This window comes from Drosophila subpulchrella, chromosome 2R (genome assembly GCF_014743375.2).
Source record: "Drosophila subpulchrella strain 33 F10 #4 breed RU33 chromosome 2R, RU_Dsub_v1.1 Primary Assembly, whole genome shotgun sequence".
Lineage (NCBI taxonomy): Eukaryota > Metazoa > Arthropoda > Insecta > Diptera > Drosophilidae > Drosophila > Drosophila subpulchrella.
In genome coordinates, this window is record NC_050611.1 from 10,463,146 (window position 1) to 10,741,053 (window position 277,908).

Sequence of the window (277,908 nt, forward strand, 5' to 3'; positions counted from 1 at the left end):
CGCTGAGCGTGACTTGTTTCCCCCAGGTTTTGGTTAGTTGCTTTTGCGCTGGCCTCGTTGGTTTCCCGACTTGTGGGCCGTCATTCATTCACGCCAACTGTTGATAAGTTTCTGTGACACATTCGACTCGTTTGCATATCCAAGCGGCTAACGAAGCCCAGCCTGTGGCACCATTAGATAGGGTTAATGGACAACCGCGGATTGGCGACAGCTGGGGTGGCATTATCACTTCTCACTTAGCTTTTATTCGGTTGCAAAGGCAAACGGAAACGGCCGAATCCTTCTCTCATCGAATCACCATTAAACTAAACATATGAAACTAGACTTTACGCCTTCTGGTCCTGTGGCTTCTCCGTGGTCCAGTTCTTGGGGCGATCGGCCATGATGGTCCAGTCGTTTTCGGCAATGTTTAGGCCACCGTATTGCTTGAGAGGAGTGTCGGGGAAGAACTCCCAGCCCTGTTCAATGGACATCTTCTTGATGACGCCAGCGATGCCTGGAAGGGTAAGGGCAGATATATTGTTTTAACAAGCATTCCTAGTTTCTAGGGAGAAGGGACAGCTAACCCAGGAAGAGACCGGCGCAGAGACCAGCTACGTGGTTGTGTTTCCAGGCTCCAAAGACGCCGCCAGCCGCGAAACCACCGATAAGGTAGTTAATTCTGTAATTGAAATATGTGGTTACAAGCGGAAGAGATCAACAGGTGACTTCCTCACTCACTTGTCGTCCTTGCCGCGGGCATTTGTGGCCGCCAGAGTGGTCAGAGTAAATGCCGTGGCCATGCCCATCAGCGGACCGGTGTTGTAGGCGAAGCGGCCCAAGGTGGGCAGGTAGCCCTGGGGCTTGGAGAGCGTCAGCACGTCGAACATGGACCAGGCCAGTCCGGCGGATACCGCGTACTTGTTGGTGGCCACTATCTTGCCAAAGGCATCCTCCCCATCGGGATGGTCGTAGTACTTGGCGCGGAGCAGCGACATGGTTGTCTGTGAACCAAATGGAGAAGCAAGTACCATTAGCCACAAACAAAATACTGAAATACAGAGCTCCTCATGTTCTTTTAGCCCTCTGGAACAGTGGCAATTGTTCCTTGGTATTTCTGCTACCCCTTGGAAGTCTTCTAAAGAGTAGAGTACCCAGAATTACCGAGGAATAAACATTAATTTACTAACCTGCCGAAATTTACGTAATTATTGTGGCGGAGATTGACAAAAAACAGCTGATGGCCAGTGTGTACCTACGGGTTGAGGAAAAATTCATAATGTGTGCTGTTAGGCGCACTCTGTTAAACATACTGTTGTTGCGCTGTTAATTTGAAAATAATATCTTGTACAGAAGTAAACGAACGTTACTTTTTTAATAAATTAATGAAAATAATTTTATTTATATTAATTATATTTAATTAGGAATGATTTCGATCCATTTTTTCAAGATCTTTTCGAGTACATTTTTTTTCAGAAGTCTAAGACTATAAATAACTTACCTTTTCGATTCCTTGCAATTGGTTCACATATGAATAAAACGCATTTCCATATCAAGTTCGGTTTTCAATTTATTCATTATACTAGGTTCACAAACGCTGTAGCACTAACTTTAGTTGTGTAATCATAATGTGCAATCGATCGGATCTGTTTGGGTATATCTCTTTGACAAGTTACTACGGGGCTCTGAATGCGAAGAGTTCTCAATAATAGATGATGTGGCTGAAATATATATGCGCTTAGCTTATAATGGTAGACTAGTTTTTGCTTTGAGTTTCAGCTAACAGTATTCACATAAAATCATGCAGTTTACGAAGACCGCTTCTAATAGAGTTAAAGAGTTTTCCCGACATGCAAGTAGGACTACGTTTGACCGAAAATGAGAAAAGTTTTTCAAGAGCAGAAAGACAGGGTCTGTGATTTTAGAGGGAGACAAAACGTTGGCGTTTTTAAATCAAAACAAAGATATCAAAACATACAATATGTATATACAAATAAGATATCAAATTATTGGCAAATCTGTTTCGTGTTAATCAGTCATAATGTTCGTCGTTTAACGAAATTAGCAACGAAATTTCACTCGGCCTTGCAATATAGTTTCGTCTGAAAATGTCGTCGTTATCATTGCCAAAATATGGGTATATAAAATTTCGAGCGGTATACATTAAAGTATACATCTTTGTCTACTGCTCGTCGTGTCCAATTATTTCGATGTCATCAGCCAGAGGACTTTCCACTGGGGATTTGCCTGCATTTCCATTTTGTTGATTTGCGTCCAAATTAATCAATGACAATGTCATTCTGCTGCTAAGAATGATCTGACGAATAGAATCAAGATTAGTAAGTCAAGTGGTAGATCATGTGCTTATTCATACGGCTGGTTCCTCGGCTGATCCATTGAGCTCAGAGTCGTACACCTCTTCTTTGGTTTGGGAGTCGGCCACCAAAATCTGAGACTCGTGGGCCAAAGCGCCTTCCAAGTAAATGGTCTGCGGCTCCGGCAAATTTTCTTCCAATTTGGACTGAAATTGGGAGAGGATTAAACTTATTATTTCAGTCATAACCTGTAAGAAAGCTTGAACATATACATATGCGCAGCAGTAGGTTAGTTTTCTTAACTCTAATAATACAATTTTAGTGTTGTATCTATTTAGACCACTTTATACTATTATATTTCTGTTAATAAAACATAAAACAAAAAAATGTTTCAAAAGCATAGTAGAATAAAAAAAGGCACAGAGATCACAAGATTTTAAAATCAGTTAAAAGTTATCTAAAAAGTATGAAAGGAAAAAAGGAAAATTTCCGGATTGCACACTTTTAAACGTCTTTATAAGACATTTCATCACTGAAGAATGAAACTTCTTACTTATAGGGTGTGTAGCAAAACTAGAGCCTATGGCAAAAGGGTCACACTACAAAGTTATAGTGTATATAGTGGAGTTTTAATAACTTTAGATCTTAATTGGATGGCAGATTAATTAGGAAAACATCCCAGTGTATTGCTTTTGGTATGGTATTGGGAAGTGTTAGGCCCAGAACTTATAGGATGGTTGGTTAGCAATTAGTCATAGAGGAAGCTTAGAAGTATATAACTTGGAACTGGAACTGGAACTGGTGGGGTTGTGCGGCTGTGGCACTTACATGTTCGCTTGGCGCTCGGAAAACAGGCGTTGGAGGGCGTCCAGTCCACTTGTGGCCGCCCTCGCAACTGGCTGTTAACTCCATGCCGAGTACCTGCACCAATATTCGATTATTTACGTCAACGGCTCTACGGTTTCCAGATGCAAATTAATATTATGGCCTACCGTTAGTTCCCGTTCAGCGCTCAGATCCCGGCGTTTCCTGCCTCCCTTCGCCGCTGTCTCCTGTTCCGGTTTCTGGTCGGTGCTTGCATGTCCGTTGGAAAGGTTCTGCTTGTCTAGTTGCTCTCTCGTTTTTTCGTTGTCGTTTTTCTGGGGGACGCATACAAAAAAGGGTTAGACTTCACTCTCAAAACACCCTAAATCTCAGATCAAAGCAAGAATCTACAGCCTCGAAACGTAAAAATAATAAACGCATTAATTACTTCAATTCGTTGTGGTTAGGTGAAACGCAACAAAACTCAATTAGTCGAAGGATCTTGGTTAATAAACAAAAAGATTAAATACTCGGATATCCAAGAGTTAGAGAGTTATGTATATATTCAAGGATTGCCGTGCCGGACCCTTTGACGGTCTCTAACCTTATTCGAATCAGTTTCAGTATCGCTCGTCGCCCTCTGCTTGTCTTGGCCGTTCAATTGCTCATCGGCCGCGTCTATCAAACCTTGTATGGCCGTAACAACTAAGCCCCAAAATTTGGGGTTTCCAATTTAACAAATCATTGGTTCATTTTTTTTTTTGTTTGGGTTTGTTTTTTTTTTTACACACACATTTGTGAGAAACATGAAAAACGTAGAAACGACAGAGAGTGAATATTTATATAGTAGTTTCTGTTAAGCTTAAACAATGGAATGATATTTGCGATTATCTTAATTGGCAATGTACTGGATGTATCGGTCTAGAGAAAGTGTTCGAATAGATATCGAAAAAGACTTTTTTGAATCGTAAAATATGTCCCCATCATAAGAGTTTAGTTGAGCGAGAGATAGAGAGTACTCAGTGAGAGATGCAAACACATTTAGACAGGATTCGTTAGTTAGTACGGGTACACAGGTGGAAGGATATGGTAGTATATCGCATGCCGATAGCAGACAAGCAGGTTAAAACAGAAACAGAGAGTCGGGAGAAGTCCGTTCCATGCACTTGTTACAAATACACATAGACAGAGAAATGTGGTAGACAGGATTTGGGGGTCAGGTTGGGTCAGGGATAAGAAACCATTCCAAGGATTCCACTAGATCCACTAGAAACCAACAGAAAACAGAAACAATCTATGTATTTGCCGGCTTGTACTTAGTTGTGAGCTGAGTTGTTGGTCTGATTTTGGTCTGTTTTTCTGACTGATTCTATGTGAACTGAATGATGGTTTAGTTTTTTGTCTTAGAAGTTTGGCTGCCGCTTGAGAAACTTGAGGGCAATCATCTTGAAAATGAGAACACAAAAGAGGATAAAAAGATTAATAAATGATGGGAGTACGCTGAACTGAAATCACTACGATGATGTGGTACTACGTAAATGTATCTGAATCATTAGCCTTAGCTTTGTATCTGTATCTGGTATCGGTAACTGGTTTCCATGGTTCGATGCTAACCTTTGCCTCATACTGATCGGTGTTCATTTCGGCCACCAGCTGGGCCATCGCCCGCTCCGTGGACTCGAGCTTTTGGCGCAGCTTCTCGATCTCCATCAGCTGCTCGGCCTCCTTCAGCTGCTGGTGGTTCTTCAGCGAGGTGGACAAACTGCTGGCCACCTCGGTGGCCGACAGGCTGGCGTTGTAGAGCTCCTTTTCGGTGTCCTTGGCGGCCGGCGGCTTCACGGCGGCAGCTCCTATAAAATTGTCGTACGATTTGGCTTTGAGATTGATAATCAGGGCCCACATAGAAAATGACTAACAAAACTAGGGGGTATTTACACGGGGAAGGATTGGCAACAAAATAAATATATATGTACTAGGTATATATCCATGTAGGCGTGATTGATACGGGGTTAGTAAATATATAGTATACACAACATCTAGAGTAAGTACATCTAGGTAAAAATGAATAAACACATATTTGCTACGACAATAAAATACTAAACCAAATGAGGAGGACATATTTCAAAACTCAAAAGGCCTTCGCCGAAGTCTAGAAACTCAAGATACGAACGGAACTCTATGGTCATCTATGGTACCATCTGTATCTGGCTTACTTGTCTGATGCTCTCGCCAGCCTTTTTCGTAGGATGATTTTTGATATTTGATTTTCGGAGTGCGTGGGCAGAAGCAGAAGAGTACAAAATGAATTTGTTTTGGTTAGGATTGACTTGTGAGTGCATGTGTACGTGTAGTAATTATCCGGAAGAAGGGATCCGGCAGAGTGCGGAACTCACCCAATTTGCTGCTGCCCAAGTCCTCCACCTGACTGTGGTTCTGCTTTCCGAAGACCTCCTGTCGGAACGAAGGATTCGAAGGTGCTGGTCCGTACGGTTCATTGGGCACTTGCTTCTTGAACATTATCTACGAGGAAAGGGGTTAGTTTTTTGTATAACTAAGTTCAAAGCGATGGAGCTACCTTCATCAATGTGTAGCCGAAGAACACCACAATTCCGACCGTGTAAAGTGGCATCAGGAAGCCCATGCTACTGCCACGCTGCTGCGGTTGATGCAGTGCTCCGGCTCCCATGGGCGGACGCATTCCAGGAATCGGTCCAGGCTAAAAATTGTTAACTTATTAATTTAGATAACAATAAGACCATTTTTTAACCTTATAATAACAGAACAATAAAAAGATTTAGCTATTTATTTCTTTTTTAAGGCTATATAATAAGGTTTTGAAAATAACAGAGCTTCCTAGCATAAATACAAATAAGTTGTGTTCAAATGTAAGTTCCAGTTTATTATTTAAGGATCTATCAAAACATAAACGGCCATGAATGAAAACTTTCCAGAAATCCAGCCATGCTTAAACTTTAACGATACAGATTTATTAAATCTTACAATTCTCCTTATACTCTGATTCCTAATAAATTTGATAAAAATCCAACGGATTTAAAAACCAATCGTTTTTAATGGCATTCAGTATAATTTTGGGAGATTGTAAGCCCATTTTTATAACCAAAGTTACAGCTTAATGAGTTTTATGATTACGGTGGAAATGTAATCATAAAAATTTCGTATCCGCCCCGACGTACACATTAAAACATAATGATATTATTAAATACCAGGTCTTTTAGGATCTGACTAATTTTATGTTTGCTGTCAATATTTTTTAAGTGCAGGAAATTCATTGGCTACCAAATTGAGTTTGCTTTCGACCTGTAATAATAAAAATTGCGTATCCGCCTTGATGTATTTTGACATGAACAGCGTACAGCTGATTTTGTTCTCTTTGGCTGTTCTACCATCTATTTGCTTTGGACGAGAGCGAATTGGAACTGGCGCACTGAATTTGGCACAAGTTCAATATGTAGAAGCACATTCTGCCGATCTCCCACTCATCCTTTACAGATTCTTTTTGTGTTTTCTTTAGCGCTGTCTTTTGCCTTCAATTTGCGTGCAGTGTCATAAAAACAAAACCCGAATCCAAATAAAATAAACGTTTGGCTATTTATAAATGACTTCCAACGCGAGCGCGGATATGTCTCATCCCGCCCATCATTATAATCAGTGCGACCACAGCCGCCGAAAAATGTGTATAATTGTGGATTTATCATCCGGAGAATAATGCAAATCTTATGGTTATAGCCGAAAACTTACCCGACCGTCCACGATCCGCGGAGGCGGATTACTGGGTGAGGTTTTCCGTTGTTCCAGTATCGGAACTGTTTGCGTGGCGGGGATGGCACGACCCCGCTCTTTCATGGCCTGATATATGGATTCCGGATGCAGGTGGGCTGGACGCTCCTGGCGCAGACCTGAGACGAGTACGGGTTTATTAGTTAGCCATGAATTTCCCTCGATCTTAAGGTAATAAAACACAAAATTCGGTTAGCAAATGGCAGATTCAGAAGCCGGAAGTTATTGAAAATTAACTTAAATCAAGCACAATACTATTTGTTAAGTTGGCTTATTAGACATCGATTAAATCAAGTATTAAGAATACAATTTTAGCTTCGAACTAATCATTAATCTTTTTTAACATTGCACACTTCAAAAAAAAACTATAAAATCTTTGCCCATCCGGCTCATACAAGAAAATATCGTTTTATTCGCATTTCAGATCGTTAGAAAAGCCACACAAGTTGGATAAATGGGAAATATTTTAAAAGAAATTCATTTTTGTTTCCACAAATTAGGGTAAAAATGTAAGGAATGTTTACATTTGCACAGCACAGTTCGAGTATTTTATTAAATCTGATCTCGAATACTCTTGTTTTGTAGTACGATCTGGCCAGATCTCGAATACCCTAAAAATAACTTATTTTATTTCTTTAGGCCCAATAAACCTCTTATTAGATAAATATTACATATCGTTAGGAAAGCCAAACAACGTTAGTAAAATAAATTAATACAACATCGTTGCTTCACATACTTATTTCGCCCGTGTAAACATTGATTTGTTTGCGATACAAACGCGGACCGAATGGCTCTATAGGATCCTTCTTCGAGACATTCATAAACTGCTCCCTGTCAAGCACAACGTCACAACATCCTACAACATCGACAGCCCACATAAAACACCAACCACATAAGGAAATAAAAAGAAAATAATACAAATGAATAATAAATTATGGAAAAATAAGAATCAGTTAATTGATAAATCGTAACACTTGTAAACCCTAGGGATTTTCCAGGGAATATTAATGTTAATAAAACTTCGAAATCGAGTAAATATATATAAATATAAATTAGAATAATATTTTAATAATTGTCAAAAATATAATTTTCAATCCGGTATAGTAGAAAAATATTTAAAAACCAATAAAAGTAAAGGAAAAATTTGTTTGGAAAAGATTTCTTTAGTATTAAACATTACACATGAAAATAATTTTGAACCACTAGTGTTTACTTATGCTGATTGACCAGTGACATTAGGAAAAAGCTTGTTTGAAACTAAAGAATTTCTGATTTTAAAAAATATATATTCATTCTGTGGACCATCTACAATACTGTCCAAAAGAGCTTTTTATGAGAGTACAGGAAATCTGAGGACTCACCGCCGGGTGCTGCTCGCTGATCCTTCAAGTTTGGCTTGGGCGGCGGAACCCCGCCGAACATCATGGGATGGAAGACCTTTGGCCAGAGAATGGCGATGCATCCGATCACGGTGACAATGATTAACGCAGTTTTCTTGGGCGTCATTCCCTCCTCGGCGGCCGGAGGTCTTTGCTTCGATGTGGCTGTTGCAGGCATTTTGGCTTAGATCGGTTTATATCTCGATTCTGTATGGCTATTGGTGGTGGTTAAAGCTAGTTCCTAAGGCAACTCTGCTTATATATTCCTGATCGATTTGGTTCGTTGATGGCTCTTTTTCGAGCTGTTGACTATGTGGTTGCTTTTTTTTTGGTTAACTTTGACATTGGCTCATGTTGGCTGTTTAATGGTTGGTTTCTGTACGTTTAAAGCATTATCTGAAAGATATATAGATGGATTATGTGGTTACACGCTTCGTTGAATTTTTGTTCACATCACTGGTCACAACGAATCACAACGCAAAACGCTGTACGCGTTTAAATATTCTTGCGGGAAAACAAAAAAGTTTATTACATAAATAGCGGTCCCGATCTTTTTTATTTTTAGCTCGCGCAATTCGCTCTTTTCGGCCCCGTCTAATAATTCTTTATTATTTTCACTTTTCCTAGCACACAAATCACAGGGGCTCTTCACAATTAACGACCGCATAAAAAATAATGAATGTTTCTCCAAAGGAAAAACGTTTTAATTTGGAAAACAGTTTGACCGCTGGGAGGCCCCAAAAACTGGACACAGCGAGTGTGTTCTTACGCAAAGTTCGAATGTTGTTCCCGAACTGGGCAGGCAAATTTTTGAAACTATTAGCGAATTTTCGCCAGATCAGATCTGAAGACCCGACACGACGAAAGCCAAAGCTATTCGGGTTCGGTCTTCCTCATAATCGTCGTCGGCCATTATTTCTCTTTTATTTTTGATGAGACAAGTGATTTGCAGCTTGGGCCTGCACCGGGAATTTCCGAGGGGTTCCCAAACAAACAGCAACAGTCAAAACTTAATTATTGTCTTATCAGCCTATATGTTAATCAATCCTTGTTATAAAAATGAAATATATTTTCTAATTTTAATAACAATTTTAATATTTTTTTCTGTTATGGTAACTAGTAATGAAAGAATTACAGCTTGGAACTCATCCTAAATAGCCACAACATTTTAAAATTGTAAGAAAATTTTTTAAATATCAAAAATTATTTTTTAATTTACTTGTTGAGTATAATTGATCGAAAAAATTAAAGTGCAGTCGTATAAAAATCAAAAACCTAATTTTTGAGTTACTTAGAAAATAGTGCCTAATTAGAAAAGCTAGTAATGACTATCTGCTTTTATCTATTTTCTTTAGTAACTAAAGTTTAGTTATACTATGAAATTAAAGACATTACTTAATCCCTTTATGTAATGAAAAGTATATTTTAGGAAAAACCATTATTAAGATATCTAAAGTGTTGACTGACACTGTATGTACCCATGCGAACTTTTCGTGTTTTCATATTTTTCATTTCGCAGCATCTTCTCTCTTGTTATCATACACACATACACACACTAGAAAGTATTATGAGTTTTCCCAACGTTTTCCATTTCGCTTTCAAACGCACTGACTGGGAAACGGCGAAAGTAAAATTGTTAAACCGTGCACTGTTGTTATTTTCACTGCAGCTTTTTTTTAGGACACCTGGATTTTTATTTCACTTTGTATTTTCTTGGCATTGTCCACATCCGCAGATATATTTCTTTGGAAAATGATTTCTTGTTCTCAGTGCTTTTATTTTTGGAGGTACGGCATTGTAATTTCGGTTCAATGTCGTTCGGCTCAAGACTCATCACTTATTTTTATTTATAAAATATGAATTCAAAGTGTGGAGATTTCGCACCCTATGTCCTTGGAATTCTTCTTAAGTTTTACAGCACATTTTGCTAAATTTTTACCAGTTGATTAACATTAACACCTTAGGATTAATTTCAAATTTCGTTATCTTATCTAACTATTGCTAATTTCAAACTGTTTGTTTGTCGTTATAAATTTCTCTGCCAGAAGCAGCAGCAATAATAATTGATTTTTCCGTCGCCCGAACGGAGATGGGCAGCACTGTCCGCTAGTCGATACCTACTCGTAGTATCGATACTTTCCATATATTTGCTTTTAACAGAGCATTCCCACTACTTTTGTATTGTGTGTGCTGAGCGCCGAAAATTAAAACTTAATAGTTAACAAAATTATTAATATAGAAATTTGGTTGGATAAATGAAGTATTCTGCTGTTTTTTATAAAACCATTTACTGCGGAATCATGTCAAATAGTAACTATTTACTTTTCAAGTTATATTCTATAAAAATGTTAGGTTTTTAACGAAATAGCGCAGCCCTAAAGGACATGTTTGTGCCATAAAGTATGCTTTAGAAAATTTATGGTAAAAATGTAAATTTGTTGACGGCATTAAATTTCCATTTTTCAAGCTCATAAGTTTTTATTGGAACCCTGGGGAATGTTTGACAAAAACTTGCATATATTTTAGAACATTAAGTATGCAGTGTAAACGCCTACATCATTTTTGAATATTCGACAATGATGCGAGAAGTCTAAACGGACCCATAACGATATTTTAAAAACATCGATGACATGCAAGTTGACATCGATGTTTCGTCTCCTTTGTGTTATAAAATTTCAATAAATTTATAAATACTACGCATTTTCCGCTGGACAACAAAATATAGACGTGACTTTGGAGAACAATAGTGCAAGAAACCCATAAAGTCGAGTATCCTTTAAATCAAAAGTCAAGAAGCGACTGGCGTGGATGGTTTCTAGGCTTTCTCCCACGAAACTGGAGCTAACAATGGACAACGAGTCGTGGGCCTGTTCGTCGGTGGAGAAGGACCTGACGCGAGTGGTCACCAAGCTGGAGCAGCTGCACGAGAACGCCGCGGCGGACATCGGGGACATAGCCACGCAGATGTCGGAGCTGGTGGAGGTTCTCAGCAGGGCGGAGCAGCTGGTGACCACTCTGAACTCGAGCACACAGGTCTCCCAGGACGATCCCATGGGCGATGCAGGTGGTGTGAGCATGCAGGTGGAGACGGAACCCACGGCCCCACAGCGCCTCACCGAGCGTCAGATGGAGAGCATCCGGAAGGCCATCTCCAGGTGCAACGAGCGGGTGCAAAAACTGTCCACGGAGCATCGCGATCTGCACGGCTCCATCTCGAAGATTGGCAAGGCCATTGACCGCAACTTCAGCGCCGACTTCACATCCACCATGCGCGTTGACGTCCTGCAGGACGAGGAGAACCTGATGCTGCTGAACAAGGCCATTGCCAAGCACTATTGCCGCCAGGGCATGGACGATGTGGCCCGCACCCTGATCCGCGAGTGCAAGATGTCGCCGGAGCACGCCCAGGATGTGTTTGACTCGGAGCGCGAGTTCGCCGACATCTACGGCATGTGGGTAAAGATCCAGAAGCGCGATTTGACCGACGCCCTCAAGTGGGCGAAGATGTACTCCCAGCAGCTGAGTGACCGCCACTCGCTAATAGAGTTCCGGCTGCACCGCATGCGCTTCATGCAGCTGGTCTCATATGGGCTGGAATCGCAGCGCGAGGCCATCTGCTATGCCCGACTAAACTTTAAGAAGTTCGCTGTGCGCTACGAGCACGAGATTGCCAATCTTATGGCCAGCTTCATATATCTGCCGAGCGGGCTGGAGAACTCGCCGTACAAGCACTTCTTGGGTCAGGAAATGTGGACCGAGCTGTCGTTCATATTCCTCAAGGATGCCTGCCAACTGCTGGGCATCAGCAAGAACTCGGCCCTGTCCGTTGTGGTCAACGCCGGATGCACTGCCCTGCCCGCCCTGCTCAATATCAAGCAGGTGATGCAGTCGCGCCAGGTGCTGGGCATGTGGAACGGCTGCGACGAGCTGCCCATAGAGATCGATCTACAGCCGGAATTCCGCTTCCACTCGATCTTCGCCTGCCCCATCCTGCGCCAGCAGACCTCCGAGGACAATCCGCCCAAGAAGTTAACCTGCGGCCATGTCATATCCAACGACGCTCTGCACAAACTGAGCGTTGGGCACATACTCAAGTGCCCCTACTGCCCCGTGGAGCAGAATGCCGAGGAGGCTGTCCGCATCTACTTTTAAGCCACACATCTATGTATTCACCCTACGATAATCACCACTGCTTATATGGCCAGGCTCGGGCAGTTCGAGGACTGGTGTTGGTTGGTTGGCCGGCTTTCCTTAACAAAACGTAACCATTTTAAGATAGCTTGCTTAGATTCATGTTTTTAGACAAATTCGCAGAGCGGAATCGAACTACCTGGGCCGTCTGTTGTGCGTGTGTTCCACATCCTAACAAACAATTTAGATTTAAAATATATATACTGTGTATTTAAAGCAAACGACGAATGTGTTTTTATGTAGAATCAATGTTTAATTAAATGCGAATCGTCCGAAGTGCAAATTCTAGTGCCTATGCTTGTGCTTGTGCTTGTCGCTACGGTGTCTTGGAGAAGATGGCTCTTCCCTTCGCGAGGATCTTGAGGAGAAGGTGGTTGGGGAACTGCGTGATCGGGACGACGAACCTGCGGCAGGGCTCTCATAGCGGGAACTGCGAGAAGATCCGGACGGACTTCGCGATCGATTACGCTTAGATGACTTTGAGGAGCGGGAGGTTTCTGGCGAGTAGTCGCGGCGTTTCGATTCTCCAGCGGAGTACGGCGAGTGCGAACGTTTGCGCGAACTGTTGCTGAACTGGGCTGCACTCTCACTGACCTTTGAGCCCTTTGATTTGGTGTGCATGTAGCTCAGAGGAGAGTCCACCGTGGTTTCAGATCTCGAGTCCTAGTCGAAGGGAATCGATTCATTAAATCGGACTTACGGTTTGCAATTAGGCTTACCTGTTTGAGCAATCGCTTGCGGAAGTATTCCACTTGCTCGGGCACAGTCCAACCGGGCTCTAAGCGCCGTTTACCAGACTCCAGTTCGTCCTGATACTGAATGGCTTTCAGTTCAATTTCTCTTAACTTCTGTCTCTTCTCGTCGCTGAATTTCTGCGGGTTGTCATCTTCGCTCTCATCGTCCGAGCTAAAGAACTTAGGAGGATCTGGTGGATCAAGGGTGTCCCATTTGCTGGTAGTAATCGCCTGCGCTTCTACTTGCTGGGGGTCAACTGTCTCCCACTTTGAGGGTATAAAGCCGGGCATTTTCGACGTAGGCTTGGCATCCTTTTCCAGTGGTATACCATCGAGGTCCTCGTCAACTGGAATTTTAGATTTTCTGTGATTACAAAGGAGGTTTCAATGACTTATGGAGGCTTACAAGGTATGCCATCGATTTCATCGAGGTATTCATCTCTTCTGGGCGTTTCACGCTTAGGTGTCGCAACATCAACTTCGGGTATAGCTCGCATCAAGGCGCTCTTGAGCAAAGCAGCTCCGTCCAGTGGCACTCCGTCAAGATCTTCATCGTCCTTTTCCTCTCCCGAGAGCGGGGCACCGTCTATATCTTCGTCCAGAGCCTCTTCAGAGCGCGTTTCCTCGGCTTGAGGTGAAGAACTGACCGGCATGATGTACTAAAAGTCAGATTTGATTATACAAATATATAGTCAATAATAAAATCCACAAACTAACCTGTTTTCCGAGGAACTTGGCCGTCAGCTGAGCCATAAACTCCTTGGGATATATTGTCCATTCCTCCCAGGTGCGAATTACATTGCAGACTCTGGATTTAAAGCCCTCCGCTTTCAATCGGCTCTCAAAGTTTTGGTAGTAATTATGCAGGTTTTCAAATATATCCAACAGTTGCTTTTCAACACTGAATAAGGGTTACTCCATGATTTAGCCTCAAAATAACTAATAAACTTACGATTTGCGAAAGAATGAAGCATTGGCCACTTTAACCGTGCAGTTGTGGAGTACATCTGAGATCAGATAAAGTCGAGCAATCTTCTTTGAAGCCAGTGTATTTAAGTTGGATAGAGACTCGGCGATGCATTCGCAAATTTCATCAGCAGCATCAGCATGCTCTATGCAGAAGATCATGGCATCCCCGATGCGGGCACGTTCCGGAGTTAGTTGCCTGATCAGATCCTCAAGACGATCTCGTTGCCTGTGGTAATCGTAAGAAGTGGTTAACTATATTCCTAGAAAAAGTATCTTTGTTGAACATACGCGTTGGACAAGGCTCCTTTGTGCACCACAGGGGCATCAGGATCAACAACAAGCTCATCTGGCATGCCCTGCGTGTAGAAGTTGGCAATGGGAGGCTTCCAAACCGGTCCGTCCTTGAACATTCGGAACTCATCCTCTCGCCATTCATTGGGCGTGTCGCCCTGCAGCAAGGAGAACAGCTTCCATCGGTAGTATATGTGGGCAGGACTTTCGTTATCGAAGAGGAACGAAAACAGTGGATTCTCCATTTCCCGAATCATGATCAGGGCCTCAAACATCGGACCCTCGCGTATCACAAACTCGATCATCCGGTGAATGATATGTAGTACGGCCCTGAAATATTGTACAATCATGTCAGTTACCATAAATTTTAAGTTCTGAGAGCAGTTTTTACTTCTCTGTTGGGATGTGAACTTTAACGACGCATTTGGCCAGTATCTAAATTAAAGATTGTCAGTTGTACTGTTTTAATTTGGCAAATATTTTTTAACTCACCCTCTCCATGTTTTCCTTGTCTTCTTCCTGGTCGAATTCCTTGTAGTTCTTCTTGGGCAATACATCAGCCTCACTTGGTGGCGGTTGAGCGTTAAAGGGCAATCCCGATGGAGGCGGTGGAAGGGTCATCTCCAGCAGGGCTGGCGGGGCAAAGATAGGCGTGTTCATGATAGGCACAGTCTTTCCTAAGGAACAGATACAATGAAGATATCATAAGTACATTGAACTCATTGATTTTGAGCTGTAGATTACCCCATCCTAAGCGCATCTCGTAGCCCATGATGTAGCGCCCATTTAGTGTCCTCAGAGCCCTCTCGGCATCCTTGCGACTCATGTAGGCCACAAAGCCGCAGTTGCGTCCCCTTTGCTTTTCCTCCTCGGAGCGGGGCCACATGATTTTGATGCTGGCCAGGGGACCGTAGCGCCCAAAGATTTCCATGAGCTGCTGCTCGGATATCTTGGGATTCAGGTTGCCCAGGTAAAGATTGGTGGTATTTGGATCGCCGGTATCGAAGGACCCAGCCTCTTTGGAGCTGTTCGAGCCCTGGGAGGTGGTGGATGCACTGCTGCTGGGCACTGGAGCAGCTGCCGCTGCAGCCGGTTGCTGGGCTGGCGGAGCATGGGATACGGCCAGGTGCTTGTATTTGTGGCGTTCCTCGCGCTCCTCTTGGATTCTGCAAGAGATGAACAATAAGAAAGTAATATCTAATGGGAATAGCTATTTAACTCACTGTCTTAACTCCTCCTTGAACAGCTCCAAGTTGCTCTTTTTCTTCTCCTGGTTTTTCTTCTTCAGGGGACCCGACTCCTTCTTCAGATCCGAGGCCAGAGTCTTGGCATACTCCTCGGCCTTGTCGGCGGTGGTCTTGTCCTGCAGCTTGGAGACGGGCTTGTAGAGCTTGCCCTTCTCCGACTTGTCCTCCCGCCGGGAGCCCGCATCGTATGTGCCGGCTTTGACCCAGACTTTGGAGGAGGGAGTGGGTGCATCCTGGAAGGTCTCCACGAACTCTTTGAAGGCCTGCAAGTCGTATGGGGTTGTTAACTGACTAAGATGGTTTTAACGTTAGTCGCCTACATGTGCTGCTGCCGCCGCATCCTCCTTTTTCTTCTGCTCCTCGATCTCCTTCTTGGACAATTGTCGTTTGGAGAAGGTGCCCACGGTAAAAGCCTCCAATTTCTTTTCGCTAATCCTCTGGAAATATAGCCGGTTAGTGTAAAACTCCTTTAGCCCGGTATTGAGGATACTTTTACCTTCAGGCTGGCGGCAGGTGGAGCCGGTTCCTTGATTTTACTCACTGGTTTACTCATTTTTCCCCGACAATATTATCCACATTACATTTTCTGCAAATACAAATAAGTGTGACCACCCGCGCAGTATGACCGTTGGTGTGGAATACATCACGACACATCCGATAGTTGCGATGGGTGTTATCGACAGAGCTATGTAAATTACTACTTTTATTATAGTTTTATCAAATAAATGCAAAATGGATATCTGCCGCCTGTGTTTGCGCGGAGTGAGCGGCGCCCAGATGTGTCTACAGATCTTCGATGCGGACTTGGCGGAGAACAAGGTGGCGGAGGTGCTGCGCCAGCATTTCTGGTTCGAGGTAGACTGCTCTGCCCCTCACCCACTTTTGTGTTTTTATGCCCGGGATGCTCTTGATTCTATTACCATCTCCCAACCACATCCAGGTGCTGCCCAACGACGAGATATCCAAGGTCATCTGCAATGTCTGCTGGACGCAGGTGTCCGAATTCCATCAGTTCTACGTGTCCATACAGGAGGCCCAGGTGATCTATGCCACCACCTCCAAGTTCAAGCAGGATCCGGAGATGGTGAACACATCCTGGCCGGAGGAGGTACTCATGCCGGCCGACGTGCTGGCCGTGGACAACGACGTTAGCGCTCAGCTGAATGTGAACCCGCTGGACGAGCTCGATCTGAGCCAGCCCATGTCCCCGGAAGACAGCAAGGTGGGCATCAAAACCGAACGGGAATCACCAGACATGGAATTCATCTTCGAGGACCCCAACAACGATCACGACGAGGACTATGAGGAGGACGAGGATGAGGACACCGACGACTTGATTGTGACACGGAGTGGACGCAAGCGCAAGCGGGAGGTGGCCAAGCCGGCCAAGACGAAAAGGGGAGCGGGTGCGGTGGGCAGGAAGGGCAAGGAGAAGATCACTGCCAAGCGGGGTCCGCCCAAGAGGATATTCAAGATGGAGCGTCTGCCGCCGTTCTGCAAGGAGGACGAGGAGTTGATCAAGCGCTACATAGTCATGGGCTGCGAGCTGTGCATATTCCTGGCGGAGGACTTTGATGGCATCCGTGAGCACTTCAAGGAGAAGCACCCGGAGGAGCGTCCCTTCATCAAGTGCTGTGGCCGCAAGCTCAACAAGCGATGTCTTATCCAAGAGCATGCGAGGAGGCACGAGAATCCCGAATACATTAAGTGGGTATTATGATTAAAGAGTTTTCCTTAATACTCAACTATCTTCTATGACAGATGCAAGGACTGCGGCAAGGTGTTTGCCAACTCGAGCGTACTGCGTGCCCACTGGCTGGTCCACCATGTGCCGGACGAGGAGTGCGATTTCCAGTGCGAGGACTGCGGCAAGCGCTTCTCGCGTCGCAATCTGCTCGAGCTGCACAAGGGCTCTCATGTGCCCGTCAATGAGCGCAAGTTCATTTGTCCCCAGTGCCCCAAACACAATGCGTATGTACTCCCGGTTCCTATGACCCATGACCTATGATAATCCCTTGCCGTTCCACAGTTTCGCCACGGAGTACCACATGCAGGTCCACATCAGCATGCAGCACCGCAAGGCGGCCAATATCTGCCATGTCTGCGGCAAGAAGATCAAGGACAAGGCCGTCTTTGAGAAGCACGTTCGCCTGCACTTCGAGGAGAGCGGGCCACGCATCAAGTGCCCGCGTCCCGACTGCGAGAGCTGGCTGAAGGACGAGGACAATCTCAAGCAGCATTTGAGGCGACACAACGACGAGGGCAAACTGTTCATTTGCTCGGAATGCGGCAAGAGCTGCAAGAACTCCCGGGCGCTGATCGGCCACAAGCGCTACTCGCACTCGAATGTGATCTACACCTGCGAACAGTGTGGCAAAACCTTCAAGAAGGACATCAGCCTTAAGGTGGGATGGTACTTTTTGCCATATTCATATTTAATGTCCTAACATCACATCTATTTGCAGGAGCACATGGCGCAGCATACTGGCGAGCCCCTTTACAAATGCCCTTTTTGTCCCCGCACCTTCAACTCGAACGCCAACATGCACTCTCACAAGAAGAAAATGCATCCTGTGGAGTGGGATATCTGGCGCAAGACCAAGACGGGAAGCTCCCAAAAGGTCCTGCCCAGTGCTCAAGTAGCCCAGATGTTCAGGGACGATGCCGATGCCGCAGCTATTGCCAATGACTATACAGCTTAGGCCTACGAAAGCTTAAGGAGTCGATCCGCGGAACCATTGCTTAGTTTTTGATTAATCTTTGTTTGAAAACAAAATATATATAATAGGAATTATTGAAAGTCCGCCCCTTCGTTTGTCCTTTTGGTGGGTGGTCTAATTCTTGTTTTTTTAATGCTTCCCGGCGCGCTAAGTTTGTACATTTTAAATTATTTGGAAACCGCACATTTTAAAAATGTTTTAAGAAAAATTTGTTTTAAAAAAATAATCTGATAGAGGGCAGGATAAAAATGTACAGAGTATTGAAACAGGCAATCGATTATCACTTGGAAATCGAAAGTAACAGCAACATTTTTATAGATGAAATATAATATGTATTATTAAATTAAAAACTGTATCCTTAGTTTTTTTTTAATATGAAAGCCTTTTTTATTTAATATCAAAAAGAAGATTGGAAACAACTCAATCATACGTTCATTACAGAAACCCTCTATACAGGAATTATGTATCAGAAATCGTAGAAAATATGCTTTGTCCAAAGTAGAAGAGAATTTTTTTTGCTCTGGCAGATTTTTGAAAAAGCATCAAATTTTTATAGAACTTTATTCGTAATACTGAAATCTAAGAAAATGTCTTTATCCCAGAGTAGAAGACAATATGATCAAGAACAACGAAGCTAGAATTTGGATCCCATTGGGAGGTATAAAGATATAGTGGTCCGATCCGGCCTGATACGACTTGCATACTACCTGCAATTGTGAAGGAACTCTTGGGATTCCTATACTCCGATACCTTTAAAGCTGAGATACGGACGGACGGACAGATGGACATTACTAGATCGAGTTGGCTTTTGATGCGGATCGAGAATTTATATACTTTCTAGGATTAAAATGCCTTTTATTGCTAACTGAAGTTATAGCACCCTCTACAAGGGGTAGGAGAAGTAACACCATATCAAGCTAAAGCGGTGTGGAAGTCTCATTTCAGCCTACTGCGGGTGATAAAACATGAAATGGTTGGAGTCCCTGCTAAATTCCTCAGCCAAGTCTGGCAACGCTGTAAGAAACAACGCAACAAAACAGCCTGCGTGGACAAAAACATTGACAAAAATGAATGTAAGCTTTTTATTAACTAACTATTATTAATTCCTCGATAATGATCACCCAACCACCATGTTATTTGACGCCCGACAGGAGTCCGAAATCCCCATCGACATACACACGCTGAAGTTGCAGGACTGGCTTATCAGCCGTCGAATTGTTCCGAAGAATGTCCAGCTGGAGATTCGAGAGATCCACAAGAAGATCAGCAACGCCCTGCAGGATATGCCCTCCAATGAGCAGCTGATCAAGCTCTTGGCCAGGACAAGTAGGTACACCCAGTGGCCCAAAGGCATACCAACTCAATCGACTTTCCCCCTGCAGATATCAACTACTACCATGTCAAGGAGATCATCGAGATCCTGAAGCAGACGGAAAAGGACACGAAGAGCGTGTTTGGTACCTACGGTAGCCAGCGGATGAAGGACTGGCAGGAGATCAGCCGCCTGTACGAGAAGAATGCCACCTACCTGGCCGAAACTGCTCAAATCTTCGTGCGGAACGTGAACTACGAGATTCCCGGAGTGCGCAAGCAAATGGCCAAGTTGGAGCAGCAAACGGACGAGAGCCAGAAGCGGGCCCACGATCTGAACAAGCCGGAGAGCCAGCTGCTGGCCGAGCACGCCGCTCTGCTGGATCAACTGGGCGTCAAGGGGGACAACCTGCACGCCGAGTTCGTGGAGGTCCTGGCTGGCTTACCCGATTTATACGCCAAGTCCCTGGTTGACATAGCCAAGATCCAGCCGGGCATCGACCTGTACGCCGAGATCAGCGGTCACAAGCAGGCGCTGCCCATCCTCAGCCACCTGGTGGAGTTCGGCAACACCACCGTGTACCAGTACATCCACAAGGAGGCACCCCTGGCCGTCGAGGAGCCGCCCATTCGCTTGAACCTCGACGAGGGCATCACCAGCAAGGATGAGAATGCTCCGCTTGAGATTGACTTCGGAGCGGACGACAATGGCGGAACCTCGTCGACTGTTTCGGCGGAGATCATCGACTACGGGGACTTTGGCAGTGGGGATTTGCAGGAAAACGATGGCGGCAACATCGACTGGGGCATCGAAAGTGCTCCCACCGATGCGGTGGAAATCAACTTTGACATTCCCGTCGAGGAATATGGAATCGTGGTGGAGGGCACTGGCATGGATGGAGGCACTGCCAAGGGTAAAAACTGTCTTTTGCTGCAAAAGCCTTTTTAACTTATGATTCTTTTCCCCAGGTGATCAAGCCTACACGTTGCTGGACTCACCCAATTATCGCGATCGGTTCCTGGACGAGATCTACGAACTGGAATCCTTCCTGCGTCTGCGTCTCTATGAACTAAAGCAGCTAGAAACTTCTAGCGACATTATGTTCTCCCTGATGGACAATATTGCCACCCACGATGCGGAGAGCATCCGGAAAATTCTCGGCGCTGTGGAGAAAATTATCCAGCAGACTTCCGACGAGCAGACGCGGCATCTCTTCCAGCTGAAGCACTCCCCGAAATATGCCAATCTGCTGGCCACCAAGCTGCAGCAGATGACCAAGGCCGTGGAGAAGTTGCGATCCACGCGAGAGGCGCTTAAGAAGCGAGCCATCGAGCTGAGGGAGCAACGGCAGCAGCTGAATCCCGTCCTGGAGGAACTGATTGCCCAGACTCGCACTCTGCAGTCCCACATCGAAAAGGATATTTCCAAGCGATACAAGAACCGGGTGGTTAATTTGATGGGAGGTGTTAACTAATGATTATAATGTTAGGATTTTGTTTAATAAACTGTAACTTGGGCAGGACAAAGATGGCTTTGTTAATTTTTTAAAAGAAGTTTATTTTTATTTTGCTATTTTTATTAAATATACAAATTTTATTTATATTGTGTTCTTTCTTTTTAATTGCCATTTTGCTTCTTTTTTTGTATCCAGAATACAAACCTAATTTTAGTGAAGTTTGTTGTTGGTTTCATTTTTTTTTGTTGCTTTTGTTTTGTTCATAAAAGTATGCTTACACATTTAACGTTTTAAACTTTCACTTAAATTTAAAATTCTTATGTTGCTGAATTTGAATAATGTGTAAAACAAGAACAACGCTGTGATTAACTTAAATGTTTTTGGGGGCCTGTCTTGAATTTAAGGAAATTCATCGAAAAAGTATTATATAAATCGGAAGTAGAATGGGGGAGCTTCAAAAAAATCGGAAATGCTATAGAGTAGCTATACAAGGTTTGGGTGTAAAAAGCCACAAAATGTCGGGGTATACATTGGGATATCAACTAGACTTAGGCACTAATCTAACAAAAGTGTGGCTGGCGGTAATCAGCAGAAAGGCTTTATAAGTATAATCAATTCGTTAACTAAATAGAAAATAACAAGCACTATCGAAAATACAATTAATTATACGGGGAAGAGGCCTCATGATATGGTTACAACTTTGTGTGGCGCTGGGCCCGGGCTCAAAGCGTCGTGTACTTTTGTTTCCGTTTGTTTTGTGATGCATGACCCGACCTCAAGCTCAAATCAATCATCTACAATATGGGGGTCGTCGTCGTCGACTTCTCTCGGGGTTTACATAGATATCATTTGTATGAATATAATGTTGGATTGTTTTGATTATACATCAACGCACGTATTTGTGTAGTGTTGCATTTATAACTCGTATGGTAAATGTTAAATAAGCATAAAATTTGTTCGAAAGTTGCTTGTGGTCTGCCATTATTGTAGTTGCTTACACTAATATACATATATGTTTCATATAATTTATATATATATTTATTATTTATAGGTTTTAATTTAATTCTTGCTCTTGCTTTGCTTAGGTGCTACTATGTATATGTCTGAATTTATTTATGTATACATGCTTCTGTTTATTTGATGTATTTTGTAAATGATTACTTTTTATACACGTATCATAGCGCCGGTCGGATTAGAAATTCTGAGCTCTTTCCGCTCTAATCTTTATGTTATTGCTCTTAATTTCAAAAAAAATATGTGGATTGCCCTATCTACAACTCCCCGCTGTCCACACATCCACCCTCCCCCCTAGACTTACAATCTAAGCGAACTTGTTCCGTATTCCTTTTCCTGTTTTCTTTCTGTTTCTTCAATGAAAAACATCGCCTCTCTTGGCTGGCTCTGTCCACCAGCGATGGTGGTGATGGTGATTCGGCTGCTGAGCTTGCTGTTGCTGCTGATGGTGCTTCGACTGTCAATCGTTCTTCACTGGGTAGTAGATTAGATCCGGTTGCTGGCCATGCGGCGGCATTTGCTGCATCATCCCACCCATCATGGGCGGCAGCACGCCCTTCGTATCGTCTCCCAGCATGGGATAGCCCACGCCTACGCCCACACCAACGCCCACGCCGACTCCAACTCCCGTGCGGTCATAGACATTGCTGTGCGGCGCTGGGGGGGGCAACAGATGCGGATGCAATGGCTGCTGCTGCTGCGCCTGCAGGCCATGCGGATGTGGGTGGTAGGGCTGAAAGCTGTTCTGCTTCTGCTGCTCGCTGACCAGTTGCTCGCTCAAGTGCTGCTCGTAGGCTCCTCCGTAAACGCCGCCTCCGCTGCGCATCAAAGCGCTCGCATAGCCTCCGGCACCGTGATGTTGCTGCTGCGCCGCCTGTTGTTGCTGTTGCTGGGATGATGGCGTTTGTTGCTGCTGCATCAGGTCGAAATTGTACTCCATTGGCGCGGGATTTGTGTCAATGAGATTCGTGAGTATGCTGCCGATATTGTTGTAGTTGTGTGGATCACTTGAATTCGCCTGTCCTTGGGCCTGTTGCTGCTGCTGTTGCTGCTGCGCCGCCTGTTGCTGCTGTTGTGGTTGCTGCTGTGTAGATTGGGGGAACGCGGGCGCCGGCCACATGTGCTGAAAGCCCATCAGATCACCAGCAAGGGTTGGATCCGGTTGCTGCGGTTGTGGGTGTTGTTGCTGCTGCTGCTGGGGCTTGCTGACTGCTTGTTGCTGCTGCTGTTGTTGTGGTGAAGGCGGCACATTCATTGGAAGCCCTAGGAACTCGGTCGATTCCACAATATAGAATTTGTTATCTTTGAGCTCAACCTGCTGGTTGCTGGGAGGATTGCCAAAGTTCATGTTGCCCCAGGAATCGGTGGCCTGTTGCTGCAAGAATTGTTGTTGCTGCTGCTGCTGCTGCTGCTGTTGTTGTTGTTGTACTGAAGCAGGTTGTGGCGACTGCAGTCTCGCATGCTGTGGGGAATGCGATGGTTGCTGGTGCTGCTGTTGCAATTGCTGGGCTGCAGGATGATGGTGGAGCGGCGAGCGCTGGTTGTGGCGATGTTGCTGCTGCATCATCAACTGGTGCTGATGGTGCATCGGCGGCATGTGGTGCGGGGAGCTGAAGTGCTGCTGCGGCTGCTGCTGTTGCAGTTGCGGGGTGTGCGGAGGATGTGGACTCTGGGGCGTGTGACTCCTCATATGCTGCTGCTGTTGGGCCAGATGATGTTGTTGCTGCTGCTGCTGGGGCTGTTGCTGTTGTTGCTGCTGCTGTTGTTGCTGATACTGGCTAATCAGTTGATGCTGCTGATAGGCGCCAGCTGCCGGATTGGACTCAAAATGAAATTGTCCATCCTGCCCAAAGCTATTCATACGCTGCAAATGCAAATCTCCGGGTGCAACTCGGGACTGAGGCGGCGGCGGCGGCTGTTGCTGCTGTTGTTGTGGTGCTGGCGGCGGTGTTGGATGCTGCTGATGCAAGGCATTCTGTGGCTGCTGCTGCTGCGGTCCTGGCTGCTGTTTCTCCGCATTAAAGCTCTGATTGTACATGGAATTCTGCTGAGATTCACTCGTCGACACCGAGTGCTGCGACGTGGAGGCCGTGGATGATTGCGAACTGTTGCTGCTGACCATGGCCGCATTGAATTGATCCTGCTGCAGGCAACCCGGCGTGGTGGAGACCGGCGGCGGAGGCGTCGGGGTGGCTGCAGAGCCCTTCTGCTGCTGTTGCTGGGAGGATGCTGCTGCTGCTGCGGCCGCGGCGGCTGCTGCCTGAGCTTTCGCCTTGCTGGTCACTGCCTTTTTACTGGCCTTGACTGGCGGTGGACCAGGCATATCCGGTAAGCTAGCCATTTCTGCTGGTAAGAGAAAAGGGTTAGATTTGTTTTGGAGTTCATGGAAAGTCCTTCTCAATCATACCTTCTTCGTTCGCTTTGGGAAAGCGCTGCTTTCCCTTCTTAGGAGGCGGCGGCTCGTTGCCGTGCATGGTCTGCTTGTGACGCACCAGGTGCGTTTTCCACTTGAAGGTCTGCGAAGGCATTAAGGTTAATTACTAATGTCAGGTTTTCAATATCCGAAGAGCATTCCTTTAAATCATATTCCAACCGGGTTTAAAAGTACTTTCGGTTGGATTTTGATAGAAAGATCGCAGTTCTTCAATAGGAATATATACAAATATATCCAAAGATCGCACCTGATCGCAATAATTGCAGCAGTGCGGCCTCTCCTCCGAGTGCGACGGCAGGTGCCGCTGCAGCGACTTGGCCGATCCGAAGCGCTTGCCGCACAGCGTGCACTTGCACTCGGACACGTCCACGTGGGCGTTGCTGTAGTGCTCCTTGAGCGCGGGATATGTGAAGTAGGACGAGCCGCACAGATCGCACACGTAGGGCCGCTTGATCTCGGTGTGCAGCTGCACGTGCCGCTCCAGGTTGGCTTTCAGCGTGAAGCGGTTATGGCAAATGTGGCACTCGAAAAAGTTGTCGCGCTTGTGCACGCGTATGATGTGCTGGTAGAGGGCGTTCTTCGACTGAAACTCCTCGCCGCACACCTCGCAGATGGCCCCGTCGGCCTTGTGGCCCGTCTCCTCGAAGTGTTGCTGCAGTTTCTTCTGCGGAAACTTCTGGCCGCACTCGCCGCAGGGAAAGGCTGCAAAGGGAAAGAGGTTAGTCCAGTGTTCAGTAGGTTTTTGGGCTAAACTAATGCTGATTCCAAGGAACTCCGCCGGAGAACTTGGTGAAATTTACATTCACGGCGACTCACTTTTGATTTCCTTCTTGTTGTGCGACTCCACGTGGGCATGGAACTGCTGCTTGCGTGAGTACGACTCCCCGCACGTCTCGCACACGAATGGGAACTCCTTCACATGCATGGTCCGGTTGTGATGGATGATTTCCTAGAAATTAATAAGAGGGTTTTATTAACAATTCCTTTTTGCTGAGTAATATATCACACATTTCTATCTACATTGACTTCTATGTGTTCTTAATTTATTAAACAAATTAATAGGTGTCGAAAGACAAAGCTCTATTTTTCTGTGTCTTCTTTTAGCCACATACCAAAACCGGTTCCTAACCTTTGATAAGGTTTAAAGTCCAGGTCTAAGATATACCAAATATAAATTTCTGTATTAATTATGTAAATGTTGCATTACTAATTGATTTAATCCGGGGTGTACATAATATCTTTTTTAAACAAATTTGTTGCAAGATATTGATCAAGATATTGACCAAGATGTTCACCAATGATAATGATCAAAAGTAAGATTATAATAAATATATAATATGGAAATAATTTCCTAATTTAATTTCCAAAAGGGTGAATATTATTCAATGACTAGTTTTTCTGCTACTAAATCATATAGTTACCTCCAGCGTGTTCCCGTTGCGCTGACCACAGTCGTGGCAGTAGCCCGGATGCATCTTGTAGTGGTCCAGCAGGGATTTGCGCTTGCGATACGACTTGGGGCAGAGCAGACAGTTGTAGCTGGGCTTGTCCTTTTTGCTGCCGGGCGTCTGCCCTCCACTGCCTCCACTTCCGCTGCCATGTTGCGATGGCGGCGCCTGCAGCGAGGTGCTGCTACTACTGCCGCCATCGATTAGCTGCTGCTTGGCCGCGTCCATTTCGTCCATGTCGTGGTCCAAGTCGTCGTCATCCTCATCCGGCGACAGATCATTGTCGTCCAGTTCCAGGGAGGAGTTAAGCTGCCCAGCAGGAGGATCGCCGAGATTCGACAAGGCAGCCAGCGCCGGCATTTGTCGACTGGCCATCATCGAGGCTCCGTGTTGTGGGAAATCCTCCGGCATCATCATCATCTGACGCTGCTGGTGCGGCATGCCCACATGCTGCTGCTGCTGTTGTTGCTGCTGCTGCATCATGCCTCCCATCATCGACAGCGGATTATTGCTTGAGTTGAAGTGCTTTTGCTGCTGATGCAGCTGAATCTGGTTGGCGAGGCCAGAACTGCCGCCCGGCAAGATGACATTGGCATTGCCATGACCCGCCTGCCCGGCTTTAAGATCCCTGCTCTCCATGGGCATGGACATGGGCATGGGAGCCTGCGGCGTCAGTTGCGGGCGGTGTAGACTGACATTGTTGTTGTTGTTATTATTATTATTGTTGCTGATGCTATTGCTTGACGTAAGGCCGTTGATCACAAGATTTGCGCTGCTGCTGCTACTTCTACAAGTGAAGAAACAAGAAGGTAATCAACTTTATGGCTAATCAACCAAGAATCTATACTCACAGGTGATGCGAATGATGACTATTGTTCTCCAGGATCACCCCGCTGATGCCATTCCCATTACCGCCGCTCCCACTCCCGCTGCTGCTGCTGTTGCTACTGTGTCCGCTGGCGCTGTTCACACTGCCCAAGGCACTGCCGGCGCCAGCTAGCATGTCATCGATCTCGGGCTCCATCTCCAGACCATCGATCAGACGACCAGCGCCTACACCCTCGTCAATGAACTCCTCGAACTTCATAATCTCTTGGGCAGCCGACGACAGCTGCGATTCCGTTTCCGACTCCAGTTCGGAGTCACCAAACGAGATGGCCGGCAGTTGCTGCTGCCGCTGAATCTCCTCCATGTGTTGCTGCTGCTGCTCCTGCAGTTGAATCTCCTCCAGGCGCTGCTGCTGCTCCCGCTGGATCTCCTCCTGATTCTCCTCTTGCTGCTGCTGCTGCTGCTGAATCTCCTCCTCTTGCTGCAGCTCGCTCTGCTTCATCAGGATAACCAGCTGGCGTCGTTCCCGATGACGTCGCCACTCCTCCAGCCGCTGCTCACGAATCTCCTTCAGAACACGCGCCGAGGGCGTGGTGCCCAGCAGGCGTCCGTTCACAACGAAGTTCTCGTAGAACTGCCGGAGGAAGGGCTTGTGGTGCTGGCTGAGCGCCATCCGGAGCAGAGCCCGGAACTGGGCCTTGAAGGCCCGCTCGCTGAACTCACCGGTGCTGTGGTGATACCGCATCGTGTACTGGCTGTCCTCGTGGAAGACATAGCCCTCGCCCAGCCGGCTGTGCTCCTCTTTCCGCCGCACACTCGTCACGGTCAGGTGCATGTTGTTGGTGCGCTTCCGCTTGACCAGCTTCCCATCGCTGCTGTTGCTATTGGCCTCCTCGTCCTCGCCCAGCTGCTCCTCGTCCTCGAAGGTGGCCGCATATTTCCGCTTGACCAGCAGCGAAACGCCGGTCTGGATCAGGTCCAGTGGATCGCCGGGGCCCATGGCCAGGGCGTCCACATTGTTGCCGGCATGGAACTGCAGGGAAGACGAGTTCTGCGTGTCCGCATCGTCGAGAAAGTCCTCCTCATCCTCCTCGAGGCACAGGAACTCCTCTTTGCAGAGGATCTTCTCGAAGTTCTGGTTCAGATCCGTCGATCCCGACTCCTCCTCGTCGTTCTCGCGCTTGATCTCCGCCTCGCAGCCGGTTCCAGGCTCCTTCTTCTCCTTCTTGGCGGTCAGCAGCAGCTGGAGCTGCTTCGTCCTCGCTAGCTCCTGCTGCTGCGCCCTTCCTCCGACTCCTCCAGCCCCTCCATTGTCGTTGGCTACAGCTACGTGACTGAACAGATTCCTGACGACTTGGTCGCAGGCCTCCGGGTACTTGCACTTAAGCGTCTGCAGCAAGAATTGAATAGCATCGCACCGCAATGCTGTGTTGAGGCTGTCCAGTAGATTTAGTGATTGATCCACCTGGAAAATAAATTGAGGGGTCATTAGGAATGCTTTCAATTTTTTAAGTGGGGATTGCATATTGCCAAGAAAATATCTGAAAATTAAATGCTTAACACTAATTGTAACTCTAGTTCCCAAGCCAAAAATACATTAAGTCTACAAGATTGATCTATCCATAATTGCTATCTCAAAAGTTAGTCAAGTCGATAAACTATTAAACAACTATAATAACTTCCATACATGAAAGATGAAATCTAATCTGGAAACTTGCCTTTATTTTTAGGAAAGAGTCAAATGGTCAGATTAAGCATTATTTAAAAAAACATGTAGTATTCCAACGGCGATAATCCCATTTTTGATCTGGGCATTGGGCAATTCTACTTTCTACTATATATAACACAATACATACATATTTTACTAAGACGTAACATTTTTGAAAACTAAATTATCATGTATCCTTATTCGCTTCCTTACTTACTTATACAACATTAGCCAATGAAAGAGATTACTTGGATTTGACACATTTTCGGATATTAAAAAATTAATTCGGGTCCAATACAATACTTTTCAACCACAATATCACGTCCAATAAGCCATCCGCCTATCATTGAATTGATTATTCTTGTTTGTTCCATATTGGTGGACTATAAATCCTACTTGGGTTGCCCTACTTGATTTTCCGATTTGAGCCCACTGTGCCTAAATTATTGCGCTAGTGGAAAATAAATTACCAACTTCCGCTTCAAGCCGCCCATTTCCACGGAGAAAACAACAAAGTACGGAATGCGGTGGGTGGGAGAGACTGGGTTGGGGCAGGGTTGCCACCTTAATACGGGATATTTGTTAGTCCCGCTAAAGGCCCAATTAGAATCTCCATTTGTTTCAATTAAAAGGCCAAACTCTCACAAACACACGCAGACACAAACGCCGATGGAAATAACTGTCGTCAAACACAATTACTGATTATTATTTTCCAAACAATTTAATGCAATTAGAGAGGAAGAGAAGGAGGGCGGGTGGGAGGTGGATGTGAGAGAGGTGGGAGAGAGCGCGCGCGCTTCAATGAAACGTAGACAGCACGGCGACAGCGACGCCGACTGCGCTGCCGCGCAAGCGATTAGCACAAGCAAACACACACACAGCGAAACAACGGCGAGCGAAGATGGCGAAAAATAGAAAACAAAAACAAAAACAGCAACAGAAGCAGAGAAATTAAAACAGCGCACAATTTGTGCTACTTTTACCCATTCCACAATGTTGCTATTATGTATGTATGTATACACGGTGTGTGTGAGTTTGTGTATTTGCAGCGATTTGTAGTTGTTACAAACACAATGTGGGGCCTGCTCTCTGCCCGCTCTTCTCTCGCAACCCATCCACCCACTGTGCGAGAGGGAGAGGCAAACAATGGAGAGGAGCCGAAGGAGGATAGGTGGGTGGCGAAAGAAGGAGAAGGTGACGGAGGGGGCACTAAAAGTAAACGACGTCGCAACCCTGAAACGCTCTAAACACCTTCGAATACTCTACCTTTTCACATATTTATTTGTTTTATGATTATCAAAATCAAATGAAATTTGTATTGTTTTGTCATTAAATATGAAATATTCCATTTTTAACATTTTGCTGATTTACATAATAAGTAATATTAAATTAGAAGTTAAAATAATCAGGGTTTTGTCTTTAATTAAAGAGTTTTGACAGCAAAAAGCAAGTTTGAAATTTTAAATTTTTTAAAATTTCGTTAGTGTTATTTTCAAAAAGAGTATGTAAAAAGATTAATTACCATATTTTTTGATTCCTTTCAAATTCTAAAAACAATATCACACAAAATAATTTACTCAGTTTTTGTTTAATAGCAAGGGTATATAAACTTCGACTTGCCCAACTAAGCTTCCCTTGTATTATTTTTGTGTCATATCGTATATCAAAAAGTTGTTACACAAACATTTTTGACAGATTTTCCCAACTTGTTTTTGCAAGATAAAAAGTATTTACTGCAAAAATAATTACAAAACTTAAGTGTACAAGTTTTTTGATTAGGAAATCCAAGAAAAAATACATTTCTTTATTTAACTAAAAATAAACTACAGTTAAAAAGATTAGAGTTAGTGAAATGTAAGCAATTAATTTTAATGGGGTTTGTTTTTGGCGGCTAAGTCGCCTTTGAATCGGTTTTATCAGTGTATTACAGACGATACTTTCTCTTAGTCAAACTGCTTTTAATCAATCAACTAGAAATGTTAACAAAACGGTAATTCTTGACAAAAGATTCGAATTAAGTCTGTTAAACGATTGTTACTATGTATGTTTGTGTTTATTTTTCCCCATTCCATCCGTGTGGCAACGCTGCGGGCTGTGCGTTTTATTTGTCAATAAAGTTGTTGTAAATTTAGATTGCAGATAACACAAACTTACTACAACTACGCGTATGTACTTGTGCATGTTAGCATTTATAAACTTTTATTATAAACTTAATTCGTGTGTCTGTGCTAAGGGGCGAGAGAGGTGGAGGAGGAGAGAACGCAAAAGAGGGAGAGAAAGAGAGCCTGAGAACGAGCGGTGCAAGAGAAAAGCAAATGCCATATTTAATTAGAATTTTTTGTGTGCTCTAATTAAATGTTAGTTGGTGTGCGAGTGTTGGTATGTGTGCTTTTATGCTCGCATCTGTGTGCTTGTGTTTATGAGAACTAAAAATACCCAATTTGTAGATATTTTTCCTGAGTCCAAATGGCTTTCGTTTTTTTTGGGATATCCCTTGCAGGGTGTGGGCTATTCGATAAATGAATATTCTGCCACAATTTATTCCGCTTTAGTTGCTACACAGAAATATTTAGTTCGTTTGCAATTGTTATGTACCTGTTCATTTCTCACATAAAGACCCAAAGAGCTATCTTCAAAATACTTATGTACACATGAGCACGTCCACACACACCAGCATACATATATACAGTGTTCGGATGGTTGAACCGTTAGACAGGGGGGAGGTGGGTGGTTGGGGGAATGACGTTGGCTGCATTTTTAGCAAAATTTATGTTATACATTTAGTGCTCGCCATCTCCCTCGCACCCACACCCATCCCATCAGCTCTTAAAGTGGAACTCACACACTCGTGCATCCAAATAGTTGTACTAATCAAATAAAAATAGCATTTACATCGCCCTCTCTCTCCTCGTTGTTTTTTCAGAGTTTTATTAATGAAATTGGCACAGCAAAACACACTGCAATCAATTCGAATCCAAGTGGAAGGGATGGGAAAATAAAAAGACACTCTATCTGTATCCATGTCGTAAACTCAATTAAGAGCGATAAAAACTTTAATTGTATTACTGCAAAACGAAATTAATTAAAAAGCACACAGAGTGTTTTCAGCTCAAACGGAATTGGTGTTTTAAATTACCTCAGAGCATTCAGTGAAATGTGTAGTTTGAACTATTCTCCGCGTTTAAGTGCATTTAAATTGGTAACATTAAATCCTATTGACCACTTTCTTCTTCCCAATTACAGTTAAAAACTTGCTCCACTGTGCAGTGCTGTTTACTATTCTTCTTCTTCCACTTGTGCTTTGCTTCGTACATTCGTACTCGATTCACCGTCTCGCTCGCGCCTGCATGTGAAATGCCTCGAATTTATATGCATGCAAGAGGAAAAGAGAACTCCCCATTCACTCCCCTCCCTTCCACCACCCCCGCCCCCATCCTTTCCACTTCGCCCCACAAACAACAACACACACACACACATGCATAGAAAGCGGGAGGGAGAGCGAGAAATACAATCAAACTTTTGGATTTTATAGTATTTGTAGTATTAGTATTTATGTAAATGTGCTTTGCTTGTGTGGCCAAAGTAAATGTAAATGTTGTTATAAACTAATAAAAATAAAAATAAATATTTTCTCGAAAATAACGAAGGAAAACAAAACAAAAGTGAATAATAGCAGTGATGAAATGGGTCGAAAAGTGGGGAGTAGCGAAGCAGAAGGTGGGCAGAGGGAGAGGTAAAAAGAGAGGCGGGGAGACGGGGACTACAATTCATTTTAGAGGCAAATAGAAAAAAACAAAAATAACATTATGTGGCACTCAACGAAAGGGGGAAAGAAAGGGGGAGAAAGAGAGGAGGAGAAGCAGGAGGTAAATGGAAATGGGAGTGGTATGGGTTTGCCTTTGAATAGGGATAGTGGGAGTGGGCGGGGGGCGGAGGAGGGGGCGGGATGGAGCAAAAGACTCGGCGGAAGTTCACACAGACACAGTCCGCTCGCGTGTGTGTGTGTTATTGTGGGTGGGTGGAAATTGTGCAAGAAGCGATTGTGGGGGCTCTAAATCAACGGAGCTTTTAAAATAATAAAGCAAACAGAAATAGAGGGAATTTTTGAGAACCACCCTTCTTGTTCTACCAGCTACACTCGCCGAAAAAGTAGCCCACTTAATTCGTTTTACCAAATTCATTTCCATATATGTAGGCCGCAAATTCCCGCTCAAACTCATTAGCTGCGTCTCTTTGTTTACTTCAGGTGCTTCGCACTTCCAATTGGAGAGCAGAGCGCGATTTGAATGGCCACAGCCAGAGCAAAAGCAAAACTAAATTCGGATTAATTTTAATCGCAACGACCTTTTCACATTACAGCAACAATAATCACAACAACACAACAACAATAAATACGGCCCAGTGCACACTGTACTTCATTTGTTATCTGTCCTCCACCTCCTCCTCTTCTATCACGCTCTCCTCTCGCTGCCGCTCTCTTCCTTTCCTACGCATTACACGTTGTTTTGCTGCTCTCTCAATTAGACAGTCGCAGTCACACGGAATGTAGACTGCACGCACACACCCACAGCAGCTGGCGTGTGTGTGTACTTTATATTGGAATGAAAGGGGGAATGGAATGGGGGGGGAGGCTCTAATGGTAAACATTATTTAATTACCAGTAATTTAAAATCCAACTGTGTAGTTTTGTTATCCATTTTGTTGTTGGCTTCTGCATTTGGCTGAATTTTATTTATACGTTTCACTCTCTCACACACACATTAACACACACACTCGCGCACAGAATCTCACTCGCTCACACTCACACACACACACGTGTGCGGGTTTTTTTTTTATTATTTCAATTTTTCTTTTAGCCCCTGCTTCGCGTTTCTTCTTGCTTCTTTGCTGTGGCTCAGCTCTTTTTTTGTGTTATTCCATTCTCCTCTCCTTTGCTTTTGACTTTTCGTACGTCGCTCTCGCTGTATTGACACAACATTGAGAAATTCCCATTGGTTTTTTTTTCTGCCCCTTTTTTTTCACATTTTTACGCTTAATGGGGGGAATTTGCAGATTTTGTTATTGCATAAATGCGAGAGAGCACACACGGGGAATATTTAACAACCGTGCGCCTATTTAGCTTGCAACTTTCTGTGGCACACACACACACGCGCGCTCATTGCCCGTTTGCTGCGTATGAAAAACTGTTTTCCAATCCGTTTTCGCCACGCGTTCTGCGCGCACTCTCTAATTACGCGGAAAGCCCTTCGTAGAAACCGATTAACCGTTAGTTTAGCAAGTATAATTGAGTTTTTTTTAACAGCAACAGCAAATAAAAAGCGACGGAATTTTTCTTAAAATGTTTTGTACGGTATTTTTTTAGTGACTGCCTGACTGTGGTTATTTTTAGTCCATCTTCGGGGCGAATGGCAGGTTCTCGGTTATCGATAAATCGATTTATTTATGTTATCATTTATTTTTAAACCCACGCGGGCTTTAAAAATGGTTAGCATCCTCGCTAAAAAGGTTTGAGTCCCAACTATACCTTTCCAAAATTGGAGAAATATATTAAAGGCTCTAACCGATGGTTTGTGTACATTCTGGGTTCTTTTTTTGAAATTTTATTTCACACGCTCCGAACTTCGATTACAAAAATCAGGATATACCCTTAATCAATAATTATGCATCCTTGGGATTACTTGGCCGGCTGCTTCGCTTGCTTCTCCTTCTTGGCAGCCTCTGCCTCTGCCTGCACCTTGTTGTACTTCTCGATCAGCTTCTCCACATCGGCCTTCTCCAGGACACTGTAGACGGTCTTATTGTCCACACGCTGCAACGTGGCCATCTCGACCTTCTCGGGGGTCAGCTTGGTGGTGTCCAGGGTCATGCTGAGCACCTTGACGGCCAGATCCTTGGCATCCTCCAGCGTCAGCTTCACGTTCTCCTTGTCGGCCAGCTCCTGTTTCAGCATGGAGATCGCCGCCCCGAAGTTGTTGCCAATGCAGGTGGCCTTCCAGCCGCCGTAGTTGCCGCTGGGATCCGACTGGTACAGCTGGTAGCCGTACTTGTTGTCCCATCCCATGTAGAGCAGCGAGACGCCGAAGGGCCGCTTTCCGCCGTACTGGGTGTAGGCCTGCTTGATGTCGCACAGGTGCGAGACCAGCTGCTCGCAGGGAATCACCTCGCCGTAGCTGAACTGGTAGCGCTGGGCGATCAGGCGCAGCTCGGCGGTCAGCACGTTGGCGTCGGAGGTGATGCCCGCCACGGAGCAGACCATGTTTCTGTGGAAGAAAAAGGAGGATCCATTAGTGGTGTATTTAGTCGATGTAGTGCAAGGGGGCACCTAATATTCTAAATAGTTAAGACAGTAAACAAATTATACATGTTTAACATTCAATCGAATTAGAAGTTGAATACAAAATTTGTAATGGGAAGTGCATTAGGAATCTGCCTATCTCTTGGCTTATTTTGTGGCTTAAAGTAATGAATATATATGTATATGAAGTACAGAAATTTTGTCTATACCCAGTTTAAATAGATGAAAACCCCAGTTAGGAAAATCAGTTTCTTCGCTCAAGTATCAAATGAAGTGAAGGATGCAGCTCGAATGCCCATTTTGTATGTGCGATTCTAGTTTAAGTGAACAAAGGTATGAAGACATTTGGAAAATATAGTTGTCTAAAGGAGAAAAACCCACTTAAGCAATACGTTTTACCTTCTGTTAGTAAAGTTTCATTTTTGGAAATATAAGAATGTATAGTTCTTCAGTGATGTTGGAATTGCAATATATTTTAAAGGTTAATAGAAGATTGGTAATCCATATGCATGTATTGACCCCGGGTTTTATGCCAAGTCATATTTTGAACAATTAGCAGATGTTTTTCACCATGAAGTAAGTACATTTAACATGCTATTTTCATGAAACCCAATAAAAACATATGTATATGGACTACAAGTTGCTAAAGTAACCTTTTCGGACTTGGCCCTTTGATAAAAACAGTATCCCCGTATAATTAGGGGGATAGTGGCTCTGTGAAGCCTGTAACCTCCGTGTTTTCCCATTGCCTTTAGGATTCCCATCCCAGGAGTCCCCCATCCCAACTCACTCATTCAGGCGGTAGATCTTCTCCGAGGGAATGGCGCTGTCGAGCAGTTTGTTTGTGCTGCGGCACTCGGCGGCCAGGAGAATGCCGTCCTCGGCCAGGATGCCCAGGCAGGTGCCGGCGTGCGAGATGGCCTCCATGGCGTACTCCACCTGGTACAAACGGCCCTCCGGCGAGAAGATCGTGGTGCGGGAATCATAGCGGCGCGCCTGTGAAAGTACCCGGCATCTTGTTAATAGCACGTTTATTAGTCACCCATGGCCATGGGCCTTGTGGTCTTTTTCGGCCCAACACCGGTGGGCTGGCCAAGCTACTTACCATTGTTAAGGAATTATTAATTTACAAGTTTATTTTGCAAAACGAACAGAACTGTTTGTCATCCAGTGTGGTGTTGCCAGATTGTCAGACGATGCCAAAAGCGGTACTAGGGGTGCACAACACAAAATCATGGAAGGCGTTAGGGTATATATAAAACTGTTGGTATTTATTATTAACTGCTTCCAATACCAGGGCTGAAAATGTACAAATTTTAGCATAATTCCACTGCACCTCTTTATTTTAAATTTAGATGCGTTTAAAACGATACCGGTTTTTTGAATTTGTATATCTGTAATTCAAAAAATGCATTAAAAATTCCTTAATCATGTGATCTGTTTAAAGGATATACCAACTAAGGGTCTCCAGGGAGGGTTGCTGTATTCAACAAGACGCATTTTTTAAATGATGTAATTTATGGTTAAAAGTACAATAATTCAGCAATGCAATAATAATTAATTTTTAATTAATACTAAATTCTTTCAAATTCAGATCGAGTGTTTTGGGCCTAGAAGCGACGTTTGTTGTCTCTTTTAAAAAATGGCACTGGGCGTATTTTCAATTACTAATTTTAAAAAATGTACATTTTCATAATTAATGGGAGTTTTTCAAGAAGATAAGTAAACAGCTCAAGACAAAGGATTCTCTACGATGATTAGATGGGTTCTTGAAGTGCTCCCGTTCTTGGAGAACATTAGGGATGCTAATAACTACACGGAGCGACAAGTACAACGAGGTTAGTTGGTAAATAAATATTAGATTGTTAAAATATAGATTCAATTAAGGAACATTCAAAAGTTCAAGAGCTTCTTTTCTATTCCATATTAAGGATTTCCCTACCGGGTATGTAACTTTATTGGCCATTTATTTTACATTTAAAAGTGCTACTTGGCTCTTTGATTTGGGTTCACTGAATAACGGGTGAATTAAGCCGAAGTCATCTTAAAGCAGTCTACACGAGTGCCACCAAAGAGACACATTAATTGCTGCCAGCACGCGACGGCGTTTCCAAGCGATTGCCATTCAAATTTGGCCGAGGAGCAACAAGTGAGGCCAAAAGGAGCTGCCCGCCTAACCTAGAGATTCACTTTCCGTTGAGACGAAGCCAGTTGGCCACGGATTTGCTGGCCTCCCATTGGCCGGCAAGGATTCGGCTGCCAGGACGACCCATGCCGAGCTGAGGTCCTGCCGGATATAAAAGGACCAACAGTTGAGGCCGCTGGCTCATTCGATTAACGCGCTTCGGGCCAGCTTTCCCCTCTTATTCTTCGGCTAAACAATTGGATACGGTGAAGTGAAGTTTGTTTATTTAAGTGTCTCTAACAAGTGTCCTTTAACAACATTAAACATTTGGATTACTTTAAGGACTTTAAATTTAAAGATGTGCCGAAAGCATTGTTAAAGAGTTGAACATTTTCAAGCTTTAAGTGGATAATAACTCGCGCTTCATTACGTTTTATGACAACTTGAATTAATTTCAAATTTACATGTGACCCTTGAAAACCAAGTACTGGTGGGTAGATTGAAGAACTAGGCAGTTTTTTGGGTAAAAGTAAAAACATAAAATTAAATCACTGAATGAAGTTGCTTTGCTGTGATTAATATTCATACGGAATGGGGTTTTGAGTAATTTGATGCCGTAATCTTATTTTAAGTGAGTTACATCTTTTACAGCGGAATTAAAAGGTCTAGACAAAAATAAGTGGGTCAAAATAGATAGAATTTTATTTTATTTAAGTGAAAGAACTTTTAAGCATGGAATTTTGATACATCTTGAAAAAGAAAACAATTACAAATATGTTTTAAATCAAAAGAATAAGTAGCAACCTTAGTACAGATTATGAATGGATATTTCTGATTACATAGTTAGGAACTCCTCGAAATGCACCTGCTTCGGATCAGCATCCACGTTTCCTTCATCTTGTTGGCCGCTTCCTTTAGTGTCCATCCCAATCCCAGGCGCAATGAGATCACCTGGGACGACGCGAATAAGGATCTTAGTCTGGATTCCACCACATCGATGGTGTGGTTCAATGGCAGTGATGCGGGTCCAGAGCCCAAAATGTTCGAGAGGAGCAGGGATGCCAAATCCCATCAACTTTCTAGGTACACTGAAGTGGGTGAAATGGGCCAGATGCGTGTGTACAATGTTGGCGTACTAATGGCTTCTCATTTGGGTAAGTGCTTGGGTAGTTGGTTCAAGATTTGATGATGAGTCGGGCGTTGGTCACCAGATTCCCCATTCGATCTGGAGCGTTGTGGACCGGCCGTGGATTTGGCCTTGGACGAGATCAACAAAGTATTTCTGAAGCCTCACAATATCACACTGTTGAAAAAGAAGGGAAGGTTAGTACAAAAACTTTACGTGAGTTATTAATAAACAGTATTTTAAGAAAACTAAACAAAATAGTTAATAACTGCTCCCCTATAAATGTACAATGTATGCATTTTATAGAAAATTCTAGAAAAGCGTACTTTTATAGCTAAACCAACAACTTTAAAATTCAATCACAGGAAAATTGCCACGTGTAATTTCGCGGTTTTCGTTGGGGAGCACCCTCTGTTTAAATACACAACTTACCACTTAAAAGGCGAAATTTGCATTTATACATATGTATGTAGGTATTTACCTGCAGCATTTGAGAATATTGTTCTGCAGGAAAAGCTTTAAATTCTCAAGATCCCCCGGATCAGGAAAAGTTAAGGCTTTTTCTGCAGAACAACACCCTCAAACGGCAGGTATACAGCGTGAAAATTTCTTTGCTCTTTTTTTTTTGATATTACAGCACGAGGTTTGATGTTAAACTAACTTCCTTTGAATGTTCTAGCAAGTCATGACCATCTTGGTAGCGGAAATGGAAATTTGGTCATATTCTTTAAGCTACTTTACAACATTGTTTTTTGCAAAAATTATGAGATTACCTTGACAAGAGGCGATAGTTGTTCCGATAGTATATAATTTAATGACCGGAAATTGAGTAATCATTTTAGGAATTATTCTAAGTAAAATTAAAACTAAAGTTTCGAGGCGACCAACAAAAAATAAAATTCGATCTGCGCAAAATTGTGTTTTATTACATTTTTTATAAATAAATAGTACGAAACCTTATATTTATTTTGCAACACTGTGCATATCAAAAACTCCAAGTATTGAAAGTACTAATCCAACACTAAATCCACAAAAGTTTGTAGTGTTACTAATAATATTATTATAAAAAAGCATGCGTAGAAAGTAGAAATAATATATATTCTGGACATTGTTTTATAATTATTTCAAAATAATTTTATAAATAACTATCGGATTCACTGCATCCGAATATTTATCCAAAGGTTTTATTGCTTATCACTATCTTTTATCCTCCACCCTCTCCTTTTATTTTTAGTTACCCATCATGCTCGGGTGCTCGGGCCCCAGGACTTGCGGCAGATATGCATTTCCAGGACGACGTAATCGCGTTTATTGGACCAGCCTGCGCCTTTGCCCTTGAACCGGTTGCACGTTTGGCCGCCTATTGGAACACGCCCATCATCACCGGCATGGGAGATCAGGTGAGGATTCAGGGGCAGGATGCGGACTCGGATGCCGACTCCCAAGTCGCGTGTCAAGCGTCGCAGCACGCTGCTTTCAATTATGTGGCCTCCAGCCCCATGGAATACGGAACCCCAAGCTCCTGCTTAATCCACATCCTCATCCTCTGGCTCCGCACGGCCAAGCACAGCCAGAAGCAATCACATTTAGCCACCTTAATTGTGTCGTGGTCGCGGTCGTACTCTTGACATTGGCAATTAAATGGTTTTCGGCTTGCTCTTTAATTTGCATTTAAGTTTGCCCTTATTATTGACAAATGGCGTTTTCCCCTCTGCCCACCTGCTGCCAGCCGCCTTCTTCGGAGGGTGAGCTCACGGTGACTTCCGGGATCCTGGGAAGGATACACAAGTGGAAGAACGAGAACACGGTAAGTCCTGCACAGAAGTAGTTTAATGTCATGGATTCCAGCTTTATACATGTCTTTTTGATAGTGACAGACACATAAATTTAAAATAAAGTTCTATAAAAGTATACTAACAATTGAATAAAACAAAAATACCCTTTAAAACATATTATAATGCGACCTTTTTAACCAAGAACGATTGGGCATATTTCATAAAAATACATATTGTTTAAATATTTAGAACATTTTTAATGAGATTATTTTTGCTTTTAGGTTTATCATTTAATTGAAAAGTACATTTCTTCTGTTAGTGTATTTTAATATAATTTCTATAAACATAGAAAACTCAAAACAAATTAACAATCGATTTTTGTTTGTAATACACATATTAATGCCTGGCTTAAACCATTCCTGGCTTGAGCAACGGGCTACTAGCCCTCTCGATACTCCTATTCCTTGCAGGGCATGTTCAAGGACAAGTCCAAGTACCCAACTCTGACCAGGATGTCCTACTGCCAGTGCCGGCTCATCCTCGTCTTCGCCAGTGTCATCAGGCAGTTCAACTGGAAGCACGTGGCCTTGCTGGTGGACAGGTCCGAACTTTTCTCCTGGACAGTGGGCAAGAACCTGGAGTACGGACTGCGGCAGGAAGGACTTCTGCAATTTGTAAAGGAGCTCAACGGAAACGAAGAGGAGAGCTACGAGAACTATCTCAAGGATGCCAGCATGTATGCAAGAGGTGAGTAATGATCCTTGAAAGCTTATGGATTAAAGTATACAGGATTTTAACAATCCTTACTCTTCAATGTGGCATTTCATTATGTTAAGTTTGCATATATTTGCCAATTGTCACAACCAAGGAACGATTTTAGTTCCACACTTGCAAAAATCGTTAGTAGAATTAATGAAGTGAAAAGAAAAATAAACGATTTTAATAATAATATAATATAATACTTTTTAAAAATCCCCATACACGTACGTACAAATATTTTTCATACTATTTTATAGTATTTAAATTTAATTTTATAAATAAGTAAATAAATGGTTTTACAAGAAAGACTGTTTTAATATTTAAAGCTATAATAATTAAACCTACATTTTCCCTTCTCACCAGTTGTGATCCTGTCAGTTCGCGGAGTTTTGGTGCGCAAATTCATGCTAGCAGCCCATAGTCTGGGTATGACCAATGGGGAATGGGTCTTCCTGGACGTTGAGATCTTCCAGAGCGAGTATTGGGGCGACAAGGGCTGGGAGATGAAGGATGAGCACGACGCGAAGGCCCGCAAGGCGTATGAGGCCCTTTTGAGGGTCAGTCTTCTGCAGCCCACAAGTCCCAAGTTCCAGGACTTTGCAGACAGTGTGCGGGAGAATGCGCTCTACGATTACAACTATACGTTTGGCGAGGGCGAGGAGGTAAACTTCTTCATTGGAGCCTTTTACGACGGGGTTTATCTGCTTGGGATGGCCTTGAACGAGACCCTCACCGAGGGTGGTGATATCCGAGATGGGGTCAATATCACTCGGCGAATGTGGAACCGCACCTTTGAGGGCATCACGGGTCATGTGCGAATCGATGATAATGGCGATCGTGATGCGGATTACTCCATTCTGGACCTGGATCCCATCAACGGAAAGTTTTCGGTGGTGGCCCACTATTCTGGTGTTCACAAGTGAGAATATAAATTCTATAAATTCAAAATATCTAATATCTATATATTTTATAGAGTTTATTCAGCTGTCCATGGCAAGAAGATACATTGGCCAGGTGGACGCGAGGAGCCACCACCGGATATTCCTCCCTGCGGTTTCCTGGGAAATTCAACCGATTGCATTGGAAACTGTAAGACATATATAAAATCGTATATTATAAATACATATTATAACTTGCTTATTACAGTTTCAACTATAATGTACTCCATATTTGGTTTGGCTCTCTTCTTGGGACTTGTCTTTCTGGTTATTTGCCTTCTGCAAAAGTAAGTTTCTGAAAGATCTTAGAATTTTTGTATAATCCCATAATCCTTCTATGATGGAACCATCTTTTATTGTAGTTTAAAAATGATTTTAACTTAGAAATTTGTTCTTGTTTTCAGGCAAATGAAGCTCAGCAAGGAGTTGAACAATATGTCCTGGCGGGTGCGCCCCGACGATGTCCTGATCGAGATGGGAGGCATGTTTGGGTCCAAGGGCGGACTGCAGCGACTGGATGTGGAGAACATCTCGTTGCAGCAGTTCGGGATCCACTCGGGCAGGGCTTCCGTTGCCAGCTTCACCTCGCTTCCGCCTCAGGTGTACACTACCATTGGTCAGTTCAAAGGGGAGCGGGTGGCCATCAAGAAGGTGAATGTGAAGAAGGTGGACCTCACTCCGCAGCTTCTCTGGGAGATCAAGCAGGCCAGGGATGTGAGCCACGAGAATACAGTGCGATTTGTGGGTGCCTGCATTGACCTACCACGACCCACGGTGCTCATTCTTACTGAATATTGCTCTCGGGGCAGTTTGAAGGATGTGCTGGAGAACGAGGCCATCGAGCTGGACTGGAACTTCCGCATGTCCCTCATCCATGATATTGTCAAGGGCATGAACTATCTGCACAACAGCGATGTTGCAGCCCACGGAAAACTGAGGTCCTGCAACTGCCTTATCGACGGACGTTTTGTGCTCAAGATATCCGATTTTGGGCTGAGAACACTGACCACGCCTTCTGATTTTGTCCGGGATCAAAACTATTATCTGAGTAAGTTCGTCTATTTCAGTATCTTAAGTATTTGGGTACTAGAGTTGAAGGTGTCTACAAAAATTAAAATATTTTCAATTAGGAAATCAGTTAGACAACATTCAAAATGATTTTATTTTATTGGAGATATGTACGTATAAGATTATTTAAAATTCCTAAGAAATCTTTTTGAAATGTATCGAAAAGACAATATCTTTGAGCTTTCATTTTTGAATGGTCTAATTAAATGATTTTATTTAATTTAATAAAAAATTTTTAAATTGTTCCAGAGCTTCTGTGGATTGCCCCGGAACTGCTGCCACTGACCTCCATTCCGGGCTGCTGTCCCGCCACGCAGCGCGGCGACGTCTACTCCTTCGGCATAATTCTGGAGGAGATTGTCAATCGTGGTGGACCCTATCAGGAGGCGCGCCAGCAGATGGACGTTCATACGATCCTGCACAAGGTGCGGCAGTGCAACGGATTTCGGCCACTTATCCGGGAGCGGGAATGTCCTCCGGATCTGCTGGAACTGATGGAGAAATGCTGGGCGGACAACCAGGAAGAGAGGCCCACATTCTCCACGATTCGCAGCAATATTCGCACTATAATGAAGTAAGTTTCCTTTCAAGATAGTGATTCTATGATTAATGAAAAAATACTAATGCAGGGGTTTCTGTGAGAACCTAATGGATGACTTGCTAAATCGCATGGAGCAGTATGCCAACAATCTGGAGAGTCTCGTTGAGGAGAAAACCCGACAGTTGAGTCTGGAGAAGCAGCGCACAGAGGAGCTGCTCTACCAAATCCTGCCGCGTCCTGTGGCCCAACAACTGATGGCCGGCGATCTTGTGGAGCCGGAGGAGTTCAGCAGCGTGACCATATACTTCAGTGACATTGTGGGCTTTACGGAGCTCTGTGCCCGCAGCAGTCCCATGGATGTGGTTAACTTTTTGAACGATCTGTACAGCACCTTCGACCGGATCATTGGATTCTACGATGTCTACAAGGTGGAGACCATTGGCGATGCTTATCTTGTGGTCTCCGGACTCCCAGAACCCAATGGGGATAAGCATGCCCGTGAGATTGCTCTAATGGCCCTGGACATCCTTCAGGCCGTCAGCTCGTTTAATCTGCGCCACAAGCCGGAGTACAAAATCCAGATACGCATAGGTATGCATTCGGGTTCCGTTTGCGCAGGAGTCGTGGGCAAAAAGATGCCACACTACTGCCTCTTTGGGGACACGGTCAATACGGCGTCTAGAATGGAGAGCACAGGTCAGCCCGGCAAGATTCATGTTTCCTCGGCCACCAAGGCCATCCTGGACAAGTTCGGCACCTTCCAGATGGAGCAACGCGGCGATGTCGAGCTGAAGGGCAAGGGCACCGTGACCACCTACTGGCTGAATAGCACCACCGAGGGCGAGGCACGACCACCTACTCCCCAGATCCTCACCACCGACGAGGTGCCCTTCCCACTGCTCTTCGCCGGCATGGGAAAGTAGTCCCGAGAATACGGCCAACTCCATATTAAAATCGATCTCCTACAAATCAGTATTATTAATGGGTGTCGCAGAAATCTCATCCAACCAAATTGTAACGAAAATTGTTTGATTGATGGAACAGAAAGTATTTTCCAGACGTTTATTAAACACTCCGTCCAGAAAATCGTCAAAGATTTCTGGGACATACCTGATAGAATTTGCATCGGATAAATATTTTATAACATATGTAAGGTTAATAAAGAATTTGCTTTTACTGTTTTAATGATGTTTAATGTTGATTATGTGATCCGTATATTAGAACTCACTTATTATATTATACAGTGATGGAGAAATATCCGACCCTACAAAGTATATATGTTCCCGATCAGTATTACTAGACGAGTCGAAATGTCCGTCAATCCATTTTTTCCCGCAACCTAGACTTTCAGCTATCTGCATAAAACTTTTCGAAACTTGCCAAGTCGAATGACTATATCCTATAGATCCCATAGGAATAATTTGAAAACTAATATAAAATAATTTTAGCTTCGTTGTTTTGATCATATCTCTTTTTCCCTGAGGATTCCAAATTTTGTAGATTTTATTATTATGTCAGAATGACAGAATGATAAGAAAATCGGAGTAATTCAAAATCGAAGAACCATTTCTTTTAGCATCAATAAACATTGATGTTTTTCCAACTCTATTCGAAGATATGTTAATTTTTGGTAACGAGAGTAATTGATACTCGTCATCTTTTTTAAAACGCCCTTTTTGTTTTTGTTACAATCGGTCGAACCATTTATTTGGAAATCGGTTTAAAGTGGTTTGAATAGTATTACATTTTTTTAATAGTCATATTAGTTTGTGAAAACTAAGAACATATGTTTCCTTTTTTTATTTTTTTTGTCGACATAATCCACGTCTCAACTGGGGGTCGCCTTTGTAACAAAAATTACTGCAGCAGTCCGTTCTTTCTTTACACTGGAAATATGTTGATAGTTAAAGTTGATCAAATTAGGAATGAATAAGTCTTCTACCGCTCCACCCTGTGGTATGCAAGTCTGTATTGGCACCAAGGCTAGGATACACAACAGTATTATAAGTCGGGCGATCGTGAAAATTAAAGACATCTTTACGCTGGCAAAGTTAAGACTCAACTAAAGATCTGAGAAACATGAAACCCTTTATATATCTTCCACTCTACATGCAACCCTTATCTATCTGAATAGTGCAAAAAAGGTTTTTTTATTAGTTATAAATAGCCTTTTAAATTTCATCTTTGTCCACACTTGCATATCAGTTGCACTCATAAAGAATAAACAAGGATGATAATAATTTATTAAAAATGAAGAATAAACAAGAATGATAATAATTATGTATCAATCTTGTTTATGAAAACACATGTAAAGTGGAAGATATTAAGGGTTTCAAGTTTCTCAGATCTTCAGTTGAGTTTTAACTTTGCCCGCGTAAAGATGTCTTTAATTTTGTGATAATAATTTATTATGACCCTTGTTTATTCTTTATGGTTGCAATTTAATATTAATATTATGACTGATACCGCGATACTGGGCATTGGGAAAAGAGAGAGTTTATAGTACGGAGGTTATATGTTTTAATAAAAATGTGTAAAGCGCAATGAAAAGCTTTTGAAAACGGCATGATATACGGTCACTTGTCCTGGGAGAAAGCTTTTCTTCCACTTTTCCAGCCCAAGTGCCATCAGCTGTTCAAGTCGAAGGGAATTTTCCGCAGGGGGAGGAAATCCGTATTTGCGCATAGGCGAGGAAAAAGGAATAGCCACAAAAACAAAGTGTTCGGAAAGCAGAAATAAAAAGTTATATGAGTCCTTAAACCGAGCCAATTGAAATCTGAGAATGAGCCACCATCAGTGGGAGGATCTGGATCTGGAGTCGAAGCCAGTGCGGCCCAAGGAACGAGATTCCCCTGCTAGCCATGTAGATGCAGTGTAGATACCCGGGAGCAGATACAAATACAGATACAGATACACACACGGCCAGAAGTAGAATCTAGAGGCCACATCCGGCACATCCTGCGTCATGAAGGTGTTCCGGTTGCGTTTGGTCAAGGTCCTCCTGCTGGGATTCCTGTTGGCCAATTTGGTGTTCTTATATTACACCTGGAACACGCTGCTCTGGCGCCGGATAAGTAGAGCCCTGTCCGGAGAATCCATTGCAGCGGAGGAGCCGCCAAAGGCCGCCAAACTGTCGCCCAAGGATAAGGTGCGCAATGCCAACAAACACATCCGGAAGTCCATCACCATCGTGTTCTATGGCCACTACAACTTCGAGCAGGATCTGAGGGCAAGTATAGATAGCATCCTGGACGTGATACCCAATATGCCCATCATGGTGCTCCAAGATGGCGGTGCCGAGTATGCCTATCCGCCGGTCAACTATGAGCGCAACCTGACCGCCGGAGAGGAGCGCACCGTGGTCTTTCAGAGTCTGGCCTTCGATGTGCGGCACTCGCGACAGGAGCTCAATCCCCTGGCCTCGATTCGCACCAAGTACGTGCTTATAATGCCGGACAGTGTGCGGCTGAGCAGCAAGAACATCCTGCAGAAGATCCTGCGAGAGATAAATTCTCTGGGCCTGCCAGGACAACCCAAGGAGCAGCGTCCTCCCGTTCCGCAGGAAGAGACCGTTCGCCGTATGGTGATCGTACCCTTTGCCGGCAACCTCAAGTCCTTCATCAGCTGCGTCAGGATGACAATGGACCTGCCCGACTGGACGCTGGAACTGGTGGCCACCAACGATACCAGACGATGTGATTTGGTGGGTATAAATATAGGATGAAAGTAAAGTTTACAAATCTAGTAATAGCATGTGGGGTCTTAGTGATATCTACAAGGGCGTACGTATTATTATAGAAAATATTCCTTATATTAGTAGTTTATTTTATATTAAAATTAATTTTTGGGATTTTAAATATTTTGTGATAGATGATATATTTTCTGTTCATGTATATCTATAGTAATAATAATTCATATAATTCAGATAGATAATATAAAAAGATAATAGCTTGTAAGAGATAGCTTGTAATTTTTAAACTTTATATTTAATATTACTTTTTTTTTATAAATTAACATTTGTGTCTTTCGTATTTCCAACAGTTTCTGCAGAAGCACGCCATCCTTTTAGATGCCACTGTTTTGGGAGCCATGCCCGAGCCCTTTACTTTGCCCTTCCCGGAAATGCTCTACATGCAGGCCAAAATTGCCAATCTGTCGGTGAGTGCTTCCTTTGGATACCCTAAGATCCAAGTTAAAATCCCCAATCCTTTCAGACCACGGTGTTCCCGCAAGCCTTCCAGGAGGGCCGTCGTCTGTTTGCCTCCTTTCACACCAAACAGCGGCGGATGGACCTCCGTCGTCGGCAGTTCCGGGACATGTACAAGAAGCTGCAGATCAAACGGATTGTGAGGCGGGCCTACAGGGTTCCCGGCAAGGCCCAGGCCAGGGAGGTGTGGGGCCAGGGTCACGGCCTGGTCCTCGATGGCCAGTTCTCGTCCTCGAACACCTCGCTGCCCCTGATCACAGACATCGATTTGTTCGGCTGTGAGAGGACCACCAAGTCCTGCATCGGCAGTGTGTACAATGAACGGCCGTACTACTCGTATCTGGGCAAACATACGCCGCCCTGCTGCCTGGACAAGCTAAGGACTACCTTCAACCACGTGCTGGAGGAGTTCGAGAACGTGGGCATCCGCTACTGGCTGGACAACCGGGCCCTGCAGAGCGCCATCGAAACGAACCACCTCTCTCCGGATGCCTACGACATCGACATAAGCTTCAATGTCCAGGACCTGGAGCGTTCCAATGCGATGAAGAAGTCGCAGAGCAAGCCGTATGTGGATAACGAGGGATTCTATTGGATCAAGGCCACCGATGGCCATTACTTCCGCGTTCAGTTCTCGAAGCCCAACCAGGTGGGCGTCAATCTGCTGCCCTATTCGATTACCGGAACGGAGGCGAAGCCCAGTGGATTCTTCGGCTGGAAGGCCACCACCTTCTCGGCGGACTATCTGCATCCGATGTCCACGGTGCTCTTCCTGGGCAAGAGTGTTATGTGTCCAAATAATGTGCTCGAGTATCTGGAGGAAAAGCACATCAAGGTCAGGTCCGCTGACTTGGATGCGGATGAGGATTGAGTCATCTTTGCTTAAAAACCAGTCTCAAAAACACGCAATTTTATAAATCTACAAAGAATTGTCTGTGAAAACGATATTTTGATTTAATTTTACCTGCTGAACACTAAGATTATTAAATAAGAACAGTGACTATTACAATCGTGATTACCATGGAATTACATTCTACGAAGAAGCCAATTGAAATAAGTAATTAGTCTGTCAGTTCAGTTTCTTGAAATAAATGTTATTTCAGAATATTCGAATGAAGTGAAATATGCATTAAGAGTACAATATTTTGTAATATCTTTGGTCTGGAGATTGTATTCTTAAGATCTTTCAGCCCACTAACATTTTTGTTAAACACCAGACTTTAAAACGGATTTGACTACAGTTTAATTCAACCTTTATTTCGTTTTTAAGCATATATACAATTTTGTGATTTTTTACATTGCTTCTAAGTTCCTTATGTTGGTTGTTAGCAAATTTTTTGTTAGATTGATAGGAACATAAAATAACATAAGATTCTTTTAGAACCAGCAGATCTATATGTGTAAAATATAATACATAAAATCAGACCATAGTGTTTTTCTTATCTGGTTTCATATTCGGATTTAGCTTCGCACGGTGGTGGCTGCATCGGGCACAACAGATCCCTCGGGAAGTTCCCGAACCAGGGATAGGAGTTTCTCCAACTTGCTAATCTGTAGAGTGTTCTGATCGAGATAGAGCTGCTTCTTTGGCGGCTTGACCATCATGCGAAGATTGGGTGACAGTTTCAGCGATGTGGTAACTCCCCTGAAGGTAAAAAAAAGGGTTTTTCAAAGGTTAATAGCAGATATCTCTATCTGAGCCGACTGGATAAGGCACTTACTTTTCGTCGCCCACCACAATAAAGGCGAGCTTCTCGTTGAAGGACAGCCTGGTGAGCTTGTTCTTCCGTTTCGGCACAACAGCCTGGATGCAGATAGCCTTGTACTTGTTCACATTCAAGTCAAAAACATGAACTTTGCCTTCGGTGGTCACCGCCGCAAATACGGTGCTCGAGTAGGGAGCCCATTTTACATCGCCCACAGCGGCACCCAGATCAAAGATGAACAACGGATCGGGACGCATATCCTCCCAGACCTTGACCCGCCAGTCAGCGCCACAGGATACAAAGATGTTGCTATTGAAGCGATTGAAGTCAATACGGTAGACGGACATGTTGTGCGCATTGTAGGTCATCAGGTATTTGGAGCTAAAGGCCGTGCTGCACTTGTAGATGTAGCCGCACTCGGTGCCCACCAGAAATACCTTAAAAATAAAAGGTAGTTCGATAAGACTAACAGCCAGAATATATAAAGAAAATAAATTTATATACCTTGTTGTCGGTGGGATGGAAAACCATGCAGGATCCTCCACTCTTCAGGCTGACCTTGGTCCCATCCGGTCCGTCCACAAGTCCATTTTCCCGGTACAATGTGATAATGGTGGTGACCCACAGCTTGTTCTGCATGAGGATCCAGTTGAAGACCCGTCCATCGGAAGACACCGAGAAGAAGTTTACTTCGCCGTCGGTCATGTCGAGACCCCATCTAATCTGCCACACGCACTCTCCATGTTTGCAGTTGACTCCTTTGGACACATAAAGTGGTTCCTTGCAGTCCTCGCGCAGATTGTACACAGCCACATTGCCGTCATAAAGGCCAATCACCGCCAGAAAAGGATAGGTCGGGTGGATATCACAGCACATTACGCCACTGTCGGTTTGAACTAAATTCGGGAAAAGGAATACTCAATTGGGAACTAATAGAGAGAAAGAGACCTATGTGAAACCCACTAATATAATCCGGAAATGAGGGATTCTTGACGGTGAAGAGGCACAAGTAGCCCTCATTGGTCTGTTTCATAAAGTCATCTGTAAGTAAATAAGTAATAATGATATGTGGACTATCCAAATTTATTAGGTTTGGAATAACTTACGCGATCCAAAGCAGACGGCAAAGAGATCATAGTAGCTCGGATTAAACAGAATGTCGGTGACATTCATCTTCTTGGTCTTGTCATATTGGAACTTCCAAAGGGGCAGTAGGTTGCCCTCACCCTCACGGAACTCGTCGGCGGGATCCTCCCAGTAGCGATAGTCATGAGCAATATCATCGTAGATATTCTGGTTGATCATGCGCTCGAGGATCTGCCAGCACTTGAGATACTTCTTGTTTAGCTGTTCCGCGATGGCGGACTTGTCCCGGAACTTCTTGGCCCTTCTGCCCCTCTTACGATCGTCCTTTTTAGTCCCATCTTTCTGCTGTTCCTCGAAATTTTCTAAATACGAATCGTAGATGACCCACTGCAGCACATTGGCCCCGAACTGAGAGCGGGGAGGAGGAATGGTCTGGGTGTCCACACTCTACAAGAAATGGGAATTTTGGGATTATATTAAATGCAAATGGGATATAATACAAACAATGTTATTATAATTTTGAGGTTTTTTTTAGGATACATAGAGCGTACTTACCCGTTTGGGATTCGTATAGGTGAGGGCACCCCGTTCGCAATAGTTGAACTGGTTGATCAGCTTTCGTTTCTTCGAAGAAACAGCCGCCGCTTGTTGGGCGGGTTCTTCGTCATCAGGACGGGCTGCACCTTCTCCTTCTCCCTCCCCCTCGCCTTCATCGCCCTCAGTGCCCTTGGCCTCCTCGTCGTCCTCCTCTTCGACCTCCTCTTCCTCCCCGCCGGCGTCCTTAGCACTTAAGTATTAAATATTATAGAAATTAAAATATTACGATTAGTTTTTTGGTACTTGAAGAAATACAATCAAGCATTTTCAAGATCACCTATAGTTATTTTATCTTAAGAACCGTGTAAGATCCCTAACAACTTATAGTACCATCTCCATAATGCACTAATTGTGAACCGATTTGAAAGGTAAACTAAAATGTTTTTAAATGATAAGAACTATAGATCTTATATAAGAATAAGTATAACTATAAGTATACTTATTTCTCTATATACTTATTTCTTTAAAAGTAAGGAATTCTTTGAGATCCTTATTACGAGTATGGTATAATGAAACTTTAATGCGTCATACTTACTTCGCCCCATCGTCGTCCTCTTCGCCCTCTCCCTCCTCACCATCCACGTTTTCGGGTTCGCGCTGCTCCACCACCGTGTAGTTTGGCATGGGAAGTGGGTAGCCGATCTCGTCCGACTCCTCTATCTGGCGGCGACCCTCCTCCGAGTCCACGTGCAGTGAGTTCCCGGGGAAGGCGATCAAGGTAACTGTGTTGCCCGGCACTGGTGCCAAGACAAACTCGCCCTCCTTGAAGCTATAGACCACGAGGTTGCGGATCACATTGGTGTTGGTGGGCGTCAGCACCTTGGTGACCTCCTCGCCCAGTTCGGCCTCAGTGAGATCCAGCTGATCATCGGGCTTGAGCAGCTGGCGGGACTTCATCCAGGCGTCGAAGTCATCCGCATCGCCACCGCCACCTCCGCCGCCCTCGGCCTTGTTCTTGGAGGTCCTCAGCTGGGGAAATTGGATCAACAGTATGACAAACTCACTGGATTTGTGGGTGGGTTTACGGAGTGTGGTGCATGCAACATTCCACTGAAGGTGCCTCAAAAGAAACCAAGCTGGGAGTGGGAATCCGGATGGGAGGTAACTTACCTGATGCTGTCAACTGATATCCTAAGATTTGGGTGCAAACTGGTTTTTGGGACATGTGAGAGGGATCATGAGAAAGGAGAACCAAGCAGTATGCGGCATGCGACTTGAAAGGAGATACATATATATCCAAATATCGTTTGATAGGGCTTATTTTTGGAATGAACACCCAATGAGGTGTTACCTCGTCGCCATCCCAGTCGCCGTCGATAGCGATCTCAGTATCCTCCGCAGGATCGTCGGTTCCTGGGGCACTCGCAACCTCTGACATTGCGATGCCTTAGTCTTAGACTGAATATGATTTGAGATGGAGAGCGATCTGTCCTACTTAGCTACGACTACGAGTTGAGTTTTAGATTTGAAGAAACGACTACGGGTTGTATTTACAGGTTGTTCATATGGAAAGATATCGGTTATTTACATTAGACACAGACAGGCACTCGTGGTATTTACAGATCCCTAGCTTACAATGCGTTTCAGATCCTTTAGATTTTAGTATAAGCGGTAAGGGATATTTGAGTGATCATTTTTACAGTGCTCCGAATTTAATTTATTAAAAAAGGTACCTAAAATACTCAAACATCGGAATACTATAGTCAAAATGTTGTAATCTATATGATTTATTTTTCAAATTTTTGGTATTTTCGATTCCGTTTTTAAATTTGTCTTCAAAGATACAGTAGGCATGATACACCTAATATAATAGGAAATATTTATTTTCCAAACTGTAATGTTAGCATGCCTTTTGAAGATTTTATCAGCGGTTTGGCTTAAGGATTTTGGGTTTTGAAGTATTATTATTTTCTGACATTATTTTGACTTAAGAGAAATCTTGTTAAACAATATTTAATATTCTTATGACTTATGATTTTGAAACGCACTGCAGTCACACTCACAGGCACACAGATCTACTCAGTTAGCTAAGAGTTGCAAGTGGGGATGCAATCTAGTGGTCATATACCGCCATGGCCTTGTTGGCTAGCTTCCACATCCTGGTTGATACTCAAATTTCTGTAAGGTAAGAAGGAACTGGAGACTGTCTGATGAGCAAGGGGCTCTAAAATCGAAATATCGAAAATGTATCCGGACTTGTCTTCCGGGAAATCTTTCCGGCGAGAACGGCGAGGCAAGACTGAGAGCCGCTAGAAGGAACCTAGACTTAAAGCCAAGACATTCGTGATGACGTTCGCCACGTCAGCGGCCTCTTCAGTACCGAAGGCGAAAAACTTTCTGGCCCTGACGTCACTACCAACAGGATGAGGTGGAATAAACAAATTGCACACAACTCGATTAGCAGGTCCTGGGAAGGAGGTGTATGGGGAATAACAGCTCCCACCACCTCCCAAAATTGGTTCTTACATAAATACATATTTATTTTGATGTGCATCTAAATGAATAAGGTGAGCCTAGGGTCGTATACGTGAGTGATTTATCGACTCTTTTATTGCGTTGGGCCTGATGAGACTTCGACACTCATCAGACCGGCAAAGGCCAGATGGGGCCAACTCAAATAAATTGGTAGCTGTAACAAAATTGCACCGCTCCGATCGCATTGTGCTCCGGCTTTCCCAGCTTGGCACGCACATGGTGGATACGGCTGCTCCACCTGCTGCCCACCGGATGGGTCCGGAAATTGCAAATTATGTTTCGTGACAAAGTTCCATCAAGGAGAGCTGCCTGCCGGAGCCAAGCTTTCAGACAAACTTATTAAAAAGTAAGCGCAAATAGGCACAAAAAAATTTAAAAAGCAAAAATAGACCTGGCCCGCAGCAAGGACCTCGTTTTTGGCATTACGCTGCCAGCTCTCGAGGCGAAAGGATGTGTGCTTATACATACAGAGTGTAAAGTGTATCAAGTGTAGAATAAATAGTAACAAGAAATATTTGTTATGTAACTATTAGGTACTTACCTTTCCTTTGACCTGTTTGCCATCGCCTTTTCCTGGTTTTGTTGCCATTTTTCTGGTGGTTTCCTCGAATTTGTACAATAATCTTAAGATTTAATAAGAACTCTTCTTAAATTTTAAATAACTCGTTTCACAAACTGAAATTAATTGTGTTTGTTATTTTAGTTTTGTTTGGTTGCTCGACAGGAGCCTAAAAAGTGTTTTGATGAGTGCGTATTTCACAAAATCACAGCCAACTAAACCCTATCTTTACGTAATCCTGTGGGGAAGGACCCTTCCGCCATTTATTGGCATAAAGACTTTGTTTGTTTCAGTTTCTATAGAAATTTGGCAATCGTCCTACGCACCAGGTTACGGTTGCCATTTGCATATCGATTGAATATAGGAAATGGGTCTTCGACTGGTAGTAAACTCCGTTAAAAAAGGTTACCTTCGTACGCAGTTCAGGCAGTTACGGAGAAGAGATTCAAAGTTTAGGAAACTTGTAAGTATAACTTGAATCTTATGGAAAAATGTTTTATAATGATCTATTTCTTCAATCTCTTAATACAGTATTTTTAAATTCCTACACGGAATCTTCCACTGGGATTGAAAATAAATTATAGAATCAATGGGATTAATTATGATTTTATTTATATAAAACTAAATCAATCTTGTAATACATTTTAATGTCTACACAGCAGCTGAAAATATGAAAATAATAATTTTAAAAAATGTAATTTAATCTATTCTATGTGGAAACCTCTTGAACTATTTTCAGACATCACAATCCCCAATTTCTATATATTTTACGTCAAGCTGAGAGAGATTTATATTTTAAGTAATAAAGATTATTTATTTAAGCTTTCCACCACTTAGACCCTTTTTGAGTCTATGTGTTTTGATTTAAATAATTTAATTATTAAAAATCAGACGAGTGGTTCAGCTGGATGCACCGATCTAGGGTCGAATAAACAAAGCATGCTCGTTAAGATCAAAAGATTGATGTCTTTGGGGTCGCCCGCGAGTAATAAACTGGCAGTGCCGGCAGCGGTGCCCAAAACCCAAATGAGCCGGTCCGCTGTGGTGGCGAGCTCTTTGATTGGAACGCCTCTTGATGCGACATGCATATCAATTAATTACGCCTGTTACATTTGGCTGGGCCTCGGTGGACACCGCGTCAGGCGGGATTGGGTAATGCGATTGGGCATATTTCAACAGAATACAAGACCTGGGAGCGATTGCAAATCGCTGGGCAGTCGGATATCGGACGCACTCTGACCGAACCCGTGCAGTTGGCCGAATTTATTCAAATCAGTTGAATTCCACGCGGGGAAGCGTATAGGTGTCGTCTCTCTCCGGATCACCGTGTCAATTGCAATGTGCAAATACGTCTTAATTGCTGCACTGGCCGTAATGGTAAGTGGGCAATTAAAGCAGCCACCCATCACCCAATAATCACCCCATTAACATTGCCCTTGGCTGCACAGGGCTCCATTATCCAAGTGCGAGCCACGCTGCACGATCTGCCCGGGGTCTTTGACTTCTCCAACGTGGATCTGGTGAACTTCCAGTACTTCAAGAATCTGGCATCGCAGGATCCCCGGACCGCCGCCACCGCCAATCCGTTTCTGGAGCACTTTCAGAAAAAGAAGGCGGTGCTGGACTACCTCGACCGCCTGTTCTTTGGCAACTCGCCGTTTCAGCAACCTAGTGAGATTCCCTTTGATCCTCACTTTGGTCGCTCCCGGCGTCCAGTCTACGAACGGAAGTTTGGATATCGCGGAGAGCGCCTGATCGCTGCTCTGGGATCCGGTTACTCGATCTCCCAGCTACGACACTTTGGAGCCATTCCCCGGGAGTACGGCACTCCCCACTATCCTTGTTGAGTGCGGACTGCACTTGCAATTCCTCTAGATAGTGTATTTATGGAATAAACTTAAGCTACGATACTTGACTCTAAACCTGTATTTGAATTTAAATAGGGAGGATTTGGACACCAACTGCAGAGGGTTGATATTGCATGTAGGTATGGCAAACTCTTCAAAATTTTGATAATGAAACTAGAGAATCCATTTAAGAAACAAAACTAAGTAACTGTTTAGACCTGATAGTTTTGCTTCAATTCAAACGACGAAAGTTTTAAGGCCTATTGGATTAAGTTACTAGTTTAACTAGGTAATTTGGATACGATCCTAGAAACCTTTTTCAGATCCATTCGGGCAAGACTAAGTTTAAGGTTTTGAATTTCTTTGACTACATTAAACATTACATTAAACTTGACTTTGCTTTTGAAACTGAGACATTGACATTAATTTTGTTGATACTGGATCCATCACAGGGTTCAGTTCTAAATATCTTAAGGAATTTTTAGCAAGTAAGAAATATTCCTGTTGTACAGCAATTCAATTGTTGGTAAGTGTAAGTTAATCCTCGACAATCCTATTTACCCAATCCAAGATGACAATGGTGTTTATATTCTTTGTGGATCATGTTATATTTACGGAATAAACTTAGGCGCTACGATTTCAGACCCTCCGCTTTTGCGTGGATATGTAGAGGACGTTGTTGCCGCGGATGAAAGCATCTCCGTACTTGTTCTTCAGCTGCCCGTTGACGTACTCCTCTGTTTGCTCCAGGCAGATGTTCATGTAGCCATCCAAGCAGGCCAAGACCCCTGAAGAAAGCACATTAATGATTAATAATATCAAATATGAAAGAAGTAGCATAAATAAGATGGTAACCAGTGGGATGGGATGTGGAGTCCAAACGTGATTGCCGGCTTTATTTATAACAGCTATTTGAGCCTACCTCGGTAGTCCACGCCGTTGTTCAGCTTTACGGCCACGGGGCGACCGTGTATCTGGTTGATGAACTGTGACAGGGCCTCTTTCCGGGACATATTTGTTTAATTAATTGTAAATAAATGCAAAACCTGAACTCTTTAGGCAAAATTACAACAATTGACAAACGATTTGGTATTTTATACCGTCTATGGTGCGGTCACACTGCCATTTTGGCGATAGGCTGATATAGCCACATCGTTATCGATAATACTTTCCAGTAAAAGTTACGAGTTTTTGTTAAGCCAAAAGAAATGTAGCTTCAAAAGAAAATATAGTAATTAAGACATAACCTCAATTATTTATAAACTTTAAAAATAAATTGCAGTCATTGCAAACAATTGTTCTCATTTCAAATGTTTCGATAGCGCGCCCACCCAAAACAGTGCTGTAAAATGCAAAATGCTAGCAGCAGCGCCATCTATTACTCAAGTTATAGAGAATTCCAAACCGTTATGGGTATATAAAAAATTGTTTAATTTAAATAAAGCGGAGAATACATAAATTATGAACTACAATATTTCTATATAGTATAAATCCTAGTGTATGCCCTCCAGAGGCGTGTAGGTCTTGTACTGATACAATTCTGGACCGCCATAGCCATAGAGAAGTTTTCCACGTCCATGTTCGTCGTAGTAGGGGTAACGGTATTTCGGTCTGAAATTCAGTTAATATTTTAGTATAAAGAGGAGATTTTGTTATAATATTTACAAATACCTTTCAAAGTATTGGAAGTTTGGCGCCTTTGGCTGAACTGTGGCAAAAGATGAGTTCACCACAAATGCTACAATAAACAGGAGAAGCTGGAAAATAAAACAAAATATTAAAAGCTAATTTCTTAGACTTAATAAATAACATAAAATAAAAACAATCGATGTAAAGCATGGTTTTAAAATTACAACACTACTACTGACTAAGCAGTATATATAAATAATTTAATAATCCGTAGAACGTATGATTTTTTTTATTTTAATTTTGAACTATATGTTAAAAATCGGTGTAAAATAATGTAAGGACCGACAAAAACAATTTATTTTAGGTTTTACTAGAAAAATGAAAAAGGAAAAGCATTTAACTTGTTAAATTACCATCCCACTATTAATGGTTTTTGTGATTTTGGCAAATTAAAATTGATGCGTGCTTTTAGTAAAAGTCGCGTTTGTACTTAAATTTGTAATAAAAAACATAACTTTGTGAAAGTAGTTCGATTAACCAAAACACGATTTAGGGAAGTTAAACAATTAAAACCCGCAAATGCTCAATGGCTCACTGTGTCAGCTGCACGAAAGTGGTAATAGATGTACTGACAGTCGGCCGAAGCCTTCCAAGAAATCTCTTTCCGGCGCTTCAACCAACTTCAAAGCAACGGTTTAAACGCTGGTTATGCAATTACGCCAACAATACCCATAACCACGATGCGCAACTTGGCCACAACTTGTTGCCCGGAGATTATGACACAATTCGCTTGGCTTTCAACTTGGCCAAGAGAGAAAATAAGAGAAAGATCGCTCGATCGTATCTTTCAAGGTCTCTCCGCCGAAAGAGAGAGCCTTAAAATTTGGCCCACATATGGTTTGGAAATGTGTCAATTGTCTGGCAGTCGAAAACAAATGGATTTTGAACGAAGAACCGACTTGAGCTCATTGGAAATTCAAGTCACAAATTTCCGACGATCGCAGACGGTTTTCTTTTGGCTGCGACTTTCGCGCAGAAAAGTCGGAAATTGTGTCAGTGGGCTCTAAGACTTGTTAATTGGGGAGGCAAACCCTAGAGACAACCTCCCGTTCCCATCGAGGTGTAAACCAAACGATCTAAAACTTACGGGCAGCAGCAGAGCGTTCAACCTGGCCATGGTTTTTCAGTTACGGATCTATGTAATCCCCGATCGCTGGCGTAACGGTAAAGCTAAAGAAGGGCGGAGCGGTACGAAGATGTTCGCCGATCGCGTTTTGTTTGGCAACTGAATTGCATTGCCAGTCGACAAGCGGCCAAAAGCCGAGCTCCACGAAGAGAGCCAGAAAGCTTGCGAAGAGAGTTTGGAGCTTCGAAGTTTGGCTTACAAATGTAAGCAAGGCTTTGCAATCTATCTCTTCAGTTTGAAGTACTTGTGGTATTACAAGATGTAGTAGTGCTATTCCGATCCCTCTCATTGAAGACGAATCATTGGCTAACCTTTTCGAATTAAAATAAATTATATGTTCACTTACATTATTTAAATAATATTTTGCAATTATGGAGGGTAAGATGATCCAAAATACTAACATAAGTCTGAAACAGTCCTAAGGTCCTAAGTCTAGAACTTCATTATGGTTGCAGGAGATGAAATTTAAAAATATTAACATGTTAAGTAATTATAATTTGTTATATTTGGTGTTTATAATAAAAAAATAAGTTTAATTTATTAGTTAACTTAATTAAAATGACTTTTTTATTTAATAAAATACAAAAATACTACAGTATCAATAAATATAATAGATTTAACTGAACGTATTTTTCAAAATGGTAACTTAATTATTGTATTGTTTCAAGGGAAAACCAATCAAAAACTGTAATAATGAAATGCTGTTAATAAAAACATTTTACAAAAAACAACAAAACAATAGTTTCTCTCGGTGGATCTTGTATCTTATTTGTTTACTTAATCTAATGATCCTCTAGATTTTGCAACTCACGGGGAAAGTGAAAGTCCTGAAAAAACTAAAGCTTGGCGTTTTTTTTACTAGCATTTAGGCTGCCGGAAATGTATGTTTATAAACAAAAAGTATGGCTTTAAAGACCCACCTGAGCCGACTCACGTAGGCTCTTATTTTTTGTGTACCCAAAGAGAATTGCAAACATTTCAAAGAGTGGATAAAAGAGATGGGAAACAGCTGATCGGGTGGGCAAAAATGGAATTGGGGCCACATTACAAAGTGGTTGTGGACCGACTGGATGGTCACCACCGATCGAGATGACGATGGACCCACATTATGTAACTCCTGCAGCCATAAAAAGAGTCATGCTCCGACGGAAAAATAGCTGGCAACCAGTTTTTGCTTTCTTTATTTCGCGACTCTGTGCCATTTCTTTTCAGCTCCGGCGCACTTTCTTTGCCTTGCATTTGCATTTTCGCATTTTTCCTTGGGTTTCTATTTCTGTTTAACATTATCTCTACCTTTTTATACATTTTTTTGAGCTTGCTTTGGGCGCTTTTGGCTTGAGGCAAATGGATGGCAGTAACCTCTGGCGAATATGCGTACTTAGTTCCGTCTGCCATGAAAACCAATTTGGTCTGTCATTAAGCTAAACTAAAAAAAATAAAACAGTTCATAAAGCCAAACAAGAGTATGGCGAAGCCGGGTTTTCAAGTACCTGCTCGAAGGTCGAAAGCAAAGTCACAGATCGGAGATCATATTCCATTAATAGGCTCTAAAAACCTTAAAACTATTTATACACTTTGATGAAATTACGAGGAAATTGTTAACTTAAAATGAATAATAACAAAAATGTTTTAATATATAATACTGTTTTAAAATATTCATCAGATTCTTAAGTTATTTTTGACTATAAGATATGCTAGGCCATCAAGTCGATAGTGATTTCTCCCAATGTATTACCGAAAATTGTCGAGACCGTTTAAGATTTGTTAGCCAAATTGTATCTCGGCTCTAATCTCTCAATCCCTCTCTGTCTTTCTCTCAATTTGTGGCTAACTCTCCGTTTTGGCTGTGTAACTTCTCAAAGTTTGTTTGGTTTGCCATATTTTGTTGCTGCGCGTGAGGTTGATTTTTATTTTCAATATTTTCGAGTTGGCGCTTGGCTGCGTTTTATGCAACTACGCGATTTCTGCGATCCGCAGTCTTCAGTGATCAATGGTCCAGTGACTCGCACGGGCGACTCTTCAACCTGAAAAAAGACTCGATTCGATACAATGTTACACCTGAGATTTGTCTTTATGGCCGCTGTAAGTGTACCGAAATGTGATTAACGCGCAGTAAATAAGCCATGAATAATATGGCAAAAAGCAGTGCGGTGGAGCACATGTTAAGTGAATGCTAGTGGCGGAATGTGTAATGTGGGGCGTATGAGTAATAAACGCAAATCGATTAGTTTCTTGTGCAATCTAATTAATCACCATTTATGTCATGACTAAAACTATAACTTTGATCAAATTGGAATTAACCGGATTATAAAATATACAAAAACAATATAAACTTATTCTCAACAGTACTAAATATTTATTTGTTATATTTAAAAAAGTCGAATAATCTTTTTAAATGCGTATTTTTATATTGATTATATGAAAAGATAAAATATTTGTGCTAAAAAAATTTAACAAAAAATGTTACATTTATTTTAATTATTTTTAATGAGTTCACGGATGAATGTTTTTATATTGATTGATTTAAAAGTTAAAAATCAATCTGCTGAAGCTTGAACATTTTATAAAGAACGCAAATTATTAAACTTATTTTATTGATATAAAAATATTTTATTTACGAAATATATCCTAAAGTTTTTAATTTTTATTTATTTTAGTTATCGGAGCAAAGAAAGTTTTTAAAAATATTTTTCTAGATTCTTTGTTGGTATATAAAAAAGTGAATTCTCTTTACCAGTACAAATCGAAGAAGATTCTCTTAAACTATAGATGATTTGTACGTATATAATATTTTCTATAATTTTAGTTGCCTCTGGTGCTGATGCTTCTGCTTCAGGTTAGCCAACCCGCAGATGGCTTTATTATCCGTCTGATAACCGAAACACTGCAGAACAATGTGGCTGGTGAGCCGATCCTTCACGAAAGGACTTCATGGGACTTTGATCCGGAAGCGGCCAAGAAGGCGAGGTCGTTGTACTACGAGGTAGGGGAATATATTATACATGGATGGATGATACGTGATCCTTTCCCATTTCAGAAAAATGGATTCCGTTCGGCCAAGTTCATCGAGCGACTGGGCGTGGGTCTGGATGGGCGGCACGAGGATCGGCGGGCGGATCAAGGACACCGGGATGTGGGCCGCCTGAATGGGGAACACAATGTGAACTATCCGCCTTCGTCGGCTTAGCCATAAATAATTATGATTTAAATTTAACTCTTGTTTCGTTTGCCATGCTTAATCCTCGCTGAGTGGGGTTGGGTTGGGAAAATGGAATATGGGCATGGCATATGGGAAAATCCAGTACATTGTCATCATTTTAATTTGCAGCGATTAATTGTCATTGTGCGCATTAATGTGCTTCACAAGGATTTGCGTAATTTGCACAACGTTGCCGCATGGAAATGCATGGAATATATGCACGGCTATATCCCCCTTTTCTGTTCGGCTTATTGTCAATGGGATGGGATGGGGAAAGTCCCTGAGTTTCCCCCGGTCCCCTGCAATGTTGTTGTGGTTTTAATAAACGTTATTAGCCGACTGGCAGCACTGCCTGCAACTGCAAATTGCCGCAATTACATTGGGCTCAAGCGAAAAGCAGCGGCAGCTACTTACTTTCGCAATTTTTGTAATTTCATAATTCTGTCGCATAATTGAAGCCAATTTCGCTTCGAGCTGAATCAGGACAACGCCAAATGGCAGGCTGGGTGGGAAAATGGGATACAGGTGTGGGGAGTGGGTGGCTTGAGTTGTTCCACATCAATTTAGAAAAGCGGACGACAGCCCCGGGAAAGTGTTTCACGTTGGAATTTAATTTTAGGAAAACGTGTGGCATACTTTTAGGCCCAGTCAAAACTCAATGAAAATATAACATTGTGTCCTGAATATTTATACTGTTTTATCGTAATTCCATTAAATAAATTACAGGTAAAGCATGGAATGGAATAAAAAACGACTTGTCAAGTTGCCTTAAAAGTAAAAGTAAAGTTTAAGCAGTTATTAAAATCTATTCCTGGCTGTAAAATCTGAAAATCCCATAAAATAAGCTGATAAGAATCAGTCCAAAATATATTTGGAGAGAAAATCAAAAGAGTTATTGAAAAAGTAGCTATCGATATGTACATTTTCTCAATTTAAAATGTAGTTATAAAACCAGAAATATCGGGGGTACCACAAAAAACAGCAGGGTTTTGAAATCCCTTTTGTAATGTAATTTTAGGTGTCTAAAAGTATGCAGTGAATAATTAGTTTAAAATATTTTGTTCAATACTTTTGAATAAATCTGGTTTTACGGCAATTATTAAACTATTTACATCTCAAGAGTTACTTGTTCAATTTAAGTGCCCTTAAACGATTTTTATGTACATCCCGAGGCTTAAAATAATTTTAAAAAAATCCTGATATGTAATCTTCATTAAAAAAGTATGTATTAGCGAAATGCAGATGAATCCGATTGCCAGAACCGAGGGCCGACAATCACGGATTAACGCGAACAATGGCAACCTGCAACTGTTGCAAGTGCAACTGCAACTGTATCTGCGTGTGTGCTGCGGAAATGAACTGCCGCCCAAATGATGCAGCAAGTGCAGGCAGCAAACTGCTGCGTTAAATAAATAAAATTACGCACAATTTGCGGCTCTTTCGGATCGGCGGCCAGAGGAAATGCAGAACGGAAATTACATTACAGCTGCAGAGTGCGCGAAAAGCCACGAGTGCGTATACGTAATGCGAGGCCAACCGGCGATAACACCATAAAATTGTTTAATAAATTGTTAATACAACATTGTAAATATTCCATTGATAAGCCGAGGTTCTCCCCCTTCTCTTCCATTCTGTTTCTTCGAAAAAAGCAACCCATGCGAACCGCAGCAGTTGTTTCTGTTTATGACACTAATTTAATACGAAATCAAACAGTCATCGCCATCTCGATAAGACATGCGGGTTGACTTTTATTAAAGGCAAATGTAAATAGAATCATAATGATATTTCGCCAGGTTCGGGGCCCCGGTTCCGATCCCGATCCCGATTCCAGTCCCCGATGAGGTGCATGCATTCATTAGCCTTATCAGCTCACTCAACATCAAATAAAATGTTTAATAATACAAGTGGGCGGCGGAGTGGGCGGGGTCGCCGAGTGGCAAACTCGATAATAATGACGGGATATCACATCAGGTTGAATCAATTGTCGCGTTGTTGGGTATTAACTTTCATTTTGTGACGATTTTCCCCTGACATCAATTGCTGTGAAAGCGGATTACTTGTCATAAAAATGTGCGCACAAAAAAAGGGAAATTTATGTAAACGCTGTGGAAAATGGTGGGGGAAAGTGGGTCTTTCCTTTTTGAATGGGTGCTAAATGTTTTTTGATACTATTATTATTGGACAGGTAGGACCAATGAATGGTTGTCAAATTGGGGAGATGGAAATACTCTTCTCTAAACAGGTTAGGTGATTAAATTGGATCCATCGATTAGTTGAAATATATTTTTGTATATATATTTTGTTAGAGCTCTTAGGAACTACAAATACAAAATAATGTCCGAAGTGTTTATATTGTAAAATAACTATTACTCATAAAACGCATTGTTTATAAATATTTTAAGTGTCCTTTCCCTAAAAAAATATTTATAAAACTTATACTTAAGAAAAGTAATTCTGAAAACATTTTTTTTTACATTGTTTTGAGTCAGAGTATTACCAAGTCTTAAAAACTTCTAAAATGACAATTCCAAAACCGATTAATTTGATTTATTTTGGCGCACTTAGTTCCTTTTTGTTGGCGAATCTCCATTGAATATGTAATAACCTATTGGCTAGACATTGCATTAGTCGGCTGGCATTTGTAAACACGTAACCCCGTCAAATTCAGGAGGCCCATGTGAAAAGCATTTCCTCATTTGGCGGCTCCCCAACCCTCAGGTCGCTGATTATTGGTTCAATGTACCTGAAGGACACTTTTCCATTGCAAAGAATAAGGGGGCGTTGGGTGGTGGAATGAATTTCTTAATGCATTTCCGTTGCGCAATTGAAGCCAGGCCAAAAGGCGGGGCAAGGACTCCGTCGGTGGCTAATGCACGGGCCACAGCCACAATAAATGTCAACTTGTCCTGCATGCAAGTGAAGTGTATCCTGGGACGGGGCAGGTCCTTTCACAAGAAAGGCCAAGCGAACCGAGGGCCCAAGCCGAGAGCGAAAGGCAAATCAACTTTGCTTGCGCATAAAATGTAATTTATAAAATGTAATATAATATCAACAGCACACAGCGAGCGGAGATTGTGGGGTCATCCCACAACAATGCCATAATGTCAACTGCCTTTTGTCCTTGCGGCTGATTCTGCTGGCTACCCGCTGCTGTTGAGTCCCCCATCCTCCTTTCGTAACCCGGGAGCATTTATTTTATTTCATTAAAAGCAGGAGCAGAGAGGAAAATCAGCTAATCCTGGGAAATAATCATTATGTAGAAGGAAATTATTCAGTATTATTTAGTAATATTTTTAAAATATGATATGATTTGTTATGATTATGTTATAACATATATTTTAACTTAATTGACTTAGTGTTATAATAATAATATAATTTTTCAATGATTAACCTATTTTTAAATAGTATAATACCATTATTCAATCTAACTGATCTCAATATTTTTGACCTGTGTGTCAGAGACTCTTTTGCTCTCTTTCTTTCTGCGCCTCTAGCTATCCCTCTCTTGCGCAGCAGGAGGTCCTTTGGCATATCCTTGTGCCTTTTTTATTTGAGGGTAATTGCAATGCTAGCTGGGCAATTTTAAATTTTATCATTGCGCCCGCATCTGTCGCTGACAGATTAGTTAGTTACTCCTCTTATCCTTCTGCTTGGTCCTTCAGATTGGTCCTTGTTTGGCTGCCATAATTTTGTCAAGCAATTACTCATTTACATAAATAAGAAATCGTTAAGGATGGAAGATATAACTCTTTAAATTTAAATTACCGATCTAACTAATTTACAAAAAAGTATACAATGTTTATGTTCTAGATATAATCCTAAACATGCAATATTTATAGGAAATTATTGAGATTCTAGTACTACTACTACTTTGCAAATGTAAGTGCGTGCTGGCATTTATTCACAAGCATGTGCATGTAATATTTCCAATATGTTTGCCAAAGGATTTCTTTTCTGAGCTGAAAATGCAAATCCATTATGCCACAACGTCCTCGACTAATACTAATGCACTGGGCAAGCTTTGAGGCAGGCTTTTTCGCATTGTTTGCGCTGATTTCTAGCCATTGTTAAACGTATTAGGAATGTGTGTACAGACGAAATATAATAATGGCATAGGTCTGGAAGTTTAAAAGCATCTTCAAGTAGAAAATTGGCTGGGTAAACAAAAGTCATAATGGGAAATGTTCGAAAATACTAAGGATAATAGAACATGCAAAACTGTGGTAAGCCTTATGAAATACGACATTTGTATCAATATATTAGTAAACATTTCATAAGAAATATCTATCAAAGATTCGACCCTCGTCTTCTTAAAAAAAACAAATGGGGTAAATACATTTTTATTAAAAAATCTTGAGTAAATTACAGTCATCAGTTGGTAAGCCAAATCAAACATTTCCTGCTCAGCCACTGGATATTCCAACAACCTTCTATTTAATTCGGTTTTTTCTCTTCTGTTGCTCTTGGCCCTTTGCCACTCGAATTCACTTGATTACAAAGTAATTTATTGGCAAAACGAAAAGTCACAGGAGCGGTAGCGGCAACAAGGAGCTGGATAAACAAGGATTTGTCTCAATGACAGCCCTCTGACCTCCCACCGCCGCCCCCTTTAACCTATCCGCTGTGCATACGAAATGCGGCAAATCCCAAAAATCAACAAACAAATGAAAAGAAAATTCAATAAAATACGAACCGGAATCGTCGACTGGAACTTTTTCTCTGCTTTCTTTTCTGGTTTGGAGGGGAAAAACTAATTACACAGAAAAGCTGGAAAAGCGTCAGCCAGTGGGCGTGTTGGGCTAGATGGGCCACGCCCCCACCATTTTAGCGGCTCTTCTCCTCTAACTTTTGATTTCTTTCCCTTGGCATTTTTCCTCCTTCACTTTTCGCACATTGCGTAAGGCGCATTTAATTACGTATGCCAGGCAGGGGCTTGGGATCCTTACTCTCATACCACTCTAATTCGTTTTCACTAGCTTAGAACAGAGTTTTTTCTACTGATATAATTTTAGCTTTAAAATTTAAAATTATAGGTATAAGTTATAATTTTATATTTAAATTTCCAGTCTTGGTGTTCTGAGTGCATCAACTATTTAGTAAGGTATATGAAATAAGTGAAGATAACTTTAGAAAATTATGTTAATAACAAACTAATGAGTTTAAATAAATATATTTATAAACATATATGTTTATATTTTTATTTGGATAAATAAACCATCTTTTGAAGACTCTAATATTAGTGCATATTATATGATATATGTACGACTGTAGGTAGGTACACGTACTGTATGGTAAAATACAGAAAACAAGTCTATTTACAGGAAATTAAATTAATAAAATACAAATATAAGTAATTAAAAACTAAAGTTGCCGTTAAAATTTTAAACTATTTTTAAAGTAATAAAAATTTTGTATAATAATCCAACAATATGTAACAAAGTATAATACCAGATTGGAGTCCATATTCAAATGATTAAATTTGTCGATTTTTTTTTAAAGCCCCATCTTTAATTATACCCGTTACTCGTAGAGTAAAAGGGTATACTAGATTCGTCGGAAAGTATGTAACAGGCAGAAGGAAGCGTTTCCGACCCCATAAAGTATATATATTCTTGATCAGGATCACTAGCCGAGTCGATCTAGCCATGTCCGTCTGTCCGTCTGTCCGTCTGTCCGTCTGTCCGTCTGTCCGTCTGTCCGTCTGTCCGTATGAACGCTGAGATCTCGGAAACTATAAGAGCTACAATACTGGGATTAGGCATGCAGATTCCTGAGGTTCCTGCGCAGCGCAAGTTTGTTTCAAAAGAGTGCCACGCCCACTCTAACGCCCACAAACCGCCCAAAACTGTGGCTCCTACAGTTTTGATGCTAGAACAAAAATTTTAACTGAAATGTGTTGTTCTCATCAATACCTCCCGATTGACCTAAAAAAAAAATTGCCACGCCCACTTTAACGCCCACAAACCGCCCACAAACTTCAAAAAATCGTAAATATGAACGCGGATATCTCGGAAAATATCAAAGATAGAGAAACGGGATTTCAGATTTAGATTTCGTAGGCTTGAGCGCAGCGCAAGTTTGTTACGCGAATATGCCACGCCCACTCTAACGCCCACAAACCGCCCAAATCTGTGGCGCCCACAATTTTCATGCTAGATAAAAAATTTTAACTGAAATGTATTGTTCTTGTCAATACCTATCGATTGATCTAAAAAAAACTTTGCCACGCCCACTCTAACGCCCACAGCGCTTAAATCTGTCTACCGCCGGTAGGTGGCGCATTTGCTGCTTGCATATCTCCATTTTTATTTGGTCCCTTTACCTGAGTAACGGGTATCTGATAGTCGAGGCACTCGACTATAGCGTTCTTCCTTGTTTTTTTTAATTTTTTGCAAGTCAAAATAATTTTATAAAATCTACCATCTTAAAATACCTGGCATGTTGAATCGGACTGTGCCTAACCCAGCTCAAACAAAAATGCGAATAAAATTAATTATTTTGTCAGTTGATACAGCAAGACTAACTGCTGTTAGCCCCTCCCCAAGTCCTCACCTCTCTTCCTCTTTCCCCCTTATCCTTTCCTTCGAATCCTTGTTAGTCTTTTTGGTGGCTGCTGGTCTAGTGACACCCGCAAAGCCGCAGGACACGACGCGTCGACCGCCCGCCACCTGCCGCACAGAAAATTGGCATGTTGTGTCAATATGGATGTCAGACTCGGTGGCCTTTGGGGTTCGACTTAGCGGCAATCCGCCATCTAAAGGCCAAAAAAAAGTGAACTGAATGAAGAATCCATCCCGCTCCACCGCCGGCGGTTGTCCTTTTTTTGGTTGCAAGGCCCGCGGTCATGTTATTTTTTGCAATTTGAGCGTTATTTGTGTATGCCAGGCTGTACTTAGTTTTTGGGGATAAATGCGTAACGGAATCCTTGGAACATATCAAGGATTATTTTATTGGCATTCTATTTATCATGCATAAAAACTACATTGGTTTTTTTAAGCTTAGTTTCGGGCATTTGTGTGTAAATATACACAATTTTAATAATGAGCGTTAGATTTATATAAAAACCATAGTTTCAAGAGGTGCAAAAAGTAAGCCTTTCAGCTTTGCGTTACGAAATCCTTACTTAACCTATGGATGTTGCTGAATTATCAAGAATATTCTTATTACATTTCCTTTTAGATTAGTTTGATGGGCTTGCTAGAACTCAGAAATTTTGATGTTGAAGCAGCAAAGCCAGTTTAAAAAAATATTTAAACATTTTAACATGGAGAATCTTTTAAAAGTTTCATTTTTAAACTATATAACTTTTGCATTTCTATGTTTTTTTTTAACTTTAATGAACCTTGTATATTTTTCGCCAACATTGTTAACCGAATGTTAAATATTTCAACGACATTATTGCATTCATCAGCACACATACATATTATTAAAAATATTTGAATGAGCCAATCACATATTCAGCAAATAGTTTTTCACAATTTTCATTTGCTTATCCTTTGAGCCGCAAACTGGTTTCTTTTGGCACTTTTTGTAAGCAGCTTAATGAACCTGTCCGTGGCCGCCAAACGGCCAATAACAAAGTTAAAACAAACAGCACACTCAACCCCCGTCGATCGGAAAACGGTCTACCCCTCGAAATACACTCTCCCCAAGCCTCTGCTCCAAAAATAAAAGGGGGTCGATGGTCCAATCCAACCAACCACAGGTTTCCAAACAATTACAGGCAAATTGCGTTGAAATGAAATTTTCAACGTTTCGATTTTTGATTCTCATTCTGGTGTCTCTTCCCTTTTATTAACGGTTACGTTTTTTTTTTTTTTGCGAACCAGACTCTCTAGTGAGTGGCCAAAAAACGATGGGAAAAAATGTTCATTACAATTCCGTCAGAAGGCAAAGGCCAAAAAACGGGAAAAAAACAAAAGACAACGCACAAAAGTGTGCAACGCAAAATTGCGGCCCGGCTAAATGCAGAACAAAGAAAAAACAGCAACAACTGCAGTCAGACAAAGATTAAATGAACGCTAAACTGGCAACAGCGAAAAAACAAAGCCCAAAGGATGGGTTTTTTTATAGAGGGGATGGCTGCATGAAGATGAGGCCTCTGCAAAAAGCAGTGTGTACACACTCACACATGAGGCAGCGGCAAAAGGACCAGTGCTGCCAATGCTGTTATTTTATTCATGATCAACATATGTCTAGTTTTTACGACTTTGGGAGTTATAAGGCTTTTATAAAGGAATCATTTATAGATTTAATACTTTCCCAATAAATGTAGGCCATCTGTTAAGATCAAGTTAAGTTGTTAAAATTTTTCTAGGCCGTTATTTTATAAACATTTCGCAACACTTAAAAATTGAGTCTCACATGATAAACAAATACCATAAACCTTAGATGGCATTAATATATATAACATTTTTTTTGGGTTTACACCTTTAATGCAGAAAATAATAGCATACTTTTTGCGGACTTGTTGATAGAAATCGTAGGACATTGACAGAAATTTATTTGGTAAGACTAGGAATGTCCGAAAATGGAAATACATAGACTAAAATAAGAAATTCAGATGTGTTCTAAGAAGACCATATTCAGCATTTTTACTTAATCAGCTTAGGCTATAGCTACACTGCGAATATAGCCAACTGATCAGAGCCATCTGCACATGAGCTAATCTCTGGGCGTTGATTTTTTGTTGCAGCTTTTAGACGCAAACGTTTATTGCATTTAGTTTTCATTTTGCTCGCTGCCGCTGATGCCCAAAAAAGGAACTCAAACAAAAACCTCCGACCCCGAGCCGAAAAATCCAAATCCAAATCCCCCGAAATGGAACCAAAAAAACACAACGAAAAAAATTCGGCTAACGAGAAATTGCACTTGCCTGTTGGCTTTGGTAGGGTCTAAAAAAGGGGCGTAGGAGTGGGTGTGGCAGGGGGCGTGGCTTATTTGCACATGCTGGGCGAAATTTAAGCGCTTTTAAACACAATTGTTATAAATAAACAAAACAAAAAATGTAACAAATTTCATTTCTGCAACGTTTTTGTTTGAGTTAAAATTGTATGCAAGTTTTTGTACACATACACGCACACATATGGAGTCCTGCCGCTTTTTGGGGTGTGTGTGTGTGTGTCCATGTGCGGTTGGGCAAATAAGGAAATTTACAGCACTTATGCAAACGCACACAGGCGCAAATGCGGCGTCCTCACACGGACACAGACAGAGCAATTGAATGCAATTTTGCATGAGATATTAAAAAATATTTTTTCGTCGCTTTTTTTTTGGGGGCTGCCAATTGTGTGTTACATTTCCGTAAGGACGAGTGAAAAGCGAGGGGGCGTGGCAGGGGGGGTTCAGAAAGAGGAGCCATAGGCTGCACTTTTTATTTTATTACGCCTCCATTTGCGGCTGGGCCGAGCAACAATAACAAATGAAAACCGTTTTTAATGAAATTTTTGAACAAGTTTCCCCCCACACCCACACTTTGGCACTCATAAAGCGAGTGAGGGAAAAAATGAGGGGTAAGGGGCTGGGTACACGAAAAAAAAAACCATATACGTATCTTATTATAATGTTTTGACTGATATTGGTATCTTACATCATTGAAAAACTAATCAGATCATCTTAACCATTATTAACTTATTAAAAAGAACTTTTATCTATTTAAACAAGTTTAGCCCAGTAAATTATGCCATTTAGGCAACAAATTATGTTTCCAAGAAAGAAATCGTTTTATTCACAAGTTAAATCAGTAATAACCTAATTGATAAACTAGTCTTATCATCTTACCCATTAATAAATTAATAAAAAATTTTGCCTATTTAAACAAATTTTGCCCAGTTAGATATGTCATTTAGGCAACAAGCTATGTTTCCTTGCAAGAAAATGTTTAACGAAATCATTGTATTAACTATTAAATATATGTACCCACTCCCTACAAAATAGTGTTTTCCAAAAATATGTTTTTTACCAATTCATGAAAGTTGTAACTAATGGAGCTGTAAAAGCTAGATGTCTAAAAAAGCAGTTGAATAATTAAAATAAAAATGCATACGGTTTTTTGGACCTAGCTTATTTCTTTCCACATATGATAAATGAATATGTAATTATATTCTGAAAATGCAAACAAAAATTGTTTGAAAATTAAACCTAAAATGTATCGCAACAACTCGACTGATATGTATTATTAAATGAATTAATATATATATATAGATATATTTTATTTTTCCGAGTGTTGGGGGGATGAGAACTCGGAGCGGTTGCAATATGCAGATGCTCTGATGAGCCTTCATCAGCCTTTCATTTCCGACCATTCGAGGCTCAATTGTTCCTCATTTGCCAATCTAGCCATAAAACTGCTAAAAACTTCTTTCTTTTTCACACTCGAACGGAGGAAATGTTTTCGAGGGTTTTTCTTGGGCACACGTTGGCACAAAAGGTGTGTGATTACAATTGTTGTTTGCCCGACCGACCGACCGGGCCGCCCCCGGGCCACGCCCATGCGTACACATATCAAGCGCCTTATTGTTATAGCCCAAAGATTCGGATACGGACTCGGATTCAGATATTCAGATTCCAGTTCGAGATTCCCAGCCAAGAGCCAAGAGCCACTTGGCAGTTGTCAGACTTTTGTCAGTCTATTTGTTTGTTTGGCTACAGTTTTGCATAGTGGCAAACACCCTCGCATATTCATGTGGATATGTGAGCATTATCCTTTGTGTGTCCTCTGTGTCCTGTGTGTCCTGGCCCAAAACGGTAGCCACTCGGCCATTGTTCGGCCGACCAATTTTTATGTAATTCAAGTGCCCAACAATGTGACAGGTAATTTCCAATGAATTCCTTTGGCCACATGTGATTGCCCATCTCTCGAGGTGAAAGGAGGTGGCCAAATCTGCACCTCAGAATGGAACACAAGCCGAGCCGCATAATTATTGGGAAGCACTTTTGTCGGCCTCGAGTCGTTTGAAGTGAGCAGCAGCTCCTTAGCCTCTTATCTTGGTCAGAAATTTGGCAGAATTCAGGACCATGTGTCCTTTCATATGTGCTTTAATTTGGCCCAAAGAGAGTGTCAACTTACCACCGATATATGGCATATGTAGAGCATTAAGATTACCTTACTTGGAATACTTAAGGGTTATCCGCCGGGGATCTGGGAAAGTGTGCCAGGAAAATCAGGCAAGTCTTCCGGTTTCGCTGAAAGAGCGCCTCGAATCGAATCCCTTCTTTCGCCCCGGGACTTAATAAACGTGGCCAATAATGTCGTGCACAGAAATGTGTTGGGCTAGAAAACTTAACTGGGGATATTTATATGCGGTTCGAGTCCTGTATCCCTCAATTTCTCCCCTCCTGCTATATTAGATTATGAAACCAAATGTCAAACAAGCCTTGGCCCGTCTCCTTTCGCATTTGTTTGATTACGTCCACAAACAGTCAAGGATATTGGATAATTCAAGCCACTACGTGGGTGAGGATGTGGATGTATCTGTGCCATGAAGTATCCGTTTCGCCTTGCCAGTGTATCTGTGTGTTGCCTGAATTGCGGTTGCTAGCCAACCTCAGCAGTTGCTCATTTGCCGCCGCATATTACACTTTGCCAGGCAGCAATGGCGGGCTCCAACTATTGCAAACTATCTGCAGCCGGAGGAGTTTGGAAAACGATTTACGTTGCCTTTTTGATGAAAATATATTAAATTAAGGACATCTAAATTAAATAATAGTCTGAATGAATATAGCCCTTTAAACAAATTGTAAATTAATTAAAAGTTATTTACAATTGGTAACTGTAGAGAAGTCGTACTTATAATAGCTTATAAGATCTGTAAACAATTTTTCCTTTTTAATAACTCCCTTAATTGAGTAACATATATATTTTGGAATAATATAAGAAATCCCAAACTGTACCCCTTAAATAAAAAATGTTCTGTATAAATCGATATCTAAATTATTTAATAGTCTTTACCTTCTACTCCATTATGGACGATATTTACTATGCCATATATTTAAGTATCAGTATATTTATCAAAGGACGCCAGATAAAGGCGAAGTTTTGAGGGGATAATCAAAAAGATCAAACCCAGATAGGTTAATATTTACTTAAGTTTTACCTAAACCATAAGATGGTCCTAACTACCTAAATGCCTTTGGGTTATACGGTTACTTTTCACCAAACAAATCAACTTCGATCTCATGCCACTACTAATTGCAAAAGTCAATCGTTTTTTCCGTCCCCGCGCAACTGCTCAAAATGTTGTCAGTGGCAGGTATGAACGGAACCCCTTCCCGGTGGCAAGTTAAAACTCAAAATTAAATATCCCAGTCATAAGAAAAGCTATCAGTTCACCTCTAACCCCCATCACCAACTCAGTGAACCCCCAGGACATCGTGCCCCCGAGGAATGGGAAGAATATCCGGTAGACAATGGCAGGCAGACTGTAAGTAGACGAAAACTTTTTAGTTGGATTATGTGGAGGGTAAGAATGAACGCACACACATTGAGATACTCACCGTCCTCGCAGCTACTTTGCACCCACACAACGAGCGAAATTCATTTTATTACTTTGATATATTAGATTTAATGGTTAAGAAAAATGTTGCCAACAGCATCAATCCCTTCCCCTCCTCCACCCCTCCTTGCTCCTGAGTTTCCCCCCACTTTTCCAGAAGCAACCTTACCATTTTCTATTGTGGAAAGTGGGTGTTTGTGGGTTGTTGTCGTCGTCGCAGTTAACCTTATTAAAAGGTGAACACAGTCATGGCACCAGAGAGAATTGCCACAATGTGTTTACACGCAGCTGCTGCAAAGGGGGCGGAATGGGTGGATAGGTGGGTTTTTAAGAGGGGGTAACACGATAATGACCTCGTTGGCTTTATTCCCCCGAGTGTGAGTGAAACGCTGGGACATCCAATGAGCTTTCAGCTGCGATGCGCATGTCCTGAGAGAATCTCTTGGCCAGAGAGAATTCCGCGAGAGTTCTTGGGAGAACTCTCTCTCTATCGCTATTAGCCATCATATCATCTGCCCCCCATTCTATCCTCAATTGATGTGCTAATTTAGAAATTACAATGAAGTGCAGTCTTCAATGAGTTTGAGTTTGAGTTTGGCTTTGATTCAATTTGTCATTTCACACTTGGCCTTAATGGCTTTTGGTTACAAGCGGAGGGGTTGTAAGAATAGCTCCTACAGCAAAATTAGTTGAAAGTGTTCAAGAGCAAAGGCAAATTGGGTTGGCAAGGGAAAGGGGACTCGAAAGATGCGCAATAAAGAGTCGTAGTGCAATGGTCCTTATCTTATGATTTATACTTTAATTTATCAAATTAATGTTTTGTTCAAGTGGAACATTTCAAATGGGTATACAATAAAAATTCCATATTATCATATTAAATTATGAAAGCAAAACAAAAGTCGATTATAATAATAAAAGATTAATAAAATAGATTATAAATAGTACAACATAGTAGATAGGACAAATAGGAATATAGGTTCTACATTACCTCTTATTATTTTTTTACCAACCTAAAGACAAGAAAAAAGACTAAGGCTTATTGAATACAATACAAAAAAAATGCGGATTCAAAATCCATTTTTATTGATTATTTAAAAATCTGTTATGGCTCAAAACTTTAATCAATACAAAAATACTTTTTTAAAATGGTTTTTTATCATAGTTAATGATATCGATTTTTTGGATTAGGGAACAAATTATAGATATTAAAGTGCCTCTGTGTTTAATATCTTGTAATCTCGCCTGCTGTTAAGTGGTTCAATCAGATGACCATTGGATAAAAAAAGGGGCATGTCCTGGGCTGGATCGAGGATCGGCAATTAGTGAGGAAACAGCCTTTTTTTTGGCTGGTTAGCAGTCCTAAAGAGCCGCGATTACGTCTAAGTGCGCTGATGATGCTGCATAAATTTCTTGGTTCGCATTACGCATTCCACATTAGATCAGAGATTACGGGGCCTAAGATCTGGGCAGGTAGCCCATGGTACCCCTAAGTCCCGAGATGCCCTCTGCAGCTCTAAATTAAACGAACATGCAATCGGATTTCTGAATGAAATCTGCATACGGAATGCGTCCTATGAAAATATGATTAAGCGCCTGGGCAGACTAGCCCTAATCCCAGATATATGTCCTGCGTCCTGAATCCCGTGTCCTGTGGCGTCATGCATCTGGCACATTAATGAGTCCGGTCAACGCTTTGTCTCGCTTACTTGTTCACAGTTTTCGCGGAAATTACGTGTTTATTTTCCCGATTTCCCCGGCTGAAGGTGCCACGATCTTTGGCTTTGTTTGGGTTCGGGGCACAAAGAAATTGTGTAAGTTTCAACAAATTAGAGAAGATAAATCCCGAAGCCTGCTTTGTTATCATTGTATGCGGCGTTTTAGCCATGTATTCGCCGTGCATTAGATGGTTTTTACGGGAACCACTTTTGGCCATTTCTAGTGTTCTTTTGTGTTATGCAACCTGTGGGTGGACCAGGGCTCTAGGGCCAAACTACCATAGAGGGCCCTGCCTAAGCTCATGCCCAAAGCAAATCCCAGATTCAAGTGGGTGATTTAACCAGGGATGAGCTATTTTTCGTTTCTTAAGCGAAGAAAAATAATGCATTGTTTACTTTATAGTACAGTTATACTCGTAAATCACTGATATATAATTTTAATTTTCTAATTTTAGCATTTAGAAGTGAATGATTGTGGTAATTATTTAAATATTAAGGTTTAATAATATTAATGTTTATATAATTTTTATTACTAATGGTAAAACAGTACATTCAAAAATATTATACGTTATATATCTAAATTTTTAATATTACTTAATTATATGCACAACATTTTTGCAGGTAACAGCCATTAAAACGATTCACAAACTGGTACAATTTATTGTTTTGTAATTATTAAAATTATTGAAGCTGTATTTGGAAAGTAAAAAAAAACAATTCTAAATACAACGCATTTTATAAATTTTTTAATTATTTACATATGTATGAAATATGTGTGCGGTCAATATAATACCATGATTAATATAGTGATCTAGATATTTATTTGTGAGTATTAAGATCACGTAATCATAAACTTTAGAAAAAGTTTACATAAAAGAATTCACATAAACTATATTTTGTAAACATCAAACTATTATTATAACATTTTATTTTATTATACAAAATAAAATAATATTTGATATAATTAATAATAATAAAAAGGCTAGATTCTTTGTAAAATTAATAGGTTTGCAATTACTTAAAATGTTATCGAAATTCATTATACGAACCAGTTCCGCTTTGTACCTGTGCTCTAACCTTTTAAACCCGATTCAGAACGGTTAAGATCCGACGAGATGAGATCAGTTTAATCAATGAACTTAGGGTACGATCCTGCGAGAACTCCTTGCTAAGTAAAGGGATTCATTGATCGTTTGGCTTGTTCAATGAAACCACGGGCTCATTCTCAAGATCACGGGGATCCTCGCCATAAATCTGTTGCCGAAATGGAAGCGGAACTAATAAACGAGGTCCTGGCAAATGGCCGACATGATTCAGGTACCAGGTAGGCAATCCGGTAAGTTGTTCAACCTGTTTTGTGATTTGTGGATGATTCGCCCGAGGGAAGGGTAGGGCAATGCCAAGAGAGAGAGAGAGAGAGAGAGATACAGAGATGAGATACTTTTTAACAAGCGAAATTTGTGAAATAAATAAAATTAATGAGCAAACCATGTTAGTTACAACTACCGAAAGAGATGGTAGTTCAGGGGTATAAAAGAGAAAGGTGTCAAGGGAAAGTAGAGAGAGTATAGGTGGAGAGTGAGAGGGCCAACACCCCTAAGCCAAAGCCAAAAGCTACCTGCAACCCAAACTCACACACACCGAACGAGCCAACCCAACACACAGATACGGATACTGAGATACTGGAAAGTTGAGATACTGGGGGAAACTACCCCTAGATACGCAGAAAGAGAGCGAAAGGGACGGCTGACTGGGCAGGACATGGGCGAAAGCGAAGGATTGGGACAGGGATTCGGTTTCGGATTCGAGAGCGAGCCTCGCCCATTTCACTTGCAAACGGCCAACGTATTTAAACCTACGTTCCGCAGGAATCGCACTCAGTCGGTGGTTGTTGATCGTCACGAGCACTACTCGCACTCAAATCAATTCGATTCAGCTCATTGTAGTTCGTCGCAGTGGCTGTGAAATCCAAATCAAAATCAAATCGTCGACTAATCCCATATAATCGCAATTAATTAAGAAATTTTCAAAGCGTGCACATCGAAAGTTTGTGACAAAAACATACAAGTTTCCAATTATAAAATCTGGAAAATCGAAAGAAAAACGTAAACCAAAACCATTTCTGAACAAGTGAATTAAACTATTCAATAGCAAATCCGTACGGTTCGTGAGCAGCTCTGCCGGTGGAGCTATGATGACCACGACGACCTCGCAGCACCACCAGCACCACCCAATCATGCCGCCAGCCATGCGCCCCGCCTCCGTTCAGGAGAGTCCTGTCTCACGCCCCCGCGCCGTCTACAGCATCGATCAGATCCTGGGGAATCAGCACCAGATCAAGCGCAGTGGTGAGTCCAACTAACCTAAATGTCTTAATTGAAAATTGGAAATCGAACAACTCAGAAGAAATAGGGTTTCCGTTTTTCGGTTGTCGTGTATAGCCGTCGGCGATCTGAATAGGAGTCTTAGAATACCCCATCAAAATATTAGGTTTTTAAAATCACTACCATCGTAAAGAATTCAATATCAAGCTATTTATTGTAGCAGGGATTATTGCAAAGATACTTTGGAATAATCAATTGAATTCTTAATAATATTTAAAAGTATAAAAATTTTTAAATTGCATTTGCTTTTAAATTGTATTTTCTTTTATTGAAGGGGATGCTAGAGATTGCATTAAAGTAAAATTCTGCATTTTGTTTTTGATTTTGACAAATTAAAATGACATCTTAAATAATCTTAGCTTGTTTGGTTCGCTTGCTACTTAGGAATTTAGTTTTACCAAGAACGATGTAATATTGAACTGTATAAACAATGTCACGGACACAATAAAAATTTAAGTGATGGACACGTTAACTTCAATTTAACAATTGCATCTTTAAAATTATTTTCAAAACAATAAAATAATGTTTAATTGCAATGAAAAGTTAAACTAGATAACTTAATTTTAAAACTCAAGAACTTATTTTGAAGTCTTTTGCTATTATATCATATTCATCATGCACATCTTAAACAGAACAAGCACACCCTGACTTAACTTACCACCAGCTGTTGCCAAAAATATTAGGTTAGTCTCCATGCAAAGTCAATGAGCTCCCCAAATTTGGTTCTCCAAAATCAAACTCGTCCTCCGTCGTTGACCACATCAAAAAGATCCCTTCAAACGGGCACAGACAAGACAGTATGACAGCACCACCCATTTCACATACTTTCCCATATCATATGCAAATTGCTCTCGTAAGGACATTTTATCATAGTTAGTGATGGGCAGGGCAGAAACTTTTCGGCAAACACGAACCTCGAACCTCCACCCCGGGCAGAAAGAAAACATATCATGATAAAGGGAGGTGTTTCTGGGCATGTTGGAACTCTTGTTGGGGGCGTGGCCAAGCTGCAGGAGGCACTTCCCCCAAGGATCGGCTAAAGAATAAAAAAAAACACTGTGTATCAAAACATATCTGGCCGGATATATCCATGCCAAAGGTAGAGAGAGGAGGGGGCCAAGGGATAAAAGCAATTGCGTCATTAGACCCGTAATTAGATTGAAGTCCTTGGAAGTGTGAGCATGGGAGCAGGCCGAAATTGCCTGGCAGGATTGTGGAATCACGGCACCCATTGGTCCAGGTTGCAATTTGGCGACGACAACGAGCGGCGTGCGCACCGCAGGACACTGCATCCTGTGAGCCTCGTAATTTGATGCTCGCTGGAAATTACCTTCTCGCCACAACAGACTGCGTAAATGTTACGAAATACGATAAGGATACACAGCCAGCCGGGCGTCCTGCTGAGCAGGGACGTGTCCTGGTGCCATTGTGAATCCGATTAATTTGAGGTTCATTAAAGTTTGATTACACGTTTTTCGCTCTGGAACCGTTTTGGCTATTCAAAAAAGTCTCATTTTGCCCATGGGCCGTGTGAAAGGATATTTATATGCCTTGGCTTGGAGAGGGGGTAAAAACTTTTCCTCGCTTTATATTTATTTGTTATTGATTGCCAAATCAATTTGCGTAGCTTTCGAGCACTTGAAAGATTTGCTTTCGAGACTGCGATAAAAGGGGGTTAAAATCCAGGATATAACTACTTCAGTTACAATCGAATGAATTTCAATTTCTGCAGCTGCCGCTTGGCTTTCGATTTTCAAAGTCAAACGCGAAACTTTTTGTTTCGCCGCACTTGAGTTCAATTTGAAATTGTTTAACTTTAGCCCCCTAACCCTAACTTTTTTTGTTGCAGATACACCCAACGAAGTGCTGATTACGCATCCCCACCACGGCCATCCGCATCATATCCATCATTTGCACAGCAGCAACAGCAACGGCAGCAATCATTTGTCGCACCAGCAGCAGCAACACCATCAGCAGCAGCAGCAGCAACACCAGCAGCAGCAGCAGCAACATCAGCAACAATTGCAGGTTCAGGCCAAAAGAGAGGACTCCCCAACGAATACGGACGGAGGTCTGGACGTGGATAACGACGACGAGCTGTCCTCCAGTCTGAACAATGGCCATGATCTCAGCGATATGGAGAGGCCGCGAAAAGTTCGAAGGTGAGTGTGCTGTAGCGAGCACAATCCGCTTAGCAGATCAAATCGTATTTACCCATTGTCGGGCTATTAAAAAACATCCAACAAACAATCCAAACAGAGGGGAAACTCTTATCTAACGTGCCGCCTTTGCCTGCTTTGATTTTTCACAGATCTCGAACAACATTTACAACATTTCAATTGCATCAACTGGAGCGGGCCTTCGAGAAGACCCAATATCCAGACGTTTTCACAAGGGAGGATCTGGCAATGCGCTTGGATTTGAGCGAAGCACGCGTGCAGGTAATTGAAATTGGTCTTTATATTCGCGCAATTATTTTCGAATTAAGTTTTAGTATCATCATTGATATATACCAAAATACTAGCAAAACACCAATACTCCTTCTATAACAAGCGAATAAACCGCTTTCGGAGTCTGGGAACATGAATAGGTAGATAAGACCTTATAAAACAATCGCCGAACCCAATTTGTAAATGGTCTTTGAAACACTTAAACCCCACTTTGTATACAAACACGCTTAGATATCTACACAGTTAGGGGGAGGGTTGCTTTCCTTTATAGGGGTTGGCCCAAGGACATTAGATATTGTGATTTTCCAAATGATTAAATTGGCCGCGCTCACATGGTGTTGGTATTTTTATTAACTCTACTTTTGGGTAAACAATTAAAGTGGCTTTGGGTGGCTGTTCTTGTGCCTGTCTCTGCCTGCTGCAGGACACGCGGCTAAATACACCCGACTACACATGTAATTAGGGTGTCCTTTCGCCCCGAATCGCATACAATTTGATTTCAGCTGAAAATGCTTTCAAACACTTCACATTTGATTGAGCGATTCGCTCAATTTCGATGCTGTTTGTTGACAGCAAAAAAGGGAAAAGTATCGCCTGGCACTGGTACTCGTATGAAAAAATGAACAGAATGTATAAGAACTTGACCTAAGCACTCGAATAGGGATTACCGGCTCTGAATACAAATTGTCCGTTTCACGGTCTTTATCCGCATCCGCACGTCCTCACATCCGCATCCACATCCTCGTCCTTCGCGCTCTCGCTTCCATTCGTATCTGTTAGCAGATTAGCTGTAATTGGTCATTGATTCGCATATGCAGAGCGTTTTTGGTACTTGAATAGTAACCGATTTAGAGCTGCCCGATTTCCATAGCTTCGTTTTTTTTTCCTGTCCTGAGCTGATAGATACAAAGTATCTGCAGCGTAATCCTCGCTTGTTTTGGGGTTGGTGAGTGGGCAATTATTTTGGGATTTGCATGCTTGTTGTTTGGGGCAATTGAAAAAAAGGAGTAAGCACCGACTTAATTCCCGGGTTAAGTCAAAATTTTATTGGTGAGCTGGGGTATCACAAAAAGAATTGAAAAGGATTGGTTAGCTGTGTTAAAGTTCTATATACTCTTTCTATCCAAAATATTAAAAAAAGGAAAGAACGGGAATTCATAAATTTTTGACAATATACATAATTGTTTTTATAATAACTTGCAAAAGATATTTTATTTGTATAGGTCGGCAAATATTAGTTATTTTAAAGTACCCAATTTTGTCTTTTTGAAAGTATTTAGTATTTAGTTCAACCTTTGTTATTAAGTTTCGAAGTATTTCAAAACTGGTACAGTCCCTTGGAATCCCTTCAAAAACTAATTTTTGAGTTTATATGCCCACTTTTATATTTCTTGCGGCAGTTTCTTCTCTCATTTTGATCGCACATGTGTGATAAATGCCTAACGGATATCCGCAATTCAACTTTTACTGCCTGGCTGCTCTGGCACAGTGGTTTAAGTTGCTCGCATTATAATTGCTGCCGACTGACAATTAAAAAGCCCACAAAATCGCACACACACAACTGAAAAGGGGGAAGGAAGAGTGGGAGGTGGGTGGCGTTTTCCCAGCAGACTCACAGGACACAGGACAATAATTGGCAGCAATTATAGCAAGGAAATCGTTGCTAATTTACTACTCGCTCAACTGCACACATTGTTGCAGATTCTGGGTGGCATAGAAAGGGGGATTCGTCTAAATACAGGGTGTCTATAATTACGGAGACTCCTCCATTGTCTCGAACTCATCACCGACTGTACAGTGGGTTGTCAAGTGATTTCAATTTACAAACAATTAATTTTCCCATCAAAAACGAGAGCCTCAGAGGCTGAGATTGAAAATTCGTCCCCCCTCCCCAGAACGGAAATGTGTGTGCAGCCAACGCCTATTTTGTGGATGGGTAAAAAGGGTTAAAGGGGTGAATCGGGGAGGTCGGTCAACCCCAAAACCCCAGCAAGTGTCGAAAAATGCATAAGACACCCTCTTTGTCTGAAGGGTGAGACAGACAGAGAGCGTTGCAAATCAGAGCAGAACACTTCCGATTGGATGCCATTGTATTTGACCTCCCCCCCCCACCACGCCCATGTCCTTTGGCATCCAGACATTCGGGGCTGGATGCAGCCTTCGCAGAAAAAGCTCTCCAAGGACCAAGTGGTTTACGACTTTCCGAACTCGCAGATTGATAGATTAGAAAATTGTTCGGTTTTTGGTCAAAGTCAAAGCAATCACAAGTCGTTTGGCCAGGTGCAAGTTGGCTTAAACTATTCACGTTTCGATTGTTTGGTACCCTTTATTACCCTTATTAGCTTAATTCAGCAGGTAACAAAAATTAAAATTATACAATCTTCGGGAACTGTTAAATTTTTAATAGAATGGTTAAAGATAAACAGATCTTGATCTTGCTTTCTTAATCCTAGCTTATAATACCCCAAGTACCAGGGGTATTCGAATTTGCATACGTACAACTCCATCTCTAAATTCCCTTCTTTTCGTCTACTTGCAGGTGTGGTTCCAGAACCGTCGGGCTAAATGGCGCAAACGTGAGAAGTTTATGAATCAGGACAAGGCCGGTTACCTTCTGCCCGAACAAGGTGAGTTAACCTAACCACCCCCGAAAATTCCCACCCCCTAAACACCCACCGATACGCATTTGATTTGTCCGCAAATTGCCAAATTACGTGTGCAACATAATTAGGAATTATGTCGCTTGTGTCACCACCCCCTTTTTGGGCAGCTCTTGGTAAATACTTTGGACTAACAAAATTTCGCCCTTTTGCTTTTGCTTTCAGGACTGCCAGAGTTTCCGCTCGGTATTCCCCTGCCGCCACATGGACTTCCGGGTCATCCGGGCTCGATGCAGTCGGAGTTCTGGCCCCCGCACTTTGCCCTCCACCAGCATTTCAATCCCGCTGCAGCCGCCGCCGCAGGTCTGCTGCCCCAGCATCTGATGGCGCCCCACTACAAGCTGCCCAACTTCCATACCCTGCTCTCCCAGTACATGGGCCTGAGCAATCTTAATGGGATCTTTGGAGCGGGAGCAGCGGCTGCGGCGGCAGCGGCCTCGGCCGGATATCCGCAGAATCTTTCGCTGCACGCCGGACTGTCCGCCATGAGCCAGGTGAGCCCGCCGTGCAGCAACAGCAGTCCGCGCGAGAGTCCCAAGCTAGTGCCTCATCCCACGCCGCCCCATGCCACGCCCCCCTCTGGCGGAGGAGGCGGTGGAGGTGGGGGTGGCACCTCCCTCCTCTCCGGCGGACTCATCTGCACGGCCGCCCAATCGCCGAGCAGCGCTGCCGGCGCCAGCAGCAACGCCTCCACTCCCGTCTCCGTGGTCACCAAGGGCGAGGACTGAATGCCCCGTGATATTCGGATTCGGACTCGTTATGTACATACATATATACATATTTGTAGATATCTAGTTGTATTTTTACGGTTCTATAGCCCGCGCACTGTAAGATATACATGGAGCTTTGTCTATCGCCAAAGTTAACGTAGTCGTAACACCTAATGCATTATCTATCTGTAAGAGATCTTCGCGCGTAATTAGCCACTTGCGGACATAAAGGTAGTCTATCCACTAAGGAAAACTGTCGAGAAATAAACGATATGAAAAGAAAATGGTTGTCTTTAATGGGTGGGTAGGAAGGCGGTAGAGAAACCTGAAAAATTCGTAAGTTTATCTGTATATTATCTGTATTATATTCTTAAATAATTATATTTGATAAATTTCAAGATAGTCAGAGTTTAACATAAACGAATTTTGTATCTTGATAGATAGAAATGTCTTTTTACTTTATCCACCAAATCGGTTTAACAAATATAATTTAAAAAAATAAAAATCAAAAATCAAAAAGACTAAGACTCTCTTTGAAAGACTCTCTTTGATTAAAAGTCTAGACAGATAAACATATAACATTTGTAATTGCTCTTTGTAAGACATTTTATAAGGGATACCCCCTAAAAATGGTCGTTGAGAACAACTGTGAGATTTGAAAATCCACGAAAAACAAACAGCCATGATCCTTTCGTATTTGAAATGGCTTGTGCTAGAATTATTGTCGTTGTGACTTAAAGATTTTTTGTCTTTTTTTGAATATAAAATGTAATTACTAAATGTATTGTTACTGAAACAAACTCAACAATTTTCTCGTAACTGTCAGTTGGGTGGAGCGTGTTTCCTAAAACTGAAAATGTATACTATATCCCTCAAATTCTGTGCCTCGTTTCCCCCATATTTTGTATTTCAATGCCCGAGTTAATCTCCCGGTCAACTTCCGTTAACCTAAGCAATTTTTTAATTTTCCGCAACATGCTCCGCTCTCTTCCCGCTGTTCAGTGAATTAATCGCAAAAAGTTTTGTACCTTAAGTAGGGCTTATGGCCCTACAAAGTCTCATTATAAATCGCTCAAATGCTACAATTGATTGTGTACAAACTCGACTCGACCTTTCCTTTTGCCAGAGTCAAATGAAAGCGATCTTGGGTCGAGAATCGGGTATAGTCGACGACCTACCCCGACAATTGAACTGAAACTGAATAGACCAGAAAGGCGGAGAGTTCAAATCGTATAATAATCTCGATATTATGTCAAATTTGCCGAGCGGAGGAAATGTTGCATAACATGTGAGGAGCAGGACTCGAAGGAGCCCCAGAAGTCGGCGAGAAGAGGCGAATAACAATGGGCCAAAAAGGGAATCTATCGCATTGTGCCAGACAGCCGTGGAGGAAATGCAATTCTATGGTTCTATGGGATGGATGTGTGAGCCAAAGGATTTGCACCGGGAATTGAAGTGGTGGTGGCTGCACAGGAACCAGAACGAGTCCTTTTATATAAGGCCGCATGCAGAGCTAAATGCTATATTGATATCTCGTAATTTGTGCCATAATTACTTTTTAATAATTTCGCACAGCGCTCGTTCTCGCTGCAGGATATCGCATTGTGTGCCCAATGGCCTCAAATTTAATAATAAAACGCCGTCAAGTTCCTGCTCATTCAGTTCTGTCTAGATTTTGGATTGGGATGCGGACTCGGATTCGGATTCGGGTTGGAATTTGATTACACTTACCACTCGCCATATTTCGGGACGGGCGAGGTCAGAGCCAAATTCCCTGCACAAATACGGGGCGCACAATAATAATGAGCGAAATGCGCGACTTAACGGATTTGTCACAGTCAAAAGGATATGCCCGAAAGGACGAAGGAGGAGCAACCAGGACCAGTCAGCATGGCGATGTCAAAAGAAGCTCTCATAAAACTCATATGCAATTGCCTTTTGTGGCCGTCCTTTGTGTACAAGGTAGCAAAGACATCCGGAGAGTGGAAGGACCTGCCAGGCAGGTGTACCCTTTCGAAATAGGGGAGTTTGATTTCGAAATAAACGTATTCATAATTTAATTTATATTACCAACATAATTACTAGTTAAATACTTGTAGGGGATAATCGCCTGAACTTAACCAAATAAAATAATATAAAGTTTTAAGTTTTATTTTAGCTCTTCGGTCTTGTATAAAACAGGAGATGAGAATTATGATTACATTTTCTATACCATAACCATTTTCCTTTCCATTATAATTTTCAAATAAGGAAAAAATGTTTAAATATTGTATCAAACAGGTACTACATTACAGTAAATGCTAACAATTTAATGGTAAACTATGAGAATCTTTCAAATAACACTTCATAGTATCCATTCCTAAAACTAACAGGTGGTTTTAGAGCGATCTTAAGAAGAGGTAGTATATAAGAAATATTTCTGAGATACAAAATGAAAGTAAAGACAATTTCCAAACATTTAAGGCTTAACTATTTCAAAGTTCCAAGTTCTCCTTAGAAGTAGATAATTGGGAAAGCTTTTTGAATCAGGGTACGATTTTCTTAAATTTAATTTTTAATATTTCTGCAATCTAAAGTTCTAAAATAATACATTATCTGAGTGAAGGGTATTCAAAAGTCTCACTACTCTCCAGCTTCTTTCATCTTGTTTCTATCAACGAAAATTCAATAAGTTGAAGTAGATCTTTTATTTGTGCAAGTGTTTGGCCAAGAAGCAGTGGTGGGTGGCAAAGGGGGCGGGGCTGGCCGCCCATCCACATTTTGGGCCACCCAAAATGTCCTTGTGTGTGTGTGTGTGCTTGTGCTCATGGAATTTCATTCAGTGTGCAAATGCAGCGCATCGCTCTGCGGGCTATAAATATATGAAATTTATCAAGTGGTCCTTCGAGTTTCGCATTTGTGGCTCTACGAAATTGAGTGTCGAGGGTCTCGTCTTCCCTCCATTTTATTTGCACTCGGCTCAGTGCAATTTCACCTTGTATAGGCACAAATTTCTACAAGAGCCGTATGAATGCTCTTCAAAAAATGCCCAACACAATGGGGTAACGAAAATCAATTTCGTCCTCGACACTCGAGCGCATTAAAATGGTAACAGTTACACAAAACAACAGCAAGTGGACGCGAATCGAGATGGTGACGGTGGGCGGTGCACTTGAAAAACTGCCAGCATTTTCGACCCGTACATAAGGTATACATATATAATATAAAATATCAGTGTAATGAGCGACAGTTGCACTGAATACAGCGGTAATTAAACAAGTTAAATCCGCTCAGCAGACGCTCAAGAAAGATTTCACCTCGCTGGTGGAAAATCGTCCTTTTCGTCCTGCTCTCTGTTTGCCGGCGCATTTTCATTTCATTTCGCACAGCAGCCGGAATGCTCGTTACGCGCACTTAAAAATTTATTTCGCATTTAATTCATCAAAAGTTGTCAGCGAGGTAATTACGCAGATTGTCTAGCTTCTGTGGGCGGGAAGATGGCACAAGGAAGAGCGCCTAATGAGCGCCATTTTAAGGACGAATATGACGACGCCAATGCCTCAAAAAAAGGACACAAGGGCCCTCCTTAATTGCTGTAATTTGTGACCACTTGAGAGGACATTCCGACAATTTGTTTGGAGTAGTATCAAGTTTCCATCGCTGATCGCTGATCGCCAGAAAATAACATAAATTGCCAACATACCGCAACATGCAATTGCAAATGAAAACATTTCCGACAGGATACCAAGGTTAGGATCCTAAGTATGCTGGCGACAACTGGGAAACACGATACTTTTGTGTCAAATGCTCGCGCTCCTGCTAAGTATTTCAAAGCGGGCCGACCGCCGAAGATCCTTTCCAGCTGAGGGTCCTCAAAAAGGTGAGGATGCTTCCTGAAGATCCCAGCCTGCTATTGCTGCTGCTGCTGACTTCAAAATGTGGCTAAGCTGCGCCTAATTTTTTCGATTGCCAAACGACTCGTCTCATTTGGTCGTGATTAAAGAAAGAGCAGTGCCCCGTGGTTTTTGTTTACCGATTTTAGCCATAATGGTTTCATGCCTGATTTATCTGATGCAGCGGCCCTTGGGCAGTTCAGGTAGAACTGGGTATGGCTATATAGCAGACAGCTGGAAAGGCCTGGGTAGCCAATTGTGTCCTCATTAGCCAATGGTCTACCTCGTCCAATTGTTGTGACAGTTGTACACCGTGTTTGTAGTTTGTAGTATGTAGTATGTTTCGATCTTTGGGTGATAATCACCATTTTAATTTAATTTTTGTAAAATATATAGCCCCATTTAAAGATATTTTCATATGTTATTTGTTCATATGTCAAAGTTCTGATTTAACTCCTTAAATAAAAAGAGTGACTAAATTATAAAAGTACTACTAACATATAAGTATGCTTGTAAATATCCTAATATTGTACTATCATTAAAATAATGCTATAATGACTAAAATATTAAAGTACTTCTAACGAGTATGCTTGTAAATCCCCTAATATTGTACCATCCTTAAAAAATACATTGCTTACACAGTTGCTAGCTTTATAAATTATACTATATGTTACCAAACTTATGGGGATAAAAATTAATTTGGAAAATTCCATATGAATATGAAAATAAAACATTTAAAATTATATATCTCTGATAGTTTGAATGTAGTCGTATATATTTAGATGGAGGTATTTAATAAAAAGGTTAAGGTTTTTAGGCTTTTCATTCCCTATATTCATAACATACATATATTGAAATCGATTGAGTTTCTAACCATATGTAAGAAATATAAATAAAGTCGCCAGTAAATAATGCAATAAAATACACATAAAATAGTTTAGGAAATATAAATAAAAAGCCCGTAAGTAAAAATGATCGATACCTATATAATCGGATTTATAGCTGCTAACCAGAGCGCATAGTCGTAACTATAATAATAAATTAAATAAACAAACAAATATATCAAAATGAGCTCGGAGCAGGGATAGCGGCGAAAAAAGAAATACTATTAAATTAAGTTAATCAAATGTATGCGCTGTGAAATTAAGCAGCTGCCGTATTGGGCATGTTTGCATTTCCACCTTGCCGTTGGCGTTTCCCGCTCACGACCACAGGCTCATAAATTATATTAATAAAAAGCCAATGGCAATGGCAACAACAATGCAAGGGGAAAGCGGTGGTCCCATGTGTGTCATTGCTGTTAAACTTTGTTTACATTTTGTTTATTAAACGACGCGGAAAACTAGCGACATTCAGCAAAAAGGTGGGAGCGTGTTAGAAACTATATCGGGTCACACCTGACTGCCAATTCGCTACCCCTTTCGCTCAGTGGGTTCTATTTGATTTTAATTAAATTTCCGCAACTTTGTCACAATTTGTTTGTGTGTTTTAGAGCCCGGTTGCTGTTGCTGTTGTTGCGTGTTGCTGTTGTCGCCCTCAGCTTTCCTGGATGGCTTTGTTTGCCCGGCTCGAGCACGTGAATGTAAATGTGAATGTGAGAAGTTGAGCCAGTCATTAATTGCCAGGCCAACACCTTGGCTCCTTTGGCAGGTGTCGCTCGTTAGGTTTTGTGACGTGAAAATTTCGTTGATTTCTAGTAGTCCTCCGAAAATGGTTTCCTCCTCAGCCGGCTGCCTTCAGCCAGGAGCATTTCGTCCTCCGGCTCCCGGATGTCCTCCAACTGCCGCAGGACTTGGGGTACGCGGGCCAGATGAGTCCTTTCTGAAGGTATAGGGGAAGTATTTGCTTCAGAAGAATGTAGATATATAAATGTTTTTCTTATAATTTGTCGTTTTTCATGCAGTAAATACATGGTTACCATTGAATTATTTAACATTTTTTAAACTATTCTTAAGATTCTTTAGTTTAAAATTAAAATATTACGATACATACAATATTTCGATCAAACACTATGCATTTTCCTAAGTTTAAGGAATATTGTAAGCTCTACAGAATTTTAAACATGTTGGGTCAACTTTTTGTAAACCAATTATAAGATACTTTGCTTTGATGTATTGTACAAAAGTACCTGTTTCCATTTAACACCATGAGTTCTTCCTTAACTTTAGGTATATTATACATACATACATATATACCTTTTTTCTGAATTTTTGGAGTTATTGGCAATTTTTGTTATAAATTACAAAAACGTCTACCCTAAAATTGCCTTATTTTGTTTTACAATTAAAAACAAATCTCTATCAACTTAAAATTTCTAAAATTCAGGACGAACATAAGTGTATGTTTATTCGGTCCGGAGAAATGTAAATGTCCAATAATTAATTCGATTATTATATAGTTGTTAAGTAAATGATACACCGACTTTAAAAATTACTTAGCGAACATAAAGTTATGACCTTATCCAAAATACCAAAATGGTATAATCTTTGTAGACTCACCCAGCTCGTCGGATATAAAGGTTATTTTCGCCATTGGAAGGCCGTACTCCTCCATGTCCGCCATGCTGAAGGTGCCTGAAATGTATTCCCTTTAAATTTTTATTTTCCCAATTGAAACGAAAAGTGTTTTTTGTGTGACTGGATATATGATCTGACGGGGCGGGCAGTGCCTGCCTGGGAATCTGGGAATCGATATCGACGTTCGATACTTTGATTCCTCGCTGTCTATTCTCCTCACTTGCCGATGTCCCTTTTCTCCTGGTGCGCAGTTCATTGTGTGTGTGTGCCAATTATTACGCCTGATTTAATAAACTCAATGAGGCTCTTAACTGCTCTAAGTGGCTGCTAATCGTTTCGGGCAGCAACATAACAAAAAAAAAGTGGCGAGTGAAGAGCAAAATGGAAATAAAATTGTTATGTGCACATCAAACGGAATGGATGACAATTGGAGCTCTCCTTACCAACGAAGCAACCAGCCTTCCTTTCTATCCGTCATCTTCCCCTATATCTTTCCTTCTGTCTGCCAAAGGAGCCTCACGGCCCCATTCACGCAATAAAAAAAGCCACCGGAAACGGAAACGCGCCGCAAATTGCAAAGTTTGAGCAGCAGCACTCGCCTGCGCGCTCTGCGCAAATTAATTTCATCTTCGATTCTTCTATGGCGGGAAATTGGCAGCAATTTTCTTTGCACTCTTCGCATTTCCCCGCGCGATTATAATAAATGCGAATTTCCTTGGCCATTTCCTTGGCACTGGGCAAATAAAAAATAATCACAAAAAAAAGGAGGAGGTCCGTTAAGGCGTGGCCTGCCCCGAAAGTCCTTTGTTTGATCGCCGTCAACATCCATGAACTCATATTTCGATGAGAGAAGCCATTTTTTTGCAGCTTTGTCCTGCTGAGGATTTTGGTTTTTATATTTTTTTCCGCTTTCTGCATGAACAGTTTCAAGGACATGACCGAGAGAATTCAAGTGCGCGGCACTTGAAATAACACAGAAATATCTGGGAGAGAAAGGGCCAGTCGGACAACAAAGCAGTGTGAAATTGTCATTTGTGAGGGCAAAAGTAGAGTTAAATCAGGCGCATAATTACCAGGACCTATTCACGTGTGTGAGTGTGAGCGGACTTAGGACATGTGAAAAGGTGAAAGGTGAAAGGTTGAGGGGATAAACAGCGCGAGTGTGTGTGGGTTGCTCAGAGTTTGAAATGCGGCAGCTTATTCAAATTGCTAAATGCTCGCATTATTTGTGCTAATTTGTGGCCAATTTTCTAATGGCTATGTGTGAAACATAATAAGGCTATCCTGGCTAAAGTGTTTCTTAAGCCAAAGATCTAGCTAAGCCAACGCTTTGGAAACTGCCAAAGTACTTGAGATTATAACCGATTCGAAAAGGTTTTCAAATGTAATTTCCCTTCGCAGGGGGTTGCACGTTCAGTTTTGGGTTTGGGGAGGTCAGGAGTGGGTCTACAACCATCCCCCAGATGGAACCAAGTCTATTAGAGTCAATTAGCGAGCGATTATAATGACTGGCCGGCCGGTCCATCCCCCTTGTCACTCAGTCACTCAATCGGCCCCCCTGCATCGCTTTAAAGTCATTGAAAAATTTGCACATAAATTGCGTAAAGTGCACATTTTTGTTTTGTGTTTTTTGTTCTGCCCTAACACGTTTACACGGCCTCGTCGTCGAGGTCCTCTTTCCGTTCCTGGCCAAAGGTCCTGTTCCTGTTTCTGTTCCTCTGTCTCTGGCCCCGTGTTCCAATGGGCTGCACCCTTTTGCCTGTTCGTAAACGGCAATCACCCCCAATATATGCGTATATATATGTGTGTTAACCACGTGAATGCATCACCATCACCCCTTTTTTCTATCTGTATGAGTGAGCTGTGAGCCTCCTCCGATGGCTTTTTTCTTCTTTATTTTTATTTGGTCAGCGAAAGCGAACATTGTCAGCCCAATTTCACACAAAAAATGCAATCAAATGTGACGCTTTTCATTATCCCCGCGATTTATATTTTCAGCCAGTCAGGCGGTTAAAGGGTGTTGTGAATCGCAGTGGAAATGGAAAAAATTTAAATCAATCAAATTAAATTGCCGTGCCCAATGCAGATTTTAAATCGTTCGCGTTTCCCCCTGAAATCGGAATTAATTGGCATAAAACTAAGAGTTTTTGGTTTGTGCTCAGAATGTTAATGCAATCAGAAGAGTTCAAAAATCTTTGTTAACTTTAGATTTACAGAATGCAGTGTAATTTTATTAAAACGGTCAAGGAATGGATTAAAAGAAATTATTTCTTAGGCAAGGATTTATTAAAAATATGGAAGTTTTTACACTTTTATCATTGCACCGTTTAAGTTTTGTAAAATATTTTTTGGTAATGAAATTAAACAGAATCTAAAAAAAATTATAAATTTTGTTTGAAACATTATTTTGTACGATATTACTGTACATACAATCATAAAATTTAAATAAAGATAAATTTATATACCAAATAAAAAAGTTAAGAAATTCGTAATAAAATTAAACAGACCGTAAAAAAATTATAAAATTTGTTCCAAACATTATCTTTTACGATATTACTCTACTTATAATCATAAAACTTATATAAATAAAAATTATTATACAAAATGAAAGGTTGAACAATTTTTTTAAAAGTTCGTTGATTGTTTTAGTGGATCATTATTCAAATTCTAATTTCTATATTTGTAATCCTAGCAAACCGTGCTAAAGAAACCTATATATAAATATTATTATTTATTATTTACCAACACAATATAAATTTTTCCCTGTGCATTTAGTGAATCAAGGATTCGCTTTTCAAGAAACGTTTTGAAGTCTCAGAGCTTCCAACACTTTACGCTTCGCTGGGCACAAGTTTGGATTTTATTATATTCGGAGTTTTGGTGGCTTTGCAGCTTCATCGATAATAATTGAAGTGAAAACAATGTGTGTGCTTTGGGGTGTGTGCGATGTCTCCATATAAAACGGGTATATGGAAGCGCCTTGAAGAACTTGATGCCCTCATTGTTAGAGCAGTAATACTAATTGACCATATGGGTCGTTTTGTGCGGCATACTTCAAGTCAGACTCGAACCGCCTATATAGTAGAAGGTAGGTACTTATGTGCCTTACTCGATTCCAAAATATATTTGCGCTCTTTATTATGAATTTTAAATCGAATTTGTATGGAAATTAAGAACTGAAAATTGCATTATGACGAGACGACGTCGACATTGTGTGCGTGTTTATTTTTGTTTTTGTGCAAATTGATTAGTGGGTTAAGCCCAAGTCGGGGGTTGGTAGGTCCTCATTCCCATTCTGATTCCCGGATTTGATTGTGAGTCTGTGAACTCCGTGTTTGTTGTTGTGCAGCGCGGCGTAAAGTGATTCGCTTGAGAAAGTGAAATCCGGTCGGAGCAAGTTGCGCCCATTTTTGCACATCTCACTATGCAACTCATTAGCATCTGTCGCCCCTTTTTTGGCCAAGTGCCAGCGATTTGGGCCCATTAATTACCCATTTGTACGTGGCTGCAACTAAAATTGCAACTGCAACAGGGACGGCGACAGGCGACGACCGCGAATACAAATTTCATTCATAATGCAGATCGAGTTCTAATTAAACGGCCCAACGCCATCTTGACTAATTGTCTTGGCAATCCCGGCGAGAACATTTGTCTCTGGCATGGTACGAATATATATTTCATCTTTTTTCCCCAGAATGAAAGGCATTTTTGGTAATCAGTTGAGTGAGGGCTGAGCAACACATATTGACATTGGCAATTTGTTTTCGTTGCCGCCTTTGATCATCCGTCTTGCGTCATCTCCTGCCCCAAAAGACCTATCGTATTTCCCCCAGACATAAACAAAACATTCAGCTTTCTTCTCCCACTTTGGAATGCGTCTAAAAATACCAGAATCTTTTCGAAATCTCCGCATACACAAGAAATATTTGGGGAATATTTTTGGCATTCCTAGAGAGCTTTTGAGGTGGTATGCGGGTAATATGAAACGCCCCTGGAAGTGGAAAAGCTTTCCCAAGGAATATAGCTTAGAATATATATATCCTCTGATGATGATCAATGGAAAGCTGTTGGAAAACTTTTCAGTAAAGCTCTTTTCCACCTGGATACTATATACTATCCCCTACCCACCCCTTGCCAAATTTTTTCCAAAATATCCATATTTTTAGAAAAAATTAAATCTAAAAAATCGTTTTTATTTATAAATAATTATAAATTGTTTTAATTAATATTACAATCATGAGATTATTTTACATTTCGTAGTCAATAGACCCCATCCGCTCTACCGGGGGACGATGTTAGGTGCTGTACAAAATACATGAGGGTGTTAATTCATTCGTAAAACAATCAAATGGCGATCAACATTTAAGGGAAGCCGCAAGCGATTAACAAGTGGATGGGGATCGCGGTCCGTGGCATTAGATTGATAATTCATTTTGATTGATGGTGTTGTGTTCAGTCAGTAGATAAGAGTATTCTTGAACCAAGGATGACACGTTGGTAAATAATGACAATTCAAAAACAAATGGGTGTATGGTGGTGTTGTTGTTGTTTGTTTTTGTCGGCGGAGCACCCGCTGCCCCCCACCACAGAACCAGAACCACAAGAAGCAGAACCAGGTGAGCAGGAGGCGGAGACGGATGACACCGCCGGGTGGTGGTGGTGCTAGTGGCGATGCTAGGCAACTGCAACTGCTTAGAAGCACTTGCGGTGGACGATGCCGGGGCCGGACTCGTCGTACTCCTCCTTGGAGATCCACATCTGCTGGAAGGTGGACAGGGAGGCCAGGATGGAGCCACCGATCCAGACGGAGTACTTGCGCTCTGGGGGAGCGATGATCTTGATCTTGATGGTGGATGGGGCCAGGGAGGTGATCTCCTTCTGCATACGATCGGCGATACCGGGGTACATGGTGGTGCCACCGGACATGACGATGTTAGCGTACAGGTCCTTACGGATATCCACATCGCACTTCATGATGGAGTTGTAGACGGTCTCGTGGATGCCGCAGGATTCCATTCCCAGGAAGGAAGGCTGGAACAGGGACTCGGGGCAACGGAAACGCTCGTTGCCGATGGTGATCACCTGTCCGTCGGGAAGCTCGTACGACTTCTCCAGGGAGGTGGAGGCGGCGGCGGTGGCCATCTCCTGCTCGAAGTCCAGGGCAACATAGCACAACTTCTCCTTGATGTCACGAACGATTTCACGCTCAGCGGTGGTGGTGAAAGAGTAACCGCGCTCGGTCAGGATCTTCATCAGGTAGTCGGTCAAATCGCGACCAGCCAGATCCAGACGGAGGATGGCATGGGGCAGAGCATAACCCTCATAGATGGGGACGGTGTGGGAGACACCATCACCGGAGTCCAGAACGATACCGGTGGTACGGCCGGAAGCGTACAGGGAGAGCACGGCCTGGATGGCGACGTACATGGCGGGCGAGTTGAAGGTCTCAAACATGATCTGGGTCATCTTCTCGCGGTTAGCCTTGGGGTTCAGGGGAGCCTCGGTCAGCAGAACGGGGTGCTCCTCGGGGGCAACGCGCAGCTCGTTGTAGAAGGTGTGGTGCCAGATCTTCTCCATATCATCCCAGTTGGTGATGATGCCGTGCTCGATGGGGTACTTCAGGGTGAGGATACCACGTTTGGACTGGGCCTCATCGCCGACGTACGAGTCCTTCTGGCCCATACCGACCATCACACCCTGGTGGCGTGGACGACCGACGATGGAGGGGAAGACGGCACGGGGTGCGTCATCACCGGCGAAACCGGCCTTGCACATGCCGGAGCCTGAAGGATAACACAAGTGGGTGGGGATCCATTAGTCGGCGATCAAATGGACTGGGCTTGCGGAGGGCAACTGACAGTTGGTCTAACGGACAGCGAGGAATTTTCATTTCTGGGGACAAAGTTTTGAGTACTGGAAAATTCTGAGGCAGAGAGAAAAATTCTCTCAAAGAAAGTGTGATCTTTTGGGGGACTACATGTGGAAATACGATTTCCGAAATTGTATATTTCTTTAATATCAAGATATCTAAAAAAACTATCTCTGAGTGAAATATATGGTGTGTTTCAGGAACAAATGTTTGCGAAATAATGTATTTTCTGTCCAACATAAAAAATTCTCTCTATTTTTTTTTAGGAACCATTTTGGTTTAAAAATTATATTTAAATTAGATTTGAGATTCCATTTAAATTAAGAATTGAGTTGAAAAATTAATATTTTATAATATTTTTCTTTAAAGCATGAAAAAATTGAACTTCTTTCGTATAATTTCTGTGAGAAATTTGGAGTTTTTATCCCAAAGGATGAATGAGTATTTTACTCAAAACTCAAAAGTATCTATCACTTTGCGATCACTTTAGCACTAGTTGCAGGGAATATCCTTTCGCTGTTTTGTCCTTTGTCATTTTTTTTTTTAGCAAAAGCCAAGGAGATAATCCGTTTGATGGGGAATACGCACCATTGTCAACGACCAGAGCAGCAACTTCATCGTCACACATTTTGTTTTTGTTTGTTTGTTTTACGGCACCACGGGTGAATTAAATCAAGAGTTACGGTGTGTACGGCTTGGAACACAACTGACTGACTAAAGTATCGCCGCGTTGGTACTCGGATTTTATACCACCGCCGAAATGCCATCTCGTCCAAGAAGCGCCGCTGCCATGCCCCCCGCCGCCTCCGCCCCCGCCACGCCCCTCGCCCCACAGATACCCGAACAAATACTCAGCAAACGAATATGCTCGGTGGATGCGATAATGCTGCCCACCGGCCGATCCGCCTAAAAATAGATCCTTCAGCATAGGGGGATCTTTGGAAAACATAAGGCGCGCGAGCGAGAAAGATGGATAGCGCGGTATAGAGTATGGTACATTATAGTATAGTATAGTTCGGCATGATCGAGCGTGGAGATCGTATCGGTTGGGATCGGGTACGATCGGCTGGGGAGCCAACTGCTCACGATCGGTGGCCCCCAGTCAAAAAGTGCCGTATAAGGCAAGGAGGCGCCTCCAGCACACTCGCTCTCTCTCGGCAACGCTCACTCTCTCGTTCTCCCACTATATCTCTGCCATATCGGCTATATCTGCCATAGCGGTTCGGTTCGGTTTGGATTTTTGGGTCGCATCGCTCGGTTGAGGGGGGGAATATTCGCTTTGTTGTTGGCTTCTATTTTCTCGTATTCCTCGTTGTTTTCATAACTTTCGTGTTTTTCTCATGTCGTAATAAATTCATTTTCTATTTTCGATATGTACACACATATAGACCCGTATTCAAATCGCATCTCTATAATTTCCCAGCCTTTGCACCTTCATGCCTATCGTTTCTATTTTTGGTCATATTTCTCATTGCGCTCTCTCGCAAGATCTGCCCACGCCCCTTGTAATGAGCATTAATTAAACTAATTGTTTATTTACAAAAAAAGGGGCTGAAACAGAAACATTTGTGGGGCTTGAGGGGGGTTAAGCTATATAGGATAGGATTTGCTTAACCGTTACATGCCGGCTTTGCAGGGTTCCCATTTAAATTAGGTTTGGTGCAGTCTATTTTTGGACTGCAACTAAGTGGGGCATGTTTACGTTTTATGGCACAATCCGGTGAGGCCAATCGTTTCTATGGATCTCCTCACTCTCTATAGAGAGCATACGTATACGAATTTTAACCAATTCTTTCTATACCAAAATACAAAGGCACAGAAGTATATGTAGTGCGGTTCGGTTGCTATACTACATGGAAAAACAAATGGATTTAGATGTCGCTAAATTGTAGCATAGGCCCCATGCATATTCATTCTCTTCCTCTTTACTATAAAATTGTATTTTCGCATAGATATATTTGTTTAGATATATAATACCTATAAGATGGAGCCCAAGACTATGGAGAGGGATGACTAATCCCTAAAACCTAAATTGCCAAAAAATCTTTATCAATAGAATTGGATTATTATCGTATTATTTTTAGACAATTCTAAATATAGGCAAGGTGACAAAAGGCAAGGTATTTCTCCAGAGTTGCCAGAGAAAAAAGTAGGGCATATTTTCATATTATTGTTGCCTGATTTTTGATAATATATATTTTGAAAATTATATAATTTAGAAAAAAAATTCACCCTTAATAGCGACATCTAAGTACATTATAATGGGGTGCATATGAATACAACTATAGGCTTTTAAGTACATTTTTTCGTAATTTTTGTTTAACCGACCAATATTTTAATTTAAGTCAAAAAAATAGATTTCAACAATTGGTTCGGTTTGTTAAATAAAGCAGTTAAGAGTTTCCGCAAAGTGCTGGAATAAAATGTAATTTAAAAGATTTAATTTTTGTTCCAAACGTCATAGCATGCACCCTTTTCAAAAATCTGTACAAACGAAGTAAAATTAAAATCTCAATCTAATTGAATATGTAAATGTTAATATGCCAGCCCAATAAATACAAACATTTTTCAGACGGATTTCAAATATATTTAAGAAACAAAAAACATTTTTTTTACATCAGTTTCAAATATTTTTACTACGAAAAATAATACTTTTTTTTGTTTTTATTGATATTTCTGAAACTTTAGCTGATCTTCTATTATTTTTGTTCCTATGTATATAAATATAACACCATTAAAAACTGTTTAACGCAAACGTCCTTTGGATTTTTCAATCAAATAGAAACTATTGGTTGAAATTTTTAAAAATAGTAATTTAACTAAAATATTAATTTTGTATCACAAAAAAATTCTAAGAATTGTAAATGTAAAACGAACTCAATTTGCTGAAAAGGTTTTTTATATTTTTAATCGACTTTCACATATTAATGCCATTTCTCGAAGCAAAATGCAATTTTAAAAAAGGTTTTGTTAACAATTATGTCCGATTAAAAGTATATAAGTTTCTGTAACTGAAACCGGAAAATGTTTTAAAATATAACATTTCATTGTCTTACATTTTAACAAAGCTTTACCAACTTTTTTTTGACGTGATTATAACTTCTTCTTTTTAAAATAAAATAAAAATTTTTTCAATCTGGGCTTAAATTAGAATAATGATCTAACAAATATATTATAAAATCTCCTATATCTTTTTATAGCAGTTTCAAACATTTTTTGGTTTTTCTTTTTAATGTGATGTAAATAATATATTTGCCTAAGTTTTTGCCAAACTGTAATTGAGCTTAAAATGGAAAGTGCATGCAGATCATTTGAAGCCGCACTCTTATTTTAAGTCACGTGAAACAACTCAACTGTGAATTCAGAGTTAATTAAAATTATATCAACGTGACGACTGTCACTGTGTGACCATTTATCCCACCAACCACCACATCCTTTGGGGAGGACCCTCAAGGCATCGGCAGTCAAATGGCAAAGCCAAACTTTGTCGCTGCCCATTGGTATAACAAAAATAAAGCCAATTGCAAATATTTTATATAAATGGCTAAATCAAAATTTAATAAAATCCAGGGAAATGTGCACTCGCTGGAGCGGAGAAAAAATAGGAGGGCCGTGGTGTCACCAGTAATGGCAGTTCCATGGAATTTTAATAATGAACACGTATCCTGGCAGCGATTCCACCTTGTTGTTTTAGTGCACGTGCGCCAATTGCCAACACTAAAGGGATTCATTTGTGAATTATCCAATGCCAAAAATCCAGGGCGGACCATCCCCACCAACCCAAACCCACGGGCCTAAATAAACACTGAGCCGAGGTCGATGGCTGGGAATCAGCGAAAACAAATTGCAATTGAGCCGTCAAAGGATGGGTGACAAAAAGTGGCCACCACCAGTCGCAGGATGATGAAGATGAGGATGACGATGTGGATTGGAACTCAGTTTTGGTTTCGGATTCGCATTCAGGAGGGATACAGAGTCGCGATGCGCATTTGACAGCCCAAGCGGAATGCACACAGACGATGGCGATGAGGATGAAAGGCGCGGATGGGTCTGGGGTTACGCCCAAAGCCAAGGCAACAAGCCGCTACATGGCTATAGAGCTGTGGATAAAGGATATATACTGGGTTCACCAGGCTGCTGGGCTGCTGGGAAAAGTGGTCCATGGCCCGAGGACCGAGGACCACCCCCATTTCGCTCGTTTAAAATATCTTGGATTCCCATGAATTTCGTTGGAATTTTTATTAAGTTGCCAATTTGGCAATTGACAGAGTTGATCAAAGTGGCTGGGCAATTGCGGGGGTGGCTGAATATTTCCCTTGATTTCTGTGTGAATTAATTTCAAATTAGTTTGCCACATGCATTTCGGGATTTATTGGATTTTCGCAGACGCACACAAACCAAAACACAGAGGGGGCAAAACACAAAGGGCATGAAAGTAAAGGGCTAGCCACAATCCCTTAATAGGCCTAATCATCACAATCGATGACCGGTGATTTGTTTAGCGCATTAGCAGCTCTAGTATTGACCACTGTCCAGCTGCCACAAACTCATCTGCCACTTGGATGTCCCTCGAAAACCCCCTCCCCTCTTCGCTGGCTTAAAATCAGGTCAGGCAAACGCATATAAACACACCATTTCGATTCAGATTGTGATTTCTGGAATGCATTAATTTGTGTTAATGGGGAAAAGCAAAGATTTCCCGTTTTGTTAGGGCTTGGAGTGCAGGCAAGGTTTATTTTTAGTGGCCCACAATGGATACACACATGGGGAACTTTAAGATTGCCTGGAAATGGAATTTTCCATGGCCAATGGGCGAATCCTATCGTATTTCAGCCGAAACATTTCCTTAGTCTATCGCACCCATAACTTAATATTTAGTCATTCACGTGCTGCCTGCAATCGGTCAAAACGAAGGCAGACAAGTGGCAAATTGTATCTGCACATATAGCAAGACCCACATATTCTATGCCAAATCCGCATATATCTTTGTCCACTGGCCAGACCGAAATACTTTCGGATATGCGCTCCATCGAGTATTGTTTCTCAAATCTATAGGTCGGTTATATATCTGCCTAGTCTCTGTCTGCCGCACTGTACGCCTCCAGGGCAAACAGAAATATTCAAGAACAGAGCGTAGAGGCTAAGATAGAGGCAAGCCGTGTATATGTTCTCCTTAAGAATGTCTATAAGAAAGTGGGGTGGACCAATTGACTTTCTTTTAAAATACATAGTTTAAAGAGTTATGTTAACACAAAAAAACAAAAACCAAATTATTTTTAAAAAATAGCTTTAATATTAGAAGTAAAGTCCTTTAAGATGAGCGTACCCTTAATATTTTTGTAAATAAAATGCGTTAGGACCTTGATCCATTTGCATGAGATTCTACCCAATTTTGTTCCTTAATTTCCAAAAATTGTCTCAATATCCCTTAATTTTATAATATTTTTACTGAGATGAATCCAGATTTATGTTTAATATATATAGTTCCAATAATTTGTTATATCTCTCAAAAGCAAAATATTAATATAAATAGTTTGTTAGGAGAGGAAAGGTCTTTTTCCTAAATCGACATCCATATGAGGTGATAACGTCATTGTAAATAGATTGACAATGGTTAAAATATATTTTAAAATTGGAAAGATATTGAAATTTATAGTATTGGAAAAAGAAACTTCAGACAATTTCCAATGCCACTTGGTTTTTACCGGCAGAATTTCTTGGGTCACCCGAATCAATTGCATATATCGCCGGCTATTACCTATATGAGGGAAGAGCGCAACAACAACCAAAAGTGACGCGGACATTTATGGTCTGCTCTAAAACTGATTTCTGTTCGGTTTGCAGCACACCAACACCCCCATATCGGCACACTCGTACACTCGCAGCAGCAACAACAATCGTAAACGGGGAATATGTTGTTCAATAATTTCAGTTCTGGCCGCTGGTTTCATTTCGTTTGTATGGATTTATTTTTAACGTTGTTATTTTATATATACACGAAATAGAAGCAGCAAGCGCATAGGAAAAACAAAAAATTTATATATTGAAAAAATGTAGAAAATTAGAGGATGAAAAAGAGCAACAGAAGAATAGCGCCAACGCTTTCATCATCGACCAAACGGGCGCGATCAGCTGTATGTCGTCAATATGCGATATATCTCGGGATGGATCGAAGATATTCCTAGATCGGTGTGAGTGAGATGTGTTTTTAATTAAAGTGTAGTAGAGATATGCGGATACAGAGAAATTGGAAGAGAGATATATGTTTTTTTTTTGGCTGCCCCATGGCCATTCAGCTTCCGCACGGACCACTCATGGCCACGGGAAAGCATCTTCATTAGCAGCACAATCGTCATGATCGCTGCGACCATCTATGTGGAATCCACTCGGACTTGGGCTCGGTGGTTTTTGACAAATCCTATTTATAGAGCTCCCCCTCTCGATTTTTCGGTTGCCGTGGAACACTTGTCGCTTGTCTGCTCCAAAAACAGAACCGAACCCTCGCAAAAGCATTTAGGAATTTTAATTCGACTTCTTCAGTCGTCACAAGCAGAGTGCCTGTGTGCATCATGCACTCTTTATTCAAGTTCAATTCAGTTGGACTTTGTCTTGCACTTGGCGTGCATCACAGTTTTATTTCATTTGTAATGTATTTTTGGTTCGTCACCGCCTTCGCCTCCGAATCCGCCCGAGTACTTTGTGGTCCCCCAAAAGTGCCATTCTTGCGGAGGGCGGCACACATGTGATTCCTCGGCTGGCATTTATGCCTTATATGGCGAGTACTTGGCACCTACTCGCCCCAGCAATAGGGTATTTTTGGTATTCCTCCGACCATATACATCTAGATGATTCATTCGCCTCCCGATCTCTATCTTAGGCTCTTCCCCCCATCGAAAAACACTTGGCCATCTCTCAATGTGACTATCACTCAATCAGTGAGTAATCTATAAATGTATATAGTTAGTTTTTCACAGAAGTGGGGGTGGAAGTGGAAGTGCAACGTACCGGATGCACTTTTCCACTCTGTCGATTTACAATGTGACAGATGATCTCAAAGAAGCTATGGAAACTTTTATAAATAATTAATATTAAATATTTTTGAATTTTGTCGAAGGACCTCTCAATTTGAAATTTAACGGTGAAGGACCTCGATAACCTTGTGGCGCCACCTTTATGGCAAATTTTGCAGGAACGGATTATTCCGTCCAAGTAGTGGCGCCACTCATTTGTAAGATGTAAGATGTATATTTATTGACTTATTTGCATTTTAAAATCTAGTGAACATATTATTACTATTGTATACTAAATGATTGTATTTTTGAACTAATTTACTACCAATTTTAAATTAGCATCGCCTTATAGACCATTTTTGAAATCTGTAGCTAGGACGCAAGCCCATAGTTTCGCTAAAGTCCGCCCAGGTGGCGCTCTGCGTTAGCAAAGACACGAATCGATAGATTAGACTAGTTGTACTAAATATATCGCTTCCTACAGTGGGCAAAAGACCAAAAAGTATTAAACTTTTCATATGGATTTTAGTACAACCTGCACGTATATCTTTATTTTACACTTTTTAAATGGTGGATGGAAATTAAACCTCAAGAAGTATATGTATCGGCGGCCGTAGTTTATTTTCAAAATAAATAAGGCCCTTTAAAATTGCGTTATTAAACGCTGGATAAACAAATTTAATTTTTGCGCGGCCTCATCTTATTTTAGAAAGTGAAGGTCCGCAAGGCCCTATTACGTTTTTAAGTATCTGCACCACCATTTCACTTTTCGTCATAATTTGTAATACTCGATTTTGTGTTTCTTGCGGTTTCCGGTATATAAATAGTAATATATAAATTTTCAATTGGGGGTATTAAATTTTTGTGAAATCATTTTTATTTAATAGCATGACATATTTGGACTTGGCAGAAAAAACGTTATATCGGTGATTGTCATTAAACTGGCCCTGGCCCTAAACGCTACTGCTAAGTGGCCACCATTTCCATTTCCCTCGACGATTTCACTGTAAACGCAGTGTTTTATTCCCGTGCTTGCGCTTCATATGCATATGGGTGAGATTTTCCGGCTAGATGTGGTGCGTGTGATAAGCGGCCTGATGTAATTGCTGGCAATTATCATTGCGCCGAGGTCCTTTGAGCGAATTGTGACGCTCATGTGGGATATGCTTTTCTTTTCATGTAAGCTGTACAGTAGTTACAGGTCCTGAAACTAACATTCGGGATTTATACAGGTAGTTACCCCCTGGCGTGGGCAACATGCTTGCATTTTAATTGCCCGCGGCGTTAATCAATTATAATTTTATTCGTTACTTTATTAAATTCAACTGCGGCTACTGCACCTGTTTTAGCCCCCTCCTCTTGTGAGTCCTTTGTTTGCTCTGCATTTAGTCCTTTTTAATTGCATTTAATTACTGCTTGTCAGCATTTTCTGCTCAATGTCTCCCGATTTTCTTATTAATCAAGTCATTAAGTAGCCTTGAACGGGCGATTAGTGGGGCAGATAAGCACTCATAATTGGCCCGACAAGTTGGGTTATTGATGGCTGTTGTCCCCTCAGGCTACCCCCTGATTGGCTCCCCTGCTAAATAAACCCCTCCCAGAAAATTATAGACATTTTATATATAAGCTTGTCATTTTTATTGTGTTATAGGGGTAATATTCCACCAAGTGATAATAACTTTTTGTATATCCTTTAGGAAGTGCAATAAAACCAGATACGTATTTTTATTTAATATTCAAACATTTTTAGGTAATAACAAGACCCCCCCCAGAAAAACACCGACCTCTTGAGCTAAAACTTGTCATATTTATTTTGTGCTAATATGCATTAGGAATAGACTTCTTCATCAGCCGTTTTTCATTGAAGTAATTGAAATTTTACAAATACACTTTGCACATGTTAAGTTAACCATATAAGAAACTGCTTCCGAAATAAGTCCTTACAACACGAAATTCACTAAACTTAAAACACACCTAGAAGATGATATGGGGGCCATGGGAATGGGAGTGGGAATGGAAATGGTTTTTGATTGGAGCCGATGTTAGTTAGGAACCGTCTGGGGCTAGACAATGGAGACCATGCCCTTGTTCAGATTGTCCAGATGCTCCTTGGCCTTGATCCTCAGGGTGGCGATGGAGTTGCTCCGCATGTCAGCCGGTGGCGTGGCGGAGGAGCTCTTGCCCCCCGAAGTGGGCGGAGGTGGTGGGCTATCCCGACCCACGTCCAGCAGCTCGATATTGGCGCTGGCTGCGCACTTGTCCAGGCTGCTGCCCGGATTACTGCTGGTACTTCCGCCATCGAGGTCGCTGCTAAGGTCGCGTCCATCGCCATTCGAATCGGCATTCCCAATGCTGAGGTTCTGGGGCGACATGCAGACATCCGGACCGCTGCACTCGAGTGAGGCGGAAGAGGAGGACGACTGCGAGGATGAAACTACGGCGGCGACGGCCATGGTCGTCGATGTGGAACTGGGCGGCAGGCTGCTGTGCAGGGGCGTGCCGAGGGGGTTCACGCCGTGGTGCGGAGAGCCCAAGGACGTAGCATGCGGCGACATGCGTGACAGGTGCGGCGAGAGGTGAGAGAGGGGCACCACATGGTGGCCGGCGTGCGGGTGGGGCACTCCGTGCGGCGGCGGCGGTGGCGGTGGCTGCGGCTGACCATGTCCCCCGTGACCCACGTGCGGGGGCGGCGGCCCGTTGTGGGCGTGGTGGTGACCCATGGCCGCCAGGCTGCTCATGGTCAGGTTGCCGGGCGCCAGGCTCAGCGGGGGCGTCAGATAGCTGGGGTACACCGTCTGCGGATGCGACAGAAAGCCTAAGGGGTACACAGAATGGACGGGAAAAATAATTAAATATCTTGCTCCAAAATTGGGTTTTTAATTTAAATTACAAGGTAATGGGAGCGTTCAAGTATTTGATTGCTAAAAAACCATTCAAAAGTGAAGAAGTAGTATTTATTGTAATACCTTTAATACCTTCTTTACTATAAGAATAAATTGTTGGACATTTTATTATAAAAATAATAACAAAAACTAAGTCTATAGAAAAAATTATAACACTAATCTCGAAATTGAGCTACTTAAGCTCCCCTCTTTTACGCTAAAACATCTGCAAAACATTGTGCAAAGAAGTATGCTACAAAAACGGAAAACAGCGCCCACAACCAATAGCACTTTGTGGAATGAGTTGTGATTAAGGATTAAGATAACGAATTCAACCCTACTAAATATATAGGCATCCGATTGTCAATATAGCTTTTCAGGAAAAAAATGCTAGAACTGCTCAATGGTGGGTGATATTGTAAAACTTCCATGACTCGAATTTTAACATTTGACTTTGTTTTCTAGACTAGATCAGAGGGAGTTTTTTACCTGGCAGGGCACTCAGCAGTGGTGGCGACAGCCAGGGATCCACCGGCAGTCCGGAGGCACCGCATCCCAACCGGTGGGGCAGCTGGGTAAAGTGGGTGAGGCCCAGGCGAAGACTCTCCGACTTCTCCTGGCGACGCCATTTGGCTCGACGATTCTGGAACCACACCTGGAAAAGCAGAAGAAAAGGAAGAAGATGGGTTAGCTAATTGGGTTGCTGGCTGGAGCAATTAAATTAATCACTTGGAAAGAAACGCGCTAATTTAATCGGGCATTAAACAACAATAACAAGACATTTTCATTTCGAAGAAAAGCACAACGTGTAATTAGAAAACGGAAACGGAAAGCAGAAGCTGAGGGGGAAGCGGTGCGGCGAAAGAGCTCCACAAAGAGAGTCGAAGCTCCAAAAGAGAAAGAGAGAGTCACACAAGACAAAAAGCAAAATGGCGGCCAACGCAAAATTGTTAATGAAAACACACACACACCTACAAAAAGAGATGCCAGCACAGATACCCACCCATACATACACACACAGGCGGGCAAACAAAATGGCTGAGCAGCCCCTCCACACCCACACACCCACACACACATACACACGGGGAAAATCAAGCAAAGTAACGAAGGAAATAAAATAAAATTCAATTAGTTGCCTTGGCTCTAATTAGAATTATCGCAACAATGAGTGTGTATTAGTGTGGCTGTCTAATTAGTGGCAACGAGAGAAAGAGACAGCGAGCGAAGGAGTGAGAAAGAGAGGGAATGGGGATAAAAGCCGCCTAGGGAAAGTTTTCATTGCCCCCCGCCTGGTTATTACCACCCCCTCGGGGGCTTTCTGGCCCCCACTTTCTGCTGCTGCCACGCTCAAAGTAATTAAATGCAATTTGCGCAAATTAATAAGAAATTATTTCTGATGGAAATTTCATTACCATGAAATAATGTTGTTTGTCGTTGTTGCCGTTTTTGGTTGCTGCTCCTGCCACAAGGACATAAACAACCATCTGTAAGTGTGTGCGTGCGAGTGCGCCCGTGTTCGTGCTTGTGTTTGTGTGCTCTGGTTTCAGCCGCTCTGCGGCTCTTTAATTAAAGATAATGGTGTTTAAAATTATTTTCGTTGCCCCGAAAGTGATTTGCAAAACAAATTTGCCAGTCGGAAAATGCAATTTGAGATGGTTTAATTAAAAATAAACTATGCAGCAAGGCGGAAAAGTTGAAAAATGAGTTATGAATTGAATGTTAATGATGATATACTTGAAAAATGTCTGTAAAAGTGTTATAATTAATCAACTAAAAAAGAACCCTAGTTTTTTTTTTCAGATTTTTCTAATTTAAAAAAATATATGTTCAAAAAAAATTTACAAAGTTTTTACTTAAAGATATGTCTACTGTAGACATGTATGAATTTGGGACGAGAATATTTTTTTTAACTTTCCAAAAAGACTAATAGTGAAATAAATAATTACGAGTATATCACAAAAACTAAAAAATAACCAAGCCGTCACTTGAAGAAAATCAAGAAAATAAAAATCTCAATCAAAGCTTAATTATATAATTATTCGTTAGCTCAATCCAAAATAATTCGTCTTACATTCTGGAAAAAGGGGCCTCGAACATGTTGCATTTTTTTCGATTCGGCTATTTTATTTACAACTATCAAAAACTCATTTCATGCTAATCAAAAGCCAATCAAATCCGTTTCAATTAGAGCTGTTCCTTGATTATCTTTCAATATCTGTCGGATATCAATTAGCAGAGCAGACAGGCAACAATAACAAAATGGCTAATGCCGTTGGCTCCCCTTTCCTACACACCAGCCTTCCCTTCCCTGCTCAACCAAATTGAAATCCCATTTAGAAAGTCTAATTTCCTGTCTCTCAAATCTGTACGAAGAAAATAAATTAAAGTTAGCAGCTTTAGGCCACATTCAGCCCCTCACACTCACACTCAAACCCACACACACATACCCATTCAGAGAGAGGGAGAAAGCAAGAGAGGGCCTTTGCTGGCTGTTATAATTTGAGTTTGTGCTTCTTCATTTTAATTAAATCATCAAAATCAATTTTGTAATTTCCATTCATGGCGCGCCATAATGAAAATCCCCCATATAAGCCCCCAAAGAGAGAAAGAGAGATGGGAGAAAGCTTTCTCTTGCTGGGTGGCACGCCCACAAACATCATAATGACCTTTAAGCAACACCACGCTCATCCACCCGAAAGTTGGGAAAATTGTCTGCTTTCATCTTTGGCTGTTGATGCAGCCACCCACCACCCAGCACTCCGCCCACCCCCCTTTTTTCACCATGACATGGACCAAACTCAATTTTCCACCCCATAGACACAAATACAAACAGGCGGGTACACACCATACACACACACACACACTCAGCAAGGCCTCCCCATTTTCAGCCATTTTCAATTTTGCTACATTTAGCCGGTTGTGTCCTCAAACCACCCAACCACCCATCTATCGAGCAGGCCTGCAGCAATTTGGCATTCATGTGGAGCACGCGACTCACCACAAGAAACCCCCAACCAACCTCCCAAACACACCCATCAGGCAACCACTTTTCAACTTTAATCTTTTTCATAAACTTCACATTGGCAGCAAACAATTTGTGACCCCCCCCGAAAAACCCCCTCCCCTTCGAACCCCTACAACATCATCATCATTTTGCTCTTCCTCTGGCTGTGTCATTCTACCATTTTCCTTGTCGTCTTCTTTAATTTTGTTCGCAGCAAAGTTTTGCCGTTTTATTGGAAAACTTGTGCCGCAAAGTGTCGTTCCACCCAAAAAAAAGGAAGAAGAAAAAAACTGGGAATAACCCCACATAGATGTTGAAGTAACTCACCCAGCATACAAGGCGTATACGCAATGTGCGCTCTCTCTCTCTCGCTCTCGACTAAATATGGCCCTCTCTTTCCCGCGCTGTGTGGCAGAAATTGCTTTTCGAATGTTTCTGACAGTTTGCAAATTGGAAAATTGACTTTTAACACACAAGAGCTTCAGCAGCTTAATAAAACTGTTTGCAACTTGTAGAGGGAGAGGGGGTGAGGAGGGAGTGGGGGGGGTAGGGGTGGCATAGCGGGGGGTGGTTTGTTAGGAGGGGGGGTGGTTCAATTGTTGCAGTTCGACTTGATATTACACAGAAAGCGCTTGTTGTTGGATTATTCATACTTCCGTTTTTGGTAGGACGTTCGTTCTTGTGGCAAGGGATCCTGGGACAATTAATTTCCCAAATCCAAGGCCTGGTTTTGATCAAGAGAACACAGAAGGAAGGAAGTTGGATTGACCACATGCTAGGTTTATGTGTAGCCTATTAGGGAAAATCCCCGGCTAAGAAGCATAATAAATATGAGTTTGTTATCGTAACTCACACTCGAAATTATTGGAGTGTAAAAGATTTGACTTTGTTGATATTATTTTTTCTGAGTTTAAAGGTCTTTTTATACCCCTTACTCGGTTACATATTAATGGAGAGTCTTAGAATTGTAAGGACTTCTTTTGGAAACACATTTATAAGCAAATAGTTTGTATTATAATGTTTCCATTGACCATTTTTTCTGTTTGACTCGATGCAGGAATAAACTGTATAGGATTTGGCTTCGCTAATAACCCATTTAAAGTCAAAAATCACTTGGTGTTGGTTTAAAAAGGGAAATGATTTTTTGATATAAAGGGGAAATGTAATAAATAATATATTTCCCAGAAACGAGCTCTTTACAGGCTGATTTATAAATGGAAAGAGTAAAACCATTGCAAACATTATATCTCTCCCAGCGGGGGGCAAGTGGATCAGAATCAGCTCGTGCGATCTACTCTAAACTCACTGGCAGCCCATGGCATAATCATTATGCCAGCAAACAGGACTATAATTATTCCAGTGCCGCCCGTTTGTCATGCAATTCAATCAAATTGATTGAAAACTCGATGCCATCGAATGCACTTTGTTTGAGCTTGTTTCTCGATTTGCGATAGGCAAACTAATTGCATGGAAGCGAAAATACATGGCCCAGCGTGTCCTGCAATTAGAGAGCCGACCCTAGGGGCAAATGGTTCGAGAGTCCGGGGCAGGACAACCCGTTGCGTTCAAGGATATTGATAGCGGCGCCTAAGGTAATAACCCGAATGCAAACTGCATGGGAACTCCGGCCGCTCCTCGCGCAAGCTTTAATTCAATTAAAAAATCCTCAAGTCCTGGCTGGGGGAGCCTAATTATAGGGCTGTCCCGGTTCCAGACAGAGACAGACACGAAGCATTCAGCAGTCCGTTTCGATTCTTTCAGGGCCTGTCATAATTCCATCCGAAAATTGGTGGAACAATGCCGCAGCGTGGAGTCTTTTGCCCTGCTAGTTTATGACATGTTTTTTATTCCATTGTTGGCTTTTAGTTCCGGCCCCAGAACCAAAAAAGCAGGACCCTCCGAATCCCAGAAGCAGAAGCTCGGGCATCCTGTTTCGCTCGGGCTCTTTGTGCGATTCAGGACAAATTAGAGCAAAGACAAAAGCTTTGACGACGGCCACAATCCGCAAGATGTTTTAATTAGTTTAAGAGCCGACAAGCGTATTGATTTACACTCGATGCCGCCGTTTGGTTTTGGTTTTGGCGGTGAAATGTGAGGGTGGGGAGATTTTTCAAGATACGCTTCTACATATGGAAAATGTATCCTATTGAATTAGATATTATTGATATATATTAACTATAAAATAAATATTTATATTATACTTTTAAGCATTAAATACAACTATTACTTTAACAATTTGGAGATTTCTTATTCTCTTTTTCATGTTTATACTAGAAAATGTCTATCTAAAAGTATCTTAATAATCATTCCTATGTACAGTGGTCGGCATATGTATTTTGACAAAATAAAAGTTAAGTATACTCATAACTTGAATTTACTTCTTGTAAACTATAGGCATCAATGGAAAGGTAATTTCAATGCCGTTTGAATGATACAATACATTTCTTTACCCATTCAGTACTTATTGAAAAGGACGAATTTGTGTAAATCAACTTTGAAATTTAAAAAAAAAACTTTTTTCCTCGTCTTGAAAACTTAAATTTTTTGATGCAAAAAGTTTCTTCAAACAAAAACAATAGTAACTGCAAAAAGAATTTTTCAAAAATCATTTTTCTTATATTTTTTATGAATTTTTGAAAATGCTTAAAAACAGGCATTTGAGCCATATTTTTGTCTTTTTCATACAAATTTTTTCCGACATTGTCACCTTCAAAAAATCATAAAAAATATAAGAAAAATGATTTTTGAAAAATTCTTTTTGCAGTTACTATTGTTTTTGTTTGAAGAAACTTTTTGCATCAAAAAATTTAAGTTTTCAAGACGAGGAAAAAAGTTTTTTTTTTAAATTTCAAAGTTGATTTACACAAATTCGTCCTTTTCAATAAGTACTGAATGGGTAAAGAAATGTATTGTATCATTCAAACGGCATTGAAATTACCTTTCCATTGATGCCTATAGTTTACAAGAAGTAAATTCAAGTTATGAGTATACTTAACTTTTATTTTGTCAAAATACATATGCCGACCAGTGTAGGTCAGTATAACTTTCTAAATGGGTACATCAACTCCGCTAGACTGAAACATTTAAATAACAAAAAGAAGAGCTTTTCGTTCTAACTTTCATATTTCTCCCCAATAAATCACAACTTCCCATGATGTAAGGAAATGTAACGACCTTTGGCTCCCACACTTTTAGCTCCGCCCTTTGAGCTTTTCACATCACCCCTTACCCTGGCTAATTGTAGTTTTACTTTTCCACCGAGAGTCCTGTAATCGAAGGCCAGACACGCGACAAATCTTGATTCTCTGACAGCCACAGACTCGGCCAGTGACTCCGCCTCAAATGTCGCCCTGGGAAAAGTCGAGGGAAAGCAGGAAATCCCTTCAAGGAGAGCGAGCTGCCAATCCGACACCCACTCGATCAGGGCTCGGGTTTCCTTGGGATTTCAATTGTTCCATGTGCCATGAAACTGACTTTGGCCAGGGAAAAGGAGCTGGCTCAGGAGCAGGAGCAGAGGAGGTTTGTTTGCCGGGGCGTGTTTGCCAGCAGCCACGTGGCACCCTGTATTTAATTAGCTATTTATTTACTCGCTGACATGCCGGGCAGCATTCCGAGCGAAAGAAACGGCCGCACGCACAGTTAATAAGCAGTTAAATCGGCTACAAAGGACGACAAATACCGGGCTCCTTTCGGGGTTGCTTAGCTCGATTGTCACACGGGGTTCTGGGCCTCAGGTCCTTAGTCCCTGCCACTTTCCTGGCACATTCACATTTACAGGGACAAACTTCTGTTGACGCATTTTTAATTTGCAACAGTCGAGGGCCCTCAGGGATGGGCGGGGGATCCGATTCAGACCCGTTCTGAGCAGTTGCCACGCTCAATTTGAATAATTTCTGGGGACACACAAATAGATGGAAGTGCACTGCAAAATTTAAGCCTACCTAAACGGAAAAATAGGTAGTCAAGTTCTTTATGATGCCAAAATAAGTAGGCTTAAGTAGGTTTTAGAACTTAAATAAATTCTAATTTTTCAAAAAACTACGGATAAAACGATTATTAGCGGATACCCATACCTAAAGTTCACTTTAAGTGATGATAAACATTGATATTTGTTTATTATTATAACATAAATTTATAAAGAACTAATGTTTTTATTTTTGAAGGGTAAAATATATAATTTTGCTCTTTAGAGCTCAACATTTAACTGTTTTAAACACCCAATAAAAATTCCTCAAAAATTACGTACCCCGCCAAAAGTTATGAAAATATGTTTCTCACTCCCTATAAAAATATATGTATTTTTTAAACCTCTCCAAGATATTCATAGCATTTTGTTATTCAAGTTTTAACAGCATATTAAGGTACAATGTTTTTTCTACCGTGCAGACCGGCATAGTTTTCGGGGCCTATTCGCATTCAAAGTTTGTCCCCTGATAACTTAATTATAATTTGCGTGCTCTCGAAAATAATATTGTTATTATAGTTATTCCACCTGCCAGCCGAAGCAAAATTTGTTTAGGTGATTAATTAGCACGTAATCAACGTGAACGAGCGACCGAAGCCCGAGCTTGGAAAATTGTTTAAGTGTTTTGTGATTTATGCAGTCGGCGGGAGGAATTCGTTTGGGAAACGCATAAAACCAATTAGCAGGCAGCGGGAATTAATTAAAAGCGGAAAAGCGAGCCGAGAACGGAATTCTTGGGGCAAAGGAGCTCCCTGTTTTGTGAGCTCCATAAACATGATGTCTCAAAATTATAATAAGCCGCTTGGGCCTGACATAATTAGCGTACATATGTGGGCATGCGGCTCCATCACCCCAATCGTTGTCAAAATAAGCATTTATATAAAGCTGATTAAGTCAATTTTACGTATCGCATGCATGCCCAAGTAACCAAGTCCCCCGATTTCTACCTGTTTGGCTTGGAAATTCCCTGGCCTGGGCATTCTTTTGATTGACTGTGGATCGAAATTGAAATTGTATTGTTGCCGCTAATTTGACAACTTAAGCCCAATGCTCATTTAAACTGACAGCAGAGAGGCATCAGAGTGTTTTTGGGCTGGAAAATAGGGCACATGAAGTTCATCATTCTCTGGATACCCCGATTACCAAATCCAAAATCAAAGTCATAATTGAATCACTCTGTAAACTTTAAACTGGATTGAGTGCATCCTTGACATCTGACACACACAGGACAGGGCTGTAATGCAATAAAAGCATAATACTCGAAAGCACCCGCACTTTATCCTTTATCCTGTTGCCTTTTGACTCCGAGCTACAGAAAAAAAAAATAAAACGCCCGCTGAAGCGAACAGATGTGCAACTCATTACAAAGCATTTAGGCGTTCAAATTGAATAATATTCATAATGTTCCCATCAACGAGGGGTGTGATGGCCTCTTCAAATAAACCACCCACCTTCCCATCTAACCCACCCCCTTTTTCCACTTGACACTTGAGGAGTTCAGGAAAGTCCTGCCGAAACAGCTGCTCTCCTCGCTGTTTTCTCAGAGATCCAAGGATATTTTGGCAAAAAGTAATTTACCATACAAAAAAAAACGCCCTGACAAAATGGGAAATAATTTCATTGTAATTGTAATTGTCTTCGCTTGATTACATTGGTTTATATTTTATTTCGCTCTAAGCCAAACAAATGGAGTGGGCATGGGATGTCAAGTGTGTTATGATGTTTTACGGGGGTTGCAACCGACCTCGATGGAGGGTGAACCCAGGGGTTACATGTTTGATTTATAATTTCATTCCGTTTGATTTATGCATCTATATTAAAATGTGTGTTGACAGGTTACGGTGAATTTGAGACAAACTAAAACAAATCCCCAGCACGTGGCCCGATTCTGATTGTATTAGCCACGTAAAAAGCGCAATCATGGCCGAGGTCCTGGCAGAGCAAATAGCGAGAGCACAAGGACACGTTTCGCAGCTTAAACGGTGGAAAGGATGCGCATGAAAGGCGGCCGCGTAGTAGGCTGCCTTTAAACTCTGCCCCGGGGCCCAGGAACTGGAGACAACAACACCCTTTGGCCGATCCAGGACATCAGACCCGTACCAGGCCAGGACCTAAAGGACATACAACGGCGACGGCGGCGGTGGCGGCGGCGCAGAGCAAACTCAATAAGTCGCATAAAAGAATGAAATTGGATGCCATCGCAAACAAACACAAACGATGCCGACAATGTGGTCCTTGCCAGATCCTTCGGCATCTCCGGCCCCAGAACCCCAACCCCTCTGCCTCTTGCAACTTTTGAAATTCCTTTGAGCCGCCCCGCAATTGCGTCGTCATCTTCTTCCCAATACCCCTACTCTTCGGATTCCGATTCAGCTTCTGCTATCTGCGCTTTGGCTTTCAAGTTTAATTAATTGCGACACGGATTCTGCGTGGGCGTGTCTCGATCGCAGAAGGCTTTCTTCTCCTGGCCCGAAAAGAGCTTCTAATGAGGGTTAATTGAAAGCGGCAAACTTCTGTGAGATTTCGGTGCTCCCCTTACCCGCGTATCCCTTCTTGGGCTTAGTCAACTGTCTTTAATTAGAATTGAGTTACGACGATTAAGCTTAATTTTGTGGTACATTAGAGGTGGATTCATCAGTGAAGTTTCTGGCTTGCTTCAGGATATAAAAAACTTCTAACTTCAAGTGAAAAAGGAAGCTTAAACTTCAAAATGAAATACAATAATACGATGGCTAAAAAAAAATAAAGGAAAATAATACAGCTATTATTACGATTACTTTCAATAATATTATAATTATAATTTGTATACAATTTTTAATTGCACTTAAATACTAACCATACAGAAAAAAACAGTATTAACTCAATACTCACAGGAAAAGTTAAGCGTACCATTGAATAATTTAAAATAGATTTAAAAAATATTCATTTTCTAATTTCTCCCCTTTTAAAAATAGTCTAAATAATCATGGCACAATCCGTTAATCAGTGTAGTAATCTCCGCATATATGTAAATAGTATTATATTTTCAGGAATTTTTAGACCCTCCTTCCCTATTTTATGTTAAACCCACCCGCGTCACCTAAATTAGCCGTTTCATTTCAAATACTCGTAAGTTACGCTCAAGTTGTCTTTTGTTTCAGTTGACAGTTGATCAAAATACATTTTAATAAGCGGCAGATGTGTAAAGCAAGCATACAAGCACAAGACCCAGACCCAGTCTAAATATATTGTAAGCCCGGGTTCCGGATAGGGCAACTCCCTAGCCCCGTCTGCCCTTTGTGACCTGACATTTATTTACCCTTGCGGTGGCTTTGTTTTCCCGGCTTTCGATCCCTCCCCCTGTCCGTTGTTATTGTTGTTATGCCAAGGTGGCATAATGTGTTAATTGCTTTGCCCACACCCACCCTCTTACACCCACCTTCCTGAACCCACCCACCTCCGCCCACTTCAAGGCAGCTGCCGCTTGAGCGTGATGCATATTTCATTGTCATTTAATTTCATCGACGGGAGTGCTCCACACAAAAGAGAAATGCAAATGTTCATTAACTGCTCTGGGCACACTGGCCAAACGGACACAAATCAGGACAAGTGCCTAATAAATGGCCTTAAAAGACCCGGCCACTCCCAAAAAGGACCAAAGTGACTACTCCGAGGTTCTGGTGGGACCTCCGCTTGACAATAAGTTAAATAAGTTTGAAAGCTTTTTACTCCCCAATTCCAAAGCCCAGTGGGACCAGCCTACTTAAGCATTCAATGGCTTTATTCATTCGATTTGATGACCCGCACAGGACATTCAAGCTCCCGAACGATGGCGATGAACGAGCTTGTTTGGCAGTCGGCGCCAGCGATCGTTTTCATTATTAGATTTGTATAGGATTTCATGGGGCTGGGGGCAAAAAGCGGGTCTAAACAAATGAACCTAATATGCATTATTATTATGGCATGTGAAAACGAAAGCGTTTACGTGAGGATTCGAGGATTCCAAGGAGGACAGGGCGGGTAGTTGTCGATAAAACGGTCATGCAAGCAAACGAATGCCAAAGTTGAAGTAAATATTCAATAAAAAATAATCGAAGCAGAAACCAGAACGAAGCCCGCAACGAAATGAGCATAAAAATGTGGGTGGGTGGTAATGTCGAGTTGGGGGTAAATCCGCATTCAAGCTCCGGCAAAAGACGCAGCCCGAGTGGAATGCAATAAAAATCTATTTTATTTGTTAGTGAAATGACATTTTTATTTGTTTGCTGTTTATGCACACACATTCGGATATAGAGAACGCTTCGGGCTGTCTGTGTCACGTCACACATGTCGTATGAGCAATATATTCAGATAAATAAACTATTACACAGGATTATTATTTGCATTGGCGCAGGATATTTTGACAGGTTTACGATATTTAATCATTTGACTATGCAAAATAATTGACACAAACTTTTGCCTCTTTGTTTATTTTTGCTGCTAATAAACCCAATAAAAATGCTAGTTGCACATGGAAATAGTCATGTTTATTTGCCTAACTAAACCAAGACATGTCACTCACATCTACCTGATATTCGTATTGAAAAAAATATATTTTTCTATAATATATACATATCCAACCCCAACTTGAATCGATTTTCTGCGCTCGGCCATGGCAAATTAAGTTTTAATTAAACTCTTTTTCGGCCCCCGGTTTAATGCGGCGTGTGATTGAGTCGACTGGCGGCTTTAACCCTTGACTGGGCGCCAGACAACCCTCCTCGAGGAGGAAAACCGCACTCAGCCCTGTCAGTCAGTAATCCAAACAAAAGTAATTGTCATCTCCCAGGACATATGTTGCGGCTCTCAGGGTCCCAGTGTTTTTATATCGGGGGACGAAGCGATGTATATTACCAAGGCAAGTGTTAATGATCGTCTAGCTACGTTTTTCTTCTGGGCGTTAATCTGCCATTTAATTTGCTGGCTTAACGCGTTTTGTTTTGGTTACCATCAACGATAATCCCCGAGCTCAGGACTTCCCTAACCCTAACCCTTGTTTAATGGTTGCCCCCCTTATGGCCTGTTTTAGCTGTCTTTTGGGCCAGTGCTAAACCACAAAATGGCACAATTTCAATTGAACTTGCATTGTTACATGGCCCTCGTCTGTCAACGTATATTGCCATTTAAACAACAATCAAACAAGCCACAGAGAAATTCATTCCATTGCCATACACAAAATGCAAAATCCAATCAAACTTTTTAAACAAACATTTAACAAATCTATTACAATGCAATGACAGCAACCAAAAAGAAACCGACGAAAAGTGGGCGACCAAAGTGAAACCCTGAAATGAACTCATCTAAACGAGAAATTCTATTTGGTGGATGGCTGACTGGGTTTTTGCAGAAAGAAACAACTCAGTCAACTTTGGTTTTGGTTACATTTCCTATTTTTTTTTTTATTTCGCCAGCCTATAGTGTGTGGACGTTAGTGTGTGTGCGAGCAAACTTAATCAAAACAAATTTCCACCTTCAACGAGTTGCACACCAAGCAATTTCCCAGGCCCAGTCAAAGGGTACAAAAAAAAAGAGAAAAAAATCAGGAAGCAAAGGAGTAAAAACGATAACTAGAACTTCATGCAAACTAACCGCAAATACGATTACAAACACACAGGATCAGGATGGGGACCAGGACGAGGACGAGGATGGCGGTGAACCGTGCACCCCACTAAATCGAAAAAACGAGTCAAAGGGTTGGAGATTGCACGAGCTGGAGGTATAGAACTATAGAGCCATAGAGGCTATAGCTCGTTTCGGTTCCTGCTGGCATAATTTGAATTCGTGTCAATTTGACAAAGTGACACATGAGGGCCAGAAGGCCCAGAAGCAGAAATTTTTATGCGATTTCGCTTCATTACTTTTGTATTCCTATAGCTAAACCTTTACCTATACCTATAAATACATACGGCATTTTCGGTATTTGTTTATTTATTTATGTCCTGTGTTGTGTTGGAGACGCCGACGACAGTGTCGCCAACTCTGGCTGTGGGCACGATAATGTTTAGTCAATAAAAATGATTTGTCGGCTGAGGAAGCGAAACGAAATCGTGAAATTTGATATGTCCTTTGCATTTACCGGAGAGGGGGGCCCATTTCCCCTCCCCGGATTTGCCTCACTCCTGTGCTTGCGGTCGGAAAACTATGCCAATTGCCTGGTCCACTCTAGAACTTACAGCAGCCTCAAGTTAGAGCTAGGGTCCCTATTTCCCACTGCCATGGACTACACAGAAAGAATAGTATACTACCAAAACAAAATGAAAATCACATTTTTTAAGAAATGTTGGGTCGTAAAGTATAATACAATTTTTTATTTGGCGAATACAATAAAAATTGGTTTAAAAAATTAATTATTATATTATTATATATCATAATGTATCATATATGGTAATTAAATAAAAACCTCTTCATTATGTCGACTGCTTGGTTTAATAAGGACGTAGAAAGGAGAGCTATTAAGAGGGAAGTAATTCAAATTCTCTATATTTATAATATACAGACGAAATATTTGTGGTAAATGATCCAGAATATTATTTGAAATGTCAAATTTGTTAAGACATATTCGTTACTCTTAGCTTAAACATCATGCCAAAATGTATCTATTGACATATACAATTCATATTCTTTACCCTTAATGACATGTATTTATTTGATGTACTATATTTTTTCCATGTGTAACACCCACTTTGGCCCATCGATAGTCTCTGCTGCTTAAGCGTATTTTATGCTACACCGCCGTGAATGGAATTTACGAGGCGCCCCGCCCGTTCACGTCACAATTTGCCACCCAAAACGAATGGCTGCCAGACATGGCATCCCGCCATATCGGCACATCGCCACATTGCTACATTGCCACTGCCTCAGTGTCTCTGTTTCCGAGCATAAAAGCGCATAGTCGCATAAAATGCATAATTCTCTCCGAGGAAGAAAAGGAAACTCATTCAATGGGCCACAGACCAACTTGAGAACTCTTTCGGCGTTGTCATTTTGCTATTGAGACATAAATTGTTCCATGCACTCGGAAGCAATTTATGCGCAAAGTTTGACAATTATTATGGCTCCTAAGGGGTTAAGGCATGGTAAGGGGTTAAAAAACCATAAATGAATAACGAAAAGAGTTATGCCAAAATAGATGTATTTAATTTGCTTCTGGTTTATTTGTTAATTTAGGTTTAAAGCACAAAAATGGCCTTTGCATGCAAAGTAGAAAACGCACAATCTTGCTAAACTACTTGCAATCGTTGTCTAAGTCAATCAAATAATGCAAATATCTAGTTCTGCTTTCATTAAGGATCCCCCGGCCATAAATCCATGCCAAGTATTCCAAACGTACATATAGGTAGGCTAACACCTTGCATTCACAGGAGCTTCAGATGCCAGGGGATGATAAGCAGCGGGTACAACTTAATTTCGTTAAAATAAATAGCAAACGGAAATTATTTAATTTCCGGAGCCTGGCTGGCGGTTACTCCGCTCTGCAGACACGTTGATTGCACAATTAGCAGAGGTACGGGTGTAAATCACTCTCAGACACAAGAGATACTGCATACATGTATCTATATAGGGGGGACCGAACTGGACTGGAGATGACTCACCTGGACGCGGACCTCCGGCAGGTTCACCTTCATGGCCAGCTCCTCGCGGGAATAGACGTCGGGGTAGTGCGACTTCTCAAAGGCCCTCTCCAGCTCGTGGAGCTGGTAGGTGGTGAAGGTGGTGCGGTTGCGCCTATGCTTCTTCTTGGCGCAGTTATCGTCTTGGCCTGCCGATTGCAATACAATGCGTTTGGTATCATAAGGATTTTTTTAAACTATAAGACTCCATTTTAGTATTAGCTTTATTTCGAACTTAATTTGCTTTATTCATTTTATTGACCCTCAGATTTTATTGGTAAAGAACGTAAGATTATCTATTAAATAGCAGTGCTAACAAACATGATTTTGCCATAAATAAGTAAAAGTTTTTAAAAAATGTCAAATATAATATGTTAGTTTTTCCAATAAATGTATTAACAAGTCATATTATCTGAATCCAATTTGAAAAAATTCTTCTAGCAGACAATTCATAAAATGGTATTTTTATAATCCGTCTTTGTATTACTCAATCATGGATAAATATCTCGAAATTACGAAATATAATAGCACTGATCCATCTATCCTCTGACACGTATTTAATGATACGAAGTTTTTTTATACAATCAAACTTCCAAACCCTATTTCATTTTTGTCTACTTAATCATAAATAATACCTGGTCTGTTCAAGTTTAAATAAAAAAAAACTCTTACACGACTTTTAATTTAAGATTTACTATCTATCTACAGATTGTGACCTTGCTGTGGTGAGTCCCTATAGGTCAGTTTAAATGCACGAGATATTTTTTATAAAACTAAAAATTTTTAACTTTTTTGGTTCGGTTCGGTTCCCAGTTTATAAGAGATTATTTTCATCTTAAAAGTCTGTTCTAAGCCAGGTTCTCTACTCACCCTCATCGTCGCTGCCGGAAGTGATCTTCTCGCCCTGCTCGCTGCTGTTGGTCTGGTTGAGATCCTCGCTGGAGGCGCAGCTGCCGTTGACCAAGCTGTCGCTGTCCGCGTTCAAACGCTCTCCATGATCGCCGGAGTTGCTGTTGCCGCTGGGATTGTTGCCATTGCTGTTGTTGCGAAAGTCGTGCTGAAAGCCCTGTTGCTGCTGTTGTTGCAATTGCTGTTGCTGCTGGTGATGCGACTGCTGCTGCTGCTGCTGATGATGCACCTCCTCCAGGCTGCGTGCCCGAATGCCGTAATTGCCCCCCATCTGACCGTTGGCTAATTTCGGCTCATTATCATCACAGAAGACGCCGGCGGACTTGCGCTTGGCGGCCAGCGGACCACGTGGCGCCGGAGTGGGCGGCGAGGTCACGTCCAGTTGCATCTTTGCCGCGTCATCGTCGTCCTCCTCCAGATCGCTGGTGGAGGACATTGAACGCTCGTCGTAGCCAATCTGTGATGGGGCAACAGGCGCCGTCTGGGATTCCATGAAGTAGGCACCCGATGAGGGAGGCGGTGGATGGGGAGGACCCGCTCCAGTGGGCGATGACTTGGCGTATTTGCCATGCTGATTCTGCTGACTCTGCTGCTCCTGCGCCTGGGCAGCCAAGGCGGCCAAATGCTGCTGATGACTGCCAAAGGAACTGGGCGGCAGTGGGCCGCTCGGAGGAGCTGCACCCGAGGCTCCGGGCTGCAATTGATTGGCCTCGACCATTTGGTGCATCGAGTTGAGGTAATTGCCCGCCGCCTCCTCCTGGTGCCCATACCCATGGCCCTGGCCAAATCCGAAGGCATTGTGATAGCCGAAGGGCGCATGTCCATGGTGCGGCGGGTGGCTGGAATGCGTCGGATGTCCTGGCTGACCACCCATCTGCTGGCCATGGTGCAGAGGCGTCGCATTCGGCACTGGGGGCTGCTGACCCCCCGGTGGGGTGGGGGGGCCGTAGGGCAGGCCACCGCCGTTCTTGGCGTGCTGCTGCAGCATGCTGGCCATGTGATTGTCCATGCTGCGCAGCTGCGTCAGGGTCATGCCGCAGCGCAGATCCGTGGCATCCTCGTCGCCCAGGGAGGGGTCAATGACTCCTGAAAAGGCAGCGAGGTTTCAAAAAAAAGTGATTGATAAGTAAGGTAAAAGAATAGTAAGTAAGTGGAGTAAGTATAAAATCTATAGATTTAAATAACTTTGTTTTTAACCTTGTTGTTGACGACACTAACTTAGAAATAACCTAACTGATTGCATTTACTGTGCGACATATATAGAGAAAAAGAGAGAGAAAAGACAACATGTAATTTTAACCAACTTAATAAATATACATTTCTGTTTTCAATTTAACACTAAAAGTGACAATTTTATGAAAAATAAATCACTATTTTATTTAAACATCCAAATAAACACTATTCAAGTAGTGTATATTGTAGTACTTCAAGCGAGGGTCTTTAAAATAAAATGTTAAATATAAATAAGTTTTATTAAAACTAAATTTAACAAATCTCTAAAATATTTTCCGATACAAAATAAATATATTTATACTAGCTTCTTAAATATCAAACCTACATCTCAAACCTATTACAACTTAGTTAAACATATTTCTTTATTTATTTTTAGCTATCACAGAAACTGATTTATGAAGCATAAGATTTAAGAAGTACTACTACTACATTTGCTTCTTAAAAAATGGCGTTCTAAAAATGGCATTTGACGACGTAAATCTTAGAAAAGTACTTGCAATAAATGTTAATAAGCCCCTCAAAGATCTCATAAACTAGCCCAGCCCAAATATAGAACCAATACTAAGTGTATAATTAATTGAGCATGATCAATGGCTAGTGCGACGTGATGAGGCTCTGAGGTACCCTTTGCCATACGCCCTCACCTTTAGTCACCTGATTAGATTTTAATTAGAATGCCCAATGAGGCGGGAAGCGAAGTCATAAAGCTGTTTGCCAACTTGCTGGCCTGGCCCTGCTAAAAGCCTTGAACAGCGCGGCTAATAGCAACGTGTTATTTAATTTGGTGGTTGGCGGCGTAGAATGGAAGCCTTCGACCTGTTGACCTCCCACCCACTAATAAACGGCTTTCAATTAGACGCCTGGTATTTACAATGTGAGGCAATAAAAATTCTCGGAAAACAGAGGAGGAGTTCCAGATGAGGCGGTTGGTATATATGGGTCCCAAGTCCCTAATGGGCGTTCTCCAACTAGCGCTTGTGCATATCACGTGACATGCAAGGAAGTCATTAGTTGGCCTGGCTCTATATATATATTTCAAGCTTAGATATATCAGGTCCTGGTAGCTTTTGGGCTGGATTTTGTGAAACCGAATTCAATTTCTATGTTAAATTGGCTTTCGGGGCGGGCCAATTCGTTGAATGGAAAACAAAACCAATTATCCAGTCAGACTGGGAAGTTGCTACTCGAGAATATCTGTAATTATTTGATAGTCTTTTGGATAATTGCTTTTCGATGTAAGCGCGTTTCGCTTAGTCGATTGTCTAATGTAATTATATTCCGATTCGGCTCAGTTCGAATAATTGGGTCAGCATTTTGGCTAATTAACTTTAAACAGCTGCCGAACGAAGATTGTAAATGCCCCGAATTAACCTCTCCAAGCGTTTTCACCAATCAATCGAAATTTACACGCCCAGCATGCGTTTTATTTTGAGCCACTGTGGTGCTAATGAAATTAACAACGAAATTCGTTTTGAAAGCCTCTGCAAATGAAGTAGCACAAAAGACGCCGGAATAGGTTTATTTGAATGTGAGCCACATGAGGCGAGAGACAGTAGCCGCACCGACCGACCCACCGAATCCCCCCGCGAAAACCCTCAGCTCACCTTAACCCACTAAAAACCACCGCTGAGTTGCCCACACGGAGTGCGTGAGTTAATTGCGTGAGCAGCGAAAAATAAAAGGTAAAAACAAAAGTTTTTCTGCCTATCGACGGGGAGGTGGAGTCTCTATCCTAAGCAATTGGCCAAAGTGTGAATGATGTGATGGATATATATGTATGGCTGGGATATTTTTATAACGCGACATAAATCAAAAACTTGTATGACTGAAATCAATTCTAGGGAACTTAATATATAGCTAGAAAGACAAATATAAGATACAAATATTAAAGATAAAAGAAAGTAAGATAAAGTTCCCACCAATTTATTACAATTTTTAAGCTCATATTTATTATAAACTTAATATTCTTATAGGTAAGTCTAAACATTAAGATATCGAATCCAATTTGTGTATTCTAACGGGTTATGTAATATTAGGTAATGTAATATATGTAAAAGTGTTTTAATGGTATGATTGACACATTTAAAAAGATATGTAAAATATAAGTTCCAAAATCCATTGGGTAACCAAGCTTCCTAATGTTGAATGAACCGCTTTATAAGCCACTTCCCATTCACTCAGGTTCGATGGCTTGAAGAACCAGGTTTTGTATTCATTCAGTGCTAGACCCGTAAAATATGATCGACAGATCAATTAAGAAATGATTTCCGTGCGCTCTCCATTAGCCTGGCAATTCAAGTTGTCTGTTCAAAATTTGTCGGTTGTTAACGCAACTAAAGTTGATTATAAAATCCAAGCTGCCACATTAAATGCTCAATTTTGGGATGCTAAAAGGTACAAATAGCTAACGAGAAACTTTCCTTTAGAGAGATGCTAGACCATGATTAGAATGGCTTCTCAATTTGCTCTAATTTGACTGGTGTTTCCGAAGAATCCAGCCCAATGTGAGGGACAAATTGACGTTAATCGCGTCACTTCTTCACTTCTTGGCCCCTCAGAAGGTCTAATCCTAATGATGATTTGACAGATTCCCATTGTTGGCCCAATACTTGGCCATTAGGCGGCCTAATTGATATGTTATTAGCCGCAGCGGGTTTTCTAAAAGTCATGGCCCGAACAGGTAGGGGCCGAAAGGAAATGCACATTTCGGCTGGTTTCTTGTTCGCCGGAAGATCTTTACAGCCAGATGAGATGCGATATCGGATTCATATTAAAAAGCGAAACAAGCCATAAACAAAACTGTCAATCACAAGTGCTTGTTTGGGGTAGAAGGGGGATCTGAGAGGGTTGGGGGTATAGTTATGAAAAGTGGTAGAAGCCACAAAAAGCGGCTAATAAGACGACGCCGACGCACGACCACAGAGACGCATTAAAATCATTAAGACGCCTTAATGCTCAATTTAATGCCGCGTCAACTGCTTAACAGATCTCGTGTAGATGGATCGTGAAGGGGATCGCATCGTATGGGATCACTTCGATTGCCGTCTCTTTCCATCGGCATATCCCCCTCTCTGTCGCTCTTTCTTTTAGCTTATCTCGATCTTAACGATGCAGAGCAAGTTGATTTTTGCCGCTTCTTGGCCAAATGCACTTGTGCCTCCTCCGCTTTTAATGATTGTTTACATCTTACATCGATATCTTCCCTCTCTCTCTGCTGCACTCTACCCGTCTCTTTCTGTTCTGCCCGTGGGACGCCACTGTTGCCGCCAGCTGTCAGTTTAAATGCTTTTTGACGGCTTGTGTCTGGCCGCCAGTTTAATTATGGCTTAAATGCGAAACGCTGTGAGCTTGCCTTGTAGGTTAGCCCCCCTCCCCTTGATTTAACCACCACCCCCCCACTACTAATTAGCCTGCTTCTAATTAATTTGCGGCCATTTAACCTGTGCTCCTGTTGTAGTTGTTGTTGTCGCCTAGCGCCATTTTGTTTTGGGCTTAATGTTGTTGTCAATTTGTTTATCACGTTGTTGTTATTGCTTGTCGGAGGTCTTTGGTAGGCTCCATTATCATGGTTAAGTTGGAGGTGTCTGTTTGGAGCGTTTACGAAACCACTTAATTGAATTAATTGTAAGTCTACTTGCTGCTAATTGTTTTGGATTTCTGCATGTGGGTTGAAAACTGCTGAATTGGCGATTTAAACAATTTATTATTTCTTTTGTTAATGCAAATAGAGATGATTGTTGTTAACATTACATTTTTTAAGATCTATGATAAGCTTTTTGACGCTTTTTAAGGGTATTTCGCCACAACTACAGCCACAGAAAATAAATAGTAAGGATTGATTGGTGAACATATTTTACATTTATATTTGGATTGAATACTACGTTTAGTGGATTTAGATGACATAAAAATTATCGTTATTTTGTTTATAGAGACTTTAAATGCTTAAGATCATAATACAATTTTAAATTTATTTTTGATTTTAATATAATTTTTAGTTGATTTAGATGCCTCTAAGAATTTTTGTTATTTTGTTTGTAAGGAATATCAATTCTTTAAGACCATCGTAAAATCCTAAGTTTTTATAAAGGTGTTTCCAACGCTTTACTTGTGTTATTCTCTACACACAAAAAGTATACTGTCCAACAAAATAATAAATGGTATTATCATATCATTGACTTATAGAATGAGTAAAGTCAATTTTATGGATTAGGGGACTATAACATTATAATGGATTAAGATTTGATCAATGGTTTTTTTTCTGTGTGTAAGAATATGTCCTGTCCACACCTCCCATAACATAGAAGGACTAAAAACACTATTCCTCTTCCGAAATGGCAAAATCAACTCCCTAATTTCTCACCTCGTCGCCTGGATGATCCAAGGACTGAAGGCTATGGCGTTATGGCCATAACCATAATCGCGGCAATATCAATGCCCACCCATTTTTCGCAAGTCGCTGTCAATTTTGTGGCATGGGCGGTGGGCGGTGGGCGTGGTCGAGACGCGAGAGCGACAATCGCTTGCCGGCAATCAAAACAGAAGCGAAATGAATTATAAATGACGTGCAGAAGACTATTTTTGGCACCCACCGGATGGGGAGGAGCCGTCGCCAGCTGGCACCACAAATCCCCACTATAATCCAGTTAAAAAGCCTTCAAAAGTATTCATTCCCATACCTCCCCGGCGAAACTAATAGAACTTTAAATTGGCCCCCCAGGAAAGCGGAGGAGGGTTTCTAATCCCATCTCTATAATGTGACTTCCTTTTCGGGGCTCGTTTCGTTTTCTTGGCGAGCGATTACCGCTGACTGATTGCTTATCAGCTGTCGTGGATCTCGAGGCGTTGCCAAAGTGCAAGTCCCGACGCCACCACCCACCTAAACCACCCAGAGCCACCCAGAGCCACCCGCACCACCCAAAAACCCACCACCACCCCTGTCAAGGCTAATACAATTTTGCGATTGTGTTTGTTGATTCCAGGGCCTGCTAGCTGCTAGTGGGTAATTGAAATCGATTTGCCTTTTTTATGACAGCCAACCACCGATCACCGGCTAATGGGCAAATAATACTAGAGGTTCTATATGGTTCTAGCCCCTATTTTGAATGACTTACCATCGCTGACCGCCTCTGCATTTCGGCCATTCCCAGTGCCATTGCGATTCTTCAGGCCCAGAATGGCATCGATTGTGTGGCGCGGCGTTAGGGTCTGTCCGCCCGATCCGAACTTCCTGGCATTATCCTTTAGCAAGTCGTTGCTATCTGCGGGGTAAAAAAAAAATGAAAACAGGACCTGAATTAAAAGCCTGTTTGCCAACAGTTTGCCAAAGTCAATTAGGCGCACGACAGACCCCGGCGACTCTATGCAAATTTGTCAGCAATTTCGAAAGTATTAAAATTTAGTCCAGTCCACATACACACAACTTTATTTGCGATTTTAACGAGCTAAAAGCTGTAATTGCAACCTGGTCGCCCCTCGCCTCTCTGCCCCTGAATAAAATGGCCAGTTGTCACGACGGCATGCTGGAAAGTAGGCAACATGTTGCCTGATGGCTTTATGCATTTTTAACGAAATTAAAACAAACTGTGCCAAGTGGCGAGTGGTGGAAAGTGGTGAGTGGAAAGTGCAGCGGGTAAATCCCTTTGATTGCCTCGTCTTGCAATTAGCTTATAATTTTTCTCGCAAATTTTCCGCTGTGCATGTTAATGCACTAAAAAACATTGCTGTGAACACGCACACTCTCAGGCATTCATGGGGCAATATCGGGATGGTGGGATCACTCCGGAATGTCCGTGTCCGGCAGCAATTTGTGTTAATTAAATCTATAATCAAACAATTGCAAGCCTTTTCCGGCAAAGGCCACACGGGGAAAAATAAACTATAGAGCTTTTAAAATTAAATGGTCGAACAAAATATGAATGGTAAGTGTGAGTCCTTTATACTACGGAAAGCAACTTTTGGAAAAACATCATTTCATTACATGTATTCACTTATCTGTTGATATTGATCCTTTAAAACTTGTACAATATATTAATTTAAATACATATAAACAATCATTTTTCAATTTTCTATCACGTTAAGTTGACTAAACAGTTCATAACATTATTATACTGCCTATAAAATCCAAGTATAGATTCTCATTTCCCTTTAGATTTAATTTTCTGAATTTTTTAATTTATTTATTCTAAGTAATCTAAAATTCCCTACCTACTTGATCTTTTGTTCATTGTGATCCTATTTTGCTTTCCAATTGATACAATTAATGTTTATCATAATGAACTTAATGGTTTCTTTCCTTTAAAACTGTCTAGTTTATCTAACAAAATATTTTCGAAAACATTTGGAAAACGTTCTACAAGTCCACTGGCTAAGACTAAAATCTGGAATTGAAAAGCCTAATAAATTCCATCAATTGACCGTAAATCAAACTGAAATTTGCCGTCGGCAGGGCTGCTCACCTTCCGAGATCACAGTGTTGTTGTTGGCCAGGTGGGCGGCGTAGTGCTCGTGGAACTGCTCCAGGTTCTTGAACTTCTCCACGATCATCTGCAGGTTCTTGGCGTCCCTCACATTGCCGAGCAGGTGGCGCAGGTGCTCCAGTTGCTTGGGCGGCAGCTTGTGGTTGCCGCCGCCCTGCTGGACGAGCTGCTCGAAGATGTGCTGGAATGTGGCGGCGGTGTTGTTGCTGGCCACGGCGGAGTTGGTCACTCCACCACCGGGACCAGGAGTTCCACCCGAGATAGCCCCTGGCTTCCCCGCTGGCGATCCTGGCTGGCCAGGAGCCACTTCAAGGGCGGGCGGCGTCGAGGCTTTGATATCCATGGGGTTCGGCAAAAGTACTTTAATCGGCAATGATATGATTGATCACAGTTTGGGCACCACACACACACACAGAAATTGTATTTAATTCGATCTCTATCTCTGTCGTAGTTTTCTTCACTTTTCCTCTAACTAAATGTCAAGCATTTTTCTTTTCAGTCACAAGCGGGAAAACTTTAGCTGCGAAAGTACCAAGTAGCAACTACCAACTACCGAAACCGTTGCGCACCGGGCCAAGGCAGACTTGGCAATAAACTCGAAAACAGCGACTGTGGCCCGCTGACGGCTCGAGTTTCCAAATCGAATTGGAAACCGGTTGAGCTTACCACATCTATATATACACAGTGTACAATGTGTGTGTGTTTCCCGGGGGCGGAGTTATCTCGGGAGAGGATTGGAGAGCGGGAGAGAGTGCGCAGGACTCGCGGGGTGGCAGTTCAAATCCGCTCTTCTCCAGGATATACTTCCCAGTCCCATTTCCCAATACCTATACGATCCGAAGTCCAGAGTGTAACAATGGGTTTTCGGGACACCCCGACCTCGACTCCTGGCCAAGTGGTTTGTTTGTCGGCTTCGTAATAAAATAAACTAACTGCACTTACTGCCCTTCGTCCAGATGTCCTGGCGAAGGGGGAAGGACACACACTCCGCCCGCCGGAATCATGACTTTGGTGCCACAGATTTTTCGACCACAATTGCATCGGAAAAGCATTTTGGGCTTAGGCCACAAAGTGTGTGCCTCTCCATATCGCTCTCTCTCACTCTGTTCATCGGCTCTGCCGTCTCGCTCTACGGATTCTCCCAAGGAGCGTGAAACCTAAAACGGATACATAAGTGGATTTTGTTAATATCCTGCTATTGTTACAAATTTGCAAGCTGATTGCGGCAGGCGGCATTTGTCAAGGAAATAAACTTAAAAGCATTCGCATAGGAGCTCAGGTCAGGCAGTTTATTGAGTTGGGAATTATGCCTACTGTTGAAAGTCAGCAGGCTTAATGGGGAGCTGAATGAAGATTGTGTTTATATTATTTGAAGTTTTAGTTATTATTACAAGTAATAATTAGAATTAAGGTTTTACATTATCATTATCATAAGCCTCTCAATATGGTAGTTGTATTTTATTTAAATAATAAGTATCGTGTTATTTTCAACAAAATTTAGATTGTGATAAGGAGAAAGAGACTAAAAATTTAATTATACCACCATTACTAATAAAGATCCATACAAAAAAATGAAATCTATAAATACCTCGAGTTAGTTTGTTTTGCGTTTTGGAGTTCGTAAAACCCAATTATTATAATTCTTCATATATATTTATTTCCACTCCATAAACTCTATAACGTAGAAAATAAATCAAAGGTGTTTATCCCATAGATATATTTATTCTAACGATTAGGGTAAAAGTCATGTTGTGCAATGAATAAAATGTATGTATGTACAAGTTAATTTCTAAAACGTTTTTTTTTTAATCAGCTTATACTTTACATTTATTTCTAAATAACACATGTATAAAATCAATGGATGTAAATTCAGTTCATAATAAGATGATTTAAACCGATTAAGATTTTTCAGTTAGGTATTTCTTACAAACTTCAGCTACCAGTAGCTACTAAGTTGCTCTCTGCAACCGGTTTTAAATACCGCCATTACAAAGCAACTTTAGATTGGTGGCGAAAATAATTTGCTAAAAACTCATGGGAAGGTAAGTCCCCTGGAAGACCCCCAAAACCACCCCGCGGCACTTCCGACACTTGATTGTCAGCCGGGTAATAGACGCAGTCAGCCAGTTCAGCCAGCCATTAAGCGTGGCCAATACCATTACCATTTACATTCAGCCGGCATCTCGCTGCTTACCTGTTGTCATGAGTTGTGGTTTTTATCCCCAGAGCTCGGCTATTTCATTTCAGTCCGGTTCATTCAGCTTCTCTCTTTGGCTTCGGTTCAATTTGCCCCGTTTACGCTATCTTCCATTACACGTTAAATGAAAATGCCAGATAACCGGGCGCACAGCACATTTGCCGCCCATTTTCCACCGCCCACCGCCCCCTGACATTTTGGTTTGGGCCCTCCTTTTGGCCCAGCGATTCGATTTGTGCCAACTAATGAGCTCTTAATGCGCGTTTATTCTTACGCATAACGAGCTTGCCAAACGTAATTACGTCCTAGGGATGTGTGGGTGTATCTGTGTGTGTTTGTATGGGTGGGGGGGGTCTTTATTGCTCTCTCTTCCGGCCTGTCAGCTTGTGCTGTGTGCGTGTGTGTGTGTGCTTGTATCTGTGAGAGGCTGCCATGTTGGCGCGCTGCTTAATTGAAGTGGAGCGACAGACGGACAAACTGTATCTCGGGTATCTCGGCTATATCCTTCTTCCGACTGCGTCTGTGTGTGTGTATCCACTTATCCTTTTCATTTACGCCACATCCGCAACGTTAACTCGCTGCTCACTGCCACTCCTCGACTTTTCTCGGCCTCCCCTCCTTTTTGTTTTAAATTAATTTGCTTTTAATTTGCTTTATTATGTGGCAATTTCTCCTCCTTTCGCTGGATTTAATTAGTTTGCTTTTATCGTTAAGCAGTTAACTTTCCAATGAAATGAGTGCTTGAAAGGGGAGTGAGAAATATTAATTTTTGGCCAAATTAAGCATACGCCTGGTGTGCTTGGGGTAACAACTAATCGTGTAATTAATGCTTTAGGGTCTGGCCAAACTGATCCTATCTTTTTCCACCGACAGATGCGATCGAACTGCACTTAGCTGAGTCCCATTATCAGAGGAATACCCTCTAAAATCGAAATCATTCTGCGCATGCGTAAAAGTCTTAAAAAAAAGAAGGGGATTCTGCTGCTGAACTGAAGAACCAGTTTAGTGGGCTACCTTTTTTTTACTCATAATTCCCATTTGAATTCTGGCTCTCTTTGCTGTGGGCGTGGCCTAAACCAGTCGCTCTCTCTCTCTCTCTCTCTCGCCCACTCGCTCTCTCTCTCAAGGCATTTGTGTGCGTGAGCGCTTCGGCGCATTTAGCTCACCCATACACAGGGAGGAGAGACACACCGACATGCCTTGTGGTAGACCATTGAAAAAGTGATGAAAATAACTCTCTGTCACTTTATTGGCGCTTAACGAGTTTGAGTTGATGAAGAATTTAATTTATGATGCTGCTCACACCATCAAGAAAAGCGAGCAGCCCCGAAAGAGATGGCAATAGAGAGGGCGAGAGAGAAAGAGAAGGGGTGCGGGTGGGCAGGGAGCCAAAAAACCGCAGAGCACAAGAGGCGGAGAAAAAGAGAGAGGGAAAAAAAGAAGAAAAATTAATGAACTCGTAACTGTCGCTTTTGCAAATTGGGCTCTGAGAGTGTGCGAGTGTTGGTTAGTGTATGCCAGTGTGTGCGTGTGTGCAGGACTCACACTCACACTATCACACTCACACACAGACAGGAGGAAACAGCAGCCGTCGCTGCCGGCAGACGTCAAGCTTTGATGATTTAATTTTCTGGTCTTCTAATTTAATTTTATTATAGAAATACAGTCATGTGAGTATGTGTGTGTGTGTGTGTGTGAGAGAGTCTGAGTGAGAGCCTTTTACTTGTCCACGTGTGTGTGTGAGTGCCCCACACCCTCACAGACACACATGCAAATTCGTTAATGGAAAATGGTGGCGTTTAATTGAAAAAGGAAGTGCGCCAAAGGGCTGAGCGACAGGGACAGCAGACTGGGGCAAAAAGGACTCGGCAAGGACCGAGTTTTCCATCAAATTAATTTCATGTGTATGTCTCTCTCCCACCCTTTCTTTTCCAACGCTGCCACGTACATCTTGTTATTGTTCATTTTTTATGCCATTTCTTTCTTTTTTTTAGTGCGGTTACTGTTGCAATAACAATTTTCAATTAAATTTATTTGTTTGCATTGCCAGGAACCAAAACCAGAAAAAAAAGGAAGAAAGAAAGCGAGAGAGCTTCTCTCTGCTCAGTTTGTTCACCCGCAAAGTTAATTGAATTAAATATTCCAGCGAGATAATTACAAAATGGCGTTGATTAATCGTCAGCCGCCATATTGATTTTGCCAGCAACAATATTTAATGATTAACAATTAACATTGAACAGGGATTTTTGATGCAGACACTTGCCAGCCTGGCATGCCACATCATCCTCTTTGTGCCTTAATAAAAGCAATTAAAATTCATTAGCTGCAAATACACACACACACACACACTGGCACACCAGCAAGGACTCACACAATCACACACTAATGCCATCATGCGCTCGTTTTCTCAATTATTCATTCAATTTTGCATGCCACAAAAGCAAGAGCCAAGGAAGCTAAGCCATCCCCCTTCACCATGCCCCATCCAAAAGGACCTCTACGAGGCATCCTCCATACATATTCATGCGGCTAAATGAAAACGGCAACACTTAAATGCAATTTGCCTCAATTTTACCAGCAGCCAACTCTCCTCATCATCATCCCCCCTCCCCCTCTCATTTTACCGCCAAACGAACGTCTTGGCTTAGAGCGTCTTAACGTCTTTTCATGGCACTTACATCGTCATTCTATTCGTCTAATTTCATTTTCTTGCACAAACTGCTGTGTTGCTGTGGGAAAATGGGAAAGTCAGAAAGTGGAAGGACGAAGATGTCCTGGGTTCCTTTGGCCAAACTGGCTTCGGTTTATTCAGCTACTAGAGGAGTTGGATCCTGGCAGACTGCCTGCTTTATTCTAATTACATTCAATTAAACGTGCTGATTGATATGTTTGTTCTGCTGCGACTGCTTCGATAGAGTTAACGATTTCTAGGAGGAAGTTAAGTAAATCAGGCCCGCAATTGTTTGGGTCTTGTTTGTGCTTTGGTTATATTTTCAAGGGATTAAATCAAGAAGTTGGGATTCAATTGGAAAAATCAATTAACACGAATGTTAGAAATTACGATTCTAATGTCTTGCAATTACAAACAGACTTTATTTTCATATGTGAAATATTGACTTATACTTAGGCCCTTAGAACATATAAAATTAACCATCTTAATTATCGTTAATATATTACAAATCTTTCCGGAAGAAATTTTAAATTTAAAAAGTTATTTAAGTACATTTTTAATCATCTAACTAAATCATCTACCTTAATTTCTTTAAGTTTTATTAACATACATTAATAATTGTGCTTTAAAAAAATGTTGCTTCTTTGATTTTCCTCTATTTAATGCTCTTTTTAATGCATTGTTATATTTTATTCTAATCGCTTTAATCGAAATTCCTTTAAAATATTCATCTCATTTGGCTCTAATATTTTCTAAAATGACGCTTGTCTACTTTGACGGGTAAATATATTTTCAAACTAATTAATTGCATATTATTTGCATTTTAGTGTTTCATTTTCATCTAATTTAACATAAATAAACGAGCCACTTTCCACAAGCATGTGACGTAATTATTGCCATTCTGGGAAAAATTGCATTAATTTTCTAACAAACATTTTCACATTAATTGAACATTTTGTGTGCAATCAATTTGCATATCAAGCATTAATAAATGGAATTATCCGTTTTTAATTGCATTTCTCAGACAAAAGTTTTAGTTTTGGCCGAAAAACAAATTATTTTGTCCGATAACGTGGACATGGCGGCAAAACCCTGGCTGAAAACGAAAAGCGCGACCGAAAAATTAAGCTTTATTTGTGGAAATTGCAATTCAATTAAGTTTTCAAAACATGCAAATTGCGAATGGGCGCACAGCAAAAATATTGACAGTGCGCCGAGCAACAAAAGCGTACCGAAACTTGTTTGTATAATTTCATTAGCGTTGATTTGCAGCAAATGCAATTGCTGCAAAATTCACTTGGCCTGCCATTGATTAAACAAGTCGACATTGGAGGCCCCAAATCGAATTGGATTCGGGGGGTAGAGATCCGGGGAAACCCCATCTCTCGAATAAAAACTAATTACGGCCCTTGGTCGAGAATGTCCATCTATGGTTAGGCGCCAACTGATAATTATAAGCCTGCAAACTGGAACTCTGATTGCCAAGCAGCAGCTGTAATGAGGGGAGGGGCGGGGGATTTGAACAGGAGATGAGGGTGCGTCGCCGCAGGAGGCCCAAAAACCCAATCCCAGGCCCCTGCCCATGCCCATGCCCATGCCATTCCCGTTGCCAATCCCAATCTCAATACCAATGCCAATCCCAATCCCAGGGCAAACATGTCCGCAACAGTTTCCGCTGCACTAACGAAATTACAGACGCAGGCTCACACGCACACACACGCATCGCCATATCCTGCGGCGATTGTGCGCACAGGATGCGAAACAGGCTCAGGAACTCAGGAACGCAGGACCTCGGGACCCCGGGACCCCAGGACCCTGCAACGGCTAATGCTAATGCTAATGCTCTTTGAACGACTAATTAGTGAATTACTATATAGGCACACTATTTGCCCAGCAAACGGCAACCCAAAGCAAATTGTGCGGAAGACTGTCCAGGATGTACATCAGAAATAGAGCGGAAACCAGGACCAATTAGATCCAGCGAATGGAGTCCTGGTTGCCAGTCAAAGCGTGAATTTACTGGGTTGGGTTAAATTATGCGAGTGTTTGCTATCTGAAGGAATACTCTGATGATTGCGTTGATTATTATCGTATTACCGAATCTAGCTATCGGTATAATCGATGATATCAATAAACTTATTTATCCAAATCTGGCTTTTTCAAATGTCTATAGCAAATCATTGGAACTAGCATTTCTTAAGTACAAAGATATGTAAGTTCCTTTAGATTGTTGGATAATATTTTGATGATTGCGTTGATTATTATCGTATTACCGAATCTTGATATAGGTATTATCGATGATATCAATAAACTTTTTTTATCCAAATCAAGCTTTTTAAAATGTCTATAGGAAATCATTGGAACTAGCATTTCTTAAGTACAAAGATATTTAAGATCCTTTAGATTGTTGGATAATATTACGATACAGACCCTTGATTTTGATAGTAAATCCTGTAAAATTAACAAGTCTTCTTCCTTATAAAAATAACCCACTCAATGATGTCTTTTTATTTAGGGATAGGGAATTATATCTGAGTTTTAGTTTGCTTTTGAACATTTTCCGAATAAAAATGTTTCTTCAAGATGACCCGCCCTATAGAATCTACCTTAATACCATTATGACCGAATAGTTCCTTACTCCATATATTCATTCGGCTCTAAAGGTATATTCCTTTTTTTTGGGTGTACTTAAAACCAGTTCTTTAACTTACCATATTGAACTCAGAAAATAACAAAATAATATGTTGCATAAATATTAAAATACATAATTTAACAAAATCTCGTTTATAAGTACTTGATTACGCCTAAAACCCGGTACGGTAGCGATTAAGACGGACCGTTCGATCTTCGAGCGGCTGAACAGGACGTGCATTGCGAGTGATCCTCGATCCACGTTTGTCCTTCAATTGGCGGAACTCGTTCAGCTGGCGTTCGCTAATGGATAAAGCCACGGGGTGCATCAACCACTCAGCCCCCCGATGACACGGGGGTTCGGTTAGCGATCCATTGTAGCTGTAGAACTTGTCGTAGAAGGCTGGCATCAGGTAACTCAGTGGAAAAGGTGGTACTTCCACCACCTGACCCGCCTGCTGAACAGCAGCGAGATGCTGAACCAGGACGTCGAGGAAGGGATTGTCATCGGAGAAGTCGAACATGTAGGAGATCATCAGGATGCCCTGGCTGGAGGAGCAGCCATTACCCTCAGCATCTGTGTGCAGGCACTGCATCTCCAGCGGACTGTGGTGATGGTCCACAGTGTGCTCCGAACCGGATGAGTTGGTCCAGCTCCAGCGGAAGGAGATCTCCCGGAAGTCGAAGCGACCTAGGAGATCGCCACCATCGATGGAGGGCGTTCGGTCGGGAAAAGCAGCTCGAAGGACCAGAGTGTGACCGTTGTTCTCCAGGCGAATGCCCAAAGGAACGTCATTATAGTGTGACCATATCAGAGGTGTATCAAAGTAGTTGAGATCCAGGCAATTCCGCTCTATATTAATGGGGCTCTGATTGTTGCCCGGTGCATCCCAGGTATGTGGACCCCTGTCCCAACCGTAGTTGTAGTTTTCCGGCGAACCGCGTAGGGTGCAGTTCAAATCACTAGAGGATTCTGTCGGATGATCCTCGCCAACATCTTCAGATTCCTCTTCCGATTCTCTTGGACAGCTATTAGCCATGGTGAATCCCGTGTGAACATTTACCAACACCAGTAGAGCCACGCAGAATGCCAGGATCAGCTTGAGAAGATTGCTGTCCTGCAGGCGGCAGGATAGGTCCTCCAGCCAGCACCAAAGGTACTTCAATAAACCACAGGACAGACATCCGTTCATCACTAAAATGGGAAAATAAATTTCACTCAAGAAAACTTGGTTAAGTATTTTAGCTCCACTGGATGACAGCCAACTGCTGGCCTTCCTGGATGAGCGGGAAAACTGAGAAAATTTCTAATTAAACCCGCTGAAAAGTTAATTATTTTGGAAAACAAATTGGGCGCGCAGCAATTTTGTGCGAAAACATTTGCAATTTGTTTGCATTTGTATTTTGCATAAATTAATTACGCACAAAACTCTCTTCGGCGGCGGAAATTGCTTGCACAAATATCCTGTGCCGCTCCTGCGTGGACCCTTCCGGCTCCTGTGCCCCCTTCAACCCTTCTATGTTGCATTTTGGGAAATTAATTAGTTTTGTATGTACAAAATAGGCGAAATGAGCACTAGGTGCCAAACGGAAATTATTTCCAGCTCCCCAAAAACACCTTTTGTGCTGCGACAGGAACTACACAGGGGAAAAGGATTAAAAGGATAATGGATTTCACACAATGAAACTAAAGTGTATCTTATAAATACCTTTACTGTTTATTTAATATATAATTTCTTTCATATTTTACATATGATTACCCAGATTTATTCGTGCTGCAGCTAAGTTCTTAATTTCTACGTCCTTTTATATTTCAGATAAATCTCTTATATGACTTTTCTAAATCATAATAGAAATCATCCTCCACAATAAATATTTTCTGTGCCTGTAGGTCCATGCTTGACTTATGGCCTCTGAAATTTGAGACTTCTCGGCCATCTCTGATTAGCATAAAGTTATCAAAAGCCAGCCACGCCCACAGTTTTTGGGTTTGAGGGTTGAGTTCCCACTGCGATTCAATTATGACTTTTTTCTGATCAATTCGTTTGGCTTTGATTTGATTTCATTTTCCTGCACTTGTGCAGGGCGTTGACGTCTGCCAAATGTTACAAATTGTCCGTGCCCCGACCTCTAAGGACCACCTCCTCGTCCTCGTCCTCTCATCTGTCGAATGTCCTGGTGGCAGTCGTACTCGTAGTATCCGTGGACATGAACGTGTCCTGGGGCATGCGAGCTGCACGCAAATTGACGGGTAAGCATGTGGCATAAACGGAAACACTAACATCGTTAGGCGAGTCCTGCCAGAGGGTGCCAAAATAACAAAATATGAGAATAACGGAATAACAATCATAACCATTTTTGAGTAACCAGGCCCCGAGGCAGTTGTTTTCACTTCTGACCGAATGACTCGATTTTTATGGTCGCTTAGGGTTAATTGAGGCTGCAGATTCCACTCAGGGGTTGCTTGTTACATTCCGCGATGTTTGTTTTGGTTAGAGAGTCTTTATATCCGCTACAAGGACTCTATTTAAGTGGTCCGAATTTGTTTGATCGACTTTCATAAATCATATTTTTATGGAGATGTAAATATGTTTACACAATTATTGCTTTTGTAAAAAACATTATATTATATACACTTTTTTGTTCATAAAATGCTAAATAAATTTCCTTAACTGAAGAATAGATCAAAATTTTAAAAGCGTTACAATATAGGAACAAATAAGATCAAATAAGAACCCTCAGAAATATGTTTCATACTATAATATTTTCTATAGGCATAACTGAGTAGCACAAACATTATTACTAAAAAATGTTGATAGCAAAAGTCGAACTATTAACATTAGAAGATTCATCAGATTTAACATTTTATCTGCTTTAACTTGTTAAAACGATAAACTCTTCCGAAAATTGCAGCCTTAAAAATCTGAAATGACCGAAAAACAATTTGAACTTTTGAAGAAATAAAAAAAATGCTTTCAATTGTTCAAATTGTGCCCTTATAATTTACATTGCAGCAGAAAGGAAATTCCAACGACTGCAATAGCAACTCTGACACTCACAAACATGCAAAGGGAATTTCCGCTTCCGCTTGGGGAAACTCTGTTAAAGCGACGCGAAAATGGAGCCAAGGTAAAACGCATCACACAATTTCGCCGGCTCTCGCTGCAGGATAATGCAAACGAAATTGGTCTCACTTTGAATTCGATTGATTTGTCTGCAGCACGGCTCGTTAATATCCTCTTAAATCACTTAACCACATTTGCCGATTACGGCGAGGACAGAAGAAGAATGTCCTTGGCAGTCGGGCGCAGCGGGGTCCTTCGGTGTAAATTCGGTGTAAATTTTCACACATTATTCGGATGCCCGGACAAGGACGAGACAATTACTGGGCTCCGATAACATTGTCTAGTGGGATTTTCTCCACCTCGGCAGCCATCTCTCTTTTGCACACAGCACAGCTGATAATGTTAATATGCGCCGCAGGACATCAAACACGGCGCAGGCGAAGGGATCAGGATGAGGTATTGAGGGCACTCAACTTTGTTTGGCCAATCCGCTTAGGCTTTTGTATCTCAGCCTGCTTTGGAATATGTTTTCGAGGGTCGGGATTATCGGTTGTTGTTTCGTGCGATTGTTAAATGAACAGCGGTGAGCGAGTGAGTGTCTTCTCTTCCGAAAAACCGCAAAAACATTCTTAAAGATCGTTTTGCGGCCATGTTGCCACTGTATTTTTCTCTCTCTGAGAGTTGGAACTCCGCTCCTCAGCTGCCTGCGAATGTGATCCAGATCCTTATCGCAGCATGCGTCCTTTCACTATTCCAGCGTTGTTTTCACAGCCTCCGGCCACAGTTGCCCTCATTAGCAGCTTAGGGGCGTTGACGTGTTTTGCTTGCTAGCTGACAATGTTTGCTACTTTCCCGGCTGTGTAATGTCCTTGTTTTCGGCCTGAAAGACACTTCTTTCAAAAGCGTGCACTTCCCTTCCGCCCTTCTTGCCTTCCCGAGCGGAACAAGAGGTTCCTGCCACAGCGATCCATTAAATAATAGTATCATTGGCATTTGCGAGAACCGAAGAACGCCTTTAGGAACCAAAGGACCAGGATCGAATGCGTTGGGGGGTTGATTTTGAAACCAAATCGTGTGATCACTATCGGTCGTCAGCTAATTTATTTCGCTATCGATCGATCTATTGAACGTTATGGGTTGTAATTGTAATATTTGTAATTGATTTCATTAATACTTATACAGTTCTAAGAATAGAAAAAGTTAAGTCTATTACTAAGTGGTGACTCGAAATAATTATTTCTGTGTTGGCAAAATTCCGTGGATCATAGAGGTATCTCAAGTGAGAACTCAACCGAATTAATAACTTAAGTTATGGTATCTTGAAGGGCAGCTTTGGGTTCCGATTCTGAAAGCCATTGGATTTACGCAAAAATTGAAAATGAACATGGATTAAAAATTAGACTATCGTTTTAAGGAACCATTTGAATATAGACAATAAAAGAATTCAACCACAAATGCATATATGCATTTAATGGCGTTTTAAAATCACGGGTGATTTTCTAATATTTATGGTGATTTTTTTTTTGAGTGTACACAGAACACATTCTCATTTTTTACAAAACGGAAACGCTTCCTTCTACCTGTTACAAACTTTCCGACGAATCTAATGTATCCTTTTAGTCTACGAGAAACGGGTATAACAATGTTAGAAGACGTCGGCCAACTTTTGTGAGTTTAAGCAAGAAAAAATTGTGTTTAATCTTTATTATTTTGATCACGATACTCTTGAAATAAAGTTCTTTATACTTTAAGTGAGTACAAATGTAAAATTTACACAACGTTTCACAAAACCATGTATTATTTCTTATTTTGATTAGTGTAGCCACTTGGCAAATAGGTTCAAGGCTATATTCTATATTCTATATTTTAAATTCTTTTAAATCACTTCTTTTTAATGCTCTTAATTCTTATCTTTCGAGCTAACTTCAAGGCTATCATTTTTATACCCTTGCAGAGGGTATATTGATTTCAGTCAGAAGTTTGCAACGCAGTGAAGGAGACGTTTCCGACCCCATAAAGTATATATATTCTTGATCAGCATGACTAGACGAGTCGATCTAGCCATGTCCGTCTGTCCGTCTGTCCGTCTGTCCGTCTGTCCGTCTGTCCGTCTGTCCGTCCGTTTCTACGAAAACTAGTCTCTCAGTTTTAAAGCTATCGGGCTGAAACTTTCCCAAAAGTCTTATATCTTTTGCAGGTAGTATATAAGTCGGAACCAGCCGGATCGGACAACTATATCTTATAGCTCCCATAGGAATAATCGGACAAATAAATGAAAAAAAATTATATCTTTGGTGTTTTTTAGCATATAACCTCCTAAGCTTGGAAATAACAATTTTTAAATAATTTTGAATTTTGAATTAAATTTTATCGAAATCGGACGACTATATCATATAGCTGGCATAGGAACGATCGGAAAATTTGTGGAAAAATAATATGAAATAAATTATAGCTTTGGTGTTTTTCAACATATAACCTCCAACGCTTGGAAATAACATTTTTTAATTAGTTCTGAATTTCGAATTTAATTTTATCAAAATCGGACGACTATGTCATATAGCTGCCATAGGAACGATCGGAAAATTGGTAGGAAAATAATATGAAACAATTTATAGCTTCGGTGTTTTTTGACATATTATCTTATACTATTGGGAATATCATTTTTTGTGTTTTGAAATTTAATAATTATAGCTGCAAGGGTATATAAGCTTCGGCTTGCCGAAGCTAACTTCCTTTCTTGTTTAGTTCAGTTTATGTAGCCACTTAGCAAATAAGTTCAGGGCTATATTCTGTAGCTTAAATTTATTTTAAGTCTTTTATTTTGAATGCTCCTAATTCTTATCTTTCGAGCTAACCTCAAGGCTATCATACATTTCTTAGAAGTAATCCATCAAACAAAAACACCTCCTAACGAGGTTAGGGGTCATGACGATCTCACCTTCGACACTCAAAACTACTGACCCCAAATTTTATACAAAAAAAAACTTGCACTCGACTAAAAAAAATATTCCTTTTAAAATGTTTTCAGAAAATAAAAATATGTTCAGATGAAAATGCATAAATTCTTTATTTAACAATCGTTTAATCAAGTTCCGAAATTCGCAAATATTCAAGAACGCTCAAGATAAAATCAGTAAAGTGCGTTACATTTGTGTAAACTCCCAAACCGCCACAAGAGTGAAGGCTGACAATACCGTACTGGAAGGTCCGGTTATGACCCTTATAGGTTCGTACTGCGCTTAGTGGTCCGCCAGAATCCTCCACACATGAGTCGCTGGTATAATTGCCAGCACATATCTGGGCTACATCAAACTCCGATTTAAAACTCTCCGCACATTGGTTACGATCTATGTTTTGTAAGGTAGCAACTTGTAGAACCTTGCTAGAATCGCTTCTTTCAGTTCTACCCCAGCCGGTGACACTAAATAAGGGCACGTATCCAATTTCTTCATCGATGAGAATGCAGATCGGTCTCACAAAATCTAAGGATTGAATAATTAGCTTGGAGGTTCGTTTTGCCCTTTTTAATTACCTGAGTAGGGTATTGTTTTACTCATTCGAAGGATGCCTATATCATTCTTGTAACTACATTGTATATAAGCAAATGTCTTATCGACATCAACTTCAAAGCTCCTTGGTAAGCAAATACCCGAACTGCAGTCTTCCATGAGGTATTGATTATCGTATTCCCCCAAGCGTACTTTCCTAAAAAAAACGTAAGTGACGTAAACATGAATGAGGAATTTTGAAATTCCTGTACTTACATGGGCCCAGAGTCTATACAATGCGCTGCTGTCAGAACAAAGCCTGCAATTGAATGACATATGTATCTAAAACTAAATTAAAATTATATTTGAAATGCCTACGAGAAGTGATAAGCGAACCGCCACAGAATTTAACACCTGTCTCTAGTTTTGGACCGATCACCAAAACCATCCATGGATTCGAAAGTATGTCTGTATCTCGACCTCCCATAATCCTCGGGAGGCTCCTTGAAACGGCACAATCAGGGTCGAGCAAGTAAGCCGAACCTTCTTTAGTTCCAATAAAAAGGCAGGCTAAAAGCCCAATAACCGAAAAGACGATCTTCACCATGATATTTCAACGACTGAATGAAGGTACTCAAAATGAATCGCCTTATATTGGCTCTTTGACCAGCAGATAATGATACATAATCATGTTTTTATGATTTTCGCGTGTAGCAATTATTATATTGTTCAGCGATAGCTAAGAAAAAATGACTACTTTGCAAAGCACAATTAGACTCAAATTTTAGAACCCAACAATGAAAATAGATTTCTAGGAATAACAAATTTAATAACTTTTTTAAGAAATAAAAATTTGTTTATATACATATACTCACATAAACATTAAAATGGGTTTTAAAGTAAAATTTGAACGTAGCGTACTAGGAAATTCAACCACAAACTCATAGAGGTATCCCACGTTAAAATAACTGAACCATTGGATAACAAAAAAAAACGAACATGAAAATGGGCTAAAAATAAAAAGAATAAAAAATAAAAATAAAAATTAAAAAGAATAATTTTAATGTAGATTAATAGAAAATTCAACCACTAACTCATAGAGGAATCCCACGTAAAGATCGGACTAACTAAATTTATGAAATCTACAAGTGCTGTTTGCGGTCCCATTCCGAAAGCCTGAACCCATAACTTTACTGTTATCTTTTAAATATTTTGCTAAAACAAATAAGATTAAATAAAATCAAGTTTTTTTTCTGTGTAGTACACATTTTATTTTGTACGTCATCTACCGCCCTCGACTGTAGGGTATGGCCGCTATTCCGCAGAGTTCTCATAGATGGCGTCGCAACATTTACATTTTTGCTTACAAATAATTACAAATGTAAGATCCAGTTATGGTTCTGATCTTTGCTAAATTAAGGAAAGTTTGCGCACAGGCCAAAATCTGTCGGAAACTTGGCAGGACGAATTGAATTTTATTCCATTTTGCATTTAATTTTAATGCACAGTAAATTTATAAAAATAACTATTTGTAATATATTCTAAATTATAATAAATAATTAATTAATCAATTTTTAAAAGTCGGAAAAAATCGACAAAAACACATGTCAAAACCGTACAATTTACAAGTAAAATAATATTTTTTTTATTAATTTACTTTATTTACTAGATTATTTACTTCGTGTTTTCTACTTTTTGCTTTGCTTTTATACATTTCATTTACATTGTAAGTCCCCAAAAAGTGCATGTATAAAAAAATGTAAGGTAAGTTCGTCTTGTCGGGAGTGTGCATCGGCTTTTTTGTTGGAGACTGTTAGCAAGGACTTCTTCCATTTTAAAAAATTATTTTATTATTATTAAAAAAAATGTTTAATTTAATTTTTAAGGAAAAACAATTGAGAATATTATCCCACATATTTATTTTTATTACGTTCGCCTCTGAAAATGCAGTGTGTGTTTGTTTGAATTGTTGTCTAGTTGGAGATTTCTAGAGCTGTCAAACTGGCGATGGCACTATTGTCAAAGTGGTTCGATATGTCAAGGGAGGCTAACTGAAACCGGGCTTTTCCAGTTTACAAAATTATTTTTATTAATTCGAATCTCAAGTTACCCTGAACATTGTATAATTCATGAACACAAAGATGATATATATATTTTCACATTTACCATATTTTTAACTTGTTTTCTTAATATTTTCTAGTACTCAGATCGGATAAGAGTTTTACTAGTCGAAAAATCGTATTCTTTGCAGTGTGAGCGAAGTTTTGAAAGTTGGACCTTGAGAAAGTGTGAGTCTAGTACCATGAGCCTAGCACTCACATCGACGAAAACCTCGGCTTACCATAGGTGTGAGCGAGAGACAAGTACGCGGCTAACGCTTTTCGTCGGATTTGTTTTTCAGCGCGGTACTCAGATGAGCTAAGGAAATACCAGAAAAAATACCAGATTTAGCGAGTGAATTTCGATGAACGCCGTTTGCCGCGGCCCAAAGAAAAAGAAATTTAATCTTTTGGCGGTGTTCGTGCAAAGAATGTTTACTATATCATTTATTCATATATATGTATGTATATATCTAAAATAAAATATTCCCAGGTCTTTTCGATTGGCGCAGCACATGCCAGCGCCACAGCACTCAGCGGACGGTAGCGGTACTATTAACAAACTTTCAATACATTCCCAATGTTGCCAAGCTGACGACCATTCGATAGCCTGTTTAACAAAGTTAGTCATAACTTTTAACCCTTCTATTCTACGAGTAAGGGGTATAATTAGAGCTTCGTTGTTTTTGATCATATTATTTTCTATACAATATCATTATTTTAAGATTTCAGAGTTTCTATATTTTGTGTGCAAGAATCGGATACTGTATAATATAGCTGTCATAGAAACTATCGGTATATTAATATACCAATCTTCCGAATATGATACGACATGATTTAAAATGCATAAGTAAGTGCAGTAAATACAAAAAATTAATTTTCAGGGGTTTACATTTTTAAATCATTCTTAAAAAAGATTTTTAAAAATCTCGCAAATTGGTATTTAATATATCCTGCAGAAGCTTAAGTAATGGATTAATTCTGAGTCTGCAAAGCTGCTTGTCGAAATTTAGTAGCGACCAAATAAAAATAATTTGAGATTTTAATATTGTAGTGAATATTATAATTTTTTGGGTTATTTAGTTTTAGATATTTTGCACATTTTCCACACAACTTGGATCTGTTCTGAAGCTGGCTTAGCCTGCAGAACAAAGAAAAAACACAAAACGACAAATGTTAAGCAAGAATAATGCGTTACACGAAACTGCACTAAGCTCAACAATTCGGGTTTAACGCTGCTCAGAGTTTTTTCTTATTTATCTATCTTTTATGCGCCTCCTTGCAGCGCGAATCGAGTGAAAGGCGGTGACAGAAGGTTGTTTTGTAAGAGCCAACTTGGAACTCCACTCGCTTTTTGTCAGTCAAGGAGGCCAGAGGCGAAGCCTTTTTGGCCTAGACAAATTACCCCCGAGTTCTCCAGCGGAGTCATCAGTCAGAGTCGAGGAACAGTAAAAATCTCTTTGGGTCCCGGGAACACACATAGAGCCCCATAGAGGAGATGGGGCTGGCGACAAAAAATGTACTCCATCCTGTAGGAGGATATGCCCATGCTAATTAGGAATGTCCGGGGGGACAGCCAACTGGACCTGGGCCAATTAAATGCTTAAGCTGACTTTCGGGTTCGAGCTTGTCATAAATTTTGACTGATTATGCGTATTCGTCTTTGTCGTGGCCCTTTTGAAAGGACCCGGACCCCCAAGCATCTCCCGCCCCAAGGACCCCATCTCATCCTTCGACACAAGTACTCGTGACAACTGAAGAAATTTCTGCGGCTACAAAACCCAACCTCCCAAGTGTCCGACGCAATTCATCATTCAATTAAATTGACCGCAAAGAGCCGCATTTCACATCGTTCAGTTCGTCGACATCGCCTTGGGTTAAGTTTTTAAAGTTGCCCAAAGTCGAATCCTTTAATGCGCTGCCAGCGGCTGCTCCAATCGATTATCCTTTCAATAAAATGCCGCGGCCCGAAAAAAATAACTTTTACCCCCTCGAATTTCTCCACTTCCCACAAATTTCGGGGATATCTTTTGAGGTTGATTTATGCGCTGGCTTAAAAGCGAATTGTTGTGAGCTGCTAACTGGAAATCTGTTTGACTGCACGTACTTGTTGGTCCTTCACTCACACACACACATATCCCTATCCCCCCCCAAAAAACCCCTCTTTCCGGGCTTAAACGATTGCCAAACAAAGTCAAAGAAGCATCGTGCATGCCGGAGGAAATCCTTTGCATTTGAGCTGCGTTCTTTGGAAGCCTTCTTGGTATGCCGGTCCAGGCATCTCAAGGATTTCGTCGCTGTCCTAGTCACAGTCACTATCTGTTCCTCGGATTTCGCCAAAGTGATTTACGACCTGCTCATGCCGCGCATTCAAAATTCGGTCTAATTGAGACTCCTTAGTCGATTAGTCCTTGGAAAATATTGTGAAATTCAACTACTCTACGCAACACTAAAATACGTATATTCGTTCCATAAATTTATTTTTCTTTTTCTATCCATGCTGTTGTGTATTCCAAAAACGCCTTTGTTTAATTAACACACTCCAAGTTTTTATATTTACTTTATGGACAAAAAGAGTAAATGAAAAATGATACCGAAGCTCTAATAAGTGAACCCAACACTGAATTGAGATGTTATCACGATTTATTTGGCTTGTTTACTTTATAATACACTAACCAAAATATTCCGGTTAAAGGTTTATGGCTTGCACATTTTCTTTATTTACGAACTATAAATGTTAAAGATAACGGATTAAATAAATTGCGAATTAATATTATAAGCCCTTGAATCGTTTTTATTTTTTGTTCGAATGGATTGGAAGATCAAACATTTAAAAGTATGTAAGTGCCTAATAAAGCTGACTTATGTAGATTAACCAAATTAGTAAAAAACTGGTTTTAATTAGTAATTAAGAAATATTAGATATTAAGATACAAATTAAGGTAAAACTTAGGTAATATTGTACATGTGCTAAAAAAGTTACCTCTTAAATTTAATGCTTAATGCTAGTATTAATTAAAAACAAAAAAGAAAACATAAAATTTTGGTTCAAAAGCAAAAGAAGTCAGCATAAATCTGGAGTGGAAACTTATATTAATTTGCAATAATAATAAGTATATATTATTAAATAGTTAAAAAGTTCATAGATTGGCTTCGAAAAGTTTACTTAAAAAATGTTTTTTGTTTGTACATAGTTTAACATTTGTGGATGTCACATTCGTCACCCACATGTCCACAAGGAAAAACAAATTTATGATTCCCCCTACAAATGCTGTGTGCTTGTGCATTCTTCTAGTGCTTTTAATTTTTACTTTGTGTTTTTAATTAACGCCCTCGAGTTAGCTACATGTAAATGTGGGCGTGGAAGGGGCGATCCCAGATTGTAGACATCGCAGGAGCGGTGGGTGGTTTTTGAAAGGAGGAGGCGATGGTTGGAGGTCCTTTGAATTGCGCGGTTGTCATGACAAACTCTCATTTCGCCAGGCATTCCGTTGTCTGGCTAATTCAACGTTTGTGCAGCATGCAAAATATTATCAAAATTCCACGCGAGAGTCGAAGGGGACTTCCCCCCCCCGCCGCCGGAAAGCGGAAACAGAAACTAATAAACGACAACAGGTGAAGCTGGTAGCTGACACGTGGCATCTGGGGCTGAAAAAGAATTTAAGGGCAATTTCCCGGGGAGTGGACTTTCGGCAATAACTGTGGGCCAAGCGTTGGCCAGGTTGCCAAAGCGACCAGCTGTGGAGTATAGTTAAAAGTTTCCTTTTTCAGCAGTGGGAAATCGAGCCTGAAGCGGAATCGATGGGGCCATCGCCTATCGATAGGCCGAAGGACCCATTTATCGCCGAAGGCGCCAAAACAGTCTATCGTTCTGGGGCCAAAAACCCCCGAACTCCCTCATTCGTTGGTTTCGAACAGGGGGTGTGGCCTATTTTACGCACTGGGAGTATAGTCGACCTGCTCTAACAACCACCGCTTAGGGCGGACAAGAGCGAGTCGACATCAGCCGAGCTCGAAAGCAAGATGGCTGTGATTCCTGATAGTCGTCTCTTTCCCACGCCCATCGGGGTTTTCATGGCCTTTTTCTCTGGTGATTTTTGCAAATCAATGCAGGAGATAAGCCCGCTGGCAGAGATAACGCTCGACTTAACCGTCGATTGTGCGAGGGGGTGGCGATTGAATGCGGCGCCAGTGCGCAGCCGTTGTTGTCGAAGTTATCAGGGCCCGGAGTCAATTCGCTTTGATTTTTTCGCACTGCCCTCAAATGCAAGCGAGTCCGCCTAGGCAGCGCTACGTTTCCGGCGTACTGCTCCGTTACGATAACCAACCGATCCGTTTCCGTTCTATCAGTGCTTAAAAGCCGTCGCCATCAGAGAACTCTACAAAAAAAAAACGATCTAACTTAGCAGAACTAAGGAATAACTAAGTGAAAATGTGCCGACAAAACCTAGTAGCATTTAATTAAACAGTAGAAACAAGGACCACACCCGCGGAGCTGGACAAAAGCCGTGTCCTCCGGCGGACAGTGTCCGGCTGTCAGTTGGTCAAACAGTTCATCAATAAACGATTCGACTACTTCCGTTTCATTGCGTGTCCTCACCTGTGCATGTCTGCGTGTGTCTGTGTTGTCTCTCTCTCTGCGAGTGAGTGTGTGTGTGTGTGCCAGCCGTGCGTGTGAGGAAAGGAAACTTTGCAACTTCCGGCCAAGTGACTTCGATTTAATTTCTTTGGCTTTTTTATGGTCAAGGCATTTAATTAATTTTACTATGGCAATTTGATCGTCTGTGCTGGCCTGAACTCTGACCCCTCGCACACAAAACAAGGAGGCTTTATAGTAAGCAGGAGGAGCAGCCAGGTGAGTCCTTTCGCCCAAATGAGCAATAAAAGTCCATGCAAATGCCCACACATTCGAACTTTGGCCAAAGTTTCTGCGGTTAAGGAAAGTGAAACGGATTTAGTTTTCAAGTAAATCGCTATTACTGGAATTGGCCGAATAGCTGGACATCTGACGAGGGTCAAAGTTCAGGAAAAGGATGAAGGCAAAATAACAAGACAATGAAATCAATTAGTATTTTTTAAAATATTGGTCATCTCGCATCTTGGTCTTAAGACAGTTAAGAAAATATCTAAATCATCGTTAACGACTGACAAAATACAAGAATGTAAGCCAAAAAACAGGGATCTATAAAATATGCAACATGCAAATATGGAAATATGCAAAGACAGTCTAATTTGAATACGTTATTTTAAATTTGAAACTATTTAATATAAAATATATAACACATCTCTATGATAAAATACGAATAAGTTTAAAAGACAATAAAAGAAATTGCAAATCATAGTTAACTATTTATTTATTTACTACAAAAGCTCGAAAAAGTCAACCCTGTTAAACTAATAGTATTCTTCCCTTTCAGCCACACCCATTTCCACCGAACAACTGAGATGTAATTTGCACCGCAGGTGAACTTGAACTTCAACGTTCTGTGATAGACGAGTATACGAGCAGCCAATCCCCCTGGGATTCTGCCTACCCCCCAATCGATTCCCGATTCAATCAAATTGAATCCCGAATCAGACAGCGAATCGAAGGTGATCTTAACTTTTGGAGCGGCGTTCAAAAACAGCGACAAACTGTCGACTCTGTCGATCCGCAACTTCTCGGCAAACATGCTGAACAATCTTGGGGCCAATGTGCTGGGTAAGTTGATTGATATTGCCCCCGTCGATAAGGAGGGGTGCGTATAATATTGTAATTAAGATCGGCAAGTGAATTGCGCTAATATATAATAATGTGTATATTAATCCCTCCAATCCAATCCGGATGGCTGGCCATAATTAAACTAATTTCTTGAGCACACCTACAAGTTCGGTGGGCTTGGGGTTGGGGTAGTTAAGTTACTCGGACTTCCGATCTTCCGATTGGCATCTCCAATGTCTGCTAAATGGCCTATAATTGAGGCGTCTAACCAGATGGCGCCAGGTGTCGCGTGCATTTAGCAATAATTAAGTTGTATATTTAACTAACTCGACAAACCTTCTCCCATTTCCATTCGAGTGGGTGTGTGTATGTTAATTGATATAATTGCTCTTTTAAATATGCCGCAAATTGTGAATTACATTCGCACATGGCCCGGCGCACGCACATAATTATCAAACTTCACTCGTTTCGTCATATTAATATACATATATTAATAAATCTGTATAAATATGTGCATACAAGTGCGGGCGAATAAATTATTTTTACCACACTGTTGATCAATGGTTCAAGCACTTTCAATTTTGGCAATCAATTTGTTGTTAGCCCGCCCGACACTACCACCAATTGCAGTTTGGCTGGTTGTAAATGCAACTGCAACTGCAGGCCGGCAACCATTTATGAGTTATGGCTCGCGTTTTTATTCAATTTTTATGGCCAGCATCCTTGCGTCCTTCGAAGCGTTGCAATTAATTACTTTTATTAATTTATTGCCATTTTTCACGCGCCAATTGTCGTTGCTTGGCCCACACGGCGTATGCGTAATGTCCATAGTTGCTGGTCAGATTAAAGGTGTTTAATTGAAAGCCATCGAAGGGTTTGCACACCTAGCTTAAATAAAAAAAGGTTCACTATCTATTTAAGGTTTCGACTGTCAAAGTTGGCTTTAAAAGTTTCCCATCTGCCTTAAGTTATTCTGCCCATTTACCCATGAACAACTATAAATTTCAATGATTCGCAGTGCGGAATCCTTTGGCCAAATCCTGCCTGCAGTGCCGGAGTCTGCCATAATAAATTTCGTAAGCCTTTTTCCGAGTTCCGCACAACAAACGGAGGCCAAAAAACATTTGCATACTGGGTGCGTGGCGATGAAGGGGGCAGGGGAAAGTGGGGAACCCCCCTTACAATTAAGAGCAATTTGCATGCGAAAGAAATGGCAGAACTTTCCCGTGTGTCTCCCCAACACCAATTCTTAATTTGCATGCAGCGAAAGAAACTCGAATGGCATTCGTTTTATTCCATTTTCGTGGGGAATCTTTTTTCGTGAGCCTCGACTCGACTCGCCTCGCCTAGCATTAATTAAATTAATTTGATGATTGCATTTGTAATTTGCACAGACCCGCTTTGGTTTTCCAAAAAGGGGGGGTTAAAGGGGCTTTATACCCCCTCGAAATATCTGCGTGTGCTTCGCTTTGTGCGTTCGGCATTTTTGCGGTGGCCTCCGCTAGTGAAATATGTGTGCTTAACCCCTCTTGGCCCCGCTTAACCCCCCAATGCCCCCCGACTGGCATCCGTTTTGCATTGAAATGTTTTGCGGTTGCTGCGGATTCTGTTCCCAGTTGCGGTTAGTTGTTGGAGCAGCCTAGATTCCATTCCATTCCGGCCAACCGATCTGTTTGGTAGCCATGGGCCTGCAGCCTTCATACAGCCTATGTCCTGCTAAAAACCGCACAATTTCCAAATTTCAATAATTATGCACATTGCACATGCAACTGACGGCGATTCTGGGTGCAAGTGCTCTACCATATACCATCTACCATTGCCATCGCCCATCTGCCATCCAGAATGGTACATCCTGCCGCTTTCGACCAGGTCCATATATTTTGCGGGAGAAATCGCGTCGTTCGCTCCCAAAAACAGGCAAACTGATTTGCGCAAATTGTGCAAATTGCTTGCGCGATAAATTCATGTTTGCCAATTTTAATTAATTAATCGCTTTGTGCGGTTTTCATTTCGTTTCGCATCGTTTTGCTCCTCTTTCTCCGCCATATTACCAACAAAAATGTCCGCTCCAGGCCAGATGTAAATGCATCCGAGTGCCACTATTTGTATCTGTGTGTTGGCCTTCTCTGCTGCAATGTTTACAGTTTCGTATTAACTTTATCGCAATTTTGGTACGGTAGCAAATTTAGGACCAAACTAAATTACGATGATAGATTACAAAATTATGCCCTATTAGCAGGCGTCGTAATGATTTGGGAACACGAATAGGTTTTTAAGTCAATTTTGCGGTTTACACATAGTTTTTGGAACATTTTTGTTAGCCTTCTTTGGCATAATGAGAAAAATGCTTATCAACCTAAACAACATCAGTTGATTTAATGATATTTCTAGGTTTCTAGGTAACGAATTGAAAAAGTCTTTTTACTTGTTTTGGTTAAGATATACCTTATTCAATTTACTGTTGACTATAAATGTTATGGTAGCATAACCATTTTCATTTTACCTCTGTGTTTATATTAAGTTGTATTTGTTTAATATTTATTTAAATTATTTATGTTTAGGATACCCCATAAATATTTATTGTCTTAAATTTTTTTTAAAACACATATATTTTTACAATACTATTGGAATCACTTAATCTCCTAAAAATCAGGAGTTCAATCATGTATTCTCTCCCGAGATCAATAGAAAGTATCTGCTGAAAGTATAAATCAAACGAGATACAGCTGCTACCATAAGATATCTTCAGTGTTAAGAGACTTTAGCCCTGACTTTAGCTACTGCGTCATCTTGATCTGCATACACAATGAACAGTTAGGGCTGCTTCTTTTTAATATTTATGTGTTACAACTGTAAAAGGCGAGGTGAAAAAATCAAAGTTAGACCAACTAACTAACTAACTAGCTGGCTGGGGCGAGAGAAGGGTCCCGGGTTTCAGCCAGCAAAGTGCGATTTCGAGAAGTGGCGCTATTTTATGGCTCCCAAACGTGGTCCAAACACCACACTCTCCACTCACAGACACATTTACTCGAGCTGGTACTCGTATATTTGAAATTCGATTTGAGAAAACAGAAAACTGAAAACGGAAAACAGAAGGAAGCGGGAACAGTTGGATGTTAAAAGTCGCACTTCTTTGGAGCAACGGACCAACAACGAATGTATCTTCTCCCAGTCGCAGATACATGTTTGAGATGTTGCCATCGAGCGTGAATTTTACAGTCGGAGAGCCGAGGGATCGAGCATCATCGAGATGTGGAGATATCGCACCTAACACCGCGCCTTAAATTTACTAATCACGAGCAGAGAGTTTGGAGCAGCAAACTCTTGGGTCTTCAAACAGTATTCCATGCGTGCTGCGTAATGCCCTAAAAATATGACAGGGAGGTGGTATCTCCAGCTACTTTCATCACTGCTACAGTTTACCATTCACAATTGCTAGTGTCTCAGCCGGTTTCGGATTGGAAACTCTTTGGTACGGTGGCTCCAAAGGCGGGGAGCTAGAGATATGGTCCCGATTGGGGACGTCACCATCTGAAAATCGCTAATGAACAGTAGCCGCACTGGGTGTATGTGTAAAAATTAGCACTTTCCGGGCAACAGTTTTAAAACGCAACAGCAGCAACAACAAAAGCCTGTTTCAGGGAATGTCGCTTGTAGGAACTCTATATCTTTTATTTGTTGATATTTATATTTATGGTTTTATGTGGCGTCTCCCTCGTCGAACTGAACTCGTTCACCTGAGGAGTTTTGGTATCGAACACCGCTCCGGATTTCAGGCGTCCGTCCGAGCCTGTGATGTATGCCGAAATTTTAACAAGTCCATCTCGAAAACAATAAAAATCATTGAGAGCCGCCATTCCCGCCACCGCCAAGACATCAAAGTCGGCAATCGAGAGTGTTGTGTCTACCTATAAGAAATTGAAATGGATTGCATCTGGGGATTGAGAAGGAGGTGCGTTTTCCGCTTAGTCGGGATTTGCATTTCGGACTCGCTTTCAGTGGAAGTGGCCAGTGGCCAGTGACCAGTAACCAGTTACCAGTAAGCAATAACCGCCTACACCTTCACTTTAAGCCTAATCGAATGGACCCATCGTGACAACATCGCGGGGTTCCGTCCCCCAAAGGTTACAGATCGGGGACGAGAGTTCGCATCAACCGGCGATGAGTAAATGTTTGACTTGTAGCAACAGTTGAGCTCGGGCAACAAAGGGAATCGGGCTGAAAGAGTTGAGCCGGAGTCTCTCTCGCACGTACATGTTAAAAATTCCAGGCGTACGATGAAGATGACTCTCCCGTGAATCCCGGACCCCGAATCCCGAACCCCTACCAATCCCATACCATCCAGCGATATACACGTACAAATAAAATGGAAATGAAATAAAAATACGTTACGTAGTCAAGTGAGGCCCGAAGGTAGGAAATGGAAAAGGGGTTAGCACTTGGCGGCTCTCTCTCGCCTTTTGCCTCTGTATCTGTATCTTGGTCCACGTTTGTATCTGTATCTCCCAACCTCTGGCCATATCTGTGTGTCTCGCACCTTTAGTTTGTTGTTTGGCCCGCTCTTCTTGGCTCTCTCTCACGTTCGTTACTGTTTTTGGCATCTTTTTCCTTCTGAATGACAGGTTGTTGAAAAATTCAATTTAGCCGATCGCCGCAGTTCGTTCCGAGCAATCCTCTAGTTCGTTAGCTCATCGGTCTCCAAAAATCTAAAAAAAACCCGCGCATCCAACGAGAAACTAAGCTAATTGAAAGACAAACGTTTTCCGATTGAGCGGAACAAGTGGATACCGACTGGAGTTGTAATTCATTTAGGGATTCAACAACAATTCAACAAAATATTTGCCAACTTCGCGTGCGTGTGTGCAGGGGTATTAAGCCTCAGTTTCTCCTTGCAGCTGTGAATTTTCGTGAAGATTTTAAATCGTTTTTATATAAACAAGCCAATAGGCCATTACTTACATTCGTGTCTGTCAATTGATGATTTCGAAAAAGTTCTGCAATTTTTTCCCGCAAGTTAAATTCTTTTGAAGGGGAAGAATCAGAAGAACCCCGTACACTAAAGTATTTATAGGCAAGTATTATAGCAATAAAAGTGGCCCAATGCGGCAGCAGCATCTTGCCAAGTTTCCAAATCATCCAGTGTAAGCCAATCGAAATCAGATCCAGGCACAAATCCATCACGAAGAAAATCATTGTTCAGTGCAGATAGCTTAATGGTTATCAGAACAGTTCTGGGACGTCTTTTGAAATGTTTTTCCAGGCCAACTGGTAGGGAGATGTCAAGTGAATGTTATTTATGAAAATATCGCAGGATTAAAGATCAACTTGTTGAAGTTGAGTGATTTATAAAGAATAATGTCGGAGAAATTCAGCCAGTAAGCTATTGATATGCTACTTGCATTTATGTTGTTAAGACAACCAATTATATTTATAAATTCTTTAATTGATTGATGGCTTAGAAAGTGTTTGTTTGCTTGATACAGGTAGAAAGTACTCTTACATATTTCGTGCTTAATAGGATTAAACAAACGTTTACTCAAGTAGTTTTCAAGATCTTGTCCATTTAAAAATAATAATTATTCACAAGCAAACCAATGTACAATACTTTATGTGTTATGCAAAGTTTTCTAAAATAAAAGAAAGACAATAGTTGGCATCTAAAAATGCCGTCGGACATGGCCATATGGACAACCTCTTAAGGACTGGGTGTCATGCATTGAAAAGATTATTTGTTTTGAGCAAAAAATTAAAGATTAATTCTAAATAGCAGAAAATGCTGAGTGGTTTATAGCCATTTCAAATTAAATGATTTCTAAAATTTAAATTAATAAACAAGTGTGAATACATTTCCCTGAAATATTCAAAAGTAATATGTTATAAAACCTAATAATAGTACCAGAACTTTCATAAAATTCAGTGGTTAAAATACCAGTCTACCCATTTTTTTCAGGCCCCAAGGATTGTGATCTGCCCAAGGCCGCGTTGACTGCGCTGCACGCAGGGGTCAACAGTTTTGGCCAACTGCCCGTGGGTCCCAACTTGGCCGATCTTGGCGGCGGTGCAGGCGGTGGATCCTCTGGCGGAGTGCCAGTGGGCGGTGGTGTGGCACGCCTCCACATTTCCGGCGGACTGTGTGACAACTCCAATGCGCTGAACGGCGGAAACGGAAACAGTGGCAACGGAAACAGCAACAACAACAACAACGGCAACAGCAACAACAACAACATGCAGCAACAGGATCAGGTGAGCAGGCCAGCGCTATATAGAGAGAGAGAGAGAGAGATAGGGAGAGAGCCCTGGTGAGAGAAGAGAGATGAAGTGACATAGCGCCTAGTTTATACGAAACTTTTTTAATAATCCATGTTCTTTTCGATGTTTATTTATTCCTTCAAATTCTACTCTGCTATGCCAAAAATCCAAAATCAAATACAATCCAATTCGATCCGAAATTCGATCCGAAACGCAAATCTGTTTCCAAAAACGTGAATGTGTGTGTTCTGAATTGTGTAATGAACCTAATTAAATGTGCCATGAATCATATTCGTACCTTATGAATCATATCCGTAAACTATAAACAAAAGTAAGTGTACTTTGATTTCCATACTTAGAACCGTAGAACTCCTATCCTAGTCTAACTAAAACCTCTGTAGACCGTAAATCGTAATCCGTAACGTAGTGCGTAGCTTGCATTCCTAGTCTGGTAGTTCGTCAGTGTTCTAAGACCCCCTCGACCAGGCCAACCCACTCATTATCCTCTTCCTTTGGCCGTGTCTCTCTTGCAGCACCTGGACAAAAACAAGCAGAAGCGCCACCGCACCCGCTTCACCCCCGCCCAGCTGAACGAGCTGGAGCGCTGCTTCTCGAAGACCCACTACCCGGACATCTTCATGCGCGAGGAGATCGCCATGCGGATCGGCCTCACCGAGTCCCGCGTCCAGGTGAGTCAGACCCATATATCTTGGTAGTTGTGGAAAAAAGGGCTAAGATTTTCCAATAAGTGAAACTCTTAACCACCATCTGGTGGTTAGCTTTAAGCAAACTTTGGGAGTTTATAATGTTTTAAGTTCAAAAGAATGACATTTTATAGATATAGAGTACTATAAGGATAGGATTACCATTTACCATTTTTTTTTTTCAGATTAGCTAAAAATAAACTTTTTTTTATTTATTTATACAGATTTTCTAATGTTCATGTCAATTGTAAGATTAGTTGCTTGGTGGTTTTAATGAAATTTAATCTTTATAAATATAAATCGAATTAAATGCAGACAATATTTTTAATCGGTTGGTTAAATTTGAAATTTGTTGTCAGCTTAATAAAATCAAAAATAGGATTATCCTTTACCTGTTATTATTATTTAAGCAATTTAGTACAAAAATAAAATATTTTTTTTATTCCTGCAGATTTTTTAATGTTTTTGTCAATTGTTACATGATGGTTTTAATAGAATTCAATCTTTATAGATATACTTCGAAATAAATGCAGATTATATTTTTAATCGGTTAGTCAAATTTGAATTTGGTTGTAAAAAAAAGGGCAAATGTTAAACTTAATGTTTATTTTGATCTCTTTATTTCCATACGTCTTTTTCGCCTTAAATCTACTTTTCTTTTACCATTAGGACGTAGTGACATTCCTGATTTACGTAAACTTTTACTTACACCTATTTTATTTAATCTTCTTGAATACAAATATTCTGCTGTGAAACTAAAGAACTTTTCCCTTTTGTGACGCTCTATGCACTTTTATTTAGCTAATTATTTTTTCTTACCCTGCAAGCTAACTTTGTGTGGTTTGTCCTGCGGCTCGACAGTTGTCAGTGGTCTGAGCTGTCGGAATTTGGGGCTCAGTTCGTTTTAGGACCGACATGACATTTCACTTGTGTTGCACACAACCGCAACGGACGTTTGAATTTTGGTTTCGGGCTTTGGCTGCAGTTGGAAGCGGAAAGTTGGGGATATGGATATCCTTTTTGCCGGCTTGCAACAGTTTACGAGGCTCTGGGTGAAAGTCGCCGCCGAACGCCATTTAAGCGCCCAAAATTATACTTTATTAAAGCACATAAAGTCACATTTAGTCGGGCATTCAGCCACACCCCCACAAACTCACACACACACAAAAACACACACAGAGATTCCCCAGGATGCTCTTGCTTTTTCGCAGCAAAGTTTGCGCCACACATACACACACACTTACACAATGGGCATTATCCTTTTGTGGCTGGCACAGCTCCCCTGTGCTGCCGCCATTATCCTTGTCTCTCCATCGCCCCCGGATCCTTGGATCCCCGCGGAGGTCCTTTTTGCATGTGGGCGGGCTTTGTTTATGCGACAATCGAATTTACTGCTTCATTAAATTTGTGTTTAAGCTTCCGCTTCCGCTTTCACTGCTTGCTTTTGCTCCTGCTTCTGCCACTGCTTGTGCTCTTTTGCTGAGATTTCTCCTCGGAGTGTTGAATGGTGGGCAAGTGAATGCCAAAAACTTTGGCTTATTGGTCTTCCTTTTGGACCACTACTTCTACTACTATTTCACTGGCTAAAACAATTAGCCATGAGTGAGCAACTCAGTGAGCAGCGACACCTTCATGATGATCCTGCCCACCACGTCCTGGCCCCCTGCTCCTCCGCCGGATGTGTTCTACTTTGATAAATTGTTTTAATAATTGCGTATCAGTGTTGCCCGTTAATGCTTTTTTCCAACCAAACCAACCAACCAACCACTTCCCCAGCCCCCAGGATCCGGGATCCGGTTGTCCAAAAGGACAATGCAATCACCTGCCAGGGGGTAAATTTCTGAATTTCAGCAGGGGATGAGTCTGGAGGATATTGTTGTTAGAACTGCCGTCGGCTTTTATATAGCTATCCGCTTTTTTTTTTCCCCACACTCCTGCCACAGCGAATGTTGTTGTAGTCCTGCTGTTTTAATGCTTGATTTTGCGTTGTCGTTGCGGCTTAGAGAATGTCAGGCCGTTGGATTAGTTTTGGGATTGCTGTTTAATAAAATTAGCATATAAATTAAGTTCGCAGTCGAAGGCGAAATAAAACATTTAGAGCGGGGCATCGAAAATTTCACACTTTAACGGATATGTGAGCGCTCTGAGGTCGGACCTTCATTCGATATGCACACACATGTCTGGCCCTAAATCAATCTAGAAGGATTTGCAGCTAATGACGGCATAAAGACAGCCATCTCCCGACTCCCGACCCTTTCCAGATAAATGCCCGAAAAACGCTTGTCCGTATTAGACCCGAAAATCAAGTCAAAGTTGAGGAAATATGGGAGAGGTGGGTGAGGTTTTAGCTGGATTTTTGGCAGGGCAGGTGCATAAGTTATGAGGCTCACGTAGTGCCGACTGGCTTCCTTCCAGGACACACACACACACGTGTGAGCATCATTTATGGTAAATATAATTTAATAAGAATAAAAGTCGCTGTTAAGGAGTTTCCCCAACGCTTTTTCCTAATCGGATTTCCCCCGATTTTGGGTAAATTAGAATAGCCAAAAGCAGCGGGCGGCCTTCCTGGCAATTGTTAATTTGTGTTTTCACACCGCCCAGACCAGTGGGCGGCATTTGTGCAATTTGCAGAGGACAATCTGTTTGTCACACGTGACATCTACGCGGGGGTCCTGAATTTTCGGGGGTATTTTCCAGGGTGTGGGGACATTGAGCGACCGAGAAGATGGCCCACCAAATTGACTTATCATGATCTGACATTGTCAACAGCGCCGTTGTTTCGGCTTTGTCTGGAACGCTGCAACATTTATTGGTTTGTTTATTAAATTGTTGCAACGGGTGGGCAGGGTGAGGGGGAGGGTCAAAGGGGAAGGTCGAGCGGCGGCACAGCACGTGCCTGTGTGTGTGGGTGTGCCGGTGCACTAAATGAATTTCTCACATGATTAATTTGCCCGGCAACCTGGCCAGTTCTCAGGGAACATTCAGCAGAGGAGGATTTTAAGACAGTCAGACAAGCAATCATTTACCTGGCAACCATTTTGCAACATGCTATTAACCAGGGTATTAATTCCTGTTAAGACAAATGCAACTTACAATATATTAATATCTTTTACATTCCCATTTTGACACAAATTCGTATTGGTAATAAGGTGAATTAGGTCTGAGCTTTATGACAAGCTGAATAGTACAAGCTATATAACTCAAAGCCAAATATTTATTTCGAAGCAAATGCTTCTCTCCACATCATAACTTTTGTTTTAAATATTGTTATAATCAGTTTCGAAAACCTAAATTTAACTAATTTCGTTTTGGCTAGGTGGTTTTATTAGTGAAACTTAATTGTGGATGTTTTAGAAAATTAATATTTTGATCTGTTTAATTTTCGGAAATAATTACCAGCCAATTAAAAACTTTTCATGTATGCTTTCTCTGTAATTATAAGCTAATAAAATGTTTTTGTTGTTTTCTTGAATTTTGACTATTTAACTACATTGTGTGGTACTAAGAATATAGTAAGATAAGGCGTTTCCCGCCCGCATGTTACATTAAAAACTGGTTTAAAAACTTAAAATTTCCAAACGATAAGTTATAAAAAATTTTAATATTTAATTAAGAAAATATTTTCCAACCTATTTGTTCGAATTTATGTTAAAAAACATATCGAAACTTGTAAAACCTTTGTTCCATTTTTAAACATCTAAACTAATTTCTAAGCTAACACAACATAAGGTAGTGATAAAAGGCAACTAACTTTTCATGTTCTCGGAAAACAACCTCAACGATTTGTGATTCAGCAGGAATTCCCTAGAATATCGATTGGCCTAAGCCACAGGCGAAGTAAAAGGGAGTCCATTCCCACCCAGAAGAACTCCGTGGCCTTCCCACTGTGAGCGTTGATAAATTATTGCCTCGTCTTCAGACAGAACTAATTTATTTGCTGAGCCGCTTAATGCCCCTCTAATAATGGTCCCCCGACTACCGGAGATTCTGGAGAGGATGGGGGGCTGGATATCACCCAGAGCCATGTGACTCCCAGCCAATATGCGAATATTTCGCGAAAATTAGACGAAATATTCTCATAAAAAGTGAGCATCTTTATTAAAAGCCCGGCGCGGCGAGGGGGAATGAGGGGTCAAGGAGCCGGGGACATTGTAACGAGTATTTTCCAGCGAAGCACTCCAAGTCGGGCCAAAGGCGACTGGGTCGCGTCTGATATAACCATGGCATCGCAAATTTTAATTAAACTTTAATTGAAATACCAAAAACGAAAATATGCAACCAACGGAAAACACAGAAAAAAGGAAGGTGGTACCTTTAGCCCAGTTGGGGGAGCCAAAGCGAAATAAGTGGGTGGGCTAAATTTAGCGAAAGCTTTAAAAATCCAGACTCTGTAGGGAACTGAAAACGGAGGGCGGGTTCTCCATAAAATGCACATAAAGAGCATCAAGGAAATCTGGCACGCATTCTGTTTATGGCATATGAAGCAATTCCGAAAGCAATTTCGTTGATACTTTTCATTGAAATGTTTGTGTGAAAATGGCGTGCCAAAGTGCCGGACGGTCTGCAGGATGGTGGGGTCTATCTGGGATAAGCTGGTCCAAATGCTGCTGCCATTGATAGAATGACAAGAGTCCCCACGACCCAAAAAATAAAAAAAACCCAAAAAAGGCTGGTAAACTTTGTGAGGAAGGCACAAAGCGAAGCCAAAGGGGAGCATCCTCAAGCTGCGCATGCTCCACGAATGCAGCGAAACATTTTCGGGGGTTGCATTGGCCACCATCCCTGCCCCAAATCCCGAACTCCGAACCCCAATTCCTGAACCTTCAAACCAAAAAAGAGGCTGCAGTTGCCCCGGCAACCCACAATATAAATGGACGAAATGAAAAACACAAGTCCCAAAAATCTGAAAAAAATATCTAAAACTATTTCATAAATCAGACAACCCCCAGAAGAGCCCAAGGAATCGCTTTGATGATGTCTATCAAAGGACATATTTTGCCGAAAGGCATGAAAGAGATGGCAAGAGTGGGTAGCTGGAGTGCGGGAGAGAGAGACGGCCATAGTGGACTCGTTCTCGGCGGGTTGGAGCTCCAATCTCGGGGGAAGTTTGAGCTGGGTGGGCGGCAAGTGTTGTTGGGGCCCGACTCGTAAAGCAGGATTTAAAGGATAACATAAAATAAATCGACTGGCATTTGTGTGTGTGTGTGTGTCTGTGTGCTGGGAACTGGGGGAGCCAGAAGTCGAGACGGCATTTTATGAATTTATACGCATTTTTTATATGCTCAGGAATGAAAAGATATTGGCCGAAAAGCGATTTCCATAAACCACTCAGAGCCCGGGAGTCATAGTGGCGGGATATGAAAGCGGGGAAAGGGCTCCAATAATGATAATAAAAAGATGCTCGAGCTCAAGATGAAGACCAAGGAAAACCAAGTAGGACATCAAAGGCTGGCAGCCAGGGGACAGTTTGTGTATGGACTTTGTTGAGTGGCCATTTTATATTTCGGTTGCCTGGCAGCCCCACTGGGCGGAGGACTGTAGGATTGTAGTGGCCTGGAGTGGGTTCAAGGAAAAGCAATATCCTGGCCAATTGATTTTTGATTATGCCCCAACAGCAACAAAAGCTGAGAGCGAGGCAATAACCAATCTACAATCGGCAGAAAACAGGACCAGCAAAAATTGTCAACGCAAACGAGCCGAAAAATATTATTGCACTTTCTGGCTTTTGCCAATCAAGCGTTTATTAAGAGATGCTCTCCACCTGTCCTACGGTTTCAAATGGTTCAACTGTGCCAACTAGACCCCCCCCCCCCCTGCAATAATATTTGCATTGGGGCTAATCGAATTTTGATTGCATTTCTCTGGTCGGAGCAGCTCTCGCGACTCTTTCCCATATCTCTGATTGATAATTTTGAAATTGGCTTTTGAAGTGTGCGGCTTTCTGTGGCAAAGTGCATTTCTATGTTATGGCATCGCAATGTGGATTCGATTCTCTGTCGAATGCAAATCCGGGCAAAAGGAATAACAAGCTGCAAGGTGTTTTTATTATCCTTACAGCTGTTTAATCAGCCATTAGGCATAATGTGCAATTAATGTTGCATAACGAACCGAGCAGATATCGTAAACAAGTCGGGTACAAGGGGATCATGCCATATATATGGCAGACCATTAGGGCACGCAACTGCAATCATAAGTTGCGGGTTCGGGTGACAGCGACACAATAAACAGGTTCATAATAAAAACGAGGCTGGTCCTTTGACACCCACCCCATCATAATGGGATATATAGCCACAGCCACCCCGAAAGGCAAGCCCATAAAATCAAAGCAAATCACTTGTTATCCCATTTGCAGCCGCAGTTCCCCGGCCGTGTAATTTGGCCGATACTTAATTTCTGACTTCTGCTTCCATTTGCTCGCCCCTCGTGAGCATTTTTGGATTCCGGGGCTCTGGATTTCGGGTGCTAATATCTGCGGCCTGCCACAAGAAATTGCTTTTTCATGAACTTGACTCATTTATTATTTGCAACAGTTGCCCTTCCCTTTCCCCGGCTTCTGTTTGTTTGCCTTCAGCCTTTTACTGGTGGTGTCTCTTCTGCCTTTGTGGCTGTTTTTGTTTGTGTCAGTCGAGAAGTGAAAATTAAAAGTCCAAACATGGAAATGCTTTTGTATGGAACATATGGCTGGAATTTTTTTGGACCACCAACTTGTTATGGTTTCTATTTTTTGTGCGTCTGTCAGTGCAGTCTGCAGATAGAAAGTTCTACCGAAACACACTGTTATCGAAGAGAAATATTACTTTGTATTATTTACTTAAAATTCTTAACTATTTAAACAACATTTGATACATCTTTTTAATAAGGAAAGTATATTATTAAATCATCCTTTCCTAGTAAATATTATTGAAAAGTTTAATATTTTGCTTTAAAGTTTAAAGTAAGTAGAGAGCAACCTAAATCAAGGTTGGATACAATTCATTTTTTTACATTTCTTGCAAAGTAATCTCTTAGTTAACATTTAATTAAGAACAGATACACATTTTCTTATCATTTTATAATTTATCTTTTGTAGACTTTTATAGAATTTACCACAACAAAATTTGTAACCAACATAAAATACTTTTCTCAAGAATTTCGTCATTTGATGACATCGGAATTAATTTCTAAATGTATGTGTTGCAATTCTAGCTAATTGTATAATTAATATTGCCTTTCAAGCTACTAAAAATAACATTGCCTAACTAACTTTTAAAAAGGTTCTCTTTTGATTGTCATTTATCCAATAAATATACATTTCTCTTCAAAAAATTCCCCTTTATGCGACCGTAAAAACGGCGTATGATTTGACTTTTGGGTGGAAGTCCGCCACTCAGCAGCTGATAATTTATTCATAAGGGTGAAGCTTAAAAAATTACCGTTAGACACACAATTTAACGCGGCATAAGGAGCTATTTTTTATGTTTTGTTTGGGTTCTGGCCTGAAATTGGGTGCAACTGAAGGAAGCAGGAGTGAAAACAAATCAAAAACGTACATACACACATACAAAGTGGGTTTGCCTGGGCACACACCCTCGAATATTGTATATACATACGCACACTTTTCAGGCAGACATAAAAAATAAATGTTTTGTTTAACCGACATTTTAACGCCTATTTACGTGCCGTGCACGTCATGCACGTTATGCCAATTTAATGGCTCGCAGCCTTAGACCAAAAAAGCAGGCAATGACTTTTGGCTTTCTCTTCCTCTTGCCCCTGCCGTCCGCCTCGCTCTTCTTCTTCTGCTTACTTCCGTTCGCATTCTTCGTGTGGGTGTGTGGGTGAGTGGGTGTGTGTGTGTGTTTGCGAGTAGGGAAATGCTCTCACACGAATGTGGCTAGCAAAATAAAACAGCAAGCTAAATTTAATTTACCGAACTCAATAAGCCAGAATGAGAAGGCAGCACGGAAAGAGCGAGAGGGAGAGTGAAAGAGAGAGACAGAGAAAGAGCGAACAGAGGCCAGACAGTCAGACATTGTCTTAAATTATTAAATTAAAAGTTAATGAATAGAGCGACGCATAAGCACGTAAAAAACATAAACAAGTCAAGGTCGCCGACACAGCCCAACCCCCAGGAATAAGTATATATATGTATATATATATCACCCCATCAACCCACCCTTTCTTCATCCATTATCCCTTGCACAATCTGGCACATTAGCGTCCCTGGAGTAACATCCTGAAAACGAGTGATATTCCAACCTGAACTACCTGCGATAGTTCCAGTTCTGATGGGTGCACTAGGAGAAATACTTTTAAGCAATGGGAATTAAGTTTATTGTTTACAACATTCTCTTAAAAATATCTATTTACCTGCAGAAGAAAGGCTCAAGCCAGAAAATACTTAAGTACTAACATTTCAAAATCTTTTATATTATTATTACCATATTTAGTAGCGAACAAAGAAAGCTAATAATAAGACATGATAATTTGTTGACATTTTCTGTATAATTTCGGACCATACAGCTTAGTTTCTATAGAAATATTTCTATAGTATACTGTTATTATTACCACAATAACAGGTATTGTTAAACCTATAGTAATCAAGGGTTAATTTATAAAATCGTAGTAATAAAATACACAGAGTATATTCTGAAGCTCTCATCTGAGTTGAAAATGTTCTTAAAAATAGAACGACATTTTTAAGTTACAAATGTTTTTATTTTGCTCGAATGAAGTTAAATAAATAAACTATGAGTTCAGTCCGTGGTGTATACTTAAAAGTTGTTTAATAAACTCAATTTAACATTTCTCTTCTCACCATTTCGTTCTGGTATTAAGAACATTGAGACCAAAATTTACTTACACAGTTTTTAAGAACGAATGTTTTCAATTTAAGAACAATGTTCTTGGATATTTCTCTCTGTATAGTCTTTACTAACCTGATAAACTATAAATGTTATACCCTTGAAAGAAATATACAATAAGATTAGTATTTTTTTCATCTGTGTATATTTCAAAAAGTAAGCGTTCTTAATGTCGCTCTCTTGATTTTAAGGTTAGATCGATTTTTTTTCCGCCCGAACAGCTTGGGTTCTGGTTCCGTCTGCCGTTGTCCGACATATGACAAACCCACTGGGGACCATCAGGCCATCAGAAGGCCTTACAAGCAAAGTTACTTTGCTCGAAACTTGCCATTTTTCTTTCTGGCTCTTCCACTGCCCCCCATTCTCGCTTTTGGCCCGCTGTTTTGGCCGTATTCCTTTGCCATTAGTCTGGCGCACTCAGACAGAAGCCGTCGACGTCGACGCCGACAGTCGGTGACAGCTCAAGATTTGCCACGAAATGCTGGGATTTATAAATACTATATAGCCGGCACATCATGTATATATGTGTGTGTGCCCGAAAGTGGAAAGTGGGTGGGGGTGTATGCCGGTTAAGTTGTCAACCCGACTGCGAGTGATGTGGATGCGAATGGCCTGGCAAAATCGTTTCCATGTCACTAGTCATTCAAGGGCTGGCACTTTATTCTGATTTTTTGTAGCACAGCTCAAAGAAGGCTCGAAAAAAAAACGTAAAGGAAAGCTGAGAGCTGAGAATGCTGTGCAATCTGCACTAGCACTGAATACATCCAGCCCCTAAATGTAGGCAACCCTTTTTTGCCCCACCCACACCTGGAGGTTACCTGTGCGATGTGAGTTTTGGGGGTGGAAATGGAGATGTGGGGAGTGCTTGTGTGCTGCCTTGTAAATGTCAAAACCTCAACGTGTCTGCCTTGTTTCGGCTCCGCTGTTCTTATGCATATGGAAATGCCAATTTGAAGCGAACACATCCGACACGGCCTTTACCTCTCCTCTCGACCTAAGACAAAAGCGTATCGAAGGTCCGGCCAGGACTCGCTGGCCAAAGATGCCAAATTGTCCGGAAAGTGGGTGGAGATCCACGTATAAGGGCTGAGGAATTTACATATCGAATTTATGCCCATGTAAATCTGTTTCTGTTTCTGCGAGAGTGTGTATGCTGTGTCGAGACATGTTTTGACTGTCACGGCGGTAATTGATCTCGATTAAGACCGTGTTCGTAGGAGGCAACAGCGTCGGAAGAAGCCCAAAGGGTTGGGTGGGTGTGGCCCAACACGGGGCCAAAACAGGGCTGTCACAGACTCACGGATTAAGCTGGGAAAACCCTTAAATTGCATCAAACATATTGTATTAAGGTTAAGGTTATCTACCTTATTAAATGCAGTATAAGAATCTTTCGGGCTTAGTTAGTCTTAAATTATATACGAGTATAAAGCGAAAAACTTATCAATCGAATACGAGTATGTTTTTATTCTTTACCTACATGATTTGCTGGAAAGTCAATGTCATCTGCTATGTCAACAGCAAAATATTGGTCTTTTATTTTGAATAAATTATAATTGAGAAACTGCATAAAGATTTTACTTATTTTGTGTTATAAGCAAAAATATTAGCTGCCTAAAACTATCGGTTACAATTTGAAGATGAATTAATTAAATTTTAAAAAGTTTATGTTACATTTGTATAGCTACTTTGTAGAATTTCTATGGCGTATAAAAATTGTACAAACTTCTGGGTGAAACAATTGTTTCAATCGAGCCCGAAATGTTAGTTTGTATTTCATATTTCAGTTTGTTGAATTTATTTCTATAGTGACTTAGAAATTAGGTGTTTAGATTTCAAAAATATAATTAGAAATTTATTAAATGTAAGTAAGTTTGGGAACAAACATTATATTTTTTGTATTTTAACTACATATATCACGATTAGGGTTGAGATAATATGTTTATACTTAAGTTCCTTCAAAAACATAGAACTTTACTTTGAGGGCGGCATAGTTCGGCTAAGTTAATTACCAATACTAAAAACCTTATCAGTAATAACACCTTACCCCTCTTCGCTACAGGTTTGGTTCCAGAACCGCCGGGCAAAGTGGAAGAAGCGCAAGAAGACCACCAATGTGTTCCGCACCCCGGGCGCCCTGCTGCCCTCCCACGGACTTCCGCCGTTTGGGGCCAACATCACCAATATCGCCATGGGCGATGGCCTCTGCGGCACGGGAATGTTTGGCGGAGATCGCTGGGGCGTGGGCGTAAACCCCATGACAGCTGGTGAGTGATAGTGACCCGATAGTCGCTCAAAGAAAACGCTCGCTACTAACCATCCTATCTCGAACCCTTATTTCCCTACTAACCGCTGCTTTTTCGGATTGTAAAATGGAATGTGTCCGCAGGCTTTGGCCAGCTGAATCAGTCATCGCCACTCTCGTCCTCGCTGAACAGCGGCCTAAACTCGGGCATTAACATGGGCTCCGCCCTGGGAGCGGGCAGCTATCAGCACTACGGCCTCAATGCTCTGGGTAGGTTGTGGGTCTTGAGTCAGGCCCCCGAGAAACCTACGCGATGATCACATGCCCCAAAATTTTCCATCTGCATGCGGCTGACAAAAGCCAAGCGTTGACACTTTTTCGCCTGCCATGTTTTTATTTTTCATTTCTTGGGGCTTTGTTCAGTCGGCTGTTTGCCTCTGGGGATTTATTTGCTTAGCTTCCATCGATGCCATCCAGTTTCAGTTCCAGTTCTGCCGACAATTGACCAAACACGACGCCAGAGTCCGCGTCTCTCATTTCTTTGAACTCATAACGCTTTTTTTTTCGGTAGCCCCAAAAACATTTGCAGGCGTATGGGTTGTATCGCATCGTATCATTTATAATGCCCCGGGCTGACTGTTTGTTCGATCAATTAACAGGCAGTCGTTTAATTTTCAGGAATACCCAAAGGCATTTTTTCATCTTCTTTATTTGGTTTCGTATAGTTGTGCTAATTGACATTTTGGAGACATGTTCATGTCGATTTTTCGGCTCTTGCTACCGTCAGCAAAGTTTTCATTGTTACACTTTTTGTTGAGGATTTTTAATTTTTGGGGCCCTGCCTTGCTTGCCAGATATATCTGGGTGACATCACATAACGACTATGAAAAAGTTGTTACACATCACAAGATTTTATAGACAAGTCTTGTGGGCGTGTCTGGACTTATCAATCATGTTTAAATTTAATAGCTCGGGTGCTGACAGAGGGTTACCCTTATTGCAATGCTTTTTATGCCAGAAAATATCAATGATATGGAATCTTTATATTCCGATTTTCTTTGCTTAGAAGTAGTTTTTCAAAATAATTTAACTGATGATTTAATTTCTGTGCAGCGTAGAAGGTCTCTTATTTTTTATGTTTTCCGTACCTCTTCCCCCAGGCGACTCCATGATGTACCAGCACAGTGTGGGCGGGGTCAGTTGTGGGCCCAGTGGCTCGCCGAGCGCCACCACCCCGCCGAACATGAACAGCTGCTCGTCGGTGACCCCGCCGCCACATTCCGCGCAGCCGAACTCCAGCCAGAACGAGCTGAACGGCGAGCCCATGGTGAGTCCTCTCTAAAAACTTACATCCGCAGTTTAGGCTTATAACAATATAGATATTTAAAATTACATTTTACTGATATTAATAATTGTTGGGTAATTTAAAATGTTTTTTATTCATTTCCTGAAATATATTCAGTGATGTCAAAGTTAATTGAATGTAGTTACCTGCCAGAAAAAAGTGGTGTTTCGAACGGTATTGTCACACTTTTATTTGAATTTTATTTCGATAAACTCGTATAAGAGGAGCTATAGCGAGCTGTTGAACTAATTAAACGGTCTATAAGAATTCTATATACATAAAAAGGAAAGAAACAGTTTATAGCTAACTTGATTAATTTGTGGTGCTACAGAAATAAATATCTTTTAATTCAAATTTTATGATAACGTCAACAAAAGAAATACACAAAAATGTCGGGATTTAAATAGCTCAAAATCCATTTAATTGGTAATAAAGAAAACACACAAGTATTCTTAAATCTTAACCTATTAAAAATCACGTATCCCTAACAAAAATTTCAAATTTAACTTAAAAATTGTTTATTAACAGCCGCTGCACCAGCAACAACAACAGCAGACTCACCAACAGCAGCAATCTCACCAACAACAACAGCAGCAATCTCACCAACAGCAGCAGCAGCAAGCTCACCAACAACAACAGGTAACTCACCATGGTACGCGTCTCGGCTACAGCTTTTCTCACCTTCCGCTACCCGTCCACAGATGGCGCCACCAACACCCACACAGCAGCAACAGGAGGCGGGAATTCCGCTCTGCCACCAGTCCATGCAGTCGCCAACAGATGGCGCCACCGACGACGATGTGTGGCGGGGACACAGCATCGCAGCGCTGCGGCGGCGGGCGTCGGAACTAAATGCCACAGCGATCCCCTCCTACCTGCACGCCCATGCCGCCCACAACAACTACGAACACCACAATTCGGTCTACTGAAATTTGTTGAAAAGCTTCGAAAGCTTTTCGGATTACGGGTTCTCCAGCGGAGCTCCCGACATGAACTAGGACGTAGGATGCAGGACGTGGTGTGGTGAAAAGCTCACAGCCGACGGAAACGACCGTTGGAGATTCAAACTGCAAAACTGCGGCAGCGAAGCGTTATAAGATAACCAAAACCTAGGCTTAGGGCATTGTACAATTTATGTGTTTGCATTATTCGTTTCCTGATTTCCAAGATTAAACTTAAAAGACTATAATGAATGTAAACCATGTATACGAGAAACGAAGCTTGAGAAGGCACTAACGATTTATTCGAACCTAGGTCATAAGCTATGAAACTATTCCCGCATGAATATGTAGACACACTAGACGTAAAGATTTGCCGTATACGAAAACTGTATAAACTAGATCGATCGCAGGCGAGGATATGTAGTGAAGAGTATCCTCGGGGGCGTCACAATAATTTTTGGCAAGGCGATTCCACGGAATTCGCGCTTAGTTCGTACTTAAGCATAATTATGCCTAGGAGTGTATGTAAGTAGATCTATTCTCATGTAAGTGTTGTTGTTTTTGTGTATAGACAGTATACTTCCGTTCCGTTGCTATCTCTTGATCTAACCATACGATACAACCACAACCCATAGAATATCAAACGAGCAGCCCCAACTATAGCAAAGTGACACCAAACTAACGCAGCTCAAGCCTCAAAAACCCAAATCCGTTTCAGAGTGCACGCATCCAATGGATTACTTTTACGATTACCAATTACAAATTATACAAATACAAATACAAATACCAACATATATACATGCATACTATTATGGCATACTTGTAATAGACTTTCTTGTATCGTTTAAGCCTAAATTTAAATCCAACTAAAACAAAAAACGAAAAACAATTACTATGTATGTAATTATGCGTATTATTAAATAGAAAACTAAATTAAAAACTGAACGTGATTTGCATACCAGAAGCATGGAGGTCTAATAAAAACTAGTTCATCAAGTGGCGAACCTTTTTGTGATGCAAAACGTCAATGGAACCTACTTCCAGGTGATTCACCTGAACGTAGGTTAGACCAGATCCTGGGTATATTCGCCCAATGGGGTACTTGTTGGCCTTAATTTCTAAAGAGAATGCAAACAACTGCGCAAAAATTAATGAAATTAATGAATAATGAGATCTCATTTGTATGGGACTAAACCAATTCCGTTAATGGAATGCCAATAAATACCATAACGTCGATTTCGCAGGTAGGAAACCCAACTAGACCGTCTTCAAACTCGCTGCAACGGAAAATGGGACAGCTTACGCTAATCGATTCAGTATTTCAGTGTTTTTCAGTATTTTTTAAAAGTTTAGGTGATTTTAGTACTTGGAGTTTCGGGATATTTGAGAAGGAAATGCATTAGAACAGCAATAGCGCCGTTATATGAAAATCACAACGGCTCGTAACCCAGCGATTGATCTCATCTTGAAAATATATGTAGCTATGCTCTTTTTTAAGTAAATGTCCTTCTTGGTAAGACTTGGCACCTGTTGCACCAAAGCGTGCATTATTTACCTAAAGAACAAGCCATTTAAAGGCGCATCCAATTCACAAAGTGCATATATGTATTTAGTTAAAGTAGTTATAGTCAAATTTACATAGAATTTTAGCGCCGTAGGGTCACACTGAAAATTGGCATTCAATTCAACTATGACATCTCGCGGCCATAAGTGTTAAAATAAACTGTTTTTTTTTCTTATTATTTTATCTAATTTATTATATATTGCTCCTTTTTAGTGTTGAAACAGAGACTTCGGTAATGACACCTGGAGCGCAACAGGACGCGGTCGCTGCCGCGGATTTTGCGCAGGCCTGGCCGTTGGAGTGCAAATGTATTTGCCACAGCGAATTAAAAAGTGATGTATCTCGGCAATTCCGGAGTATATTCGGCAAGACGTGAATGGGCTGAAAGCGTATCAGCAGGAAAGAAGGAGGCTGCAAGCAATGAGATGTTGTGTTTGCAGCTGTACCGCTTAAAACTGGCCTATGAACAAGCCTTGGCCAAGCTAGCTTGATCATCTGGGATGGCTAACAATCGAACTGCTCACCAATCCAATCAAGGTAGCGATTTGGTCGAAGCAAACCTTGTGGATGTAGGTCCATTTCCTAGACAGGACCTAATCCATCTAAGAAACTATTCCCGCATGAAGACAGACAGCTTATCCTCAAAAACCCAAAACCGTTTGAGAGTCACGCATCCAATGGATTACTTTTACGATTACCAATTAAAAATTATAAAATTACCAAACATGCGATTATGGCATACTTGTAATAGACTTAAATTTAAGTTCAACTAAAACAAAAAACGAAAAACAATTACTGTGTATTATTATGTTAGTATTAATGAATAGTAAACTAAATTAAAAACTGAACGTGATTTGCATACCAAAAGCATTGAGGTATAATAAAAACTAGTTCATGAAGTGGCACAGACTGCGTGCTCGGATTGAGTGGTTAATTGATTTCAGATAGCTGTCGACAAAAAATGTTGTTAACTAACTGAAATACATAGTAGTTGTGGGTCTAAGTCTAACGATATTAAAAACAACAGACTAAACTGATGATAAACTTTGATTTGAAAAGGAATCAATACACTGCGTTCGACTGACCTCCGAAATTATCTTCTTTTCGAAAACGAAGCTTGGGATGTAGATTGGCTATCTATCTTTCTATCTCCTGAAACAATAATATACAATTTCCGCTTATTGATATCTAGATAGTTTTGTTATATAAAGACAAATTCGATTTTCACAACGTTCTTAATTGAAATTTTAAGCCAAGCCCAAAAGTTTAAATAATTGCATATATATTTTTATGCTTGTTGGTCATAAAAAGAATAAATACGGAATATTTAATATTTGCATTGTCCCTTGTTGAGTGTATTCATCACATAACTATATTACATGATTGTCAAAGACCGAGTGTGAGGCTTGCATATTTTTTCATAACTCAAGAATGGTCCAACGAGTATCCACTTGTCACAATTCGTCCCCTCCTGCCCTCTGACCCATGCTCTAAAAACCCCTTGCAGATGCAATTACAATAATTGAATGGGATTGGAACGACACACAGATGCTCAAATGTCAAACAAGTTTAAGCTGAAAATTGGCAAAATTGATAAAACTTTGACAGTGCGCACAAACACACGCCCACGTTGATAAGAGTCTGGTTTACGAGAGTGTGTGGCCTGGGGGCAGGACGATTTCCATTGGCCGTGACTCCCCGTCTGATTGGGGTCAAAAAAGGGCAGGACTGTAGTTCGAATTCGACCCGGCTGCATGCATGGGCATATAAATTTTATAATGCTCCCTGACATTTGACATGCACATTGTCACGACAATTGGCCCGTGGACCTGCAGCACCCGTAACCAGAACCGAAGTCCGGACTCCGGAGCCGGGAATCCAAACCCTAAACCCACAACGGAGCCTGCAGCTTAATCACACTGATGGCACTTTTATGCTATCTGTTAGGCTATGTATATTCGGGGCAAAAGCGCACATAAACAATTTAATAAAATAGGATAGGCACTGGGAAAACTGGAACGTCATATTCTCCATAGGGATATACAAAATAAAATGTCATAAGCAGTTTAAACGAACTAAATGATATAACAGACTTTTGTCAACGAATTTAAATAGAAAACCTCGTAAGGTATAACTTAACATCCTTAACCTATTTGCATTTTAATCCTATAATAGGTCCCATGAGAAAAAGTACTAAATTTAAATGTATCATTTACATAGACAACCAATCCTATAAAGATGGATTTGTTAATTGGATTAAAACAAAAAACGTGCTGAAAGATAGCTAAATATCTTTGATCCATTCCCATTTCATTACTATAATAGATATGTAACATAAGGAAAAAATAGCTAAACATCCTAAAACCGTTTCCATTTCATTAGTATTAGGTAACATGAGAAAAGGTACCGATATTAAATAGAAAACTTAAAGATACCTTCGAAATAACAATTTTGGTAATTGAATTGAAAAACAAAATGTAGTGAAAGACAGGTAAACATCCTTGAACCATTTCCATTTTATTTCAATTGTAAGTAACAAGAGATAAAGTTCCAATGTGATCTCTTATTTTCCCACTGTGTACCCCGTTCAAACGACAATTTTATATTCTGATGTGGAAGGTGGAGAGGAAGTCGGGGGCCCGGAGTATAACGTGCTCGAACTCCAAAATTGATAACTTGCCATCACCATCGACGTCGGCCTCCTCGATTACCTTGTCGGCAATCTGCTGGTGCTCCTCCGGACTCAGCTCGTTCTTGGTCATTGTTGTCAGGCAGGACATGAGGTCGGCGTGCCCGATGAAGCCGTCCTGGTCGAAATCTGCAGAAGTTATGCCAGACATAAGTACACACAAGTGCTGGGGGAATGGGGCATGTGGGTGGTTATACTATATATATGTATAGGATGTGCTGGGCGGAGATGGCTGGCTTACAGAACTTGACATTTTCTTGCACAAAAGTCAAGTGATGTGTGCCAAACCGAGTTTGCCTAGCAGCGTCCTTCTGCCGCACAGGTAATCGCCTGCTGCACGTTGCAATTTGTGTCAATCTAATATTGCACATTGAAATAAAGTGTAGCCGCCCCTCCAGAGGTCGACTTTCGAAACTAGTTTAGCAAAAATTCCAGTTGCACTCGACCTGAGAGATACTTTGCGTCCCATTGATTGTGGACTTTGGCCCATTAATTTCGAGTGCCAACTGCACAATCAATTTGCACGCAAACTTTTGCCCCACATTTATGGTGGCATTTTTCGAGATTCTAATTTAAATTTCAATTAAAATGCTTATTAGAATTTATGGCTGTCCTTGAACTTTGGTCCTGCAGCCGGGCGCAAAACAACAATAGTAGCCTAGAACGGCGACACAAATTGCCGAGCCGCGAGTGCGAGTCCCCACGAGTTGTGTGCCACGTTTGGCGGCCAGGGACATATTCCGCATGCTCCTCTGGCCCCCTTTTCCCGTTCGCCGCCCCTGTAAAGGCCAAATGCAAAGAGGGCCAGCACACACACACTCACGCAACGAGGCCAACAACGCCAAAGACAATAAACACGGGCTGCGGAAATGCATAAACAAAGCCTCAAAATGCTGGCCAGCAGCTGGAGCTGCAAATGAAGATGGAGTTTACAAGCTGGTCTTTCCCACATCTAGTGGTGGCACCCAGAAAGGCCAGTAAAATTTTTTTCTAAAACTATTTAACACCTTAAAAAGTTTTATAAGTTTTTATAAAACTTTGTTGTATGTTTAAAAAATTAACTACTAAATTTTTCAGCAGCAAACGCATCTACGTAACTATCCTTTACTCTTTAATGCACACAACAAACTTGCATTGGTTATATTGACCGATATGAATAAGCATTTAACTATACAAATTAGTTTACTACCTCTAAAAATAGTAAATTTTTTTTTTTATTACTTCGGTTCCTATTAAATAGTATGTATGACTACTATGAAGTAGTAACGTGTGAGTATTTTGTTGTTGTGAGAGAAACTACTTGCTTAATTGACAATTTCATGGGTTGGGTTCCATTAACTATTAAACTGGGAGTTTTAACCAAAGGGGCTTTTGTGTTATCTACATCATGGAAATTGCATACTTAGTTCCCTAAAGCATATGATATATTCTTTTGGGACAACTAATATTAAATTTATTGCTCACATTGTTTCACAAAGTTTTAGACCTTCCTCCCTCTGATTTGTTAAAAAATCCTTGAAGCTTAAAATGTTTTCGCTCTACTAAAATATTATAATTTCCCATCACTGACCAGAAGAACTGAAAGCAAGTGGTAACCGGAACTTACCATAAATTTTGAAAGCGTAGAAAACCTTAATGTCCCTCGGCGCCTGCTCGCTGAAAACGGAGAGGGCGTCCAGAAAGTCCTCAAAGGATAAATTGCCCAGGCCATCGCGTGAGAAGGCCTCGCCTGTAAAAAAGGAAAATTGCTATAGTCTGTTCGAGGGACGGCCCTTGGCTTTGCTTTTTTTGGTTATGCAGCCATTGGTCTTTTGTTACGCACAAATTCGCCGGCGAAAGGGATTCTCACGCAACTCGGGCATCTTCTCAATGCACTCGCAGGGAACCTTAACACTCGAGGCCTGACCTTCCGTCATTTGGCGGGGCACCAAGTCCGGGCGCAATTCCCGAAATCGTTTATGAACGCTGTAACGTATAGAAAAACAATGGTGAAGGACTGTCTCCATGGACCGAAGTTGGAAATACCCTTGACGTTTCTTAAAACCAGACTAAGAAATCAAACTATTTATAAAAGAAAGTATATCTTCCCTTTAGTAACTAAATTATGCATTTTGAATTACAAAAGGCTTATATCAAGGTATATGAGATAGATATACCTTTCCTTTTATTATACCTAATATATACATCATTTGAACCAAGAAAAATTTATAACAAGATAAATCGCTCACCATATTTATATCAATCTTATAGGGGGTATACCTTTCCTTAATTATACGAAATACATAATTTGACCCATTAAAAATTAATATTAAGGTATAGTAGATATGATTGATATCATACTTGTAGGTATACCTCCCTATTCCATGATTATATGTACAATTTTGAAAAACTTTAACATTTAACGATCATTCGGGTTTAAAACCAGCTGGATGAATAGAAAGCCTATGAGGCTTCAGAACGCTGATCAATAAAGTGGATACCCCCCAAGGGGGATAATCTCCCTGAAAGGGTATAGAAAGTGATGTGATAGCGGGGTGAAAGGGCTCAGGGATGAAGGGCTTTGTGTTTTCGAGAGTCTGTCGTGTGGGTACTTTCTTCTGCCCCCCGCTTTTTGTTGCCGCCGAGGGGCAAACAATGGGATGCTGCGAACAATGGCAGCAGGCGGCGCTCTGCGGCTTTGTCTGCCGCCATATGAAATGGAATAGTTTTGGCTTATTAGGGGAATACAAATGGCCTACCGCAGGATCTCCTTGCGCGTGAAGAACGTGCAATCCTTTCCGATTTGCGGAGCAGCAGCAATGGCAATACATGAAAGGGAATTAGCTTTGGGGTCGTTTTAACTGATTGATTGCTCACCTGGTAGTCATCCAGTTCCTGTTCCGTAAATGTCACAACTTTGTTGCCCATCGTTTCTGGCCAGTCCTTTTGGTTGCCTACACTTCGTTTCGGTTTGGTTTGGTTGGTTTTGGCTTGGTTTTTTCGCGTTGCTGCCGGCCAAACTGGTTAGTCCCAAGCGTGAATGGCAACTGACACTGTAGCCGACTGTGGGCCAACTCCCAGCGCCATAACTTTGCATAGCTCCACGGTTCCGTCGCTCCGGACACATCCTGCGGCGCCTGGCCAGCGTATGGCGGCCGCATTCGCATGGAAATTAATTAAGGAGTGTTCAGGACCGCCAATTCCACTCCCCACACTCACTCCCTAGTCCCCCACCTGCCCCATAACTATACCCTCGCATCGTAGCTTTCGCAGGACATCGCCGTGTATCCTGTGGTTTATTCGCCCCTGCTGCCTTTTTCGCTGTCAAGCTGCGGCAAAAAACGTTTTTAGAGGTGCGGCCCAACAAAGTAACTAGAAAAATATGGAAAAACTGAGCATAGCTTGGAGGATCTGCCGAATAAAAGGTACCCCATATTCATATTGGTAATTAGTTTGTCACCTAGCTAGAAATATATCAGTTTAGGGAAATATAAAGATCTTATTCGATCTCTTTACACAGCTTATTGTTTTTATTTGTTATTAAAATATTATTAAAATAATCATGTATTTTTTAATCATCTTAAGTTTCTTCTACACTTATACAAACAATTCACTCATGTTAATGTTCTATTTTTAATAGTCTAAGCCATTTAAGGTGTTTTCTGGTATCCTGATATTTTTATCCAAATATTTCCTTTGAGGACCAACATATAATACCCGAAATCAAGATTCCGCACTTATTAAGTTAAAATCTCAGCAGACATCAGTAAAACCTCGGTTTAGCTTCGCTTCCGACCAATTAAGCGGATTTAAACCGGCAACATGGCAGAGTCTTAGCCAGAATGTCTGACACTTTGAGCGCTTGATAGCCCAACCATTCGCCTTCTTGTAACTAGTTACAAGGACTCACACGAATTCAACATACCCTTGTGCTACTTAACAAACGGGTATAAAAACAGCTCGAAAAGCTGCAGAGCAAAAAAAGAGCAACTAAATTCATATTGAGGAGAAAAGTGTAGCACAGTTTTGTGAGCTCCGCAGTCGATGCGTGCGGCTTTTAGTTGGGTATAAAGTTTATTAATTAATTTAATGCTCGACGGCACTTTTCAATTTCACGTGTCTGCGCCATGAATTTATGAAAGTGACTGTCGGGCTTGGGATCCAAATCGAGGACACACAGCTTGGTTAGAAAGTGATGACCCAGCAGGGAGACGCACCAGGGCTGCAGTGCTCGTAGTGCATCGCTGGAAAAGATTGGGAATTCGATTAGCAGGATGGAGCAGCCAGGGGTGGCGGCATTGTGTGGATAATACTTACCTCTGGCCAGCCGGGCAATCGGCTTCGCATTTGATTTCGATTTCCTGAAACGTCAACATAATCGAGCAGTCCAGGGCGGTGGCTCCTACCATATAAGCCTGCTCCTCATCCGGCTCGAATTCCACCTCATTTCTCTCCTCGGCGGAGGCCAGCAGTCCCCGGAGCGAGTTGTAAGTGGGCTGGGAGTGGTCGGAGTAGCCGGATTGCCACATGAAGTCGAAGTGGCGCTGCAATGGCCAAGAAATGTTACCCCGACTGCACAAAGCCACTTGGCCGCCATCCATTGCCCATTTAGCCGCCTCTTCGAATAAACTTGTAACTCCCTGCCCACCTGAGAGCTCGAAAAAAAACAACGAAGGAAGTTTAACTCTATGGAGTTGAATACTGAATACTCTTGCTAACAGATGTGTATAAAATATGTTATCAAATAATAACAGCTTTTCTAGTTATTTGAAAAAGCAGGAAGGGAAATAAATCAACTTGTATTAACAAAATCATTGCATCGGTTAAATTGACCAATACGGATAATTACCTAACTCAAGAAAAATGTTAACCACTATTAAAAATAGAGACGTGTATTCTATTGCTGCTTTGGTTACTTCTTTTTACTTCTTACTTTTAAACTACCATAAAAGAGTATGTTGTGTGTATTTTGTTGTGGTGAGAGTAACTATTTCGGTGGTCAAACTTACAATTCAATGGGAATTATATTTTCTTTTGCATTGTCCTTTTTAAAATTAACAGTCTTCGTATAACTTTAAACTTGTAGTGAGAAAGGGCCAATGTATTAATGTGAAAATGTGCTTTAGGGAATAGTTTGTAAAAGCATAGTTCACAGAGTCTTTCTAAGAAGTAATATAGCTAATAGGGTTGGCCCAACCAACTAGTCCACAAAATGGCAATATGCCCCGCTAGTGTATAAAAAACCAACTCGAACTATCTGCAATTGCCAAGGTTCTCCGGGGAGGGGCAGGAAAAATAAACAAACCCAGCCGGACAGAGGTCTACTTTCTACGTAGTAGTTTGATTGGCTCGCTTACCTTTACCTGCAATTGCAAATTCAAAATTTTTTGCAACACACAATTTTTTGGTAAGCGAAATACTTCCGCTTTGTTGATTTGTGCTTGAGTTTGAGTTACAGTTTGATTCGAAGGCTCATTCTGATTCTGATTCCGATTTCGGCTTTCGTTCTGATTCTCATTGCGACTCGTGCCAGGAGCCGCCTGTGTTTCCGGTTCCGCTTTTGTTTTTGTTTCCGTTCGAGTTGCCATTGCAGTTGCCGTTGCCAACACGGTGCCGGACAGTTGGCTTCTCGACGTGGCTGCTGCGAACGTTGTTGTTTCCATTCTGGCCACTTTTGTGTACCTTTGGGTCGTGGCTGTTGCAGCAGCTGCTCTTGTCCTCGGCGAGGATTGACCGGCAGTGACAACAGAGGCGGCTGTCCCGCCCCGAAACGGCAGGACAACATTAGCGGCGCCAATTCCAGCAGCTCCTGCTTTTGTCTCCGTTGCCGCAATTGAAACGCGACTCTGATTCAGCTGCTCCGGCTGGGGCTCCTGCTCCTGCTTCTGGCTCTGATTGGGGCTCTCTGCCCTGTTGGATTCCGGGTCCTGCACGTGGAAAAATCGTAAAAGTGTGAGCTTTCTATGGCCATCTCAATGATGTTATGTTTCTTATGCTAAGACAAATAAAGAGAATTTCCTTTCAAGGGAAAAAAGTATAAACAACAATATTTGTACAGGTTTTTTACAACATTGCTATTTTTATACCCGTTACTCGTAGAGTAAAAGGGTATACTAGATTCGTCGGAAAGTATGTAACAGGCAGAAGGAAGCGTTTCCGACCCCATAAAGTATATATATTCTTGATCAGGATCACTAGCCGAGTCGATCTAGCCATGTCCGTCTGTCCGTCTGTCCGTCTGTCCGTCTGTCCGTCTGTCCGTCTGTCTGTCCGTCCGGATGAACGCTGAGATCTCGGAAACTATAAGAGCTAGGCTATTGAGATTAGGCCTGCAGATTCCTGAGCTTCTTACGCAGCGCAAGTTTGTTTCAGCAGAGTGCCACGCCCACTATAACGCCCACAAACCGCCCAAAACTGTGGCTCCTACAGTTTTCATGCTAGAATAAAAATTTTAACTGAAATGTCTTGTTCTCATCAATACCTATCGATTGACCCAAAAAAAAGTTTGCCACGCCCACTTGAACGCCCACAAACCGCCCACAAACTTCAAAAAATCGTAAATATGAACGCGGATATCTTGGAAAATATCAAAGATTGAGAAATGGGATTTCAGATTTAGATTCCTTAGGCTTAAGCGCAGCGCAATTTTGTCACGCGAATATGCCACGCCCACTAGAACGCCTACAAACCGCCCAAACCTGTGGCGCCCACAATTTTCACGCTAGATCAAAAATTTTAACTGAAATGTATTGGTCTTGTCAATACCCATCGATTAATCCAAAAAAAACTTTGCCACGCCCACTCTAACGCCCACAACGCTTAAATCTGTCTACCGCCGGTAGGTGGCGCATTTCAATCTCGCTTTGCTGCTTGCATATCTCCATTTTCCTTTGGTCCCTTTAGCTGAGTAACGGGTATCTGATAGTCGAGGTACTCGACTATAGCGTTCTTCCTTGTTAATACCTTGAACCATTAGCCACTTTTTTTGAAATATGAGTGCAGTTTTCCGAGAAACATTTATTGTTTGTTGGAATCAACATTTTGAATTTGAAAAGTTTTTAAAATGTTTCGTACCCAATTAACACTTTCAGATATCTATTCACAACTGAAGGTAAAACCTCTTTAAACATGTCACGATTTAAGTGATTAATATTAGAACTTTATGTTTATGTTTATGTTATGGCTAAAAAATAGGTAACACATAAAAATTTAGAGATTTTAGAATGAATTGAAAAAGGGTTGTAAAATATTATATTTCTAGTTTAAGAAAAGAAATGCATTGCTAGTTTCTAAGATTATTTAAGGACTTTTGGTAAAAAATTAATTGGGTATAATATCCGAACTTGAGAAGTTTTCTAAAATGTTTGAGTATTTAAAGTATATAAAATAACCTTCTACAAATTGTATAATTTAATTGATTATAAATAGTTAATGAAAACAATCTCTTAAAATATTAATATTAATTCTAAGCCACAATTATGCCTATTTGTTCAGTGTATCTCACCTTGTATTCCCTGAGCAGGCAGGCCACCAGCAAATGTTTTATAAGCACCATAATTTCGCTGGAGAATTTCAGAGATTTTATGGCCATGGCGGTGCGATGGCGATGGCGTTGGCATTGGTTGAATTTTGTTTGTTAGCGTTTTCAATGCGCATTCCCATTTCGTGTGGTCGTTGTCGGCGTTGTCAACGTGGTGCCAAAAGGTGTTGAAGCGACACAGCCACGAAAAAACATGGCCAACGGGGGTGGAGGTGGGTGTGGGTTGTTTCAGAGGTTGAGAAAAAGTTGAAAACCAGGTGGATCGGGTATCGGGGATCGGGACAGAGAGGATGCAGCCGGGAAAATGGCCACGTTGGCATTTGGCACTCGAGAATTTGTGTTTGGCTGTTGCTTCTTGCATTATTTATTGAATATTTGCGTGTGGCCAAATTGTCGAGAATTTTCCTTCCTCTGCTCATGAAAATTTATGCCCAAGAAGGAAGGACTCGAGGAGAAAGTAATTATACGAACTGTTCGGACAGTTTGAAATGTCATAAAGTGTGTCGCCATGGAAATAAATGGAATGATTTCTATAGGACTTAAAACCTAAATTCTTTAGTATCCAACGAAGCTCTTAAATCTCTCTCTGTCCATCATCAAAATCGAAGGGAATTTTCATCCCAAGCGATACCAGCTAACATTTTAAATTCATTTTTTTTACAGCCAAGCCGTATTTATTTAAAAGCAACTCTGACTTACCCGGGAAAGACACGCGAGTGCAATTCATCGAAGGAAATCGAATTCGCGTGATCGCCATAAATTAAATTGCCGTTCTGAAATACACGTAAATTATTTTGCGGGCAGGCGAGAAGTGCATCCAAGGCATCGAGCATACGACCGGGTGCACTAAAAGCAGAGAAAAGAACCAGTGAAAATACATCAGCGGACATGTTTCTTGTACAGTGTGGGTGATAATCGTAAGGCATACATAAATTGGGGAACATTTTAAATCTATTGCCATATAATGTAAGCCAGAATCCTAAACAAATGTCTTTAAAGTAAAAAAAAGTAAAACAAAAGATGAAGCATAATTAAAAATGTATAGTTACGGGTTAGAGAATGAAAATAAGTTATCATACATATCATAATTTAAAGAAATACAACATTTATAGCTTATTATTATATAATATGATCTTAGATTTAAGAGGTGTATAGGTCGAATGTGTACAATTTATCATAGTTCGGAAGTAAATACTTGTATTTTAAAGGGATTTATACATATGTATACGTATATTGAAAAACGAAAAAGATATGTATAGTAAAATAGGTCTATCGATAAAATGTTATTTTTCATAGCTCTGAGATATGCATGTAAGAAATCTAGTATCGTCACGTGCTGTACTTATGAATATTACTATTAAAACTGATGTATATGCATATGGGGTATACGGAAGATGCTGGCACCCGAAACAAAGGCAAAAGAATTGGCAACAATTTTCGACCGGCCATAAAAAGTGGGGATCGGGTGAAGGGAGGATGCGGAGCAGGCGGTAAACCGGAATGAAAGCGCAAGCAAATTGAATTTTGTGCACGGATGCACGCTTGACTTGAAACAGCGGGCCGCAAATAAACGAATGAGTGGGGCCAGGACTGGAACTCTAGGACTGGGATTGCAATTGAAGTGGACCCAGAGCAGTTCGGAGCATTTTAGCCTTACAATAAAGCAAAAGCAAGGGAATACAGAAAAAAAAGAGCCAACACTAAAGCAAAAGGAGTGGCAAACAGTAACCGAAAGTGTTGGAATTATGAAGCACGACAGGACACGCAAATGGAGCAGATTGAAATTTATGACTCGATGTTCGTGCCAGAGGAGCGGCCTCCGGCTCCGGTTCCCTGTTCATTGTCCGGACAGCAGTCGGTGTACAGTGCATAGTGCACGATGCACGGTGTCCTGGGTTCGGTGACATACCCGGAGAATAGATCCAGCGGACAGTAGTGGCCCAAACGTTTGATTTTCCCATTGTGCAGCTGTCGAAGGGAGTGAATGTGAGTGTGAATCAGAAAAAAAACCCAAATGACCTTCGTTATCGCCCCACTCACTCACCTTCAGCAGCTGCATGCTGCAAAAGCGACACCAGCACTTGTCCCGGGGTGAAGGTTCCTGCTCCTCCCGATTGCGGGGCTCCTCCTTTGGCTTTGTCTCTGCTCCTGCCGGCATTAAATCAAATAAATCGTTGACATCACTTGCCAACTGGAGCCAGCCTTGTTTGGGTTTTATTTCGATGGCATATGTATCGCCCAGACGACGGACACTGCTCCTGTTCCCAGTCCTCGTTCCTGCTGCTGCTCCTCCTCCGTCTCCAGTTTCATCTCCTGTTTTGCCCTTTGCCTGCAAAATTATATCGTTTCGCTTATTTGCTCTTGCACCTTCTTGCTCCCCGGATTCCCTGGATTCCCCGATTTCCCCCCATCCCGATCCCGATCCCGGGGAAATGGAGTAAAAGGAAGGTGCCGGCATGTCCTGCCATGAAATATTATGCCTGCCGTGTACCGCGAACTTTTGCCCCAGCGTTGATGCCATTTTGACTTGAAAATGCAGCGACGAGCGCAGCAGGAAAAACAGAAACCATCATGAATAAAGCTACCATGGTTTCGCATGGGTTGGGATCGGGGTCCTTGGACAGGTTATCGCTGCTCCTGCTCCTGCTACTGCTCCTCCTCCTGTTGCCGTTGTTGTTGCTGCTGTGACATAAAACAAAAGTTGTTGCGCTGATTGTATGATGAGTTATGGAGCCCACGGCCGGCACGGCATGGGCGAAGTCCTCCATTCGCGCTTCCCAACTTGAAATTGAAAATTAACATTTAAAGCCGCAATTAAATGGTTTTTTCTTCCAGCGCTTACCTTTTTCACCATTTTTTCGCCCGCAATGGAACACACAATATGGCGTTAGTTATGGCCACGTTGTACATCCATACATATGTGTGTACCACTTTCTATGTACTCGTTTTCTGCCCCTGCTCCACGGGTTGTTTGTTTCCTTTGCCGGCAATTTTATTTCGGTCAATGCTTTGGCACCAAAGCCATAAATTCAATATGTACCCACCGAGCACGGCGAACAAATAGCCAAAAAATTGCAAAAAAAATTTGAAGAGGGAGTTCGGCGGCCGGCAAATGATCGAACCGCGCAGTACCCTGAAGTACTTTAAGGAGTGGGATTCCCCCATCACGTGTGCCTCCAACTAGCTAAGCTACCCCATGGCTGTCCGATTTTCTGGGAGGGGGTTAGATGGGGCATATAATAAAAGTTGCAGCTATGGCGGCACTTTCAAAGCAATTTCGGCATCTTTTATAACCGCACAAGTCCAAACCGAAACGAAACGAATAGAAATGGCCAGTGAATGTGGGATGTCGGTTTTTAGGATGGGGCAAGGTTGCAAGTAACACCAACAAAGTGTTTACACTGTTGCCCACTTTAATTCAAAACAAAGAACCGTTGATTTATGGGCCTTGGCCAGGGTTTAGCTCCGAATTTGGATGTGGGTAGATGGCACGGCACAAAGGCAAACTAAACCGCAGCAGGAGCAGAAACGGCGGCAGCTTTGGCTAACGTGTCCAGCACATATGGCCAAAAATGCCAATATTGTCCTTGTTCAAAATACACAATTTATTTGGACAGCAGCAACACGACTCCGCCCAAAATATAGCAGCCTCAGCGTTCGGTTTCCAGGAGCAGGGAGCTGGGAGCTGGTAGTTGGGAGCTGGAGCAGCTGACGGCGACCAACTCACCTGTAAATTGGCAAGTAAAACATCGAACGTGGCAGGCAATTGGGTCACATCTGGCAGCAGCAGGCCGAATGGCCCCACAAATTCCTTATCCAGACGCGAAACTGCAATGGTTTGTAAAAAAAAAAACAGACGAAATGAAAAGCGGGAAAGTCGGGGAAAATACATAGGATATAGCAGGGGAATGAATGTAAAGTGCAAGCGCCAGCATCCGGCGATTATTGATATATAGACGCCGCCGGCGGTGGGTTAGACGGCGAAGGTGAATGATAAATCGCTGGCCAGTTCTGCAGCTCCACAGCCTGTTGCTGGCTGCCGGGCATAAACCCGATTTTGATATATGGCCACGACTATGGCGTCCGCCACTAATCAGTCCCATGTGGACGGGCTGGTGCGCCAGCAACTGCAACTGAAAGAGCAACTGAAACTGAAACTGGAAACTGAAACTGGAGCAAAGGATCTTCTCCATCGTAAACGTCAGTGAAAGGGTCTGGCCTGGGACGTGGGTCGTCGGTTGTGGAAGGGAGCACTAAAACGCTCGTTTATGATTGATTGCAGTGGCTCTGAAAGGCTTTGGATGGCGGCCAGGACGAAAAGGGGGCGAAGGACTCGTCAGTGGCGGTTGCAGGTTGCAATGGCTAAAAGGGAGGCACTGCAGCAAAAGCTGATCAAATACAAAATTCGCTACCACAACGGGCCAACACCAAAATATGTATTACAGTGGATATCCGCTTGAATAGCGGAGGAAAATCGTTTTAGGTGAATAGTTTTCCAGTTTAGCAAATTCTTACTAAAAGCTGCACAGAAAAATAGAGCGATTTAAAATAATGGAAGCCTAACATGAAAGGTTTATGGTATCATTTATCGGAACACATGGGAATTATTATGGACTTGCCTAAAACAAACCTATGCAAGTAAACTTTTTGATATAAAATTCATTCTTTGGAAGTACTAGTCAAAGTCAAGAGCTCCTTATTACAATATATGTAAAAGTAGAATATTAACTTAAGTTTAGTATGTTTTGACCAAATGATGATAGTTACTTTCGCACAGTGCACTTACCCGGTCTTTGGTCGCGTATGTGCTCGTTTATCCAGAATCTATCGTCTTCCTTCGGTATGGCAACAATATCCGCTCCGCAGACAAACTCATTTCCTAATAGACGGCGCATTATCCCGATATAAGCCATAAAATCCGGCATTGTCAAGTCGCCAGCTGGAGATTGAGATGGAGTTGGAGGCGATGGTCCAGCAGCAGCAGCAGCACGGGGCAACATAAGAGAAATGTGGATAAATGAAATAAACACATTTGATGCAATGGCCAAAAGATGCAGAGAGATAGAGAGATTCCCAAAAGGGCAAAGGGCAACGGGAAAAGGAAGTGGGCGATGGTTGATGGTGGGTCAAAATCCAGCCAAGCGGGCAATAACCAAAGCACAATACTCAAATTGGCTGAGGGCTGGGAGATGGGCGATGGAGCAGCAGCTTGTCTGGGTGTTTGGAGTTGCACGCAACCATTTCCTGTCCAACAAAAAAAAGAGGAAAATATAAGGCAGCCCAGCTAACAATAACAGGCTGGTCCTAACACTGGCAAAAAGTATGTGTTACTGATAGACTTAAGGCATACACCAGTGTTAATGTTTTACAATGTTAATAAGTATGTTGGGAGGTTTATGGCATATATATAATATAATAGCAAACTAAATAAATTGACTTTTAAAGTTGCTAAAATAATGATCTATGCTCAAACAACTGATATTACTGATATACATCTACTCCATATTATCACTGTTATCCTTATTTTAACGAATTAAGAAGAGCACCAAGTTACAAAATAATAATTTGGCTATCGCACTATAGAAGCTATACAGTTTTCCTTATTCTTTGGCTAATCTTTAAAACAGAAGTCCTATTTTTCGGCGTGTAGATACGAACCTTTTTCAGCCCCGGCATCGGCGGATGAGTCGCGTTGCCCTTCCGGCTGGGCAACCCCATCCTCCGGCTTATGCTGCTTCTCCTGCCGCAGTCTGCTGGATATCATTTTTGGCAAACGTAAAACTTTTTTAAATTGCGGCAAGGCGAGCACCAAATTTGCATTACCCTCCGCCCGATAGATCAACTCAATTTGGCGCAGTTCCATCGCCGCGGGCAGATCCAGCAGGGCGTGCAGATTCTTGGCCGTCCGATGTGGCTGTAACTGGGGCTTTAGCTTTAGTTTTTGCCCGATTTCGATTCCGATGCCGATTCGGGCTCCCGGGGAGTGGGTCTCCCGTACAGCTGTCATGGCTTGTGCGCGGGTGTTTTTGGTTCGTTGCCGTTGTCAAAATGCAACTGGCGCCCTCAGAAATCGAGAAAGCGCCTCTCTCTGACCTCTGACCCCTTCTCGGTCTGCGGCGCGCCAGTGTTGATGATTGCCGATTGTGGCTTGTTGTGGTCGAGTCCTGCGGCTTGACTATTGTTATTGTTTCTGTGGCTGCGAGTCCTTGCTCCTTGCTATTTGTCCTGTCGTGGGCGCTTTTATGTACATTTATTGACCGGCGATAAGATGCACCAGCCAGGAAGTCGTCGCCGGCTCAAAAGTCAGGTCACCAGGCGCTGATAAAAGAGGTAAGGGTAGTATAAATATTTTAAAAAAACAAATTCAGCAATTTATGGATATTATTTAAATATTTTAGTGAACTACAACATTTAAGAGAGACAATGATGTATTTATTAAGGAAAATTGGACACTTTATGTTTACAAAAGATTTTTACATTTAAGGAAACATGGGAGTTTATCCATCCCCTAAAATTAAGTTTTGGAAAAAAACAATAGGATGACTAACAGATTCAGCAAGGTTAAGATAATAAGAAATAATATTAATGTTGTAGAGGTCCAAAATCATCCAACTTTAATATATGGTTTAATTTTATTGACCTTTGCCATACAAAATAAGGAGTTATGGCAAATACATATATGGTATATTTAAATATTGATTCTTCTTGCAGATACTTAGACTTTTATAGATGAAGCCTCACCTGTAGGAACGAGATCCTTCCAAACTAAATTCCATTTACTTGTATAACCTTTGTGCCACAATTGGCATTTCGTTAAGCAATATAATCAATATATTCTTAAAGAATCGATTCCTAAGTCTCGATTTCCATGGTTAGAGTCCAAAGGATCCTATAAAGGATCCGGAAGAAGGTAATCCAGATTCTTTCTTTGAAGCTGGGTTTACTTACGTTTTTGGCCTGGGTTATAGAAAAACATTTTGCTTTTTGATTTCACAAGTTGCCAAATACAAGAAATACCTATATTTATATTTACTTTCCTTAAAATTTACTAAACAATGTGAAATGCCGCTTTTTTAAACTGAAATAGATTATTGTTTTCTTCGAACAGCTGATCAGCTGAGATCATTTCCAGTGTGTGCACACCAGGGAAGAAAAAGTTACTAACTCCCCCCGAATTCTAGTATTTTCTGCCAATGTGACCCTTCTTGCCACAGTACCCGCACTCTTTCAAATTTCATAAAACAATTTTTGAACAATTTTCTTTTTCACATATTTTTTATTTTCTTAAACATTTATTTGTGTTGCTCTGTTTTATTTCAGTTTTTGCGTATATACTGAGAGCGATCGGTTTGAATCAGTGTGTGTCCGCCCGCATTGATGACTTGGGTTCCTATGGAAAAAGATCTGATAAGTGACAATCCCTTGATTAGATTGTTGTTTTATAACTTACCAGCTTCTGCCGTCGCCAAAGCAGCGATTAGGGCAAAGACAAAGCCGCAGATCTTCAGACAGTTCATGTTTACAGAGTGAATTCAAGTTCTACTTTGATGGCCGATCTGTGGGAGAGCCGCTTATATAGCTCGATCCGATGCAGTGCGCGTTACTTCCAGTTGGGGCTTGGAAATCAGGAATTTCCAATGCGCATCGGAATCCCCCAGGGTCACAATCGGGAATTGAGCGCGATCTGAGCTGATAATGCGCGTGTAGCTGATATGCGAGAATACTAATAATCGCTCACTCGATGAGAATAATAGATGGATTTAAAGGTGTAAATTGACATCGATTTGAAACGTTTTTGGATTTGTCATTCTTATCTTTTCTCAAATGTGCATAATATATTCACGAAATATGTTTATTTAAGGCCTGATCCGTAAACCCTGTATTTAAAGTACCTAATATGAAAACATTATTTTGAAATATGCGAGTTATTTTAATTATATAATTAAATATTTTTTTGATTTATTATTATATTTTAAATCAACCAATGCATTATAATTACTTTTCAAATTTACACTTATGTTCTATACATTACATAAACTGAATTATATAAAAAGTTTAATATTAAAAATCATAGTTCCATTCTTGTATTAATAAAAAAATTAATTCTTAAATAATCTATTATGCTTTAATACTATATTTGTGGTGATTGTACTAATACGGTAAGAGAATTCGAGCTTAGTAATTATAGATTTCTAAAAATTCAGAAAATGGGGGAATACCTTGGTCGTAGACAAAGCATATTTATATAAATTTATAGAACCTGACCTTTCTCAACGATACAAAATCGTTGACAATACCGTGCTTTTAATGAAAGCGTATTAAATATGGGGAAAATCACAACAAAAATATTTTTTGTCTCCCATTGTTTCAGTAATTAATTTTTATGGTACCTAGAATTTGTCAGTAAAAACAATTAACTACCTTTTTCAAGAGAAACTCCGCATAAGGGGTATGGTTGTAAACAGACTAAACTGGATTGCATATTGCGCTGTTGGCGCGCAGTTCCAGTTATTCTAATAGTCGTTCGTCTACGTGTGCACATACTCGAATGTCAATAACCAGCATTGATTGAATTGCGTAGAAACCCAGACAGGTTCTCGCTTCACATGAACCGCACTGCATCAACAACAAGCGAATCTCAGATTGACAAGTTAAGAGATTAAGCCGATCTTTTAACCTGTGCAATCCCCCAGGTTGGAATTGCCCCGATCGCTGGCGGATCGTTCTGCTATAAAAGAGCTCCTGATCCACAGTGGGGGCATCAGTATCTCAGTACTACCACGGTAATCAACAACCAACAAACCACCAAAATCAACATGAAGTTCTTCCAAGCCGCTGCCGTTCTCCTGGCCATGTTCGCTGCCCTCGTCAACGCTGAGCCCGTTCCCCAACGTAAGTGTTAAAATACAAAATGTAAATAAATATAATAAATATTATATAATATTACAGCCGGACACGTCCTCATCCAGACCGACAACACCCAGTACATCCGCACCGGTTAGGACTGAAAAAAGACTTCGACTATGTGTTTACCCATTTGGATTTTTAAATAAAAAATATGAAATTTACAAAACTTGTTTTCATTACTTAATAGAAAAATATATATTTAATTTTTTGAACTTTCATGAAGACTTTTTTCAGATTGTAGCTGATGAAGGTTTTGAATAAGCAAATTGAGAGGGCACTGGACTTTATAATCTGAGAACCAGAAATCGTGTTCAGTATTCGCTGCTGTAACTAATTCAAAATGCGTTCCTAATCGTATCTGATAAATAAAAAAACCTTGAAATAAATAATAATATGTAATATTATAGCCGGGATCATATAATTCCCGGCCGGAACAGCCAGTAGCTGTTAGGTCTTGGAAAATGCCAATTTCTATCCCTAACATTTTGATAAAAAGCTAAATAACTAAAATGGAGGAATTAAGTTGTTACCAATGCAAATGTAGTCTAAAAAAAAATAGAGAAATAAAAATTATTAATTAATAACAAGCGACCAAGAAATTCTACCTAATTTCCACAAGTCAAAGCTTAACTTTACTTTCAACTTTTGAATTCTTATTCCCAAAACGTAAAGTTATTCTAAAAATTATAAATTTGTACAAAATTGTATATTTATGTGCAATTATTTTAAATTTAATAAAGTATTAAAACTTAATGCAAAGGTAAAAGGTTCAGACTAAAATTATAGCACCCTCAGAAAAAATATGAAAACAGGTGGTTGTTCCATATATCAGTGCTCCGATTTTTGTCAACAGAAACACAAGTTAGTGATCTGTTAATTGAACAGTCGACACATGCGAATTAATGCGAATCGAAAACAAACAATATAAAATCTACAATTGATTGTTAATATTTTCTAATAAAAGCTGGGGCTTGTACCTTTTTAATTATTTGTTTTTGAAATGTTTTGTTGATTGATAGCAAATCAATGCCTGTCTTCAATTCGCACTCATCGCTTCAGTCTAGACCTGTGCATCTAGTATACAGACGTACAACTTGTTATTCGCATCTAAATGGAAATTGTTTGGAGCTTGTTTTAATTGTTTTACTTGCAAACTGCTGACGGCTAAGCGGCAGGGATGGGTTGTTCGGGTTAGATTTGCCATTTGGACTGGAACTGTGGCCACTCGAAAACAACAGTCCATATTTATACGTATATATGCTAACGAAACTGGTCGCAACTTGAAACAATTTCCCAAGCGAAAACTATTTGGTTGTCCTGTTTTAGCCTCAGTTTCAGTTTTCAGTTTTCAGTTGCCAGTTTTAGCTACCGAACCGCTCCTTTGGCTGGGCCCATTGTTTTACTTTGTGCCACGCCCCAGGCAACGCCTCTATTTGGTTCGTTACATCAACAATTATTTTAAACTTTCGCCGCAAATATTTCCTTCGCTGGTTTTACGCCTGAAATAAATCGTAATAGGAGTTGCCAGTTCAAAATGTCTGCCGGTGGAATAAATATATACACTTTTCTTAGCCGCCTGGACCACTGGGCTCCTCTGGGCATCGAGCTAATCCTTTTGAAATTCGTGCGAAGGAATTTCGTAGCCAGGAACAATTTGCGCCGCGTTTGAAGTAGCCAACTATTCTGCCCCCCAGTCGACTCCTTTTGCGGTGGATGTGGGTGATGCTGGGCAAGTCAATAAGCGAATACCCGACTTCCTTCCTTCCTGCCAGCAGATTCTGGATCCCTATCCCCGAATCCGGAATTCAGCAATTCGCTTTTGGGGGAAAGCGTTCAGGTTCAGGTTGCCCGGCTCCCCATTCAAAGCGATTTTCAGCGCAACTTTTAGCCAATCAGTATTCGATTCCCCTTTTGCTGGCCAGCGGGCGTTTATTGAAAATTAATTTCGACAATTTTCGCAACTGTTTTAGCATTTGCAGCTGCGAGGCATTTTCTCTGATTTTTTCCTGACTTTTCCCTCTGCCCAGTACGAAATGAACAAATTCCCCAGGTCACTCCCAGGTGCCTGGCCAGCATTTTGCTCTTTGCACTTTGGCTATCTGCCTGGTTGCACCTGCAGACATTCGTACAAATAGGCAAATAGTTGGCCAGGATCCGGAGTCAAAGGCTATAGGACTGACTGACTGCTCATGGGGTGCGAATCACGAACCGAATTGCCCAACTGCTCCTCGAGGACTCGGACTTACCGCATTTCCATGCACGTCGCATGGCTTTAGCCCTACAGTTACAAACTTTGAAAGGAAGTGAATTTGAAGCAGGGATCTCATTTCAAACACGTCGTCAGAGTTCACTTTTATCGTCAGTCTCCGTGACGATTTTTTGATTTTCCCATAATGATGCAAAAATAACCATATTTCTTTATGCTTTATTTAAAGGGGACCTTGGTAATGGCACTTACTGGAAACAAATCAGGTAAAAATTCTTAAATCGTTTATAATGAATTTTTAAATGTACTACAGTTTTAGGTATTTAGCGACAATAAAGAATGGAATATTCATTATTATATTATCAATGAGAAAATATATTTTTATTTCTTGGTATATTTATTAAAACCTTGTTTAGATATTAAGGTACACATTACGTTTTCCCAGCGGCTGTTCCAGTCGGGAATTAGTCGAGTTCCTTTTGCCATCCCTACGATAGAGGGCTCCAAAGTGGGCCAACTGATGCGAACTGACATGGGAGATCTCCGAGTTGATGAGCCAGATGGTGGGCAATATCACATCTCCGTTGTCGTAGGTGCCGTGATAGCTGTAGTGACCTCCGGTAAAAGGACGAAGCAGAGACTCCAACTCGAAGGGAGGCAGTTCAATCGAAGATCCTGGGTGCAGGATCCACTTGAGGTTATCGCAGATCCCCTTGAGTGATTCGTTCTTGACGCGGCTCACGGCGAATAGATAGGACAAGGTGAGGAACTCCAAGGCTCCTGTTTCCTGGGGACATCGATGCAGGGCTTGCATCTCCAGACAGAACTGATACTTGCCAATTGAGTGCTCGGATCGGAAGGTGCCCCACTTGAAGATGGCCTCTACGAAGTGGTATTTACCGGTCAACTCACCTCCACTCAGGTGGGGCAGAAAGTTGAGGGCAGTGTATATGCGCAGGATCACCGTACTTCCATTGTTCTCCAAAACAGTAGCCATCGGAAGATCCTCGTAGTGCCTCCACTTAAGAGGCAGCTTTAACTGCCTTTTGGTCACCCGATTCTCCGCAATATTAATCGGTGAGGGCCGGCGATCTAGCTTCGCTTTCAACCTCCTGTTGGCCAACGCATTTACCACATCCCGGAGGATAGTTCTCCCCGAATGAATGTTTAGGATAAAAGCCACGGCCATAATGCAGCTGACCAGCATCATAATTACCCGCGAATCCTCGGCCAATTTCATAACCAGGCCGAAACAGTTGATAAACTTCCACCAAAAGTGGTCAAACATCGGGATGAACATTACGCAACGGGTGGAATGGGGCAGGTTCTAAATGATAGTTGAGAGTTAATTGAAAATGCCAATCAAGAAATGGAAATTATTATATCAGGGCAAAAGGTGTGGTTAGTGCTCTGAGGTCAGTATTCACCAGCAATGTTCAAAATTAATCCTTTACCATCAACAAAATGGGGGATCAAAATAGTTACATTTATGTCATTATTATTGCAGACAATGAAATATTTGAACACCATGGGCAAATTAAGTTTGTGTAATAACGAAATTATTATACCCTTGCACACTATCTATATCAAACTTAAATGTAATAATATTTATATGGCAAAGGCTTAATAAAAAATCCAGTTTTTGCTTATGAATCGTTTAATTAATATTAATAAATTTATGGGAATGTCATTTACAGGATTAAGGCCCGCATTAAAAAATACAAAGTCCAATGCAGAAAAATCCATAAAAAGCTCAAACTGTTTTTATAAAAGATGCCATGTTAATTGAAAATGCCTTTCGCCTTCAAGCTTGCTACCTCAGAGGTAAATCACTAACCTTATCCTGCACTTGAAGTACGAAGGCTAGTACTATATATCGGAAGTCAGTTGGTATGCCTTTGATGCAATGCCTAGTTTACCCTTTCAATTAGCCGGCTCATTGAATGGCCTGGTAATCAACTAATTACTCAACAGGCTGGAATTCGAATATGGCCAGTACCCGTCACTTTGAGAGATGAATATTGAGCAAGAGGATAATCTAATCAAAATTTCGAGTGCACGGCGAGTCAGGTGCAGTGCTCTAGCAGGATATTGAGGATGTTGAGGATCCCCAAGAGATGCCTGCCCCTCGAAGGGGGGTCGAATTATTAATTTGCATTGGGCTAGGTCAGTTACACTTCTGCGGAGCACATTTACGACCATGTGCGTCCAAGTTTTGTTGCTCCAAAGTGAGCCATTTAGGGCACATGAAATGGTGACCCCCACAGGCCATGAATATGGGATTCCTTTGTTTGGGCCTCGATGCCACGCTGCACTGGAAGCGCTGAGCCATAAAGCAGATAGGCCCGGGACAAGGACGGCGGACACACAAAAACGTCGGTTTATGGGGCTTTGTGCCAGGACCAGGGCCAGGGCAACTCGAATAAATACCTAGCAAACACAGGACTCCTGGGCGAGGGGCGTCCTGCATCCAGGACTGCCAAAGTTCTCGGCGCGTGCTTCATAAAATAGTCATAATGCATGTTTTTATGAAATATGAAGTGGCCAAAAAGTTGCTGCCCCAGCAAAAACCCAATGAAAACCGAACCCGAAACCCGAGACCAAACCCGAAACCTCAGCACCTCTGGGCGACTGTCTGCGTTGGCCTATTTGGTGCATAAGCCAAAACCGAAATGTAAATATTTTGCCATGTAATTATTTGTATACAGGACTCGAATCCTTCGTACCGCTCTCCATGTTATGTGTGTGTGTTTATGCAGAGTCTTAAATGTATTAGTGAGGCCATTAAAAGTTGCCAAGTCCCCAAGGAGGGCAAAACGAAGGAGTGAAATTGCATTGGGATTTTGGTCTTGGCTTTGGCATCCATAAAATAAGCATCTATTGCCAGCGGCATTGTTCGCCGGAAGGATTTAAGGGTTTCGACTGTTTAAAAGTGCCTGACAGGTTGTGCTTCATAAAGCTTTATAAAGAGGTTTAAATTCTGGCAAGGACAGAACAAACCTAGAAAAGAAACAGGTTTCCGTGACTTATTTCTAAAAATAACAAAATAGTCTTTAAAAGGTTCCAGATCCTTTTTACCATAGAGGCTTAACGCTTTATATAAGAATAGGGTTTTCGTGACTAATTTCTAAAAATAATATACATTTTTAACCAAAAGAGAGTATTCTTTAAAGGGTTCCCAATGCTTTTTACCTTGCGAACAACAGGTCTTAAACAAAAAATAACTATAGTTATCCTTAAATGGTTATTCGCACACACAGTTTAGTATGTCCTTTATTGCAGCTTTTCTGGTGCGGGCTAAAATGTCGTATATTCGTTTGTTGTGGTTATAGGTAAAGTTGTTTACAAAAGGGGCAGGATATGTACTCTATGAAGAGTGCTGGCCATGGCCACCGACCTTTGCGATTGACAGGCTCGTGGGTTTATGCTCAGCTGAAACGGTTTTACGGCTTTTACGGTGAGCTGTGGCTACTGTCAATATTAACTGCTGGCCAGTAATTAAATTGAGACCATGGCAGGCACACAAAAACAGTCGGAAATTATTGCCCCATGGTGCAGCTTTCGTTTATGTGCCACCCATTTCAGCTCTACGGGAAATGTGGAAGGGGGCCTGCTGTTCAGTTTGGACTGGCGATAACTTTTGACTCGGCAATACACAAATATCGCTGCAACGAGGTGAGCTGACATAAGTAGCAGCATAATAACGAATTTATTGTGCCACTTATTTTCACTCTCCTGCGTAAAAATATGTATATTGGGACAACTTTTATCGCTGCCGAAACGAAACTTTCCCGGTGGAAAGCAGAGTTCGACTTGGCGAGTGCCAGGAAGTTGGGAACTTACTTTCTTTCCGCTCTCAAGGCTCCTCGAACAGAATTAGCAAATCAATGCGATATGGTGGAATTCGGTGTTTTTGCCAGGTGTTTCGACTTTGGTGCACGAAAAATAATCAAAGTTTTAATTCGATAGCAAATTCCTGGCTACTGTGATTATTTTTTTTCGTACACTTTGACAATTTGAAAGAGAAGTATGACTTGCAGTTTTTTCTCAGGCAGAGTTAATTAAAAATACATTTTTCGCATTTATACATTTGAACTGAAGAGATAATAGCTAAAATAAAATTAAAATAAATATATTTAATAAGTAAATAATTAAAGTGAGCGTGTAAAATATAAATGGTAAGTATTTGAGCACACATTTCGTAATGTTGTAAAAAATAACTTGGTGTTGAGAAACCACATTTCCTTCTGAATAAGAATTAGGGCACACTTTTATGGAAATTCAAATTTAGGAAAAAACACATCAAAGAAAACAAAGAGTCAGTTTTCTTTGAAGTACACCTAATGGGCTTTTGTCCTTGGTCTTTGATTAGGGTTTTTTCTAATTCCGCCTTCAACGAAATTGTCTTTGCTTCGAGGCTGCCGAGGTACCGATGCTATCCAATTTCAGCTGCAAAGAGTTATTAATTCCGAATTCCGCTGCCAATTTCCATCGCAGCGCCTGCCCCTCCCAATGAAATTGCTTGTTTACTTGGAATTATGCAAATTTCAGCGCAATCACAGAAGTGACGAGGCCAAATGACAAATACATCCCCATACCATTCCATACCATACCATACCGTTTCAAACCATCCAATCCCATCCCGATTTTCGTGTCCTGGCCAGTTGCATTTCACATCTAAGTCCGTCGCTGTAACGAAAATCCCCTTAAGTGCTTGCCTTGGTTGGAAATTGAAAAGAAATTATTATAACTTGTATTTGCATTTCGCTGGCTGGACTTTACCGGATGAGATGAGTTCCTCGACCGCCCCGGGCCCATTGGAAGCTGAAAGTTTTCGGGTTTTTCGGGCAACAAAAGTCAAGGCATCGGACCAAAGCGGGAAATGTATGCAATGTACGTGCAGTGCAGAGCGGAATTTATTCCCCTCCCACTGCCCTTCGGTTGATAACTGCGATGGATCTCGTCTTCGTCCTTTCACAGGACTTGTTATTAAAAAACTTTCGCCGAGTGCGTCGCATGTTTGGTTCTACTACTACTCGCTTATTTTCCATCTTATTTTCCCTGCTCGCCGGCGAAAGTTGAAGTTCAAAATTAAAAGGATTAGCAAAGGGCGAAGGAACAGGGGTATCGGGGCTAAAAACAACTTTGTAGTCTATTTAATGCTAGGTTATTTTTTCGGCACGCAAATTTTTTTTGGCAAGAAGCAAAGTTTTTTGATTGCAAACTTTCGATGTGATTGCAGCGCATTTTTTCTTTTGAAATGAAGAGGGTGCACAAAGTGCAACTTATTGAAGGGACCAACCCAAGCAATTTTTTGCACCTTAAGTGGATCGGGGATTGTTCTGCCTGCTGCCGAATGAAATCTAATTCAATTTCTAATAATACCCCAAGGAGGGTGGGACATAACTTTGCCAGGACTTGCTTTTGTATTGCTGGAAAGTTTTCACTCTCCTTAGTGCCATATGTGTGTGTGTGTTTTTGTTCGGGTCGGATTTTGAAATTGAAAAGCAAAACTTGGCCTGCAGTTGAGCCAATGGAAACTGCATTTGTATACAATGCATTCGAGCTGTCCAAAGTTCAGGGTCCTTCCGAGATCCTGGGATTCCATGTGTTCCTGTGCCTGTGTGTGTGTGTCGCATCAAGCTGTCAACACTTTGCCTTTGACTCGAGCTCCGGGTTCGAATCGGGCACTTCCTCTACCGCTCGCCCGGCCTTTTGTTGTTGTTTATCGGAGCGCAAAAGTTTGCGATGGAAGCTGCAAAGTTTTGAAGAACTTTTCCTCCTCCTCCGTTGGCTGCAGCAGCAAAAACTATTAAAAGTGTATCGACTCATTGGAGCTATGGCCATTTTTTAAGCCAAGCTTATCGAATTACACGTTCGACATGGGACTGAAAAGGCAGCTAAGTGATAACCGTGTTTATGCCACTTCAGTGTTTCATTTGTCTATGCTGTGGATGCTGCCACGGGGGAAGAGATAAAAAACATCAAATAAAAACACTGGAAGAAGGTTCACACACAGATAAATAGAGAAAGGCAAAAGAGCAAAGATCAAATGCTTTCAATTTGAGAATTTGTCCTGTTCTTTCTAACTTATTTAAAGAGGAACCTTCTTGAAATTCAGTGGCAAGTACTCTCGGGATTAATTTAAGAAGACTTCTTGAAGAAGATTTCTTGAAAAACAATTAAATGGTTATCGAATTTGTTATTTGAGAAGAAAGTAGTTTAGCAAATCGTTATTGCTTCATCTTCATTTTAAGAATTCGAGATTAAACCTGCCAAGATCAAATGCTTTCAATTTGAGACGAAACGTTCTTGAAATCGAGAGATAAGTTCTCTTGAGTTTGATTTTAGAGATGACGGAATACAATAATGCCTCATTTTTATTTAAAGAATTTCAGATTAAATCGAACTATGCGCTTTTAGGATATCCTTCTTTTATTTTTTAAAATAGTATTTTATGATATGAAATCTAAGAATTTAACAGCTTTACTCGTTTCTCACATACCTACGTAATATCTTATGACTTCTATACGAAATCAGAATGATTTTTTCGAACCGTGCAGGAATGACTGAAAATCAATGACAAAATGGAAAGGTACAAGTGCCGGGGATAAAGCATTTTGCATGCCAACTAACTGAGCCATCCGACGGAGGGCAGTTATGCCAGGACACGGCTCCTGCAGTTTGTCGATGACTTCCAGACAACTGCTGAGGGGATCCTGGAGAACGGAGACTGCAGCATGGAGAACGGGGAGCGGCTAGGAGCTGGCCAACGGGAGAACTGGTCATGTCAATGGACCCAAAGTGTCCCTGTCCCTGCTACGTGACTGACATTAAGTATTGTCAGTGCCCTTCCTCCTGCTTTTTTCCATCTTTTCGCCAGCCACGTTTATTACTCTTGCAAAAATCATGCAAATGTCCTGGCCAAAGGATGCCAGGCCCAGCTTATGGTCGATTTCGAGCAAAGCAAAGTGTCCTCTAATGGTAATGGGTCCTAAATGCGCCTTTCAACCTCGCCATCTGCTGGATCCTCGGATCTCTGCCCGGGGACCGTTCGGGAAGTGCCAAAGCGAAAATAATGTGTCAAAACATTAAAGGGGGTCCAAAGAGACACTCAATTTGAGTGCCACCAGTGGCAACAGCCAAAGCTCCAATGTAAAGTCTGAAAAAATGCTGAAAAGTGTCTGGAACAGTTCAAAATGTATACCTAAGCATATGGTTGAGCAATAGGATAATATTGTTATATATCATTTTCTTAATTAGTATTGCAGTTTTTAAAAATCGCTTAGGTACTAAAATAGTCTTTTAGCTTTTTATGCTTTGCCAGCAGAGGGCGATTAAAAATCTCTGGGCCACAAACTCATTGAAATTTCGCTTTAGCAAAGTTGTCTCTCCTTGAATCTGCGCCAATCAATTCGCTATCTTGCGTTTTCCCACTCCATCATTACCATTTCCAATCCCAACACAATTTCATTTACATTTTATTCAGCTATTCTCTCATTTTTTCTAGTGAACTATTTTTTCCCAGAGCAGACTCTGCGCGATTTTCAATGAGGAAAACAAATAATTTTCCTTCTTTCATTTGCAGCATTTGCTCTAGAGCTGATACTTTGCCATTCGCTTTGCGATTGCCCTTGGCGGTTCACAGTGGAAACACTAGTTTAATAATAATATGAAAGAGATTTAAAAATATGGTAAATTTCCTAAGATTTCCTTAATATTAAGTGCATAATTTTGAGTGGGGTTTCTCTTTAAAAAAAAAGTTTTAATGTGGCACATAAGAACTTGTATAGAATCCAGAGATCTCCATGTTTTTCCGACTGTCTCTATTTTGCTTCCTGTGCATCCTGTATGAAAAGCCATCAAGGACTGACCTTCTAGTTGGCAACCAGTTAATTAATCGCGACTTGATTGGATATTTCTCCCACCGTGCTGGTGGCTGTGACATTCCGATCCGCTGCGGTGGATCCACCGTGGAGTGCTTTTGCCCTCCAGGACGACATCGCCATTCAGCATTCGCCAGGAATATCCTTCTCTGCTGGTGGCATTAATATGCAAAGTATGATATGCTGTTGAGCTGCGATTTGTTGCACTCGATTGGGCGAGCTTAAATTTACATGCAAATATTGAAACGCAGGCCACGTGCCACGCGGCTTGGAAAGGTTTTTAGGAGTCGCAAGGACGAAGGACAGGACAAATATTTGCAGTTCATTAATGTTGTGCTAGCGAGTGTCATTGCAATTGGATTTGTCAAATCTAATCGCATTATTATTTGAGCACTGTCTGTGTGGCTTGTGGAGTATTCCATCTGCTGGGCTGAGAAGCTGAGAACTTCAGTTTACACTTGAATAGCATACATACTATATATGCGGTTTTCTTCACTTGGAAAATATATGCAGAATTGGGTAGTTTTAACGTTTGTCATGACTCATGTAAAAGAGTCTTGATGCATTTAAATTTTACACCACTTTTCTAAACTTTTTTGTAGGATCGTCTTTTTGGGGAATATCATGCAACAGAATAGTATTTTATAGGATACAAATAAGCATCATATTTTAAGAACTTTATTAAATAAATATAGTAACTTTATTTTTAACAAAGAATATTAAGTCAGGGATAGCTACCTTGTGAAACAATAGTACTTTGAAACCGGATTCTGATTTTTGAAACCGAATAGGGTTTACAAGGTTCATAGGCCTCTTGGGTTAAAGGTATATTCTTACCAAATACGTGAGCCCATCTCTCTCAGTGTGGAGCACTCGCATTGCATTTCAATTAGAGGGGCACGTGTGTCGCCCTGCTCCTGGCCCGCATTTGACATTGTCCCCATCCACCTGGCCTGGCCAAGTGGAAGCAGTCACCTGGCGGAGAAGCGCGTGCCTGGCCAAGTTAAGCGGCACACGACCTGCGGGCAGTGCAACAATTGTTACCTGTTGCGGGGACACGTGTGCCTTAATCCGCTCCGAAGGTGGAAAGGTGAAAGGGCGGGAAAGTCGGTGAAAAAGAGGCAACCTGATGGTTCTTGGCCGCACCCCTTCTGGCGGTGACTTAATCCGAGGTGCGAAAATGCAATGAACTTGGAAAATATGCCCGGCATCAATGGATATTCATGCAAATGCCTGGCATGTGCCGCTTAGCCAGGGATTTGCCTGGGATAAAAAAAGCATTTCAATAACCCAGCTGGAAGTTATTCCATATATTGAAATATTTCAGGAGGCATGCCAGCCATGCGGGCGGCTCAAATTGCACTGGCTTTAAGGCAAGGAGGCGGAAGTTCATCAGGTAGCCAGAAGGCACAGGATGCATAGGATGCACAGGATGCGCGTTGTTCCCAGGCAAACAGTCTAAGCCACACACAATTGGCCAGGACTTTACTGCACTAAACTGGCCAAAGTCCGTGTAAATCCAGGTGCCCTAATGTGTTCCTCATGGCCTATTGATCGTAGCCGACGTCCGGCTAATAGGATTGCCGAAACTGAGTTTCTGGATCCTGAGTCCTGAATTCTGGGTCCTGCAACATGAATGAATGGAGCGGCCAGGACGAGGAAGTTGTCTAATCTGTGAGCGCTCGCCTTACGCTTTTGTAGCTTACACTCGCATTTGCATTTGCATCTGAATGCAATTTTAATTATACAATGCCTCCGGCAGGTCCTGTATCTGCAACCTGTCCCTGTTCTCGTCCTTGTCCGTGATTGCGATTGTGTGCGGGTGTGGGTACGGTTCCCCGTTCGTTATCCTTATGTTTTATGCATGCGGCAACTGCGCGTTAACCGTTGCCGGTGGCCAGTGCCGTTGTAGTTACCGGTTCTTAGAGCCGCTCCTTGTTATCCCGCTGACCTGCATCCGCCGGTCCTTCGTCCTGCGTCCAGCGTCCTGTGCTGCCCTTTGTCCTTTGGCCCGATTGCCCTTGCAAATGCATGCAAATTTAAACAGTGATTTCTGGCCATTCAATTGACATACAATTTTCCACTCACTGCCGGGGCCAGCAAACAAGCCAACAGTGATGTAGGGTAGGTTTTTTGTAGCCCAATATGTTGCGCGGTCCTTTTTGGAGTACCCTTTATCATAGCCAAACTTAATGTTCCGATTAATATGGTCTTGAGGATGATTTAGCTTTTGTTTCGTATCGATTAAATATTCTTTATTTGTATATTTAATTTTTAAATCCACTTTAAGGCTCCCTCAGGCATTGTCAGACATTTGTTAAATATATATTCCACAACAAATATAATTCTTAAACTCAAGCCTAATGACTTGATATGATTGATTTATGAGGTTCCATCATATTGTTATTTGGCTATATTTCAGGCATTGAGGAATGAGAGTATCTTATAATCATATAACTAAATGTAATAATAAACTTACACTAACCCTTAACAAAAAACATCAAACTAATCTTGAGATATATTTTCTTTCGATAAAAAAGTAACCAGCTTGCACAGCACTACCCATGCATATTCATATATCCTTAGGGAGGAATGAGCTATAACTCCAAGCGGAATTGGAAGCGTTAATCAAACGCTAATGAAAGTAAATCCTCCTTCGAGCGCTCAATTTGTTAACCTGGGGGCGGGGTCCGAAGCGGGGAAATAGTATTATAAAAATACACAACGGTAAACTTCGCTAATTACATCAGGAGTAGAACGCAGTCGTCGTCGAGCAGTAGAGCGCAAAATAAATTGCAGCACCCACACACACGAAGGATGTGGAAGGATTTCCAGGTGGGTTGAGGTGGGCGGCTAAGAGTAAGCTATAACTCGTTGGCGGGCGCAAGGACATTGCGCACATGCGACTCACGCAAGGACGTCGGACCGGCAAGGACACTCCATTCGACGCGACTGTGACATTTCCACCCACTCTCCACTCACCACCCAACAAACTCCACAGTACAACCTCGCACGCTTGCCAGGGAATCAAGCGCTTAAAAACACAGGTATTTAAAAGAGACTGCGTGTTTCTTATTTCAAGGACGGATTTCAGCACGTGTATTTAATTGTGGTCTGGACTGAGGTGAGTATTTCTGGGAAAAAAGTCTATTACATATTGGATATCCACCCAATGGGCACACTCTTTATTGGACTGAAGTAAAGGAATGTAAATTAAAGTTTGCTTTTCGTAAATAAAAATGCAGATTCTTTAACTGATTCTCAAATTAGAATTTCAATTTTAGATCAACATTTGTCTTGAATTTCTTCGGAAAACTGCATAATTTGCAAGGCTGAGAAAGGGCAGCCTAAACGAAGCGAATGGATGGCCGGCCATGGAAGGTACTGATGAGTGGCGCTAAGGCGGGGAAGTTCTTAGTTGCAATTTGCCACTGCCTGATTAATGGTGGTTCCAATGGATCGAATTTGCTGCATGACTATGTGCCTCGGTGTCTGTGTTTGGAAGGATGTTGCAGGACGTGGGTGTATCGGTGTGTGCACTTAACCCACTGACAGCAGCAGTAGTAAAAACTTTCTCGCTCCGCTCCAATTGCTTGGGCAACTTTAAATGCGTTTTTTCATCGCCTACCCTGTAAATTCTAAGTAATAAAGCTCTTTGGTGGTAAACATAAATTTGGCAAAGGGTAGATTTATTTCCTGAAATGAAAATATTATATTTAATTTAGAAATTTCAATATTTGTATTGGAAATGCAGTTTTAAAATAAGACCAACAAATGACAACATCCTTAACATATAACAATGGGATACAATGTTCTATCTCGCTTATAGATTTAAAATAATATCTTTTAAGCCATTCATAATTTATTTAACAATATTTATTCAAGAATTTCTTTTAAAGGTCCTTATTATCTGGAACTTACAATGTTATATCTCCAAATTATAATCGTCGGGACCCATGGTCAGGATACAAACAGCTTCGACCCCCGACCAAGTCATTCTTCCTTCCTCTTCCTGTTTTGTATGTTTCTTTTTTTCAGCTGGAAGAATTACTTTCGCAGTATTTTTCTTTGGCTGTTAATGCTGCGTAAGGATGTTGCCAGTCGAGTTGTTGCTGTTGCTCCGTATTCATTATTTATACGCAGGTCCTGGCAGTCAGAGGCTTTTTGCATTGTGTCTAAGCTAATAAAAACGCAGCAGCAGCAGGACCAAAAGCAGAAGCAGAAGCAGAAGCAGCAGCAAAGTTGTATTTTCTAGTTGAATTGAATGCCTGCGGTTAGCTGCAACGTCGTCTTCAGAACGCAGGAATGGCTCTTGGCCACCAGGACTCCTCCTTGTTTGGCTCAGCTTTCTCCACTCTCTCTTTTTTTTTATTATCCTGCCTGGCAAAAAGTTTGTCCTCCGGTCAGCAGTGCGTTTTGACCACGTCCATGTCTGCATCTTGTGCAGCCAATGAATTGAATTGTTGCTTGTTTTTTGTTTCTTACCCTTTGCCCTTCGTTATGTGCTTTTGTTTATGCAGGCAGAGCATAAATTTTCTAAGGTTTTAGTTTGCGGAAAATTATTTTTTTTTATCTCTGCCCTACTGCTTTTGCTGTATTTGCTTTTATTATGTTTTATGGGGGCACAGCCAGAACTGAGAAGAGATAGAGGTAGCCAGGCAAAAACCGACCGCAAGTAAATTAAAGTTTTGTTTTGTTCGTCTCACTGTTGGCTTAAATAGCCGGCAAAGTGTTTTCGTTGTCAGCTCAATTGGCCCGGAACGAGTCCATAAATAGAAATCTAGCTTGAATAAAACTGGATGAAAGATATAAATCAAATAAAATAATAAAGACCCCAGAAATCTGGCCCACAAAAGTATGCCAGGAATCTTGAACCATTTGGTTTGAATTCCAATGCTCCGTAATTAAATTGCAATTGTTTGCGAGTCCCCTTTGTCGAGTTAATAAGCAATTATGAGCCATCAATTGGCAGTGGCAAACAAGCATCGCACGGCACCCCTACAAGTGGCTCAAAACAAAGAAAATCCGCCAAAATGTACACTTTAATTGGCTTCGACGGACACGGGCACACACCTACATATCCTGGTGTTCTGTCACACTTCCGCACAGGCATGCTTATTATAATAGTAGAGTTTTTGTGTTTATAATTCATAAAAGAAAACAAACTACATTCCATTTAATTTATGTAGAAAATTTGAGAATTGATTCTTTTTTATAAAATTTTTAATTAATATTTATCTCTTCTCAATTAATTCAAAATTTAAAAGTGGAACCGATATACCATTTATAATCTTTAGCATAAATTAATAAAATATTTTGCTCAAGTTTAATTTGCTGTTAAGTTTGAGGTTCCTTAAACCAAAATTTCAAATTTAGAAAAAAAAGTTTTATATTTTCCCGTTCACAATTTTTGAGAATTTTGACCTTTACTGTTTTAGGTATAACTTAAATATTTCCTTTACGCTTTAAGCCTGTTAAGTTCGAGACTATTTTAACCAAAACTTTAATATTTTTGCAAATCTTTTTATATCTTCCCGTGTACTAATATTTTAACCACTGCTGTAAGAATAAAGAGCCACTTGCACAGCTGCAATTCAAAAAGCGGCGACAATTGTGAATGGCTTTTGTCGATGGCCCAGGCACAGTTGGCACATCCACAGTTGCCGGGCAACAATCGCACACAGATCCTGGCCAGGAGAAGGAGCAGGAGTAGAGCAGCAGGCTAATCGGAACTGGCGATTTCCTGGCCACGCCCTCTCCCGCCCATCCTGCCCCGCACTTCCGTTCGAGGACATCGTTAATGGGGACATTAGGTGCATATGTGCGAATTTTCTAATTAAAATTTTTTGGCAACACATTTTCCGTCGCTTGAGCAGCAGGTGCAAATCGCATAATGGGTTGGCTGAGGCGTTAAAGCGAGTGAAAAATCAGTAGTTAACACAAGTGCCGGAGTGCTTTCGAGAAGTGAAATTAAAAATGCATCTGGAATGAGGCGTGGGGAGCAGTAAAAGACAGCGTTAAACTATAATTGGAAGGTGTTTCTACTAGTGATAAGATCGTTCTATTAAATACCCGGTAAGTGGTTCTCGCAACTGCAATCTTTTGAGCAGGTGTTAGGAACTAAAATTATACAGTGAAACTAAAATACATATCTTTTTTAGTTAGTATACTAACCTACATGGATAAAAAAGCTAAGAATTCGTGCTTTAAATACAGGACTTTAAATAAATATTAAAGCTAGGAATGCGGGCTTTAATCACAGGACTATAGATAAATATTAATGCAAGTGTAAAGAGAAAATAGGTAATATGCCATTATAGGAAATGTTTTTAGCTTAAATAAATTCCTATATTTATAAAATCAGAGAAACTGTTATAAACAAATATTAAATTTAACATAAACCGAACATTCAAGAACAAAATGATTTCTTTAGGGATAAGAAGAACGGTTTATAATGAGCAGATCCAATAGACCAACTAAAAGACATAGTAGCAGCTTCTCAGTATTATCTTCTATTACCATCAAAGGCATTAGAACTGCGCTTAAATTAAATGCTTTTTATGGGCCATCGGGGACCGAGTCCTTCCCCACTATCACACACATGCACTTGGAGACAGCCCCTCCCTTTCCTCACCGACCCACCACCCATCATTGGGGTCCATTAAACAGATGCGTAGTTTCCGCAGGGTTAAGTGTTGGCCTCGCCACGCCCCCTTTCTTCGGCAACCGCCCCCGCCCCCTTGCAACGATTTGGAACCAAAGCGAAAACGCTTTCGAATCGAGTGTGTAATTGGTTTTGTGGCCGACACACACACACAATCAGACACATGAAGCCAGTTTTGAAACTGCAGTAAAATAGGAGCTCCGTTTTCCAGGACATTCATTATGCATATGCGTGAGTGTTTGCCCATGTGTGTGTGTCTGCAGACACAAACACTGAAGAGCATCTATAAGGCTCTCTAATTAATTGTTAATGAGTCATTTGGACGGATTATTAGTGTTGTAACGATTTGTAATGACGCCTAAAAGACACATCTCACTTGTGAATTATTAAATGCCACGTTGCATAATCTCATTTGAATTATTCAGTTTGTCCTCGAATCATCTGTAATTTGCATACATTCGATACTAAAAGGTATTTAGAGTTAATTAATTTAATTACATGCTTAAAGAGTTTAAAGTCTGGGTTTAAGGGGAACAATATACTTTGTTTTAATCTGCTTTTCGCTTTATTAGCCATCCCTCTTTAAATGCTATTTAAACTTACTTACAAAAGACTTATTTAGGTGTTGTACATAAATTAATTTGTACCCGCGGGCAAGTAAATTTAATATTTTAATTTCCTTCACTCTCTTTGATTTCGGTTTTCGTCTATGACAATTAATGGTTTAGAAATTTGCTGAAATATTTTAAAATTTAAATGTAAATCAATCGTTTTGTGACTTATACTTCCAATTCCAAACGAATGATGAGTGACCCTAGGGATATCAAGTTTACTTCCTTTTAAGCCGTGTTTTTCTCCTCATCTTATTCTTTTTTGATTCTTATCTAACTGTCAACACTTTAGCGGCAAATTAAATTAAATCATAATTTCAATTACCAGAAAATTGACCACAAAAGCGGCCAACGGTCATTACACTGGCCATCACGGCCCCCCTTTTTTTTTGCCCGCCCAATTCATTAACACTTCAAAGTTTTCTGCCTCAGTCGAAAAGGAATGGAAAGAGATGGGGAGACCCCGCGCGAAAGAGAGGGGGATATCACGCAATGGCACTCGAGGCGTTCGTTAATTTGTTAGATGAACAACAAGCTGCTGTCGCATCTCTTAGGTTTTTGCGGAGAGGTCCCCACCACGAACATTTCCTACAGAAAAATTTCACAGCCTCCGGCAAAAAGGCAAACAATAAATAAGCGCAAAAGAGCAAGGGCTACTGTGTGAGCGAGAGAGCGAGGTATACATACTATATATATATAGGGCCCACCACAACCGGAAGAAACTATTGTTCCGGAAAAGTATGCCCGGCTAACTAAGAGGGCGAAAAAAAAGCAAAAATGATTTCGCACAAACTTTTCTGTTTAGTCAATCATTTTAATTAAGTAATTTTTTTTTTCGCCTACTTGTCGTAAAAGTTTTAATAGACGGCCAGCGGGACGGAGTTTGTAGGTTGGTGGAGGAGGGGTGGGGCAAAAGCCCGCAACTGCATTTTGCGGTTAATTATAATGTTGGGCCTGATTACATTTGCCAAGTCTCTAGTTCCCTAGTTGGTGACTTTCAGTTAATTGCCGAGATTTGAAGTTAGTTAAATGTGGCCCGAGTTGTTTGCAGCCGCCATGTTTTGTGTTCCCAAGACGAGTTCAGGTCATAAAAAGGCTATATAAAAGTTGCTAGAAACTTTTATTAGCCGCTGATCAGACTCGCAGCTACTTTTTCAGCCACCTCTTGAGCCACCTAGTTTGTTGCACATTCCTGCCGACCGCGTAATTAATTAAGTTTAGTTTTTGCATCACGAGAGAATTTAAGTGAAATCAATGAATCAGCTTGGGCGAGGCAAATCCGAGTTTTTCACTCAGTCCGGGGAACTATCTCTGCGGCACCGCCCACTACCATTCCGCCCCCGAACTTCCGTCGAGCAACTTTTCGCCCCCGGCCACGGAATCGAAGTTTAAGCCACCACCCAACCAGGTGGATGCACCTTGCATTTTAAGTTCCGCCCGTAGCCCCCAGTCCAACCCACTTGTCCCGCAGCCATACGCTTGATTTCCTAACTAAGCACGCAAATGAAGCGTGTGCCCATCAAGGATGCGACTCTATCTCTCTGCGGTTGAGCATACCAGTTATACGTACGGTTGGGATGCGTATATATCCTTCTGGTGGTGCGGACTGACGCAACAAGGACCAGGAATCCTGGCACGTGGGCTCAACCGCAGGGAAGGGCTAAGGAACAGGAACTGTGGGTGAACGGAGAGGAATGGGTAGATGTGAATGGAGCTCAAACCGTGTTTAATCGGAGAAATTATGCAATTGCCAGGCGGTGAGCCTGGACCGGATCCCACCTGTGACAGTGGGCGGAGACGTCATGAACTTGAATCGAATTATAGAATCTACATATCTAAAGAACCTAAAGTAGTAAGACCTGTTAAAAGAAAAAAACATTGTGGTCTTGATATTGGATTTTAACACACTTTCCTTGTTATCCTATAATAATGTTTATGATAGTTCTAAATATTTAATAGGTCTTACACATCAAAGGGTTTTATTTATCCAAGGGTCTGATTTTAATTGAGAAGGTATGTTTCTTGAGAACAAAAGTAAACTTGTAGGTGGAACTTCTCTAAAAAGACACTCGGGCTTTAACAAGTCAACACCATATTTAATTGCTCTTACAAATAAAAGGGTTTTATTTATCCTAGGGTTGATTTTAATTGAGAAGGTATGTTTCTTGAGAACAAAAGAGGACTTGTAGGTTGAACCACTCTAAAAAGACACTCGGGCTTCAATAAGTCAACACCTTTCTGGACTTCTCATCCTTACAAGTTCCATACTTGAAGCTTTTTAAGATAAACCACACTAGAGAGGTGGACTTTATATAGCCTTTATGAAATTATTTCGGATTAACGTCAGCATTTATGCTAATGCATCATTAGGCAGGGCCAACTGTCACCAAAGCTTATTAGAACATGGTGTAGGTATAAGTATAGAGATCGTGTTGAACTAATTAGCAGATCGCTTGTCTATTTCTGACACCTTCCAGCCGAGCTTACTGAGCTGCCCTATATATATAGCCCCAAGCACACTCTCCGAATCTCAGTTGATGTTTGTGGATGTTTGGTTTTGTCTAATCGACCGGAATCGAGAATGGCGGCCACCAAGTACGACAGTTTCGAAAAGATATGGTCTGGGCCCAAAGACAAGGAGTACTACGGACCTGATATGACCCTGGGCGAAGTGGCCCTGATCATTCTGCGTCTCTATTCAGACAAGGTCATGCAGGTGTTCGATCCCACGGGGGAGGAGCTCACTGGAGGTCAGTTGCTGGAGCAAAGCCGCCGTTTAGCCCATGCCTTCCAACGCCTGAAGTTGCAACGGGGAGATGTAGTGGGGATTTCGGCCAAGAACACCACCTATCTCACTGAAGTGGTCATCGCAGCACTGCTGAATGGAACACCCATCAATCCACTGCATCCTGACTTTGACCCAGGTAAAATCTATATTATGTTCTGTCTTACATAACCTTATAACATACAAACCTTTAAACCCCAGAAACCACGGCCTATATGTACGAGATCACCAAGCCCAAGGTGATATTCTGCGACCTGGACAACTACCAGACCTTGAGTGCGGTCAAGAGCAGTCTCAAGTTTAAAACGGAGATCATCCTGCTCACGGGAACTCTGCCGGGAGTGCGAAACATTCAGGATCTGCTGGCTGAGGGTTGCACTGGATACGACGAAAAAACACTGTAGGTAGATCTATCACCCAAGACCCTTGAAATAAGACCCCTAAGACTAGTTGCGATCTTTCAGCTTTGCCTGCCCGCATTTGAGTGGCGATGATACGGCCTTTATCATCACCTCTTCGGGAGTAACCGGTTTGCCCAAGGGCGTAACCCGTTCGCATCGCAGTCTTCTGAACAGTGCTAAAATGTAAGTACTGTTTGAGTTACTTCCTTTAAAAAATATAACCCCCTAATGGATTTTAAACAGCCCTCAGTTGTTCACCTCGGAGACAGTGCTGTTCTGCATCAGCCCACTCTACTGGATCAGCTGCATCTTTACCCTGCTCGCCTCGTTGGTCAACGGATGTCGCAGGATCATCACCAATCGTCCTTATAGCGTGGAATACTTTGCAGATCTGGTGGAGCGACATCAGGTGAGCTTTGTGCTCACAGTGCCCCACCACATGGCCATGTTGGCCAAGAATCCCCAGAGACAGGAGCTGGCTGCCAGGATGCAGTCCGTCCAGTCCTTCGTGTGCAGTGGATCGAAGGTTCCTCTGGGCATCTGGCGGCAGTTGTACGAGCTCCTGGGTGCCGATAGGTTTACCGTGCTCTATGGCCTGACCGAGATTGGAGGCATCTCCAAGAATGTGGGAGGACCGCTGGGCAGTGAGGGCAAGCTGCTGCGAAACGTCCAGGTGCGTCTGGTGGATGCACATGGTCAGTCCTTGGGTCCCAATCAGACGGGACAGATATTGGTCAGGCTAAAACTTCGCTGGGGTGGCTACTATCACAATCCACAGGAGACCCAGGTCACTGTTACGCCCGACGGAAAGTGGCTTCTAACTGGGGATCAGGGGTACTTCGATGACAATGGATGCCTGCACTACCAGACCCGTGACTCGGATGTCTTTAAGTACAACCACTTTCCCATCTATCCCAAGCAAATCGAAGACGTAATACTCCATTTACCCGGAGTCCAGGAAGTGGCCGTGTTCGCCATTCCCGATGAGATGTCCACCAATCTAACAGCCTGTGCTGTGGTCCGGGATCAGGATGAACTGGGTGGCCAACTGACCGAGACGGATGTGAAGGCCATTGTGGAGCAGCACCTCAGCGAGGCCTTCCACATACGCGGTGGAGTGTTCTTCGTAGACAATCTCCCGAAGACGCAGAATAACAAGGTTCAGCGCAGGAGAATCTGGCCAGAGTTGAGTGAGGCCACCACCCATCTGTGAGATAAACTTTATGAATCGCTTAAAAAATAAATGTCAGCTGTTTAAGACAGTGCGTTATGAAAGTAAACACTGTGAGTCATCCGAAGATCTGTAAAAACATTAAAAAGTTTCCATATATGTCATATCTGGTGGAGTGCTGGTTTTGATTAGCGCGATTCTAGAGCGGGACCGACTTGCCAATGAGTAAATCAGCATCTATTTTAGTTGACACTGGCGTGTCCGACTAATTAACAGCTCCACTTTGTTTCCCGGAGTCCGGGAGCCATATAAAACCCAAATGAGGCGCAATAAATCACTTATTCGATCGCCAATCGTGGTGAAGCACTATGAGCTGCGAGGTGCACTACGATGCGGCTTCTCGAACTTGGTTCGGACCCCGGGGCAAGGACTTCTACGGTCCGGAGATGACCCTGGGCGAGGTCATCATGCGCGTGCTCCAGATCAACGCCGATCAGGTGATGCAGCACTGCGATCCCACTGGTCAGGAACTCACCGGAGCCCAACTGGCTCAGCAGAGTGCCCGTATCGCTCAGGCCTTCAAGAGATTGGGATTACGGAAAGGCGATGTCATTGGCATCTCGGCAAACAATTCCACCTATCTGACCAGCGTGGTGATCGCTGCTCTGCTCCGTGGTATCCCCATCAACCCATTGCATCCGGAGTTTACAGAGGGTAAGAGGATTAAAATACAGTATATGCTATAGGATATAAAGTATCTTGATCAGAATTTAAAAGCGAGTTTAAAAGTGAAGTTTGGGCTTTATATTCTACTGTTCTTTCTATCTTTTTTCTTATATATAATCTTGCTAATTGCGAAATCTTTAAATCACGTTCTTAATCTGAAATGTTGTTACATATTCATTTTCTTTTCTTTACAGAGACTGTCAAGTATATGTATGACATTACCGAACCGAAGGTAATCTTTTGCGATGTGGAGAATTATTCCGTAATAAAGTCGGTTAATGAGAGACTAATCAATCCCGCCAAGATTTATCTTGTGAATGGACAAATTGATGGGGTACCAGATATCTTCGAGCTGCTTAATGATGATGAGTGCATTATGGCTGCCGCGTAAGTCTTACAAAAATTCTTAAAGAAGAAGTCCCTTTCTAAAATAGTTCTCTTACTTTAGATATGTACCCTGCCCGAAGTTGCACGGCGATCACACGGCATTTATTGTGTGCTCCTCGGGAACTACGGGGATGCCAAAAGGCGTGACCCGATCGCATCGCAGCTTACTAGGTAATTGCAAAAAGTAAGTGATAAAAGGATAGTAAATTGTGAAAACATTATACTATATTAAATTATCCAATTGCAGCCCGAACACCTACACCAGAGATAGTGTGCTGCTCTCGTTCAGTCCCCTCTACTGGATATCGGGAACCATTATTCTGCTGGCCTCCCTCCTCAACGGCTGTCGTCGGATCATAACCCACCGACCTTATAGCGTGGAGTACCTCCTCCAGCTGGTGGCGAGTCACAAGGTGACCTTTCTGTTCCTGGCCTCCCACCAGATTACCCTGCTCTCGAAATATGACAGTGATATGATGGAACTTAAGGCCCAGCTACAATCCATTCGGGTTCTGATTGGCGCTGGATCCAAGGTGTGCAAGGCGGTGTCTCGCAGAATGTACGAGTTGATAGGAAGCCAGAGATTTATAGTGGGTTACGGGCTTTCCGAGATGGGAGGCCTGAGCAAAAATGTGGGAGGACCAGTGGGCTGTGAGGGCAAGGTGATGAGGAATGTGGAACTGCGAGTTCTGGACAAACTGAAGATGCCACTGGGCATCAACGAGGTGGGCATCGTTTATGCCCGATTGCGATACAAATGGGAGGGTTATTACCGAAATCCAGAGGCCACCAGGAGAGCCCTCAGCTCGGATGGAATGTGGTTTCGCACCGGGGACATTGGCTACCTGGACAGCGAGGGCCATTTGTACATCCAGACACGGGACACCGATGTCTTCAAGTTCAACAACTTTCAGATCTACCCCGAACAGATCGAAGAGTTCATCCTAAGGTTACCCGGCGTGAGTGAGGCCTGTGTCTTTGGGGTCCCCAACGATGTGGCCACCAACCTCACGGCCTGTGCCGTGGTCCGTACTAAAAGCCCGGAAGGTGAGCAACTCACGGGGGATCAAATCCGGACTATAGTAGAGAGGCACTTAAGCGGAGCCTACCACATTCGAGGAGGTGTATATTTCATCGACAGTCTGCCAAAAACACCCAATGACAAACTGCAGAGGCGAAAGGTCTTGGGTCTCATTCAACAGCAAGAAATCAAAGCTCAATAAAATTAGTTTTAATGAGTTTTCAAGTATTTTAAAACCATATTTTCTTCTTAAAAAATTGTATCTAATTTCACAGTTTTAGAAAAGTAATTTTAAAAGTTCTGAGTAAGTTTTCTATATTTGTTCAGGTTTTGATCCACTGTGCGTGCCTTGAGGATGATGGCTAACTAATACCGGCAGCCCAATGAATTCTAATCGGGATTCAAATTGTAAAAGCCCTGTCTGAGGCCTTTGCAGGAAGGGGTCGACTTCGACTTCTGGGTAGCTTGAAGGGGGGCTTGGGACCCCCATTGGCAATGCCAATGACAAGCAATTTGTTATTTGTGGCACCCCTGCGGCTCCAACGCCAGTTGCCGGGGCGTAAAAACATCGACTCGGACAGATATTCTACATAAAATGAATTGAAAAATTAAAATTGCAATATGCAGGGGGCAATGGGCAATGGGTGATGGACAAAACATACATATTTTATTGGTTTCTGTTTCTGTTTGGGGTTTTTAGGACTTTTAGGATTCGATCCTAGTCCGTCTGCACAATTTCGACATTTGACAAATTCCGAAATGAAATGCTCGACAAAACACGATTCAATTTGCCATTTCCCCTTCCTCGAGAGCAGGGCAAATAGCGTAATGGCAGCAGTTAGCGGGGCAGAGGAAGCTAAGCCCTATAGCCACATGGTCCTATCGGATCGGATGGGTTCTGGTTCTGGCCTCCTGGTCCGGTCTCATTCCGCATCTGTATCTGTGGCCGTCTGCATTCTGCAACTAATGCGGATTATCCCGGGGCTTTGCAAACTGCACCCAAGGTGTAAATTTGTGTGCCAGGGATTTGCATGACCAACGAATAAGTGAATGAATCAAGGTAGGAGTAAGTCGGTGAGTGAGTGAATGAATGAGTGAATGGGTAAGTGAATGGACGCGTCGAAGGCGAGTGGGTTGCTTAACAATTTCCGCTTAGGGGATAAACCGAAGGAGGTCAACATCCCTGTCTTTTAAGCCTCTTTCACTTCCTGGTTTTGAACGTACCACTTCTTGTGGAATTTCTCCAACCACACGAAACATTTTAAGTAAATTAAACTACGTTTCCTATAGCCCATTTTTAAAAATTAAAACAAAGAGAGGATAAAAATTAAGCCCTGCCAAGATTATTTTTTTAATATCCACTTTTTTTAAAACCATTATTGAACTAGTTGACCTTTGTTGAAATCAAAATATAAAAGCAAAGCTGTATAAAGCGTATATAAAATTTTTATTTTCTGATTAAAATGATAATACCCGCTGGCAAATAAATCAACTAGGCGCATTTTATTTTTTATTCTCTAGGAAAAACCACTCAACTTAAAAATCACTCTAAAATAAATGGTAATATTGTTGTCATTCAAATTGAAACATTCTTTTCTTTTTTATAATCCTTGCTTTTGGAAATATATTTCGTTTTTTGCAATATTTATTGTACAAGTTATTCGGCAATGCAATTTTTAAGCAATTATGACCGCAAGTGAGTTAGTAAAAATTCAATTTCGAATTGCCAATCTTCAGTTGCCCACTTTATGAAATTAAAATGTTCAAGCTCACAGAATGGCCATTTTCTTGAAACACAAAAATGTGCAATCTAATTCCAAGCTAACTTCGCTTTTATCTCCTAAATGCCTTTGTATAAACTATTTGGTTATGCCATTGCATTTGACCAGCAGGTAAATATAATAAATATATACCATGTGGTAATATTGTGCCCATTTTATTTGCTTTTTGCATTTGGCAAATATTTCCATAAACAAAAGGCAACAATTTGTGCTTTAAATTTTCATCAAGGAAATGCGCAGCATATGGAATTATGTAAACACAAGAGCAACCTTAACGCCAACAATAACTGTACTGAAAGTGCAACAATAACCGAGTACCAAACCCACTCAACCCAACAGAATTCGAAATATAGAGAAGTTTGTTCCGTGTCCACGTTGGCCTGTAATCAAACAAACAATTTCGGTGGTATCCAGGGGTGGATCTACAAAAGGGATATCCCGCATATGTCCTGCGCCACGAAACATGTCCTGTGCCTCGTTTCTCGCTCCTCGATCGCTGAACTCGCACATCTGCCGTGCGTTGATTTCGCCTCCTTCTTCAGAGGGTTGAAATGTTTGCCCAGCTCATAGTGGTGGCAACTATTAGTGCCACACAGCAGTTGTCCAAAGGGCCGTTACTTTCGGTGGCACTCACTGCACACCTGGACTATGGAAGATGGAAAACCTACAGGCACAAGCCCTCATTGAAGCTATAAACTTGTTTGTTATCATGTCGATTTAATTGTCTGGTGTTGTGAAATAAAATGTTGATACTATTAAGATTACATCTGATTGACTGAAGAAGTTTTGTAGAACCTATTTATTTTTAAATAATATACACTGAAAAAGTAAACATCTATACAATTTTTTAGACATCTTTAGTATCATTTTGTTACTGAATTCTATTTAATCAACTCCTAGTATTATTTGGTGTCAAAATTCACTTTTAAAATTCTTTCAAGTGAAACCAGCTAAGTTTAATTTTAAGACTTTAATATTCCTTTATTTTTGTCGGTGTACATAAAGAAGACACATTTCAAAAAGCTTCGTATGCCAAAAAGGAGTACCAACTTAAACGCGGTTTGTTTTTTTAAAAGTACTTCATGTCATAATTTTAATCAAGCTAGAATGCTATTTAAAACATATTTTAAGTGTAAGTACTTGAAAGTAATATGTTCCTATCCTGTTTTTTTAATTTCCAAGAGCCTAGTTTATGTTACCCTTGCTCCGTGTGGCACCAGCTTGAAAAACCACAATAGGTGTGCTTGGGACATTGCATATCAAATGGTCTGTGGTAGGGTAATATTTAACTGGGTTTGCTCACCTCTGGGGTCCAACTCTTGGGCCACATTCAAATCAACTTCAAGTCCATGCATTTTTTATGCCACGCCCCCTGAGCCACTCATCCACCCACCGCCCACAGCCCACCGGGGGGCCTACACGTGCATCTGACTTGTGGTCACTGGGCAGGACTCCCCGAAGAGGGGTCCTAGGATTCGGTGCGTGGTCGAGGCAATGGTCAGGGACATCTCGCCCGTGTTTGTCGGTTAATAAAATGTATGTTTTTGTTGGCCTGCGGTCGTCTAGGCTCCTGCCACGCCCACCGCCGCCCCCCACAGGACCCAGGACGACTGTGCATACATTACCCGCCCTTTATTGAGCATTTTTATGCGATTTCCCGGTGTCGACCTGCTGCGGCTGATGCTTTTATCTGCTCAATGCGCTCGAGCGTGCCCCGGCTGCCAATGAGGCATAAATTCTTGATTTCACGCACTTTTGATTGATGGCAAAGGATGTGCGAAAATTCCCCCCGCACGGCGAAAAAAAGGTCACACAAGTTGTACAATTTAAATTATTTATAATAAAAAGCTTTTTCACTTAATAATAGTGATTCTTTCAAAGCAAAAAGAATAGAATATGTTTTCATATTTTAAAATTCTTGGGTTGCGGATAAGATGTTCTTCCTTAGAAAAAACGAAATATTAATACTACACAATTTTCAGTGTGCATTAGCGGAACAAAGGAAAGATGCTGGCTTGGATGTTTGGGGCTCTTGTAAGGCTCTTTAAAATCCCCAAAAACGGCAAAACATACAATATTACAATCGGATTCGATGTAAAAGCTGCGGGCCCCAAAAGATAAACAGAAAACTTATCCTCTCACACAATAGAATCAAAATTCGTGTATATTTTGTGTGTTCGTGTGACAAAAGTAGACTGATAAGATTTTCAATGGAAAAGGTGCATTTCAAACTCAGCGAGCGTCTCAAAGTATTTAATACCAGCTCACATCCGGGATTAGATAAGCCGAAGAAAAACATTTGCAAAAATTTATGAATATCAAAACTGAACTCGGAATGCTCTCTTTTAATATTTTTAAGGAAATTAATATTACCATATATTAACCATATTCAACGTTTATACTTATATACGAAAAGTATGGACTTAAAAAAAATGATATTCATTATTTATCAGTTACATTTATAATATTAAGTGATGTTTTAAAGTGAGCTTGTAGGAAGGTATTACCAATAAAGGCAAAGTTTAACATTTCCGTACCGATGCTTCCTTTTGGTGGACGTGAGGATCTGCAGCTGTTGGGCTGGCTTTAATTTCCTTGGGACAGGAAGCCTACCACCGGAAAACTTTCTTGGCCTGAATGAGAGCACAACAACAGAGTCGGTAGTATATGGTAGTTGGGTAGTTGGGAAAAAGGACGCGTGTCCTAACGCCTGCCAGCCGTCTGTCTGGCCACGCTTCGCAGCGCCTACGCAGACGGGGTCCTTGGGAATAGGTGCCGGGATAGGGGTTGGGCGGAGAAGGTCCTTGGGGGTGGGGGTAGACAGGAGGTCTTGGCACACGCCGCTGGCGTCTCAGTTGAGCGCTTCTTGGTCAGGGCCCACTGAATAGTAGTTCACTTTTCATCGCAGATAAGGAAATATATAAATAAGCACTCACGAATGGCAGATCCACCCCTGCCCCGTTCAGCCCCTTTCTCATTTGCCTCTCGGCCTCGGCTTTTTTTTCTCCTTCTGTATGGATTATAATTTCTGAAGACACGCAACCGAACGCCCACTAACGCCCACGTTTAGGATAAACTTTACATGGTAAGAAAAATATTTCTAAGTAATAGACTTCCATTTACAAATTTTAAATACTTCCAAGTCATTTATAAATTTCTTAAAACATTAAATAATAAAAGAAATATAAATACTATTATTTTAATGGTAAAATGCTACATTTCTAAACCATATGTAAATAAAGTGAGTACTGAAGCACCTAAAATGAATTCTAATATTACTGTAAGATTTATTCAAGTGAATGAAAGAAAATTTACTCTGAATAATTACCCATATGCAACTTCCTTGAAGTCTATTTGCTCTGGAGTGGAGGCCTTGAACTCTCTGTGTATAGCAGGGAATTCATCATTAAATTACGTCTACTAGGGAAAAGATGGGGAAGAAGCCACAGCAGCAGCCTCAGCTTCAGAAGAAGACGGGAAAATCATTTATCCTGCCGTGGACGAAGGCTGTTGAAAAGAGGGAGATTTTCATAGAATATTCCTGCCATGTTTGTCATGCAATGCGAGGGAAAAACAAATGCCCCGGCCCCGCCTTCCAATTCCGGACGGAGCTTAGTTCATTTGCTGGCAGAAAAATAAGCTTGCCTTTGCTTTATTAAAGCAAATATTTGATATGCTCCAGAACCAGAACCAGAATCAGAACCCTGCGATGCAGCACAGCCAGCGCTGAAAGCTTAAAGCATAAATCAATATTTGTCACAGCGAGCGGGGAGCTCAAACTCATCACATCCAGCGGGGTTTTTAATCGCATACAGGAATGTCGGGAATTTGAAATCGGAAAGGAGGGGCCTTTGTGGAGCTGCCCGATAAGATAGGCCAGGTGGAGTTCGAGTTGGGCAAACAATCGAGGCCGTCTGATAAGGCATTATGGCTCTCGAAGTCGAAAAGGTTTCGAACAAGCTGCTCAAACAAATATTTGTGGTATAAAAAAGCACTACAGTCTTGCATTCAAATTAAACCCTATTTTACATTCATTTTTTGTTATTTGTTAACCAGCACGAATAAACGAAACCCATTTTTTCATCGCATAAAGCAACAGAGCAAAAAGGAATTGCATTTTTATTGCGGACTGCATAAAAGAGAACATGGGAAACCATTTTTTCCTTATTTAATCTATAATAACTTTCTGATTGCGATGATTCGCGGTACAACATTAAACAAGGTCCATAAAAAGTGTACTACATTTATGCGTTTTCACCCAATAAAAATTTAATTTTTATTACTAGTAACAGTATCAATTGCAAAGTCGATTTCGCCATTCCTGTCCATCTGTCGGTCTTAAACTATTGCAAACGAGCATTTTGTTGTGTTTATATCAATACTTTTTTGCTCTTATTGAATCTGAATAATATATGCCCTTTGACCAATTAAACTTTGGCCAACAAATTAAATTTATAGGAAATCTGAAGTGAGTTTGGTTAAGAAATTGTAAACTTTCGGTGAAGTTTTGTCAAAATTTAAAGACCCAATTAACACTCACTTTGGGAACAAAGTTTATTTGAAAATTTTAAAAGTTTCAGTCTCTGATTTCTCAATGGACTGTGCAACCAACATATTTATTTATAAAATTTGTAGGTAAACCAATCTAACGTCCATTGATTATATTCGGTGAAAAGGGGTTCTAAAATGCCAGAGGTATTTGTAAATATTATTGGGATTACCTATTTTATCCCCGAACCACTGCTCTGGCTAACCCCCTTTTAAGGCAGTTCGGAACCGTTGGCTACTGCTGCACTTAAGTAGGTTTGGCAGCCCAGCATCTAAATTACATGGCCCACTGAATGGCTGGCTGGCCAGAGCCTGGCTTACATCCGTTTCTGGCCATCTGGTTGGACTTGCTCAGTGCTGCAGCTACATTCAATTAATTTTACACGATGTAGCGAAAATCCAGCCCAGAAACATGAAAGAATATCCAGGGGGCCCGGTGGGTGGTGCAGCCAAACTAACGATAATTTTCCAACAGAGAGGATGAAAGGGGGGGTAAAGTTTAAAGCAAAAACTACGTTGTAATAACATTTTAACGATATTAGCACGAAAAATGTGGCCCGGCATACAAAAGCGGAAAGTGGAAAGCTTAACGATGCTAAACGAGTGCAGTCTGTGCGTGTGTGTGTGCGACAGAGAGGGCCAGATGGAGCGAAAGAGAGGCCACAGGATGCGACACTCACAGATACACACACACACACACATGGAAAGCGAAGGCTGTTAGCTTCGCTTTTGCGGCTGCCAAAGAAATCTGCAGCGCAAATTGTTCAAATATTTTGGCTTTGCCACGCACACAAGCTCATGCAGCCCCGCCCCCTCAAGCCTTTATCACCCCCCTCTCCCCTTGACCTCCATGCTGTCTCTTTTCTTTTCGCTGGTGGACCAAACAACAATGGGGGGAGGGGGGGATAGCATTGTTCAAATGCAGCGAGTTGTTACGTAATCCTCGCTGCCTCCAAAAACATATGTTATTGCAGAGCCCCCTTGGTTTTGACCCACTCAGCACTCCCCCAAAAAACCCCCCTCCTCTAGGAAGAGCCACATAATGGCAAAGTGAAAAGAGTTTTGCTTTCGGCGGCCTTCTTAAAGCGCCAACTCGCGAGCTGCCATCGCAGTATACTATACGCCACAGCATAAATCCAATTATACACTTAAAAACTTTTGTGAGTTCAAATAGCATTACTAAAAAGTCATATAAGAAATTAACTTGATAGGATTTCAAAACTTTATTATAGGGTTATTTCAATGTAAAACGCACTTGAATTTTGAGAAGATAAAAAATTTTTGATCAAAATCTTAAGTGAAAAAATTAAAAAAATATTGCCTTATTTAATTTTTAAATTTATTTTTATAGTAAATTATCTTGATAACTCTTATTTTCTGTTTCATGGATCATGTTGATTGCAAAATTTCAACTGTACAAATAAGCACTTGAGAATTATAAGCATTCGTTGAACCGCAAAAGTCCTTCAAACTTTATTTTAATTTTATACATTTTTGCCCGTTTAAAAATGTTAATTACATATTTGAATACTGGAAAGTATAAAGAATTTGTTAAGTGCTCGCTGCCGCCCACTCCGGCCACCCCTGGCCCCGCCGCTTTATCCTTTCGCCATCGCACCCACAACATCTCTTTCAGCATAATGCTATCTCACTTACTCATTCGGGATGCGTGCGCCCAAGTTTATGCAATGTTTTTTCGCTTGTTTTGCGGCATTGTCAACAGTTTTATCCTGTTCAGCAGGACTCGCGCCCGCCACCGCCCATATCCTGCCACTTTTCGCGCTCTTTCTTTCTTTTGGCCTGTTAATATAAAGCAGGCGCCATCGCCATCGCCGCATTGTTGTTTTTTTCCAGATAGGCCAGCTCCGCTCTGTTGGCCCACACTTATAAATTGTGTGATTTCCCCCCAGCGTCGGTTTAAACAACAATGTGCGTCAAGTGAAGCATGTCCATGAGTGCGAGTCCTTCGAGTCCTGAGCGTGTGAGTGTGAGTGCGAGGCGTTAAAACAAAAGTCAACAAAGCCCCCTCTCCGGTGTCTCCTGTGTGTGCGTGTAAGCTACTAAAATAGTAAATTATGAGAGTGCACACACAAAGGCAGCCGCAGCGGCTCCAACAACAACAACAGGCTGCCAGGATGCATCAACCGCTTAAGACAAACACAAACGCGTTGCATACTTATGTGGGCGCCAAGTGCCTTTGAACTTTGCCCTCAGCATTGGCTATGACTTAATAAGCACCCCACTCGAGAGCAAGGACATCCATGGTAATCCCAACGTTTGCCAAGGGATTGGAATAAAGCACATAAACATGGCACGGTCCAGTCTGGGAAAGGTGCCATGTGGGACAAAAGCTCTATTAACACGGATTTTCAACAAAAACATAGAGTTAAAAACAAACACTGAAGATCCTTAACTATTTGCAAATTGGCTGTGATAAATTATGACTTCCATTGTTGCACATATTTCCAATGTGTGACTTACAAACGATAACGCTATCTTATTTCATATCTTAAAAGAACATTTATCTTTAAAGATCTAAATAAGTTGAACTAACCTATAAAAAACATTTATAAAAAAATCTATATAATGTCAACTAAATAATTGATACACTTTGATATTTTCGTTTATTTGTTCTATTTAAACTAAATTAAAAATTAAAGTGTACAGAGCTATTCTTCATTATTTCCCCATCCAATTCTTACTGTCAAACTAAAAGATTCAGCCAAATTTCATATTACAAAAACCAGGAAAAAATCCTTATATAGTACGACTATAATATTGATACACCTTGTTAGTATATTTTTAAGTACTCTACATTAACTTAATTAAATATTTAAATTTACAGACCTTTCCGTACTATTTCCCTATCCACTTTTTCCTCACTAAGTAAAGGAATTAGCTAATGCATCTGTCGAGATTGACTTGGCGCTGGCTTTTCACTCTTGTTTATTTGCAGCGAAGTCTTTGAAAAGCTTTTGGCCACGCTCTCAAAACAACCACGCCAAAGTAACAAAGCGGCAAGTGCAACAATGTCAATGCACTGTGCAGCTGATAAGAAGTGCAGCTGTAAGTCTAGGGTTTCTGCCTCTGCGGGCGGTTCCGCAGCCACGAACATCTGACTCAAGGTAAACAAGCGGGCTCCCAGCGACTTGTTGCTATCTTCTATCTTCCATTGGCAGTGTCGCGATTTCGCTGGGTGTCGTTAAATTATTTTCTTTACTGCTGCGGCATGCTCTTTATATTGCTTTCTGATGACACAGACGGCGCGATAAGGAAAGCAGCCCTGCGAAAGTCTAAAAAGCTGAGCCAGCGCGAAGTGCAACTTGAGGCGCCTGCGGAGGCGTCGGGTTTCCGCTTCGATCCGAGCTATTGAATATTTTCCTTATTCCTCCTATTTGCCATTTCCGCAAAGTCGGCACTTCCAAAGGTGAAACAGTGAATCTGCGACTGTCAGATACAGAAGTTAATCATTTAGCGATCTCCGTCTCTCTGTCTCGCTGACACACGAAAACATCGCTGATGACTCACGGCATCGGAGAGTGGTACTTATTGCCCTTTCAGAGTTATCTCTTTGAACTCATGCTGCAAATATGCCGTTGAAAGTCTGCTCAAGCTAAGCTGACTCTCTGTTTCGAATCTAGATATGCGGTCTCTTTACTATCACTCTTTGACCACCAAAGCTTTGAATTTAGGAATTAAAATCTAATGGAGTGTGCAAAAAGGCTATTTATTACTAGAACTTGTTTCCTACAACATTCAATTTTGGTATGTGTAATTCTTTTAATCTCTAGTTTGACTTCTGAAATTTTGGGGCCTATCACTAAAGCCATCGATGAGTTACAATGGTACTACTATCATACTTGCACCCACAGAGCTTTAGAATTCGGCATGCAGCTCTTTGACCACGTTATCTGCTAGTTTTACGAGTTTGGGGACTTGAGTACTGCTAAGATAAGACTGATAGTTAAATGCCTATCAAGTGGGTTTTGGCCATTACTCATCGATAGCACTCACCAAAAAACCTATAGCAACCCCATTTGTCAAAACAAATCCAGGGTTCTTTCGACACTGGCCCACTAAACAGTATCGTAATCTATCCGCTGTGCCAGTTTGATTAAATTCGGCTGTGGGCAAACAAAGTTACCCATAGGTAAGGTTATGAACTCGGGTCTTGCAGCAGCGTTCTGCCATTAGTTCGGTCTATAAATAGCCAGCAAATGCATTTGCCCATAAATTTCACCAATGCAGCATATCGAATAATGCTCGACTTAATTACACATGGGGGTAGAAATGTGAGAGAACGAGAGGGTGCAGGGGTGCAGACAGCTGGCAGACGACGCGACTCACAGTGGCACAAATGCACTTAAGTTTTCTTCGCTCAGGGCTCTGCTTTTCGGGGAGGAAGTCGTGGCATAAGGCACACATCACTGCCAGCGAAAAGAGAGGGGATCGAGGGGAGTACTGGTACTATATGCGATTGAGCAACGGTCGCTGGTACTTTGTTATGATAGCAGTACCTACTCGATATGGTAAAATTATCCTACAAGGGACAGTAAATACATTTTATTTGAAAAAAGTTTTACTATTTTTTCTACGAAAAGTCAATATTCCGTTATAAATATAGGTTCATTGGTTAGACTTTTAATATAATATTTACTCTTTAAGATTATAAAACAAATTGTATTTATGTTAGCGCAGTAAAGGTTCCAGAATGCGGTTGTCGGGGGATTATATAAAAATGTGTTGAGTAGAACCTTTTAACCCAAGTGGGGGTGGGATCTATTCCCTATATCCTACTCCGTGGATCTGCGCATAAGTTGGGGTAATGGAAGTTTAATTATCCTTATTTTGATCCCATTCTATGTATCTTCCCATTTTAAAAACATACAAAGGTTTTTTGCATTCTCAACCGATAAGCCTGTATCTGTCGCACTTTCAGGTAAATCACAGGCTCTGCAACCCTTAGCCAGTGCTCACTGTAGGCCAATTGCAGACTAGCTCGCGCCAAAGCCTTGCAGCTGCCGCCTAGGACTCGGGGCTCAGTCTCAGTCTCAGCCGAAGTCGCAGAATCCAAATCTCAACCAGAATCCTTCGCAGACGGAGGCTCATTCGCTGGCTCAGTCAATGCTCATTCAGCTCTGGGGATAATTGCTGCCAAACGAAGTGACATTTCTCCCTGACAATCCTTTGTGCCGCTGCCTGGGATTTGGACTCATTCTTCTCCGTCATCCACAGTCGTAGTTCCTGGTCTTGTTCTTGTTATTGCTGTATTTGTAGTTGTAGTTGCAGTCATACTTGTACTTACAGTTGTTGTTGCTGTCATGCCGTGCAAATTCAGGCAGCTCGACAAACAGACGGAAGGACAGAAACAATTTATGTTTGTGGAGCGGTGACGAAGGAATTGAAACCACACTGAGGAAAATGTTGGGGGTTGAAAATTCCAAGACTTTTAGTCTTTATCCACATGATTATGAAGATATACTTTTCTTATAAATATTATTCTTAGGTTTTATTACTATTATCTTATGTCTTATTTATGGTGTTAGGTTAAAATAATCCTTATAAATTCACAAAACTTAAAAAAAAGTTTCCTAAATTTATAAATATTTGAAAAATTGACATGAATGGCAATTGAATGACAAATACTATATATTTAATTATCAATGATTCAAAAAAGATTTTTTTGATACCTTTCGAGTAATCCGTGATATTGGGTTACAGTTTTTTCCAGTGCCTTTTTATGGCAGCTGTGCCGGCTGAACTGAGTTGAGCTGTGAGGCTCGTGCATTTCGTTAACGTGACAAAAATACATTGATTACATTTTTTAGCTGCACTCGACTCCGGATCTGCGTTCTGGGCTCTAGTATTCTAGGATTCTAGGGTCTGGGCCCACGTCCGCACACTTGGCACATTTGTCAGGGCAGGCCCGCCATGTAAACATCTTGCACGTAGGACCCGGGTCCTTGTGCATCCCGGTTACATGGTATACAAAGTACTGAGTCGGAGTCCTCGTGTCGCACGGGGTCTTTGAACTGACAAATTACATTGACAACGAATGGGGGGAAATTCCTTTCGTGTGCACTCTGACCTCCCTTTACCCCCCCCCAAAAAACTGTCTCTATTTGTGAAGCTCCACACTGAGAAGTTTGGGGGTCAATGTCACGCCATTTCATATCAACAAAAAAGTTAAGCTTAGCTGTCAACAAACAAATAGAATAAATGTCAATAGAAAGCCAATTCATTGTTAGTTTTAAAGTTGGTGGAAGCTTTTATAACCCATCAAATACCTAGTCCGTTTTTTGTGTTGCATAAGAGCATTGAAACGGATATTTAATGGATATTCAGTATTGGATTTTTTAGCAGTTGGTAAATTAAAATATATTTTCCATGATATGATTCCGCATGGTTTTTCAATACATTTTAATTCCAATCTAAAAGAAACTTATGGAAACATTTATTTTAGAAATTGATTATTATTTGTTCAGTGGACTGGCTTCATCACATGTTTTCGTTTTAATTTGCTTACTTGGCTTTCCACTCCCCCACACCAAGCTCATCGCAACTGTTTTATCTACTTTCGCAATTTGGAAATTGCTTCAAATTGGCAACAGCAAACACATCGTGGGTTCCTCTTAATTGTTTTCACCAACTTGCCAGTGGGCGATCGATCTCTTAAGGCTTTAATAATGTTTGCACCAATTGTTCAATTGCTTAATTGCTGTCGATTGCTCATAATTTCATTGTTACAAAGGCGAATTTGTGCCATACATAGTTCCGTTTTATGGGCCTTGGGCGATCATGAATGGGCTTTATTTAGTGGCCCTTAAATAGTTCAGGTAATCTTATCAGCCAGCCAGAAGTGTTCAAACTTGCGCAAGTTGTCAAACAAATTTCGAAACGGAAATACCAAAGGGTTAAAATGGTCTAGAGTCTAGACGAAAAGATATGTGCCCTAGAATTGCGCCAAAATTCGCATTAAATCACAGCAACAATAACAAGGGAACCCAATCAAAGAAAATTAAATCTCAGGCAGCTGCGCATGCGTAGAAAATGAAAGAGAGGGGGAGAGATCGCACCTTTGAGCTACTGAACAGCTGGCTTAAACGAGAGAGGGAGCGAGAATTGATAAGAAATAGCAACAAAAGCATAAACCACCACCAACTACTACAACAACGAACTAAACAATGCTCTCCATTATGCGAAGCGTGTGTGCATTATGATAAAATAAACAGAGATGGTGAGAGGGAGAGAGAGAAAGAGACCAGAGAACAGAGAAGAGAGTGGGAGAAAGCATTCAAAAGTAGCTAACAAAAAGAAGCCAGATTTTTCTTTAAAATAGCTATAAATATTTTAAGAAATTTTCAAATATTAAAGAAAGAAACAGATAAATAAGGTGGTATTAACTTATTAACATGATCTTTTAGTGTATCATTAATACCCTTTTAACACAATTTTAAAAGATATAATATAATACCATTGTACTATTAAATCTTCAATATCTGTAAATTTTGATTAGGACAAAGAAACAATATATCTACATTACCTGTAGGTTTTCATTATGACGAATAAACAGAAAAGTATAGGACTGTATTGGACTAGAAATGAGAAATATTTTAAATATATTTTGGTATTTGCGGCAAAAACTTATAAATCCTCAAGCATATTTTATGAAGATCTCAGTAGGTTCCCATCTACACATCCATTAAATAGATGTAGATTTTCGTTATGACGAAGAAACATAAAAGTATAGGACTATAGGTATAGGACTGTATAGGACTGGAAATCTTCAAATATATTTTCACATTTGCGGCCAAAATATATAAATGCTTACGAATATCTTATGATGATCTCAGTAGGTTCCCATCTAAACATCCATAAAACAGCCAAGCTGTCAGCACTGGCTGGCTTACTCACCCAGGTAACTTGACTCCGACTCTCTGGCTCGCTCGGTCTCCCACCCTCGGAATCAGAAGTCTATAGCTCTCATTCGATTCCCAGCACTCGAAGAACGCAGACGCAACCGCTGCGATCGTCGCGAGTTATTTCTGTTCGCAATTCAATATTCGTATTCGTATTCACACTCATCGTATTCGAATCGTTCGTTCGGGCCAACGTGTTTGTTAAGTGTCGCCTTGTGTTTACCGTTGTGCAGTGTTAAACTATTTACGCTCTGTCTTGTGGGTGCCCCACCCCCAACCACCCAACCGCTGTCAAGTTTTGTGGTGACCAAAAATAATCAAATGACACGTGCTTGAAATATAAATTTTACTATCCATCAGTGGCGGGCAAAACAAGAAAAGCAGAAGCCAAACTTGGGATTACCTCGGCATTGTTTATACAAGAGAACGGTAAGTTTTGGCCACCATAAACAATAGGCCATAAAGCATAAACCGCATATGGAATGCCATGAAAACAGATAACTGTTTATTGTCCCCTTTGACCCAATAAGCTTATCAATAAACACAAATATTTAATACATTCCGCATACGCCCCATGTAATTACACACGCTTTAATACACACATTCCCTCACAACTTATAAATGGGCGGAGGCCCATTTATTGAACTCACAACCCATTGTTTTTATTTTTCTTACTTTCGAGGACTTTGCTAAGCTCGGTTTTATGACTCAGGAGCCTCCCAGAGTCGTCAGACCGCAAAATGATTTCTTTCTGCCGTTGTCGCAGCTTGTTATTTTGTTCGCTTTCGGTGCGGGTTTTCTCTGAATGTTCTTTATAACGTAGATCCCCCCATGAGTCACTTATGAGCTTGGGGATACCGAATGGATACATAACTGCGAGAGATATTTATAATTGGGGGAGGCAGTGGGTAAAGGTGACTGATCAGGTTGATGGTGAATAAAACGGGCTTGGGGTGGTGGTGACTAAGCCTCGCCTTTGGATAATATTAATTGGGTTAGGATAAGGCATATGGGTGTGTTTGCAGTGGGAATAGTCATACATAGTTTGTTTTTTATAGATTACAGTCTTCATCATCTTAATATAATTGGAAATTAAATAAATTATGAATGAGTATTATGTTAAATCACATTATTTTTTTACTTACCCGATATTCGATGGACGTCATTCTCAGCAGTGTTCCACTTTATTTTTAAGACGGATAAATGTATGTTTACAACGGAAGATCAAACATTATTAGCTTCTTCGATCTTTATTTCTATCTAGTCTATTTCGAACACTACAACATTACTAGAATGAATCTAAAAAGCATGATAACAACTCATTTGTAAGAAAAACTCAGTGATATATTGTTAAATTCTGGAGAAACAAGCTTTCGCCTTTACGCTGGAATTTCAGAATATATCTTCCCCGATTTTAATCTCACCACAATCTTGCATTTCCCAGATTTTCCCCGATTTCAGTTTAGCCAAGCCTAATTGTAATAATCAAGGGAAGACCGCATAATTGCACTGATCTAGTTCCAGTTTAAGAGCGTTTCTGCGGTTTCGGTTGGCTCCATTAGAGTGCTAAACACGGGCCATTACACCGGTCACTAGGAAAGGTGTTATTATACCCAGAGACCCCCCTTGAAAACCAGTCGGGACCGGAGTCACTCACCTGTTGCCGCAAAGAGATCGATATCAATGACAATTGGTGTCGACGACAGCAGCAACATACAGATAATATCAACTCTGATATGTGACTACCGTTAGATGGGAAATGCCAAAGCAATGATGATTGCCTAATTGAATGGGATTAAAGTTTAATTTGGCTTAGTTTATTGATTTTCCGTCGAAGAACAGTGAAATGTCAGAGAATGCCGCAAATGGAGCAGTTCCATTGAAATCGTAATCCAATCCCAATTTTTTTTATTTCTCATATGTCAGGTTGACATTTGAAACAATTGCTGATTATATTGAACAGTTTATGGTTAGCGAGACTTGAATAATTGCTCGCTTTTAATGCAAAATCAATTCAACTCGTTCATTCCATTTTTTACATAATTAAATGATTGTTTAAAAGTGATTTATTATTTAATTGTTTGCCACTCGAACGACAACAATTAATTATGCAATAACAAAAAGATGGGAAATAAATAAATAATAATTTCATTATAATCAATGCAACAGCTGCCAATGGGTGAGAAAGATAGTGGGGTGGGGGGTGTGGTAAGCAATTAAAATTTATTACGCTTATTTTGCATTTATTCCATTTTAATTTGTCGCTTAAATGTCAAAACTATTAAAATAATTATGGCCGATGGCGGATTAATCAATGGCCGTTTTGGCTTGGCCTTTTCAATCGATTTTGATCTGGTTGGGACTTAACTTTCGGTTAATTAAGCGGGGTTACGAATGGGGGAAATTTACCTGGCGCTTTTCCAACTTTCCCCCACCGGCCTCGTGTTCAATTTGTTCGGCTGACCCCATTGAGCCAAGTTCAGTTAACACTCAACCACCCCGCCTATTAACTTAATTATGATGATTAACATTTTCAGTGTAATTTCTGTTTTCGTTCGCCGTTTCCACTTGAATTTTACGATGCAATTTCCATTACTGAGACTTTTTAAGCTGACCAGAACTTAAATATATTATTCAATTCCTCTCTGCCTCTCTCTTTTATTTTTACTTTGATTTATTTGTTATGAAATGTTTTCAGATAACGAACCATTATCATATCTTTAAAGCGATATGGCAAAGAGTTCCGTTGTTTTCTTTCCCTGTTTGTGAGTTTGAAATGCATAAATTATGCGCTGCTGCTCTTTTTATATTCCCCAATTAATTAGCAGATTGTCAGCGACTTAAAAAATTCTATTTGGCCGAAACGTGTTCTGCTGACAACTCTATTAGCCATTTGCATATGAAATTGGAATGCCTTTTGTGCCTAATTGGCCGGCAAAAGCACAACGAACTCCAGAAATTAATTTTCTTAGATGCGATCCCTTGGTGGAATTAAATTTTCAACCATTTTTACACTATTCAACACACCCAATTAAGTGCAATTTGCGGTTGGCATTGTTGTTGCTCTGGGGCATTCGTAATGAGGCGCACTCATCTTGGTTATTTCTCCTCGTGGAAACCGGATTGTAAGCTAAATATTTTTACATTATTTTGCCTTTGCCTACTAATGAGCGCCGTCTATTGGAATTACTCATGGCTGGCCATAAATATCGATTAAGGGGCGGTTTTTCAATCAATTTAAACGGTGTCCGGGGGGCGGGGTGGTGGTAATGAGGCAGACGGGCAACGAAAAGTCCGAGGGTCAAGGGCGGTGGGTCTGGGTCCTGGAATTCCTTCTTGGCTGGCTTCGCTTACTAATCCAATTAGAATTACGCCGCCGGCAGGCAGGTGGGTCGCCTTTGTAGGTGTTCTAATTAAATTTTCGCTAGTCAGGCGGTTTCTATTCCTGTGAACAGAAATTAAATTAATATTTCGTCTAAAAGTCCAGATATTAGTCTTTGTTAAATATAATGGAAAGCAAGATGGTTAATAAAAGACAAAACTCAGTTGTGTTTAAAACAAAAGATAATCATAATTCAGACAGTAATAAAACATTTTAATTAGTAAAGCTGGCACTGTAATTTAGCTTTTTCATAACTTCCTATGACTACTAATCCGCAAGATTCTTATTAATAATAAGATTATTTCACTAATTTGTTGACCAGTGTACTTTTGATCCTTTACAATACTGAATTCGGTCACAGATCAGCAAAGACTCTCACCTGGTGGGAAACTTGGGTGTGTCTTAGCCGAGACTCAAGATCGCTACTCTTGTAACGGAAATGTTAAGATTATGTAAACATTTGAAAAAAATAAATTACAGCAAAAATGATATTTTCTACGTTAATCGCTGCAAAGACCAATATATAAATTATTCAAGGCACTATTACTAGCACCTTATTTATGCTGACTTCATTTGAAATCAACGCTATCCATATAACCTATATGACAAAAGAGTGTACTAATTATTTTCGGCATAAATTAACAGCGGTTAACAGTGCGCGAAGACTTCAAATAAAATATATTTACAAAAATTAAGTTAAGTATATTTTTTGTGCCGGGTGGTATTATTTAGAGCTACCGACGGCGGTCACACTTTCCGATGAACGATAGGCCCTTATAGCCTAGTGAAATCGATACACGATAGGTTTTCAGCTGCGCAAACGACTCATCAACGTTTTTTCCCGTCCCGAAGAATTTAAAAAGAATTTTCACGTTCGCGGAGTGCTTAAATCGAGGCGGAAAAATCGGGTTGGCTTTTCCGGGCGGCGATCGCCACTGCGAGTTGGAAAATGCGAAAGTGCGGCGCTGATAAGTGGAATTCGGTCGACTGCCGCACGACGACGTCATCCTCAGTCACAAACACACACACTCACACACACACGTAAATAACCAGGTGTGCAGGGAGAATTCAAATTCGTTGAGATTGTTGTAAATTATGAAAGCAATTTATCAAGCGGAAACTGGAAATCGAAAGAGCTGGAAAAAAGGGGAAGCAAAAGGAGGAAGAACGGCGGAAACAACAACGATTGCTGCGGAGGAAGAGAGAGAGCGCGAGAGATAAACGCGCCTCGATCAACGAATACATAAAGAGTGCGACAGAGAGGCAGAGAGAACAGTCGAGGGCACATAATTATCTCTACTTTTGCTGGATATCTGTTGCTTGTTTTGACCTTTCGCAACTATTCCCTCGAGCATTTCTGTGTAAGTACGATAATTAAATTACGAATAAAAGAAGCAAAACGCTTTAATTGCAAGCTCATAATATTCCAAAGAAAAAACGGTTTCAAGGCAACAACAGCAACAACTACAGTCAGGGTTAAGTGCCAAAATATTAACCATAAGTGTAGCGAACATTTTGTTGGATTTTCCACCAATAAACCAACTTAGCTTTTTTATCTTATAGATAGTATAACTAAAATAGATAGTATAACTAAAATACTTCTTATCTGCAAGGGACGCCCACATATTATTCACATTCATTCACTAAATTCGTCCAAAACTTTCCGTTATTATCGTACAATTATGGTTTTTGGTTTTTTTTATTTGGCCTGTCATGCGTGCGACAAATATTAAACAAAAAAGACACGAGGAAAAGATATATAGGAGGTGCCGACGACATATCCGCCGAGCGACAATCTAAAATTCTACCAAAATAAACACACACGAGCCAGCTGAATGGCCTCCCACCGCCCACTTATGCGCCCCCGTGCCACGCCCACTGACCATGTTTTGGTTTCATTTTCCATTTTTCAAAACAACACCACACAAAATAATGACTTTCCTATAATAATTTTGTGGATTTCGGCCTAATTGTTTGTATTTTCAGCAAACGTTTGCCATCCGTTCGTGCACAGAGAGAAATTTTGTAGTTGTTTTTTAAAAGATAAATGTTTTGAAGGCAATATTAAAAATAAAAACTGAAAAAATACCATATAGAAAAGATTAAAATTTGATATGTCCATAAGTAACTTAAAGGGGTTTTTAAGGCTTTGATTCGGTGATAAATTGATCAATTATATATCAGAACGACTAAACTTTAGTGACCATTAACACGTCTATGATATGTTGAACTATCTTTTTGTCATGCTATGTTTGTTGTTTTTATCGTATGGTAAATATTTGCGATAATAATAAGCTTCAAATTGCTATCTTTCTGATAAAACTGATATATTAAGATTATTTTACCAGAAGAGCAGTTTTTTCACTGTGCAGTTATACGTTTATTTATTCATTTGAACGCGTCTGCCGGCTATTTAGCATTCCCATATGCAAACAATCGAAAATACGGTTCGTCTGTCTAGTTACCTGTTTTTCGATGCATTTTGGAATTCCAAGTGATTGCATACGATTTCACGCAATTGCGATTTTCACTGTGTTTCCATATGCACTTGCAGTTTTGCAGTGACCATGGGCTAATTACTTTCTGTTCGTTGTTGCTGCTGTTTGTTTGAGCTGTAGCCGCTCTTCATTTGGGTAAACAAAAGATAAGCAACAGGTGGTTGAGATTCTCAAGTTGCCACATAGAGTATACGTATGGCATATAACTGCGAAATATGTACATATGTGCGAACGTGACAATTGTTGGCCCTGGCTTAATCGATTACTCACCCACTCAAGCTCACTTACTCATCCCACAAACACAAACTCACACCCAAACACAATCATTTTTCGAGCTGCAATTAAATGCCTTTTGTACTGTTTGAGCGGCACTGCAATAAGTCGTTTTCTCCTCCGCAGAGAGCGGAAATCCCCAGAGGGATATGGAAATGGACACCCGCGTGGAACTCGAACTGGAGCCGGTTGGCAAGGAGATTAAGTTGAAGGATCAGCCCGAGGATGAGAGGGAACCCGAGGAGAACCAGCTGCAGCTGGAGCAGAAGAGCCTGCTCACTCCGGTGAAGATCATCCCTGCTCAGGCGGGAAATGCCGACTTGGAGGAGACGCCCAATACGCCCAGGACCCCGCCACCGATGAGCTTGCAGCCGGGAACATCTCGCCAGCTCTTCAGGGAGGCTGCCCTGGCCCACGGAGGCCAGGAGAGCACATCCCTGCTGCAACAGGAGCTTAACAACATAGCCGCCACCCAAACACCGGCCTCGAAACTGAGAAGTGCCAGCTCCACACTGGACGCCAGTGTCTCCCGGAATCCCTCCACCACCGGCGGCAAGCACGAGAAGAAGCTCGGCCACCGCAGAGTGGCGGAGGGCGGCGAGGTTACCTACAAGAAGATCCAGTCCAAGCAGATCATGGGCTCTATCCAGTTAGGCATTCAGCACACGGTCGGCAGCTTGGCCAGCAAGCCCAAGAGGGATCTGCTGATGAACGACTTCTGGGAAATGGAAACCATTTCATTTCCGCCAGATGGCTCCTCCATAACGCCTGCCCATCACTACAGCGACTTCCGCTTTAAGGTCTACGCACCCATAGCCTTTCGCTACTTCCGGGATCTGTTCGGAATCGCGCCAGACGACTTCCTGATGTCCATGTGTGCCTCACCGTTGCGGGAGCTCTCGAATCCGGGAGCCTCCGGCTCCATATTTTACCTGACAACTGACGACGAGTTCATAATCAAGACGGTGCAGAAAAAGGAGTGCGAGTTCCTGCAGAAACTGCTACCCGGCTACTACATGAACCTCTCGCAGAATCCCCGAACGCTGCTGCCCAAGTTCTTCGGCCTGTATTGTTTCCACTACAACTCAAAGAATGTGCGGCTGGTAGCCATGAACAACCTGCTGCCGTCGGATATCAAGATGCACTGCAAGTACGACCTGAAGGGCTCGTCCTTCCGCCGCAAGGCCTCCAAGGCGGAGCGACAGAAGGCGTCTCCCACGTTCAAGGACCTCGACTTTGCCGAGCACCATCCGAACGGCATTTTCCTGGAGACGGACAAGTACAATGCACTGATGAGTACCATCAGGCGGGATTGCATGGTGCTGGAGAGCTTTCAGATCATGGACTACTCGCTGCTGGTGGGCATCCATAACCTGGACCTGGCCGCCAAGGAAAAGCGCGAGGAGCGGATCCTGAATGCACGAGCCAAGCTGCAGCGCAAGGAGAGTGCCGCCCAGGGTCCTTCTTCCCTAAATCCCGATGATGATGCCCCAGAGGCTGATCAGAATCAGCTCCATGCGGTGGCCTCTTACGCGTCCATACCGGGAACTTCTGCTGGAGCCGCCCTCAACCGGACACGCAGTATGAACCGCCAGCGTTTGGTCGCCCACTCCACGGCTCTGGAGTCCATTACCGCTGATATGGATGTGCCGCTGGAGGAGGACGAGGACGTGCCCGCTGGCGGCATACCGGCTCGGTCCGAAAACGACGAAAGATTGATCCTGTACATTGGCATAATTGACATTTTGCAATCGTATCGTTTGGAGAAGAAGCTGGAGCACACATTCAAGAGCATCCTGTACAACGGGGACACGGTGTCCGTGTGCCGGCCATCCTTCTATGCCAAGCGTTTCCAGGACGCCATGGGCAAACAGGTGTTCAAGAAGACGCCCACATTTCCACTGAAACATTCCCCCTCCAAGCGCAAGACCTCGACCACCCAGCTGCGTTCGCCCGTCTCGCGTCTGCAACCGCTGAGTACCCCAACAGGTGGCCGTCAGCCGGTGCTGACTATGTCGGGGATGTCGACACCACCGCCGGCCTTTGATGACATCTCCGAGGAGGACATAACCGCCGCCTCCACCAACACGCTGCAGCAGAGGAACAGCAGCCAGACAAACAACAACCAGGGCGAGCAGGAGATGGCCACCAGGGGAGGGAGCAGCACAACGGGCGGCAGCGGGGAGCCCAGCAGTGCCTATCACACGCAGTACTCATACGACGGCTCCGGGCGGACGGGTAGCGTTCTGACCAGCGACTTCAGCGACGACGAGTCCACGGGCACGGACCTGGGCTTAAGGTCACCGCAGCACCAGCACCGCACGCACCGGCTGACCATGACGAGTGTCCAGGTCTCGACCGTGGGCCTCGACCCACCGACGGCAGATGGAACAGATCTGGTGCACTCGGATGTCAACGGCAAGGCCTCCATAACGACCACCACCATGTTGACGACCACAAAGACGGCCCACATCCAGGCGCCCAGCTACACGTCCACGCTCGTGCTCAACGATTTGCCGCGTTGATTTTCTGAGCGGGCTTCGGCGGGGTATAAAGTTATCAGGTGGATGGATGTAACTAGCCCTGTGTGTATGTGTGTCTGCAAGGTGAAAGCGGGCGCTCCCCCGCCAAAAAGAAAAAAAGAGAAATACTGCAAACGAGCTCGTTTATCTTGATTATACACAAAACCGAAAAGCGAATACGTATTCGATATTAAAATTTATGTGGCGCCCTTGCTAATTGACTGCCAACCAGACACGGCCCTCACACACACATACACGCTGCTAGGGGATTCCCCGTGCCTATTAAAATGTATAATTATTATTTTGCTTCGCTTTTGGTTGTAATTTGTGTGTGTCGCCTTAACGGAAGTTTGTTTTAATTTTTGAAATTATTGTGCACAAGAAACAAACTACTCAATCGAAATGGAAAGAATAGTTAGGGAAAAGACCATGTGGAAACTCAGTTTTTGTCTATATGTGTATGTTGCTGTATTATAAAGTGCGTTTACGTATTCTTAGATGCTCATGTAAATAGAGGAACGATAATAAATACTTACCTATACATTGGTTGTTATTTTTCGCCAGAAGGACGAGTGTCCTTGGGGTGCGCTGACACTTATTGGGGCTCTGCCTGCGGCTGACCATAAATCACTTAATGATTTCCAATGTTGCTATTAAGTGCCGTTAATTTTTATCGCCTTGCTGCATTGTTAAGCCTCTTTCAGCCAGCCAGCGTCAATTGTGCAATATTTATTGTCCAGCCGAAAGGATTTTGCCCAGGACTCAGCCCTGGGTTCGAGTTTTTAAATGGGGATGGCGAATGGCAGAGCTCTCCATTAATTAGCCCATGTCCAAGGGACAGTGGTTTTTATTTGTATACCCTGTAATTCCGGATTTCGATGGGGCTATAATGTGTGTCGAATGGGGCTTTTCAGTGGGCTTCACAGGTACTCTTCATGTAATTTAAACGGGGTACTTATGATAAGAGTTAATTGGTTAAAATCGCCTTGACCCTTAGTTTTAAAAAAAATTATAAAAACTTACAAAGATCATAGCCAGTAATTTTTGGCTGAGAAAATCCCATATTCGATACGCCAACTTCATATTAAAATATTTCGAATGGCGTTAGAAACATTAAAAATATCATATTAAACTGTAAATGGCCGCAAATATTTGTTGGTTATTGTACGCGTGCTTTTTGTACTAATTGAATATAATTTTAATTAATTGCTTAATGAATTCAATAAATATGTGTGCCGCGAGGTGTGAGTGTTAATATGTGCGAATGTACAGGCGTAAAAAATGTTTCGTCATTTGTTTGTTTCTTTTTGTTTACTTGAAACAAGCACTTTGTCAATATTTGCTCGACAGGGGAGAGAGTTGCTATGCCAGTTGACCAAACGCCATTTGTGGGTTAAAAAACGGGGGAGGGAGAGGTCAGAGTTCACTGGGCATGCATAACTGAAAAATAAACTTTACCACTCATGCATAACACAAATAGTTGCCACCAACAAGTGCACTGGCACTCCCCCCTTTCCGAATGGTATATTATGTAATTATGGCGAAAACAACAAAGTTTAATAAATATGTAAGCTGCAAAGTGCAAAAACCACGCAAAATTAAACAAAATAAAACACGAGTTCGGTTTGCGATGTCACACGAAAATTGTTTTGCAGCATAATTAGTTTATTCCATTTGCATAATAGAGCCCCGATGCCGCACACCAAATGTTTTGTTCATTTTCTGGACTCCTAAACCCCCCCGAAAATCATTTGCATTTCCAGTAACATCCATGGACCAGGTGGTTCCGCCCCCTCTTTATGCCTGTAACTCAACAGATTTGGTCTGTAAAATCTGCATAAATGCCCACAATTTGGGGCATTCACATCAATTATTTAGAAATTATTGCCCAGTAATGTATACTGGGCCATATGCCAAATGTCATTTTGATGGCACCGAAAACTTCGGGGGCTCCTTAAATTGCCCAAAGGCAAAAGTTTAAACTGGAAAACTGAATATTGGAATACTGAATACTGGTCAGCAAGGTCAGGGGTGCGGGGCAGGGAATACATTTCATTGATTAAAATAATGATTTGTATCGCTGGGCGGAAATTTAATTTTTTCGTAACGGATATTAAGCCAATGTTCAGGCATGTGTGTGCAGTGGCAGTTCCACAGCCCCGCCCACTTTCCGCCCTACAAACAGGGCGAATGACCCCTGAATAACCCGGGCCCCCAGGGGGGGGAATGTCCGGATCCGGGTATTGGCAATGAATCCAGTCCAGCCAAGCGGCAATTGCATTAAATTTAATGAATTTAAGCCTGTTAAACGAATGAGTCCAATTTATTTAAATGATGGACACCACTGATTGCTCCTCCATTTCAGGCATGTCCTTCCAGCGCAGCTACAGCAAGGTCTGGTGGGGATCGGACCAGTCCTCCCTGACCAGCGGCGGTTTCTATTCGAGCTTCAACAGTGGGAGTGGAAGTGGAAGTGGGAATGGGAGTGTCCCAGCCCGACAGCCCTCCTCCCTCGGCCCACTGGGCAATCTGTCCTGCATCCAGGAGGTGGAGGACGAGCAGAACAGCTCCAAGCTATCCTGGCACAAGCACGATAGTCCCGGCAGTCTGCGCAGTCAGGTGAGCATATCATCATTACCGAACCCAGTAGAGGCATTATAATTTTGCAACACAATAGGGTTAAGAAAGACATCTTATAACTTTCAACATCATGCGATAACTATGATGCAAGAGAAGCCCACATTACTACATAAAGTTAGCACAGTCATGAGTTAAATGCAAGAGATTGAGATAGCTTGAGATTGAAGATAATTAAAATTTAATAGAGTTTATGCATTCAATGTGGGGTTATAAAACCATGCTTACTAAGGATTATATTCAAAGGCATAGACATATCTCAAATTAAATTAAATTATCTTATTGATTTTATAGGGAAATTGCTTGTTTTATGAGTAGAAGTGTTGATTTAAATCAGAAAGGCGTTCAATTACTAATTAATGTTAATATAATGCCAATGTAGTATGCTAATGTTTTTGATTTTCCCTCGAATATTTGCAGGATTCGGGCTTCTCCGACAATGAGGAATCGCATCAGTTGCAACATCAGCTCCAGCAGGCTTCCCCGCAGTCGCCGCAATCGGATAGGCAGCAAACGCCCACGGCCACGCCCACTTCCGTGCAATCGGTTGCCACGCCCCCTACGGTGGTGCGCCGGGTGGGCAACTCCTCGTTTTACTCACCGCTGATCAGTGTTACGCGGCGAATTTCCTTCACCAGCGGCCAGATTACGCCCAAAGCGAAGAACGGGGAGAGTGAGGATGCAGTGGACGCAGAGCTGGAGGCCAGTCGGAGTCGCCTGTTCGAGCAGCTGGACAGCATGAAGCTGGATGACGAGGCGGCGGGGGCTGAGGAGGAGGATTCCCCACCACGTCCGGCCATAAGACGCCGCAGGCGAGTGATGCGCAAGGCCAAACCGGAACCGGAAGAGGCTTCGGCTAGCGAGGAGGAAGTGGTTGCGGTAGTGCCACCACCGCCGCCGTACAATAATGAAACTGTTTACTTGGGCGAGGCACCACCGCCGTATAACAACGAAACGGTGACCTTTGGCACCACCGAGCAGGATGAAACCCACCAGATGCAACCTTCCCCCCTGAGAGTTAGATCCCTGCGATTCACAGCCAGCACCAGTACACCGAAAAGTGACTCCAAGATAGCCAAGAAGGGTAAGAAGCAACCGCAACCCGTGGCCCATTGGATGACAGAGCAGCGCTGGGCCTGCGAACCGGAGGTGATGTGCACCCTGCAGCACAAGTCCATTGCCCAGGAGGCATACAAGAACTACACGATTACCACCAGTGCAGTTTGCAAATTGGTCAGACAATTGCAGCAGCAAGCACTATCGCTCCAGGGGCACTTTGAGCGGAGTGAGCGGGTTCTCAGCGGACTGCAGGCCAGTTCTCTGCCGGAAGCCCTCGCCGGAGCCACCCAGTTGCTCTCCTACCTGGACGACTTCACGGCCACGCTGGAGCGCAGGGGAATATTCTTCAACGATGCCAGGATCGAACGGCGGCGCTATGAGCAGCATTTGGAGCAAATCCGAACGGTTAGCAAGGATACCAGGTACTCGTTGGAGCGACAGCACTACATCAATCTGGAGTCCCTGCTGGATGATGTGCAGCTGCTAAAGAGGCACACCCTGATCACCCTGCGACTGATCTTCGAGCGTCTGGTTCGCGTTTTGGTGATCAGCATCGAGCAGAGTCAGTGCGATCTGTTGTTGCGGGCCAACATCAATATGGTGGCCACCCTGATGAACATCGACTATGACGGATTCGCCTCCTTGTCCGATGCCTTCATCCAGAACGAGGCAGTTCGAACCCTACTGGTGGTGGTGCTGGATCACAAGCAGAGTTCCGTGAGGGCCTTGGCCCTCCGTGCTCTGGCCACCTTGTGCTGTGCTCCCCAGGCCATCAATCAGCTGGGCAGCTGTGGTGGCATCGAGATCGTAAGGGACATCCTGCAGGTGGAGTCCGCCGGGGAGAGGGGAGCCATCGAGCGGAGGGAGGCCGTCTCGCTGCTGGCCCAGATCACCGCCGCCTGGCATGGACCGGAGCACCGGGTTCCGGGCTTGCGGGACTGCTCGGAGAGCCTGGTCGCCGGACTGGCCGCCCTCCTGCAGCCGGAGTGCTGTACGCAAACCCTGCTCCTCTGCGCCGCCGCCCTCAACAACTTGAGCCGGATGGAGGCCACTTCCCACTACTCCATCATGTCCAACGAGGCCATCTTCCGACTGATCGACACCCTGGAACACCAGAGCTGCGGCACCAGTGTTTTCCTCTACGTAAGTATCTGGGTTCTAGAAAATAAAAGATAAATGTGGTACACCTAAATGGAAATGTAATATGTGGGTTATATTTTATATGTTCGCAGTAGTTCCTCAAGTAAATATTAATATACTTGTTATTAAATTGTTTATTGCTCTGATATCACTCCGGTTTTACGTAGCTCATCTTATATGTATTAATATTTTTAAAATCATCTAAAAATAATTGTTACATCTTAATAATTCAGTTTACCAGTTAGAAACAAACAGCTGGAAGTTCTAATATTCCAAATTTGCTTTTGCACATCACAGCTATATTTTTTGCTGGGCTTGAACTTCAGAGACTAACCTGACCTTGGATGGGTTCCGCCCGGTTCGATTTTCTTCAATTTTTGTTGGGCAATTTTATTGAAAGCTTCTTCGGGCGCTGGCTCGTAAAATTTATTTGTGCATTTGCAAAGCAATTTTTTCGCAATCTTGGCCACGATTTTTCATTCCCCAATATACATACATACCATATATATACCAATATACATATACATTTACCCAGACCACTTTCGGGTTGCTTATTTTTTGCTCATCAACATTTCCCCCTCTGTTTTATATCATCCGCACAGGAGCAGATCGTTGGGATGCTGCACAACATGTCGCTGAACAAGAAGTGCCACAGCCACTTGGCCAACGGCGTCATCATAAATTTCATCACGTCCGTGTACCAAACGGAATTCTACAAGACCTACGGCTCACGTGCGGAGAGCGATGCCCAGCGCCGCACCATCAAGACCATCCTGCACACCCTGACGCGGCTGGCCAGCGATTCGCCGACCCTCGGTGCGGAGCTCCTGGAGCAGTGGCATCTGCCGGATCTGCTGCGCCAATCCCTGGCCCTCAAGCCCTCCAGTCCGCAGCAGCACCTGGACAGCAGTTACGGCGGGGATATATCCCACTTGGCGCGGCAACTGCTCGGCGTCCATCGGCAGGAGCAGCAGCTGCTGCAGGCCACTCCAACGCCAAGCGGATCCTTCTCCAGTGGTCACCAAACGCCCGAGGCACAAACCCAAACCCAAACTCAGACCGATTCCAGTGGCATCTCCAGCTCCAGCGGCAAAACCAAGGCCAAGACGTCGTCGTCGTCGCTGGTCAAATTCAATTTAACACGTCAGGAGAGTTTCGTCTAGTTTTCAGCACCTGCAGATGGATGGGGGTGCTCCGAATCCCCACCAGTGCTGCACAGAAAGAAATATATAACCAAGTTATAGCCGTTTCATATGTGCTATAAAAGCCTGTACACCAAATATTGATAGGATATTAAAATGTTTATCACTACCCCAAATAATGTTTATTATCTATCAGAAATAATAGAACAGTTTTCTTTATAGCATGAACATAAATATTTCAACAAGCTACAAAGAATGTTAAGTAGTACAAACCTTTCTTTCTTTTGATAAAGCTATATATAGTATATCTATGTTATAATCAAGCTGAAAAATCCATGATTCTTTGTAACATTTTAGTATTAAGAACTATTGAGCTTTTGACCTATTTCAGTAAACTTTTCTCTCTGTGTACACACGTTTTCCGGACGGACACAAGCCGGAAACTCAGACGTGCGTCAAGTGTTATTACTTTGTCTAGAATGTTGCGTGACCCGTTTGGACTCGCTCTCCCTCTCGTTTCAACCTTACTATACTATATCCTTGCTGCTGGATGTAAACGAAGTAATTTTTATATTTCCACTCAGGCAAACAAAACAAACGGAGAGGCGGAGCGAGATGCCAAATAAATAGAAATACAATTTTTCTCTGGCTATTTGCTAGTTTTTTTTTGCGTTGCCGAGGCAACTTTTGGTATTCTTGTGTGCTTATAACAAAAATGCTCTTAAAGTGCTTTCTTCCCTCGGCAGCCTGATTCATTTTGTGTTTCATTCAATGCAAATGCAACTTTGACATTTTGCATTCTCATTGTAAATATTTTTTCCGAAAAATCCTTAACCTAACCCCATACGGCTGGCAACTTAAAAACCAAAAACTCGTAAAATTCCTTAGCTGTAGGAGAGAAGTCCTTTGTGCCAAATAAAACGAGAAAAGAAATGCAAACAATTTGTTTGCTTTGTACTTAAAGCAATTGTATTGCATAACATTGTATTATATATGTATGAATGTATTTACGCTTTCCACAAATGTTTGGAGCTACGATTAAGTTTATTGTAAGATTATTAAGTTACGCAATGCCTACATGGCAATTATGTCGCAAAAATACACCTTTGATGTTTAAACCAAGAATTGTCTTTTTAATAAAAGGTATTTTTTTGTTATTAAATAATGGAGGGGAAATCAAATGTTGAAAATTGTATACCTATTGTTTGTCAATGGAAAGCTAAAAATAAACTTAATTTTATGGTAGAGAATTACAATTCACAGAGTGATTTTAATTAAATTGATTACCTATAATTAGCCACAGAAATTGTGTTGTGATTCAAACCACATTTCGTTGAAATATTTGACCTAATGCAGACCTTTAGCTCTTTTAATGAAGGAATGACCGATCATTAAGCTGGTATGGTATTATTTAAACACAAAGGAAAAATGTCATTCTGTGCACAAATGTTAGTACAAAGAAATGCCCCAAAACGCTCATATTATACCATAATAACAAGGTATTACCCGTATACTATATTCTGCCACCCTGTGTTGTACTCAAAGATGTTGTGTTTTTCCCTCAGTGGCTTGGACCATAGTTTCCCTTTGTGCACGGCATTAAATGTGTTTTGCAGCAGTAGAACAAGCTTACTTTGGTTAGACATACTTTTGCTGTTATCCCTGGCAGGATGTTCCTCAACTCGCACATTTCCCTTTTCGTTCCGCCTGTCGGCAAGGGTTCTCTTTGGCCATTCGCACACAGTCTCGGTCGAAATGAAAATATATAAAAGTAAACACTGCACTGATCACCATTTTGGCGTGCAAATCCACAGATACCCACAGAAACAGACATTTGCACATTTTATCGAGCATGGAAAATCAGAGCTTAGAGTTTGTTATTCGGAGAGTGGGTTCCGTGTGGGCTGGTCGGTGGAAGGCTTTCAGCTTTCGATTTAAATCTGGGATCTAATAATGTTTCCAACCAAACCGAATTAAACGGTTGCTAGTTATGAATTAAGCCGCTTGTGAGCAATTTCGAATGTCCATATATGTTAGATATTCTCCATAAATATATCATTAAATTTATAGCCCAAATTCACCAGTCAAACGGTTATAATCCTTATACAAACATCTAATTATTCAAAGGTGTTTAAATTTGGGTATAACTACTTGAAATTTCTAGAGACTCTTTAGAGATTAGAGACTTTAAAGTAGCTTTAGAAATGGGTTTTAAACACAAATACTGTTTATATTGCAATTATCATTATAATTTATATACATATTTAAAATTTGTAGTTGATCTTTAGAGATTAGAGACTTTTTATAGCCTAAGCAATTGTTTTTTAGAAAAATATTTATAAATTTATTTTACAATTTAGTTTTGGAACAGGTAAAATATATATATTTTATTTACATAGTGACCTACAAAATCTGCTCTGCAAGCTGTTCAACAGAATCAATTCATATTTCTTTTCGCATTCCTGTTTAAAATATAGGACCCCTTACTATTCTACACGGCCAGCTGAAATGTATGCTATGCGAAATGCCTTGGCCAGGCTCAGATGTCAAAAGCGTGCTAACTCTATATCCTGCGTCCAGTCCTTTTGTATCCTGCCCTCCTTTCCCACCATTCCCGCATTTCAGAGCTCCTGGCTGTCGATATCCGAATCAGGCATAAACAAGTTCTTTAGAGTAGATTGAAGTTTTATAATGCTGGCATATTTTGCATGGCTGAGCCCGGAATGAGAGAAGATGCTATGCTATGGAAGTGCGAGTATGTGTGCGAGTTCCCATTGAAAGTATAAGTATATGTATAGGCCAGGGGAGTCCTGAATCCTGGCTTCACAAGTGTGTGTGTGTGTTTATGTCGTGTTTGCTTGCGGAATGCCCGGTTCTGATCCAAAGTGTTGCGGCATTTGGAGGAGGCACCTCATACAAGAGTATGACTGACATTTGTGAAAGAAAAAGGATATCATGCAGAGGTGCACACAGGACCTATATGAAGAAATGGCCAAGAACAAAAACTTTTTGAGCGGATACTTAAATGGTAGTGAACTTTTACAGTCACTCGGAAAGTTTATTTTATTTTAGCGAAACTAATCCTAGAACTAAGAAATATATATAAAATGAAAAAGCTCAGTGAATTAAAAATAATAAAAATAATTATTATCAATGCGTTTTAAAGAATTTTTAGATGGTTATAGATAATAAAGTAAGATATAGTCACATAGACTATTTGGAATATAGTACAAGATTTCGAAAAAAGTTAGCCAAAACTTAAGTAGGACTTTTTAGTTCTCCGTCACAGACATCACGTGATCATCCCTAGAAGTTGACATCGACAGACCGTCGGGAACGACCCATTGACCTCGGCTCCAGTTCCAGTCTAACGCTTGTTTATCGTACCCGGCTTATCTATGTGTGTATTTTGTAGGTGAGTAGCGTTTAGTGGGGTGTGGATAGAAGTACACACAGGGTGGATATGGGTGATTGTGGCGGGGCACAAGCGCTGCTTTCATGATTTTTATAGCATTTGTTGCTGGTGCAGGAAGTGCCTTTAGTGATTTCCGCATGTGGCCGCCTCGGCCCTGTTTACACAGCGAGCATATTGCGGTTGACACATTTTGTGCGTTTATGTTTTTGAAATGTGTTCGCTTTTCCCTCTTTTCCTCTGCGTTTTCCTTTTTGCCAGCGACTTTAAAGTGCCCAAGCAGCAGCAGCAGCCAGGCAGGAATGAAAATGCTTCAGACAAATGCCATGAAAAATGCATAGCCGGGGGAAAAGTGAATGGGGAGACGGAAAAACACGTGTGGAAAAGGACGGGAAAGCTGGCAAGTGAAGCGTAAACAAACGATTTCTGACAACAAAAAAAAAAAAAAGGGAACTATGGGCTAAATTGTTTGCGGGCAGGCGTTCCCCAGAAAAGGGGGCGGAGTTGGAGTTGGAGTTGGCAAAGTGGGAACTAGTTCTTGTGTCATAATTAGGGCCTTTGCACGTGCTCTGGGCGCGCAACGCGGCGATAACAGTTGGCCAAAACTTTGCTGACTACTATCAACAGCTAAAAGCGTTAAAAGTTGTTAGTTGGGCGAAAGTTGCACCTCCGAAGCGCCGCCGGTGCAACAATGATGGTGCAACAACGGCAATCAGCCGGAGAAAACTCCCGACCGAGTGTCACAACAACGGCATTACAACGAAGCCAAGTTACCCTGACAGATCTCAGGGTCTGAAGGACGGGCATCCTTTCTCAAACGTCTAACTCTTGAACTTTTTAACTACTAACTTTTCTCAACCAGTCGATATTGTAATTGTTCTTAATTAGTTGTAATCTCCCAAAATAGTCAATAGACTTTCAGTCATTCATTTATTTACAATCAATTACGAGACATTACAATAGTCGCATTTTGTTATTAAGTAATTAAAAAAGTTGTTCACAAAACATTAGTGGCATTGAAAAATATAAATAGATAAATCATAATATTATAAAACTATTTCATTTTTTCAGTTAATCTTATGTAGGTTATTTATGGGTCGTAATCAGAATTTTATGTTAAATATTTTTAACAGAAGTAGAAATTTTATTAGTACCTTATTAAATCTAAGAAACTTTAAATATTAGGAAAGAAAAGTATATTTCGTTAAAAAAATGTAGTTCAAGTGGCAGAAAGGCCTTCAAGTTAACTGAAATAATGATGACTCAGAGGTGCATGCCCTATCTGGTAGATAATAAGGCGTGGGATAAGTTTTTACGGGCACTCCACTTACGGGCGGTAGTTACCATAGGCACTTACTCGAACATCCCCTCTTGAGGCCCCCGAGCTGAAGCCAAGGACATGCAGGATGTGAGAACTGCACTTAAATGCAACTCCTGCAATGTTTTCCTTACACTCTCTTGGCTTTCCGTTTTTTTTGCGAACTCCCAGCTTATCAGACTTTGGCCGCCGGGCCAAGCAAACACCCACACACACACAGATACACAGTCTCACTTACACCAAGCAAACTCCCACGCACACATGTGAGCTTTCGCAGGCTTCACAGGGACTCCAGTACAATTAGGATAAAGCGCGAAGGGCGACTTTGAGTGCCGGGCTTTGAGCTCCATTTTGATGCGGCCATAAACGAGTTGTCATTATTAATGCCGCCACGCCCACTGCCCACTTTCCACCGCCCATCGAGACCCACTTCCGCCCCCTCCCCCCCTCACTTGCCGTAAACCAAAGCATTATTAACTGCCCGCAAAAAGCGGAGAATGGATTGCGTATACGCAGCGTGTCCCACGAGTGGGAACTTTTGCCGCAGGCTGACGGTCCAAATCCTCCGGCATTATCATGCGATTATTAGCCAATATTTTATTTCGCACCATTTCTTACACCATTTCATGGCATACACATTACTTTGGCTCCACTCGGGGCAGAGTCATAAATTTTTATTTGTTGCAGCAAAGGGTTGTAAAGCGTCGCCATTATGTTTGCTATTTTTTGGGTTCGACTGGGTTTTTCTCTCCCCCTTCTTTTTTTTTATTTCCCTCGCACAGACGTGCACAAGATGCGTCAAAAATTGGGGGGCGGAGGTTTTTCGGCTGGGCGTGGCAGCTGAATTTATGGCCACAAATTGATTGTAAGTGCATAACGCAAACTGGAGAATTTCCGACTGTTTCTGTTTGATTCTAGATTCCTGTTTGAGTGCTGCCAAATGCCAGCTGCCCGAATGTGAGTGTTTCGTATTTCGCCGGCATTGTTTATCCATCACACTGGTAAAAAAAATAAAGGTTCTAATGAAATGTTATATTTTAATTAAGATCCGAATTGTAGAGGGGCTTAAAGGTATACAATTTCATTTTATAAAATCACTCATTCATTAAATCCAATTGTGGTTTTAGTTAATTGGCAACCAGTAGAGATGTTACACAAAATGATTTCACATATAATCCGGTGTCCATTTAATATTGTCAATTTAATATCAAATTTCGAAATCATTCGGAAAAAGTCAATTTAATAATTATAGGACTGACAGAGAAATCATTTAAAAGGGCACCCAAAAGTATGCAGTAAAAAGGGGTTCGTGATATATTGTTGCCTACTTTTGGACACCTTTAAAAGTGTTTTTCCAAATTTGTTGCTGTGCACTGAAAGACAGCAGTTAGCAGCTAGCAGGGGTTGTTATAGGCTGAGCACCCTTGGCTTGGCCGCAAAAACAATCAAAACTGTTGACCGCAATTCGCAGCAATTGGTTTTGCCATTCGTTTTGTCAGTTTTTAGCATTGCGGTTAAGTGAGGCTCGGAATGGAGGGGCGGCAGTGGCAGTCCGAGTGGGAGGGGCAGTTATGTTTGCCACAGTTTGGCAGAGATATAAAGCAAGACAGGCAAACAGCTTCATTGTTGCTCAACTCTCTGTTTACTGTTGTCTTTTTCTGGTCTCGATTCGAATTTTGGCCATTTTTTGTTGTTGTTTTCCGTAGCAACAGCTCAGAAAATGCATATTGAAAATTGTGCAAACAAAAGTGGGGAAAATGCAGTCAATTTTCCGTTGTGTTGTGCTGTCTTCGGCTTGCTTGTCATTGGCAAACTGTGTCTGATGTTGCCTTTTGTTTTGCCACATCTGGTTGCAGTAGCTACATCAACATCTACGAATTCCCCCCCGGACTTCCCAGTGTCCTGCTTCGAAAATTGACACATTGAGCGATGAGGTTTGGTTAATGTGGCCAGGATGATGGAGAACTGGGGGCAGAGGGGTACTCAAATAATTGCAAGTACTAGCAAAAGATATTAAGTTTCTTGGCACGAAATGCAGGCATCCACATTTTAGCTTAATTATTTGGGTCTAATGGAAGTTTGCCCAGTAGCCACACAATGGAAAAATGTAGTATTTGTACAATGTGATTGTAATCATATTTGAATAAGTACTTTAATTAATTTAGAAGGTAACGTAATCTTCAAACCTATAAGGGCGCCATAGAAAACATTTGAAATTGGAAATCATTGAAAGCAGCATAAAAGTATACATCCATATATTTTAAATCGGTTAGTCCCATGGAGTAACACGGATGGAATTATTAACAACTTTAATTTTATTTAGTACTTTTGTTGTATTTGTAAGGGCTTAACATATTTAATTTAGTCTACACATTTTTTATAAGTTTTAAATAAATATTGCTCTTTTAGTAAGATTCTGTATTGTTGTTTTTGTATTGCTAAAAAAATTAAAGAACCCAAAAGCTAAAATGTCATAGATGTTGATGCTTTTATCTCAGCACTCAAAACACTGTATTATTTCAATCAAAGTATACCTTTGTGATTTTAGCGAACATTTGGAGATTCATGCGATACTCTTTGATACTAATCAGTAATTTATTGAAAACAAAGACTTTCCATTCACTTCATAGACAATATTAAATTAACCCTCATTTCGAATTCCCTTTCCAGTGCCGTCGAAAATCAGGAAAAGCTGGAAAACTGCTCACCCACTTCTGCACCGCCATTTGCACACCCATTAAATTGTATTTTATCTCAATTAGCGCAAATATTTTGCGGCTGCCGTTGCCATTGGCATTGCCAGAATGTCAGAACGGGGGTAAAGTCGTTAGCCCAGGGGGCAAAGTGCCAGTCAGGAAGCTTCTGTTGCTGCATTTGCATTGCTGCAGACCAAATTTGATGCTGCTGCCTGGTGTTTGCTTGGCAAATGCTTTTTCTTTCGTTTACCCACACTGTTAGGAAAACTAAAATACCCAGAAGCGAATCCTTTTTCTGCAATTCCTATCACAAACATTTGGAGAGGCTTTTAGCGCAGCATGGACGAACGAACCAACCAAAAAAAAAGAAAACAAAAATCAATTGCAAACGCATTAAAAATTGTGCAAAATTAATGACATCATTAGCAGTTTTTGGCCAATGGGGCGGTGGACAATGGGGCTGGTGTCCAAGGCCGGTGGAGTTTGTCATTTGTCAAATGCAAACGGCACAGATCTCGGCCATGCCTGATGGCGATTTGAGTGAGCGACCGGCCTGGCCAGAAATGAATGCATGTAATGAAGGCCAACAAAACATTAGAGCCGCACATAAACACAAACACCCGGAGTGCTCGCAGCACGTAGGCCAATGTCCGAGTCCTACCCAAAAATCAGGGTCCTTCCCGGGTTGGAGTTCGAGTCCAGGGCTCGGGTCCCCGACAGCTGATGCTGATGCTGATGACGGACGTGACAGCTGAACAATGCCCGACCCCACCGCGACCCCAAAAGTAGGCAACCGAAATGAATTCTTTATGCCAAAAGGTTTTCTTTTTTAAATAAATGAATTCGCCGAGCCCCGAAAATATCACACGGCGGGCGGAAAGTTAAAATTTTCCCCCGTAACAACAAAAAGAAGCGAGCGAATCAAATGGAAAACTTTGCCAGACCGCCTGTTTTAGAATTGCCTCATGAGGACGAGTGCATTCGCTATCAGGCTGGTCTGAAACAAAAACATGGACAAATACCAATTGAAATCAAATCAAAAAGGAATTATGTAAAACACGTGCATAGAACATTTACATCCCTTAAAGTTCTATCACAGCATATTTTCAATAATTGGTATGTATTTCATGTGGCAAACTTAATTGAATCGATTGCTTATGATTCATTATAAAACAAATGAAAATCGAGATTAAAGTAAACACAAGTATGTTAAATACCCAAGAGCGTTTAAATTGTTTCAAGAAATAATTCATGTGCTTTGTGTGAACTTTACATGAAATTATGAGTTCCAAATGTAATTACCTTTAAATCGTTTTAACTAGCAGTGCCGGTGGATTAAGATTTGGGTGGAATAGGATTTGGATTGGGTCCATAGAACATACAATACAAAATACAGACACGATGACCACGTTGAGACCCTTCACCTGCGACGACCTCTTCAAGTTCAACAATGTAAACTTTGACCCACTTACGGAGACCTACGGGCTGTCCTTCTACACCCAGTACCTGGCCAAGTGGCCGGAGTACTTCCAGCTGGCGGAGTCCCCCAGCGGTCACATAATGGGCTACATCATGGGCAAGGTGGAGGGCCACCTGGACAACTGGCACGGACACGTGACGGCGCTGACGGTCTCGCCCGACTACCGGCGACTCGGCCTGGCCGCGCTTCTCATGAGCTTCCTGGAGGACATTTCGGAAAAGAAGCGGGCATACTTCGTGGATCTGTTTGTACGGAAGAGCAACCAGGTGGCGATCAACATGTACACCAACCTCGGCTACATCATCTACCGGACCATACTCGAGTACTACTCCGGTGACCAGGATGAGGATGCGTACGACATGAGAAAGGCCTTGTCGAGGGACGTGAACAAGAAGTCGGTCATACCGTACACGCAGCCTGTACGACTGGAAGATATAGATATGAATTGATACGATATCAACCCAGTAGCGCCCGCAATAGCATTTATGTCTAACTGATCCCGATCCACCAGTTTTGAAAGGGGCGCGAGCGCATCACATCGCAGCCCATTGATTTCTAGTTAAATTAGTTATGTAAATAATCCGCAGTCCCACAATCCTCCCGGTCATAACTCCAACCGGTCACCTGCTTGCGAAACGAACCGAATACCCAGCAATATTTACAGACTTGCATATCCCACCCAAAACTAAACCCGTATTGATAATGTCCATGTCTGCCCCGTTACGAAATTGAGCTAAAATTTTCGATAATTCTATTGACTTTGAAATTATTTAAAGATTTCTTAAGCCGATGCGTAAATAACCGTATTTCAAAGATTGTTCCACAGTTCTGAAGATCACCATGCGCGAGCTGCGCAGACAAATGCGACACGATCACTAGATGGAACTATCCCCGGCAGACTTATAAGCATAACGACCCTAGAAGTACTTTATCGGCCTGCCGATCCCCAATAACTAATGTGTTACGTAGAAAACCCTTTTACCAAAATATACCAAGTGAATCCAATCGCAAAACAAAATTTAATTTTAAATGTATCCTTTAAACACACTCAGTAATACATTTGTGTAATCGAGTCTTAGTGCTTAACAATTTGAAACATTAATCTTAGATGGACGGATGGATAAGATAAAGTGAACTTATAAGCTTAGACAAAAATGTAAGCTTCAGCAATATTAAAATAAATATCTTAATATACTATGCCCTTTGGGAAATTTTAAAATAAATTGTTTTTGTTGCTCATCATTACTCAGATCGATAAAAAGAAACCTACGATGAAAGTCTCCATAAAGAAAAGTACTTTCATGAAATTTTCCACTTGTCATTGTCGAATACAAATATTCGTTTGTCAGTCTGTTTGATTGAGGTAAGTACTAGGCTTTACAGGACAATTTTTGTACATTCCCAAAACAGGAACTTAGAAAAAAAATGTAAAAGGCAGGTAAGTGTATTTTTAAAGTCGCCCACGCAGCTTATGTTTTCCTATGTTTGTGTTAAAAGATTACCAAACTGAGAAAGTTACACAAAGCATTATCCCACCGCCCACTCGCCAACACTTTGTGTGTCTGTCTGTGTGTGGCAAGTGGGCACAGGTGGTCAGCAGTGGCAAGCAAATGATGTCAGCCATTACAATGCAAGAGTCAAAAGTTGAATTTTAATCAAAAAGAGAAAAAAAGCAAAAGTGGAAAGTGGAGCGGGAAAAGCGGGAAAAGCTGCACTCCACAGAGACACAAAGAAAGAGGCCACATGTTGTCTGTGTGAGTGCGAGTTGTCAGTGTGTGTGGCCAGCATGATTAATGAGTCGGTGTTGAACGTTTGCTTGACATGACCCCAGCTATACACACAAAGCCCAGCCCACACAGATACTCACACTCTGCAAAAAGTCTTAAATATGATTAAAAAAAATTTTAGGTGATAATGGAAAACTATCTTGTTCAAGGATACAATGAAACACTGTAAGAATTTGAAAAAATTATAAAGGTGTCTAAAAGTATGCAATAATATATTTTGAAGCAAAATAAGTTATTTTTCACAGCATACTTTTAGGCAGCCTATAAAATATTCCTTCCATTAGTGATCTTAATAATCTTATTAAATGGCATAATATTGATGTCAATTTTTTTGACAGTGCTCCCATGCCCCCAACGAATATTCGCGTTAGCGTGGAGCACAAATTGAACCCGACTCGACTGCATGCGACATCGCTCAATTTGTTAGCCTTGAGCTGGCTTCTCGGTTCAATTGTTCAATTTGTGTGAAAAATACTACTAGTCTTCTATATCCCATTGAAGCGCTTAGCGATGTGACCTTGCCGGACCGCACTGAAATTGAAATCCAATGCGAGAGAAAATAGTAATATTTGCCTAACCTGAAAAGCCCTAAAAAACTGGCAAATATAACCCACATCCTGCTAGGCATATCCGGTTACACACATTAAACTCCAGAATAAGTGTAATTCAAGCTACATTTTTCCTTAAACTATCAATGGGGAAAAGAGCGAGCAAACTCAGCTGAAATTTCTTTCTCTTTACGTATCAATTTTATAACCTTAGACCGAAAAGCGTACAAAATCATAAAATACAAATTGAAAATAGAGCAGGGGAGGGGCGGGGCAGACGCCCTGAAAGGACGAGTAGTGAAATCGAAGTTCGATAATTTATTTTCCTGCCATTCCAAGCGATTTCTCTCATGCGGCGTAGTACATTTATTACTTATGCTAAGGAGCAGCCGCCGCCCACTCAACTATATATATATCCTATATAGGGATATATCCCCGTAGATGAAAGTGTGTGTGGCATTGGCACGGGAACTGAAAGTTGCATGGCTCGGATTATATATGAGTGCGATTATTTTAAGTTACGTTGCTTAAATAGCAGCCAACGTATGAGGCAGCATCCTGCACTCCCCATCCTTCGAGATCGGAGCAATGGCAACCTTGTCGGCATTTTACATTGAAAATATACACATGCCCAAGGCATTGGGTATGTCGATATGCGTCTGCCTTAATTTGGCTGTGAAATAAAATCCATTTTCTTACTGCTTGTCAGATTTTCTCCTGTATTATCCAAAAGTCATGGATCCAATTGAGGAAAAAAGAGAGAGTGAAGCTAAGAGCACTGTCTGTATAAATATTAAAATTCTTTTTATTTAATTATAAATGTATTACCTGCAGCTTTTTAAAAAGAATCTGCAAGAACAAACATGGAAAGGATTTAAGTAGGACTTATTCAACAGCCTGAATGCAGCTTTTGAAAGGAAAATAAAAATACCACTTAGGTTTAAACAAAAAAATTACTTAAAATGTACTTTATCAATTTAGAGCAATAGGGAAATTTAAGTGCTATAATCCTTCAAGAACGTTATAAGTACGTACAAATTGCAACTAAATTATCACTTGGGCTTTATAATTCATATTAGTAATAAATCTCTCAAAATATTGAACTTCGAAAATTGTTTTTGTTGTGGGACAGAATTTAATAGATTGTTAACCAAATATATTATAAACACTTATTTTACAGTCTTTGTACATATTCTTTGCTTGTTTCAATAAGTATAAAACAGAAAAGGAGATGCGTAGAATATATAGTCTTACGGTTTATGATGATGTCGCTTTAACTTAATTAAAAACGTATTCGAAAAGATATAAGACAAGCGGAACTTTTGACTGAAGTACTATCTTTAAGGTTATAAAACACCCCGTAAAATTTAATTTTGGACTGGCTTGAATCAATTTGTTTTTTATAGTTTTATAATAAGATCTAATGATTTCTTAGAAGTAATTATTTGGATTTTATGACCTACTATAATACATAAATTTCCGTGGATAATTCCATTTATATACATTGATGGTCCCGTTTAGACCCAATCAACATTGTCGCTGTCCTTGACCGTTTCTTCCCTGGCACATTGTGGCTGACAGCGGCTTTGCAGACCGTTAAATGGCTTATGAAAACTCACTCAACTCCATTACCCATTAGCGGCTCAGTCAATGACACCCTCCAGAAATGGTCACCAACCGCAGAATCCACCAACCCTCGGCTATTTCAACAATTTTCATGGGTTCTTTTTGTGGAGGGGGAGAGCTCATTAATATGGAAAACTTTTATGAGCCAGTCGCTCTTGTTAACTTTGCTTGTAATTTCGCCTTTTAGCAAGGTATAATTTTAATAGCATACTTCTGGGCGCTCGGAGCTGAGCTCTTTGCGATGAAAGTTGGGCGCTTCGCGTTGCATCCATATTATTCGCTAATGGAGCACGCTGCAGCAATTTCGAAGCATCCACAAGCATATAAATTTCGGTTTGCATACTTTCTGGTCATTAGATATTTAGTATAATGTGCGTTTTATGCCTGCCGCGAGCTTAACAACGGTATCAAAAATTGTATTATGATCGATTGCTTACCTGGCCGAATGCCTGGAATTTTTACGAGCAGACCATTAAAAAATATCTCCCTTTTTTCGCCATCGAAATCGTTTGATGGGAGCCCTTCGCGGTCGTTTCGCACGGGGAATAATTGAATTTCTATGATAATTTAATGGGCAACTCGGCATTTAGGAAACCTTATCCAGAGCTACAGCTCCTGCAGAACTAATTGCGGATAGAGAGTGGAAAACTTTTGCAATTGACGAATATTTGGCCAGACCTTTGATGAATCGTTTCGGATCACATCGCCGATGTTAACATGGTTCAACCCGTCGGATACGTGATTTATCCGCGCAAAAGCTCTACACTCTCACACAACGGTCCATTCTCGATTGATTTACTCGCTAAACGTTTGACTGATGCTCCGCCCAGTCAAAAACCATTTTCCAATTTTGTTCGCCAGAAATTCGAAACTCACTCCAGCTCCGGTTGCAGCTGCAGTATCTCTTTTGTGGAATTTTAATAGAAGATCTCCTCATGGCAGACAAAATGCAATCCGCCTTCCCAAACTACCAAAGGCCCATTCCACCTGCGCCCTTGTTTATTAGCGCAGGTAATTTCAATTAGGTTGCAACAACTGATACCAACCACTGAGTGAAGTGGAAGTGGCAGCTAATTAAATTACAACATTCACTCCATCTGCCGGCTCGGGTTTTATGCAAATTACATACAGTGTCTATGTCCCGGTCCATGTCGCCGGCAGAACAATCCAGAGCCGGGGCCCTGACAACCCAACCCGCTCAGCTGTAGCCCCGAATTTCCATTCTCCGTTGTCCCACATCACCTCAAAATGCGGTAATTTACTAAGTTTGAGGTCAATGAGGGATTTGATAAGTAGCCAGAGAATACAAATTGGGTGGGGCCCTTTTGGAAGGGTTCGAGATATATCTGGGACTCGAAATCCGAGTATCTAATTACGAATCTCCGAAATTAAATAAATACTACTGTGGGCAAAAAGTAAGGAAACTAGTTTTGGCATCACTATAATGCACCGGTTCACATTTTACTCATTCTTTGTGAACATTTCTCTAAAAAATCGACGCATATCATTCCGTTCCTTGTGACTTCTGGCAATTCAGAAAACTCAAGAGACCACTCCGGTGAACGCGTTTCAAATCGATTGAGGAAAGAAATAAAATTGAAGAAGGCGCTGATGGCTATAGCGGAATGGGACCATTTGGCATGTTTCGAGGTTGGGAAAAAACGTTGGCATAAGTGTATTTTATCGGGAGAGGCTTACTTTAAAGGGGAATAAAATTGATTTAGGTAAAGATATACTGATTTTTCATTTTACAAACAAATTCACCTTAATTTTTGACAGCAATAGTAGAAACTAAAATTCGATAAACTAAATTCGATGATTCAACAGGAAAATAAATAAAGTTAGTTTCTACTAATTAAGAAACAAAATTAGGTATGTTGAATACTTGTGCTTAAATTGAACACACATTGAGCTGTTTAAAAACCACTTTCAGTGCAGGTGGCCCAAACTTTTTCACATGAGCTTCAATTAATTCTATGTATGAAGTTCTCCAAACTTCTTTTGGTGTTTCAACCATTCCCCCCGAATTTCCCTCTTTAATTAACGACTCCCCACAAGTTGCAACTGTGTGCGAAATTGTTGACAGCGTTTCTAAGATGTTGCATAGAACATAAAGAGGAAAATAAATGAATTTCGTTATAATTAATTACGCCGAACACCCACATAGACCACTTCACTTCTATCTGTATCTCGGCGCTTAAGCAGCTTAGGGCAGAACAATTCATATTAGAAAGTGAAATAAAAATGCCGCACAAATAGTTTGCGCTGTCGTGCGGAAAATGGCCAGAATGACAAAGGCGAAATGCTGTAAACAATTCTGTGGTGCCGGAGGAGGAAAAGCTAAGGGAAAATCAGCGCAGAGAAACACAAGCCAGGGCAAACAATTGGCCAACAAATTAATGATGGCACAGCGCAGAACAATGAGCCGAGCAAATGAGGAGCTAGCTGCTCTGCAAAGTCCAGATCAGCTTGATTAATTGCCTTTAGGATGGCTTAGAACCGAATTGGTATGCAGATGCTGTCCCTGCTGCATCTGCAGCTGCATAAAGTCAAAGTGAAAACCCACCCAGTTTTTCACCTTTCCACCATTTGCAGCAGGGGAAAAAGAGGCTTTTCATAAGAAATGGCTGCTGCCTTTGTCTTGCCTGGCGAAATAACTTGCATTCCAAATGGAAAATAAATGTAAAACGCCCACAATTCGGTCCCTCACAATAAAATTGAAGACGAACTGCAAAAGACGTCAGATATGTACAAATAAAATGCAGAATAATGGTGGGGGAAAAAATTTATTGAAAGGTTTGTCGATATAAACGGCGAAGTTTAAATTCTCTTGGAGAAGTTTGCCATCTGAGGGAATTTAATACAAGTAAGCATTACCTTTAATTATAATCGCTGCCATTAGATAATAAGAATTAATGCCTTATTTGATTATTGGGACTTTCAGAACTTATAATAATAATCTGAGCGCAATTTATGTTAAACCCTTATCAGTAATGAAATACTAAGCATTAGGAAAACGGCTTCATAATTTGGATTATTTTAAATTGCATTTTTTAACAACTGCCTATAGAGTGCAAGGACTCCTTTCGCAAAGGGTATTTCAAGTTATACCGCAAAAAGAGAGACGCCTTTCTTCCTGCACAGGAAAGTGAAGCGAGAAAAGAACTGAGGAATAAAAAAATAACGAAGTATTTTCCAATAAATTTGCATAAGTTGCATTGGCAAGCCAGCAGGCGCAGGCGAAGAGTCTTAGGATGGGGCACAAATGCCGCAAAACGTTGCCCTATGCAGGTTGAATTTTTTCCTATTTTTCCACAGCGTTCCAGGACCTCCAGCTCCTTCTCCCCTCCCCCGCGAATCCTGCGCCTTTGTCAGCGTGCTGCGATGCATAGTTGTGGTCGCTTCAGGTGAGGACTTGTGGGCGTAGAACCCGATATGAGATGGCGACGAGCAGATAAAGACGGAACAGTGCTTGAGTAGAAGTATTCAAGGTATAAAATATTTTCCCGGCTCCTTTTCGCACTGGGTAATTTTCTGCTCTTATCCAAGAGGCTACAAAAGGATGTGACAAATGTTACGGGAAAATCATGAGCTGTTTGATATGTTGAACATTTCCATTTGCATTTGATTGGTTGTGACTTCTAAACGAGCAATTATTTGCATTACTCAACGACCACAACAAACCAAATTTAGAGCCAAGCATATTACGAAGGAGCTTGAAAAGGCAGTCTTAATTGAGATTGAGCCACAGAAATAAGCAAGTGGAGATAGCGAGGGGGGAAATATTGCCAGAGAAAACGACTTCAATCAAACACCATAAATTCTCAATGAAATGAACACAAATAGATCAAATCAAATGAATTTTAAAATAGTAAATAAAATATTTACAAAGTTTGCTGGGAGTGTTTGTGGCTTAGTCAATAAATGAGAAATTAAAGTAAAATAATCGGATAGAGTTTGAAACTTGGAATATTGGGAAAGACTTTTTGAATACCTTACTAATTTATTAAAAATGTCAGGGCATACATTTTAAAATGATACTTTTTAATCAAATAAATATAAACAAACTATTTGAATGTATCTCTAGTTTTTCTCTCTGCACGCCCACGCTATACACATTCGAAGGCCTCACGGTCGACTGGCGAATTATAAATTTTCAATGAATTGACACTTAAGGTCATGTCGGACTAAGCTCTTAATTTTGCACACGTAGCCAGCGTGGAAGGTGTCGTGGTCACCAGTGCGTATGCTTGTTAAGTCTGTCACCGGGCGAAGCCTTCAAGGCGAACAGAGTTCGATTCGGCAGAAAAAATTGCTCTTTTTTGTGGCAAACTTTCATCGGCAATGTTGCCCCTAGGCGCACACGTACATAGTCTTTTGCTTTCCATAGGACACTTGCCTGCAAAAATGGATAGAAAAATGTAAAAGTTTTCTTTAGGATATTTTTCGGGGCAGGAGGCTGTCCAGGACATTGGAGGTGTGGACTTTCAAGGACACAACTTGCAAGGAAACGAACGACACCCTTGGTATTTGTAATTACCCCGAGGCAGGTAATAAATGTGCATTGAAATTAGTTAAGCTCATTTGTTCGCAGCGAAGTAAGAGTCGAGTCCTTGGCAGTTGCGCAGCTGCAAAGAGCGGGCCAAAGGCTCCCAAAGGCTGGGAAATTTTCTCTTCGGTTCGGAAAATGCTTTGCTTTGCCATTTGCGATAATTGAATACAAAGTTGCAATCAGAAACAAAGCAAAATTAATGTAGTCGCATATATTCTGGCAAATTGAAATATCACTGGGCCATAAATTATTAAGGCTCACCCACGCACAGCCATGCGAGTATCCTTTTATGGCCGTCAAGCGACAAATATTTTGTGTTCTTCTATGAAATCTATGGAGCTGACACAAGACAAATGGTAATCACAACATTTATTAGTCGAATTGGCCAACACACACATGACCATAATCGGCCAAATACCGATTGATGTCGGTGGAAAGCAAGGATTTGCTGGCCATTTTGAGTGATTATGGCACTCACATTGAATTCAAAATGCAATATTATGCATTTTAACAGATAATGAAGATGCTTTAGAGCTTATGTTTCACGACTTCTCATTAAATGCTCGAATTCAGATAACTTTAAGCAAATTCAGGGCATTATTTTATTTTATTCCCAATTGTAATTATATACTTTCTGTCTAATGATTAAACTTTAACTTAATGGATTTAATATTAGTACATATATCGATAACAAAATCCTGAAAATCAAATGGAATTACTCAAGCATAAAGGTCTAATTCGAATTACAAACAGTTACATTGTGTCTAATCATAATTATTGATACAAATATGTTGTGTTGAACTAATGAGGAGAACTATGCATTGAAATCTTTGCTGCCAAATTTGGCTTATTATGGATTGAAAGATTGTCTCATAATAATTGATGTGTATGTACTTACTTCGGAAAACTATACCTTGAAATATTTGCTGCCAATTTGTGCTTATTATAGATTGAAGGACTAGAACGATTTATATACACTTTCCAATAGCAACTTTTAGATGGTTCTTTTTTTAAGACATACGACTATAGTCCTATCTGCGTCAGGGGTCAGTCAACCTCTGAGTCTGCAGCCAACGAAACTTCTGCGAAGTTGCCGCTATTTAGTTGGGTTATTTAGAGCAAAGCCTCCAGTAACAACATGTTGTTACTAAATGAATCCTCCGAAAAAGTTGATTTTACAGGCAGGCAATTTCTATTTTCATTTAATAGCCAAAGTTTTTATGCAACATTCGAAATTTGTGCCAAAAAATATTTTTGGTGAGGCAGCAAAGTTTCTTGTTTTGCCATAAAAGTAAAAGGTGTGCCAGAGGGCCAAGAAGGGGAGACGTTGGCTTGAGGTTGGTGGCCGGAAAAGGCAGCGATGCCATAAAGCAGAATCAGGCCCCGGATTTTGGCTTTGCAATTCGATTTGAATTACATCGTGAGCCGTGGATTTATCCCTCTTTCCCCCCCAGGACTTCTTATTAAACGGGTACAATTTCCAACTTCAGTTTTACAGAATTTAATAACCAAGAGACGAGCGACGAGAGGCAAATGCGAAATATTTATGAGCCAAAATCGCTGGCTCACTGGGGGCTGGGCTCCGGAATTTATTTTGGGAGGGGGGTGGCAAGTGTCGCGGGGTTGCGTTTTGAATTTGCAATTTCAATTTGAAAACAATAAACTAAGTCCATCGATTAAATCCTGCGCACGTAAGGCCGCCCGGCTTAGTTATCCCCGTCGTTGTCTCCATTGTTGTCCTTTGCCGGGGCCTCTATCCCCCGGAATCCCCGATTCCCGCACTTCCGTTCCGCCTTCTCTGTGCCTTATTTATGCGGCGGTCTCTGAGGGGAGGTCCTTCGTCCTCGGTCCTTGGTCCTTGGTCCTGGGTCCTTCATTATGCCGGCGATAGTATCGCCAGTGAAAAAGCAAAACATGGGGAATGGCCAGCCTAATGCGCTTCGAAGGATATTTGGCGTCGGCTGGTAACCAAACTCAAGAACAAGAAGTTACGGCCATAAAAATGTGCTACCCTCGCTTCCATTTCCCCAACATCCGGTTATATTTTGACGGGTGAGCTGGGGTGTTCTGGCCAAAAAATAAATTAACGCGTAATCAGGGTTTAATGGTGAGGCTGGCCAAATCCACATAACAGCTGTCAATTAAAAAGGATAATTTCCATGATATCCATCACACTGCAAATGGCAAACTAAACTGCCAGGGGGATGGGAATTAACTTGAAAATGGCTCAGCCATTCGGCAGCTCTTACGGAGTTAGCTTTCGGTTTGGGCCGGGCCAGTGAATTATGGCCAACAAATTAGTGCGGATTAACACGGCTGTGTGTGAATTGTGCAGATGGAATGGAGCGTGAATTCGTTTCAGTCGGCCGGGCCTTTTAAAGCCAAAGTCAGCCTGATTCATTGTGCACACAAGCGAGATTTTGATAGATTTTGAAAGATGCGGCTTTTCTGAGGCAGGGTGGCGAGTATAAGAGGCTATCCCAGTGGCTTGCCCAATTATTTCCCCTGTTTTTTCTCTTGCCACTTAAAAGAATAAACGGGAAACCTTTAGTCGAGCAAGGGACTCTGTCTGAGTGGAAGTGGATCGCCATTTTGTGGCGCTGTCAGAGTCATGTCCCAACACAATGACTGGCACACTCCCACACAGAGCGACAGATATATACCCGCACCACTAATCCAGTGAACCAATTTGCTAGACAAGAGCAATGTATGAGCACCACAATGGTTATTGACAGCCGACATTCATATAGAGGCTGACGCTCGGAGAAATCCAAGAAGGCTGTGGTGCTATGTCGAGCCATATTGGATGCTCTACCAGAAGGATGAAGAACATGTGGGTGTTTAACTTAGGCCTTGACGAAACTAAAACACAATGTACCTACACTACAATTTAGAATTTATTTCAAAATTTAAATATAAATAATAAAATAAAAATGTATGTTTAAGAGATCGAATCAGATCAGAACTAGAACTTCAGGAAATGTATTTAGCTTTTAGAAAGATACTATCGTATCATTTTGTTTAATATTATTATCAATCATTGGTGCGTTTATTTATTAGCTTCCCCCATCTATAATTTAATTTTTATCCAATAAATAAATCATTCATTTGCTTTTAGAAATCTTTAAAATTGAACAATGAACTACAAAAGCCTTATTTTCTTTTTCTTCTCATAATAATGCACTATGAAAGAATTTTACGACTGATTCTAAATATTTGCCTTGCTATGACTTATTTAGCAGAGGTAAATATTTTGTCCATAGCCTTGGTGCAGGTGAATAATTTATCAAAGCTTTTAAAATAAATTCTCGTAGCCATTAGTGTCTTTATTGCTGAACCACAGCTAGGAATTCCCCTCGCATATGCGGTGCAAAACTTCTGTCAAACCTAACGCTGAAGGACAGCTGTCCCAGGATCAGCAAATGCTGCATGCTGGCTTAAATTCCTTTGGACAGAAGGTCTATTAAAGTTGCATACGCATTCCACTCGCTCTCAAACCCACAGACGCTTTAAGATGTTGGCAAGGGAAATGTGGGAGTTTATAGGCGCCAGCCATTCGGTCAGTGACAAGCCAAACTCAAAGAGTCAGACAAGTTTTTTAGCCACGACGAAACCTTTTTTCTCGGCTTGGCACGTGCTGTCTAGTGCAGGCACATATGGAGCCCCGCACATGGCCATAAATGTTCTATATAAATGAAATGTAGCATATAGATATAGATATGTGCGCCTCTGGTGGCAGCCAAAGGCAAAGTGGAAAGCGGCACTATTAAAGCACAATCACATTTTAGCATTTATTGTGGCAATTTCGCCAAGAAACGATCCGCTTTCCCTCTAATGGCTTTCTTTTGGGCCCTGTTGCTGGAACTGGACCCTGGTTATGTGGCCATTGTTGCGGGCCTGCGTATCAGTTACTAAATTCAAATATCGAATGCCAAAGTTGAGGCAATCCAATGAACCATCGCCCGATTCGGATGGGATGTGTAGCATGTTCTGCTTATGGCCCCATAACCATACCAATAATAATAATAATAATAAGGAAGCGGTATATGTTTCAATGCCTCATCCTAATTGACGGGGATATGCGATCCGTGCCTGACTTAATGTATCAACATTTCCTTACAAAATGATGCATTGTTCTCCCCAATATAACTGCGAAGTTTGTATCTATACAATTCATCTTGCAATTATAAGACAAATTATATTGTATATCTCGGTTTTCTGACCATGTCAAAGTCGCTGCAGTTTCTGCTGCCCCATTTTATTATGCCAAGCAGTATTTATCTGGAACGTAGAACCACCCACCGCATTTTGGCCACATCAAAACGAAATAAAAGCCCCGGACCATCAGCCCATCGACCAAATAAAAATAGTGCACAGGCAATGGAAATTCACATCGGAACCCATAATGAACTGGGCGGGGAGCGCTGAGTAAATAAAGTGCTGAGTATTCAATGCAATTACATGGACATGGATAACCTCCATGAAGGGGTCTTTCCTTAGAACGGGTATACTAGACCGAGCTGAATTTTGAAATTATACTTAAAAGGTAGTTGACCAACTTTGTAGGACTTCATTGGTGTGATTTGAATTTGAAAAGCAAATTAAATTCAAAACTTATAGAGCTTTATGTAGCATCTCTATTATTATAAGTTCATTGGAACTATAAAGCATGCATGTAGTTTTGTTTTAGGCTACATTCTATGAATACAATTTTGACCCATCCCAATAAATTCAACTAGATCCTCTCTTAACTTCGACGCATTCTTCGACGGAACCGTTTACCAATTTTCCTAATCGCCATTGTGAATTAGGCTCAATGGTTTTTGGGAAACTATTTCGCCAAACAATAGACCCATGGAATCTACAAAACTATTTCGCTGGTTGAGCTTCTTCGAAAAGAAAGTTCGGTAATTGGTATTTTTGGGCATTGGACCTGTTCAAACCACCGAATTTCCAGCGGCTAAACCTAGAGTGCATCCATTCAGACCCATTATTCTGCATTCGTAATTAGAAGTTGGCTGCAATGGCAGTTTATCAGGCAGGCCAAACTTTGCCCCGGCGAAATTGTTATTTGAAACATGGAAATTAAATGATTGTTAACTTGTGCGTGCTGTTCGCTGGAATTTTATGCTCTCTTAAATTTTGCATTAGTGCCACCCGAAACTTTTTCCCACCAAAAGGGGGTGCCCAAATGGGTGGTTTTGTGGGCGGGTGAAAGTTGAGGTTGCAGTGGCACAGAGTTGCCTGAGTGAAATTGAATCAAAGTGTTTGTGTTGCGTCTCGTGAGCAAACAGGCCACAGAGATGGAGCGTCTCTAATGACACACGCGCAATAACTGTGGGCGGTATCTGTGTATCTGCGTATCTGTGTGTGTGTGTGTGTCTGGCTCCGGCTTTTGTTATTGCCTCGGTGTGTTAACAGTTTTACAAGCATGTCGCAAACAGCTTCTTACAAGCGAGTCAAGTGGAGTTGTAAACTTGGGGGTCTGACTTGATTTTCATTCGAGGCGGTATATAAAGCAGGGCAGCAGTTAAGATTTTGGAAAGGGGTAATATTTGCCATATTTTTAGTGGGTTTAAGTTGTTTTTACAAGGGGTATACAATGAAGTGAGGGTTAATAATTTAAACTTTAATAGGGCACTGTTCTAAGTAGGGTAATAAAATAAATAAAATATTTTAAGCAGAGGAATTGGATAATAAAATAAGTTAAACATGTTCTTTAAGGTTTTTTGTAAAATATTTTATGTTGATTTTAGTTTTACATGGTTTTCTTGCTTTTTAAAATATTCCTTGTTAATCCTTTATGGTTAGTGCTAGTATTGCCCCTTAAATACCAATTGACGTACGCCTGTGGCATATGAATCTACACCCCCCTCCACAAAACGATGCTTTTGGGGTGTTAAATTTACAATGTAATTACAGCAGAAAAGCTGCACATGCATAAATGATTCCGAATACGAGCTGCAAACGATGTTGTCAATTAAAGCAAACTGGGATCAATGCATTGTTTATACAGGAGTGGAGCCTCGATGGGAGTTACGGGCCCTCCAAATGTATACCCGGTGGTCCTTCTAGCGAGTCCGCACTGTTGTTTCCCCCTTAATAGGCCCCCTTTGTGCGGGGCATTAAAGCAAATGCGAAACAATTGCCACATCGACACTCGATGGCGCTCATTTGCGGTGTTCCTGCACTCTCCTTCGTTCCGTTTATTGCCATCAATTATTTATACATACAATTATTCTTCTACCTTCGCAGCCAGGAGCTCGTGTCCTGTTGCCTGCTGCCTGCTGCCAATGATCCTTAATCGGGGCTGGGGAGCAGAGTGCAATTGCCAGCTGTTTGTGCGCCTGTTTTTTTTCCTTTTCACCTTTTTGCCGGTGAACGAATGGCTCTTTTGGCCTGGACCAATTAAATGTGACTGGGTGACTGGCTGGAAGCCAAATGCTCGCTGCACCTTACAGCTCCCCCATAAATCAAACTTGATTAATCGGGGTCAAAAGAACACTGCCCGGCACAGTAAAGGGTCTCGTTTATCAATTATTGGCTCATGTATTCGCGACCTCTTTTCTAATTGCTGTCGCGCATTACGTATACGCAGTGTATGCTTGCTTTTCCAAAGGCATATCGTACAATCCTCATCCTTCATATCTTTTTGCCTCTGGACATTCACCTTTAATCAGCTGCAAATCAGCTTTAAAGTATCAACATGTTCGCCATTTTCCGCACTTTTTGTCGCCTCAAGAGAATCAAACACACACACTCGCACGCAATCTGAAAATTTTCACCTTTTTGGCGGTTGTTTTTCTCGCTGGCGGTTGCCACGTGTTTTCCTCACTTGTTTTTATGGCTTTTCCCAACGTTCTTTTTGTTTCTTTGTATAAGGTATTTTTAGAGGTTGAAGGGATACGGATTTTATACTTGTTTTCTGATTTTTAGCGGACCCTTGCAGCACATGCATGGGATTACTTTTAATTACGGGCTTGTTTGCTGAAAGTAAATGTATACTAGACGCTTAAAGAACTTGTACTCTAATCCCTGGTAGTTCCATTAACAATGGTTAACTTATAACTATTTAACTTTTTAAAAAATACAGCAAAGGTTGTGACTAGATTTGTGCAATTGATTTTTGTTTAATGTACAAATAACTACTTAAGCTTAATTAAAAATTATTATTATATAGTATATACAGCCTACAGTATTCCCGTAGTCGCATTATAAAATATTTTTACTTTCATTTCTTTTCTGTATTTATGGGTTTTCTTTTTGGCCTCTTTGTTGCATTTGCCTTAATTGGAAATGAACTTAATTTTGTCGGTTCATTTAAATTTTCAACTTTGATGACGAGCACACATGTGGGTGGCATTAGTATGTAGGCTGGAGAATTCGGAACCCCTGTCGAAGTGGATTTTGAGGAAGAAACCCCTCTGGCTTCTTCCGCAAAACGATTTCAGCTAAATTAATAGAAACAATTTTGGCTAACAAATTCCTGTGATTGTTTTTAGCCTTCCCGGCCGGAATGTAGAAACAGCTGGCGGAACCAACAAGAAGAAAAATAGGATTTTTCAACTTTGGAGGAGGCCAGTTGGCCCTGTGTGGTGATGGTGATTCATAAAGCAATATAGCAGAGGAATCTACGACTTTTTGTTTTGCTCATACAATTTGCTCTTGCATTTCATTTTGCGATCTGGCATCTAATGATATGGAAATAATTATTGATTGTGTTGCCCGCGCACAAACACACCGAGCTCCAAGTTGGGTTTGTGTATATATATTGGATATGTATAATGTATTATTTTCTCCATTGGAGCTTAATAGATGTTGGCGCCTTCGTGCGTACATTTCAGTTATCCTTAAACTTTTACCACCCATCGCCAGCACATATGTGAGGGTTTCAGAGTGTGTGTGTGTGGTAAAAAGCAAAGTCCTGAAAACGGAAAACAAGGCAAAAGCTGTTCGTTCCGATGAATATATATGGCAAGCCATTTGCAAATAAATTGAATGCTCAATATCAATAATTTTGCATACTTTCTGGCGCAGACAAAGTTGTTTCTAATCCATTTCGACGGGCGTTCGAGGGAAAGAGTGAGCCTTTTGCTTATTACACATCTAGTTGAGTGTGAAAATTCCCTCAGTTCTCGGCTCATGTGGGTGGTGTTTTCTAAAAATATTCCACCACGCACATCTGTAAAATGCGCAAAATCATGATTAAAAAACTTTTCCTGCCTCGAAGCAATTAAAGTTTGTTCTTCGGGCCATCAAACTGATTGCATAACTATTCTACCACGGTTCTAAGGTCACCGTCTAGACGGGATTTCAGTGCGCATCCAGTTGTTTCTGCCATTTCTCTACTCATTTAACGATATTGACAAGTGGCTCGAAGGGAGTGGGTGGTTCTGGCATCCTTTCTGGCGACCTTGGCGTAAGATTTTCCACGCTCTCCTTCGAGAAAACAAACCAATTGAGGCACCCACACTCACATTTAGTATACATAAAGGGGTGAAAAGGGCCAAGTTTGCAGTGCACAATTTCCAGTGAATCGTAACGAAATCAACTGAACGAATGAATGAATGAATGAATGTCTGAAAGGGAGGCCAGGCTCTGAATGCAGGCTGGAATATTCTGCACATGATTGTAATATTGTAAATTTTATTCGTTATTTTATTTACATAAATTTCCCCCGGGAAATTGCACAAACACACGGACTGCATGAATATCCTTGCATACAATGCAGATTCGAGGCAGGCAGGCCTATGAACTCCCCGTCGCTCCGTGTCCTTCATCAATACCCATGCCTGAAATAAATGGGGGGCTCAAGGACGAAACCAAATTGCCATGGGTTTTGTGGCCATCAGAATTCCTAGTTAAAACCATTCGAACACAGGGAAAATTACACACAAGAAGTCGGCAGAGAAGAGTTGTTATATAAATAGAACCCAGGCTTATACCTCACTGGGTCCAAATTAAATTTTTTTATGCAATAAACATACCCATTTTAGAGAAACGAGATTTGTTTAAAATAGATTCTATAACCCTAGATGCTGTCTTTGTTTTTAAGCAATCAGAACACTAATTGCTTTCTTAACATTTTTTCCCCCATTACAATTATTATTTTCCCACTGTACATTTGTATAGATTTTTCTCTGTGAATTTATAGTTTCTTAGGGAAGCCACAACCAGGCCAGAACTTTTAATTTGTAGAGTAACCAGACTTTAGATAAGTGTCAGGAGCTCCCATCTTTCCCTTTGGTCTGTCAGCAAAATGCTCATATGATTTTCTCGTTCGTGTGTTTTTTTGGGCAAATAATTGCTGGGCCACATGAGATGTTTGTTATTTACAATATCTGTGAGTGAGCCAAACTTACCTCTGGGAAAACCTAAAATACATTTGGCCCTCTGTTTTTCCAACTTTCCTTCCATAACTGAATGCCGGTCATGCAGCGCAGATGCAATTAGGGTTAGTTTTCCAGTGACGAGGCTGAAGAATGAAAAGCTCAATGGGCAGAAGGGTGGCTGGGGGGATGGCGGCAAAATTCCGTAGAAGAACGTTTCCTCTGGCAGAGGCTTCCGTTTTGTGCCCGCACGCTTGAAGTGGCAACAAGTGGCACTTGCACTTTGACTGACGCGCCAGCTTCTTGGCCGGCTTGGGTTTCGGTTTTGGCCCGGCTTGGCAACTGCTAAAAAGTGCGCAAAATTAAGTGCCTGGCTGCTGTCTAAAAGGTGCTTCACCCACTCGAGTGCGCGAGGAGCTGGAGGAACTGCGCTCATATTTAGCGGCTTTAGACATTTTCAGACTCTGAAAGGCAAACGAGCCAAGCTGTTTTCCCACCTCGATGGCCCTTGGCACGACTGCAGCCCATGGACTGTGGTCGGAATGTGGCATAAATTTGTTGATGACAAAACAGTTAAGGTTGAAAAGGGTTAATTCAATTTATAGAACGACAGAATCTATTGGATAGTAGATATGAGATATGTGCCGATTAAGAGCCACATTTCACTACTACCGTGTGTTTAAGTGAAACATACTTTTAAAGACTTTCTGAACTGTTTTATATTGGTCAAATACTTAAGCAATTTAGAATATAAGTATTTCACAGCTCTTATCTTACCAAATATTTTAGTTAACTTTTGGTAGCCTAGCTTCTTTCTCGAAGTTTAGTCAAAATATTGCAAGCTCCGCCCATCGTGCAATGTAGGTGTACTTGGATGAGGGACGAGCGATCCTGTTTGGCTAGGAAATTGAATTTCGGGCCAGCGTTTTTCGTCCACAGGGTCGCCAGTTGCCAGGTGATTAATTGCGTGCAGGGGACAGCTGCTGCAGCATTCGGCGGCTGTTGGGGGAATCCCCGAAGGGGGATGCCCGGGGAATAGCTGACAAGCACGTGCCTCGCTCTGAAAAATCATTTTTCCTCGTATTTTCCAGCAGATTTATATGTTTCCCCCCAGCAATTACAACCAAAACGGCAAACAAGGTGTGCAGCACACAGAACTATAAAATCTACAATAGGCCATCAAATTGTCTAAAAATAAATCTAAATTTTACATCGCCCGATCAATGTAAATTTGTATTTGTTCTATCAATAAATGGGTGACCAGAAATAGTTTAAGCAGCACAATCAACATGCCATTCGGCGTCTGTTTTTTAACTACGAAGGCTGAGTTCTCTTTTAGTTTTTTAGGGGAATATGAAGAGGCTTCTAAAGAAATTAGCTAATAATAAACCTATATGATAGTTACAACTTTCTTCCTTTTAAAGCTGCAAAATAAAAATAGCCTTAGATTTTAAATATGGTGAGAATAATGCCTTCATGAAATAACTTCAATGGAAGTCCGTATTTATCTTCGCTAAAAGGACAGTTCAGTACATTACATACCCTGCATTTATCATAGGGCATCGCAATTATAAAAACATTTTTAAATAAATGGTCGGTTTGCTCGTTCGCTGCTGTTTTCCGACTGCCTGCGCTTGTTTTGCGGCATCACAATGGCCATGCGGTTCTTGCCACCTCCCGATGTCACAACCTCCATCCACAATGTTGTTGTTGTTGTGGCACCTGTGTCCAGGTGTGCAGCACGCTTTCAGCCTGATGTCGATTTTTGGGTTTCGCATTTGTGCTCACTTTTTTGTATCACTCGTTTAAGGTGGCAAAGCCAGCCGAAAATGTTCAGCTGCCTGATTTATAGTCAATTTGTCTTAAATTATGCATGTGGCAGGTAACTGAGGGGCCCAGATAATGGCGGAGGTATGCTGCACTGGCACTAGGATCTTGGCATTCTCCCGGGCATTTATCATATTTTATCACTGCCTAAATGCGTGCCATAAATAATTCGTTCAGTTCTTTTCCACAACTGATTTAATAGACTGAAGAGCGGTTGGCTACCTGTAACGCGGAGTGCCGCATAAATTTAAGCCAAAGCCGCATGCTCGGATCGGAAAACTCGCTAATAATTTGTGAAATGCCAGTGGGAGTGGTTTTCGGACTCGGAAATTTATCGAGGCGCTTATACGCCCGTGTCATTTTGTCTCATTTTGTTTGGCGGTCCTTGGCGGTCCACCCCTCCAAACCCCTTTTAAACCGCCCGATTATCCCGATTCCGGAATCGGCACAGTGTGCGGCAGCAGTTCGCTCAATTAAACTGCAATTGCAACACGCTATAACCATTCTGTGGACAAAAGAGGGGCGGGGGGCGTGGCATATCGCGGCATGGGGCCTATGTGACCGTTAATTGGTTGCGGGTACTTTCGTTAAGCATCCTTACCTCAGAATACCGCCGCTGGCACTGCAACAATTTATTCATTCGGTTGGACCCATACAGTCGTAGTTCCGCTGACCACTAATTACAATCTCATTGGCAAAGAGCAGAAACTAATTAGCTTGTTTATCGAGTTCGCGTGGCAGCCATCGAAGTTACTCAATATTAATTTTCAGGCTTATCCCATTGCCTCTCGCTGTTTCTATCTGTCTCTCCCCCTGATTGCCAATTATTGAATTGTTTTCCTAGCTGGAAATTCTAGCCTCATTTACCGCACATGCTGACCATTCAGCGGGAGCCCTCAAGTGTGCCATGAAATAATTAAAACTTTAGGGCCGTCAAAAAATAAGGAGAAGAACCGCAGGAAAGATATAAAAATTGGTACAAGCTGACTCACAGTTGCCGCGGCTGATGAGGCTCCACAAATTGAATGATGAACGTAAAACAAAGAAAAATGTTCAGTAATTTGAGAGGAACTGAGGAGTAGTTGATTCTTTTGTGAGGTTCTAGTTGTAATGGGGAAAAACCTCCAAGGAACAATAACTGGAATTGGTTAATATCCCTCTTGCGGTAATATATTATTACCCTTGAGTACCAATCACTCACTAGCTTTAAACGTGGATAAACTGAAATTGTATAATATTTTCATAAATATTTCATGAAAAACATCTTTATATCAGTATAGATTAAAAACACACAACATTTGATGTAAAATTTCATACTTCTACTACATTTTTCGGTAATCATGTAAAATTGATCCATTCAATAGCATAGCGTTAGATGAGTTTAACCATGTCATATATTTTGTTCTGTTTCAAACCAGATTCGGGGCTCTAAAACCGTTAAAATTAAGATCCATTATAGTCCAACTCAATAAATTTCCGTTTCCGAAACCCCGCTCTCCAGTTGATGGGGAAATTTAAGCGTAACCCAAAAACCGTCACCACAAACACTTACACACTCGCTTCGGTTTGGTTTTGCTGGGTTTGGTTTCGGTCGGTTTGGTAATGGCCAGCAGGTTGGGCTATAATGGGGAGGTGTGCCCTTGCACATTCTTTCGGTTATGGTCTTCTACGCGCTGTTTTTGTTTTTCAGTTTTCCAGTTTTCTTTTGACCAGCTATTTTACCAATGTGCTGAAAATCAAGCGGTCGAGTCGTAAACATTTTTTTTAATTCATTCTCATCCAACACTTGGCGAGCAACCAAGAATGTTGGCCATCAACCACACCGAACATACACCCTTACGCTCACACCTACATTTAAGGGGGAAAGCCATTAAACAGCTGCAGGAAGACCATCTACACTCAAAATAAAAAACAATAATTATAAATTACATTTATATTTATTTGTAAATAAATTAGGTTGTTGAACTCAGGAAAATGCCTTAAATATAATACTTGACCTAGTGAAAAGGGTAGAAAGTTCTGATTAACTTTGGAACTTTGTAAACAATTTTTGTTAAATCAGAAAATATTTTTAAGGGACATGATTAAATTCACCTTTTTCTTCGTGTGTAGAAAAGGAGCAGCCGATGGAGCTGGAGCAATGGAGCTAAGCAGCTGTAGTCTGGCCTGGCTGGCGTGTTGAGTGTTTGCGTTTTTCAAATTGTGTGAATTTATTTTTTTCCTGCCTTTGTTTTTATGGCGCCTGAAATTATGCTTATTCCGCCATTCCTGCTCAGCTCTTAAAGAAATTAAAAAAAGAAGCAGCAGCAGCAGCTCGAAAGCGCCTCTAGTGAAAGTGAAGAAGAAGAGAGCCACGAGGTTGCAAGGACCTTGAGTGTTCCTTTGTGTGCGTGTGTTCCTTTCGCTTTGGCGCCTTTACCCCACTTTTGTTTTTGTTTTCGATTCCACGAGCCCTAAGCGAAAACAAAACCCTAAGCACTGTCTTCTCTAAAACACTCGCTTGTCTTCGCAGGCGAAAAGAAAATACATAATAGGAGGTCCCAAGCCAATACGAATTAAATGGCCAGGCGCTGAAATGGCCCTTTAAATTTTGCCCCCAATTGACAGGATACTCCACTGATATTTAATTCAGTATTTATCCTAGATGCTTTGATTTCTCCGGCCACATTTTGATTACTTCGACATCAACTGGCAGGCCTGTATATTTCTGGCTATTTTTTATGTTTGACAGCCAGTTTTGGCCGATTCTGACACTTCGACAGACAGTCGGACATTCGGGCCGAGGAAAGAACTGAGGCCATTTTCAAATTGACAGGAACAGGAAGAGCCTGGGGGAAAGGCAGGGAAATTCACGCCAATGGGGGAATATCAAAAACTCATTACAATCACTTCTGACGTAAATGTGGCCACCAAAAATAGACCTAATGGCCCACAAGGATGGCCAATACACAAAATGGCAGAAAACGATGCCGTCTAGAGCAGAATGACTGGGTCAGGCGAGCAACATTAATTAATGTTCACCTATTCGCATTCCGTCGTCGGGTCTTAATTAAAACTTCAATTGCTTTTTAAATCAGAAACGAAAAAACATTTGCAAGTATAAAATTATATTTGGGGAAAAAAATTCGCGGAGGTTTTCCATCAATCTTAATTTATTTAATATGCCAGGCATACACATCTATGGAAAATTTATATGTTTCCATAAAATGTTTTTCTCCGTCTCATTTGTCTAGGCAATTTGTGTCTATAAAGCGCACAATAAAAATCGACATTAAAAGGCTGCCATTCAAATAAATATGGCCTTGTGCTAAACGAATCGTTAACAAAAACTGGAAGCAAAAAAAAATATAAAAAAGCGGGAGGGAGTACAAAATGAAAGCGAAACACTTTTTCAAAATAATTTCACACAATTAAAGTGAAAAGCCATACGCAGACGTCTATTGTCGGGAACAATGGCCAAGAAGAGATGAGGGTTGGCTGAAGGAGGGTCGGCCGATTTATTTGTTGAGTGCAAATTATATTTGAAATACAAACACACATAGCTGTGTATAAAAATGTTCTGAACAAATTGGTGCAGCAAAAACGTTCACACAAACGAATCAAGTGGAATTTGTTTCATTTCGCTGGTACTCTTAATTTGTTTTACTTTCTTTTTGCCCCCTGGCGAGAGCTTCCTAACCCTCCAATTTAAGTGCATACGTTTCGGGGCTTCCAGGAAGATCAAATTTTTAATAACTCTCTTTAAGAGCATAAAAGGCGAACGGCCTGAGTTTTACTTTTGAGCCGAAAAAGTTGTTCTAACAATGCAAAATGCCATAAAGATGCTGGCTAAGTAAGTTCCACTGATATGGCTAACTTCATTTGTATTTCCGGCGTACTCCAAGCACTTCCGTCGGTTGCCAGGCTCAAGTGCCAGTTGGCCAAGAGTCTGCAGGGGGCCCTACATATTTACATTTGAACGGAGGATGGACCGGGCATGGACGGTATAGTTTATGGGCAGCTGGCTAAGCCTGGCTGGCTTATTTATGGGGTCCGGGGTACGTGTTTTATAGTATTTTATTTGTCCCTGAATATTTCATAAATTACGTGGTAATCTGCGTGTAATTGTCCCCACTCCCTCGGTCCAATAGCATTGCGTAATTACGCTCATTGTTTAAACAATCAGGCGGGGGCCAGGCACTTCATAACTCTTCTT

General features: G+C 41.4%; 32 protein-coding genes across 62 annotated transcripts; 15 read left to right on the forward strand and 17 right to left on the reverse strand.

Moving 5' to 3' along the window:
- Positions 1-212: 212 nt before the first annotated feature.
- LOC119550154 (NADH dehydrogenase [ubiquinone] 1 alpha subcomplex subunit 11) lies at positions 213-1,303 on the reverse strand. Its single transcript, XM_037858665.1, has 4 exons — positions 1,170-1,303; positions 721-983; positions 567-661; positions 213-496 (listed from the first exon to the last, which is right to left on the reverse strand). The coding sequence occupies exons 2-4, from the start codon at positions 975-977 to the stop codon at positions 327-329; spliced, it is 522 nt and encodes a 173-aa protein (XP_037714593.1). The 5' UTR covers positions 978-983; positions 1,170-1,303; the 3' UTR covers positions 213-326.
- A 228-nt stretch (positions 1,304-1,531) lies between these two features.
- On the reverse strand, positions 1,532-10,365 carry LOC119549930 (resistance to inhibitors of cholinesterase protein 3). Of its 21 annotated transcripts, none has more exons than XM_037858280.1 (12): positions 10,215-10,364; positions 8,258-8,671; positions 7,633-7,752; positions 6,858-7,015; positions 5,674-5,814; positions 5,492-5,618; positions 5,312-5,332; positions 3,703-3,803; positions 3,287-3,433; positions 3,123-3,215; positions 2,354-2,500; positions 1,532-2,296 (listed from the first exon to the last, which is right to left on the reverse strand). In XM_037858280.1, the coding sequence occupies exons 2-12, from the start codon at positions 8,451-8,453 to the stop codon at positions 2,162-2,164; spliced, it is 1,386 nt and encodes a 461-aa protein (XP_037714208.1). In that variant the 5' UTR covers positions 8,454-8,671; positions 10,215-10,364; the 3' UTR covers positions 1,532-2,161. The 21 variants fall into 21 exon arrangements, 19 of the variants coding, with proteins under 19 accessions (XP_037714208.1, XP_037714200.1, XP_037714203.1 ...); XM_037858272.1 differs by lacking the exon at positions 3,703-3,803 and adding an exon at positions 4,713-4,948; XM_037858275.1 differs by lacking the exon at positions 3,703-3,803 and adding an exon at positions 4,713-4,948 and having other exon boundaries at positions 10,235-10,251.
- Positions 10,366-10,904: 539 nt separating this feature from the next.
- Positions 10,905-12,687, forward strand: LOC119549509 (E3 ubiquitin-protein ligase RMND5A). The gene has a single exon (XM_037857621.1). It carries the CDS (start codon positions 11,084-11,086, stop codon positions 12,425-12,427), a length of 1,344 nt encoding a protein of 447 aa, XP_037713549.1. The 5' UTR covers positions 10,905-11,083; the 3' UTR covers positions 12,428-12,687.
- An 11-nt stretch (positions 12,688-12,698) lies between these two features.
- Positions 12,699-16,329, reverse strand: LOC119549507 (U2 snRNP-associated SURP motif-containing protein). The gene is made up of 12 exons (XM_037857618.1): positions 16,204-16,329; positions 16,028-16,144; positions 15,684-15,970; positions 15,205-15,626; positions 14,953-15,137; positions 14,852-14,895; positions 14,458-14,790; positions 14,153-14,395; positions 13,918-14,101; positions 13,607-13,859; positions 13,186-13,547; positions 12,699-13,129 (listed from the first exon to the last, which is right to left on the reverse strand). The coding sequence occupies exons 1-12, from the start codon at positions 16,258-16,260 to the stop codon at positions 12,752-12,754; spliced, it is 2,865 nt and encodes a 954-aa protein (XP_037713546.1). The 5' UTR covers positions 16,261-16,329; the 3' UTR covers positions 12,699-12,751.
- Positions 16,330-16,352: 23 nt separating this feature from the next.
- LOC119549508 (transcription factor grauzone) lies at positions 16,353-18,510 on the forward strand. Its single transcript, XM_037857620.1, has 5 exons — positions 16,353-16,562; positions 16,648-17,414; positions 17,469-17,678; positions 17,737-18,112; positions 18,173-18,510. The coding sequence occupies exons 1-5, from the start codon at positions 16,440-16,442 to the stop codon at positions 18,407-18,409; spliced, it is 1,713 nt and encodes a 570-aa protein (XP_037713548.1). The 5' UTR covers positions 16,353-16,439; the 3' UTR covers positions 18,410-18,510.
- An 829-nt stretch (positions 18,511-19,339) lies between these two features.
- LOC119549011 (CDK5RAP3-like protein) lies at positions 19,340-21,341 on the forward strand. The gene is made up of 4 exons (XM_037856652.1): positions 19,340-19,500; positions 19,579-19,753; positions 19,810-20,652; positions 20,708-21,341. Exons 1-4 carry the CDS (start codon positions 19,393-19,395, stop codon positions 21,211-21,213), a joined length of 1,632 nt encoding a protein of 543 aa, XP_037712580.1. The 5' UTR covers positions 19,340-19,392; the 3' UTR covers positions 21,214-21,341.
- On the reverse strand, positions 21,294-33,990 carry LOC119549010. Of its 3 annotated transcripts, none has more exons than XM_037856651.1 (7): positions 33,286-33,990; positions 26,943-28,384; positions 26,065-26,878; positions 25,460-25,592; positions 24,891-25,345; positions 24,617-24,725; positions 21,294-24,552 (listed from the first exon to the last, which is right to left on the reverse strand). In XM_037856651.1, exons 1-7 carry the CDS (start codon positions 33,322-33,324, stop codon positions 22,670-22,672), a joined length of 4,875 nt encoding a protein of 1,624 aa, XP_037712579.1. In that variant the 5' UTR covers positions 33,325-33,990; the 3' UTR covers positions 21,294-22,669. The 3 variants fall into 3 exon arrangements, with proteins under 3 accessions (XP_037712579.1, XP_037712576.1, XP_037712575.1); XM_037856648.1 differs by having other exon boundaries at positions 21,294-24,555; XM_037856647.1 differs by lacking the exon at positions 33,286-33,990 and adding an exon at positions 32,800-32,823.
- A 221-nt stretch (positions 33,991-34,211) lies between these two features.
- LOC119549956 (proteasome subunit alpha type-4) lies at positions 34,212-36,146 on the reverse strand. The gene is made up of 3 exons (XM_037858339.1): positions 36,028-36,146; positions 35,713-35,918; positions 34,212-34,887 (listed from the first exon to the last, which is right to left on the reverse strand). The coding sequence occupies exons 1-3, from the start codon at positions 36,028-36,030 to the stop codon at positions 34,302-34,304; spliced, it is 795 nt and encodes a 264-aa protein (XP_037714267.1). The 5' UTR covers positions 36,031-36,146; the 3' UTR covers positions 34,212-34,301.
- A 1,271-nt stretch (positions 36,147-37,417) lies between these two features.
- On the forward strand, positions 37,418-44,322 carry LOC119550428 (atrial natriuretic peptide receptor 1). Its single transcript, XM_037859095.1, has 12 exons — positions 37,418-37,537; positions 37,891-38,201; positions 38,259-38,370; positions 39,408-39,573; positions 39,903-39,980; positions 40,419-40,695; positions 41,071-41,626; positions 41,681-41,796; positions 41,854-41,932; positions 42,050-42,693; positions 42,963-43,287; positions 43,343-44,322. The coding sequence occupies exons 2-12, from the start codon at positions 37,907-37,909 to the stop codon at positions 44,175-44,177; spliced, it is 3,483 nt and encodes a 1,160-aa protein (XP_037715023.1). The 5' UTR covers positions 37,418-37,537; positions 37,891-37,906; the 3' UTR covers positions 44,178-44,322.
- Positions 44,323-45,903: 1,581 nt separating this feature from the next.
- Positions 45,904-48,886, forward strand: LOC119550857 (fukutin-related protein). Its single transcript, XM_037859831.1, has 3 exons — positions 45,904-46,957; positions 47,296-47,412; positions 47,469-48,886. The coding sequence occupies exons 1-3, from the start codon at positions 46,220-46,222 to the stop codon at positions 48,330-48,332; spliced, it is 1,719 nt and encodes a 572-aa protein (XP_037715759.1). The 5' UTR covers positions 45,904-46,219; the 3' UTR covers positions 48,333-48,886.
- LOC119550856 (dynein intermediate chain 2, ciliary) lies at positions 48,698-54,053 on the reverse strand. 3 transcript variants are annotated; one of them, XM_037859829.1, is made up of 8 exons: positions 53,867-54,053; positions 51,386-51,816; positions 50,809-51,040; positions 50,274-50,700; positions 50,131-50,208; positions 49,672-50,063; positions 49,183-49,604; positions 48,698-49,106 (listed from the first exon to the last, which is right to left on the reverse strand). In XM_037859829.1, the coding sequence occupies exons 1-8, from the start codon at positions 53,912-53,914 to the stop codon at positions 48,923-48,925; spliced, it is 2,214 nt and encodes a 737-aa protein (XP_037715757.1). In that variant the 5' UTR covers positions 53,915-54,053; the 3' UTR covers positions 48,698-48,922. The 3 variants fall into 3 exon arrangements, with proteins under 3 accessions (XP_037715757.1, XP_037715756.1, XP_037715758.1); XM_037859828.1 differs by having other exon boundaries at positions 51,386-51,819; XM_037859830.1 differs by lacking the exon at positions 53,867-54,053 and adding an exon at positions 52,919-53,079 and having other exon boundaries at positions 51,386-51,819.
- Positions 53,757-55,781, forward strand: LOC119550858. 2 transcript variants are annotated; one of them, XM_037859834.1, is made up of 4 exons: positions 53,757-53,798; positions 54,029-54,347; positions 54,416-55,261; positions 55,333-55,781. In XM_037859834.1, exons 3-4 carry the CDS (start codon positions 55,223-55,225, stop codon positions 55,729-55,731), a joined length of 438 nt encoding a protein of 145 aa, XP_037715762.1. In that variant the 5' UTR covers positions 53,757-53,798; positions 54,029-54,347; positions 54,416-55,222; the 3' UTR covers positions 55,732-55,781. The 2 variants fall into 2 exon arrangements, with proteins under 2 accessions (XP_037715762.1, XP_037715761.1); XM_037859833.1 differs by having other exon boundaries at positions 53,767-53,858.
- A 533-nt stretch (positions 55,782-56,314) lies between these two features.
- On the reverse strand, positions 56,315-56,814 carry LOC119550859 (U6 snRNA-associated Sm-like protein LSm6). The gene is made up of 2 exons (XM_037859835.1): positions 56,654-56,814; positions 56,315-56,519 (listed from the first exon to the last, which is right to left on the reverse strand). Exons 1-2 carry the CDS (start codon positions 56,742-56,744, stop codon positions 56,371-56,373), a joined length of 240 nt encoding a protein of 79 aa, XP_037715763.1. The 5' UTR covers positions 56,745-56,814; the 3' UTR covers positions 56,315-56,370.
- A 367-nt stretch (positions 56,815-57,181) lies between these two features.
- On the reverse strand, positions 57,182-58,656 carry LOC119551388. Its single transcript, XM_037860713.1, has 3 exons — positions 58,508-58,656; positions 57,403-57,488; positions 57,182-57,342 (listed from the first exon to the last, which is right to left on the reverse strand). Exons 1-3 carry the CDS (start codon positions 58,535-58,537, stop codon positions 57,225-57,227), a joined length of 234 nt encoding a protein of 77 aa, XP_037716641.1. The 5' UTR covers positions 58,538-58,656; the 3' UTR covers positions 57,182-57,224.
- A 1,878-nt stretch (positions 58,657-60,534) lies between these two features.
- On the forward strand, positions 60,535-61,755 carry LOC119551409. Its single transcript, XM_037860749.1, has 3 exons — positions 60,535-60,628; positions 61,353-61,529; positions 61,584-61,755. The coding sequence occupies exons 1-3, from the start codon at positions 60,596-60,598 to the stop codon at positions 61,731-61,733; spliced, it is 360 nt and encodes a 119-aa protein (XP_037716677.1). The 5' UTR covers positions 60,535-60,595; the 3' UTR covers positions 61,734-61,755.
- A 16,073-nt stretch (positions 61,756-77,828) lies between these two features.
- On the forward strand, positions 77,829-84,402 carry LOC119550211 (aristaless-related homeobox protein). The gene is made up of 5 exons (XM_037858766.1): positions 77,829-78,302; positions 80,188-80,500; positions 80,650-80,779; positions 83,328-83,415; positions 83,614-84,402. Exons 1-5 carry the CDS (start codon positions 78,146-78,148, stop codon positions 84,174-84,176), a joined length of 1,251 nt encoding a protein of 416 aa, XP_037714694.1. The 5' UTR covers positions 77,829-78,145; the 3' UTR covers positions 84,177-84,402.
- Positions 84,403-89,455: 5,053 nt separating this feature from the next.
- On the reverse strand, positions 89,456-90,689 carry LOC119551226. Its single transcript, XM_037860463.1, has 2 exons — positions 90,529-90,689; positions 89,456-89,851 (listed from the first exon to the last, which is right to left on the reverse strand). Exons 1-2 carry the CDS (start codon positions 90,590-90,592, stop codon positions 89,724-89,726), a joined length of 192 nt encoding a protein of 63 aa, XP_037716391.1. The 5' UTR covers positions 90,593-90,689; the 3' UTR covers positions 89,456-89,723.
- Positions 90,690-95,101: 4,412 nt separating this feature from the next.
- On the reverse strand, positions 95,102-97,158 carry LOC119551792 (actin-57B). Its single transcript, XM_037861339.1, has 2 exons — positions 97,004-97,158; positions 95,102-96,329 (listed from the first exon to the last, which is right to left on the reverse strand). Exons 1-2 carry the CDS (start codon positions 97,041-97,043, stop codon positions 95,239-95,241), a joined length of 1,131 nt encoding a protein of 376 aa, XP_037717267.1. The 5' UTR covers positions 97,044-97,158; the 3' UTR covers positions 95,102-95,238.
- Positions 97,159-105,295: 8,137 nt separating this feature from the next.
- LOC119550249 (retinal homeobox protein Rx) lies at positions 105,296-130,132 on the reverse strand. The gene is made up of 6 exons (XM_037858824.1): positions 129,501-130,132; positions 128,157-128,303; positions 121,774-122,898; positions 120,886-121,052; positions 106,797-106,962; positions 105,296-106,240 (listed from the first exon to the last, which is right to left on the reverse strand). The coding sequence occupies exons 1-6, from the start codon at positions 129,862-129,864 to the stop codon at positions 105,489-105,491; spliced, it is 2,721 nt and encodes a 906-aa protein (XP_037714752.1). The 5' UTR covers positions 129,865-130,132; the 3' UTR covers positions 105,296-105,488.
- Positions 130,133-137,174: 7,042 nt separating this feature from the next.
- On the reverse strand, positions 137,175-138,259 carry LOC119550952 (carbonic anhydrase 1). Its single transcript, XM_037859978.1, has one exon. The coding sequence runs from the start codon at positions 138,211-138,213 to the stop codon at positions 137,194-137,196; it is 1,020 nt and encodes a 339-aa protein (XP_037715906.1). The 5' UTR covers positions 138,214-138,259; the 3' UTR covers positions 137,175-137,193.
- Positions 138,260-143,166: 4,907 nt separating this feature from the next.
- Positions 143,167-144,180, reverse strand: LOC119549718 (serine protease easter-like). Its single transcript, XM_037857952.1, has 4 exons — positions 143,970-144,180; positions 143,850-143,892; positions 143,618-143,790; positions 143,167-143,567 (listed from the first exon to the last, which is right to left on the reverse strand). Exons 1-4 carry the CDS (start codon positions 144,178-144,180, stop codon positions 143,167-143,169), a joined length of 828 nt encoding a protein of 275 aa, XP_037713880.1.
- A 5,796-nt stretch (positions 144,181-149,976) lies between these two features.
- LOC119550032 (homeobox protein orthopedia) lies at positions 149,977-172,561 on the forward strand. The gene is made up of 9 exons (XM_037858459.1): positions 149,977-150,527; positions 151,090-151,373; positions 157,324-157,616; positions 158,156-158,311; positions 169,232-169,436; positions 169,559-169,684; positions 170,575-170,741; positions 171,330-171,398; positions 171,461-172,561. Exons 2-9 carry the CDS (start codon positions 151,343-151,345, stop codon positions 171,686-171,688), a joined length of 1,275 nt encoding a protein of 424 aa, XP_037714387.1. The 5' UTR covers positions 149,977-150,527; positions 151,090-151,342; the 3' UTR covers positions 171,689-172,561.
- Positions 172,562-175,864: 3,303 nt separating this feature from the next.
- LOC119551163 (calcium and integrin-binding family member 2) lies at positions 175,865-178,956 on the reverse strand. The gene is made up of 5 exons (XM_037860361.1): positions 178,810-178,956; positions 178,692-178,726; positions 177,776-177,918; positions 177,560-177,682; positions 175,865-176,082 (listed from the first exon to the last, which is right to left on the reverse strand). The coding sequence occupies exons 1-5, from the start codon at positions 178,858-178,860 to the stop codon at positions 175,865-175,867; spliced, it is 570 nt and encodes a 189-aa protein (XP_037716289.1). The 5' UTR covers positions 178,861-178,956.
- Positions 178,957-179,539: 583 nt separating this feature from the next.
- On the reverse strand, positions 179,540-190,687 carry LOC119551286 (inositol-pentakisphosphate 2-kinase). Of its 4 annotated transcripts, none has more exons than XM_037860554.1 (12): positions 190,421-190,686; positions 190,214-190,361; positions 189,131-189,790; positions 188,259-188,411; positions 187,200-187,300; positions 185,517-185,801; positions 185,382-185,440; positions 184,172-184,318; positions 183,437-183,494; positions 181,296-181,859; positions 180,250-180,476; positions 179,540-180,176 (listed from the first exon to the last, which is right to left on the reverse strand). In XM_037860554.1, exons 3-12 carry the CDS (start codon positions 189,477-189,479, stop codon positions 180,014-180,016), a joined length of 2,106 nt encoding a protein of 701 aa, XP_037716482.1. In that variant the 5' UTR covers positions 189,480-189,790; positions 190,214-190,361; positions 190,421-190,686; the 3' UTR covers positions 179,540-180,013. The 4 variants fall into 4 exon arrangements, with proteins under 4 accessions (XP_037716482.1, XP_037716483.1, XP_037716481.1 ...); XM_037860555.1 differs by having other exon boundaries at positions 179,541-180,176; positions 181,290-181,859; positions 183,437-183,446; positions 190,421-190,684; XM_037860553.1 differs by having other exon boundaries at positions 179,542-180,176; positions 181,290-181,859; positions 190,421-190,681.
- A 41-nt stretch (positions 190,688-190,728) lies between these two features.
- On the reverse strand, positions 190,729-191,074 carry LOC119551287 (immune-induced peptide 14). The gene is made up of 2 exons (XM_037860557.1): positions 190,923-191,074; positions 190,729-190,862 (listed from the first exon to the last, which is right to left on the reverse strand). The coding sequence occupies exons 1-2, from the start codon at positions 190,987-190,989 to the stop codon at positions 190,789-190,791; spliced, it is 141 nt and encodes a 46-aa protein (XP_037716485.1). The 5' UTR covers positions 190,990-191,074; the 3' UTR covers positions 190,729-190,788.
- Positions 191,075-192,204: 1,130 nt separating this feature from the next.
- Positions 192,205-192,540, forward strand: LOC119550579 (immune-induced peptide 4). The gene is made up of 2 exons (XM_037859371.1): positions 192,205-192,364; positions 192,422-192,540. The coding sequence occupies exons 1-2, from the start codon at positions 192,289-192,291 to the stop codon at positions 192,472-192,474; spliced, it is 129 nt and encodes a 42-aa protein (XP_037715299.1). The 5' UTR covers positions 192,205-192,288; the 3' UTR covers positions 192,475-192,540.
- Positions 192,541-194,981: 2,441 nt separating this feature from the next.
- LOC119550975 (putative carbonic anhydrase 5) lies at positions 194,982-198,575 on the reverse strand. Its single transcript, XM_037860009.1, has 2 exons — positions 198,429-198,575; positions 194,982-195,912 (listed from the first exon to the last, which is right to left on the reverse strand). The coding sequence occupies exon 2, from the start codon at positions 195,883-195,885 to the stop codon at positions 194,998-195,000; it is 888 nt and encodes a 295-aa protein (XP_037715937.1). The 5' UTR covers positions 195,886-195,912; positions 198,429-198,575; the 3' UTR covers positions 194,982-194,997.
- Positions 198,576-212,291: 13,716 nt separating this feature from the next.
- Positions 212,292-214,212, forward strand: LOC119551149 (probable 4-coumarate--CoA ligase 3). The gene is made up of 4 exons (XM_037860340.1): positions 212,292-212,670; positions 212,733-212,931; positions 212,996-213,115; positions 213,176-214,212. The coding sequence occupies exons 1-4, from the start codon at positions 212,328-212,330 to the stop codon at positions 214,143-214,145; spliced, it is 1,632 nt and encodes a 543-aa protein (XP_037716268.1). The 5' UTR covers positions 212,292-212,327; the 3' UTR covers positions 214,146-214,212.
- Positions 214,213-214,409: 197 nt separating this feature from the next.
- Positions 214,410-216,473, forward strand: LOC119551148 (luciferin 4-monooxygenase). The gene is made up of 4 exons (XM_037860339.1): positions 214,410-214,817; positions 215,024-215,216; positions 215,278-215,400; positions 215,464-216,473. The coding sequence occupies exons 1-4, from the start codon at positions 214,472-214,474 to the stop codon at positions 216,437-216,439; spliced, it is 1,638 nt and encodes a 545-aa protein (XP_037716267.1). The 5' UTR covers positions 214,410-214,471; the 3' UTR covers positions 216,440-216,473.
- Positions 216,474-230,776: 14,303 nt separating this feature from the next.
- LOC119549214 lies at positions 230,777-246,391 on the forward strand. Its single transcript, XM_037857072.1, has 4 exons — positions 230,777-230,914; positions 241,526-241,779; positions 242,218-243,999; positions 244,599-246,391. Exons 2-4 carry the CDS (start codon positions 241,528-241,530, stop codon positions 245,157-245,159), a joined length of 2,595 nt encoding a protein of 864 aa, XP_037713000.1. The 5' UTR covers positions 230,777-230,914; positions 241,526-241,527; the 3' UTR covers positions 245,160-246,391.
- LOC119549215 (phosphatidylinositol 4-phosphate 5-kinase type-1 alpha) lies at positions 230,805-239,701 on the forward strand. Of its 2 annotated transcripts, none has more exons than XM_037857074.1 (2): positions 230,805-230,914; positions 236,765-239,701. In XM_037857074.1, the coding sequence occupies exon 2, from the start codon at positions 236,788-236,790 to the stop codon at positions 239,161-239,163; it is 2,376 nt and encodes a 791-aa protein (XP_037713002.1). In that variant the 5' UTR covers positions 230,805-230,914; positions 236,765-236,787; the 3' UTR covers positions 239,164-239,701. The 2 variants fall into 2 exon arrangements, with proteins under 2 accessions (XP_037713002.1, XP_037713001.1); XM_037857073.1 differs by lacking the exon at positions 230,805-230,914 and adding an exon at positions 234,648-235,228.
- Positions 246,392-253,891: 7,500 nt separating the features above from the next.
- LOC119550107 (N-alpha-acetyltransferase 20-like) lies at positions 253,892-255,033 on the forward strand. 2 transcript variants are annotated; one of them, XM_037858588.1, is made up of 2 exons: positions 253,892-254,463; positions 254,879-255,033. In XM_037858588.1, exons 1-2 carry the CDS (start codon positions 253,966-253,968, stop codon positions 254,921-254,923), a joined length of 543 nt encoding a protein of 180 aa, XP_037714516.1. In that variant the 5' UTR covers positions 253,892-253,965; the 3' UTR covers positions 254,924-255,033. The 2 variants fall into 2 exon arrangements, with proteins under 2 accessions (XP_037714516.1, XP_037714517.1); XM_037858589.1 differs by having other exon boundaries at positions 254,821-255,016.
- Positions 255,034-277,908: the final 22,875 nt, after the last annotated feature.

Excerpts from the sequence above, each read along its gene's own strand:
- LOC119550154 (XM_037858665.1), bottom strand. The coding sequence starts at position 977 with ATGTCGCTGCTCCGCGCCAAGTACTACGACCATCCCGATGGGGAGGAT. Across the intron at positions 662-720 it reads GCCCGCGGCAAGGACGACAA|AATTAACTACCTTATCGGTG; the intron begins GTGAGTGAGGAA and ends TTTCAATTACAG. Across the intron at positions 497-566 it reads CTGCGCCGGTCTCTTCCTGG|GCATCGCTGGCGTCATCAAG; the intron begins GTTAGCTGTCCC and ends TTACCCTTCCAG.
- LOC119549930 (XM_037858272.1), bottom strand. The coding sequence starts at position 8,453 with ATGCCTGCAACAGCCACATCGAAGCAAAGACCTCCGGCCGCCGAGGAG. Across the intron at positions 5,333-5,491 it reads CTTGGGCAGCAGCAAATTGG|GCTGGCGAGAGCATCAGACA; the intron begins GTGAGTTCCGCA and ends CCTACGAAAAAG. Across the intron at positions 2,297-2,353 it reads GATCAGCCGAGGAACCAGCC|ATCATTCTTAGCAGCAGAAT; the intron begins GTATGAATAAGC and ends TCTATTCGTCAG.
- LOC119549509 (XM_037857621.1), top strand. The coding sequence starts at position 11,084 with ATGGTTTCTAGGCTTTCTCCCACGAAACTGGAGCTAACAATGGACAAC.
- LOC119549507 (XM_037857618.1), bottom strand. The coding sequence starts at position 16,260 with ATGAGTAAACCAGTGAGTAAAATCAAGGAACCGGCTCCACCTGCCGCC. Across the intron at positions 15,627-15,683 it reads TTCAAGGAGGAGTTAAGACA|AATCCAAGAGGAGCGCGAGG; the intron begins GTGAGTTAAATA and ends CATCTCTTGCAG. Across the intron at positions 15,138-15,204 it reads CGAGATGCGCTTAGGATGGG|GAAAGACTGTGCCTATCATG; the intron begins GTAATCTACAGC and ends TCTGTTCCTTAG.
- LOC119549508 (XM_037857620.1), top strand. The coding sequence starts at position 16,440 with ATGGATATCTGCCGCCTGTGTTTGCGCGGAGTGAGCGGCGCCCAGATG. Across the intron at positions 17,415-17,468 it reads GAGAATCCCGAATACATTAA|ATGCAAGGACTGCGGCAAGG; the intron begins GTGGGTATTATG and ends CTTCTATGACAG. Across the intron at positions 18,113-18,172 it reads AGAAGGACATCAGCCTTAAG|GAGCACATGGCGCAGCATAC; the intron begins GTGGGATGGTAC and ends ATCTATTTGCAG.
- LOC119549011 (XM_037856652.1), top strand. The coding sequence starts at position 19,393 with ATGAAATGGTTGGAGTCCCTGCTAAATTCCTCAGCCAAGTCTGGCAAC. Across the intron at positions 19,501-19,578 it reads AAACATTGACAAAAATGAAT|GAGTCCGAAATCCCCATCGA; the intron begins GTAAGCTTTTTA and ends GACGCCCGACAG. Across the intron at positions 19,754-19,809 it reads CAAGCTCTTGGCCAGGACAA|ATATCAACTACTACCATGTC; the intron begins GTAGGTACACCC and ends TTCCCCCTGCAG.
- LOC119549010 (XM_037856648.1), bottom strand. The coding sequence starts at position 33,324 with ATGGATAACAAAACTACACAGTTGGATTTTAAATTACTG. Across the intron at positions 26,879-26,942 it reads AGTCATCATTCGCATCACCT|AAGTAGCAGCAGCAGCGCAA; the intron begins GTGAGTATAGAT and ends CTTCACTTGTAG. Across the intron at positions 24,556-24,616 it reads TCCCAAAGCGAACGAAGAAG|CAGAAATGGCTAGCTTACCG; the intron begins GTATGATTGAGA and ends TTCTCTTACCAG.
- LOC119549956 (XM_037858339.1), bottom strand. Across the intron at positions 34,888-35,712 it reads AAGATCTACCGCCTGAATGA|AAACATGGTCTGCTCCGTGG; the intron begins GTGAGTTGGGAT and ends TTTCTTCCACAG.
- LOC119550428 (XM_037859095.1), top strand. The coding sequence starts at position 37,907 with ATGCACCTGCTTCGGATCAGCATCCACGTTTCCTTCATCTTGTTGGCC. Across the intron at positions 40,696-41,070 it reads TGCCAGCATGTATGCAAGAG|TTGTGATCCTGTCAGTTCGC; the intron begins GTGAGTAATGAT and ends CCTTCTCACCAG. Across the intron at positions 41,797-41,853 it reads AACCGATTGCATTGGAAACT|TTTCAACTATAATGTACTCC; the intron begins GTAAGACATATA and ends TGCTTATTACAG.
- LOC119550857 (XM_037859831.1), top strand. The coding sequence starts at position 46,220 with ATGAAGGTGTTCCGGTTGCGTTTGGTCAAGGTCCTCCTGCTGGGATTC. Across the intron at positions 46,958-47,295 it reads ATACCAGACGATGTGATTTG|TTTCTGCAGAAGCACGCCAT; the intron begins GTGGGTATAAAT and ends TATTTCCAACAG. Across the intron at positions 47,413-47,468 it reads CCAAAATTGCCAATCTGTCG|ACCACGGTGTTCCCGCAAGC; the intron begins GTGAGTGCTTCC and ends CAATCCTTTCAG.
- LOC119550856 (XM_037859828.1), bottom strand. The coding sequence starts at position 53,914 with ATGGCAACAAAACCAGGAAAAGGCGATGGCAAACAGGTCAAAGGAAAG. Across the intron at positions 50,209-50,273 it reads TGCCGTCTGCTTTGGATCGC|ATGACTTTATGAAACAGACC; the intron begins GTAAGTTATTCC and ends ATTTACTTACAG. Across the intron at positions 49,107-49,182 it reads ATTGTGGTGGGCGACGAAAA|GGGAGTTACCACATCGCTGA; the intron begins GTAAGTGCCTTA and ends TTTTACCTTCAG.
- LOC119550858 (XM_037859834.1), top strand. The coding sequence starts at position 55,223 with ATGTGCAAATACGTCTTAATTGCTGCACTGGCCGTAATG. Across the intron at positions 55,262-55,332 it reads TTGCTGCACTGGCCGTAATG|GGCTCCATTATCCAAGTGCG; the intron begins GTAAGTGGGCAA and ends TTGGCTGCACAG.
- LOC119550859 (XM_037859835.1), bottom strand. The coding sequence starts at position 56,744 with ATGTCCCGGAAAGAGGCCCTGTCACAGTTCATCAACCAGATACACGGT. Across the intron at positions 56,520-56,653 it reads CAACGGCGTGGACTACCGAG|GGGTCTTGGCCTGCTTGGAT; the intron begins GTAGGCTCAAAT and ends TGCTTTCTTCAG.
- LOC119551388 (XM_037860713.1), bottom strand. The coding sequence starts at position 58,537 with ATGGCCAGGTTGAACGCTCTGCTGCTGCCC. Across the intron at positions 57,489-58,507 it reads TGAACGCTCTGCTGCTGCCC|CTTCTCCTGTTTATTGTAGC; the intron begins GTAAGTTTTAGA and ends TTTATTTTCCAG. Across the intron at positions 57,343-57,402 it reads AACTTCCAATACTTTGAAAG|ACCGAAATACCGTTACCCCT; the intron begins GTATTTGTAAAT and ends ACTGAATTTCAG.
- LOC119551409 (XM_037860749.1), top strand. The coding sequence starts at position 60,596 with ATGTTACACCTGAGATTTGTCTTTATGGCCGCT. Across the intron at positions 60,629-61,352 it reads GATTTGTCTTTATGGCCGCT|TTGCCTCTGGTGCTGATGCT; the intron begins GTAAGTGTACCG and ends CTATAATTTTAG. Across the intron at positions 61,530-61,583 it reads CGAGGTCGTTGTACTACGAG|AAAAATGGATTCCGTTCGGC; the intron begins GTAGGGGAATAT and ends TTCCCATTTCAG.
- LOC119550211 (XM_037858766.1), top strand. The coding sequence starts at position 78,146 with ATGATGACCACGACGACCTCGCAGCACCACCAGCACCACCCAATCATG. Across the intron at positions 78,303-80,187 it reads GCACCAGATCAAGCGCAGTG|ATACACCCAACGAAGTGCTG; the intron begins GTGAGTCCAACT and ends TTTTTGTTGCAG. Across the intron at positions 80,501-80,649 it reads AGGCCGCGAAAAGTTCGAAG|ATCTCGAACAACATTTACAA; the intron begins GTGAGTGTGCTG and ends GATTTTTCACAG.
- LOC119551226 (XM_037860463.1), bottom strand. The coding sequence starts at position 90,592 with ATGGCGGACATGGAGGAGTACGGCCTTCCAATGGCGAAAATAACCTTT. Across the intron at positions 89,852-90,528 it reads CTTTATATCCGACGAGCTGG|AAAGGACTCATCTGGCCCGC; the intron begins GTGAGTCTACAA and ends CTATACCTTCAG.
- LOC119551792 (XM_037861339.1), bottom strand. The coding sequence starts at position 97,043 with ATGTGTGACGATGAAGTTGCTGCTCTGGTCGTTGACAATG. Across the intron at positions 96,330-97,003 it reads TGCTCTGGTCGTTGACAATG|GCTCCGGCATGTGCAAGGCC; the intron begins GTGCGTATTCCC and ends GTTATCCTTCAG.
- LOC119550249 (XM_037858824.1), bottom strand. The coding sequence starts at position 129,864 with ATGGATATCAAAGCCTCGACGCCGCCCGCCCTTGAAGTGGCTCCTGGC. Across the intron at positions 121,053-121,773 it reads TTCCGGCAGCGACGATGAGG|GCCAAGACGATAACTGCGCC; the intron begins GTGAGTAGAGAA and ends TGCAATCGGCAG. Across the intron at positions 106,963-120,885 it reads TGCCGGAGGTCCGCGTCCAG|GTGTGGTTCCAGAATCGTCG; the intron begins GTGAGTCATCTC and ends CTGCTTTTCCAG.
- LOC119550952 (XM_037859978.1), bottom strand. The coding sequence starts at position 138,213 with ATGAACGGATGTCTGTCCTGTGGTTTATTGAAGTACCTTTGGTGCTGG.
- LOC119549718 (XM_037857952.1), bottom strand. The coding sequence starts at position 144,180 with ATGGTGAAGATCGTCTTTTCGGTTATTGGGCTTTTAGCCTGCCTTTTT. Across the intron at positions 143,893-143,969 it reads AGGTGTTAAATTCTGTGGCG|GCTTTGTTCTGACAGCAGCG; the intron begins GTTCGCTTATCA and ends ATTCAATTGCAG. Across the intron at positions 143,568-143,617 it reads TAAAACAATACCCTACTCAG|ATTTTGTGAGACCGATCTGC; the intron begins GTAATTAAAAAG and ends TTCAATCCTTAG.
- LOC119550032 (XM_037858459.1), top strand. The coding sequence starts at position 151,343 with ATGCTGAACAATCTTGGGGCCAATGTGCTGG. Across the intron at positions 151,374-157,323 it reads TCTTGGGGCCAATGTGCTGG|GCCCCAAGGATTGTGATCTG; the intron begins GTAAGTTGATTG and ends CATTTTTTTCAG. Across the intron at positions 170,742-171,329 it reads AGCTGAACGGCGAGCCCATG|CAATCTCACCAACAACAACA; the intron begins GTGAGTCCTCTC and ends CACCAACAGCAG.
- LOC119551163 (XM_037860361.1), bottom strand. The coding sequence starts at position 178,860 with ATGGGCAACAAAGTTGTGACATTTACGGAACAGGAACTGGATGACTAC. Across the intron at positions 177,683-177,775 it reads TCCCTTTCGCCGGCGAATTT|GCGAGGCCTTCTCACGCGAT; the intron begins GTGCGTAACAAA and ends CCTTTTTTACAG. Across the intron at positions 176,083-177,559 it reads CTACGCTTTCAAAATTTATG|ATTTCGACCAGGACGGCTTC; the intron begins GTAAGTTCCGGT and ends TAACTTCTGCAG.
- LOC119551286 (XM_037860553.1), bottom strand. The coding sequence starts at position 189,479 with ATGACAGCTGTACGGGAGACCCACTCCCCGGGAGCCCGAATCGGCATC. Across the intron at positions 184,319-185,381 it reads CCGCTGGATCTATTCTCCGG|TGCACCCGGTCGTATGCTCG; the intron begins GTATGTCACCGA and ends CTCTGCTTTTAG. Across the intron at positions 180,177-180,249 it reads GATTGCCCGGCTGGCCAGAG|CGATGCACTACGAGCACTGC; the intron begins GTAAGTATTATC and ends AATCTTTTCCAG.
- LOC119551287 (XM_037860557.1), bottom strand. The coding sequence starts at position 190,989 with ATGAACTGTCTGAAGATCTGCGGCTTTGTCTTTGCCCTAATCGCTGCT. Across the intron at positions 190,863-190,922 it reads TTTGGCGACGGCAGAAGCTG|GAACCCAAGTCATCAATGCG; the intron begins GTAAGTTATAAA and ends CTTTTTCCATAG.
- LOC119550579 (XM_037859371.1), top strand. The coding sequence starts at position 192,289 with ATGAAGTTCTTCCAAGCCGCTGCCGTTCTCCTGGCCATGTTCGCTGCC. Across the intron at positions 192,365-192,421 it reads CGCTGAGCCCGTTCCCCAAC|CCGGACACGTCCTCATCCAG; the intron begins GTAAGTGTTAAA and ends ATAATATTACAG.
- LOC119550975 (XM_037860009.1), bottom strand. The coding sequence starts at position 195,885 with ATGTTCATCCCGATGTTTGACCACTTTTGGTGGAAGTTTATCAACTGT.
- LOC119551149 (XM_037860340.1), top strand. The coding sequence starts at position 212,328 with ATGGCGGCCACCAAGTACGACAGTTTCGAAAAGATATGGTCTGGGCCC. Across the intron at positions 212,932-212,995 it reads GGATACGACGAAAAAACACT|CTTTGCCTGCCCGCATTTGA; the intron begins GTAGGTAGATCT and ends GCGATCTTTCAG. Across the intron at positions 213,116-213,175 it reads CTTCTGAACAGTGCTAAAAT|CCCTCAGTTGTTCACCTCGG; the intron begins GTAAGTACTGTT and ends GATTTTAAACAG.
- LOC119551148 (XM_037860339.1), top strand. The coding sequence starts at position 214,472 with ATGAGCTGCGAGGTGCACTACGATGCGGCTTCTCGAACTTGGTTCGGA. Across the intron at positions 215,217-215,277 it reads GAGTGCATTATGGCTGCCGC|ATATGTACCCTGCCCGAAGT; the intron begins GTAAGTCTTACA and ends CTCTTACTTTAG. Across the intron at positions 215,401-215,463 it reads TTACTAGGTAATTGCAAAAA|CCCGAACACCTACACCAGAG; the intron begins GTAAGTGATAAA and ends ATCCAATTGCAG.
- LOC119549215 (XM_037857074.1), top strand. The coding sequence starts at position 236,788 with ATGGAAATGGACACCCGCGTGGAACTCGAACTGGAGCCGGTTGGCAAG.
- LOC119549214 (XM_037857072.1), top strand. The coding sequence starts at position 241,528 with ATGTCCTTCCAGCGCAGCTACAGCAAGGTCTGGTGGGGATCGGACCAG. Across the intron at positions 241,780-242,217 it reads CCGGCAGTCTGCGCAGTCAG|GATTCGGGCTTCTCCGACAA; the intron begins GTGAGCATATCA and ends GAATATTTGCAG. Across the intron at positions 244,000-244,598 it reads GCACCAGTGTTTTCCTCTAC|GAGCAGATCGTTGGGATGCT; the intron begins GTAAGTATCTGG and ends TCATCCGCACAG.
- LOC119550107 (XM_037858588.1), top strand. The coding sequence starts at position 253,966 with ATGACCACGTTGAGACCCTTCACCTGCGACGACCTCTTCAAGTTCAAC. Across the intron at positions 254,464-254,878 it reads TCATACCGTACACGCAGCCT|ATCACCATGCGCGAGCTGCG; the intron begins GTACGACTGGAA and ends ACAGTTCTGAAG.